General features: G+C 38.8%; 1 protein-coding gene and 1 pseudogene across 1 annotated transcript; both read right to left on the bottom strand.

Moving 5' to 3' along the window:
* Positions 1-57,932: 57,932 nt before the first annotated feature.
* CCDC192 (coiled-coil domain containing 192) lies at positions 57,933-271,057 on the bottom strand. The gene is made up of 8 exons (XM_042934254.1): positions 270,191-271,057; positions 265,277-265,328; positions 235,317-235,424; positions 211,114-211,245; positions 209,939-209,995; positions 126,499-126,631; positions 105,313-105,384; positions 57,933-58,278 (listed from the first exon to the last, which is right to left on the bottom strand). The coding sequence occupies exons 1-8, from the start codon at positions 270,250-270,252 to the stop codon at positions 57,992-57,994; spliced, it is 903 nt and encodes a 300-aa protein (XP_042790188.1). The 5' UTR covers positions 270,253-271,057; the 3' UTR covers positions 57,933-57,991.
* Positions 186,620-187,262, bottom strand: LOC122217366 (annotated as a pseudogene).
* Positions 271,058-288,358: the final 17,301 nt, after the last annotated feature.

The following is a 288,358-nucleotide window of genomic DNA, read 5'->3' as shown; positions in this document are numbered from 1 at the left end:
TGTGGTCATTGTTTGAATAACATATTTATTTTTCTGGCCACAGTGACCTAGGAAACATGAGTTTTTCTCTAATTTAGAATTTGTGCTAGAATAAAGATGAGCCAAAGAGAGTGGAAAAATCACCTTAGGCATGTAAATAGAATTAGATATGCATTTGAGACTCTGCCGTTCAATTTTTATGTGAGTGAATTTGTTTTATGTAGCCGATCTGTATGGTCCAAGTGCAGTTGCATATTGGGCAGGAAATATCACATCATAATGTCTATCACCTAATAAAAGATGATTTATTAAAAACATTGGGAGAAAGGAACACTGTTAAATGCCAAGGAACACCTACATTAGCAGGATGGAAGCAAAAGGTATATGTGTCAAATGCTTACCTGCAATGAATGTACCCATAACTATGTCTCGATTATGGGCTAAATGGCTACCAGTAATTGTTAAAAGTTGTTACCAATGCTACCTTTTGCAGAAGATATGTGTCTTTCAGGCTTCCGTTGAAGAAGCTGTTTAGTCTTGGGTCCCCATAGGCAGGAGTTTAGATGGAGATTCTGAGCCCAGGTAGCTGGTAGAAAAGGTCAGAAGGACAGGTCTGTAGTCAAGGAGATAAAGCTTATCAGGGGAGTATGCTACAGGTAAAGTCCTGAGGCTAGGAGCCTTAGTAGTTGTGTTCACTACTATGGCTCCAGCATCTAGAATAGCAGTGCTCATTAGTTACTGAATGAATAGAAAGACATGGAATGGGATCATCTCAGACAGCAGACTGACTAGCTTAAAGCAAACTGGATGATCACAGCTCAGTTTCTATTGCAATTAGAAGTGGTCGAACAAAAAAGAAGATGGTTTTGGTCCCAGGGTAGCTAGATGGAAGTACTCAGATCAAGGGCCACTGGAAAAAACCAAAAAATGTTGTAATCCAATGGGACTTTTTCATTAGCTATTTATGTCCCCAGTTGCCTCCCTCATGCCTGTAGTCAAGATGAGTTTTGTGAAATATCTACTATGAGAAGGCATACAGGCTCTGTAGTTACCTTAGTTATCTGTCGCTGAGTAACAAAGTTACCCTGAAATGTAGCAACTTAGTTTGGAATCCAGGTGCAGTTTACCTGTGTGGTTTTGGCTCCCAGTCTTTGATAATTCTGCCAAGCTGTTGGCTGGGGCTGCATTCATGTCAAGGCTCGACTGGGGTTAGTGAGTCCGCTTCCAAGTTCACTCACAAAATGTTTGGTGGATCTCCGTTCCTCACTGGCTGTTGGTACTCCAGTAAGTTCTGGTCACGGGAACCTCTTGATAAGGCTGCTTAGGGCACAGTGCTTTCCCTGAGTGAGTGATAAAGCAGGAGCTGGCAGGTGGGGAATACTCCAAGGAAAGCCACAGTCTATTATAAACTAATCTCAGAAGTGACATTCTATTACTTGCGCTGTATTCAGTTGTTCCCACTTTGGAACAAAGTGTCAGAGAACTAGAAAGCTAGATTGTGAATATCAGGAGGCAGGGATCCTCAGGGGGCATTTTAGAGCCTGGCTACAGTATTAGTTACAGACATTGTTCCAAGAATGTGTGTGGCCCCACAGGGCAAAGAGTGGCCTAATCTGGCCCCTCAAGGAGCCAACAGTTGATGCTAGGCTACAGGAATAAACAGGAAAGTAAGCTATCTATGAAATCAAAATAAAATCTAAAGATTCCTCCTACCAGTTTCTGCTACTGTATTTGAAATGGAATTCTTCTCAAACCATCTAATTTTGGGCCCAAGGTCAGAGATTTATTTTCGGTCTATCATCTCTGGATCACTCTTCTCTGGTCAAATGGTCAGAAGGGGCAGAAAGGAGTCCCCTTTTCAATTCAGTTTTTATTACTTAATTTTCTGGGCAGGCCGGGTAAATCATTTTGATCATGCCTAACCCTCCTTTTCCAGCTTGCACGACCTCTTTTTGATATTGGGATTACTGTCTTCCCTGTACTTCCTCAAATCTCTAGTACGGTCTCAAAGAAAAGCTGTATCTCCATCTAGAGTGTTAAAGTCACGACAGTATCTCACTTCGTCTGCAAATAATTCAGAAGTCACCAGACAGGTTTAGACTTGCACCTGTATCCTGGTGCAGCTGGAGAGACTTCTAAGATCAAATATTCAGGGTGCTTCCATGGGCTGAACTCAGGGGGCTGTCCCCTGTCAGGAATGTTATGTATGGGCCTGGTTTGGTGAGGTGTTGGTCCTGCACCTACATTTCCAAAGGTGGGAAAGTTCTGCAAACTCCTGACATGTCCTGTTTCAGATTCATGTTTGAGCACACACACAGACTAAGTCCCAGATTCCGCTTGCATCGTGTTTCCTCCCTCCTGCTGCCACCCCATCCCTACTGTCTGGATGGGCGCTGCCCCATCTCTCCCCACAGTAGGCCTGGCTACACCACAAGGAGTTAAAGCTGTCCCTCTGCATGCAGGAAAGCCACAACGGAGCAAGGGAGTCTCTAATTGCTTCTCTAGAACCGACAGGGGGATCAGTAGATGGAGTGATCTAATAGTTTTTTTCCATTGTTCTGATCATATGAGAGCTATTGTTCTGATCATATGAGAGCTATTGGTTGTCCTTATAATCCAAATTTTCCAAACCCTGGTAATTGTCATGGCTTGAGTTTGAATTAACCTTTGAACCATTTTGTTCCTTAGATCCTTGAGGCTGTTCTGATCTATTGTTCTGATCATATGAGAGCTATTGGTTGTCCTTATAATCCAAATTTTCCAAACCCTGGTAATTGTCATGGCTTGAGTTTGAATTAACCTTTGAACCATTTTGTTCCTTAGATCCTTGAGGCTGTTACACAATGGAAGTACAAATGGCTAAACTTTAGCTGTTCTGTAAAACCACATAGTAGATAATAATTACAATGGTCTTTTCCATTTGTTTAGATAAGCTCTGCTGGTATGGACTAATAAACTTTATCTTAGCGTTCTGATGAGGAAGTAGTTTTATTAAATCACTGAGTTTGACTCAAGCAATATAATTCTTTACAGTAAAGTTAATGTAGGAAAATCTGATTCTTGTTTAAAGGGATAGTGAGATCCCTCATCAAAGTTTACTGGGATCTAAATTCCAATTTACTTAATACTTACTCTTCAGTAAACCTTAATGTAAGGACATTGTAGCCTTAATTGCAGCCTACTTCTAGAAGCCATTTCTGCCAACTGGAAGCAGAGAAAGTCTTAATTTAAAGGACTTTTTATGTAGGTCTCTGATGAGAGAAAATAGTGCCTTCATTTAATGGGAAGGAATACACATGAATATTTTTGGCGAGCATATTCTTTTCTCTCTGTTCTTCTTTGTCTCTGAGAGTTTATTTCCTGGTTTTACCCCTTGACATGAGGTGAAACTGCTTATCAAAAGCCAGTGTGTTTCGTATAATCCAGTTTTTAAGGAAATACACAGAGATGGCCCTACCTTTAACAAAAATTAAATAGCCTTTGCACATAATACTCTAAGAACTCTACTGGGAACATGACAGAAAGGAAGGCTCATTTGGTAGTATGGGAGCATACTATCCCTAACAGAGGATTTCTTGTCCTATGGACGGGACCCTCCACTCTAGCCACTTTGAAAAAATGACCTTTACAAAGGTTACTTTATTCATCTGCTAACATTGAATGAGCTGTTGGTGAATTTTACTTTGTGCCAGGCAGAGAAGTAGGCACAGTTAACAAGAGATGTATGGTACAGTGATTAAGAGCTCAGATTGTGGACACTAATTACATGAGTTAGGTTTTTATTTCAGACACGTTAATTGGGTAGCCTTGGGCAAGTTTCTCAACTTGTCTGTGCCTTGGTTTCTTTAGCTATAAATTGGGGATAGTAATACTATCTATTTCACAGAGTTGATATGAGGATTCAATGACTTAACATTTAGAACAAGGCCTGTCATCTACTACTGTAGGTTTTAATTATTACTGATATTAGAAATATTATTAAAAAGAAACATAATCCTAATCAAATGTTTTCATCTAAATATCTCCCCAACTGGGGCACCTGGATGGCTCAGTTGGTTAAGCGACTGACTCCTGGTTTTAGCTCAGGTTGTGATTTCATGGTTCATGAAATCAAGCCCCATGTTGGGCTCTGTGCTGACAGTGTGGAGCCTGCTTAGGATCTCTTTTTCTCTCTCTGCCCTTCTGCCACTCACTCTCTCTCACAAAATAAATACATAAAATGTAAAACATAAATCTCTCCCCAACCATGCTTCTCATAGTATTTCTTAGAGTTAATTTTTTAGTATGTTTAAAGCAAATTTTCATGAGAGCTTCAAGAATTACAGCACTCTACAGTGTGAAACCCTTATTATATAGATGCAGACCAGCCCTGGAGAGGCTATATGAGTGGCTCAAAGTAAAAAACTCACTTGGTTGCATTGCCAGGATTAACATCCTGTTTATGCTTCTAATAGCTTAATTGTGGCTTAAAGGTCAGAACGGCATAGCTTTGGGGGGCCTGAGCTCAAGCCTAGGCCAGAGAACTTCAGGCTCACTGCCCTGTCCGCAAATCAGCACCGATCCCTTTTCTACTATGCCTTTGAATGCCCCTTAGAAAAGAGTTGTGACCGCTTTTCCCAGCCCCAAGCATTCTTGAGCTAGCATTTAATCCAAGCACCAAGACAATGTGAGTTCCTCAGCTTGGATGAGCCATTGCCCTGGTGACAGAAACCAATCCAAATTAGCTTATGCAGAAATATGTGTTAGAACTATAAGATGTGCCTTGAGAGGTCTCCAAAAGACTAGACTAGAAGCACTTCACCTTTCATTAGAATTGTCTGTCTCTCATCTCTGATAGAGAAGCATAGCATTGGCTTAATTCTCCAAACCATTCTCTAGGTGGTAGGGACATGGTTACCATAGCTCTAGACGAAGGATCTTACAGCTTTCTGGTTATGTGACACAATAAAGCTGGCTTATACTGTGTGCCCATCACTGTCAAGGGGAGTGGGGAGGTATTACCAGAGCCTGTTATGGGGTAGTAGAGCAAAGAGGAGGATGGAAAAACCCACCATCCCTTTCTATAACAAAATTTTCTCTGACATAGAAAAGCCCAACCAACACTCCCTTCTGGATGAAAAACATAGCAACCTGCCTAGTGTTTAACATCACTTAAAATTTTATAAGAGCTTATATTTGGCAATACAGGGGCAGTTGTTTTTTTGTTTTTGTTTTTTTTTTTTTTGCAATGCAATTCTTTTTTTTTTTTTTTTTTTTGTTGTTTTTTTTTTTGTTTTGTTTTTTTTTTTTTTTTTTTTATTTTTTAATATATGAAATTTACTGTCAAATTGGTTTCCATACAACACCCAGTGCTCATCCCAAAAGGTGCCCTCCTCAATACCCATCACCCACCCTGCCCTCCCTCCCACCCTGCCCTCCCTCCCACCCCCCATCAACCCTCAGTTTGTTCTCAGTTTTTAACAGTCTCTAATGCTTTGGCTCTCTCCCACTCTAACCTCTTTTTTTTTTTTTTTTTTTTCCTTCCCCTCCCCCATGGGTTTCTGTTATGTTTCTCAGGATCCACATAAGAGTGAAACCATATGGTATCTGTCTTTCTCTGTATGGCTTATTTCACTTAGCATCACACTCTCCAGTTCCATCCATGTTGCTACAAAAGGCCATATTTCATTTTTTCTCATTGCAGGGGCAGTTGTTTACAAGCCATTTTACAAATGAGAACAGTTGGGATCTAGGTTGCCAGTGGTTACATATTTAACAGCTAATCAAACATAAACTAGTAGTGGGTCATTTTGTCTCATCAGAGATTATTCATACATATTTTACTGAATCAAGGCAAGCAACAGTACTTACTGTTCTTCAGTTTATAGGGAAAAAAAGCATTAAACACAGTGTGCTAGGAACCTGGTTCCTTGAATGAATCAATACTTACTTGTCGAATGAATGAATGTCTTGCCCATGTCAGAGAGCAAAGCCTTAACAAGGTGACAAATAGAAATGAAGGTCCGTGCAACAAAGAAGCCCCACTCTGTTCCCTTGACATGTGTCCACCAGCACTGGCAGTCTTGTTGAGTTGAATGCTGGCTGAGGGAAGTTTTTCCTTGTTTTCTTTCCTGATTCGGGTTGACAGATCCTTGTGTTTGACTTTAAATTGATTATGACAGCATGTCCTGTTTACTTGGATTAGTTCACAATTATTCTTTTTGTCTTCTGTTCTGTAACACAAGGGTTACTTTTTCATACCTGCTGGATGCTTAACATCTCCTTTCTGTGTTTGACTTTGTATAGTTCTCGCAAATATGTTTCATAACCATGTTTAATAACCCAATCAGTTCATAGGATTGGGAGGTGGGGGTAAGGATACTGAAGTTCTACAAGCTCTTTTGTTTGGCTGTAAAGAAATGATTCATTCCATATTGTGTTACTCAAAACAGTTCTTAAAGAGATATAGTTTACTAAATAGATCAATCATGATGTCCTGAGAGTTTTGGTTTCCAAAATCCAAACTTGATGCAGTGAATAGGGACTGGAGAATACAGTTTTGCAAAGAAACTACTTCTGTTTCAAACCTGGGAAACTGCTGACCAAGTCACAGAGAAGTTAGAACATAAACCTTAGGCTCCATAATTATCAGTGAAACCATTTTTTAAAATAATACCTCACCACCAAATAGTCAACAATGGAAGGATTTCATAACAGGCAGCAACTGACCCTTTTCAACTTTAATTGCGATAAGAGTGGAGATCAAATCTGTAGTTTTTCCTTTGAAGCTCCATGCTCTTTGTAAAGAAATGAATTTACTTTTCATGGAAATGAGGACCTGGCCCTAACTATACACTGTGGAAAATTTCCATGTGCCATCTTGTGGAGCTGTTGAATTAGTGCTGAGAGAATTCCGTATATATTCTGACCAGATCTATGACTGTTTATGTGGTTGACTCACTGTGCCACTTTCCATTTTACCTAATTATGAATGCACCAGTTGGCTATATAAATACTTGCCTTGTACCTAAATGGAAAACAATTAGCTCTACACTTAGGATCTTATTTCTAGACTCTCACTCATTATCTTTTACCATACTAAATACATTTACATCTCTTGCATTGAGGAGTTTCCCCTTAAAATAGTATAATATCAATAGTTTTCTCAATGCATGTGTCATGTTTGGGGTACCTTTTTCTTTCTACCTTCCTTGTTCTCCTATATAATATTACCTTGCATTTCTTTCCTTGTTTTTTGTCAGTCTTTTTGAAAATGTCTCCTTTTTCTTTTTTCTTTCTTTAAGATTTTATTTTTAAGTAATCTCTACCCTCAACATGGGGCTCAAACTCACAACCCCAAGATCAAGAGTTACATGCTCTACTGGCTGAGTCAGCCAGGTACCCCACATGTATCTTTTGTATAAATTTTCTAGTGCTCTTGGTTTCTATCCATTCTTTTTTTTTTAATTTTATTTTTTTATTTTTTAAAATTTACATACAAATTAGTTAGCATATAGTGCAACAATGGTTTCAGGAGTAGATTCCTTAGTGCCCCTTACCCATTTAGCCCATCCCACCTCCCACAACCCCTCCAGTAACCCTCAGTTTGTTCTCCATATTTATGAGTCTCTTCTGTTTTGTCCCCCTCCCTGTTTTTATATTATTTTTGTTTCCCTTCCCTTATGCTCATCTGTTTTGTCTCTTAAAGTCCTCATATGAGTGAAGTCATATCATTTTTGTCTTTCTCTGACTCATTTCACTTAGCATAATAACTTCTAGTTCCATCCACATAGTTGCAAATGGCAAGATTTCATTGTTTTTGATTGCTGAGTAATACTCCATTGTATGTATATACCACATCTTCTTTATCCATTCATCCATTGATGGACATTTGGGCTCTTTCCATACTTTGGGTATTGTTGATAGTGCTGCTATAAACATGGGGTACATGTGCCCCTTCGAAACAGGACACCTGTATCCCGTGGATAAATGCCTAGTTGTGCAATTGCTGGGTCATAGGGTAGTTCTATTTTTAGTTTTTTGAGGAACCTCCATACTGTTTTCCAGAGTGGCTGTGCCAGGTTGCATTCCCACCAAGAATACAAAAGAGATCCTCTTTCTCCACATCCTTGCCAATATCTGTTGTTGCTTGAGTTGTTAACGTTAGACATTCTGACAGGTGTGAGGTGTTATCTCATTGTGGTTTTGATTTGTATTTCCCTGATGATGAGTGATGCTGAGGCCTTTTTCATGTGTCAGTTGGCCATCTGGATGTCTTCTTTGAAGAAGTGTCTATTCATGCCTTTTGCCCATTTCTTCACTGGATTTTTTGTTTTTTGGGTGTTGAGTTTGATAAGTTATTTATAGATTTTGGATATGTGTCATTTGCAAATATCTTCTTGCATTCTGTCGGTTGCCTTTTAGTTTTGCTGATTGTTTCCTTCGCTGTGCACAAGCTTTTTATTTTGATGAGGTCCCAGTAGTTCATTTTTACCTTTGTTTTCCTTGCCTCTGGGGACATGTTGAGTAAGAAGTTGCTGATGGCAAGATCAAAGAGGTTTTTGTCTGCTTTCTCATCAAGGATTTTGATGACTTCCTGTCTTACTTTGAGGTCTTTCTTCCATTTTGAGTTTATTTTTGTGTATGGTGTAAGAATGTGGTCCAGGTTCATTCTTCTTCATGTCGCTGTCCACTTTTCCCAGCACCACTTGCTGAAGAGACTGTCTTTATTCCATTGGATATTCTTCCTGGTTTGTCAAAGATTAGTTGGCCATATGTTTGTGGGTCCATTTCTATGTTCTCTGTTCTGTTCCTCTATCCATTCTTTATAATCTTCTTCACTGAGTCTCCTGGTGTTTTTATTTTACTTATTTATTTTCATTCAGAGATTTTTCTTTTTAACTATTTTTTTAATGTTTATTTTTGAGAGAGAGAAAGACAGAGTATGAGTGGGGGAGGGGCAGAGAGAGAGGGAGACAGAATCCACAGCAGGATCCAGGCTCTGAGCTGCCAGTACAGAGTACAACATGAGGCTTGAACTCATGAACCATGAGATCATGACCTCAACCACAGTCGGATGTTTAACTGACTGAGCCACCCAGGTGCCCCTCTCTTTGGAATGACAAGTGGTGAAAAAAAAGAGGCATTTATTTGCAGTGGCACTGTGAGGTTTGACTTTTGATCTTCAGAGTCTTAACTTTTCTGGTAGCCTTTTTGATAAGACCTCTGAGTGTAGAGAAAACTTCTCTGTTTCAGGTGGTCCTACAAACAATTCTAAGTTGTATAAATCCTGCCATTGTCCTGAAACTTCTAAGAATTAATATTTCCCCGTCATCCTAGATTTCCTCATGGACAAATGAAAGACTTCCCTCCAGTCTTTGTTATCAAGCCTAGAGCTAACTTAGAGTAAGTGCTTTAGAAGTGGAAGATCCTAGTCATGGCCTGACTTCGGACCAAATAGATCATGTGTCTATTTGACTGCAAGCCACTATGGGTCTTGAACAACTCCAGGTATGGATATTCTGTAATGAAGGCATCTTCTCAAAATACTACTTAAAATGGGTTGCTATCATCTAGGTCCTTTTTTTTTTTTTTTTTTTTTTTTTTTTTTTTTATCCATGTTGGTTGAATTCTTCTGCATCTGGGTATTAAGTTAAAGCCATCTTTCCTTTATTCCTTGCAAACAATCTTTTGAACCCTTTCTGTGTTGTTTGTTTACCCCTTTTGTGTCTCCAAAAACACTGGGGAGCAAGGAAGAGGCAAGAATATGGCTTTAATATTCTAGCAAGGAGAAAAAATGAGTCTGATCAGCCCACATTTCCTCTGTCACATGATGTCATCGTTGAAGACTGCTCCCAGGGGAGATGGTGTTGGTTGTACCTATGATGGCTCTGTGGTTCTGTTCTGATCTAGACCTTGCCTAGAACTCTGAGTCCTTAGAAAGAGTCCACCTCTCTGAGTACTAAGTTTCACTCCCACAGGTACCCTTCAGGGTATTAGTAGGCCTCAGGTGTGCAGGCTTGGTCTGGTCTGACATCTTGCCACTTAAAGGCCCACAACTATAGCTCCCTACTCTCCTTTGGATTCACTGAAAGAGTTTGATTTCCTCATACTAAGAACAATGCTCAACCTCTCTTCTGAGGATACCTCATTAACTCAAAGGTGTTTTATCCTCTAACAAGTTTTTAGAGTGATTCCAAGGTATGCATAGCTGAGGGAGGACCATTGTCCCCAGGACATAATCTCCAATGATATTAAAGTTGATTTTTATGGCACTTTTCTAGATGACTTTATAGTTTAATTGGTTTCCTAAACTGGGACATTTCTGAAAGGGTACTATTAATAATTACATCAAGTCTTCAGTCATAGACAAGGCAAACTGGGATATTTGGTCACTATAAAGTTCTTTGAATATTGAGGAAAAGGAAAAAATCAATCTATGGTGGTCATTCTACTACAATGGACAAGAGTGTACTAACTTGTAAACCTCCACAGAAAAATGAGGGTTTGTCTTCAAACAGGAGTGGGTATTACACTCCTGAAACAAAGTCCCACAACTAAGTAGTCTTCTTTATTTATGTAATCAACATTTACTGCACAACAACTACTACTAGGTCATACCAGCCACAGTGTGTGTGTATGGGGGGGGGGGGGTGATACATATATGAATAGATACAGTTCCTGTCTGCTATTTTGAATAAAAAATCATGTCAACTTCTACATCTGCTGTTTGTCCTGTGAAATTGCTGGTGTTCCTTAATTTATATTAAAATTATGTTTGGTGCCTTAGTGAATTCTTTTTTTCGTCTTATTTTAAATTTCTTTTCATATAGACAGCAGTTGAAGTAATGGTTTGGACTGGGGATATGCCAATGTTTTGTTCACCTTCAAAGAGAAGAATGTGAGGACACAGAAAAATGTGCCTCCTAGCTAGCATAACCTCCAGTTATTGGTTATCGTGGTTGCATTCAATGTAAATCTTGCCTAACATTCCATCTTAGAAGACAAAGTGTTCCTAGTTATATGTGACAGGACCTGGAGACTTAAGTTGTACCTCAGGCTGCTTCTGAATAACTTGTGAACTGATAACCTTGTTCACATTGCATAAGTAGATTCAATTGAGTATAAAAAAATGTCGGGATTTAATTAATGAATTAATTAATTTGAGAATGAGCACCAGTGGGGGAGGGGCAAGGGAAAGGGAGAGAGAGGATCTCAAACAGGCTCCATGCCCAACACGGGGCCTGAGGCAGGGCTGATCTCACAACCGTGGTCTCAGGACCTGAGCTGAAATCAAGATTAGGATGTGTAACTAACTGAGTCACCCAGGCACCCCCAAAATGTCTGGATTTATTATACCTCTTGTGAAGATTGATCAACAATGGAGGCCATTTTGTTGGCATTCCACAAAGGATGATTTTTTGTAAAGCTTGCTCTGCAGCAGAGATTTGGGGCTGCCTTCCAAGATGACGCAGCTCGGTGAATCAGTTACCTGGAAAATAATGTAAATTATTCTTACAATGGTAAGGTACAAGTAGGGACAACTAGCAAACAGGTCATTAGCATGCAGAAAAAGCCCTATCTATTAAGGTAGGCATTTAGGTCAACTGGTCATGCTGTGGAGGCAGAGTTATGAGCTTATACTAGTATGCACGTGTGTGAGTGTGTCATGTTCCATACTCCTCACAATGCCTTGGCCATAGGCGCTGACCACAACCTTAGCTCTGCTAGCTCTGGAGAGGGTGGAACAAGATAAGTATAAATTTATGATCAATCCTAAAAAAGAACTCCCAGCTCTCCAAATGCTAGAACATACCATGTGGCTAAACAGCTAAATTACATGCTGTGTCATGTTTTCCTTAACTTGTTCCACATAGGACAATATTTGGTTTCCAAATAGATAGTTAGAAGGCATCATTGGTGGCAAAACTTGGAATTGTGGGGAGCTCGTGTTACAGTCTTCCCTTCTCTCTCCTGGAATCCTCCACTATGACCTGAGTCTCCCAGGCTTAATATCATTAGTTGCGTCCCCTTTCCTCCAGTAGGACACCAAACTCCGGCTTAGCCAGTATGACCTTTACAGTTAGGCACATCTGGTTAGAGTTTTACCTCAGTACATACTGCATGACCGGTAGCAAGTTCGATGTCTCCTGTGTTTCCTCATCTGTATGAGGCTAAAATGACAGGGTGGTTGTGAGGATGAAGTCGAGTAAGGTATTGAAGTGTCTTATGCAACGCCTAGCGCAAGTTAACGGCAAAACAAATGCTACTCTCTTGTACCTCTCCTTCATGTCTTACTCTACCAGTAATATTCTACCAGCACAGCACGCTATACTCACTGGGACTTTGATTAGGCCAGCTCTCATAAATTTCGTCTAGTAAATGAAAATGAAGTCTTCCTGTATATGAAAAGTCTTTAGACGACAAGTTTTCCGGGAGTATTCCACAGGGCCTCAGGTGCCTGGGGAGAAGCCTACAGCAATGCCCAAGAAGTAGTGGTGATGGGGCTCTCTGGCCCTTGACTTCCTTTGACCAGAGAAACCTTGTTTTCATCAGTTTTAAATAGTGACATTTTTGTAAGATTTCATTTTTTAGAAATTTTTTTTTAATGTTGGTTTATTTTTGGCAGAGAGAGTGAGAGAGAGAGAGAGAGAGAGAGAGAGTGTGTGTTGGAGGGGCAGAGAGAGAGGGAGACACAGAATCAGAAGCAGGCTCCAGGCTCTGAGCTGTCAGCACAGAGCCCGACGTGGGGCTCAAACTCACGGACCACGATATCATGACCTGAGCCTAAGTCGGAGGATTAATAGACTGAGCCACACAGATGCCATCATAAGTTTCATTTTTAGGATTTAAAAGTATTCAAGAGAAAGAAAGAGTTGACAAAGCTGCTTTGGCCAGTAACTTCATTTTGTAGGTAAGGAAAAGGGGACTCAGAGAGGCTAGAGATCACCACCCTGCTCCATGCACCCTACGAAGTCACTGGACTCTCCCCCCTGGACTTCTTCCTTTGGGCTTCTGTGATGCCACTTGACCAGACTCTATGTTGAACTGCGTTCATGGGATCCTTGTTCAGTCACGATTGATGAAATTTAAATTTCCTCAAAAGTTTGACAACTATCTAGCATTAAAGCCCATCTATGAGGGGCGCCTGGGTGGCGCAGTCGGTGAAGCGTCCGACTTCAGCCAGGTCACGATCTCGCGGTCTGTGAGTTCGAGCCCCGCGTCGGGCTCTGGGCTGATGGCTCGGAGCCTGGAGCCTGTTTCCGATTCTGTGTCTCCCTCTCTCTCTGCCCCTCCCCCGTTCATGCTCTGTCTCTCTCTGTCCCAAAAAATAAATAAAAAACGTTGAAAAAAAAAAAAAAAGCGGATCTATGAGTCTTGACATAATTCTCTGTAAGACATTGAGGATTATACCAGGACTCTAAGTGTCATTTTTCATTATATTGAAATTTAAAAAGGCGAATGGATCTTTAAAATATTTTAAGAGAATTGCTGAAGTAATACACAAGTATATGTTATGAAACATTCAGACAATGTAGAAATGTATAGAGTTAAAAAGTAAAAGTGCTTCTTTACCTCCAAGTCCCTACCTCACTGTTGAACCATTATTAAACATTTAACATACAGCTTACCAGATAGTATTCTATGTATCTACATATGGTCACATATAGTTTTATTCTGCTCCGCATAAAAAAGCCAGACTCCTCATCATATTTTATGACTTGATTTTCTCCCTCCTGACAACATCATAGAGATGTGTTCAAGCAAGTACGTATATATCAATGTCACTATTTATGTGCTCCTTATATTTCTATTATATTTTATGATGTGTCACTAAAAATGGGCAAGTAGATGGTTTCCTTTCTCCCCCCATTACAAATATTCTTGAAATGAATCTTATTTTAAAATTTTAAAGGAGTTTTTATTTACTTTGAGAAAGACAGTGTGAGTGGGGGCAGGGGCACCTAGAGAGAGAGAGAGAGAGAGAGAGAGAGAGAGAGAGAGAGAGAGAGAGGGGATCCCAAGTAAGCTCTGCACTGCCAGCACAGAGCTGGATGTGGGGCTTGAACCCTCGAAACCACAAGATCATGACCTGAGCAGAAACCAAGATTTGCACACCTAACTGACTGAGCCACCCAGGTGCCCTGAAATGAATCCTTTTTATCTCCATGTACACATTTGAAGGGGTATCTCTAAGAATTTTCCAGATACTTATTCAATTTACTTAATTAAGAAAATTAAAGCATGGATATGTTGCCCTCAAAATTTGCATGTTTATTTATATTCCCACTTATAGAGTATGAGAGTATGTATTTCCTCATAATCTCAACTATTACAGAATAGATTTGCTTATTTTTCTTTTATTTTCAGTTTTACAACTTTACATTTTTTTCCAGTCAGAAAGACTAAAGGGATACTTTGTCTTTATTTATTTGTGGGGCTGAATATTTTGGCATATGTTATTACCCTTTCTAATTTACCCTATCTGTTTATAATGTAGCATATTTTTCTATTGGGTAGTTTATCTTTTTCTTACTGATGTATAGCTTCTTTATTTTGGATATTAATCTTTTTTATACACTCCAAATATATTTTATCTTAATCCTTTGTTGTATACGTTACACATATTTTCTCTTAACTTATCATTTAGCTTTTGATTTTGTTGATGGTCCCTTTGATATACAAGATTGACATTCTCATACAGCCACATCCATTGATCTTCTTCCCATGGATTCTTCTCCCAAATCCAAACCCTTCTCTTCATTTTTCTTTTTCCCTTTCTTGCCTAAGACACTCTCCCCTCTTTCCAAACCAGGGAAGTAGTCCTGAGCAGCAGCCTTGCCTCTCTGCAGCTCATTCTCCACACCTGTTCCATTTAAAAATGTGTGTCCGATATTACTCCTTTTCTTAAAATTCTTCAACTGCTTCACATTACATTTAGAATGAAACCCATGCTTATTACCACTTATTACCTATAACTCCATTCAACTACCTGTCCATTCATCTATTTACCTATCTGTTTACCATCTATTTACCTATCTGATCCACTCATCCATCACTCCATATATCCATCCACCCTCCATCTGTCCACCTATCCCTCACTCCCTCTGCCCCTCCATCTATCCATCCATTCATTTATTCATTCATCTCTTCTCTTGGACCATGTGACTAATATTTAAAAAATGTATTTACTGCAATTTAAGTGGGGTTTGGGGAAGTAGAACCAAGTATATATGATTCATTGTAGGATGGACAGATCATTCATCATTCAAACCGGGACACTTTGAGAGTAAAATAAATTATAATTACACTGGTACAAGAGATGTAACCTGCAACTGTGTTAAGTATATACTTATCTAATTAACTATGAGAAGTTATTTTATTTAAATTACTGAAACTTCATAACATTTTTTATATCTGGTATGCTTTTAATTCCTTTAGTCTTCATTTAATAAGGCTATTGTCTATTCTAACACTTACATTCTTCATTATGAACTTTACATTAGTAGTATTGAATTCATATAACTATGTTGAGCCTTTTTAAATTGGAATTAAGTTAGATTTTTGGGAGAAAAAATATTCTTAAGGAACATGATGTATTGAATTTGCTCAGAAATGACACTATGAAGAACCACAACATAATATAGCTCCCTTTTATTTTAGTTATCAAGCACATTTCAGAATATTTAACATTATCCTCATATGAATACTATATAATTATTAACTTTTATTTTAACTGATCTAAATTTGCCATATTTTTTTCACTTAATTTTTTTACCTATTATAGTTGATATGTAGGAAAACTCTTAATATTTGCTTATTTGTTTCATAATTATTTAGAGCCCCACTTCAGATATATTTGTCTTTCATCTCATGTTATTTGTGTAGAGAATATATTCGTGGTGACTATGGAAGACGTTAGTTTTCACAGATGGCTACAATAGCATCTCCCATTCTGTGTACTCTTAAGAATGTGACCTTACCACTCCAAGAGTCCCATTCTGCTGAATCTAGGCTTAATGACTCAGTTGGAACTAACAAAAAACACTGTGTACCATCTGAACCATTCAGCTTCTGCCTAACTCTTTGACACACTCTTCTTCTGGATATTCCCTTTTGGGATGCTCATCAATGCATAGATGGTATGCTGTGAGGAAGCCAAACCACATGGAGAGGCCGTGGTGTATAGATATTCTCATTTACAGTCTCAGGTGAGTGTTGTAGTTATGCTGCTAGCATGAAGAAGCATCTAGAGAATTCCAACCCCAGTGATTTTAGTCACTCCAGCCATTCTTTCTAGTTGGGGCCCCAGACATTGAGGAGCAAAGACAGGTCATCCCCTGCTGTGCCCTGTCCATATTCCTGATGCTCTGAATCTGTGAGCACTAAGTTTGGGGTTGTTTGTTACACAGCAGTAAGTAAACAAAACACTCCTGAATCCGTGCATAGAATAAGAAGTTATAATACCTTTTTCACTTACTAGCCTTAAAACCTTCATCATATCAATTAAACTTTCTTGGAGTCCAGCATTCTTATGTGTAAACTAGGGACAGTGTTATCTGCCTTTCCAAAAGCACAGAGAACTGGTGAGAATCAAGTGATAAAATGATGTCAAAGTACTCTGTAAAAATGGATGTGACAGTGTGAGGTGCTCTCCATAAACATGAAGAGATGCGTAAACATAAAGACTAACTTTGAGTCAACTATATAGATATTTTTTCTAAGCTCAAACAGGCTTACTGATTTCCCTGGGCACAGCTGGCCTAACAATATGGGACAGGAGACTTTGATCCCATGCAACTGCATGCTGTGTCTCCAAAACGTGAAAAGAGGTCTTCAGGGTATCAGTGAAAGCAGAAATGTCTTCTGAGAAAGTTAAGATTTGTGTGGGTCCATTGAGGATTGAAGAAATCCAGACATCTCAGACATGACCTGAGCTAAAACCAAAACTGCTAGAGAGACTGGCACCCGTGATGAGGTTTTTCTTTACAGACTAAGGTCACCGCATTAAAAAACGGTCAAAACCACTTGTCAGGTGAGCTGCTTACTGTTGTTACTCCATGGCCAATCAAGGCCAGCCAGAATGGTTTGAAGGTCTGACAGAAGTGCCAGACTGACGGAGCCATGCTCCCGAGGTGATCAGAGGTTCATAAAGAAAGTGTTTGCCTTTTAGAAAAACAGTGAGAGAGGGATCTCCCACTTGGTGTGACTCCGTTTTCTTGTGAATCTAAGAAAGGACAGTGTTTACAAAAAGTACAAAGACTTGAACTTGCTGATTTTAATGCCTAGGTTGTTTTCAGGCCCCGATGTTAGTAACCCTCTTTTTGATGCTATTAACCGTGCTATACCTAAAACAAATGGAGCAGGGCACCTGGGTGGCTCAGTCATTTATGCATCCCACTCTTGATTCTGACTCAGGTCTTGATGTCACAGTTCCTGAGATTGAGCCCCATATCCAGCTCCACAATAACAGCACAGAGGCTGTTTGGGATTCTCTCCCTCCCTATCTTTCTGTCCCTCCCCTATTCAAGTTCTCTCTCCCTCTCTCAAATGAATACATAAATAAATAAGTACTTGAAACAAATACTTTTAAAAAATTAAAAGGGAAAATGAATGGAGCATCCTTGCTAGTTGCTGGTTCATTTTAGAAATTTTCCAGCTGTGAATAGGCAAATGAAAAGGATTTAAGGCTTATAGGTGGTGTCACATACTGGAAAGGACATTGGCTTTTTAGCAAGACCTTGGTTCAGATCATATTGTACACACAGTAGCTTGAACTTCAGCTATCTGCCTAAACTCTTAGAAGCTCAGAAATGTGGTAAACAGGGGTAATGTTTCCCTCCTTGTCCTACTGTGAGGATTAAATGGTGTCTTTCGTTTGCGGGGGGGGGGGGGGCAAGTCATGTCAACATCTCTATTCCAACTTCACTGGATCGGGTCCTTTACAAACACTGGTGTTCAGTATTCTGATTGTCTCCTTCCTCTTTCTCGCTTTACTCTGGATATTTCTTGAAGTTCTTGGGTGTTTGTACCTGTGCTCATGCATTGATGTCAGGCCTCATAAAGTTGAGAAAAAAAAACAGTCTCTCAGCTTCAGCCTCTCAGACCATAGGCTTAAGGCTTAAGACTAGACATAATTTCCTCTCCATAATCCTATTTTCCTTTTCCTTCCTTGTTTACCTACATCCTCGTATTCATAACTCCCTCTTACTTGTATGCAAATCAATTTGTGATGTAGACTTGAGAATCACCAGACTTGCCAGTTCCTAAGCACAACCAGACCCTGAATCCTGACCTGGGCTTACTACGACACCTGACACACAGATTCTCCCACATTGTCTCTTTTCACCCCATGAAAGGCCAAGTGACCCATCTAATATCGCAGTAATAATTCAAACTCCGGTCTTGGGGTAACCACAGAGCCTCATTGATAGGCATGGTTGGCTCTGGAGCTAGATTGACTGGCATCAAAGCTGGGATCAGCCCTTCTGTCATCTGTGACTTAGGAAGAGTGTACTCTGTGTCAATAGACTCTGAGTCTATTTTGAGGCTTAGCCTTGTAGCTGCCCTCCGTGGCTGCCCTCCGTGATACTGACCTCTAAAGGTCACCCTGAAAAACCTGTGACACCTTCTTGGTAGGAAAAAAAAAATCACATCTTTATTTTTCAGTCTCGGCAAATATGTGAGTGTACTTTTCCTGAGTAAATAACCGTTCTTTGTGTTTGATTTCTATTGTGTATTCAGTTTCCGTTTATGGGCAGAGTCATGGCTTAAATTAAGCTGACCTCCTAGGATTTCATGTTCAATACTTTCCCTTTCCTCTTACGTGTTGTTAAAGTTGCTGGGATATTTTTGGGGAACGCTGGCAGAGAAGCTAAGTAGTGCTGTCACACACATCCATATAAAACCATCTGGTGATTTTTTGACCCTCCCCCCAACCAAAGGAGCAGACCAGCTGGCTCCCAGATTAAAGTGCCAATGACATGGAGTTAGTGTTTGTAGGAGTTAGCTAAGAAGCCGGCTGACTGTCATGAATACTGCCCTGCAACTGGGGAAACGGACAGGTTGCAAATCAATAGAGCATTCCTTTCTAGTAAAGAAATTAGTAACTGTCAAACTGTCATAAGAGATTCAGAGTCAGTTAAAATAATCCTTGCAAGCCCCTCTTAGGCAGGAGATCTGCAGGCCTCCCCAAGTCTCAGGCAGATACTTTCTACCTCTGGAGGGTGTGGACCACAGGCAGCAGAAAACGACATGAAGCTGTTGGCTCTGTCCTGGGGACTTGGGAGAATTTATTTAAAAATCTCACTTGTACTACTTTGTGTAAGAAGAAAGAGGATTCCTGTGAATGGAAAGACCATATAACTATTAAGTTATAACCAGGATGTTTATTATTAGGAATATTTGGTAGGAAATGTGTTCTGAAGAATTTATTTATGCCCTTCCTCATTTATATTAACATGTCACTTAGTTTTTGATTCTTTTTAGACTTTTGGGCAGGAATTTAAACCAAACTGAAACTTGCATCAAAAACCCTAACTTGGGGGGGCCCCTGGGTGGCTCAGTTGGGTGTCCACCTTTGGATCAGGTCACGATCTCAGGGTTCATGCATTCAAGTCCCGCATCGGGCTCTCTGCTGTCAACACGGAGCCTGCTTCTGATCCTCTGCCACCCTCTCCCTCCGTTCCTCCCCTGCTTGCATTCATTCTCTCTCAACAATAAATAAAATATTAAAAAAAAAAAAAACAAAAACGACCCAACATGACTACCAACAAACTTGCTAACCCTGAACCAAAGATAGATCGGTCAATCAATATTTGCTTCAGATACAGGTGAAATGAAAGGGTTTGTTTTAATTTTTTCTTTTGATCAAGAACATCAAAATATTTTCAGAAATTAACTGAACAAAACACAGGGAGTTTTAATTCCAAGGTCTGTAATCACAGGGACAGATTGGAATCCCTGCTTAGGCTTTCAGAAAGATACATCCTATTACTGGGGACGGGGGAAGATTAGTAAGTTTGTTGTTGCCATGGCTCATTTCTTGCTAGTGCCCCAACTTCAGGAAGTTGCTTATCTGAAATTTGGATTTACTCCTACAACTCTCCTTGTGCTGTCTTGACTAGAAAATCCTTGGAATGGCTAGGAAAGTGTTAACCAATGAAATCATTGTTCTAAGCATTCCTTTTAGCTCCTGAAGCTTATAAAGGAGATTAGGTACAGCTCCGGCTTTCTGAAAAAAGAGAAAAAAAAGTCTCATTTCAAAAGGTATTATAGAAAAGCTCTCCCTCTTAATGCTTGCATTATTTAAAATAATTACTGTAACACCTGCACTTTGCTTTCTCTAAGGAGACTTCAATTTTTTGTACTAGGTAAAAATAAATCCCCGGTCCACTTTGTATGCTGAAATTTGCAGGGAAACGAGACTCTCCATTCAGCCTGACGTTTCCATTAGTGTTCAAATGAGTGATAGTCAAGCAGCTCACATTAGAGCCCTCCAGCCTCCACTAAATGTGATATGAAATTACCCCTGATACTTCAGGGGACAATTGTTCTCTACCCCCTACCCATCTCTATATACTGGAAGTCCCACTGTGTCATCACCTGTGTTGATTTTGGCTGAATTTGTGCCAGAGATAAGAATTTCCATTTTAAAACAACGAGAGTGACTGACATCAATTGAGTGCTTACTGTGTGCCTGTTATTACAGCAAATACTGTGTATATATATTAACTTACATAATCTTTCACAGAACCTCATGAGGGAGGTGACATTACTCCCATTTATTTCACACAAGGAGAAAATAGAGGCGTGTTTTAAATTCCTTGAGTATGCTAAGCTCTGTGAGAGCCTGACTTGTTTTGTTCCCTGCTGTACTCTTTCAACATCTAGAAGAATGCCTGGCTCATAGTAGATGTTCAATAAATATTGCAGAACATGTAGAGGAACAAATGAATGCACAAACTGCCCCAAGGTTGCATAGCTAACTAGGACCCAGATGCACCTGTCTGACCCAACACCTATATCCTTTGCAGCCTCAGCACATGGTTTCAGGCAGTGTGGCTGTCATGTGACCTTGTTCTGTTCAGAAGAAGAAAATGTGGCTACCTTCACACTGACATAGGCTTTTTGAAGTCACCAGCCAAAGCAAGAAGATTTAGGTCCTTAGGGCTGTCATTGCTACTTGTTTGGGTTTAATATAGCTAGGTGACCTGAAGAGATAACACCACATAGTGTGGTGGAATGAGATAGAACTCAACATCTCAATGTTACTGTCCCATCACCTGTAAAACAGAAATAAGTATATTTACTTCATATAGGTATTGTGAGGAATAAAAGGAAAAAAAAAATGTAGACACAATATCTAGCTCCAATGTCCTGCACACAGCAAGCAGCCAGTAATAGTTTACTTCTTTCTTGTATGCAATGTGAGACTGTGTCACCCAGTTTTGTGAGTAGGCAAGAAAATTGTCCGCTCTCTTCTTTTCAAGGAGAATATGGAGGGCAAAGCCTGAACAAGGACAAGGGCCTTAGCTTATAGAGGAGCAAATGTACTCAATTTGTACTGACTGTTCTCCTGCAGGTATGAATGTTCCTTTGCAGATATTTCAGCCTGTGTGTAAAATATTCTGAGATAATGCTGGCATTCATGTAGATGGAAAAAAGGCCAAGCTGACTGAGGGGTTGTGGATGCTGGATTAGAGCCTAATTAAATAGGTTATGAAACTTTGTAGGTGATGTCCGAAGGCCCTCGCTGTTTTGAGGTTAAGGAAGGCAGCCTTTTGAGAATTTTTATTAAGAGGGGGGATTATAATTAAACATTACAAAGGATTTGCATTTTAAGGACCTGGATTTTAAAAACTGTATTTATGGAGCTAAAAATACTTACCTGAAAATATACCGTACCAAAAAAAAAAAAAAAAAAAAGTGGCTTCCTCAATTTAATGGAAAGACCTTTGACCCTTTTCCTTGAAAACAACATGTGAGCCTGTATAGGACTGAAGAGGAAAGGGGAGGATTGTGGGGAAAAGAGTTAAGTGGGGAGTTCTTTGAAAGTGGGGTCACCTGTGTTGCCTAGTCCTGAGCCTGTCACCTGAGCTGAGCCCTGCAGTGGGAGCTGATTTGGGAAGTGATTTTGAAGACCTTAGTTGGGAAGAAAAGAAAAAGGATGCATGTGGAAGCGTAGACAGGGGCCCTGAGAGACCTGCTTATGAGCTGCTGCTCTGGCTCACGAGGGCAGTGCTCTGAGTTTGTAGCGTGTTGCAGTCCAAATCCAGAAGAGAATGTTACATCCCCAAGAGGACACTCAGCCAGAACTGAAGCAAACTTCCCCAGACTGGGAAACAAGCTCTCCCCTCTTTTCCTGTTCCCTCCATTGTGGTCACCCAAAGACTCAGCACCGTTGCTGGATCTCTTAAACTGGCTTGGCGAATCCAACAGCTGAAAGAAGGCCTGTAGTGGAATGTTTTCCCCTTGAGATGATGGGTAATAAAGCCAGATTTAGGAATGGGATTTAGGAATGGGAAAAGGAAAGTAAACACAAAGTCCCATTTGTCTCCTATCTCCCACAGGATGACATCACGTAGCAGTATGAGGTGGGGGGAAATGTCTGCTGTGTTTGTGTCTCATTTCCATGGCTACTTTATGTGCTGTCCTTTTGGCTGCCATCTTCTTTTATTCTTGTCTTTCCTTATCTCTGCCCCTTTTCCAGCTGTTTAAATTTCCATTCTTCTCTTTTTCCCTAATACATTCCTGCTAAACTTTCCAAGCTTGATAGTTTTAGTGATAGCCCTTTTCACCTCTCCCAAAGGGTTAAATGCAAGAGTTGTTTTTTTTTTTTTTTTTTAGAGGTAATTTAAAAGAATATTTCTCTGAAAACTTTTTTTTTCCATTGGAATCCCTTTTGAGATAACTTAATATGGATTGGGGTGTAGCAAAAGGAGGGCCTGTGCATCCCAACACTGGAGATCTTGGTAGATCCCAAGCAAGGTAAAATAAGTTTGTCGTCAGTTGGTACCCTGATAGCCTTAGAGAAGATAGAAGTGTAACTTAGATGGAGCTGAACATGTTTTCTGTGAAGACAGCAGCTGAGTAAATGATCAACTCTGTGCCTTCATAATATAATTATCAAGTTTAATAAGAATTTGAAAGATCTCTATTCATGTCTTAGTCCCAGGTACCTAAAACGAACTTTAAATTATTCATGCATAGTTAAACCAAAGCATTTGGCATTCTCCTATCAGCAAGCCCTCATCTCCTCCTATGACATATTTAGGCAAAATCCTAAATATGTTGCCAAATCCATAATATAGTCTCCATAATACAACTGCACGTCTGTTCATTATTTTATTGGCTGAGTAACTGTCTTTGGGGATTTTACCCTTTTCTCTTTCCCAGTAACCTTGTTCACTTCTCTTTTCTACTCAACCTGACTTGTTCATTTATTTCACACATGCTAAATGCCTGCCAGCACATGGTGCTCTGTGCTGGGCATTAGTAATAGAGTGGTGAGCAGGCAGAAATGGCTAACATTGATGTGTTGCCTCCAGTGCATTGTTTCTTAAAGCGTCTCACTGACTTCAAATTAAAAAAAGCTCATTCCTTGACTTGGATATCAAGACTTTCAGACAAAGCAATGCCATTCTGCCAAATTCAATGAATATTACTTGGAGGATGGAACAGTTTGGCTTGTGAGAATATACCTTGAAATCAATGATTTATCAAGCTTTGTAAAGTATCTACAAAAAGGGTGCAAATCACTGATTATGGTAAGATATACCCCAAGTAAAATCCAGATACAATTTTAGGGGAATGTATGGCATATACATGTATGTATTTTTACTTTTTTTCTCCTTTCGAGTTAGTTTCATTTTTAAAGTTTTTTTAGAGATACAATTTACATGCAACAACAATACAATTTAGAGATACAAATTACATGTAGAGATACAAAATGGATAGATTTTAAGTTGTCATTTTGAATTTTTACAAATGCATATGGTTATGCAATGCCTACCTCTGTTAAGATAGAAAACATTTCCATCAACCCAGAAAGTTTCTTTCCTCAATCTAGTCAATCCTCTACTTTTCCCAATCCCAGAAACTACTTCTGCTCCAAATTCTCTCACCATGGATTAGATTTATCTGTCCTTCAACTTGATGTAAATAAAATCAAGATAGTATATACTTTTTGGTTTCTGTTTTTTTCCTTTATATACTAAGTTTTTGAGATTCATCCATATCATTCAGTATATCAATATTCCTTTCTTCTGAGTAACTTTCCATTATTTGGATATACCACAGTTTGTTTATCCATTGAATTATTGATGGACATTGGTGTTGTCTTTAGTTGTTACAGTAATGCTTCCTATCATATAAGTCTCTTTGTGGACTTTCTTTTTGTTTTGTTTTAATTTTTCTTGGGTAAAGATGTAAAATGGGACTCCTGGGTCATAGAATAGGTTTCTGTTTAACTTTATAAGAACCTGCCACACAGTTTTTCAAAATAGTTATTTCACGTTACTGTCAGCACTGTATGAAAATTCTAGTTGCTCCACCAAGAATTTGTATGTCAATCTTTTTATGGCTGTTTTTATGAACACTTACATACCATGATTTAAGTCCTAAGTTGGAAATACTTACGTGAATATTTTTTCCCAGTCTGTGGCTTTTTCTCATTGGTGTTCTCCCAAATCTGTTGCTATGTGCTATTTATTTCTATGTTTCATCCTCAATTAATTTAGGTTTTTGAAATAGAGAAGCTAAGAATTCAATTTTTCTTTTTTGAAGATTGTTGTAGCATCTGTCCTCTGAAGAGAATAAACATAAGATGCCTTTGCTAATCAAAACGAGGAAAGGCCAGGGAGTATAGAGCAATTAGGCGTTAAAATTTGTAATGTTTTCTTATCACATGGGGTTAGAAAATATTTTTTTACAAAAGAGAATGGAAAGACCTATACACGGTTGTAGACAGAGAACAAAAAGAGAGTGATGGGAAAGACTCTTGAGAGAGATTCATGAGAGGGGAATGACTGATGGAGCCACATGGATGAAGAAGTGGGAAGAGATAATCCAGGAGATAGAGATGGGGTTTATTTAGGAAAGAAACCTGGCACTTTACCAGAGAAAGAGGTAGAGAAGGGAAAAGTGAAAATACAGAAATACATGGAAAGAGAAAAGGGAATTTGTAGGATATCCTGTCAAATGGCTCTGTACTAAGTAAAGTATAGGATAAGCCTTTGTAGAGACAGAAAAAAGCATAGTTGGACTAGGAACTTGAAGATGAGGTATTGCAACCGTAAGTCTGAAAGAGATGAGGGAAAGGCCTGTCCATCAGAAATTAAGGGCAGTAATTTAAAAGGTGACCAATGGGTTCACTGGCTAGACCATGCATAATACCTCTTTTCAGATAAGGAGAAGGAAGGGGGTTAGTGTAGATGTGAGCACTTAAACAGGTAGACAAAGTAGTATAGGACAAAATGGTGAGGAATATCAACTGTTTGAAAAAAAAAAAAACAATAAAATGGCAGACAAAAAGTCTGACTGTATCCTGAGGAAAGAGAAGTTCAAGAGCAGAAGAAGAATACAAAGTTCCTAAGAGCAAATGTGTTAAATGATGTTAGAGTTAGTTTGATTATGGGCAACCATACGTCTTGAAGCCCTATTTCTTTTTTTATGGGAAATTTTATGTAGGTATGGCCAACTCAGACTTTATTATGGCATTGTGGACATTCTCTATTTCAAGAAGGGAATCAAAATATATTTTTGGAAATAGAGAAATTTTGCTGCAGTTCTATGAGCTGCAAGTTTCTCTATAATCTTTTATATGTAGGTCTAATAATTATATAAAAATGCAGTCAAGTGAATCCAGAAAAGGACAAAAATCGTTTTACACCATGACCCAATGGTACTTATCTCAGGTATGCAAGTCTGGTTCACCATTCAAAACTCAATTAATGTAATCCATCACATCAACAAACTAAAAAAAACTCACATGATTGTATTAATAGATGCAGAAAAATTAGACGAATCCAACACCCATCATGATAGAAAGCTCTCAATAAACTAGAAATAGAGGTCTCTCAATCAAATAAAAACTATCTACAAAAAAATGTAGATCACACTTACTGGTAAGAAATTCAAAGCTTTGCCACTAAGATCAGGTACAAGGCAAGTATATTTCCTTTTACAATTCCTTTTCAATTTGTGCTGGAAGTTACAGCTAATGCAAGAAGATAAGAAAATACAGACTGGGAAAAATGACACAAAATTGCCTTTGTAGATGACATGATGGTCTATGTAGGAAATCCCAAAGAACTGACCAAAAAGAAAGCAACAAAATAAAAACCTAGAGCTAATAAGTGATTTTGGCAAGGTTGAAGGATATAAGGTTAATATGCAAAAGTCAATTGCCAATCCTATATACCAGCAACAAAAAAGTGGTGTTTGAAATGAAAAGTACACTACCATTTATTTTAGCACCCCAAAATATGAAATATTTGGGTATAAATGTCACAAAATACGTACAAGGTATGATGTATGAAATCAAAGAAGAACTAAATTCATGAAGAGATACTCCATGTTTATGATAGGAAGATTTAATGTTGTCAAAATGTCACTTCTTTTCAACTTAATCTATAGATTCAAAGAAATCTTAATCAAAATTCCAGCAAGTTGTTTTACAGGTATGGGTAAACTGATTGCAAAGTTTATGCGCAGAGGTGAAAGACCCAGAACAATCAACACAGTTTTGAAGCTGGAGGTCTAATACACGGTACCTGACTTTAAGATTTAGTATAAAGCTACAGTAATCAAACCAGTGTGGTATTGATGAAAGAATAGACAAATACATAAGTGGAATAGAATAGAGAGGTCATAAATAGACCCCTATAAATATAATCAGCTGATCTGTGACAAAGGAGTAAAGACAATATAACGTAGCAAAGATAATCTCTTCAAGTGGTGCTAGAACAATTGGATATCCATATGCAAAGAAATGAATCTAAACAAAGACATCATACATTTCAAAAAAAAAAAAAAAACCTCAAAATGGATCATAGACCTAAATGTAAGACATAAAACTGTAAAACTCTCAGAAGATAATATAGGGAAAAACCTAGATGATCTTGGGTATGGTAATGCCTTTTTAGATGCACTACCAAAGACACTATCCGTGAAGGAAATACTTTATAAGCTGGACTTAATTAAAATTAAAAACTTTTGCCCCACAAAAGACAATATGAAGAGAACTAGAAGATAAGCTGTACTCTTGGGAGTTCAGGGAAATGTGTTTTCTTTATCGTTCTAGTATGTCACCCCTGTGTTCAAGCCTCCTCTTTTTAGAAACAGCTTTAGTGGGTTGCCTGGGTGGCTCACCTGGTTCAGTGTCTGACTTTGGTTCAGGTCATGATCTCATGGTCCATGGGTTGGAGCCCTGCATTGGGCTCTGTGCTGACAGCTCAGAGCTTGGAGCCTGCTTTAGTTTCTTTCAAAAAATAAACAACCTGATTAAAAAAGGGGCTGAAGCCGTTAATAGACCACCTCACTGAGGAAGATAAACAGTTGGCAAGTAAACATGAAAAGATGCTCAATGTAATACATCATTAGGGAAATACAAATCAAAATAACAATAAGGTACAACTACATACCTACTAAAATAGCCAAAATCCAGAATACTCACACCAACAAATGCTGATGAGAACGTGGGACACAGGAGCTCTCACACTTCGCTGGTGGGAATGCAAGATAGTACAACCACTGTGAAAGTCAGTTTGACAGTTTATTAGAAAACCAAACATACTCTTAGACCATACAATCCAGCAATCATGCTCTTTGGAATTTACCCAAAGAAGTTGCAAACATATGTTCACATAAAACCTGCATATGGCTGTTTATAGCAGCTTTATTTATAATTGCTGAAACTTGGAAGCAACCAAGATGTCATTTAGTAGGCAAAGGTATAAATAAACTGTGGTGTATCCAGAGAACGGAATCCTTTTTGGCGTTAAAAGGAGATGATCTATCAAGCCATAAAAAGACACGGACCAAAGTTAAATGCATATTACTAAATGAAAGAAGCCAGTCTGAAGAGGCTACATATTGTATGATTCCAACTATATGATAGGCTGGTACAGAGAAAACTATGGAGACAGTCAAAGATGAGAGGCTGCTGGTGTTGGGGGAGGGGCAGGGAGATGACTAATTGGAACACTAGGCTTTTTAGGGCAGCAAAAAATACTCTGTATGATAATATAGTGGTGTTTGCATGTCATTATATATATGTCCAAACCCACAGAATTTACAACACCAAGAGTAGACCCTAGAGTAAACTATGATAAATCAGTGCAGGCTCATCCTTCGTTAAAAAAATAAGTACCGTACTAATGAATGATACTGTTGATAATTGTTGATAATGGGAGAGGCTATGCATATGTGGGGGCAGGCAGTATATAGCAAATCTCTGTACCTCCTTATCAATTGAATTGTAAATCTATAAATAACTGCTCTAGAAAAAAATCGAGTCTTTAAAAAAGCCAAGTGTGCCTTCCTGAAAGTGGTTCTCTCTTGCTGGTCCTACCCTTTTGAACAATCCTTTCCCGCTGGTAATTCTGTTTTATATTTGGTGCTAGTGAGCTTGCATATTAAATTTCCTTTTGCTCAGCAGCACAGCTCCGTATGTCTTGTAGAAAATGAGATGCTAAAAATAGAGGGAGAAGAAGAGGGAAAGCAAGACATATGGGATCTTTATGGGGCTCTAGGTGAAACAACTTTGTTCATAATGAGGCCCTCCTGGAAGGTTGAGAAGGTTCCTTTAAAAACTTATCATCTCTTCAACATTCTTCATGTATTCATGTCTTAAGCACAAATTTCTAACAGTCATTGAACAAATTTCATCATCTGCTTGCTGCTTTTAATTTTCTCTCAATCTCACAGTAAATTCACTTAATTATTCTGCCAAAACATACTCCCCTGTGAAGATAAGAATAAAAGTGAAGGCAGGAAATTGAACTTACTTTAGCTCTGGCTTGGTTGCAGGAGAGCCTCAATCTGATTTTCCTCTAATACTAGCTGACTACGCTTATTCATTACAAAAAAATTAATAAACCTCTGAATCAGTGTTTGACATGATAATAACCCAGAAGATTCCTTGACTAAATGTTTCCATTCCTCAGTCAATGGTTATTGTTACACGAACCCACGTTTTCCATCCAACTTATGTTTGGCCTAGGAGAAGTGGCTTGTCAGTTGTGTCTAATTTGAGAATTTTAGCATCTTTCTGGAGTCTGGTATTATTATCTATCTGTTATCTATTATTACCCCTCTGGAGTAGATTATTATGCTTCCAGCTTTAATTATTCTTTCTTTAGATTGTTTCAGACCAATGGACAAGTCTCCTCATCTCAAGGGAAGGACTTGGTCTTGGGACTTAATTCAGGGAGGCAATAAATTGCACTGTTCCCATTTAATAGTGAGGGGACATGTGAAGTCTGAAAAATCTGAGTCTTCAAAGATGCAAGCATCTAGTTGGGAAGGCAAAACACATGTGTGTGGAAAAAACAGCTAACCCATTAGGTTGTTAGGTACCTCACATTGGCTTTTATATATGTGCTCTAGAAATTTAAAAGCAAGAGAACTCAGTGACAGTTGGAGCATTCAAGAAAGATTTTGTGAAGAGATGAAGACTGGAGGACTGCAGTTCAGGTGGAAGGCATTCCACAAGTACGGCACAGAGAGGGAAAGGCGTATGAGTACTTGGGAAATGATGACTGGAACAGAAAAGCTAGAGAGGAGCACCTGGGTGGCTCGGCCGCTTGGGTGTCTGGCTCTTGATTTTGGCTCAGGTCATGATCTTGGGTGCGTGATTTCAAGCCCTGCATCAGGCTCTATGCTGACACTGTGGAGCCTGCCTGGGATTCTCTGTTTTCGTCTCTCTTTGCCCTTCCTATGCTGTACTCTTTCTCACTCTGTCTCTCAATATAAATAAATAAAATTTTTTTTAAAAAAAAGAACAGAAAAGCTAGAGAGCAAGATCAGAAATTGGGAGATGAGATTGAAAATCTGAAGTAAAATAAACAGTGGTGGATCTTGAATATTAATAGTCCAGGGGATTTGGAGTTTGTTGTGTGAGATGTAGGAGGCTATTTTTAAGCAGGAGAGAAAATGATAAACTTAAACCCACTTTCTGTAGCATTCTCAGTGGACAAAAAATTGCTCTTTTGTCTTCTGTGTACTAAAATCTTCATTTCCTGCAACGTATCATTAAATTTTCTTTATCTCTTCCTAGAATTAGATGCATCTCTGAATCCATCTCGACTATTATTTTAAGGGTACATTCACCATAATGAGAGCCTTGAGATGGCATTATATTTATTGTTGTGCAGCTGGAGGTGTTTATGTAAGAACATCTGAGTCAAAAGGCGCTTGGGTGGCTCAGTCGGTTAAGCGTCTGACTTCTGCTCAGGTCATGATCTCGCGGTTCATGAGTTCACCCATCAGGCTCTGTGCTAATAGCTCAGAGCCTGGAGCCTGCTTTGAATTCTGGGTCTTCCTCTCTCTCTGCCCCTCCCCTGCTTATGCTCTGTCTCTCTCTCAAACATTAAAAAATTAAAAAAAGAACATTTGACTCAACTGTCAGTTATTAAGCTGATTCGATAAGTCAGTGTCCCTGAGGCATGAACCATAGGATCCTAATGCCTGGTATTTAGTTTTTTTTGGTTTTTGTTTTTGTTTTGTTTTGTTTTTAAACGTTTATTTATTTTTGAGACAGAGAGAGACAGACCATGAACAGGGGAGGGGCAGAGAGAGAGGGAGACACAGAATCGGAAACAGGCTCCAGGCTCTGAGCCGTCAGCACAGAGCCGACGCGGGGCTCGAACTCACGGACCGTGAGATCGTGACCTGAGCCGAAGTCGGACGCTCAACCGACCGAGCCACCCAAGCGCCCCAACCTGGTATTTAGTTTTATTGTACTATTGTTTTGTTATAAAGAAAGCTTTTTAAAAATTTTTTTTGATGTTTATTTCTGAGAGAGAGACAGCATGAGTGAGGGAGTGGCAGAGAGAGAGGGAGACACAGAATCTGAGGCTACAGGCTATGAGCTGTCAGCACGGAGCCCGATGCAGGGCTCGAACCCACGAACCCAGAGGTCATGACCTGAGCCTAAGTCAGATGCTCAACTGACTGATCCCCCCATGGGAGCCTATTCTATAAAAAGCTTTTTAAGGGGGTGCCTGGGGGCTCAGTCTGTTCAGTGTTTGTCTTTGGCTCAGGTCATGATCTCACAGTTCCTGAGTTCAAGTCCCACATCAGGCTCTGTGCTGATAGCCTAGAAACTGGAGCTGCTTCAGTGTCTGTGACTTCCTCTCTCTCTGCCCCTCCCCCACTCACACTCTGTCTCTGTCTCTCAAAAAATAAATAGGCATTAAAAAAATAAAATAAAATAAGGAAAACTTTTTGAAGATTTGGCGAACTCTTCATTGAAAAGTAACAAATCAGTTTTCTTTGGTTGCTGTGAAATCCTCCCATATTGATGATACTTGTGAAACTCAGATGGCCCAACTGAAAACTTCTTGTGTCTCAGAAGAACAGAATTGTCTGAAAGCAGTTGTTCATGGGAATGGGGCCAGGGAAACAAGGTTATACACTCTTTTGGACCTGCTATCTTTTGCAGTGACTCAATACTGGCAGTCGCAGAGATAAGCAACCTCTTGGTCTTAGCTAGAGAAAACTTCCTTTTTATTTGACCAGTCCTGTACTAACCAGGTCACTGCATCCTGTATTCATGGCTTCACAAAGCCCTGCTTTCATTCTTACTGTAGGCTGATCTCTATTCAGGACCTTTGTTGTTGACCACCGAAAGAAAGAACAGAAATCTGATGTTGGCCAGGCCAGTACCATCAGGTGGAAGCCTCTTGGTCTCAAAATGTGCCCTCTCCCAGCCCAAGCACTGCCTCTTGCTTCTACATCTAGTTTCTCCTAAGCTTCAGGTTCTAGAATAACGTTAACCCTGCTCTGTTTGATAGTGAAGCTATAACCCATCTATGTAATTTTGTTGAACTGATGCTCAGTGATTTAAAAATGTCTTATATATTGGGGTTGCCTGTGTGGTTCAGTCTGTTGAGCGTCTGAATTTGGCTTGACTCATTATCTGACGGTTTGTGAGTTTGAGCCCCACATCAGGCTCACTGCTGTCAGTGCATAGCCTGTTTTGGATCCTCTGTCCCCCCTCTCTCTGCCCCTCCCCTGCTCACACTCTCTCTCAAAAATAAATAAAATATTAAAGTTTTAAAAAAAGTGTTCTATGGCAGAGGCTGTATATTTGAACAGATTGCTCTTTTGCTGCAGGGAAGACTGTATCATGCAAGCAGCCTCCTTTTTTTTTTCTTCTTTTTTTTGGGCATGTATAATTTACCTGTCTTTTGACATTTTAGACCTGACAGACTTTATAGGTCATTGATTCTAGTCATTGCATTTTATGTGAAGAAATTAAAGTTCAGAGATAGCAACTATTGTGGTGACCAACCAACCATTATGATTTGCCCTCAGCTGCAATGCATTCAAATGCTAAAACTGGGGAAGTCTCAGGCCAATGGGGAGAAGTTGGCTATCCCAACAACCAAGTAACGAACTTAAAATCTCATAGCAGTTTTTGATACACTACAGAATAAAATCCATGATCTATAACTTCTGATATACAGTCTTTGCCATGACAGCCTAATGCAATAAAAATACTTCCTCATTTATGAGAAACTTATTAAGATTCTGGAATATAATGATCAATTTTACTTTATGTTCTGGGATATTTAGGAAAGTTTTCTCCCACTTCTGATTTGGACCAGCTCATCCCTAAGAACTCAGCATTAGCACATACATTTTTAACCTAATTTAAATTTAATAAGGATAGTAGGCTATTTCTGTCTTTAGTGGAATGAGGAAAAAAAAAATCAATGAAGCATAGTGAGGATAGCCAAAGGAAGCATTTGTCCTGGAAATTCATTTAGGCCTATAGTTATGGGATCTAAAATATACAAGGCTTGGATAAAAGGCATAAGACAATGGATAAGAGTTCTTCATTAATAAAAATGAGGACAATTAACCCCAGTGCTGTTACTAACAATTCTTCCAGCTCAAATTCTTGTGGATGTAGGTAGAAGTAGTGAAGGCAGTTGATACATGCACCTTTCAGATCACCTCCTGCAACTCTTGGGGCTCTTTGTGATAAGGATGGATGAAATGCTTCAAAACCCTTTGATAAAGTGGTTGTTAAAACTTGCTAACCTGTGTGAATGCCTTCTTTCATTCCTCCTTAACTATTGGTGATCCGTTGGAGTCCTCTTAACCACCATTTTCTTCTCATGCTACGTGCTGTCTGGGGCCCGACTCATCTTCACCCGTGACTTCAACTACCATTTATAACACGGTGAGTGAGTGTACAACCTGCTTGCTACCACACCTTTATCCTGTGCCCGTGGCACCCATGGCTGATTGCTCCTCATACCCATTCCTGCTCAACCTTGACTTGGTCTCATAGTCCGTTCAAGCGTTTGCCTTCAGCCTGAAACACTACAGACTGCTCAGAATGGGCATTAAATAGAATCTTGGACCACAGTTAATCTTACACCAAGAATACACTAAATTTGTTTATCTGAGACCTCCTCCACGCTGTGTATCTCAATGTTCAACAGCCCATCTCTGCCTGGATGACTCAAGAGTACTTCAATTCCAACATGCCCAAACATGAAATCCTCATTTTTACCGGCAAACCTGCTTCTCATCTGTCTCCCTTACACCTACCTTCCAATTAGTCATCAAAGCCTGCACTTTATTCATTCTTGAATCTTTTGTGACTCCTGCTACTTTCTATCCCGATTGTCATTGCTTTATTCAGGTTCCTACAAAACGTGCTTGGCTGCCATCTCTGACTTCATTTTCATTTTCCTATCTTCTTTGCACATTGCTGTATGAGGGATTTCTCTCAAACCGCAAATCTGACCCAGTCTCCTTACAAATCCCTATAGTGACTCTCCCATTGCCTTCGAAATACATGTCAGACCTCTTAGGTCAGCATGAAGATTCTTGTCATTCATCAGTGCCTGTCTTTCCAGAGGTGTTAACATGTTACTCATTTTTGTATTTGCTGCAGTTTTCACTAATTGGCCTTTCAGAAAGACAACAGTGATTTATTTTACTACTCAAGTCTTCATTTACTAATTTGCAGTTTTGTATTTTATAACTATCTTCTTACATTCCTAATTTATTTGTATTTTTCCTCTAATGATTTTCTAAACATGATACTTAGATAATTTATTTTCAGTTTTAATGTTATAAATATTTTCAAGGCTCTGGATTCTCTTGTGCACGTTGCTTTGGCCACATCCTACAGGTCATTGGCATTCAGCTCTGACTTGTTTATACTTTTGATTTTTACTTTGGTTTTAATCAGGATTTTTTATAGAAAGATACTTTTTTTTCCTTTTATGCTCTTCTTTTGTTGTTCATTTGCTATGCATTAGGGTTAAAAAATGCACCTGAAACTGGAGAGTGTGATGCTAAGTGAAATAAGCCATACAGAGAAAGACAGATACCATATGTTTTCACTCTTATGTGGATCCTGAGAAACTTAACAGAAACCCATGGAGGAGGGGAAGGGGAAAAAAAAAAAAAAGAGGTTAGAGTGGGAGAGAGAGCCAAAGCATAAGAGACTGTTAAAAACTGAGAACAAACTGAGGGTTGATGGGGGGTGGGAGGGAGGGGAGGGTGGGTGATGGGTATTGAGGAGGGCATCTTTTGGGATGAGCACTGGGTGTTGTATGGAAACCAATTTGACAATAAATTTCATATATTGAAAAAAAATGCACCTGAAATTCTCTGTTTTGAAATGTATTGAATAGTATATGTATGTATGTCAACTTAATACATGACCAATTTTTGAAAATATTCCGTGAAACTTAAAAAGAATGTATTTTCTCTTAGTGTTAAGGATATTGTTCTTTCTACCACACCTTTCTCCTGTGCCCATTCATGGTGATATTCAGATACTGTTTTAGAAAGAGTTTGTTCAATGGTACCTTTTCTGAGTAGGAATACAAGTGCATGCTTCCCAAAAATGTACCTTGTTCTTACCTTTCTGTGAGACCTAGGTTAGGTATGGACTTCTAGGTTCAGTTGGCTTTCAGAATTCTGATGATATTCTTCCTTGGTTTTCCAGCAACCCTATTTTCAGATAAATTCAGTATTAATCTGATTCTGTCGTCTTACTGATATGCTTTACGTCTCTCTGAAGTGTTTCCAGATAATATCTTTATTTTTGGGTGCTGAAATTTGACTAGGTTGAGCCTAGTAAGTTTTGCCATTGTTTTAATTTGGGGCTTTTCCTTTGAAGATTTGATAAGTATATTTTTATTCTTGTTATTTTTATTGTTTCTTCCCATCCATTCTCACTCTTCTGAGTTGGTTTGTAAATTTTAGAATTCCTACTAAATGGTTGATTGTTCTTCCAAATCTCTTCTTCTTCATGTTCCTTAGGTTTCCCCCCCAAGTTATCCACCTCTCTATTTTTTTCCACACTACATGGATGGGCAATTACTTGTCTCTACCACTGATTTTTGACTCTTGAGCTATGTACCTTTTACTATTTGGGCCATCCTATTTTGATCATATTTTCAGAGATCTCCTTCATTGCTTTTTCAATTAAATCTATTCTTTTGAACATAATATCCCTTCCATCCAATTTGAGGAAATTAATTATGTTTATTTTGCAGTTTGATTTCCTGTGTATATATAATTATAGTTTAATTTGCTGCAATTCCATCATTTCCCCAGGGTTCATTCTCCTACTTGTTGAGTTCAGAACTTTGTGATTATTATTATTATTTTTAAAAATGATGTTTGGGGCGCCTGGGTGGCTCAGTCGTTTAAGCGGCGGACTTCGGCTCAGGTCACGATCTCGCGGTCCGTGAGTTCGAGCCCTGCGTCGGGCTCTGTGCTGCCGGTCAGAGCCTGGAACCTGTTTCAGATTCTGTGTCTCCCTCTCTCTGACCCTCCCCCGTTCATGCTCTGTCTCTCTCTGTCTCAAAAATAAACGTTAAAAAAAAAATTAAAAAAAAAATGATGTTTGATGTCTTTTTTTTGGTCTTCCTCAAACATGTAGACATTCAGGCTGTCTGTTCCCAGCTGTAAAAGTGAGTCCTAACTAGAATGAATATCACTGCTTATGCAGCAATGAAACAGGTTCTGATTACAGGAGCCTAGCTCCAGCAGTGTTGGTGGAATGGTGGGGAAGCGTGTGTGGGATCTTAGTGCCAGGAGCCCCCGTCCCTCCAGTAACCACAGACTGACTGGAGTATTGCTCTGCTTCTCCAGTCTCTGCTACTCTGGAATTTCCTATGCCTCAACTTGAATCTGCAGACCAGTCAAGAGTCTGTAGCTCTAAGAAGTAACCACTCCCTTCACGACAACAGGGACGTGGGTGGATACTGATGTAAATGTTTTGTCATTCTTAATTAGTCACCTTACCAACTGCCTTCATCCTGCTCTTTCCCCTAGTTCCCACTGTTACTGCTCTTTGGATTATTTTGGGGCACAGTTAGGAAAAACACACGGTGTTTGACCTTTTCTTCCATAGGAGGCTGTGACTTCCTTAATTCTTAAGTTTTACTTTCAACCTGGTCTGAAGTGCTGGGTGGGATCTTCCAAAAATAGAGATGATGGTATCTCTTTCAAATCTGTCAATCGAAGAACTATTCTTTTTATATGTACACATGTTTTTCTGTCATTTTAATGAGATTTTTTTTTAATGAGAGTAAACCTAGCATTTAGTTAGCCGTCTTGAACCTGAAAGCCAACTCTGTTTAAGCCTTTAGTATGTAACCACGATTTTCCATTTTATTGTTCCCTCTGTAGAAGACTTTAGAACAAATGTCTCAAGGTCATGTCAATTATTTTGGGTTTGCTCCTGAATCTCTTCCCTGGTCTTGATCACTCAGAGTCCCTTCTGAGGCACATTTTAGATGTCTTCCTCCTCAGGGTGAGAATTTGGAGACCTACATTATTTCACCATTTAAGGAATACGATTACAAAGGCTCAAATTCAGAAAATGTCTTTGAAAATCTACGTCACATTTATCTCAGGAAGTTTCAAGACCTTTATACAGCAAGGATTCCTGGTTATCTTTTCATCCCAGAGTTTCCGAGGAGGCTATACAGATCATGTCCCCTTACTTCACTTCTGCTTGTGGAACACTTGTCACTTTGTCTGGACTTGCACATTGATATGTCATTCAAGCATTTTGACACATTTTCTCCATAGACATGGAATATTATCATCATTTAGCACATAAGGAAATTGATTCAGGCAAGTTATTCCCTAAATTAGACAAAAATGAGGATTCTGTCCTCAAATTGAAATTCTTTTTAAAAACATTTTTTAATGTTTATTTATTTTTGATTGAGAGAGAGCAGGGGAGGGGCAGAGAGAGAGGAAGTCAAAGACTTCGAAGCAGGCTCCAGTCCCTGAGCTGTCAGCACAGAGCCTGACACAGGGCTCGATCTTGTGAAGTACGAGATCATGATCTGAGCCAAAGTCAGATGCTTAACTGACTGAGCCACCCAGGCACCCCAAACACTGAAATTCTTTGCTTGAGTCCTCCTCATGTTGATTTCTTTAATGACCAAGATGAGACCAGGGCCCTTAGACAAAAACTGATTTCAAGTCTAGATAAGTATTCTTTAGGCTAGATGGCAATTAAACTAGACTGTAGGGGTTGAATTCAATATTTATTGAGAGCAATGTGTCTGATTATGACAGATTAGGTTTTTACATTATTCTAAAGAATCATAGAACCAATTATTCCTTAAAAACCTCCCCTGAGAAAAACAATTTCAAGCATGATTGTAGGAATTATTTTAAGATGTTCAATTAAGTTCATATTTCTGTTCATTTTCCCTCTATTGAGTGTATCAGTTATTTGTTGTTTTTAAATGACTTTTTAAAGTTTATTTCTTTATTTTGAGAGAGAGCACAAGCAGGGGAGGGGAGAGAGAGGGAGAGAGACGGAGGGACAGAAGCCCAAGCAGGTGCCATGTGGGGCTTGATCTCACAAACTCAGACATCATGACCTGAGCCCAAATCAAGAGTCAGATGTTTAACACACTGAGCCACCCAGGTGTCCCTATTGTTGTTTTTAAAGATTTTAAGGTTTTTAAACCCCTCAAGGTTTGTGGCTTAAGACAACCACCATTTACTCTTGCTCCCGAGCCTAACCGTTTCCGCGGGCACTTCTGCTGACGTGTCTAAGCTCAGCTGATCTTAGCTGGGCTGGCCGTGGTGTCTTTGTTGAGCTTGAGTGTTGATTGTGAGCTGGCTGCTTCCCTCACGTGACTGGCGACGGGCTGGCAGGCTGTTGGCTGGAGCAGCGTCTTTAATTCTTTGGGCCTTCACAGTCTTGTTCGCGAGGTGGCATCAGCATTGCTAGAGAGCCTGTGGAAGCTCACCAGGCTTCCTCAGCCTTAGGATTAGAACTAGCGCAGTGTCACTTCCACTATATTTTGTTGGTCAAAATAAGTCCGAAAGCCAGTCCAGATAGACACGGTGGAGAGCTGCAAAGTCATATTGAAAGGAGTGCGGACGCAGAGAGGAAATAACTTCTTGCAAGCAAAAACAGTAACATTTGTATGCAACCTACTCTCCCCAGCCATGGTACCAGTGCCTCTGCTGCTGAAGGCCTGCAGATGCCTCTCCTTTTCTGGAGAATTGCCTTCGGCTGAGGGTCTGCCTCCTTCTACCGATTATGCCCCATCTTTCACGGGAGGGGAAGGAGATGTGGTCCTCAGCAAATGACTGATGGACACTGGAACACAAAAGGCCAACCCCTTCACCTCACGCTGCAAATACTCTGTAGTGTGATGTAAGCTTCAGAACCTCCCTATAGAGGCAAGACTAGACTTGACCTGAGACCGTATTTTTGCTCTGCTTTTACCCTTTCCCTGTCGTACTTTCTTCATCCCTTGGCATATTTCTCATGAAGAGTACTCCCTCGGTTTATCACAGTCTCCCAATTCCCTGACTCAGGCCCTGCATCTAGGGGTCCCTCCCAGGATAGATGTTAATAAAACATGATAATATTAATAAAATACAATAATAAAAGACAGCCGACCCTCACCATCAATACGTATTTATAAACGAAGTTGCATGCATATTTTTAGTTTAGTGGCACTCGCGGGGAGAGATCAAAATGCCCTCTTACACTTTGGTGAAAGAGTAGCAGCTAATGTTTGCAGAGTACTTATGATGTACTAGGCTTTGTGCTAGGTATGTAATATATATGATGTCATTTAATCTTTACCATGACCATATGAAAAAGCTGCTATTATCAGTTACTATACTTGGAGTGTTTTTGAAATCCCTTCATGTCTGAGATTGCGTTGTACTATTCTTTACTCTAGGAACAAAAGACTTCTGAGCCTGCATAAATATAGCCTTTGACATATGACATAAGGAAACACCTGATAACTGTCACAAACCAGAAAGACAAACTTGACTCTCCCTCACCTGGGAGTATCAGGCTTCTCTGGTTCATCATTGAACAGTATTGATAGGAAAATCTGATAGGCAAGGGAACATCCCCGTTCACAACACTAAATCATTTTGTTAAAGTCATTTGATCATTTGCTGTGCAATATTGATGTTACAGAGTATTTTGCTAAATCACGCATTTGTGGGTCCAGGAGTGTTCGTCTTAGTTTTAAAAAACTTACATGCTATCACATTTCCATTAAGTAAGTTGCATTTACCAATAACAAGTATTTACTAAGTTTTCACCACGTTAAGTATTCTCTCTCTATTTACATCTGTCTATAGATATCTATATAGATAGGTATAGGTAAATATATACACACGTACATATAAATACATATAACATGCAAGTAAAAATATTAAAAATGTATAAATATATAAAATAAGTATTGTGGATGTCACAGGAAGATGAGAAATGAGTCAATAGTAACCATTCATGTCAGTGGACCGCTAATTTCAGCAGCTGCAGCAGGAAATAGGAAATCTTATAAAGGGAGGGTCAAGGAACAGGCATTAATTCTTTGCTAGTTGCGTGGCAATGCTTTGTCTTTCTCAGTTTGGGTGGAAATGGCCTCTGACTCCAAGGGAAAACCCAGAGAGGAAGACCAGATAAGACTGTTTGCCATGGTACTAAGCCAGAAACAAAGGCTCAGAGAGGTAAAAAGAACCATCCCCTTAGTCACACAGGTAGCAAGTGGTGCCGTCGAGATTTGAACCTGGCTGCTCTGTTTTCTGCCGAAATAGCAGGAAATGAAAGAGTTGGGCTAGGTGCTGTTGTGTGTGGGGGCCTTCTGGAGAGCCACTCATGCGGTGTGGTTTCTTCTATAGTAACAGCGAAGAAGACAGCAACAGGTACCATCCCAGGTAGCTGTTGTCATTCCACCAACCCGAACCATGCCTCTGCAAGTTTCATTTTTGGGAGATTTCAACTGGATTTAAAAGTTAACCATAAAAAAAAAAGTTAACCATACTAGAAGTATCCGTACTAGAAGTAACCATACTAGAAGTTACTCAGAAGCAGAACAGATACTCCAAGAGAACGAGAGCTTGAGAGACAGAACTGAATAACGAATGTGTCTCTGAGTCCGGCTCATGTGAAACGTCTGTGAAAACTGACAAGATACTTCTAAGAAGCTTACACTTTGGAACTTTGGTAAAGAAAGCTTCTCTGGAAAGTGCTGTGAGGACAAAACTCTTTCAGTGAAAACAGCAGAGCCTAATTGAGCAGGATCTTGCTTACCTTGCTCTGTAGGGGACCAGAGCTTAGAAGCTGCCATTGGGACTCCCTGGTGTTGAGCCCATGAGGGGCCCACTGGTTTGCGCACCACACAGGAAGGATCCACAGGAAGAGCTCAAGTTTCCAAACACCAGTTGTTTCATCTAAGAGAAACACAGGTCTCTGTGCAGGTCGCTTCTATTACCTAACATGCAGGAGGAACCTGAAAGAGAAAAATGGGAAAAGAAGTGAGAGCATAAGGCAAAAGGACTGGAAAAGATCAAAAAAGAACAATAGGGGCCTGGTGAGCAATCCTTGGCAGGATGCCCAGAGCAGCTTCAGGAGAGGGACAGAGCTCAGAAAGAGCATTTCCTGCTCTGGGTTAAAAAAATAAACCCAACCATCCTCTAAGAGGTGGTCTATTCATCCTGGGCAGCATTAGGTCATGAATTTGAAAATTGCAGGTAGTAATAAAAACAGCAGTCGGTGTAACACCTCTGTGAATGGCTTTCTCCCTGTATCACCCTCTGCACACCTGGGTTATTTTAATATTACCTTGTGTGTGAGCAGTTTCCCAGAAAGTTTCAGTCTTGGTGACAGCCTGAACTGCCTGTTGCTTTCTGTAAAACCTCTCCTATGTTTCTTATCTTTTATTTTTCTCAGCCTACCCTTATCTTTGATAGAAAAGAAAGGGTAATCACTGCAAAGGCTAGGGAGCAGCAATTGTTTATGGCCATGATTATTGCTGGATTTAGCAAAATCGTAAGTCTGCTTTTGTCACAGAACCCAAAAATGACTTCATGTTTTCCCTGCTCTTTAAAGTTCATCAGTCTCTCTCATCAGCAGTACTTTGGAAGTTTACAAAAACGTTTCACCCTGTCAGTCTCAATGGCTTTCCTTCAGGAAGCTGGTAGGACTGGCTTTCTCTTTCCAGTTTGTCAGACCAAGAAAGAAAACTTGGACTTGGGGGGAGGATTTGCCTTCCACCTCCAAGTTTGTTACTATGAACCATTTTCCACGTAAAATTCCCCTGATGCTTATACAAACCTGTATAAGACCACAGTCCTTTGAACTCTGAGCAGGTGTATGGTTTTACAGCGCAATATTTTAAGATAGAATTTGTTTTAATCTCCCAGTTAAGCCTCTTTATGCAAACAGAACTGCCAAGAGAACAAATACAATTCACTTACAAGTTGTTTGTCTAGTTAACAGTAAGTACGCAAATCAGTTTCCTGTTCAGACAAAGGATTTTCTTGTGTTTGAAATCTTTGACCAAGGGGACATTGGCTTGGATTTTTATAGGGAATTCACAATGTTAATGATCTATAGTACTCTGTGCACCGGGATGTGAGGTGACTTAGCAAGCAGCTGGTTAGCACCAAACAAATATGTTGCTGGAACTTCTGAAAAGGACCTTTGTGTGTGTGGTGCAAAGGCATCACAAAGGGTCTACATGGAAATAGAGGTTCAGTGCACAGTGAAAGATGTCAGGAAGTTGGAGGACAGCACAGAGGAAAGGAAAAGGAAAGTCTTATTGTCAAGATAAAATTAAGACAAGGGTTTGCAAATGGCCCATTTCCCTCAGGTTTTGTGTTCAAGGTTTTCCTCTTTTCTTTTCTTTTTTTTTTTTCCACATGTGTTTCTTCCTTTCTCTTCAAGAAGCATGAAAACATTCACATTCATAGGTATTTCAAAGAGTCTCTTCTGTCTTGAGGTTCCTGGCAGGGTTAGATTATTCTTGAAAGACAAACTGTATACAGCATTCACAGCTGAAGACCTGCCTGCTTTCAGAGGGATGGTGTCTTGGGAGCGCTGCTGAGTTATACCCTTGATACAATACAGTGCTACTTTATTGGTGTGATCCTCACCCACCAATGCATTAATTGATGTACTTTGTCCTTTTTGCTAGGTTCTTTAAATCTCTTCACTTGTTGACTCAAACATATTCCCCTTCAGCCTAGATAAGTTAGAAATAAGGTGCCTATTGCCTTGGGAAAAGGAAGATATATAGAACCTGAAAAACAAAGGTAACATATCCTTATTTCTTATATTCGAAACTGCTGGTTTTGATGGAAAATGGAAACATTTACAAGCATCCATGTAGAACCAGTTTCTCTTGAGACCAACTCTAGGTGGATACAGACATGAAGGAACCACTTATAAATGTGCAGTTTGGAAAATAGAGACTTAAAACCAGGATTCAGACCAGGAAACAGAAATTGTCAGGGCAGTGACACTTTCCCCCAACCATGCCATTTTCATGTGACAGCTGGCAGGTATCGGTGAAAACTGGCAGCATAGCAGATCTAGGCAGGAGCGGGGGCATGGTGGGGACAGTTTCCTCAGTTTTAGGTGCACTTGAAGTTGTGGATGAAGATACTCAAAGTACCCCAAATCTCCAGAGGAGATCACTGTTGTAAGCTGAGGGGACCCCTTAGGTTCTGTAGGTCTAATGGCAGGAATGAGAGGTCATTTCACTACCAGGAGATTGAGGCCACAGTTAGCAGAGAGATGCCAGGTTGCTATGTGGGAGCCAGATCAACATTTGCAGCCCCTCTAAGCCCCATGGAAATAAGATAGGGTGAGCAGGAAGCCAGGCCGGATGGGCCTGACACAGAAGTAGAAGCCTATTGCCTCCTGCTGCTTACATCCTCTCAGGGCTCATTAGCATCTGCCCCAGGAGGAGGATAAAGAAGAAACCATCCAGAGCAGACTGAGGTTTTTTCCTGTTAAATTTTTTATATGAGATAATTGAAGATTCACATGCGATTATAAAAAATAATACAGAGAGATCTTGTATATCTACTACGCAATCTCTCCAGTGGTAACAGCTTGCAAAGCTAGTATAATGTCACAACCAGGATATTGACATTGGTACAGCAAAGGTGCAGAACATTTCCGTCACCATAAGGATTTTCATGTTGCCCTTTTGTAACTATCCCGACTTTCCTGTCCCATCCTTAACATCTGGCAACTGCTAATCTGTTCTTCGTTTCTATGATTTTGCTATTTTGAGGAAGCCTGTATTCCTCTGTCACCTTTGAGAATAATATTGCTGATATAAAATGCTAGGTTGGAAACTTGTTTCTTTCAACAGTTTGAACATTGCACTCTACTCTCTTCTTGCTTGTGTGGTTTCTGATGAGGAGCCCAGTGTAATTCTACTTGTTTCTTTGTAGGTAAGGTGTTTTTTTGTTTGTTTGTTTTTGTTTTTGTTGTTTTACTCTGGCTTCACTCAATGTTTTGTCTTTTTTTTTTTTTTTTGCAGTTTGATATGATGTGTGTGTGTGTGTGTGTGTGTGTGTGTGCACGTGTGCATGCATGCACATGTGTATGTTTTACATTTATCTTGGTTGGCATACTCTGATCTTACTGCACTTGTGATATGGTGTCTCTTGTTAATTTTGGAAACTTCTTGCCCATTGTTAATTCAGTCATTTTCAAATGGTTCCAGTTCCTTTCCCATTACATATTTTAGAACAATCTTTTCTTTCTTTCTTTCTTTCTTTCTTTCTTTCTTTCTTTCTTTCTTTCTTTTTATGTTTATTTATTTATTTTGAGAGATATACTGCACATGCAAGCAGTGTAGGGGCAGAGAGAGAGGGGAAGATTGGGGGGGGGGGGGGGGAGAATCCCAAACAGACTCCATGCTTCCAGCACGGCATCCAACACGGGGCTCGATCTCATGAACCATGGGATCATGACCTGGGTCAAAATCAAGAGCTCAATGCTTAACTGACTGAGACACTCAGAGGCCCCTAAAACAATCTTTGCTATATATCCAAAAAATCTTGCTAAGTTTTGATCAAAATTGCATTAAACCTGTATATCATTTTGGGGAGAGTTGGTGTCTTTACTATGTTGAATCTTCCAATCCATAAGCACAGTGTGTCTCTCCATTTATTTAGATCTTCTTTGATTTGTTTTATCAGCATTTTGGTTTTCGCATATAAGTGTTATACATGTTTTGTTAGATTTACATGTAGAAATTTAAAAAAAATTAAGTAAGTTTTTTCGATTTTTATCTTGTATCCTGAAACCTTGCTGAACCCAGTATTAGTCATGGGACTTTTCTACACATCTGCACTAAGGACAGTTTTATTTATTTCTTTCTAGTCTATAGGTCTTATATTTCCTTTCCTTGCCTTATTATACTGGCTATAACTTCCAGCACTATGTTGAATAATAGTGGTGAGACTGGACAGTCTTGTCTTGTTCCCAATCTTAGGGGAAAAATGTCCAGTTTCTCATGACTAAGTATAAAGTTATCTATGTTTTTTTTGTAGATGCTCTTAATCAAGAGAATAAATTCTTCATAAGAGAACAAGTTGAAAAAGTTACCCTCTATCGCTATATCTCTGAGAGTTTTTAATCGTGAATGGGTATTAAGTTTTACCAAATGTTTTTTCTACATTGGTTAATATGGTTGTGTAGTTTTCTCTTTGGCTTATTAATATGGTGGATTACACTGATGGAGTTTTCATTACTGTATCAGTTTTGAATCCTTGGAATAAATCTCACTAGGTCATGGCATAATTATTATTCATTATTGCTAAATACTACATTGCCAATATTTTGTAAGAGTTTTTGAGTCATTATTTATAAAGGCTATTGGTCATAGTTTTCTTTGTCTGGTTTTGACGTTTTCATATAAGTATGAACTTTATAAAATGAATTGGAAAGTGTTCCACCTTGTGATCATTAATTTCCTATGTCAATGTGGCTAGTCCACAGCACTCTGGTATTTGGTCAAATATTATCTGAGAAGTTTCAGTGGAAGTGTTTTAAAACTGAGATTAACATTAGGGTGCCTGGGTGGCTCAGTCAGTTGAGTGTCCAACTTCAGCTCAGGTCATGATCTTGCGGTTTGTGAGTTCGAGCCCTGCGTCGGGCTCTGTGCTGACAGTTCAGAGTCTGGAGCCTGCTTCAGATTCTGTGTCTCCCTCTCTCTTTGCCCCTCTCTGCTTGTTCTTTCACTCTTTGGAAAATAAATAAACATTTAAAAAACTGAGATTAACATTTAAATCTATAGACTTTGAGAAAGCAGATTATTCTCCATAATATGGGTGGTGGGCCTCATTCAAACAGTTAAAGGCCTTAATGAAAGAATATTGACCTTCTTTAAAGGATGTGGAGTTTTGCTAGTAGACTGCCTTTGAACTTTAATTGCAACATTAACTCTTCCTGGGTCTCCTGATTGCCAGCCTACACTGCAGATTTTGGACTTGCCATCCTCTTTAGTCACATAATTGATTTCCTTAGAATAAATCCCTCCATCTACACACACACACACACACACACACACACACACACACACACACACACCCTGTGAGTTCTATTTCTCTGGAGAACTCTGATATATTCCTGTATTCTGGAAGAGATTGCATAAATTGGTATTGATACTTCTTTAAACATTTGATAGAATTTGCTGGTGAACACTTTGGCACTCCTCTGTTTTCTTTCTCTTGCTTTCCTTTGGGTTATTTGAACATTTTTTAGAATTCCATTTTGATTCATCTGTAGGAATTTGAGTATACCTCTTTGCATACTTTTTTAGTGGTCACCCTACATATTACATTATGTATATAACTTAACAAATTCTTTTGTTTGAAGGTGGGAAAGTGTTGCACATTATCAAATGCATTTTAGATGATAGTTCTCTGAATCATGTGTGGATTATTTTCAAAGAGAGAAGTATGAGAGTGCCATTTCATTATTGAACCCATTGTGGGTTCAAAATTCTTTCAAAGAAATTTTATCCATTGTGATTCTCTAAAATTCTTTCAAAGAAGTGAAACAGAATGAAGACTCTCATACTTAAACTGGAAGGAAAGTTGTTTATTTTATAAAGCTTCCATAATACTTTTTTCATTTCAGTAAAACTGAGGTCACCAGGAAGAATGAAAAAGCATCTGTGATGACCTAATATATATAAGACATGTTTTTTCTCAAGTTGTCTCACTTTATGGAAAATTCTAATTAACTTTACTCTGGGGAAAAATTCGACCAAATTCATCTTACAGCAAACCTCACTATTACTAGCGTTGGCTGCGAGTGATATAAAACATGAAGTTTTCTCTTTCCCTATATGTGGGGAAGGGCTAAGAAGTTCAGATTGGCAGTTGCCTGTCCAGTCTTTAGCTATCATACTTAATTATGCATATTCAAGACACATCTGAAAGACCCATAACTTAATCAAACATATAGATGGCAAACTATGGTAGTGCCATTGGCTCGGAATTGGGGGGACTTGTATCTCAATTTGTCCTTTAGTAACCTAGAATTTCTCATTTCATCTAAGGACTTATTACTCCTACAGAATGTTCATTAAAGCAATAGAAAGTTTGTGGGGACTTAAAACTCTTACAGATTTGCCACACATTTTCTTGGGGGAAAAATAACACAAATACTCCAACCTGTTAGCGGTTAACACTAGTACAAAAGAGAACAGGATTTTGGGGGAGGGGGTTCATCCTCTGAAAGGGCTTTCCATCCTTGGTTTGTAATTCAAGTATTTTTTTTCCAATTTTCATTACTAAAGAAAAGAAATTTCAATATAGACACAGGCTTACTTTTTAAATCTAATTCTGTTTTCTTAGTATGTGTTGAGTTCTCCAATTCTTACTAAAAAAGTTAACAGATGGGAATTTGTTTCCTGAAGTTATACATCACTCCAGAGGCCTATTCAATTTCAATATTTGATTAGGTCCCAAGGATCTGTCAATATTCTCTGATGCTTGAAATGGCCCCCACCATTACAGATACCCCTTCTCTGAGCCTGAGCTCCTGATTCTGACATTTTAGAAGATAACTGCTGTGTTCCAAAATTGTAAAGTGAATAATAAGATGGAAAAAAATTTTTTTTCTTTCTTAGGATATCCGTTTGTTACAGTTCTTAGCAAAAAGCAATCTAGAAAAACAACTGCATGGAATGGGTCTAAGTTTCTATGGTAAAATAGTAGGATTGATTATCCTCCCAGAGGATAATCAGATTAATTTAAATTCTTGGCATCTTTGTGAGGTTGGAGGTAAAGTGAACAAAGGGAACCACATCCCTTCTCCATCTGGAGACTTTCCTGTAAGCTTCTGAATCTGTAATCTAGTTCAGATTGCACATGGCCTGCCTCTCTGAAGGTCGTTCACTCCTGCAAAGGAGCATTCATCCACTCAAGTCCATGGAGGGTTTAAAAAAATACCTCTCACCAATTTCAAATGTATTTAGAAAAGGAACTGTGGCATAGGAAACCCGCCCCTCTCCTGATTTCTTTTTACCAGCCATTTCTTGAACTTATTATTTAACAAACTTAACAGGTACAGCAAATGCCTCTGAAGCAGTAATAAACTCTGTATTTTTCTGTATATAAATTTGGGGTAAATCTACACACCTGATATGACTGATAGAGCATACAAGGGCAAGTTCATAAAAAGTATGCAGTAAGTGTCTGTTGAGGAAGGGAAAATATACTTTGGATATTAATCTATTAAAAAATGGGAAATTTTGGGGCGCCTGGGTGGCTCAGTGGGTTAAGCGGCCGACTTCGGCTCAGGTCATGATCTCACGGTCAGTGAGTTCGAGCCCCGCGTCGGGCTCTGTGCTGACAGCTCAGAGCCTGGAGCCTGTTTCAGATTCTGTGTCTCCCTCTCTCTGACCCTTCCCTGTTCATACTCTGTCTCTCTCTGTCTCAAAAATAAATAAACGTTAAAAAAAATTTTTTTTTTTAATTTAAAAAAATAAAAAATGGGAAATTTTACCAAAAATGAAATGTGGGGAGAAGATTTTGACAGAGCAGTGGTATTGCTCTGTATCGTCTTCGAAATGGGAAAGGATGGTATGGCAGAGAAAGAGACTTTGTTTTACTATAAAAAACCCCATCTAAATTAGCAGCTGCATTTCTAGTGTTAGAATTTTAGTTCATCTTCGGAGAATCCTTCCTGGATATTAGAAAAATCACAAAAAGGCCCTTTTTAAAAAAAAATTTTTTTTAACGTTTATTTATTTTTGAGACAGAGAGCATGAACAGGGGAGGGTCAGAGAAAGAGGGAGACACAGAATCTGAAACAGGCTCCAGGCTCTGAGCTGTCAGCACAGAGCCCGGTGCGGGGCTCGAACACACAGACTGTGAGATCATGACCTGAGCCGAAGTCGGACGCTCAACCGACTGAGCCACCCAGGCGCCCCCCAAAAAGGCCCTTTAATTATAGGAATGTAAAGCCAATACCCAGTCTTCTGTTTTGAGGATCAATTCACTGTATCTATGACTATAGATGTGCAGGCTAAGATATGTAGCATTTTATGAAGTAGTGTATATATTTTTTTAGATTTTTAATGTTTAACTTATTTTTGAGAGAGAAACAGAGTGTGAAAAGGCAACGGGCAGAAAGAGAGGGAGGCACAGAATCATAAGCAGGCTCCAGGCTCTGAGCTGTCAGCATAGAACCTGATGCAGGGCTTGAACCCATGAGCCGTGAGATCATGACCTAAACTGAAGTCTGACGCTTAACCGACTGAGCCACTTAGGTGCCGCTGTAAAGTAGTGTACATTGAGAACATTTCCTCCTCAGGTATAGAAAGTTATAAGCCTGTCGGTATCCCACAGAGAGCGTTATTTAAGCTTGAATAACTCAGGTTCTAGGACATACGGTTGGAGTCCTTGGAGTCAGACCACACCTTGTAGGTGGATGGAGTTATGTCCAGAAGAAGAATATTGTCACCATTAATCATCCTGGGATTCCAAATGAACAGCTTTGGGTTGGGTGAACTGGTGACCTGCTCCTCTCCCTGAGGAAGGAACAGAATGTCTGTAGTAAAATGCCAACAGTGGTAGCAAAGCTGATGTCCACCACTTGGAAAGAACATAGCAAGAACTTGAACTAACTGTGTGGTATTTTGCACCATGTTTTGGTTATTCCCAATCATTTAATGAAGTTTTGTTAAATACCCCAGCCTAATATATTTGTTTGTGTTTTGGAGAGTTGAGGAAGGTGCTTCTCTTTGCGGCCTGAGCTCAACCCGGTACCAGTGGAGGCCTGGGGGCAGGAGGCAGGCAGTCATAACATGGCAGGGGGTGACAGCCGTTCTCTGAAGCAACAGAGGTTCAGGGTGAGGATGACAGACTGAGGTGCTGAGAATGGTGGAATCTTCATAAATTGTTAGGGGAGCAGAGCTCAATGGAATGTTGAATCCAGCAGGAATTTTTAGATAGATATATGGAGGCTTTGTGATTTGAATTTTTAATGGGGACTTTTAATAGTATGGCTCATGTGAATCTCAGTCTGCAAACTCATGTCTGGACTAGTTCCTTTTCTTCCTTTTCTATAAATTATTGGAATGTTGACTCTAAGTCCTTAACCCACTAGGGAGGCAGGAAGTTTAACCTCAGTCATTTTACTATTTTTTTAATGTTTATTTATTTTTGAGACCAAGAGTGGGGAAGGGGCAGAGAGAGAGGCAGATACAGAATCTGAAGCAGCCTCCAGGCTCTAAACTGTGAACAAAGAGCCTGTGGTTGAACTCACGAACCACGAGATCATGACCTGAGCCAAAGTCAGATGCTTAACCGACTGAGCCACCCAGGTGCCCCCCAACCTCAGTCATTTTGAATCTTCCATTTCCCTGGCCCTATGCCAGGATTCTTGGTTCTGAGATCATTCTCTGTCACCTGATGATATGAGTTCCCTGTCTTCCCAGTCAGCTTGGTCTCCTCAGGTCTACTGCTTGGTCATATCCAAGGCACACACTGGTATGGGCACTTAGCAGGGCCTAGCATCCTGGGCCTTCAGAACCCAACCTCCTTGGTCCTTCTGAGATTCTGTTACTTCCCTAAAGCAATGTCCCAGAGCAGGGTCAGGCTCCTGCTGCTGCTGAGACACACATAACTCTCTTGTTCTCCTTTCAGCAGTGACAAGAACTGCCTTCCCTGTCTCCCAACTTCCTGTCAGAGGCAAATTTTCATTCTTTCTTCAGTGGGCTTAGTCTTTGGTAAGAAAAATCTAGAAAGGAAGTATCTCAAGGTCAGCTTCTCCTTATACTCTGTTCCTTTTACACAGAGCTTCTGGGTCCTAGGCAAGTTCACACAGAGCAAGCTACCTTTCTATTGTGGGAATAAAATAGATCCATACTTGGAGAAAAATGTATTAATAATCTGAAAAGGCTTTCTGCTACAGGACAAGAAAAGACATATAAGCCTATATTTTTAGCCATAGTCTAGTGAGATTTGAGGACTCCTGGGTGCATACACACACACACACACAGACACACACACACACAGACACACACACACAGACACACACACACACACACACACACATATACATATACATACACACATATATATACACTGTATGTGTGTATGTGTGTGTGTGTGTATACGCATTTTTTATGAAGCTAAGTTGAGAATGAATCTGTGTAAAAGCATTAGTACTCTGATCACAAAGAATACTCCAACTGGAGTGAGAAAATCAGACTCAAGCCTCGTTCTGAAACTTACTAGCTATATGACTTGGAGTATTTATTTAAATTTACTTTATTTTTATTATAAAGTCTCAGATATTTAGGCTTGCTGGCCATAGGTCTCTATCATAACTACTCAACTTTGCCACTATAGCAGAAAAATAACCAAAACAATATCTAAATGAATGAACATGACTGTTTTCTAGTAAAATTTATGGACAGCAAAAATTGAATATCATAGAATTTTTGTTCCACAAATCTTACTCTTTGATTTTTTGTTGTTGTTCAATCATTGAAAAATACAAAAACTATTCTGAACTCACTGGCCCTGCTAACAAAGGTGGGAAACTATATTAGGCATGCTGACTTCTGTTGTGGACTCTAAGATTGTAATTCTAAAGTCTAGAGTTCTGTTTCCCACTTGTAAATGAGAAACCCATAACTCACAGGGTTGTCAGGATAAACAGAAGCATAATTTTTTACTTTGATTTATAAATTTAAGGCATAATTGCTAAATATGTTAAATGTGCTGAGGAGACCTAAAGCCTACCTTTTTGTCGAAGTAGGAGACAAAAGCAGGTAGAGCTACAACGAATAATCTTTGCTCATGTCACTGAACTGATTTTCTTTCTTTCTCCATGTACCATAGAATCCATGCCAGTGAGTTGAAGGGTGAATTTTGTTGTTTTAAAGAGTAGGCTGTCTAGGGGCACCTGGGTGGCTCAGTTGGTTAAGTGTCCACCTCTTGATTTCGGCTCAGGTCATGATCTCACAGTTTGTGAGTTTGAGCCCTGCATTGGGCTCTACACTGACACCACTGAACCTGCTTAGGATTCTCTCTCTCTTCCTCTCTCTCTGTGTCTGTCTGTCTGTCTCTCTCTCAAAATGAAATAAACTTTAAAGAAAAAAAGCAAGTAGACTGTCTATGTGTGGGATTCCTTCCTTTAGAAAATTTCAGTTCTGATAATCATTTACCTACTTACTTGTGTTGGTGGTGTGGACAAGATGACTTTTTACCATCAGTATTTCCTTTATCTACACAGCACACACATCAAAACAGAAAGATTCAGAAACTGTCTTGACCTCATGAGGAAAATGCAGTGGACTCTGGGTTAGTTACTTTGTTTAGGTCTTTGTTGTGTTGTCTCTGTTATGCAGAGGAGAACAAGCCTTAACACTGAATGTGGATATAAAATACTTTGAATGTATATATTAGATTATAAATCAAAAGATCAAGATGCTGTAATTTTTGGTGGCAACCACAAATTACAAAATTTACCTGGTATACACACTGTATTTTGGGTAGGAATTCTAAACCCATTTACTTATAGGCCAGGTAGGTAAGATAAAGATGTTAAGCAGCCTTAAGGTATGTGACAACTAGAAATGGTGAAGCCTAGTGGAATCTGTAGAAGGCAGCCTCATCTTCTTAAAAGCATTTACTTTAAAAGAAAGAAAGAGGGACACTTGGGTGGCTCAGTCAGTTAAGCATCTGACTCTTGATCTCAGCTCAGGTCTTGATGTCATGCCCTGCATTGGGCTCCATGTTGTGTGTGAAGCCTAATTAAAAAAAAAAAAATGGAAGGAAGGGAGGAAGGAAAGAAGGAAGGAAGAGAGAGAGAAAGAGAAAGAAAAAGAAAGAAAGGAAGAAAGAAAAAGAGAAACAAAGGAAGGAAGGAAGGGGGAGGGAGAGAGAGAAAGAAGGAAAGAAAATGAGCAAACAAAACTCAAAACCCTGTTCTGGCTAAACCCAGTAAGTAGGTCAGTTGAATACAGACAGCTTTTTGACTCTTTGTGTGGAATAAACCTGAGAAACAAGGTACCTGTAGAAAATTCTTTTTCCTATAAATGGAAATGAAGACTGGCCTGGGAAAGAGGTATAGATGGTGAATGTGTTTGTTTCTGTAACTACACAGAGATGGTGAGTGTTGGGAAAGTTCTACGGTCCTGGGGGCCACAGGTCTTTGTTTTGACATCACCTAGTTGTAAATTTGAGATTATTTAGCTACAACCTACCTCATGAAGATTAAATAAAATCATCCTTTTGAAAATACTTTAACTATAAATTGTAATGTAAATGTTAGGTATATTCCTATACACATAATGGATGGCTAGTAAATGCAGATCCCTAACAAGACAGTAGGGCTTCCACTGTTTGTGGTTTCTTTCATACCAATTTGATTTAAATAGCAGCTAGGTGTTAAGACATACCTTGTTATTATAAGATCAACACTTTTGTTAATAGCTTTTTTTCCTTTTCTTTCTTTTTTTTTAAGTTTATTTTGAGAGAGAGTGTGCACATGTGCACACTCATGGGTGAGTGAGCAAAGGAGGGGCAGAGAGAGAGAGAGAGAGGGAGGGAGCGAGGGAGGGAGGGAGAGAAAATCCCAAATAGGCTCCGGACTGTCAGTGCGGAGCCCCACCAGGGGCTGATCCCATGAGATCAAGAGTCTGACACTCAACTAACTCAACTACCCAGGCACCCCAGATTGTTTTCTTTTAACAAGAACTCACTGTTACCATTGTTTGGACCCCATGTGACAAAGAGTTAGTGCTAGGATAAGTCTTCCCTCTCCTATTCTATCATCCTTTGCCTATGCTAGCATCATACTGTGGAAAAGGTGATACCAGCTAATAAACTCTTGGTGAGACTTATTTGTGACATTTAGGAAAAGGGATTTAGGAGTTATTAGATAATATGTCATGTGATTTTCCCATCCAGGAATAAAGAATTGGGTGTTTTGGGATTTGAGTCCCAAAGGTCCTTCTTGGTTAAACAAAAAACAAATGAATATAAACCTTATAGGTGAAAATGATCAGACAATTAAATGTCGTTTTGCTGCAGGTTCATGTTCCTTCTTGGTTAAACAAAAAGCAAATGAATATAAACCTTATAGGTGAAAATGATCAGACAATTAAGTGTCATTTTGCTGCAGGTTCATGTTGGGAATGTATAGAGGATCTGACCCCAGATGTTCATTTTCTTTGGGAAGCTGGGAATAAGAACTGTTTTTGGTTTTGTTTTGTTTTACCATAAAAGTTCTCATTTCATTAGGTAAGGAAAATGTCATGGCCAGCCCTATCTTTGGCTGTGAACTTTATCCCAGTGTGCTAGTGCTTTTATTTTAAAAAGGTTATTTCCTACTTGAACTTGATTCTCCTCTGTTAAGCAAAAAGGTCTCTTGTGTCTGGGAAATCTTACTAAAAGATGTTTTTGTCCTAGCAGGGGAAATTGTTCATAAAGATTTACTCTTTACAATTTCCTTTTCCCTTTTTTTTTCCCTCTAATTTTTTCAAATTTTAAGAGTCACACTTAGTCAATCTCAGGCGGTTGATTTACCAAGTCCTTTAAAAATAGTTTTCTTATATCTTTTGGGATAGTTTTGTCCCTGCATCCCTATACTTGATAATTGCCAATAAATATTAATTTGACTTAATCCTGCAACATTCATCAACACTTCTCTACTTGCTGCATTAAACCAAAAATTCTTTGCTTCAGTGTAATGTAGAAGAAAATGATTGCATTTGGGGATAAGCAGGGAAGAGTGTAGGAGACAATGAAAACTTGATTCAATTCATTCTTTGCCAGAAATACATTTAGGCAGAAAGCATCATCATTTCTTTGCTTTTGCTGAACTTCATTGAATCCAAGGGTCCCGCCTTCACATTTCTGGGCTGGTTTCTCCAATGGCTTGCCCTCTTGATAGTCCTTAACAAGTCCTTTGCTGTAACTGCAGCTGGCCATGAAAGTATTTGGGAGCACACCCACATAATAATGACACTAAATTATGAAAGCCAACATTTATTTAAATTAGACATGCCACACATTCAGTTGTACTTTCTCTCTGAGAAAAGTTAATGACTGGTGGAAAAAAGAACTAAAACTATGCATACATTTCCATGAATGTCTTTAGAATGTTAGGGAATGGCTTGAGTTACTTGTTAAATGTTTTAATTTTTTTGAAATCTAGAAAATTACTTTTTCAAGCAGGTATGTTACCTGATGATTCACCGCATTTCCATTAAGGAATAAGGTCCTCAGCATGCTACTTGTCTCATGATATTTACACCAGATATTTGAAAGATTATCAGGCTATTTCAGCAACTTAGCATGTTTGTAAGCAAATAGACTTTGCTCCAGTGTAGGGGTATAATCTGATATTTAGTTCATCTGAACCAGGGGTTGGCTATTTGGAGGAATGGCAGAAAATGGAAATGAACTCTGAGGGCATACACTGGTGTAAATATCCAGCTAAGAATATGAATTTTTTACTTAGGAATGCCTCAGAGGCCAGCAATACCCCATCTTAAACACCCCTTCCCCCAGCCATCCCCATACCACCCCATAAAATTTGGATATTTAAAGAATCCTTGTTACTAAGATGTCACTAGTAGAAATTAGTCTTTTAATCTTTGGGTGGAATCTTCTCCCCACTTCGGATTTGGAGATCCCCTGGATCTGAATCTAGGTAACCCAGATCAGCTTCTTGAAAGGATGGTTTTGCCAGGGAATGGGAGCCTTGATGCTTTCTTCTTCATTGACTTGTCTTAGATATTTAGAGGGGACAGACTCAATTAATTATTAACAGCAGTTCCAGTTCCATCTATTATTTTACCTCCACTATCAGTCTGCTTTCATACTGATGGCTAGCCAGGGCATTAGCCATGGGAAATTGACCTAGACGTTAATATCTGCCTATCTGGGATGTGATGGGATTTTCTTTTCTCTCTTTCCATATTTTCCTTCTATGTTACACCCCCACCCCACCCCCCATATCCCTTGGGATTAAGACAATCTCTGGTAAAATAAAGGGATGGAAACTTGATTATGATAACAGATCAAAATTATGGAATTAGTGGTTTGCCTTCGAGATAGTCCACTCTTTAGAAACTGAAAGGTTTAAAGCTTTCTTACAGAAATACACAGTGAGGACTTGCCAACTGTCAGCCATGTTGTAAAAAACAATGGGCAAAACCTCAAGGCTGGAAAAGAGAGACCTAGTCAGGGCCAGATACATAGATCAAAGAGATCTTGGGGTGGAGGAGATGAAAAGGAGAAGGGAGAAGAGAAAAGGGATTTCTGAAATGAATTTGGTAAGGGCTGAAGAACACTCCCTGGAAAAGGTTCTTTTGGGACCATGGAAAAGTGCCTTGAGTCACTTTTTGGGGGAGGTGTGTATTCATGATCTGGGAGTTGTAAATTGCTTTTATTTCTGATCATGGAGTGCACCTGTACATACTTGCTGACCTTGCATGTGAAACTCTGAGATTATATACAAATATAGGAAGATTCTAGCTTTGTATGAATCTATGGGTTTTTTTTGTTTTTGTTTTTGTTTTTTTTTTTTTGCAGTGAACATCTAGAGTCAATATCATAAAGCTCTTAGGAGCCCAAACTCAATTACTTCCTTTTTCTTTTTTTGAAGTCACATTTGGAATCTTTGTTTTGTTGATAGTCAGATCCATAATTAGATTATGGGCTGGTTGCATTTGGTAAGAGACTCCTCCCACTGGTTTGCAAGGAAAAATCTCCTTCCGGGATTACCAAAGACTGGAAATATGAGTTTTTAGTGATTACTCATGTTCAATAAATTTGAGGACTTTTACTAAAGCAGTGATAATCAGGTTTACTCTGTGTTCGCCCACATTCCCTCTTCCATTTCATAACTCCCTTACATTTGAGGAGACTCTTGTGTGTCTATAAACTCTTGGATGATAAAGATGGTGATTCTCATATTTGCTATGATATTTCTAACATCTGTTGTTGTCTCTTGTAGATAGAAGGGTTTCAGGGAGTATTTGTTGAACTGGTTGAATTAAATCAAGAAATAGTGATATAGTCAGATTCATGGGAGAGCTGGAGCTATTTGTCTGAATCATACAGTTCCAGAACAGTAAGAATTAAGTACCAAAGTCTTCCCCAAAGTTAGTGCCTAGCTGCTCCTTTTGTGTGGGAAAGTTTATTTGAGGGGGCTGCATAAAAGAGGAATATGATTTGATTTCTTGTAGCCCGTTAATTATAGGGTAGCTTTCCTTTGCCCATCCTCTATTTTTCCTGACATGATTTTGTACTGTCCACACCTCCTTGTTATGATGATCACAGAGGAGTATATTTTGCTTTGGTCTTAGTTTTGATCCAACAGGAAAAATCAGTCTTGTCTCTTTTCCCAAGGAGTTGTCCCAGGACAATTTTCCCAAAGGACCACAGTACTGATTCATCCATTCTTTATTTATTTTTATTGCTTTGATTTTATGGCATTTCTACTCTTGCTAAATGTTAATAAATTACATGCCATGAAGAAATATATTCTAGAGGACATGAAAAAACAGACCTCATGGCTGTTTACTCTCTTGGCAATGATTCCACTCTTCATTACCCTAACATTCCCCAGTTTCCCAGTTGCAAGCTTGCCTTCCATGACAGTTTCTGTTCACGATGAGCCACTTACAGATACAGGATTGGTGGTACCTTGCAGTGTGACAAACCTCTGGTAAGAAAATGATACTATGTTCTTTAGCCATCTCTCTACTTGTGTGTTTTTCTCTCTCCCACAGTTATCTGGGATGTCTAACAATGTAGTATTCCACAACTATGTGGGTTACCTGACTGCTAATGTCTGAAGGGGAAACATTCAGGCATTGGTTCTGAAAAGTTCCCTTTGTTTTCCAATAGGCACATTATAGGATACATTCAAACCCATCATCTTGAAGTTGAGTTCGACAATGATGAGACTAGCTGGGTTCTGGACTTCACACACGTGACCCTTAATAAACATTTATTATTTTCTTATTGGGAATCCTTACATATCCTCATGAGAGACCACAGGGGTGACATTATTGTTAAAGAAAATTGGGGCTTCTTGTAAACATTGTGGAGACTCGTCAACTTCTTGGAAAGGATGGGATCCCCGCTCAGCTTCCAGCTGCTGAATCTTCCTTTCCTTCTCCTCTAAAACTTCTTCCAGCTGGGTGATCTTTTCAGTCTGAAGGGAAACCTGCATTGACAACTCCATAATCAGGTTAATTTTTTGATCACCTTCTTCCACAGGCGGGAGACCGCCACAGGACTCTTCCCGAGGGTTGTCTTCTAAAGCAAACAAGAAAAAGAAAATCTGAGCAGTTTTAATTGGATTTCCCAGAACTCAAAGACAGGGAAGATGGAAAAGCTTTATTTCTCACGTTCTTAAAAGGGAACACAGATGTTGCGTCATCTGGTCAGATAGACCGAGAATGGAATCTGGGTCCGGTGAGGGAAAAGATTCTGGGTGCTCATGAAAAAAGAACTTGGAAACCTCTAGAGAGGGAGGAGAATCAGTCTTTGCCAACTCTTTTTTGTACACATTTAACTTTTAATTAACCATGGGAATGAAGCGTCCTTGAAAATCAAATCTGTAAACAACAGCATCCCAAGTTTCATGGTATCCTTTTGCCTAAGAATCTTTCACAAGAGTGACAATCAAGTAGAAATGGACTTTAAATTGAATTTTAACTCAAATAGGAAAAAAAAAGTTGTCCTTGCCCCTTCTGGGGGAAGTGATGAAAAAAGACATGTTACTTAACCCAAGTCAGCTTGAAAGTTGGCAGAGGTACAATTTGAGGGGATCTAGGAAAATTTTTAGCCTAATATCTTCCATAGAGATTCAGTCTCTATCTCTTCTCTCTCTCTCTCTCTCTCTCTCTCTCTCTCTTTCTTTCTCTCTTTCTTTCTTTCTCTTTAGGTCTGAAGGGTTTATAGCATTTCTTTCATAAAATCTCAAATATCCCCTGTATATAAAAGTTTATGCTTTATAATTTCTGACCCTTCAGATAAGGATAAAAGCCTGAATAAGGAGAGAGAGAGGCTTCAACAAAGAGATAAAATATTAGTGGCTGATAGCAGGGAATCCTTACAAAAAAATTCTGGTAGACCATCACAAAATTTACCTGCTGAAAGAAGCAGGTAAATCCTATTAGACTTAAGCAAGACCACCCTCCTTACCACTCTCACCCAGAGAGTGAGATTTCCACCATAAAATCATTTCTCTGAGTTATATAGAGGGAAGACATCAACTATAAAAAGGGATGTCAACAACTTGGGTATCACCGTAGGAATACTCGAACTAATGGTGTATGAATTAATGGTATTGACGGTTAATTAGTATAATTAAAGGTCCAGCATTTACTCAGTCCTCAGTGTAAACCAACCGCACAGCTGCACCCGAAGGCAACATAACTGCCAGTCCAGGATACAAATGCCTGCTACTATTGTATACCTGTACACCTGCTAAAGATAGGGCACCTGTGCTGTGATTTTCCATGTAGGTGGGGAATCACCCCCTTCTCAGCAAATAAAACTAATTTTCAGGTTTTTTTTTTTGTAATTTTCCCAAATGATCATGAGACAAAAGCTTGAGCATGGAATTACACAGTGGGCAGGATAGTTTTGGCCTCACAAAAGTGATAAGAGGAAAGATGAGATGTTTTCTGCTCTTAGAAATTGTTATTAGCAATATACTACATTTCAAGATTCCATGGAGATGTTTTTGTTCTGAATATTTGAACTTTTACCATAATATTGATGGAGATGGTAGTTGATGTACCTTTCTCTAAAAGCAATGAAAAATATCTCCATGTCTCAAAGGAGCATTTAGTTTGTTGCCTCTGCAATAGGCTTGTGCTTTTAGGCCCAGGAGAGTTAGTCCACTTGGCAGGAGGCCTTCATTATCTGCTGTTACACCAGGGTCTCACCTTTTGTTTCATCTGACCAGAGCTCTGCTGTCCGATACGGTAGTCACTAGCCACATGTGGCATTAAGCAATTAAATGTGGCTATATGAAATGAGATGTACTGGAAGTATAAAATACACATTTGAAGGGATCCTGAGTGGCTCAGTCAGTTAAGCATCTGACTTTGGCTCAGGTCATGACCTCACGACTCATAGGTCAAGCCCCTCATTGGGCTCTGTGCTGACAGCTTGGAGCCTGGATCCTGATTCAGATTCCGCGTCTCCCTCTCTCTCTCTCTGCCATCCCCTCTCACACTCTGTCTCTCTCTCTCTCAAAAACAAAATAAACATGACAAAAAATAAAATGCACATTTGATTTTGAAGACTTAATTTGAAAGAAATGTGAAATATCCCATTATATTTTAAAAATTGGCTATATATTAAAGCAATAATATTTTGGGGATATATTGTGTTAAATAAATTTTATCTTATTTTTCAGAGAGAGAAAGAGCACAAGTGAGGGAGAGGAGCCGAGAGACGGGGGAGAGAGAGAGAGAGAGAGAGAGAGAGAGAGAGAGAGAATCTTAAGTATGTGAAGCCTGATGTGGAGCTCAATCCCATGACCCTGGGATCATGACCTCACCTGAAATCAAGAGTCACATGTTTAACTGACAGAGCTACGCAGGTGCCCTAATAAAATATATTTTAAAACAATATTCACTCATTTATTTTCACTTTTTAAAAAATGTGACTACTAGAGAATTTAAAATACCAGTATCAAATGCGGCAGGCATTTGTGGCTCTCATATTTCTGTTGATTAGTGTTGGGCTAGAGTTTCCTTTTGGAGGAACACTTTCTAAAACCCACATAGATGGGTTCCTCGTAGATGGTCCTGTTTAACATGTACAGTTGTTATTTGGGAGTGAGGACTGTTGAGGCTTTCAACCATTAGCATACAGATCATTTCTCTGTTGCCATTGAAGGTGTATGCATGGAAATCTGGGCTGGGAGAATACGTTCTTAGGGGTTGAGGTGAGTTCCTACAGAAGAGGAAAGAAAAGACAGGAAGTGGAAGTAATAGACAGTGAGAAGACAGGAAGGAAAGGAACAGTGGGCAGTATAGGGAAGGCTGGGCATTGGTGAGGCTCAGGGATGGAGAAGGTAATCAGGAGCCTCCCTCCCTGATATATGTGCCTGTCCCCTTTCTCTTTGACCTCTTCTTCAATCATTTCTTGCTCTAGTTGTTCTTCTGTTTTCCAGAAGAGTTATTTTCCACCAATTTGCATAATAAAGAAAGGAGTTTAGTGCCATTACAAAAGGCAAACTGGTCAAAAGTGCCTGTCTTGTTTTGTTTTGTTTTTTAATAATGCAATATAGGTGGAATAATGTGTTCATCTAATTTCAGTGATAAAGGGGTAAAAATGCAACAGGACGCCATTACATAGGCCATCACTGTTACTAAGTCTATATCCTCTGTCTCTGCCCTCCCAGGAGAGAATAGTGTGGACAGAAGGTAGAAAGAGAAGTAGGGTGTCTTGGTCAGCCTAGGCTGCCATAACACAGAACCACACCATTGACTTGGTGGCTTAAATGACAGAGATTTATTTTCTCACAGTTCTGGAGGCTGATGGTTTGAGATCAGGGTGCCAGCATAGTTGGGTTCTGGTGAGAACTCTGCCTGGTTTACAGAGAGCCACCTTCCCACTGTGTTCTCACTTGGTACTGAGAGAGACCACAAGCACTCTGATGTTTTCTTTTAAAGGCACTAATCTCATGACCCCACCCTTATGACCTCATTGAAACCTATTTACTCCCAAAGGCACCATATCTCCAAATCCTATTACATTGAGGTTAGGGCTTTGACATATGAATTTTGTTGGGGATACAATTCATACTGTAGCACAGAGAAAAGACAACCTAAAAAAGAGAGAGAACCTGAGGGCTTTGATTCCCTCTGTATTGTTTTCATGCGTTACGTGAAAATGCTGATAAGGAGATAAGCCAAAGTACATATATACACCAGCTCCTTTAGATTCCACATTTAAGTGATATCATGTAGTATTTGCCTTTCTCTATCTGACATATTTTACCAAGAATAATGTACATAAAAGCTGAACTCATAGAAAAAAGTTGAGTGGGGGTTACTAACAGGATGGGGAGTGGAGGAAATGGAGAGGTGTTGGTTAAAGTGTGCAAATTTCTAGTTAGAATCTTCTGAGTATCTATTGTGTTGTGTAATGATTATAATTAATAATACAGTATGGCATACTTGAAAGCTGCTGGGAGAATAGATCTCAAATATTCACTCCACACAATGGAAATGGTAATTATGTGATGGGTTGGTGTCCTTAGCTAACAATATGGTGGCAGTCATTTTGCAAAATACACATGTATCCAGTGAACACATGGTACATTTTAAACTACACAATGTTCTATGTCAATTATATCTCAATAAAACTGGGATGGGGGGTAAGTATATATACCAAGAAGGGAATTTCTCATACAGCTGTATTTTACGATTCAGTATTTTACCATTTAATGACCTCTTCACACATAGAATAAAAATATTTTTGTTCCATTTCTAAACACATTACAAATCACAAAAGTGTTTTAAACCTCTTCAGTAAAGTGGGGGACTCCAGGAGTCTCACATCCTATTTGTAGTGGAAATAGCCCAAGGCCACCCAGTGATTCATCCAGAGTCCACCACTAACCTTTGCATGATCTGACCTGCCCTGTTCTCCTGGAGTCCAGGCTCCCTTATCTGAAAGCTCCCCACAGCTCTACACGTCCCCACATCTCGAACACTGGTGGTCTTTCCTCGATTTTCACTAGCAGATCAGATAGTCATGCCAAGGTTGGGTCTGCCTGAAGCATTGAAGATTCTGTCACCTGACCAGATAATCGAAGGTTTATCCCCATACCCAAGGGCTCCATGAGACAGAGAGCAAAGAGAAATTCTTCTGCCAAAGGGAGGGAGCAAACCTGATTAGCCACAGTCAGGGTATGAAATCATAATTGCTATAGTTGTAGAGGTTTTTACCAGCACATGCCATTTTTCATGATTTCCCGTTTTTCTGCTTCAACTTAAAATAAGTGTGAATGAGGATGATGGCTTAGGGTCATGGCAAAGAGGAGGCCAGAGAAAAGATGGTGACAGTTGTGCGTGCTTAAAAAGGTTCAGAAAGAAGACTGACAACAGGAGCATTCTTCTTTCCAGAGCTGGGGCAGACTGTGCTCACTATTTTCTTTTCTTTTTTTCTTAAAATTTGATATAAATCCAAGCTAGTTAAGATAGAGTGGAGTAATGGTTTCAGGAGTAGAATTTACTGATTCATCACTTACGTGTGACACCCAGTGCTCATCCCAACAAGTGCCCTCCTTCATGCCCATCACCCATTTAGCCCATCCCCCCACCTACCTCCCCTCCAGCAACCCTCAGTTTCTTCTCTGTGCTTAAGAGTCTGTAATGGTTTGCCTCCCTCTGTGTTGTTATCTTATTTTTCCATTCTTTCCCCTGTGTGAATCTGTTTTGTTTCTTAAATTCCACATATATATGTTCACTTTTCTACGTAGCCTTGAAAAGACAAAAGGCCCAGAAGAAAATGTGACATTTGCCTTTGGCTATTTCCAACTTCTCCTTTTTAATACCCTTAAAATTTTCATGCTCTTAGCAAAGTGCCACATGACAAGTTATGTCAAAAATACTAATAACTAGGGGCGCCTGGTTGGCTCAGTCAGTTAAGCATCTGACTTTGGCTCAGGTCATGATCTCACCGTTCATGGGTTCGAGCCCCACGTCAGGATCTGTGCTGACATGACAGCTCGGAGCCTGGAGCCTGCTTGGGATTCTGGGTCTCCCTCTCTCTCTCTCTCTGCCCCTCCCCCACTCACACTCTGTCTCTTTGCTCTCAAAAATAAATAAACATTAAAAAAAATGTTTTTAAATGCTAATAACTAAATAGATAACAGCAGAGGTATTAATTCTGTAGTTTGAGTAGCTTAGAAACTTAGACTTCTCTTAGAATGTGTATTTTGGGTCCATCCGATCTCACCTGTATAGGAATTATATCTGCAGTATCCCTAATTTATGCTTTTCTAAGGGAGTGGCTCTCAGGCACTGGGGTCCCTCAAGCTCTTTGTAAGTCAGCTGCCACTTGTAATCAATGAGCAAAATTTGCATTTTACTTTCAGTGCAGCTGCACGTTGGTAAAGAAGTATCTGGTGGGTAGAAAGCTGTAATGGACAGACTGGAGAAGAACAGGATACAGCTCATTAATTAGAGAAAGGACATGGGGTGTAACACTAGGATGGAAGGCCTCCATCATGTGAAAACGTGGCTTCGTGCATCTGGGAAGTTAATAGTCTCATGTCAACAGTGATAAATTATTGAAGGTTGACCCAGTGAATGTCTGGGAGGCTGTTTTTAGATTTTCTAAATACTTGTATCTAAAAAGGGATGTTCGCCTTTCGATCCCTTTGCTAATGCCACCGCCCAAAAGCATTAAATGAACACAGAAATACTAAGAACCACTGATCTAGTTTCTTTTTTCTTTTTCTTTTCTTTATTTATTTTGAGACAGAGAAAGAGAGTGAGAGAGAATCCCAAGCAGGCTCGGTGCTGTTAGCACAGAGTCTGATGTAGGGCTCGATCTCACAAACCGTGAGACCATTACTTAGTCCAAAATCAAGAGTCAGACGCTCAACTGACTGAACCACCTAGGCACCCCTGATCTGGTTTCTGCTTCACATGCCTCGAACAATGGGAAGCACACTTCTCCCTGGTCGGGTACCCATGGTCATTTTAAACATTAATTCACCTGTAATTAGTCTCTGGGACCCTGCACATAGAGAATGAGTCAGATGTGTTGTTGACTCCTGTAATCACCATTCCACGGCTGGGTAGGGGAGAGGCGGCTAGGAGTTAGGCCCAAAAGGACATTCAGGATTTAGCCTAAACAAACATCTCCGCCGGATACTACCACGTGAACGTTTACTTTTCTCTCTGCTTTTCAAGCTAATGACCAAAGCTGCCAAGTATTTACTCAATAAGAGAGACTCTTCCCAGTGAGGTGATTAAATACCTTATTTCATCAGAGCCACCCAGGATTATTGTTTGGCCTAAAAGACTATGTCAGCTTCCTCCTCTGTACGAATGCCCATCACTCTGACTCACCTTCATGTGGTTTTGGAAGCTGTATATATTTCTCAGTAACCACACGGGAGTCCAGTTTCATCTATTGCCATACTTGGACTTGAAAATTGGCTCATCCTTGTAAATATATTTCTATCATTACTTGAATAATAAACAAAACTTCAACAATAACCTTCATAGTTTTCTGTCCTTCTGTAGATGTTCACAGTTATCATCTGAGAATAGTAAGTCTCTAAAATAAAGGATTCTCGCCACCTTTTTTTTTTTTTTTTTTTTTTTGCATTCTTATAGCACATGTTTTTATGTCTTAAAAATCAGATTAGTCTTGGGGCACCTGGGTGGCCCAGTCAGTTAAGCATCCAACTCTTGATTTCAGGTCATGATCCCAGGGTCCTGGGAACAAGCCCTGCATCAGAGTGAAGACTGCTTGGGATTCTAGCTCTTTCCCTCTGTCCCTCTCCCCTGCTTGCACGCTTTCTCTCTCTCTCTAAAATAAATAAAAAAATAAATCAGGTTAGTCTTACTACTTGAAGTTTCCTCTCTTCAGTGTTTTTATTTATACATGAGATCATGATGTGAGCCTAAATCAAGAGTCAGATGCTTAACCAACTGAGCCACCCAGGCACCCCTGCCCATCTTAGTGTTTACTGAAATGGTTAATTCTCTCTTGCCCAGCACCATGTACTACAGTTTAAGTATTGGAATAGCTTTATGTCTGGTCAGACTGCCTCTGGTACTTGCCCTTTCAATTTGGTTTCCTCTCTGCAGAGAGGTCTCATTGAAATACAAGTTGGGTCTTAATAATCTTTTGTCTAAAATCTTCCAATCATTTTTCATCTCATATAGACTCAAAACCCACCTGCTTATACACTATATAATCTGGTCCTCTTTTGCCTCACTGACACATCTGTCCTTCCTTTCATCGTTCCTAATAGACCAGGCATGTTTCTACCCAGGGCCTTTATATTTGCTATTTCCTCAGTCTGGATAATTGTACCTTTGATGTATACATGACTAGCTTCCTCAATTGCTTCCAGTCTCTCCTCTCCAAAGTCAACTTCACCCAATAAAGCCTAATTTCAACCCAGCCCCCACTACTGGACAAGTCAAATCCCTGTTCCCTGCTTTGTTTTTTTCTGACATGCTATATCTGTTTCATTTTTATCTTCTTGGTAGTATCTCCCTACCTCACTAGAACAAGAGCTCCATGAAGGCAGAATTCATTGACTGCTTTGTTTACTACTGTAATTTCTGTACCTAAAGCAGTGCCTGGCACATGTGTTAGGTCATTTGTTAAGTGAATAAATGAATGAAAGTTAAGTGTATATATGATACAAAAGCATTGTAGGAATGGCCAGTCCAAATGTTTCCACTGATGCATCACTAGGATGGTTCCTAGATTTTCTCCCCAGGTACCTATTTTCTTTGCACAAAGCTTTTCACAACTGCATTTTCCCCAGATAATAAACTTTTGTGATTGGACAACATTGCACTTAACATCTATGAATTTAAGTTTTTGTTTAAATAGAAAGTTGGAAAAGTTAGAATAGATCTCTTCCAGATCTGTGACTTAGCTTCTATGAGCTATAAAAATGGTTCTCCATGCTGACACCTAGGGACTTGCATCAATACAGAGAAGCAAAAGTCTCACTGCTGAAATTCTGCTTGAGCGAATCTAGGAGGGTGTCTGGGAATCTGTGGCTTTACAGGGCGCCCTAGGTGATTCTGATGATCGGCCAGGTTTTGACAGTTGAATTTCTGCTGACCTGTAATAGGCATGGCAAACTAAATTTCTGGCTAAATCCTAAAAGGTAAGTCGGAAATCTCCCAGGCATGCCTCTTCTTGACAAGGTTGCAGTACACACAACAGAAGAGCAATCACATCTATTATACTCTCACTGCCTCTCCCTTGTTACCTGACAAGGCTCTGCCTGTGAATGTTACCAGCTGACTGGCTGTATCCGTGGTCCTCCCCTCCCTCCCCCCACAATTTGCTTAAATCTCAGCAACATCTTGCCAGTTCTCATTTGGCTGAGTCATCTCCAGAATCCAGAGAAAATGATGAATGTTTGGAAGTTTGTTTGTATTTGTTTTTGCTTTTGTTTCTGTTTCTCAGTGGATAGATGGATGTATTTCTTCAAAAATCGACCTGGAAAGGAAAAGTCTCTCTTAGGAGATTTCTCTGCTTGAGAGATCTTCCCTTGGGGGCAAGTAAAGTGAGTCACAAACTTTCATAAGAGTTTAACATTTGCAACCACTACAGAGGGGGGCAAGCGAAATCCCCTTCTGCAGATCTGAATCCAGGATTTTCTTCCTGGAACTTGATGGAGTCAATTGATAATGCCCAAGAAGACTTAGAGAGAGAGATATGAAGGTACTAGCTTGGGAGGTGGGAGGAACTTGTTGATGTGGAAAAGCAAGTGAGGACAACTCAAAGATGATGCCACAAAATGAACATAGGCTGCTACGTGATGGGAGATGGGGGAAACACCCAGTGGCCAGATGTTGGATGGTAGGCATAGTGCCGCTCTGTGTCTCACTTTCTGTCTATACCACTAGGGTAAATTGTTATATCCGGGTAAAGGTAGGACAATGTAGGACAACTTGGTCCATTGCTGCCTTTCAGGGCAGGTTGCCTTCCCACCCTCTTCAGGGTCTCAGATCATACCAGATTATTCTACAAGAAGGAGTTCTTCAACACGATTGGGGAAACAACAGAAACACGGTTAGCATCACAATGCATGTGAGTTATGCCAACAGGTAGTCAATCTAAGCAGAAGGAAGGTTTTTTTTGGAACCTCTTTTACCTTTTCCTACAAGTAGGATCTGAAGTTCCCTCCTATAATTCTGCCTCCTTTGAAGAGGATAGTGTGTTAAGCACAATGACCGACAGCCTGGCTAGAGGCCCAAAAGTGAAAATGGATCCTGGTAGGAGAAAAGGAAATTCACAGGAGGGAGATATGTAGGAGAGTATGAGAAAAGAAGAAAAAGAAGAGATAATATTTGAAGGACTATTTCTATGCTTATCTGCAGGATAATCAGTATGGACTCGAAGTTAATTGGAGGAATCAGCATACAGATGATTATATATCATTTGGACTACGTTGTTGCACTAGGGTCTAACAGTGAGACTCTTCCCTACTTTTCTTCTTGATGCACAGAGGTTATATGAGGCTAATTCTATAGAATGAAGAATGCCAATTTAGTAGTTTACATTGATTTTCAAATAGTTCCTTGTGATAGTTTCTGGTATTGCATGGTTTTGGAAATTATATGGTGATATAGTAAGGATAGTATTGGCAGTATTATTCTTGGAAAATGACAATAAAAATTGGTGATTTTTTATGGAAAAAGATGGGATAAATAATTCTTCTTTTCTGCAGATCAGGATTTTGCTTGTATAAACTATGCAGAAGAATGGGTTTTGTGGACAGGAGGTGCAAGTCATTTTGATAGAGTTGACGGTGCCATTAAATGTCCCTCACAAAAGGACACTTGGATGCAGTCATTTTTCTGTAAAATTTTGAGTAACATGGCAGCTAGACCTCATAACATAATGGCTTCTTCTCTTCCTTAAGTTTTATTGTGGCCCTCATTTTCTTCCTTTTTATTAGCCCTGGAATGATCATAACCGCATCACTGAATTTTACCAGCCTCCTAGGTCTAGACTCAGCCCTTGTTGGATGAAGATAAGAAATGTATGCTTAAGAGGTAATAAATTGCAAAAAATACTATAGTGACAAAGACTCTATTGACCAAACTTTGTTTAGGTTCTTCTGATCCCTTTTCTCTACTATTCCTCATCCTTAAACCTTGTCGTCAAGAGCCGGTGGCAGAGAGAATTCTGCTAAATCACTTTATCGAGAATCCCCACCCTTTGTGTCTGATCATCCTCCATATCTGATCAAATTCCTCATCCTTCACCACAGCCCAGGTGACATCTGGTCGCCTTGGCCTGCCTTCCCTCACATTCATTTCCTCTCAACACCATGCCACCCCCCGCTATAAATCCCAACTTGTGCTTGTCATATTCAGCATCCTCTCTCCTCCTATTGTGTTATTCTCAACGCTAATTTCAGTAGTCCTCAATAAAGTCTTCCTTATTTTTTTTAACAAATGTCAGGATAGTTTCTTTTCCCCCCTTAAAAAATACCAGTTGAAGGATCACACAGGATTGATTTAAATTGTTGATTTATGTTACCCTGGAATACTAAAAATGATAAAATCACCTGCTGCTGGTACTGGCCAGGTTGAATCTTTACATCATGCAGAATAGTTCTCCAAGCGGTGAATGTTCCTTCGTTAGAGAATGACATTGATGAGTTTAATTACTGAGATTTTTAATTATGTAAAGCATCAACCAGAGGAAGCTCTTAGGGCTCCATCCATAATTCTCAGCAAGCTTGTCAGAGTACTTTAGAAATAGGGAGGTATGGTAGTCAGAATAGTGCCCTCCCCCCAACAAAGATGTCCACAAAGTTATACAGAATAAGCGACCCCAAAGATGTCCCCCAAACTGTGAATATGCTATCTTACATGACAAAAGGGACTTTACAGATGTGTATAAGTCAAAGATTTTGAGATGGGAAGATTATTCTAGATTATCTGGGAGGATCTTACCTAATCACAAAGTTCCTTAGAGGAAGGAGGTGGAAAGTCAGAGACAAAGAAATTCCTGAAGATGTTACTGCTGGCTTTGAAGACAGAGAAAGGAACCACATGCTAAGGGATGCAAGTGGCCTATAGAAGCTGGAAAAGGCAAAGAAACAGGTTCTGCCTTAGAGCTGCTGTAAGGAACACAGTCTGTTGATGCATTGATTTTAACCTAGTAACATCTGTTTTGGACTTGTGATCTCCAGAATTATAAAATAATAAACTTGTGTTGTTATAAGACACTAAACTTGTGGTAGTTTGTTACAGCAGTAATAGGAAGCAAATATAGAAGGGGAAACTAACAAGTATCTGAGTAATGAGAAAAATCTATCCATTATAGGATTCCCAGAAAGCTCATTTAGGTGTAAAGTCACCAAAGACTTGGATGTCCACAAAGCACAACTGAAGGTGTCCAAACATCCAGAGAGTTCTGGATTCCAGACCTTCTTGCATCCTCTGGAATCCTATACCATTGTTATTCTCTCTTCCTTACAAATGTTAACCTTCCTACTGGCTCCAAGCCATTATCGCTTAAATGTACTCATTTGGTACCATCTTAAAAAGGAAATAAAACCCTTTCAGTGCTTAATGCCCTTTCATCTATTGCTCTATCACTATTGTCCCCTTTACTGTCAGAGAGTTGTCTATACTCTGACTCCCTTTCCGCATACCTTTCTCATTGTTAACCCAGTGCACTCTAGCTTTTGTTTTCCATTACATTATTCACTTTGGCCTTGCTGAGCCTACTGGTGTTACAGAATCCATCGGACTTGCTTTAATGTTCATCTTGAATGGCCTCTGAACATTTGCAATTGTTGACAGCCTCCCATAACACTCTTCCCTTGACTTCTGTAATAGGACACTGTTTTCCTCCAAACTTTCTGGCTACTCCTTTAGTCTCATTTTGTGGGTTCCTCTTCAGAGTAATTATTGCCTGGAGATCCTTGAACTCTTGGTCTTAAGCTTTATTCTTACTCTTTATGGGTATTCTCTGTGGCCTTGGTTGCAATCTATTTGCGTGAATGCTGCCCCAGTTTACAACATGAGGGGAGACCTGAGCTCTGAACCTGGGGCTCCCTCCATTGAACTCATTTTGTAACTTCCAAAATTAATTTCCTTTCTGTATTCCCTAGCTGAGTAAAATGGCAACATCACACATCTTCCACTAAAATCAGAAATCTGAGCATTATTTTGGATTTCTCCCTTACTCTTATCCTCTTCCATCTCTCTTGTCACTAAGTCCTCTTGATTCATATGTCTAAATAGCTCTTAACTTTGTCTAATTGTCTCCATACCCATTAGATCAGGCAATATACGCTTGTAACATCCTTCAGCTTGTACTTGTCATTCAAAAACTGTGTTCTTGGGACGCCTGGGTGGCGCAGTCGGTTAAGCGTCCGACTTCAGCCAGGTCACGATCTCACGGTCCGTGAGTTCGAGCCCCGCGTCAGGATCTGGGCTGATGGCTCAGAGCCTGGAGCCTGTTTCCGATTCTGTGTCTCCCTCTCTCTCTGTCCCTCCCCCGTTCATGCTCTGTCTCTCTCTGTCCCAAGAATAAATAAACGTTGAAAAAAAAAAAAATTAAAAAAAAAAAAAAAAAAAACTGTGTTCTTAATTTCCATAGAGTACTATTTTATGAAGAACTTTCCTAGACTCCATTATTTCTTCATGTTAGTCACTTTATGGAAATATAATAGATGGCCATAAGGAAATAACGGTTGGTGGTACTCACTTTTCAGATGATACAAATGGACTTTACAATGACACACCTGAGAATTTGGACTTCTGTTGTTGGGATCTCCAAGGTTCAGCTCAGAAGAGATCAGGAAAAATGTGGGTTTTAGAGAAGAAGTCCTGTAGTTAGTTGAAGTGCATGAGAGACAATGGCAGAGTTGAAGTGGGTAGGAAAATATCAAAGTGCACGCTTGAGAGGAATAGTTCACAGAAACAGGCACTGCTTATCAATCTTACCTCCTGTACAAGTGTAACTTCTTCTTAATTCTTTTTTTACTTTTATGCAACTTGCCTTTGGTTTACATTTCACAGTAAGAAGATAGCAGTAAGAAATGGACTCAGGGAAGGGTGAATGCCTAGGGATGTCTCTGCTAAGGTAAATTAGAAGCATAAAAAAGCTCTGTTCTTGGGGCACCTGGGTGGCTCAGTCAATTAAGCATCTGACTTCAGCTCAGGTCATGATCTCATGGTTCATGGGTTTGAGCCCTGCATTGGGCTTTGTGCTGGTATTTCTGTGCTGGCAGCTTGGGACCTGGAGCCTGCTTTGGTTTCTGTCTCTCTCTCTCTCTCTCTCTCTCTCTCTCTCTCTCTGCCCCCTCCTTGGCACTCTGTCTCTCTCTCAAAAATGAATAAACATTAAAAAAATAAAAAAAAAGCTCTGTTCTTGATGACAGTGTATGGAACGAGGTTCTTTCAATTCCTCTTAATGGAATGCCATTCCAATTTTATCAGCTTGATTTTATTTTTTGAAATGTCAAGATGTAATTTCATCTTCAAATTACAGAACATAATTCAAAAGTGATGGAGAAATTCCCCATGAGGGAATTCAAACAAACTTTTCTTTATTAGGAAATCTTTTGATATTTGGTACAAATGTTAATTTTCTTAGATATTTTCCCCACTAGTTACCTCTTTCATCACATAATTTATATGCCTTCAAAACATTATCAAAGCTAATGGCAAAGGAGTTATTTTCAGGGTGGGCTTAAACTGAAAGCACTATAGAGAAGCACAAAAAGAGCCTAGGCAACTATTGAAATTCTTAGCAAAATGCTTCTATTCTGATACTGGAAAGTTTTCTAATATTTTTTAAATGTATTATATATTAGTATTTGAAAAATAATATATATAATTTTTAGAGGTGTCAAATAACTTACATAACTATGATTTCACTTTGTCTCCTCTTTCCATATCACTCCCCTTCATAATTGTAAGAAATGAGGGAAAGAGAGAGAAAAGGTAAGTGAGAAAGGAAATAAACATTTGCATAGCACCTACTATGTCACTTTACTAAGAACTTGCTCAGCAAATCACACAAAGCACAATAAATGTTTATACCTGGTTTTCATTATTACAACCATTACCACCACAATTCTTGGATAGGCCGTGGGTATGAAATACATTGGCCACTTTTTGTCCTCATCGACCCACCTACCCTTACCATCAGGTACCCATGCAAGCCCAATGTAAGCCCTGTCCCATTGGCATCTCCTGCAGGTCTGGAGTCACAACTTATCCTTTAGGAAATATTCTGAGCATTTCTCAGTTGTTTATGGAATATTCCTGGCTTTGAAATAAGAAAGTAATAGGCTGGGTGTCTCATTCATTTTTGTTTCCATCTATTATTAATTTCTGATCCAGAAAAATGCTAAGATAATAGGAATGCTAGGAACTGGCAGCAGGATTACCATTAAGACTTGTGGGCATTTATTCTGGCTACTTTCCAAGATGGCCCTCCCAGTGTCCTTTGGTTCTAACCAGCTGGATAAATAAAAGCTTAGGGGCACATTAATTTTCATCAGGGTAAGTTCTCATTTTGTCTCTAGCTTAAGATATATCATTTAATTATTATTTAAATTATTTAATGTGAACTAATTAGTCAGCTCTTTTCTTCACACCACTTGAAGTGAATCTTCAAGTGGCAAAGTATACCCAAAATTGTGAAAGTATTTGTTACTTTTTTCTTTTAATTTTTTTTTACTGTTAATTTATTTTTTGAGAAACAGAGTGAGACAGAACATGAACAGGGGCGGAGAGAGAGAGAGGGAGGCACAGAATCAGAAGCAAGCTCCAGGCTCTAAGCTGTCAGTACAGAGCCCGACACGGGGCTTGAACTCATGAACCATGAGATCATGACCTGAGCCGAAGTGGTATGCTCAACTGACTGAGCCACCCAGTTGCCCCAAGTATCTGTTACTTTTTAAGACTCAGTTTGGATTTAATCAATTATGCAAGAGTATTTTTACTAGGAATTAGACTCAAGGATTTAATATTATATTATGAATACAGATAGTACTCAAGTTATAATGCCTCACCTTTACAGTTTTTGACTTTATGATGGTGTGAAAGTGATATACATTCAGTAGAAACCATAGTTCAGATTCTGAATTTTGATCTTTTCTGGGGGTAGCAATATGGAGTATGATATTCTGTCATGATACTGGGCAAGGGACTGTGAGTCATAGCTTCCTGTGAGCCACATAATCATGAAGGTAAATATCTGATATGTTTACAATCACTCTTTACCCATGTAGCCATTCTGTTGTTCACTTTCAGTACAGTATTCAATATATTACATGAGATATTACAAACTTGGTCATAAAGTAGTCCTTGTGTTAAATGATGTTTCCCAGTTGTAGGCTAGTGCAAGTATTCTGAGCACATTTAAGGTTGGCTAGGCTAAATAAACTATGATGGATATTCTGTAGGTGAGTTGTATTAAATGCATTTCTGACTAACAGTGTTTTTAACTTAAAGTGGATTTATCAGAACATCATATCATTACAAGCCAAGGAACATCTGTACATGAGTCAGGGTGATTTCAACTCCAAATAACAGATCAGGTGACTATCACCAACTTAGACAATGGAGAGTTTATTATTGTATGTAAGGTGAAATCTGGGGAATTGCAGGGTTAGCTCACTTTGTGGCTCAGGAAAGCCAGGTTGGCTTCTCTTGTTTGTCCTTCCTATTTGCAAGATGGCTATATTCTTCACAGGATGTTGTCTAAAAGTTGGAAGAGAAAGGAGTCTTGGTCTGCCCTTTTTAAGTATTAAACTTTCCATGATGCTCTCAGCAGAATTTACCTTATTCACTTTAGTCCATAGTTATATCATATTCCTAAAGAATCCCTTGACAAGGAAATAGAATGACTATGATTGTTTAAAACTAGTAAACATACATGTTCCTTGAAGTACATTATCTGCCTAAATGATGAATAAAATTGGAGTTGTATTAAGAAGGATGAAGAATAATGTCTTTTATGCAGGTGACTAATAGCATCTACCACAGTGAACAAAATTGTTAAAAATGCCATAGAGGGGTTCCTGGCTGGCTCAGTCAGTAGAGCAAGTGACTCTTGATCTCAGGGTCATGAGTTCAAGCCCCACATTGTGCGTAGAGCTTACTTAAAGAAAAAAAAAAAGCTAATAATAGTGTATTATTCAGTAGTATTTATGTGTCCAAAAAGCTGAAAGCCTAACTCTAAGTGGCTTAAGTAATAAAGAAAATGTATTCACTCCAGATATAGGGCTAGTTTCTGAAAAGAATTGAACTAGTAGTCCCAGTGATAGAACTGAAGATCATCTGGTCTTTCTGCTCTTTCTTTACAATGTCTGCTTCTTCCTAAGCCTAGCACTACTCTGGTAGCCAGATGACTGCCACTGTCTTCCTGGGATGACTCTCCTTCTTCTGTCTAGGGTCTCTACCCTATCTACTAAAGAAAAACAGGAGGCTTTTTTCCCCCTTAATCTTAAGCAAGTATCCCTCACATTCCATTGGCTTAGATTACTAGCTCATCTCTCAACCAGTGGATGGGCTAAGCAATTGATGTTTAAGCTTATAACATTGTAGTACATTTAAAGCAATGCTATTTATAACAGTAATTTTCCTTCTTTATTTTTAAAAAATATTTAGTTATTTTTGAGAGAGAGAGAGAGAGAGAGAGAGAGAGCGAGCACGAGTGGAGGAGGGACACAGAGAGGATCTGAAACAGGCTCCAGGCTCCAAGCTGTCAGCACAGAGCCCCACACAAGGCCCAAACTCACAAACTGCTAGATCATGACCTGAGCTGAAGTCAGACGCTCAACCAACTGAGCCACCCAGTTGGCCCATATAATAGTAATTTTCTGACAGAAGTGGAAAAAAGTCAGGAAGGCAAAATGTATGAATGAATGATGAATAAAGAAAGACCTCTCTCAATTATTATGAGTTTAATGTTGTAGCCATTTCCCTGGCAAGAGTTTCAATAAATTGAATAATTCTTGTCTGGAAGATAGCTTAAAATTAAACAAATCATAAAAAATCAAATGGATAGGAAATATCTAGTAAAAGCACACCAGCATCAAAATTCTAGCAGAAGAAGAAGCTGGTTGTTCTGGATGCAATTTGTTGGTTTTGAGAAAGATGATGTTACTCATTGTGACATTTTGATATTGAGGAAACTGAATTAATTACTTCTTGGCTAAAGAACACACACAGAATTCAGTTAGTTTAGGCTTAAATTTGCCTTTGATACTTATCATTTGAAGAGATTTTTTAAATCTAAATAATAAGAGATATTTTAATAGCGTATATTTTTTAGTGTACAGTGATGTTTAATGCCCAGAATGTCAACATTTCTAAAATGACAGCTATACACATCACAAAGTAAAAATACATATATATTTATAGTATATTATATTCATATATATATTTATACATTCTAAAATATACCCTTGGACAAATTAATAGTGTCCAAGAGCCAGGAAGTGAATTATATAATTCAGGATGGGAAGGGAGAGTAGCTCCCAAAAGATGTAAGAGGAAGGTTTGGAGCCCTACACCTACATAGATCGTCACTGTAATAAGTACTTAAATTCTGGACAAATCATCCCCTCTTTGTATCAGCCTCATCATTTATAAAACAAAAATATTAATCTATATAATCGATGAATTTTTTTTTTTGATTCTAGAGTCCTCTGATTGTATTAGGGACTTTGAACTTCTGGGCGTAAATTCTAAACTATTTTGCATTGTTTACATGTTGTTAGTTTACATGTTGCCATTTAAGCTCCTTATGCCTGGTATAACAGCCCATACTACATCTGTATTGCCCAGTAGCGGGTACATGATAAGTGCCAGATTCTTGCTGAGTTAAATTGGAAGCTATGATGGTGACTATGACCCTGTCTTCTTTAAAAATGGATGGATAGGAGTGAAGGGCTTATTTAGTATTCTTCTAATGTCACAATGACCCCTAAACTTCTCGTCAGTCTTTTCTTATAGAAAAATAGCCAAAAGGGCCAAAGTTGAGCAGAAAAAATACTTCTTAAGGTTTTTAGCTTCCTGGAAATTATGAACCCTATTCATGGTAAACCACAAAGTTAGATATTTGCATATGAGCATGAGTCTCTCAAATGTGGAAAATAAGAATGCTGCTAAGCAAGAATTTCGATTAAAATTGTAAAACAACATTTTTAAAATTGGTTCTATATTAATAACTGCTATAATAAATGTTATTAAAACTTAAATCTTCAGATTATCTTGTCTCTGAAAGGATGATACAGGGGTGCAGGTGTGTGTGTATCTGTGCTTGTATAAACAAATGTCTGTATGGTACAAAAATACCAAAGAGGAAGTAGATAACGTGACATGGGAAGTAATAGAGGGTAAGTGGCTGCTATCCAACGGGGAATCTTTAATCTGGAGTTAGCCCACATGAAAGTCGAACTCTCTGTCTAAATAGTCCATGCTGCCTCTGTAGTACAGGGTATATAGGAGTACAGAGAGACAGAGAAATAGACAGAAAGAAGGAGAGAAGGAAAATGAGACCTAGCAAAGGAGCCTAGTAAAAGAAAAAGCTACAGGACTGAGCATTTGCTGGGCAAATTTTGCAGAGGATGCTTTGGAAAATAGTGACTCTGGGTGTTGTATGGAAACCAATTTGACAATAAATTTCATATTTAAAAAAAAAAAGAAAATAGTGACTGTTTAAAGTCCCTGCACAGTCTTGTGCAGTAAACAAAGTAGAATCTGCTATAAAACTTCAGTGACAAAAAGACTCTGTGCCTTGAGAGAGAACCTGGTACCACTGCAGATAGGGAGACTGGGAATTGTATGCTTTGTGCACAGAAGCTCTGATACGAGAGAGTGACTCTACCATGTACAGTCTGAAACTGGGACGGTGCAAGGGGTAGGAAAGAACAGGGAATCTTGCAGGTCAATGGTAATGGTGCAGAATATGGGCAGGAACAGGAAGGAGTTGTTTCCTTATCCACAAATTCCTTAAATTGTATTGGAAAGTAATATAAGAACTACATGGTTTGGGGGGGGGGGGCGCCTGGTTGACTTATCAGTAGAGCCTGTGACTCTTGATCTCAGGGTTGTAAGTTCGAGCCCCACATTGGGTGTAGAGATTACTCAAAAATAAAATCTTTAAAAAAAAAAAAGAACTACATGGTTTACTGAAAGTGACTTTAGAAAACTGTATATAGTGTGTCCCATACTTGGCTTTAGGCCTTCCCAATCTTTCATCTTGACAATGTTCTGAGTCAAAGAACCCTTTAGATGTTGTTAGAGATAGGCATGGGAACCAGGTGGAAGCATCTGACTCTAGCAATCAAGTATCTAGAGTGGTAGAACTGGATGAGCAGCATCATTTTCCAAGTGCTGGTGGAATCAGTTGTGATCTTATCTGGATGTGTCACACATTCCATGTGCATACGTACATTCTATATACACATACAGATAAGCGTGGCCAGAAGTCTGTAGAGACCGGGAGAATAATACAATCCACCCAATGCGAGGTTGTTAACTGCCTTTCCATCAATGTTATATACTTCTACCCAAAAACAAATTAACATAAAAGTTTGATTTCATAAAACATTGTAATGGATTAATATTGATGAGGAGAGAAGTGTAAACAAATGGAATAATATAAATTAGCATTTCTGAATGGGGCTTATTTGTTTTGGAGATTCGGACAAAGTTGTTTATCCTGAAAAGTGCCTCTTAGGCCTTAGGGATAAAACAGTAACTAGAAACCAGTCTACTCTCAGGGGAAAATACAAATAAATGCTCATTTCTCCTTCTGTTATGTGTAAGAAGTTTGTTTGTATCAACAATCTGTTAGTTGTCTAAGTGGCAAGACCAAGAATTGCAAATATTCTCTAACACCACATACACTCCATGATGAAAGCAAGCATTTTGAGAAGTATTAGAATAATTTTACATGTAATATACCCACCTTCGTTTCCTATAGAGTTAAACAGGATTGTGGGTAGAATGATACGTAAGAATTGTTTTCTTTCTGTGGAACATAACACTATAGTGTGAGTATTTATGGAAAGGAACAATCTTTCTTCAAACTGGGGCCCCTCCAATGAACTTGCTGTATGAGCTTGGCAGAATGACTAAAACTTACTGTGCTTCAGTTTCTTCATCTGTAAATAGGCCTATCAATACATCAATATAGTACCTCATAGGGGCGCCTGGGTGGCTTGGTCGGTTAAGCGTCCGACTTCGGCTCAGGTCATGATCTCACAGTCCGTGAGTTCAAGCCCTGTGTCGGGCTCTGTGCTGACAGCTCAGAGCCTGGAGCCTGTTTCAGATTCTGTGTCTCCCTCTCTCTCTGCCCCTCCCCTGTTCATGCTCTGTCTCTCTCTGTCTCAAAAATAAATAAACGTTAAAAAAAATAAAGTACCTCATAGAACTGTGAGAGAATTATGTGGGTTAATTAATATTAAGCTCTTAAGATAGTGCCTGGTACATAATAGTTGCTAAAGAAATGTTAACTGTAGTAGTATTATTGTATATCTGCAATTTCTAAGCACATTCCCTGAATGAAAGTTTCCTTGATTATTATCTTCCTATAAATTAGCTGATGTTTCCCTTTAATAGAACAGTCAAATAGAAGTTTCCATTTGTATAGGTTGACAATTCCATAGCTCTTTTCCCAAAATCCTAGAAGCTCTGGAAAAAGAAAGTTTTTCATAGCTCATCTGGTGGCAAAATCTGACCTGACCTGATCTGAATTCATTTGGCAGCAAAATCTGATCTGAGCTGATGGAAAGCTATTTATAGTATTTAGATAACCCATTCAGTGTAAATATTGTATGAATATATTTGATTATGGAATATTGTCCCTGTTGGGATTACCTTTCAAATTTGAAAAATTCTGCATTTTGAAACATATTTGGTCTCCCAGTTTCAGATAAGAGATTGTAGACCTATACTAGTCAGGATAGACAGTATAAAAGAAATTTCCATCTGTGGCTCTGCAAGGCAAGATTTATCAAGCAAGGTTGTGAGTGTCTCCAATTATAAACATCCTGAACCAATCAGCCTTCCAGATCCAAAAAATGTGAAACTTATTTCCTCCATGACATTCATTATCACTAGATCAGTCTTCTCTCCTACTTGTCCTTTCTGCTGTAGTTTCCAAGGGGCAGTTATTTTGGTATTGGAACATTTATTCTAATAATTCTACTCCTTCCAATTGTCTTATTCTCTTCCTTACCTTCTCTAACCTCCGTCCATATTCATACAAACACACCAAAAAGTACAAGTCAAAACAAATTCAAATGTTGTGCAGTCACTAGGTTGTATACCTGAAACTAATATAACATTTTATGTCAACTATACTTCGCTAAAAAAAAAAAAACAAACAAAAAACAAAAAACAAAAAAAAAAACACCTCAAATTGTTGGTGGTAGGTATATATTCCCTCAATCGTATTCTTGATTGCCTTTTCCACCTTCCTCAAATTGGGATAAGTGAAGAATTTCAGACGGATGGGTCTTGCTAACCATATTAACTCCCATTTTGCCCTCTAGCAAATGTCCTATTAGTGTGAGCCATTGGTTGAAGAACTGTCTGGTCTTCAGGCAATTCATCTGGTTTTATCTCAGGAAGTTGACTGGCGATCTCAATCTAAAAGGCCTGTAGTTGTTAATGACTCCTAAAATCTTCAGAGACGTCTAGGAGAAAATTCTACACCTCCTTCCTCTGTGTCTCCAGGGGACCTAAAGTCATGTGACTTACAAGTCTCCAAAATAGACCATCTCCACATCGGATTTAACTACAGTAACTACGGCTAGGTTTCAAAATTTGATCTCACAGTACTTATAGAAAGCAGCAGTCTAGGTGGAACTGAACCTGAAAATCTTTTTGTTCCAGTGTGCTTAGGATGTGTTCTGTCTTTTGTGTTCAGAGAGGCCTCAGGATGTAGAACTACTTAGTTACCAACAGTAAAGAGGTAAATGTAGGCTTATAACAGATACTAATTCAAAATAGTGAAGCATTCAAGCCCCAGTGAGGTAAAGACTCAGTTTGGAAGGAAGTATGGTAAAGTGTTGTCTGTATCTGAATACTCCCTGGGCCATTTACTCATTATGTGTCCTGGAGTAAATGACTTCTTCGGACCTCATTTTCTTGGTCTGTATAATAGGCATCATAATACTGGTTTTATAGAAACCCGCTCCCCCCCCCCCATCACAGCAAAAAATTACTCAGCTGGAATTCAAATTAGATCTGTTTTGACTCCAAAACCACTGATCTCATTCCTGCATCTTGCTATCTCTGGAAGGTTCACACATGAAACAGAACATTTCTTCTGCTGCTAAACACCATAGCTAGGTATGCACCTCGGTAGCATGAAAGAGCTTTTGGACAGTGTAGCTTTTGATGATAGGACAAGGTATTTGATGAAGGCTACATGCAGAACACGGCTTTACTAAAATTCAATTTACTTTTAAATTTCAAAGACTACCTTGTCCTAAGTAACAAGCTGACAGGAGGGACAATCTGGAGCTGGTTGTGGTTCTTTCATGGTTAGGTGTCAACCTGGTTATGTGGTACCACAGAGCAAGCCTTAGGAAGTCTTCAGGGAAGCACTGTGGGACTCAATGAGAACTGAACAGGGGAGAAGAAACTGTACCAGAGATTTTAGTTACTTATAAAAATCTAATCAGAGAGTGAAAAATCCTTCTTCCCGAAAATACCACGTATACTGGATATGACAGCTCCATTGAACGCCTTAGTTATTACCCAAAGGGATCTGATCCAGATAAGAGGCTGCACCCATTATCAAGGAGACAGTTTTTTTCCTGTGCTTTCTGTAAATGCACAAGCCGTTGGCTTCCTGGAAAACTTCAAGTTCCACAATCCCTCTATATAAAGTTTAGATATCATACTTAAAAGAAAAAAAAATGGGGAGTACAATTTTTTTTTCCTATCCCCAGGAACTTGTTTCCGTTGGTCATAACAGGAACAGCTATACAACTTGTTGTTAGACCCTGCCCATGAAAATGCACAACTTAGGCTTGATAGGGAGCCTACTGGAAGGGCAGCCTGAAGACACCACCTTATGTTAGTAGCATTTCCTTGCTTGATATTTTCTTGTTTCCTGACAAAAACTTTTTTTGGTAGGAGGTGGTGGAGGGTGGGAGATAAGTGGGCATAGGGCTTAAAATAACTGGGTAAAAGCACTTAAAATGAGGCAAGAATAGGGAATTGTGGTATTAATACACTCCCTCCTTCTCAGTTTTACCCTATGTAGTCATCCCCTCTGTGGTCCAAGAAGACAAAATTTCTCTATATGTGAATATCTGTCCATAAATATAAATCATGGAGCATTCCAACTTAGGCTGAGAGGAATACCGTACATGTGTGCATTTTTAGCTTCCTACGATCAGTGTATGGGAGAAGGAGTAGGAAACGTCCATTTCAATTACAAGTAAGTGACAGTACCTCTGGAATCATGAAGAATTCCCAAGTTTAAATAATAGCAGCAGGCTTATTGTCCAGTTTTTCTTCAGGCATCAGAATGCAGTGGACAATCTTTAGTATTGGCACATCTACATCTGTGTCCTCTCCTCTGGCATGTAAGCTCCTTGGGGATAGAGATACAGTGTCACCCGGCTTCCTGTCTTCAGGGCTCGCACACTTAGTGGCTCACACGTGTTTCACAAAGGTTGGTTGATGTCTTCACAATATTGTAGGGCTCAACGTATGCCTTGTGAAATTTAAGAAAGCGATCTCCGTTGTCGGATTTGATGATGGGACTAATTGTAAAGGGGCATTGTTCAGAACTATTTTGTGTCCTTGTTGGATGATGTGCTATATATAGCTTGAAGGTCACATTTTGCATAAAAGTAAATATCTCAGCTGGCTCCTATAAGCCATTCAGAGCAAGTTTGTTTATGTCCAATAAAATTACACAATGCATGAAGCTACAGGAAACTCATATTCTATCTTCATTTTCCAGCTAAATTAGGCTCTAAGAAAGGAAATAGGCTTCTCTCTCACAGCCTACCACTTTTAAACAACCTCAAAGGCCTATTCCCCATGGGTTATACTTTGGCAGAACACTGATGTTAGCTTGTATATGGGGTCATGTGAAATAATGTGATCTGGACAGTCAGTGGTCCACTGTTTACTACTGGATACTACCTTTCTTATGGCTCCTGCATGAGAACAGAAAATCCCATGTTTACCGCAATGGGGAAACAATGGGAATGGTAGGAGGAGTTGTGTTACATACAACTATTTAAACTCCTGTATATTTATTCGGTTCTGAACAATTACTAGATCAATGCTGGGAGTTTACTGTTGTCTAGATTTCCCTATTACACACAGAATCATTTAGAAGCACAAATGGAAGGTTCCTTTTATATTACATCGTTCTGCCCCACTCCCTTGCTAATAAAGATGGATACGTTAACCAGCAAATCTGAGAAAGGTACAGCATTGGTTCACTTAAACATGACTTCTTTGTAATGACTTAGGAAGCCGGTATCAAATGCTGGCACGCTTCTTGTCTTCTGAGCTTTTGAATTTTCTGTTATGTGAGGTTGCCAAAGGCTTCTAGGGACCCAGTACATAAGGATCCAGTTTAAAGAGAAATCAACAGAGAATTTTACTGCACATCACCTTGAAAGCCATACAGGCATATGTCATTTTGCAGATGGACAAGCAGGACAGAAGGGGTCTAGCCTCTAGCTTCAGGGAGAAGGTGCAGACCTGAAATCACCTTGGGGCTCTGGAGACGCAGGAAGGTCACCTTGTCTTTGTAGCACACGCTGATTTTCTCCATCATCTTAGCGTCACTCCCTCTGTGTGATCTGTTTGCCGTGTCTCTTTCACACAGGTGTTTGGCTTGGCAGACCCAGCGGAAGTAAGGAAACTGTGCCAAAATTAAAATGAGCACGTTTTGAAAATACTGAAATTTGATCCTTGTACAGATGTTCTTTAATAGGAGAGCTAATAAAAAACATCTCAGAGATGAATTGAGATTATGGTCTTCCCTAAGAAATGAAATAATATTTATAAGCCATTTTATCAAGGCTTGAGCTTTTCTATTTCTCTCTCTTGACCAGAAAAATAAAAATAAAAGAAACCATTTGTCATTAGTACAATAAAATTCAGTGTATCATCATCTTTGCACTTGATAACTAAAACTTAAAAACAAAACAAAACAGCCTCTCTTTATGAGAAGGCACCTTTGGACCTTCTGGTGTCAGAAAAATACAAGTGCTGCATTCAGTTCTTTCATTAAGCAGCCATATGATGATGGACAAATTGTTTAACTTTACAGCATGTACAGCTGTTGAGATTGGGCCCATCGAATACTAATGGCACAGAAGACTACAAAGAAGGCAGAAAATCAAAAAGTTGCAAACAGGTTCAAAAGGGAAAAAAAAAAACGTTTCTTATATGCAACCCATCTTGAAGAACATATTTATCCATGTCTAGTGTGGTATGCCTCAAAATTTAATTGATTTCTTGTTTTTTTTATCGATCTCCCATTGTCACTTGGAAGCCAGGGGAAGATAATGAACCTGAACTTGCCCACTCAGGGTTTTTACATCCCTGTAGTTGAAAACTGTCGTCAGTCTGTCCCTACAGCATTTAAGTCAGTTCTGGGGCCTTCTCGCCATTTTATCTCATACTTTGCCATAGTAAACACCACACTGCTGAGGTTTGACAAAAAGGTGCCTGATACTTATGTTGTCCTGCTGTGAGGTCACTGTTGTCCCCATGCTTTCTTGTATCCTTTGCTGATTGCTTTCTGTTGAGCTGGTTTCAGCTGCTTTTCAAATGTCGCAGTGGAACTGGTCATTGAGGACCCTGGTGTCTTCTCTAGGTCTCAAACTAGTCTCCTTGCCCCAACCCTAGCCCTCTTGGAGTTTCAGCTCTTTAGTCCCTCCCTCCTCACCCCAGATGGGGCACAAGAGAATGTCTGTATTTCCTGGGCTAGTATCTAAGATACGGGGAATCAGAGATGCTGACCGGTCAGTAAGGGATACCTAGGAGGACAGACTCATCAGGCTATGTAGTATAGCATTGAATTCACCACAATTCAGTGGGGTGTTTATACTACTGCCCATTGCTTTCTCCCAGGGGTTTGGCCTTGTGTCTTTGTGCACACATCCTTCTCTCTCTTCTCTCTTTGGCATTTCCTTGTCAGGACAGTAAAGTAAGAATTATTTTTATGCCACATAACCTAATCTCCTTTTCTTTTCTTCAGTGCAATCTTGAGCCAGTTCTCCAAGCTTCTGTTCTTAATATATGTTCTAGGATGAAAAATAATAGATTTCCTTTCTTATTGGTAAAAAACGATTGAATATTAGAGGTTGCAACCTTTGAAAAAATAGGATTTTGAGAGATTGAGAAAATTACTCTTCGTATTCAAAGCGTGATTTTCAAAATTACTATCTTCTTAAGGAGGTTTCAAAAATCTCAGTTTGGGAGCACCTGGGTGGCTCAGTTGGTTAAGCATCTGACTTTGGCTCAGGTAGTGATCTCACAGCTTGTGAGTTCGAGCCATGTGCTGACAGCTCAGAGCCTGGAGTCTGCTTCATGTTGATTCTGTGTCTCTCTCTCTTTGCCCCTTTTCTGCTCATGTTCTGTGTGTGTCTCTCTCAGAAATAAAGAGTTTTTTTTTTAACCTCAGTTTGAAAGCCAAAGTTAAACAATTACTCTTTGTACTATACAGTTGCCACTGCCTATTTTGTGGAATAAATCTTAGTCTCAAGGTCTACACTTAATGGCAAAAGGAAATCCGAGGAGAAATAAAAGTAAATTACTAAAACTAGCACTTATATCAGGGTATTTCAAGCCACTTTTTTAGTACTACAAAAATTCAAATCAGAAACCAGTGTGATATTTCTAAGTTTTCCTTGAGCAAGTGATATGATAGCACTAATGTACTTAAATTTTATCAGGGTGTAGTGATGTTAAAACTTATTTGTGATCTACTTGAAGTTTTTATTTTGTTTTGGGAAAGTGAAATGAAAGATGAGACAAGAATGACTGATAATGTTTTAGGAATAATTCTCCTTTATACTTCTGTAAAAATTGAGTTTAGAAAACCTCTTCTTGTAAACTTTATTTCATTTAGTACTTAATAGAAAGCCTTAGACCTTTAAGTTTCTAAGGGAAAACCTGACCTGGCCCAAATCAAAGAGTTCTCAAATTACATCACCAGGGGAAATGGTTGGGCTTAGAGTATTAGTATGTTTTAAGTATTTCCCTCTTTAAAATCATCTTTCCTGAGAAAGAACCATAAAGTTTGCTGTTCTAGGGATGAACAAGCAGTGAGATGTGTATAGTCAGTGTGTGTGTAAGACGAGGCATCAGATGGCATGTCTCTTCTTCAGAAGAGCAAAATGATGGCATTAAGCCACCCTGAATTGTGAGTATATTCTTACAAAACACCAATGCTGAGTAGACAAGAAGCACCTATATTCCCTCCCAAATATACTTCCTAGTTATTACAATTTGATTGCCTTGTCTGCAGAGTTCAAAATTTTTTTTTAATGTTTATTATTATTTATTTTTGAGAGAGACAGACAAAGTGTGAGCAGGGGAGGGGCAGAGAGAGAGGGAGGCACAGAATCCGAAGCAGGCTCCAGTCTCTGAGCCCTCAACACAGCTCGACACAGGACTCAAACTCATGAACCGCGAGATCATGACCTGAGCTGAAATCGGAAGCATAACCAAACTGAGCCACCCAGGCGCCCCACTGCAGAGTTTATACACTGTTGCTATTATGTCTAGAAGCGCTGTGGACTATGAATCAAATATCTAGATTCTAACTTCATATTAACTCAACTGGTTAAACAAAAAAGGATAAGGATTATTATAGGTTTCCTTGGCCATGCTATTTAGAGAAGAGTCACCACAATACCAAAGATTTTGGTGACTTAGTTTTTTCATGTTTTACCACTAGTAATAGATTTAATGGAAATTCAAAATCTCTTGAAGTAAAATTGAGGTTAAATATTTATTTGAGATAGCTAATTAATAGAGAGCCAATTTAAAGTAAAAACAAGGGGCACCTGGGTGGCCTGGTCGGTTAAGTGTCTGACTTCGGCTCAGGTCATGATCTCATGGTCCGTGGGTTCGAGCCCCGTGTCGGGCTCTGTGCTGACAGCCCAGAGCCTGGAGCCTGTTTCAGACTCTGTGTCTCCCTCTCTCTCTGCCCCTCCCCTGTTCATGCTCTGTCTCTCTCTGTCTCAAAAATAAATAAACGTTAAAAAAAAATTTTTAAAAATAAAGTAAAAACAAGAAATAGTTCAAAAAATGTTTTCAATGTAAATTACTTTAGATAAATTCATAATCTAAATCTAAGGTTTTAGGTTAGATGAAACAATTTGTTCTAAAAGAGAATATTTGAAAACGAATGTTGCCCCTATATAAATGAATTATTTATTTGTCTCGTTTTAAAAAGATTAAAATGCTAACTTGTACATTAGTTCAATATCGTTCATTGGTAGGATTCCTCTTGTAAGCAGCAAGTCAGACATTTTTAATTTCAGAAAAAAAATGGAACACACACACACACAGCCAGTGGTAGGATTTCTCAATGGTAAAAAGATGTCATTTTTTCCAAAACCACAATGAGATAACATTTCATACCCATAAGGATGGCTGTTATGAAAGAAAGAAAAAAACACCCCCCAAAATACCAGAAAATACCAAATGTTGGCAAGGATATGGAGAAATTGAACACTTGCACATGGTTGGTGGGGGTGCAAGATGGCACAACATCTGCAGAAAACAGTATGGCAATTCCTCAACAGGCAAAAAAGAAAATTACCATATGATCCAGCAATTGTGATTTTAGATACTTACCCCCAACCCCAAATTGAGGGAGAAATTCCAACAGATATTTGTACACAAGTAGTCATGAGCAGTGTTATTCATAACAGCCAAAACATGGAAACAACTCCAATGTTCACTGACTGATGAATGGCTAAACAAATATGGTAGATGCATACGATAGAATATTACTCAGCCTTAAAGAGGAAGGAAATTTTGACACCTGCTCCAACATGGGTGAGTCTTGAAGACACTGTGCTTAGAGAAACAAGTCAGTCACAAGAGGACTAATAGTGAATGATTCCGTTTACAGGAAGTACCTAAAATAGTCAAATTTATACAGACAGAAAATGGAATAGTGGTTACCGAGGGCTGGGGGAGAGGAGTGAGCAGTTAGTGGGCACAGAGTCTCAGTCTGGGATGAGGGAAAACTTCTGGAGCTGGATGGTGGGAATGATGTCATACCACAATGCGAATGTATTGTGATGCTACCAAATTACACACATGAAAATGGTTAAAATGGTGAATTGTATATTGCGTATATCTTACCACAATTAAAAAGATACGACTTTTGCTTACTCTTAACAACATAACTACTTTCTGACTGCCCTTAGATTTGCCCTCAGGTATAATCTCTGTTCCTGTTGGTTGCTGGCATATATTACCCAATAGTCCTTAATTTTGTCTTCCATCCACTGAAGGAGAGGAATTGGGCAATCTTTCTCTAGCTCTTCTTAAGCTGTTATTATCACCCTGGATGATTAAATGGAAAATATTAAGTCATTACTCTATTTAAACTTGACTATATTTTGGGTTTACTTTTTTTTTTTTTTTTTTTTTAACCATTCTGGTTCTCTTAGGAAAGCATTTCAGATTGAGAGTTTACTTTTTCTTGTCAGTTAAGACCTTTCAATGGCCATTAAGTGTGCAGTTTTCTTGAAATTCATTAATATCTTTGTAAATGTCTTTTTTTAAATTTTTAAAACGTTATTTAATTTTATTTGAGAGAGAGAGAGAGTGCTTGAGAGGGGGGAAAGGTCAGGGGAAGGGAGGGAGAAAGTGAGAGTGAGAGAGAGAGAGAGAGAGAGAGAGAGAAAGAATCTTAAGCAGGTTCCATGCTCAGAGCTCTCCAATGCCAAGTTCGATCCCACGACCCAAGTCAAAATCAAGAGTTAGATGTTCAACTGACTGAACCACCCAGGTGCCCCTTGGCAAATGTCCTAAATGTAAAATTTTGGTAGAACAAAAGCAATTTTCGTCATACAAATACAAATCTTCATCGTATAAACTTACCGTGAAAGCATAGAATCTCCATTATCATTACCAGTCAATAACAGGAAAATGAGAATATTATTTCTCACTTAAAAAAATACAAAACTTCTTTTTATTTTCTAAATTAAAATACATTATTGTATGATGAAAACAACACAAATAAGAGGAATATTTTCCCACATGCTATATAAAATTATATATCTCCTAATTGTATGTACAGAGAAATTGAAACATAAATGATACAGCTTAATAGGTTAATAAGAGAGAGGGAATTAGAAAGTAGTTTCCATAATAAACTTGATAGGTTGGATCCTCTGTTTCCTGAAATAGCATTATTCCAAGTAACTATACCAGTCAAGATAGTCTTGATAAGTCTGCAGAAACAAACAAACCTGGAAATGCCGATAATTTAAAATACAGAACTTTATTTTTCAGTCGTGCAAAATCTTTTGCAAGTCTAGTGGTTCTCCAGGCAGCTCCTTTTTAGCAAAATCTCAGGTATCTGGGCATATGTTTGTGTCTTGGGGCACCACCGTTTAAACAAGAGCCTTCCAATTTGCCTGGGGAAGAGAACTAAAGAGCTGGGCAGGGGAAGAGCAGGGGCATTTCGTTGTCTCAGCCTAAGATGTGGAATATGTTACTTAAACTCAAAATCATATGACTCTCTCTGACTGCACAGAGCCTGGAAAAGTTTGGTGACACATGTGCATTCAGCGAGCATTAAATGTCTCTGCTAAAATGAGGTCTTCATTCTGAGCTATTCCAAGTGGTGTGAACTGACCACGTCCTGAGAATTTAGGCCACAGGATATGTCAGAGTGCCAAAATAATTGCCGTATTAGTTTTCTGTTCCTGCCTAACAAATTGTCACATACAGCAGCTCAAACAACACAAAATTGCTGTCTTAACAGTTCAGAGGTCAGAAGACTAATAGAGGTTTCACTGAGCTCAAATCATGGTGATGTTAGGGCTATGTTCCTTCTGGAAGCTATAGAAGATTATCAGTTTCTTGCCTTTTCCATTTTCCAGGGGCTGTCCACATGCCTTGGCTCCTGATTGCTATTCTCTGTTTTCATCCTCAGTAATGTTACATCTCTCTGACCCTTCATGATGACATTTTTCTCTGACCACAGCCAGGCACGGTTCTGTGTTTTTAAGGAGTCATGTCCGTATGGCCCACCTGGATAATCTAGTATAATCGCCTCATCTCAAACTCCTTAATATTAATCACATCTGCAAAATTCCCTTTGCCATGCAAAGTAACATATTGACAAGATCCAGCGTTTAGGATTAGAATACAATTGGCAGGTGGTGGGGATGATTCATTATCTGTTCCGGCCACTTTTTGTCATGATGAAATTCACTCATTTGAATTTAATGTTAATAACTGGTTGCCATCTTAGAACAAAACAGTTTTCAATAGAAGTTTCCATTCCTCTGGATTTTATTTCTTTTTAACAACCATCGGTTTAAATATGGTCCTGTAAATCAGGACTTGAGACCAAGTTTTTATCATGTCTGCTTGCACTGTCTAGCTATTGTGTGTTTGTCTGTTCCTGTTAGTGCTACTATTAGGAAAACCATTTCAACTTTGTTCGGGTAATTTCCCCTTCTCTGCTCTCAGGCTATATAACTTGGGTGCAGCTGACCTTGCTGAAGGGTCCACTGATGCCCACATAAACCAAGCGTACCCATCTAAAAATTTGCATTATCCAATCATAACTGTTTATCCAAAAAAATTCCCTCCAGAGAGTGAATTGCAGGACTTAGGTGAGACAGCTCTGAAAAAGGAATTCTTGTCCGACTGGGGTTGCCGAACATAGATGTTTCAAGTATGGACCTCCTGGTGTCCCCCTCAATCCAGCAAGTGGGGAACGAACCCACTGTAGAGGAAAGTAGGGTTGGAAGACAGAGACAGAATCCTGAATCCCATTGACATTATCCAAACATCTCGATCTAGCCACGCTTGAGATTTTTATTACAAAAATCTATGCTTGAACTCATGACCCTGAGATCAAGAGTTCCCTGCTCTTCTGACTGAGCCCATCAGGTCCCCATTGACTCACCCCCTTAAAATAAGCCCTGAAGGACTGGGGTACTTCATAGCCTCTGCCTGCCCAGAATAACTAGTGTTACCATTTATAATTCTCTCTGCAATGCCACATAAACCCAATATTGCTAATAGTTCTGACAAGCAGCAGTCTTTGTGGGTATTTACTTCTCACTTAATAGTCATGCCGGGTGTTGAATGTTCCGTAGACAACCAGTCCAACAATAGATACATCAGTTGGCTTTTACTGCCACGTATGATCTGTGTTCCACAAAGGCATATAGAGGTATGTGAAAATGGGGGAATCATCAAGTAAGCAATGCTTATGAAAGTCATTTGAAAAGCATTTAATAAACTGAATGATGGCAGAAAGGTTTTTTTTTGTTTTGTTTTGCTTTTTGTTGTTGTTGTTTTTTTTTTTCCTTAGTGAGTATGTTGTCCCTGTCAGGATGCAGCTTCAATAATGGAAAAAAACTGTCATAGCTTCCTGCTGTTACTAGGTTTTTAAGTTATTGTTAAAATAAAGATTTATATTCCTCAACGATTATGCTCTTGTATGTACATTTTATTCACCATATTTGGGATCCCCATAGTACTAAAGTTGGAAAGATTTTATTAAACGGGCACCTGGGTGGCTCAGTAAGTTAAGTGTCCAACTTCGGCTCAGGTCATGATCTCACAGTTTGTGGGTTCGAGCTGCACGTCAGGCTCTATGCTGACAGCTTGGAGCTTGGAACCTGGAGCCTGCTTTGGATTCTGTGTCTCCCTCTTCTCTCTGAGCCACCCACCCCCCCTTGAGCTCGCTTAATCTCTCTCTTTGTCTCTCACTCAAAAAAATAAACATTAAGAGCTTAAAAAAAGATCTTAATAGCAGAATACAAAATAGAGTATTTTGATTATAAAACTATATCTGTATATAAGTGTATTTACTTAGAAAGGTATTATGAACAAATAATTTGGGACAATAAGATGGGTTATTTTTATCTTAAAAATTTAGTTAATATTATTAATGAAATAGTCATTAGGTACTGTATTTTTGGTAGAGGTAAGAATAAGCAGCTTATCTGTAGAATGCTTATCTAAATACACTCTGATTGTGTGGATATAGGTAAAAGTTTAATGGGTAATTGATTTTAAGTGGACTATCATTAATTTTCAAGCAGTGTTGCCTTTCTCTTACTCCTATGACATTTTCTCCTGACCTCTGTTTCCCAAGGGTCAGAATTAGCATGGTCTTGGGAAAGAATCCTAAGGTCACCTCTGATATTCCCTAATGACTTCTCTCTCAGCAGCAGTTGTAGAAGTGACATAAAGATAGTTTATATTGATCCCCTTGTTCCAGCCATCAAAGGATAAGGCTCTGGGAATCACTTCTTAGACAGCTTCCTGACAGCAGTTTGGTGTAGAGAGAAGGGTTATAAGCTTTCCCCAAGTCCCAAGAGGCTAAATGTAGCCATCTGTCATATTAGAGTCACTACGTTTCTAGGTTTTTTTTTTTTCCTGAACTGAAGTAAATTGGACAGAAGAGGTTTCCGGAAACATCTCTAGCAAGTCTGATTTATCAGAGGCTGCTGATCACGTACCTCTCATCACACAACCAGGAAGGCTTTCAACCATGGGTTGAAAATACAAACTCCTATATGGACCAGTCAGATAAATGTGAGTGAGTCAAAGGGGCCAGTGAGGATTGTAGTGAACTCTGGAACACAGACCCAAAGAAAGGGGGCTATCCAGCCATGCCTTGCTGTGCATGAAAGCAGCCTCGTGCATGAAAAAACACAAAATCTGAGAATTGCTCGGAAGCTTGTTGAACAGGTGGATTCCAGGCCCACACCAGATATTCTAATTTAACTGGTCTGGGATAGGCCCAGGATTCCACATTTGTGTCTCTCATATCCAAAGTTACTTTGATGAACACGATCCCAGAATCATTCTTTGAAAGACACTCTTAAATGATACAGACTGAACGAATGAACAGGAGTTTTCAGGTTTTAACTGGTAGCTAGTGAACACTGCTTTGGCATGTTGGTTATTTGGAACTGAAGGAAGTTGAGAAACAGCAGATGGAGGAAGGGCTTTGTCCTCTCCCTCTTTCTCACTAAGAGCAGAGTATAAATATCCCATGAGAAAGGTCCCTTCCTTGTACCAGCCTTATCACTGGGGAGGGAGTTGATGCTAAGCTGAATCTGTACAAAAAAAACTCACTACATGACCCTAATCCTTCATTAGTTTCCCATATATATTTACCTTCCCACAATTCACTGCTTCTAAAGGCCCAAACCCATTGTTCTTCGTCTCCAGTGTATCAACCTTTGTTAAGATGATACCAAAGCTCTCAGGACTAACCACTTTGAGGTTTTCACTTCTTTCCTATGAAGCCCCATATCACGTAAAAACATTAACATAAAATACATTTGTATGCTTTCCCCTATTAATCTGTCTTTCAGTTATTACTGAGAAACTAATCAGTTTATTTTTTAATATTTTTTAACACTTACTTATTTTTGAGAAAGACAAACGCACAAATGGGGGAGGGGAAGAGAGAGGGAGACACAGAATCTGAAGCAGGCTCCAGGCTCTGAGCTGTCAGCACAGAGCCTGATGTGGGGCTCAAACTCACGGAGTCGAGATGATAACCTGAGCCGAAATCTGACGGTTAACTGACTGAGCCACCCAGGTGCACTTATCTTGTTTCAGTTAAATTTACACCCTCCAGTTACAAAACCTAAGAGGGTTGAGATATAGCTTTTCCTCCCCTATACTAATCTTCACGTAGTTAAGGAGTAAGCTATCTGCCAGCTCCTTGGCCACCTTGCCTAAACCATTTAAGACCATTGTCTACTTTTGGTGCAGCTCCGGGCCTCCAACTACCTGAGTAAGATGTGTGTAGGCAGGGAGGTCAGGAAAAACTGAATTTTCTTAATTTTTGCTGGTCTAAGGCTAGAGATGGTGCTGGTTGGGACAGTGCATTTAAATCTATGGCTTTGGTGCAGGAATGTGCTCCAAGAATCTTTATACAGAACACCTTGAAGGAATTCCATGAAGCAGATTTCATCCTGCTTGCCCTGATACTCTCATTTGTACCTCATTCCACTTGACACATTTCCATGTTTAGAAAACAAGGTTGCTCATCGCTGCTCTGACTGTGTGTGGTTGACCAACTAGTCCTAAAGATTGACTGCTTACTTTGGGCACTGGGGAGTTGGCACAAAGCTTACAGATATGACAATTATGGAATGATAGAGAATCCAGCATAATCAAAGGCTAAAGAGGAAGCATAGGGTCAGGACTATAGGTCAATGAGGGACCAAGTTAAAATAGGATTGGAATGTTGGAATAGCTTCAGGGTGGTGGAGTTTGAGATGAGCCATCAAAATTGTGTGTGGTGGGGATACATAGAAGGTGAGGAGGGCCTGATTTAGAGTATGGAGGAAGATTCTTGGATGCCAGCCTCTTCTTGCCTTAGACTTTCTTTAAAACTGGTGTACAAACACCCTCCTTCTCTTCTTTTATTCTTTCTGGTCTGGGATAAGTCAGGATTCCACATTTGTGTCTCTCATATCCAAAGTAATTTTGATGAAGGTGATTCCAGAATCATTCTTTGAAAGGCAGTCTTAAAAGATACAGACTGAATGAACAGAAGTTTTCATTATTTTTGGCTTTATTTTTAATCGTGTTTGCCTTTCATATCTCAACTAATGATTATGATTTCTCTGTTAATTTTCAGACTGTTTATATTTGTTTACTTTTCTAATCAAATTCAGTAGGGATGTCAATATAGTTTTACAAGATATGCAGCACCTCACACATACTTTTTTCATCAGCAAAAACTTTTACAAATCATTAATAAAAATGCAAATGAGACATCAATCTGGCAACAACCTCCTAAGCACTCTTTATTTGGCCTAGGTCTAACCAGAAGAATGACAAATCATGGATGATTATTCATGCCATTTCAGTTTTTGGAATGGTTGATTTTGCCATTTGGAATGGAACGATTTTTCATGCCTTTACCTATCAATGTTGTCATTTAACAAAACAGTTTAATTTCTTGAGGAATATTTTAGTGAAACAACACGGAATGAGTTTCACTACATAAGCTTCATGAAAGCACGGAACTTATTTTCTGTTTTGTTTGCTTCAAGTAGATTTTGTTTTTTACTGTGTGAAATAAAATTGATGATAATCGTGTCTCATTGTTTGGACTATTTATATTTCTGCTTAAAAAAATAACCTATATAGACTTAAACATATTTTTAACCAAAGTATATGTAGTCTGGGAAAAAGTTTTATTCTGAACCCAGAAGTTAAAGTTTTTTCTCAAATCAGTCGTTATGCAGAAGAGACACCCATTGTTTAGTTAAGACTTGAGCCACACAGCAATATCAGCTTTTATATAGTACTGCTTTAATAAAAAGTAATTTGAAAGAAAACCTAATTAAATAAAAGGAAATGTTCTATCTCTCGTATTTGATACCTAAGTCTGTAGGAAGCCAAGGAATTATGTCCATGAAGTCATGGCTCAGAATCCGTATCAGTTTGAGTCATAGGTCCATTTTTGAGAATGTTTTACAATATTTAATGTGCTTTTCTCTTTTGTCTTCCTGAATCCAAAATCCTTGTACTCATTCACTCTAAGTATTTATCTTCCTGAGGAGAAATTGGAATTTGTTAAAAAGAAAATGCCAACAGACTATACTCAGCTTTTGACCTTCACACTTTGGTTATGCAACAAGTCATGTACCACTGACCATATTTGCCAAAGATGACCACATCAATATGTCCCATCCCACATGCTCTTCTGAAACATAAGCTGACTGGGGTGCCTGGGTGGCTCAGTCGGTTAAGCATCCAACTTTGGCTCAGGTCATGATCTCACAGTTCGTGGGTTCAAGCCCTGCATCGGTCTCTGTGCTGACAGCTCAGAGCCTGGAGCCTTTTTCAGATTCTGTGTCTCCTTCTCTCTCTGCCCCTACCCTACTCATGCTCTGTCTCTCTCTGTCTCAAAAATAAATAAACATTAAAAGAAAAAAAAACATAAGCTGGCTACCCCCCTCAAGTAGAATCTCACTTTCCTCCCCTTGAAACTGTACTGGCTTAAGTGCCTCTTTTGTAGCTAGTAGAATAAACATAATTCCACTTGACCTGTACCACTGAATTTGGGATGAGTTGAAATAAACCACACCACTGTATAGATGTAGCATCTCTAGGAGAAAGAGACACTTCCATGAAAAGGAAGTGGTGTGGAAGTTTCCATATGTTTTTTTTTTTTTTTCCCAACAAACTCTTACAACACTATTGCAGTTTTAGAGCAATGAGGAACCTGAGGCACAACCAAAATACTAAGATGAGCACACATATTTTGTGAATCTGAATCTGGGATTCAGATCCCTGTTTTTCATTTTCTATTCATCTCCTGAGAATTAGATATTCCAGGCGAATGTTAAAATGTCTCTGGCACTCGCGGTCAGTGAGTTTGAGCCCCGCGTCAGGCTCTGTGCTGACTGCTCAGAGCCTGGAGCCCGTTTCAGATTCTGTGTCTCCCTCTCTCTCTGACCCTCCCCCGTTCATGCTCTGTCTCTCTCTGTCTCAAAAATAAATAAATGTTAAAAAAAAATTTAAAAAAAATGTCTCTGGCAAATAACAGGTAAAATTTCACATCATACTAAACACCTGTGAATGCAGGTGCTTATTGGATCTGGATGGACAGTTTTCTCCGGGGATCTTAAGCCACTACTGATCATAAGTGGAAACATGAACTTAAGGGTAACCACTAAGGAGACCTGCTATCTCATCCAGAATTTAGAGCCCATGCCCCCTTGTTATGCCCATTGCCATCCCTTTGCGATGCACACACACCCATGGGATTTGGGTAAATATTCAAAGATAAACATGCAGGTTATTTTGAGAACTTAATATAATTTTGAAACCACTGCAAATAGTGAGTCTGCTCCTGCAAGATCACGATCAGAGCTGAGTCTTCAAGCTGGGTTATCAGAAGCCCACAAGTGACACTTGAATCTGCAAATTCTCTGCTAGGTGATTGGCCTTGAATGGATAATAGGTGAAGTCCCTTTTTTCTCATTGATCCTTTTTCTTTTCTCTTTCTTTCTTTCTTTCTTTCTTTCTTTCTTTCTTTCTTTCTTTCTGTGGGAGGGTGTGTAAGGCAACCTTTCATATTTATGGATGGCATTTGAGAAGCTGTGTATATGCCTTGTAAGTTCAGAAGCAGGCCTTATGCTCGTTGACATTGGAGCTTTATGACTAAGCCAGCCCTTTTTTGTTCCAGATACTCTCTCCAAACATTTCCTTTTCTACAAACATTGTGTGAGGTGATGGGGGCTCAGTCAGCAGCCTCAGAGCAGGGCCTGTGTTTCTGTTTCTGAAGGTATCTTAATCTTCCCACTGCTTGTCTTGTACATCTTTTCTCCTCAGGCAAATGTCTATTTAGAACGGTTGCTTGTTAGTCCTCTTTTAACCTCTGTCTGAAAGCATTTCATTTGTTTTAATGGAAAGAATTCTCCCCTACCGTACCTCCATCCTCTAAAAAATGCAGAACAGAAAAATAAAGACATAATTCTTTTACTCCGGTGTTTAAAATCACCAGCATTCTGTAACATTTGGAACTAAATTTCAAAACACGTCTATGACTCATGACTCATTCATAAAAGTTTTGCTTTCTTCCTAAAAAGCTAGCTGACTCTATGAAACCCACTCTCTGGATGTTATCACTTCCCTGGAATCCAGAGCAGGCACCACCGAGAAGGCACAACTGAGGTCAGGGACCCCTACTCACAGAGCGAGTCTGTCCTCCGTAAATATGACCCATGTGCCCGAGAACCCCAAGTCTTGTTTAGAAACCATAATTCTGATCTAAGTACTGAATTGCTATAGACTTACCCTGGAATCTTTTAAGCCACAATGACCTCCATCGTTCTCCCTCCTTGCCCTCCCCAGTCAGCTGGTAGGACAATGCTGAGGATGAAGCTCTGGGAAGGGGGCTCCCCTATAAGTCTGGTCCTTCTGTATCCTGGGTATTTCATGGGTCTAACCTCTCATGCTTGCTGTGCTGTGTTAATGTCCATCTCCTTCCTGTCTATTCTACCTGTCCATTCTTCCCCCACTTCATCATTCAAAACAGGATTACTTATTGCTGCCTAAAGTAGAGCATATTTTTTTTTCTTTTCTTAAATTTCTGCACCTATAAGTAAGCCCTCTATTATATAGGGAACTCTGATTCTAGGAACTAACCCACCTCTCCTTCTCTATTAACTAATATTTTGGACCATATTAGGATTCTTTCAGGCCAGTAAAATATTTGCTAGCATGTTTTAAAGCTATCTGATTGCTAAGCTCCTATGTTAATGATAAAACTGAAATTATTATTTTTTATTTTTTAATTTATTTTTATTTTTTTTAATAAGAAACTTATTGTCAAATTGGTTACCATACAACACCCAGTGTTCATCCCAACAGGTGCCCTCCTAAATGCCAATCACCCACATTCCCCACCCTCCCACCCCCCATCAACCCTCAGTTTATTCTCAGTTTTAAAGAGTCTCTTATGGTTTGCCTCCTTCCCTCTCTGTAACTTTTTTCCCCCCCTTCTCCTCCCCGCTGGTCTTCTGTTGAGTTTCTCAGGATCCACATAGGAGTGAAAACATATGGTTATCTGTCTTTCTCTGTATGACTTATTTCACTTAGCATAATACTCTCCAGTTCCATCCACATTGCTACAAATGGCCAGATTTCATTCTTTCTCATTGCCAAGTAGTATTCCATTGTATATATAAACCACATCTTCTTTACCCATTCGTCAGTTGATGGACATTTAGGCTCTTTCCTTAATTTGGCTATTGTTGAAAGTGCTGCTATAAACATTAGGGTACAAGTGCCCCTATGCATCAGTACTCCTGTATCCCTTGGGTAAATTCCTAGCAGTGCTATTGCTGGGTCATAGGGTAGATCTATGTTTAATTTTTTGAGGAACCTCCACACTGTTTTCCAGAGTGGCTGCACCAGTCTGCATTCCCATCAACAGAGCAAGAGGGTTCCCGTTTCTCCACATCCTCGCCAGCATCTATAGTCTCCTGATTTGTTCATTTTGGCGACCCTGACTGGTGTGAGGTGATATCTGAGTGTGGTTTTGATTTGTATTTCCCTGATGAGGAGTGACATTGAACATCTTTTCATGTGCCCATTGGCCATCTGGATGCCTTCTTTAGAGAAGTGTCTATTCATGTCTTCTGCCCATTCTTCACTGGATTATTTGTTTTTTGGGTGTGGAGTTTGGTGAGCTCTTTATAGATTTTGGATACTAGCGCTTTGCCGGATATGTCATTTGCAAATATCTTTTCCCATTCTGTTGGTTGCCTTTTAGTTTTGTTGATTGTTTCCTTTGCTGTGCAGAAGCTTTTTATCTTCATGAGGTCCCAATAGTTCATTTTTGCTTTTAATTCCCTTGCCTTGGAAATGTGTTGAGTAAGAAATTGCTGTGGCTGAGGTCAGAGAGGTCTTTTCCTGCTTTCTCCTCTAGGGTTTTGATGGTTTCCTGTCTCACATTCAGGTCCTTCATCCATTTTGAGTTTATTTTTGTGAGTGGTTTGAGAAAGTGGTCTAGTTTCATTCTTCTGCATGTTGCTGTCCAGTTCGCCCAGCACCATTTGTTAAAGACACTGTCTTTTTTCCATTGGATGTTCTTTCCTGCTTTGTCAAAGATTAGTTGGCCATACATTTGTGGGCCCAATTCTGGAGTCTCTATTCTTTCCATTGGTCTATGTGTCTGTTTTTGTGGGTTTTTTTAAACATTTATTCATTTTTGAGACACAGAGACAGAGTGTAAGTGGGGAAGGGGCCAAGAGAAAGGAAGATACAGAATCCGAAGCAGGCTCCAGGCCCGAGCTATCAGCCCAGAGCACACTTAACTGACTGAACCACCCGGGTGCCCCAATTTTTTTAACCTTTTTACAAAAGTATTACATACTACCCAGTACCTGAAACTTCTCCTTTGACATTAGGAAGGGCTAAATTACTGGATAGAATCATGTCAGGTAATGAATTCTGAAGCACATTAACCTGTTTTAGTATTATTTTAAGTTTGTTTATTTTGAGAGAGAGAGAATGGAAGTGGGCAAGCAGGGGTGGGGTGGAGAGAGAGAAACCTAAGCAGGCTGTGCGTTGTCAGCACAGACCCTGACTCAGAGCTTGATCCCAAGACCCTGGGACCATGACCTGAGCCAAAAGCTAGTAGGAGGCTGAACTGACTGAGCCACCCAGGCACTCCCCTATATTTTAGTATTATAAAAGTTACATTTGAAGTAAAACACATTAGAAGTTGAAAGACTCAAGTATTTTCATATTCTCAAAGAATTTCTTAAAGGGCTTTCCTAAAGTAAAACATCTATTCTAATGCAAAAGTTTGAAAGGTAACATGGGAATGAGAAAATTCTCTAAAGTCAACTCCTAGGATGAAAACTGAGAAAAGAAAACATTACATATGACCTTTTCTTAATACTCTATAATTCCATGCAGGCATAAGTTTGGTTTCCATTAAACGATATTAAAAAATCCTCCAAAGCCTTCCTCTCCTTAGAAGGGTGGCCTGATTAGATATGCCTGCTTTTACATCAAGAATTGCTCTGTTGTTAGCATTTAGAACCTGAGAACCCGAATTTACACTCAGAACTACCCTACTGGGAATTCAGCTTCGATGAAATTTTTCTTCTTCTCCTTATCTGCTTTAATGTGGTGTTCCTTCTGTGGAATTTCAGTGTGGATTAATTGGCGACGGATACTATATCCCTTTTTGGCAACCTCTTCCAAGAAACTAATTTTTTTATTTTCTTTTTCGTTCTTTACTTTTTTTTGGACTGAATATAGAATTTTTCTCTTTAAAACTGCTTCAAATAAGATAAGCTTAAGTGGATTCTGCTATAATATAGCATATGAAATCTCGTGCAGCTAGGTGGAATCAAATGGTGGTTACATGCGACAGAAGTGCTGTATAGCAGTTTGTATTTTGCTTGTGTGGTTATATTAAAACTATTTATAAAAACTATTTTCTATTTATTAATTTATTTTTTATTGTTCCCATTTTTTTTAATATGAAATTTATTGTCAGTTTGGTTTCCATACAACACCCAGTGCTCTTCCCAACAGGTGCCCTCCTCAATGCCCATCACCCACTTTCCCCTCCCTTCCACCCCCATCAACCCTGTTTTTTCTCAGTTTTTAAGAGTCTCTTATGGTTTGCCTCCCTCCCTCTCTAATGTTTTTTTTTAAAATCTATTTAAGAGGTGTAGGAGACAAAGTATGAACCCTTTAAAGGACACAAATTTTAGGGAAGAAGCACAAAACAAGTTGACATGAAGTTTCAAAGCATAGTTTCAAAACCTCATGGTCCACTTGGTTCAGAAAGGAATTTTTTTTTTTCAACTCGAGTTGTATTTTTTCAATTCAAAGGAAGCATTCTTTAGAAAGAGGAGCCGAGTCAGTAGAGTGGGTGGGAGATACTGTAATTATTAACCTAGTCACCATGGAAAAAAACATTCCAATTGAGCAATTACATTTAGGCAATTATATTCAGATCCCTCATACTCTGTCAGTCATATCTTCTTTGGGTTTTTCTTTTATAAACCACCAGGCAGAGAACACAGAAAAAATAAGGAAAAGAATGTAGGGACCACAGTAAACTTCTTTTCTCTGAGTGAAGGGGACAGAGGCACGTGATTATGGTCTGGAGCTTGAGACCAGAACTGAATATGTGAAAGTGACCTCTTACTCTGATGAGTAAGTATAATAAATTACCTGTGATAGTCATCAAAAATGCAAATTCCTACATTACACCATAGACACGCTAAGTCAGGGCCTCCTTGAAAAAGGGCCTAGGAATTAACATTCCAGTAATTCTCCATGTGACTCCTAATGTATGGTGACATTTGACATCCAAATAAAGCCAGTTTAGAGATTAAAAAAAAAATTATAGGAGCCAACTGCCTGATAATAATTAGGACTCCTTCTAAGAATATATTTGTAACCTAAGATTAAGCTAAATTGCATCTGATAATCAATAGTATTTTTTCTCTGGTGCCATTACTTTTTACCGAGGTGTTTCTTAGGGTTACTGCTCTGGATAGTATTTTATATGATCTCTTAGGAAGTAGCCAACACACTAATAGTCATGAAAGACTTTCTAAAAGGGGAAAATAGAAGATCTGGGTTCTGGAGCTCGCATCAGTCTTTTGATCTCTCTGGGCTTTGGTTTTTCTCATCTCTCAGATATGGTTTGGACTTTATCAGGAGCTGTGAAGGTAAAGTCAGCAGGTGGAACTGGCCTGGTGAAGCCCCTGAGGAGAAGTGGAGATGGGGACACTGGGGAAAACTCATTGCATTGAAGTGGGCCACCACTGTCCAATTCTCACCAAAGGTTGGCAGGCAAGAAATGAGACCCAGGATTGCCACAGTGTCCAACTTTTCCAGAGAAGCCGGAAGTCCCGTTTATAATGTGAAATATCCTGATTGTGAAATGGCTGAAACTAACACAAAATATCTAACATATAGCATAGGCCCATACTTTAAGGGATAAATAGAGCACGTTGGTTCCCTTGATTTAGTCCATAGGCCTTAACATCCTTTCTAGTTATAAAATCCTTGGCATCTCATACCTTTCTCACCTCTCCCTAGATCTAAGTTATCATATTGGCAACTCTAGGCACATACATGGACACAACCTAAATGGTAACTAGGAGAAACCAGTAACAGGGTATTTCCTTAAAGACTTAATCCTGTCTCAGCAAAAAAGATTCCTATTCAGATTCCTATTCATTTTTTTAACATTTTATTTTATTTTTATTTTTTTAACTAATTAGTTTTTTGAGAGAGCGAGTGAGCATGAGTTGTGGAGGGGCAGAGAGAGAGGAAGAGAGAGGATCCCAAGCAGGCTCTGCACTGTAAGTGCAGAAACTGAAATGGGGCTAGAACCCGCAAACTGCAAGATGATGGCCTGAGCTGAAATCAAGAGTTGGATGCTTAACTGATGGGGCCACCCAGGTGCCCCAGATTCATATTCATTTTTAAAGGGATGATCCTAAGAGTGCATTCAACATGGCATAAGCCTGGCTGTAGAAACATAAATTGTCCCTCCTCACTTAACATGTCATGGCTAATGACTCTGTCTGTACAGGTAAATTAGAATTAGGACTAAAAGGTCTCAGCAACCAGGTTGGCTGTGATTGATTAAGTCTTTTGTGTCAGTGGTTGGGCCTATATTTCCATGTTATGTACACTTACAATGGAGATAGCTAAAGATCAATGTTTCAGCTGTGTCTCACTCTGGCAAATCATAAAGTCTTCAGGAATCTTCCTTTACCTCCCTATAAATTCACTCAATCTTTGAAGTTTTAGATTTTGTTTTTCTATCTTAAATGTTGTCGAATTAAAATCTTGTTGAATTTGGGGCACCTGGGTGGCTCAGTAGGTTAAGCAACTGACTGTGGCTCAGGTCATGATCTTCCAGTTTGCAAGTTCAAGCCCCGCATAGGGCTCCATGCTGCTGGCTCAGAGCCTGGAGACTACTTTGGATTTTGTGTCTCCCTCCCTCTCTCTCTGTTCATTCCCTGCTGTACTCACTCTCTCTCTCAAAAATAAGGATAAAAAGATTTTTTTAGAGTCTTGTTGAATTTAAAAAAAGGCCATGTGGGGCCCTGAGTGGCTCAGTCAGTTGAGCTTTTGACTTCGGCTCAGGTCATGATCTCACAGTTTGTGGGGTTGAGCTCCATGTCGGGCTCTGTGCTGACAGCAAAGAGCCTGGAGCCTGCTTCAGATTCTGTGCCTCCCTCTCTTTGCCCCTTCCCCATTCTCTCTGTGTCTCTCTGTCTCTCAAAAATGAATAAATGTTAAAAAAAATTTTAAAAAAAGGTCATCGTGTACTTACAAAACCTAGTTTGACATCCATATATGCAACATTGACACTCCATCCCCACGCATATTTAAGTATGAAAGATTAAGTTCAGAAAGATTCCTTCAGTAGTATTTAGAATGTTTTCACCAAGTTATTAGATTTCTGCTCCTTGTATTCAACTATACTTTGCTATGTTGAAGAACTGGAAAAATTTGTAAGTTCCATTTGGCATTTTATACAAAACTGACTCATTAAATATTTCCAGATTATTAAACGCCCAAGTGAATGAATGGTATCATTCTCACCACTATTCTTTACTGGGGGGAGGAAACCTGACTGGGCATCTCTGAAGGTATATTGAACATATACTTAGATTGAGGTGATCCAGTACTCCTAGCATGGGGGATAGTAAGATTTAGCATTTGTTGGTTCTCTCTCTACCAGATATTTTATGAATTTTATTTCTAAATTCATCACCACCTTCCAAAATAGTTATTCCCATATTATAGTTGAGGAAAATGGGGCTCAGAGATAGTAAGGCCCAAAGAAAGTAAGTGACTTGTCTGAGTCACTAAGCCAGGATCCAAATCTAATTCTGTATGGCTCCAAAGTCCGTATTTTGTCCATTACTTGCTGGTGTCTCCCAGTGCTACAGAATGGAAAGGGTTTTCTCGGCCCCATTTTTCTCATTGGTAAAACATGGGAGTTGGACAAGATGATCACTACCTTCTGTTTGACTTCTAACATCCTATACTGATGTTTTAGGGCTTTCTGCTGCAGAGAGTATGACTCATTCTTAGGCGAAACCCCCTTTGGATGTTTTCAGATACCTCTGATCCTGGCTAAGATTTTCAAACAGGATGTTGACAGATGTACTTAGTATTAATCTTGTCTCCTGTGGCATTTGGATGTCTGCCAATTCTTTGTCACTCTGAACAATGGAGAGCATTATTTTCTCTGTTGGTTTATTTTCACATCGACCTACTCTCTACTGTTTCTTTTCCTAACCCTGAGCCATGGGTTTATATTTAACTAGACACTTGAGTTTGTTTTTTATTTTTTTTAATGTTTATGTGCCCATTTGACCAACTCTAATAAAGATTTCTAATTTTTTTAAACAAAATCCATAATTACCTAGGTTCTCTTTAGAACATCATGTAAGACAATGCCACATCTTCATAAAACTGGACACAAATGATGTCAGAGGACCACTGCTAGTTGTCAAGTGAACTGTTAGATTAATGAAGATTAAATTCTCTATATATCACAGACATAACTGAAATCTACATACACACTTGGAAGTACTTCTCATTATAATAGGAACATATTTTAAGTTCCCATAGATTATTTTAAGGCATTTGGAAATCTAAGCTGCATCTTCAACTAATGTAAGCAGCTTAGATACTAAACCAATTTTGATAAAAGTTAGAAATGACTACATCAATAATTTTCTTTACTGCTAGTTTCATTTCAGGAATTGTTCTTTGTGATGATTATATTTACATGGTCACAAAACTAAACAATGGACATAAGAAAAAAAAACAACCCCTTAATTATTTCAGTATTGTTTACCTTTTCTTTTGATGTAATAAGTTCCTATGATGTTTACTCTGTCACTTGGGGGCTGTCTCCACTGCTCCAAAACTGTAATAACATCAGATAATTATTTAATTCTGATATAAAGAACTCAAAAACTTCAAATTGGGGTGCCTGGGTGTTTCAGTCAGTTGAGCATCTGATTCTTGATTTTGGCTCAGGTCCTGATCCCAGGGTCATGAGATCTAGCCCTGCATTGGGCTCTGCAGTGAACATGGAGCCTTCTTGGGATTCTCTCACTCCCTCTCTGCCCCCTACCCTGCTCACACACACTCTGTCTCTAAAATAAAAATTTTAAAATCTTCAAATAATAATTTTTGGAACCCATCCTTTATAGCCTCTTGCCTTGTTTTAGGCTTGGTGATTGGCATAACCTTTTTTATTCCTATTCTTAACAATGGTATTCTGCTAAAACCAACACGTGTTGACCATCTTCTTTATGCAGGGTGACAATACTGGGTATGGTGGGAGGATACAAATATACTAAAGATGTAATACATGCCTTCAAAGGGCTTATGGTAAATAGGTAAAAAATGGGCAAAAACTGTTATATAAGCCAAAGGAGGGTAAGTGCTATTAAAAGAACATAAGTAAGTGCCTAAGGAGCTTTGAAGAGTTGGCATTTCACCTGAGACTTGAAGATCAGGACAATTTTAGACAGGGACATGAGGAATTAGGGAAGGATGTTCCTGGTAAAAGAAATAAAGCAAAAAACATCATGAATTTTACCATTTGATCCTTTCTTTGAATTTTCTTCTGTATCCAACCTCTTCCCATGCATTGCTCTCTACGTGGTTAGTTCACATTTAGCATTTCAGACTCAATGGAGACCTCATCCTTCTGGAATCCTCCTCCATCAGGTAGGTTATGAATTCAGTTTGGGATTAAGGAACGTCTTTTTCAAGTGTTTTCCATTTCCATAAATTAGTCTCCTACAACTTAATTTCACAAGCTAGAATCCTAGGAATCACCCTTTTTACCTTCATCTCCATCCCTACATCCAGTTCAACATACGTCTCACTAATGCTCTTTCCAAAATAAAGATTAAATGGGGCGCCTGGGTGGCTCAGTTGGTTAAGCGTCCAACTTTGGCTCAGGTCACGATCTCACGGTTTGTGAGTTTGAGCCCCAGGTCAGGCTCTGTGCTAATAGCTCAGAGCCTGGAACCTGCTTCAGATTCTATGTCTCCCTCTCCCTCTTCCCCTCCCTTGCTCATCCTCTCTCTCTTTCTCTCTCAAAAATAAAAATAAAAATAAACATTAAAAATATCAAAGATTAAATAAATTTTAGATAAAATATGTGTCAGATACATACAATGGAATATTATTCAACCATAAAAAAGAATTCTATTTTAATGTTTTCTATGACATGGATTGACCTTGAAAACATTATGCTTAGTGAAATAAGCCAGACACAGAAGGATAAATATCACATGATTCTACTTATATGAGTATTAATAATAGACAAATTCATAGAAACAGAAAGTAGAGGAGAGATTACCAGGGGCTGGAAGGAAAGGGCAGCTATTGTGTAATAGGTAAAGAATTTTTGTTGGACATAGTGAAAAAGTTTTGAATATTTATAGTAGTGATGGTTACACAACATTGTGAATGTACTAAATGCTACTGACTTATGCACCTATAAATAGTTAAGATGACAAATATTTTTTTAAAAATTTTTTTTATTTATTTTTGAGACAGAGAGAGACAGAGCATGAACGGGGGAGGGGCAGAGAGAGAGGGAGACACAGAATCGGAAGCAGGCTCCAGGCTCTGAGCCATCAGCCCAGAGCCCCATGCAGGGCTCGAACTCACGGACCGCGAGATCGTGACCTGAGCTGAAGTAGGACGCTTAACCGACTGAGCCACCCAGGCGCCCCAAGATGACAAATATTTTATGTATATTATATCACAATCAAAAAATTTTTGAAAAGTTAATTAAAATCCTTTCTCTGAAATTCTACTTGTTTGGTCCCAGTCACCACTACCTCTCACCTGGACTACCGAAATGCTCACATTGGATCTAGTCTCCACCTACCTGTACACACTCATTGTCTGCTACCTTTCCCTTCATTTACTTCTCTCTAGCGATACTCAATTTGTTACTATTATGAAAATACACAAAACTGTTATTCTGAAACAGTTGTAAACTTGCCATTTCCTTTTGGAGTAGGCTTTTCCTCTGCCTCTCTGTTTGCTTGACTCTTTCGCATAATTTGTATTTCAATTGAAACATCCTTTCTTTCTTAAGGAGGTTTTCGCTGACCTACCTCATCAATGTGTTCTCTACTTCTTTTCCAACCTTTATTTTATATCACAGAACTCCATTTACTACTGCAGTGATCTCATTCTGTAGCTTTTCTTTTTACCAATGTATTTAGCTTGAGTAACCAAAAAGGTGGTGATGCCATTGCCTAACATGGGAGGAGATAGGGAAAGACCATGTTTGATGCACAGTTAAGTTGGAAGGTTAGATAAACAAAAGGAAGGATAAAGTTCACCTGCAAATATATGAATCTGGAGTTCAAAGAGCAAAAGATGGATTGGAGATACAAATGTGAAAATTATTAAACTCCCAGTGATATTTAAGGCCACGAGAATGAACAAAATAATCCAGAGAAAAACTGAAGATTCAGAAGAAGAGGAGGCCTTGAACTAGGTCTTGAAGATCTTTAGAGATTCTATAAAGCAGAATTCAACAAATTAGAGAAGTAACTATTAAGAACAAAACCCAGAACTCTGTGGTTTGATGTAGGCCAAGAATGGAAACGTGTCAAGAAGAAAGGAGTGGTCCTTTGTGTTGTATGAAGCTCTGGATTCAATTAAGGTGAACACAGCAAAGTTTACACTCAGTCTAGTGTCATGAAGATTGTTGTGGACCTTGATTAGAGTGCTTTCAGTGGAACACCATCATCTGAATAGGGTGGACAGAATAAGACCATCGTGGAGTATAAAGCAAATCGGAAGGAGGTAAGGAAAGGAAGACTGTGTGGAATTGTTTACCTTAGAATAAGAGTGGGGAAAAGTGAGTGATGAGGAATCACAGGTTTTTGCACAGGTGTGAGACACCAACCTGTTCCTATGAGAGGAAGGAGCTGCAAGTGTGAGGTAAGGCAAATAAGTGACATACCTAGAAGGGTGACAGCCACAGGCTTGGGAGCACTAGTAGGAGAAAAGAGCCTTGAATGGGAGGAAGCATGCTTTTTCCACTGATACAGAAGGCAACCAGCAGAACATGTGACAATATGAAGCAAGAATTTAGATTTGATAGTGGAAAGAGGAGGGAGTCCCCATTTGACGACCTGTGTCATCAGTGAATTGTAGGCGAGGTCATCAGCTGGGTTTACATGTGGAGGAGGGGAGTGAAGTTTGAGAAGAGATATGAGGATACAGAATAGTTGTCTTGGAGAGTGAGAAAGCCATCTCCTGGAAAAAGAATTGTGGCTGTTTTGCTGGGTAGAGTTAAATACTCATGTAAGGTCTATAATCAGGTGAAGTGAAACCAATCAGGCAGGTTTTGCTACTTTGTAGGCAGGAGTGGAAACCAGAGATGGTTATTTCTCAAGTTTTGTCAGGCAAGTGATGGAGAGAGGGAATACGAGTACGTAAAAGAAAATTTTAAGAAATAAATCTAGAAAGATGAGCTGAGGCCAGTTCATGGAGTGCTCTGAATGTCAGGCTAAAAAAAAAAATTTTATTTCATAGGCAATGGGAAGCCATTGATGTTATTTCTGACTATGGAAGTGACATTACCCAAACTGTACTTCTTTATAATTAAATCTTCTTTTAATGTAAAGTGCTGAGATGGTTGAAGGACAGGAATAAATAAGACCATTTGTGAAGGACCAAAGATTAGATAATCATGATCTAAATGAAAGTAAGCAAGAGTTGACTTGAGCCAGACCACTGAAGGATAAATTCCTAAGAGATCTTGGTATCTATCTTACATCTTGGTATCTAAGACCAGCTTTATGGGAGCATTAGGTCCCTGGGGAGAGAATCATAAGGGCTAGGGTAGGATTAGGCAGGATATTATCTAAATATCTGTCTGGAATCTGTCTGTTTATTAACTAAACAAATGTGTGGAAGCACATAGGCATCAAGTGGTATATTGATCAATCACTAAATGAATGAGAGCCCAAGATGTAATCTGGAGTATTGAAACAAAATAAAAAATCATACATTTGTTGACCAGTAATGAAGCCACAGGATGTCAGGAAGAATTCAGGTAATGGTATGCAGGATGGGCAGGGTCAGGGTGGCTCAAGGCACAGAGTATGGCTAACACAGAAATGCTAGGTACCGGTCCAAAGTGCTAAGTGGAGCAGGGAGACCAGCCAGGTTAAAGAGTAGATGTAAGGGACTTTGGAACTAACGTTCAGTTCAGTTGTACAGGATTGGCCAATTTAATGACAAACTTCTGACGTGAACCATGAGTGTGCCAGATTTTAAGCCATCTAAGTATATGTACATGCGAGCGGTAACAGTTGAAATGCTAAAATGAAAAGTCACAAAAGAGCACAGTTGGAGATACGTCAGAATCAACTGGCTATGATACAGTGTTCAACAATCAGTAATACTTCAAATCATTCCTAGTATTTGACAATCTATTTCAACCTCGAATCCAGAAGCTGAGCTAGTGTCCTCATGGGTATCTCTGGCAATCTGAAAGTACAACTGATTTTCTGGCAAATCTGTGACGCAGGTTGGTTTTGAATTTTTCATTTAATAAGCAAACTCATTCCATAACCTAGCAATTCATGAACATACTAAACAATAGAACACCAGGACAGACTCCCATTAAGTTTTATTCAGGAGCCATCCATCCATCCAACATTTCATGACTATCAGGCATCAGGCACTGTGCTAGGCTATGGATACAAAGAAAAATAACTATCTCTTGTTTCTCTTCAAGAAACCTCTAGTCTGTTAGTTAAAAAAAAAAAGAATAAGCAAAGAGATGTTTATAATAGATGTTATGACTTTGGTGTACACAAGTTTTATTGGTTACATAATTCATGGGAGGGCCAAGGAGTGGTTGGGGAGATAGTAATGGTGATGGAAATAGTTGCAAAAGACTTTGTGAAGAAGGATCAGAAGAAAAAGGGAGCAAGGGTAGGGGTTTGGGTAAAAGGTTATGACATCTTATGAAAAGGATGTAGCTGGTGCAAAGCCTTTAGGTACCAAGCACAATGGTAATTTGTGGGGAGGGAGGGAAATTCCTAGTAGTTGTACATGGCTATAGTATTTCAATTATGTTCAAATTTGGCTCATTCCATGTAGATTTTATTTTTCTAGTGTAATCTTTTTATTATGTTTTTTCCCTTCCTTGATTTGAAGTTCAATCAAGATTTTTTTCACTCTTGCTTAACTTCCATAAGCACCAAATAATGTTTAAAATAATGGATGCATATAATAAATCCAGGAAGAATATAAATAAAATTTCACCAAAATAGAAATATACATGTGAAACCAGTCATTAGAAATGGTAAGAGTATTTATTTATTACTTTAAATTAACCAGAAGAGAAGCTCATGTAATTGAGGCAATAAAAGACTGTAGGTCTATCACTTTTCTTTGGGAATGTTTTCAAAGAACCAAAGCCTTTTATATAACATAAATAAGAGTGTTCATCAGCATGTGCTCATGGGGAAGGAAAAAATAAAACCTCAAACCAGTTTCTATTTCCTTAAGAATTTATTCTGAACTGAATTCTTACCATCTTGGTACTGCTTTATTGACAAATAAATGAAGGTACTTTATTTTGTTTGCCAATATTCCCACATATACATCATTGTTTAGAGGCCACAGCTTCTGCTAAATAAATTACTTCCCTTTGGCTTTAGATCAAAAGCAACTTCAAAAGAAGGACATCTTTTCTCAAATTCAATTACTGGCTCTTGGGACTTATATGGAAAAGTTATGATTATAAAAAAGAAAAGATAATTCGCTTGCATCTGGAAATGTTTATAGTATTAAGATAGATGGATTGTATAAGGTCTGGTTCTAATATCTTCTTAGGATACAATTAATGAAAGAAAAGCCCAAGCCTCACTTGTAGAGTAGGGAACTCTGTATTTCTCTCAATGTCTCCTGACATTCTCCTGGATTTGTGGTGTTAATTACATTCCACTAACTTTCTCTTCTGAGACCCCACTACTGTTAGCTGAGAAAGTCCTCAAGTAAAACCAATTAGATAAATGTGGCTTCCACTATCTCATGAAATCCTTTTTGAACCCTAGGTATAGTGATCATATACCTGGGATTCCATAGCATAATCCTGATTTCGCATATTTTTTGAGTATGAATGTAAATTTATATATTAGATCTTCTGTCAGTCAGTATCTTGATTTTTAGTTCTAGTAATACGATCATTATAGATAGGTGAGATCTTACAACTTTGAAGTTAAAAGTTTATTTTAAAACTCTAGGTAATCTTTGAAAGATAGTAAACAAAATTAATATATGGATTAATATATGTAATCTTTAAGTGAAACTAGTGTCTGGTTGTGGCATACCTTATAAAAAATAAAAGCATGTTGAAAATTAACTACCTTTTTATCAGAAATATACCTAGCAACCTAGGATGAGACCGAAGATTTTGGCACTCATCCAGAGTCATAAAGACGTTTTTACTATACAGTGCCATGAAAATTGTTTCTCTGTAGAGCTGGGATAAAGAGACTGGAAGGGCCTGTTTGTCAAATAGGTTGTTGACCTACTGGGATTGGCTTAGAGGATGAGACTTTTACTTGAAGTCAGAATCCTATTATACATAGCTCAGTGTGATAAAACTTTTATTACCTATTATGTTATAAACTTAGAAATATTAGAGTTAAAGAAATGTTAGGATTTTATACAACTGAGAAAGTTTTATCCTATTGACCTGGTTCTTTTAAGCACTTTTTCGGCTCTTCAGGACTCATAATAATTCTTGTTTTTGTCCATACATGGTGTCTGTGTGTCTCTACACCATCTCTCGTGCATCCTTTTATTTCCTTGGCCTCAGAAATTGACCTTTTTGAATTCTAATCAGTTTATAACAATACAAGTTCAGTTTGTGACTGAGGGATCTTCCCACCTTTGTTTGCCAAGTTCTTTTCAGAATCCCCTGGAATGGGAACAGAGCTCTTTCCTTATTCAATAGGGATTGCCAATTAAAAAATGGGCCCTTGGACCATGTTTAGACCATCTTTGTGGAGCAGATGTTCTTTTCTTTTTTTTTTTTTTTTCATTATATGAAATTTATTGTCAAATTGGTTTCCATACAACACCCAGTGCTCATCCCAAAAGATGCCCTCTTCAATCCCCATCACCTACCCTCCCCTCCCTCCCACACCCCCTCAACCCTCAGTTTGTTTTCAGTTTTTAAAAGTCTCTTATGCTTTGGCTCTCTCTCCCACTCTAACATCTTTTTTTTTCTTTTTTTTCCTTCCCCTCCTCCATGGGTTTCTGTTAAGTTTCTCAGGATCCACATAAGAGTGACAACATATGGTATCTGTCTTTCTCTGTATGGCTTATTTCACTTAGCATCACACTCTCCAGTTCCATCCACGTTGCTACAAAGGGCCAGATTTCATTCTTTCTCATTGCCAAGTAGTACTCCATTGTGTATATAAATGACAATTTCTTTATCTATTCATCCGTTGATGGACATTTAGGCTCTTTCCACAATTTGGCTATTGTTGAGAGTGCTGCTATAAACATTGGGGTACAAGTGCCCCTATGCATCAGTACTCCTGTATCCCTTGGGTAAATTCCTAGCAGTGCTATTGCTGGGTCATAGGGTAGGTCTATTTTTAATTTTCTGAGGAACCTCCACACTGTTTTCCAGAGTGGCTGCACCAGTTTGCATTCCCACCAACAGTGCAAGAGGGTTCCTGTTTCTCCACATCATGTCCAGCATCTATAGTCTCCTGATTTGTTCATGTTGGCCACTCTGACTGGCGTGAGGTGATATCTGAGTGTGGTTTTGATTTGTATTTCCCTGATGAGGAGCGACGTTGAGCATCTTTCCATGTGCCTGCTGGCCATCCGGATGTCTTCTTCAGAGAAGTGTCTATTCATGTTTTCTGCCCATTTCTTCACTGGGTTATTTGTTTTTTGGGTGTGGAGTTTGGTGAGTTCTTTATAGATTTTGGATACTAGCCCTTTGTCCCATATGTCATTTGCAAATATCTTTTCCTATTCCGTTGGTTGCCTTTTAGTTTTGTTGGTTGTTTCCTTTGCTGTGCATAAGCTTTTTATCTTCATAAGGTCCCAGTAGTTCATTTTTGCTTTTAATTCCCTTGCCTTTGGGGATGTGTCAAGTAAGAAATTGCTATGGCTGAGGTCAGAGAGGTCTTTTCCTGCTTTCTCCTCGAGGGTTTTGATGGTTTCCTGTCTCACATTCAAGTCCTTTATCCATTTTGAGTTTATTTTTGTGAATGGTGTGAGAAAGTGGTCTAGTTTCAATCTTCTGCATGTTGCTGTCCAGTTCTCCCAGCACCATTTGTTAAAGACACTGTCTTTTTTCCATTGGATGTTCTTTCCTGCTTTGTCAAAGATGAGTTGGCCATACGTTTGTGGGTCTAGTTCTGGGGTTTCTATTCTATTCCATTGGTCTATTTTTTTGTCTATTTTTTGGTTTCTATTCCATTGGTCTATTCCATTGGTCTGTTTTTGTGCCAATACCATGCTGTCTTGATGATTACAGCTTTGTAGTAGAGGCTAAAGTCTGGGATTGTGATGCCTCCTGCTTTGGTCTTCTTCTTCAAAATTACTTTGGCTATTTGGGGCCTTTTGTGGTTCCATATGAATTTTAGGATTGCTTGTTCTAGCTTTGAGAAGAATGCTGGTGCAATTTTGATTGGGATTGCATTGAATGTGTAGATAGCTTTCGGTAGTATTGACATTTTGACAATATTTATTCTTCCAATCCATGAGCATGGAATGTTTTTCCATTTCTTTATATCTTCTTCAATTTCCTTCATAAGCTTTCTATAGTTTTCAGCATACAGATCTTTTACATCTTTGGTGAGATTTATCCCTAGGTATTTTATGCTTCTTGGTGCAATTATGAATGGGATCAGTTTCTTTATTTGTGTTTCTGTTGCTTCATTATTAGTGTATAAGAATGCAACTGATTTCTGTACATTGATTTTTTATCCGGCAACTTTGCTGAATTCATGTATCAGTTCTAGCAGACTTTTGGTGGAGTCTATCGGATTTTCCATGTATAATATCATGTCATCTGCAAAAAGTAAAAGCTTAACTTCATCTTTGCCAATTTTGATGCCTTTGATTTCCTTTAGTTGTCTGATTGCTGATGCTAGAACTTCCAGCACTATGTTAAACAACAGCGGTGAGAGTGGACATCCCTGTCGTGTTCCTGATCTCAGGGAAAAAGCTCTCAGTTTTTCCCCGTTGAGGATGATGTTAGCTGTGGGCTTTTCATAAATGGCTTTTATGATGTTTAAGTATGTTCCTTCTATCCCGACTTTCTCAAGGGTTTTTATTAAGAAAGGTTGCTGAAGTTTGTGAAATGCTTTTTCTGCATCAATTGACAGGATCATATGGTTCTTATCTTTTCTTTTATTAATGTGATGTATCACGTTGATCTATTTACAAATGTTCAACCAACCCTGCATCCCAGGAATGAATCCCACTTGATCATGGTGAATAATTCTTTTTGTATGCTGTTGAATTCTATTTGCTAGTATCTTATTGAGAATTTTTGCATCCATATTCATCAGGGATATTGGCCTGTAGTTCTCTTTTTCTACTGGGTCTCTGTCTGGTTTAGGAATCAAAGTAATACTGGCTTCATAGAATGAGTCTGGAAGTTTTCCTTCCCTTTCTATTTTTTGGAATGGCTTGAGAAAGATAGGTATTATCTCTGCTTTAAACGTCTGGTAGAACTCCCCTGGGAAGCCATCTGGTCCTGGACTCTTATTTGTTGGGAGATTTTTGGTAACTGATCCAATTTCTCCACTGGTTATGGGTCTGTTCAAGCTTTCTATTTCCTCCTGATTGAGTTTTGGAAGTGTATGGGTGTTTAGGAATTTGTCCATTTCTTCCAGGTTGTCCAATTTGTTGGCATATAATATTTCATAGTATTCCCTGATAATTGTTTGTATCTCTGAGGGATTGGTTGTAATAATTCCATTTTCATTCATGATTTTATCTATTTGGGTCATCTCCCTTTTCTTTTTGAGAAGCCTGGCTAGAGGTTTATCAATTTTGTTTATTTTTTCAAAAAACCAGCTCTTGGTTTCATTGATCTGTTCTACAGTTTTGTTTTGTTTTTTGATTCTATATTGTTTATTTCTGCTCTGATCTTTATTATTTCTCTTCTTCTGCTGGGTTTAGGTTGCCTTTGCTGTTCTACTTCTATTTCCTTTAGGTGTGCTGTTAGATTTTGTATTTTGGATTTTTCTTGTTTCTTGAGATAGGCCTGGATTGCAATGTATTTTCCTCTCAGGACTGCCTTCGCTGCATCCCAAAGTGTTTGGATTGTTGTATTTTCATTTTCATTTGTTTCCATATATTTTTAAATTTCTTCTCTAATTGCCTGGTTGACCCATTCACTCTTTAGTAGGGTGTTCTTTAACCTCCATGCTTTTGGAGGTTTTCCAGACTTTTTCCTGTGATTGATTTCAAGCTTCATAGCATTTTGGTCTGAAAGTATGCATGGTAAGATATCAATTCTTGTATACTTATGAAGGGCTGTTTTGTTACCCAGTATGTGATCTCTCTTCGAGAATGTTCCATGTACACTTGAGAAGAAAGTAAATTCTGCTTTGGGATGGAGACTTCTAAATATATCTGTCAAGTCCATCTGATCCAATGTATTATTCAGGGCCCTTGTTTCTTTATTGACAGTGTGTCTAGATGATCTATCCATTTCTATCCAGGGGAGTGTTAAAGTCCCCTGCAATTACCACATTCTTATCAATAAGGTTGCTTATGTTTGTAATTATTTTATATATTTGGTGGGCTCCGTATTCGGCACATGGACATTTATAATTGTTAGCTCTTCCTGTTGGATAGACCCTGTAATTATTATATAATGCCCTTCTTCATCTCTTGTTACAGCCTTTAATTTAAAGTCTAGTTTTTCTGATATAAGTATGGCTACTCCAGCTTTTTTTGACTTCTAGCAGCATGATAAATTAGTTCTCCATCCCCTCACTTTCAATCTGAACGTGTCCTCAGGTCTAAAATGAGTCTCTTGTAGACAGCAAATAGATGGATCTTGTTTTTTTATTCATTCTGATGCCCTGTGTCTTTTGGTTGGCACATTTAGTCCATTTACATTTAGTGTTATTATAGAAAGATATGGGTTTAGAGTCATTGTGATGTCTGTAGGTTTCATGCTTGTAGCAATGTCTCTGGTACTTTGTCTCACAGGATCCCCCTTAGGATCTCTTGTAGGGCTGGTTTAGTGGTGATGACTTCCTTCAGTTTTTGTTTGTTTGGGAAGACCTTTATCTCTCCTTCTATTCTAAATGACAGACTTGCTGGATAAAGGATTCTTGGCTGCATATTTTTTCTGTTCATCACATTGAAGATTTCCTGCCATTCCTTTCTGGCCTGCCAAGTGTCAGTAGAGAGATCGGTCACGAGTCTTATAGGTCTCCCTTTATATGTTAGAGTGTGTTTATCCCTAACTGCTTTCAGAATTTTCCCTTTATCCTTGTATTTTGCCAGTTTCACTATGATATGTCGTGCAGAAGATCGATTCAAGTTACGTCTGAAGGGAGTTCTCTGTGCCTCTTGGATTTCAATGCCTTTTTCCTTCCCCACATCCGGGAAGTTTTCAGCTATTATTTCTTCAAGTACACCTTCACCTCTCTCTTCCTCTTCTGGAATACCGATTATGCGTAGATTATTTCTCTTTAGTGCATCACTTAGTTCTCTAATTTTCCCCTCATGCTCCTGGATTTTTTTATTTCTCTTTTCTCAGCTTCCTCTTTTTCCATAATTTTATCTTCTAGTTCATCTATTCTCCCCTCTGCCTCTTCAATTCAAGCTGTGGTTGCTTCCATTTTATTTTGCAGCTCGTTTATAGAATTTTTAGCTCCTCCTGACTGTTCCTTAGTCCCTTGATCTCTGTAGCAATAGATTCTCTGCTGTCCTCTATACTGTTTTCAAGCCCAGCGATTAATTTTATGACTATTATTCTAAATTCACTTTCTGTTATATTGTTTAAATTATTTTTGATCAGTTCATTAGCTGTTGTTATTTCCTGGACATTGTTTTGAGGGGAATTCTTCCTTTTCGTCATTTTGGATAGTCCCTGGAGTGGTGCAGAACTGCAGGGCACTTCCCCTGTGCTGTCTTGAATAACTTGAGTTGATGGGCAGGGCCACAGTCAGACCTGATGTCTGCCCCCAGCCCACAGCTGGGGCCACAGTCAGACTGGTGTGTACCTTCTCTTCCCCTCTCCTAGGGGCAGAATTCACTGTGGGGTGGTGTGGCCCATCTGGGCTACTTGCACACTGCCAGGCTTGTGGTGTTGGGGATATGGCGTATTAGCTGGAGTGGATCAGCAATGTGCACAGGGGTGGGAGGGGTAGGCTCAGCTCACTTATCCTTCAGTGATCTGCTTCGGGAGGGGCCCTGCGGCACCGGGAGGGTGTCAGACCCACCGCCGGAGGGATGGATCCGCAGAAGCACAGCATTGGGTGTTTGGAAGGTGCAAGCAAGTGCCTTGGCAGGAACCAGTTCCCTTTGGGATTTTGGCTGGGGGATGGGTGAGGGAGATGGCGCTGTCGAGTGCCTTTGTTCCCTGTCAAGCTGAGCTGTGTCGTCCAGGGCTCAACAACTCTCCCTCCAGTTGTTCTCCAGCCTTCCCACTCTCTGAGCAGAGCTGTTAACTTATAACCTTCCAGATGTTAAGTCCCGCTTGCTGTCAGAACATACTCCGTCTGGCCCCTCTGCTTTTGCAAGCCAGACTCGGGGGCTCTGCTTTGCCGGTGGGCCGCCCCTCTGCCCCGGCTCCCTCCCGCCAGTCTGTGTAGCGTGCACTGCCTCTCCACTGTTCCTACCTTCTTCCATGGCCCTCTCGTCTGCACTTGGCTCCAGAGAATCCATTCTGCTAGTCTTCTGGCAGTTTTCTGAGTTATTTAGGCAGGTGTAGGTGGAATCTAAGTGATCCGCAGGATGCAGTAAGCCCAGCGTCCTCCTACGCTGCCATCTTCCTTTAATCCCTCTGGAGCAGATGTTCTAACAGTGGGCCTCGGTCAAGATGGCAGCTTGACGTTGCAGGACTTCCGGGTCTTACCAGAAAAGCAGAGCAACATTCTCAGCTCTAATTTCTGGGATGAAGGAAAGCACCTATAGAAGAGCTATAATGTTTTCAGATCTTATAGGCACCAATTATTATGCCAGCATAATTAACACACTTCTCCTGGTTCCAGTTGCATATTAAGCAAATCAGGACTGATGCTGTTCCTCTTACATGCACTGTTTATTTCTTCTCAGTTATGTGGGTTTTTTGTTGTTGTTGCTGTTGTTTTTGTCTAGCATCAAATTGTGGTTTTATTTGATTGAGGATTAAGTGGGATAATCTGGTACAAGGCAGTATATCTTTAAAAATAAATATTCTTACAGACCACCACAATATGCATAGAGGTATATATCTAATATATACACAAGCATATATATCTAACACTATCCTACTACCAGAAATCAATCCTGTGCCTTCAAAGAGAAGACACCCACTATGTTCAGCAGACTCTTGTTCTATGCATTCTTTCTAGAGTGTTCATTCATTCCTCCAAAGTTATTCATATTACCAATATAGTTATTCTCTAACTTCAGCCTTGTATCAGGAAACACTGAGTCATCAAAAGAAATAATATTGAGGTTTCTGGGGAATGCAGGAGAGAACATCATTCACTTTTTCTACTTTGGCATCAAGATGTTTGTACCAGGAACAGCTCCAGTGGTGTTCCAACTCTCTGACAATTGTAACCCACAGATTCTTCCATTTATCTTATGTTGACAAATGTCCATCTGCCAGTGTTTGATAAGGGTTCAACTACTTCTCTGCAAATTTCTAGGAGGAAACACCTTTCTTCTCAGCTCTAGTCTGGGTTCTTTAACAGCATTGCCAAACAGTACATGCCCTTCTGGTGATCATAGCAGTCTCCATGGTTAAGTAGGAAAACTTTGAAGTTGATCAAGTTCCAATTCCCATGTGCCTTGTTTGACATTAGCTGGTGTTTGCACTATTATCCCACCTCTCAGGATACAGAAGCCAGGAGACTTAAAAAAAATCCTAAGGGATGGACAGAAGGAAGGATACCATTTCCTGATAATAGTATAATTCCAAAATTAGTCTTACAAACAAAGGAGGGAGGGGACCTTGACATCATTGAATTCCCACAGCTGGTATAGCTACAAAGGTCCAAATTTTGGACCCCTACCAAAAATTTCAGAATGGATCTTCTTACCCTTTGTTAATTATAAAATAAATAGATTTCCAGACTTTTTGCAAAGGAAGGGCCTAAATACGCAGTTGGGAAATGATACGGAGAGAGAGAAGATACATTTTGTACTTCACTGACAAGATAGACCTGAACTTCATCTCCTGGGTATTTTCTACAAGTTTGTAAGCTTAACTAAGGTAGATTAAAGAGGACAATGAGAGGTTTTTTGGTCTTCTGTCCAGAATGTTTTACCATCTTTTTTTCTGATACCAGTTCCTAACCCTTGACCTCTGGCATGTGACACACTTGTGGTCCATGAAAACATCCCACTGTCTTGGCCATAGCCATCAATCCATGGGTAAGAATATGATATAAGTAGGGTCGATAAAATTCCTGTGTAAGATTCTGAATAGATTCTGTGAGAAAGAAGTTCTGTTCCCTGGAGTTGGAAATAAATTTAGGTTCTTTAGCTGCAAGTATTATAAGCCAATACTGACTACTTAAAGCAAAAAAGCAAAAAAAAAAAAAAAAAAAAAAAAAGAATGCTTATTAGGAGAGTAAGATGGCAAGTCACAAGGATCTTCCTGGGCAGGAGGAAAGGGACATTGTGATTAAACAGTCCCATAGGACCTCAGAGAATGGGAGAGGAACACATCTCCCAAGGAAAATCATGCTTCTACCAAAGACAGAAGGAAGTGGCTGTGAGCAGGCAGAAACAGATGTTCACTATAGACCAGGGCAGCCAGGTCGTCTCCGGATCTGTGCCTGCAGTAGCTCAAGTAGAGCTAGTATCAAAGAAGAGCGGAATGAGCAGTCCACGAACCCTGTGCTTCAGCCTGCTGAAAATAGTTACAGTTTGGTTTTTGTCACTTGCACCCAACAGAGTCCGGAGCAACACCTAGTTTTCATGGGAGTGATTTTCAGGACTAGAGGTTTCTAGAATGTCCTTTTGAAAATTAGAACCACCCTAAATTTGCACATAGTTAATAAGTCACATTTCTTGGGATCTTCATGATGCATCCCCAAGCTTTTCAGACTCCTGGAGCAGTTGCTTGTCCTTGAGGGGACTTCTGAAATCAGACTTTGGCTGTGGAGTTCTATTTAAAGAAGCCAGCCTATTTTAGGAAGACTTCAGTAGACAAAGGAAGAGACAAACTGACAGGCAATCTCTGAATGAGACCTAGAGATTATAAAGATGAATATAAGCTATTCTCTGCCATAAATATTAAAACTCCTTGGGAACTTCTTAGAAAGTACATCTCGAAGTTACCACTCCTACACTCTCTCACTGTCCCTATTATGACTTGCTGGTGTTTACTGGTCTACATGTAAAATATCTCACCTTGGAATAGCTTCTGGTATTTGAGGATTCAGTGGGAGTGCTTAACAGAATACTCTTTTCTGCAGATGCGGGGATAATCATGTGTATGTTTGAGGGGGAAGATATCTACTTTTTGTTTTCCTGAGTTCTTGTCAGTTTCTGTGATGGCAGTAACACCCTTGACAGCAGTAGGGAAGTACAGGCAGTCTGTTTATGCTTTGACCAAATATCAGACTGAACCCCATGCAGCCTGATGAAATGGGTGGTGAACAGTGCATTTCAACAATGTTCGAGCATTTCCAACAGTGAGATCCCAGGGCCTTCCTTGTTACGTTCTTCGAAAACTCTGGTAAGATAAACATCTGTGTTCAGTAGTGAAAGAATGTTGGTGTAGAACTATCGATCAAGTAATTGGTTCTTAATATGAGGAAGGACAGGCTTATGAAGAGCTGTGCTGAGAGAAAGTCAAAAAGGGCAAGATGGCATTGTTGAAAAAAATCTGGACACAAATGGACAGCTACTCAAGATTGGCCTTACTCCAGCAAATCGGAATATAACCTCTCTCTAAATGCTTGGAACTCCACCAAGTCAAGATTTTATTTGGGCCCAAAGCACTCTCATTAAAATACACTTAAACTTGACAAGGTGTTAGTCATTACATCCCAGTGAGGATTGTTTTAATCACTGTTTTTTTTTCCCAGTTGAGATTTCATAGAACATGAAATACACCACATTAACCACCTTAAAGTGTAAAATTCATTCATTTTCCTATATTAACAATGTTGTATAACCACTGTTACTATTTAATTCCAGAATGTTCTTATCACCCTCAAATCCCAGGGTTTTTTTTGTGTTGTGTTGTTGTTGTTTTGTTTTGTTTTTAACACCAAGTTTCTATAGGAGCTTTGATCCTAAGGAAGTTTACAGGAAGAGAGAGAATAAGAGGGTTGAGTCCTTGGGGTGGACATCATGATAAAAGATACTCTTGAAAATTTTGGTCCCAGTTGACTGATAGAGTTGGTTGATAAAGAGATAAATCTCTTAAATTTTATTTGAACAATATAGAACAGCAATAGTCTAATCCTTAAAATGACTAGTGTTTAAAAACAGCCTTGTGCCAAGTGGGTGATGGACATTGAGGAGGGCACCTGTTGGGATGAGCACTGGGTATTGTATAGAAACCAATTTGACAATAAATTTCATGTATAAAAAAACAAACAAAAACATCTTTGTGTCACTGAATATCACTGAAATGTCATTCCTTTTCCATACCTCCTTGAACACAATGGCTAGCTCTATTCAGACACTGAGTCCTGCCTGGATAAGCTTGTCCTGGGATCTACCTGCACTAACTGGGAGAATCTTCTGAACAGGAGTAAAATTGAGAGATGACTTAGAATTGATATTGTTGTCACTTGGGCAATGGCAACTTGTATGTGTAGGCTAGATACCTTACTTGGTATACTAGCTGTGCATATTAGGAGAAAAGAATGAAAAGGAAAAAAAAAATCCAGAACACTGCATTTGTACACTGGCTTGAAATCTCTGAACCAGGTCTCTGATGTTCTGTTAAAAGATAGGAGTTCCATCGCAGCAAGTGATTTCATGCTCATGTACCAACAAGGGGACTTAGTCACCAATGTCTTTTGCATAGGAGCTTTGTCCTTTTAAGCAAAGGAAGCAAAGAACATAAAGATTGTTTCTGAAACTTAACTTTAGGTTCTTGTGTACTAAGGTTTACCCAAAGTCGAGTCTTAAGGGGTACAGTAGGCATTTTAGTGAATTATGCTGGTAAATAAAGCTGTAAGCACTCCAGATGTAGGCTGTGGAAATGACGGAAGGAATCTGCCTTGGGCTGTGATTATTTGCACAAAGTAAAATCCACAAACAACGCTCAGGCTGTAAGTTTCCTGCTGTGCCAGTTTTATAAGAAAGGTGTTTTTCTTTTCGGTTGAACTTTCCATTGACTTAAATCATTTATTTCCTTGGAGGTAATTTAAGTACATAGCCAATGAAGTAGTTTACTGTGTTGATGTAAAACGAAAAGGAAAAAGTTTGGTAACTCACTGTTGGATCCGTGAGAATATGCTTAAAGGTATTCCTAATATTCTGATCAGGAACATCCCTCTGATCAGAAGAGCTGAATGCCAACCTACTATATATACAGATTTACTTAGAAAATGAACCAAACGAGGAAAAAAATTGCACACTTGGGTAAAAAATATTCTAATTTATTTGGAAATATCTCCATCTGCTTGTTAGAACTACAGACATAATCTGTAATTATAACAGAGAAGTAGATTTACGTCAATCCAAGTAGCATGTCATTTAGAATAAAAACTTTTTTGCCCTCTTGCAATTTCAGTTGTTACAATAAGGCAGGCCTTTAGAGTAGGCACCCATGATGACACTTGGTGGAGGATGGAAGGGGATTCCTTTCCCATAGTAGTTTGGTTCACTCTCCATTTTTATGGGGTCTGAAATTGTACCATTGGGCATTTATTTCTTGGATCATGAAGTCCTTTTGTTCATCAAGAAGAATCTACTTAAAAATTGCCACTACTCATGGGTGGGTGACTCATGAGGCAAGCATTGCATTATATTTTAACTTGACCATTAGATGAGACTCTATTGGACACGTTGGTTTTGTCCCTTACTCTTTCTTTCTAGTAACGGGTTATCCCTTCCTTTAAGGAAGTGCTTCTCTCCCAGACCAGCCCAGTGCTTCTGTTGGGAGTTGCCAGTCAGAACATTCTTCTTTTCCACTCTGATTTCCCTCTATCATGACACCCAGTGGCAGGGTGCATGACCGGAACCTTGCCCAACTGTAGTACCCCACCCTTGGCCACAAAGATTGGGTCGTGTCCCTGCATGGGTATCCAACTCAAGCTAGGAAAGAATGCTTTATTGTACTTTTTCTAACTGGGAGTTGATGGAAAAATGCTTTCTTTTCTCTCTGGAGGAAAGATGGGGACAGCCTCTAGTTGCTTATGGCCACGTTTCCAGTCTCTTGTGACATCCCACTTGAGAGAATGAAGTCTCAATAGAGACAGAAGCAGAGATGAGTGTTGTCAGAATGTTTTGATAGTGTCTGAGACTCTGTATCCATTGGACTATAAGGCTAATGGCATGCCCTTTCTTAGTTTGTTTATGCCAATAAATCACCCTTTCTCCTTAAGCTATTATGACTGGGACATCTGTCATTTGCAAACAGAGGTCTGAGAACTGAAAACAAACATTTTATAAAAGGATACAAGATAACTAGAGGAGGGCTATTGTTCTGGTCTAGACATGTGTGTGGGAGGTGGGTCAACCCTAACTGGTGTGTGTTTAAATGGAGGGCATTGTGTGTTAAAGCTACCGACATCTTTGCAGACTTTACTTTCAAGTGTGTTAAGACGTAGGACAAGGTGACCACAGTCTCTGCGAATGAAAGCCAATATGACTCTGGGGCCACAAGTGCTTTGACAGTCTCCTGGACTATTGAATTCAGGTTGAGGAACATGGGAGTAATGGGAGAGCAAGAAAGTACAAATATTTGATTTAAGTCAGTCCACTGACTCACTTTTTCGGCCAAAAAAAGAAGCAACATATAGGTCCAAAACGAGTCACTCTTTTCATCCCTGATTGACCTTGGAATATCTGCCCTTATTTAAATTTGTAGCTGTTCATAATGCATTCAGGTTTTGTGGATTTTTCTTCTAGTAGCTTAAAAAAAACAAATACAGAGAAAAAAATGGGCACAGAAGGTGGGACTTAATGTTTTCTACCCTCTTTGAACCGTGAGAGTCCCAGTACCTCAGGATAATTTAATTTTGACCTACTCAAATATCAGAAGGACAAAATTAGACAGGATTTTTCATTAGACAGGATTTGTTATTAGACAGCAAATGATATTTTTGTCAACGATGAGAATTATATACCTTGCAGTATTATCTCTTTTCACTAGATGAAAAATATAGTCAATAAGTTGAAAGATTCTCTCAGGTGAATTGGAGAACTTTCTCCAATGTGCTGTACAATTATTATCAGTTTCTTATTACACAACTAACCTGAAATCTGGCTATGGTGCCCTAGGATAAAGACCTTTAAATGGATAATATCGTTGAGTGGATTTTATTCCCTAGGTTTTCATGATGGCAAAAGCAAATTCATAAGCTATCATTATGTTTTGTGGAAAGAGAAAAACAAATTGACCTTCAGCATTTTTTTTCAAGATGACTGTGTTCCATGCCATTTCATCCCCAGGATAGCACTTTTCAAAATAGAAAATTAAATCCAAACTCATATTAAAAGCTTTACCACATGGCCGGGATGCTGATGTGTCTCCCTTTCTGAAGCCACCACATCGCCTACTTTCCCCTCCTCCATTTATTTCCACGGTCCTCCTCTTTTTCCAGAATTATTTATGAATAATAAAGGAAACCAGAGGAAGAATAATGGCATGTTTCTGGTTTTACAAGAATGCCACACACGAGAGGAAGACATTTATCCAGGGGCCCACGGTTTTGCAAGAGATCCACCAGGCAGAATGAGGATGGATAGCACTTCTGTAGAACAGAGACAAAATAGCCTTCTGTTCAGAGGTGCATAGGCACACTGGGTAGTGTAAGTGGCTGTCTGGAGGCTGATGGCCTTAGGTGTTGCTCACACTAATCTGGGGCCAAGTAACCAACATCCCTAAGCCTCTGTTTATTCTTTGGGGATCCATAAATGTACTTACTTCAGAGCTTATTCTGAGACTTAAATTCATGTGAAGTGCTTAGCAAAATGCCTGGCACAAAGTATTAAATGGTAACTCATATCATGGCTAATGACGACGGTCTGAGGGGTCTTTTTCCCCCAATGTGTGTTTATAGTCTCTTAGAGAAGACTTAAAGATCTACACCAAAGCGGCTATTAAAATCTTTCTAAACCACCCAGATTTTCTCCTCTCCCAGCCTTGCCTGCTTGGTTCTGGCTCATTCACCTATTGTTTAAACGCTTTTTTTTTTTTTTTTTTTTTTTTTAACTTCCCTGGGCCTGCCTTAGCCTACAGGCCTGTCCACACTCATCTCCCCGCTCCACTCAAGAGCTTCATCCGTCGGGTCCTCCTTCGGCTCACCTCCCTCACTGCTGCCCAGCTTGTGCAGAGACGCTTATCAGTTCTTCCAAGTCCAGCTCTTCAGCCTCAGAGACTTTGCTTCAAGGAACTGCTTATTCATTCTCTGCCTCACTTACAGTGAAAGTGAACCCAGCCTGGAGTCAGTAGTTCGTGTAATGTCACTATTCATGTGGAAAGGAGGTCAGGCCAGGCCAGACCTGCATGCTGTTGGGCCAGTATGCTGCCTGGCACTGTGGCCCTGCTTTTAGCTCTGTTGCCAGTAAAACCATATATCTCGCAGGATAGAGGGCCGGCATGCATCTGTCACGTGGTAATACTGACCTCTAGGGGCTGGCTTTCCTTCACACAGAGTCTTTATCTTCTCATTCAGTTCCAGGACTGTGATGGCAGCCTCTTGCTTAGCTGTTGCCAAATCAGTTTGCAGCATTTTCAGTTTCCTTTTGTGCTTTAGTTTCTTAAAAAAAAAATAAGAGTTTCCATCACTAGAGACCCATGCATCAAAGGAATAAAAAGAACTGATGAAGTCTGGACAAACATGGCCTCGAAGCCCAGCTTACATGAACTGCTCTTGGATTATCTAGCTGAAGCCCTTTCTGAGGTCTGTGAAGCGGAGTGCTTGTGACCCTGTTGAAGCATTGCGGTAATAAAAGCCACTCTCTACATTCGAGTATCTTTTACCCTCTTGAAAGGTTTTCATGTGCATCCGAACCTTGTATTTTGGTCACTTGTAATAGAGGCAATTGGAGATCAACTTTAGTTGGCGGTTGACATTTTACCACTGAGGTGCCAGTGCCTAAAAGGGTCTGACTTTTTTTCCCAGTCTGCAAGTAAACTCCCGTGAGATAGAGCCTTGTTTCTGTCTAATGTTCCACGCTAACACCATAATGGTTTGCATTCAAATAAACTCTGAAGAGTGTGATGCTAGCATGAAATGCTGATGTTTGCAGATATTTACCATGGTATCTATACAGGGAAAGTGATCAGGGGTACAAATGGTTAAGCAGTAGAAGACAGGAATTGCTTGCTATAAAATAATCTGATTGATGACATCTAAACCTTTGAAAGAACTACTTTAGGAAGGTGTTACCTAACCCAAGGGTTCACCTTGAGACTTTATGACTACTCCTTTTATGGGTGGCAAAATGAATTTGATTTGTCAAAACCAGATGTAGCTGTCACTACAGAGAAGCCATCTATTGTGAAAAGTTTCGTATTTGCACTTGGGTGATGCTATCTTTCCACTGACGGGCTCACTTTGCCAAGTCTGAATGGACTGGTAATTAGGAATCCCAGAAAATAAATGACTAACATTTCTTATCAGACCTAAATCTTGAGATAGAGGAAAAGAATGGCTTTTGCACACCAAGGAAAACTTCACATAGAAAACATCAGGTGGTAGGGAATGGCTGGGAATGGCTCCCTTTTTTTTTTTTTTTTTTGAGAGTGAAACCAGTAAAATCAGTTTTTCGAATATGGGATTAGATAGTCATGGACATCCCATTTCATTCATTCATTCATTCATTCATTTTTTTAGAGAGTGAGCTGGGGAGACGGGCAAAGAGATAAAAAAAGAGAGAAAGAATCTCAAGCAGGCTTCACGCTGAGCCTGGAACCCAACACAGAGCTTGATCCCACAACCCTATGATCATGACCTGGGCTGAAATCAAGAGGTGGACACTCAATGGACTGAGCCACCCAGCCACCCCCTAAACCCCCCATTTTAAAGACAGATCGTCTTTTAGGCTGAAGCAGGATTAGGATTTCATGAAAGCTGAATTAATGACATACATATGGCTAAGACAGAATGTGTTATTCAAATGAGCATGGTAGTCATGGAACTTCTAGGGATTTGGAAGGGTAGAATCTGGCATGGTTCCCCAGCACGGTTCAGTTGAGAGGTGCCCTGATCCACAGCATGAGCTCCTGGTTGGTTCAGCAGTTCTCCTAGAGTGTAGTTAGTAATCACAGACTCATTCCATTATGCTAATTATGAAGCACCCTTTTGGTGTCTGTCATGATGCTGTCCAGTTGTTGAAACATCATTGCTGATAAGGCTCCATGGCACTCACAGCTTCTAACTACTTCCATGCCTCTGAGTCTGTTCATCAAAAGCCTTCACCATCTGGCCCACCCTTAGGGTTAGTTCAGGGAGAAACTGAGCTGATCAAGAAATGTCTGGGTATTTGATAGCTGTGTTTCCCATAGTAAGTTATTAGGTTGGCATGTTCATTGTTACCTCCCTATCTTATCAGTTGGTTTCTGTTTGTTCATGAGGACCTCATCCATTGCAAGTCTGGGGCGATAATGCCTCTGAGGCCCTGTGTGATTTTCTACATCCTGTCCTGATGCTGCTTCAGGACTGTTCCATGCTCAGATTTTTCACCCTTTGTTTTTATCATTTAGAACTTAGGAGCTAGAAAGTGGGAGGAATGATGTTGAAAGTGAGAAAGTAAAGGAAATGAGGGAAAGAATGGCAAAGGGATTCTGAAGACAGTGTTAACTGAAAGTGTCAGAAAAAGGGGCACGTGGGTGGCTCAGTTGTTGAGACATCTGACTCTTGATTTTGGCTCAGGTCATGATCTCTTGGTTCGTGGGACCAAGTGCCACATCCAGCTCTGTGCTAACAGTGGGGAGCCTGCTTGGAATTCTCTCTAACCTCTCTTTCCTCCCCTCCCCCGCACTCTTTCACAGCGCACATGCTCTCTCTCTCAAAATAAATAAACTTAAAAAAAAGTGTCAGAAAATAACCAATAATGGCATGCGTGCTGACACATTAGAGATTAAGTGTGAGGGTGAATGTACCTTACACTGACCTATATAAAAAAGTTAGGGTGATGGATAGAAAGAGTAACCAATAGACAAGTGACAAATCAGAGTTAGCAAAACGGTAATTTAATCTAGTTATTAAGTATATAGATGTTTACTGTAAAAGTCCTTCAACTTTTCCGTGCTTGGAATTTTCTATAAGGAAATACTGAGAGGAGTAAGAAGAAAAGATTTCATTTCATCACATTGCTTCTCCCTTAATTCTTTTTTTTTTTTTTATCACTTTAGGTTGTTTTATTTTGTGCCCCCCCTCGCTCCCTCCCCACCAAAGAAAACAAAACAAAACAAAAAAAAACACACCACAAATCCTCTAATAAGAATTGCAGGTGGTTTTCTTGGGAGGTAATGAGAAGCAACACTTTGAAGATATATAACATAGAAAGAAAGTAAAGGTTGTGCTAATGAATGGATTTCCACTGTTGCCAAATTGGTCTCTGTCCTACTGGAAAACTTCTTTTTTTTAAATTCAAGTTAGTTAACATATAATGTAGTATTGGCTTCAGGAGTAGAATTTAGGCATTCATCACTTAGATACAACACCCAGTGCTTATCCCAACAAGTGCACAAACCATTGCCCATTTAGTCCATTCCCCACCCACCTCCTCTCCAGCAACCCTCAGCTTGTTCTCTATTGTTAAGACTCTGTTATGGTTTGCCTCCCTGTTTTTATCTTATTTTACTTTTCCTTCCCTTCCCCTATTTTCACATTTTGCTTCTTAAATTCCACCTTTGAGTGAAATCATAGCATGCTTGTCTTTCTCCGACTTAATTCACTTAGCATAATATACTCTTGTTCCATCCACATTATTGCAAATGGCAAGATTTCATTCTTTTTGATTACTAGTAATATTCCTGTGTGTGTGTGTGTGTGTGTGTGTGTGTGTGTGTGTGTGTGTGTGTCTATCATATCTTCTTTATCCGTTCATCAGGTGATGGACATTTGGGCTCTTTCCATAGTTTGGCTGTTGTTGGTAATGCTGCTATAAACATTGGGGTGCACGTTCCCCTTCAAATCAGCATTTTTGTATTCTTTGGATAAATACCTAGTAGTACAGTTGCTGGGTCATAGGGTGGTTATATTTTTATCTTTTGGAGAACCTCCATCCTCTCTGCCAAAGGGACTGCACCAGTTTGCATTCCTACCAACAGGGTAAAAACAGTTCCTCACCAACATCTGTTGTTTCCTGAGTTGTTAATTTTAGTCATTCTGACAGGTGTGAGATGGTATCTCATTATGGTTTTGATCTGTATTTCCCTGATGATGAGTGGTCTTGAGTATCTTTTCATGGGTCTGTTAGCCACCATGTCTTCTTTGGAAAAGTGTCTATTCAGGTCCTCTGCCCATTTCTTCACTGAATTTTTTTTTTTTTTTTTTGGTGTTGAGTTTGATAAGTTCTTTATAGATTTTGGATATTAAGCCTTTATCCAATATTTCATTGCAAATATTTTCTCCCATTCTTTTGGTTGCCTTTTAATTTTGTTAATTGTTTCCTTCACTGTACAGAAGCTTCTTATCTTGATGAGGTCCCAATAGTTCATTTTTGCTTTTGTTTCCCTTGCCTCTGGAGACATGTTGAGTAAGAAGTTGCTGTGGTCAAAGTCAAAGAGCTTGCTTCCTGTGTTCTCCTCTAAGATTCTGATGGTTTGCTGGGTTCTCCCTTAATTCTTAATAGATGGTATTCACATTCTGAAATCATTTTGCAATGATTCATATGCAGATAAGTATTATTTTTTGAAACTTTTCTCAAAGTAGGCATTGATAGTAAATAAACCTAAGCAAAAACTAAATGTAACTTGGAAAGACTCGGTGAGGTGGCCAACAGGGGCTGGCATGGTGTCACCAAGAAAAAGTCTTTATCAAGCTACATTTCTGTTTTGACAGGATGAATTGGTGGATAGAGTGACTTGATGAATATGTGTCAGTGGAAAGACATAATGCTTCTCAATATCAGTTAAACATTTCACCTTTTCAGTTAAAAAAACTTCATTCCTTAAAAAAAATCAAATTTTCAGACCACCTTTTTATCTTCCTCTTATGGTGATTGTATGTTTTGCCTTTATTATTGTTATGATATTTGTATATTTGCCTTATGATCTGAAAAAGTAAGTGAGGATATTTAGTTTGGAGAAGACAGTATACAGGGGAGTCATGACATGTGACTTCAGTGATCTAAGGTACTATTCAAGAGGAGAGGAAGTTGAGTTAAACAGTATTATTTTAGAGATACCTGGGGAACAATAAGTAAAGAAGTCAAGAGGAGGCAGATTTTGGCACAACGTGAGAAAGCACCCTCCAATAATCAGGGCTGCATTCATAACAAGGTAGGATGGGTCCTGGCAAAGGCCTCCTGCTCTGGGAATGATCAAGCAGAGACTGGATGAACATCTTCAGGCAGGCCCATGGTAAACTCTGGGACCTGGGTCGGGAGGTAATTAGAGGTCTGGCTTACCCCCAATTCTTTCCACCTCTGGCTTCCTCCAGTCTCTTAGGGGCACAGCACATTTATGAATGGATACCTCAGCCCTCAAAGTCTCTGAGATGGGTACAGTTTTCAGGGATCCCTTAAAAACAGCTCTGGAATTTGTGAGATGTTCTGTAGGAAGGCCAAAAAAGGCCTGTGGGGACCTTATTCAAGGATATTATCCTTATTCAAGGATATCCTTATTCAGGATAATGTGACCCAAAATGTGCAAACTTTATTATTTAGCTATAATGGAAAGGGGAAGGGAAGTTTAGATTTAAACAAAAAATTGAATAAAGAACCTTGATTTGTTCTATTGGGATCTTTTGGTTGTTCAAACCAGTTGTTAAAAGAGTTTAACAACTTTGTCTTTTTTTTTTTTTCTTTTCTCCAGACAGAACTGCTGTATGCTATTAATTCATAGATCTAACCAAGCCCTTTGGGCATTTCTAAAAATTCAGTTTGCCAACATGTTTTTTATTAGTCATAGACATCAAATGATTTCAGCAATGATAATATTTTCCTTTGCTTTTTTGGCATTCTTTAGCCAGGCAACCCAAGTGTTGTACTTGAATGTAATTGAGTCTGTTATTGTCTCCTTAGTAACTAGGAACTCCTGTCCATGATTACTGAAAGGACAGGAAGGCTTTATAGCTTGGAGGTAAATTCCTATTACCTTGCTCTTTTCCTACTTCTCCTACAGGGCGGACAGAAGGAGGAAATCATGTATTTGTGCAATGTTTTGAAAAGGAAATATCTATCCATATCACATTGCTGAATAGCTTGCATTATACCAAGTCATCGGGAATTAGAAATCATCAGGGAACTATTTATAGATGAGTTTCATCACAAAGTTGCCAGCATTGTTTAAAATTTCTTGGTCTTTGCACATACTTTGAACTGTGGCCTCAGATTCTAAGCCCAGGCTTTGTCAACTATTGGCCATGAGAAATTGGGCTGGGCTTATGACATTTCCAGGTCCCTAATCCCATGTCACATAGCTGGTGGAGAGTCATTGACATAGCATACAAATGACAGTATCCAGTTCTATAGTTGCAAAGTAGTAGATAGGTCTTTCTCTTTTGTCGTTATTCCTTGAAACACATCAGGGAAACTCTCGACCCTCCACTAAAAACACTAAGGTATCCTTTCTAAAGAGGTCTTTGTCACACTTTAGAAAATGAAATTTGTTCTTTAACAAGAGCAAGATTTGTCTTCTTCTCTTTCAAGATTTGTCTTCTTTTCTTTCTCCTTCCCCATCTTCCTCCACTTCCTCTTCTTTCTTCTTCTAAAGCAAGCTTTCTGCATAATTGCAGTGATCTTCTCCTCACTTTGGATGGGTAGACAAAACTTAATGTCCTGAAAACAGATATGCAAATAACCTTGATCCATTCCACTGCCAGAGCTGGCCGGATGCCTGGCAGAGTAGGTGGCTGCCTTGGTGGAATGATGTGAGCAGCTTTCTAAAGCCCTACCTCTTGCTGCCTGTGGCATCTATGTCAGGCTTGCCGGAGCATAGCTTCTTCCCACCTTGTCTGAAATCCACCCCATTAAGTCCCCTTCGTTACTTAGCAGAGATAACAAAGACAGGTTTTGTCTCCAGAGGCCACTGATAAAATGCTCACTACCAAGAACATAAAAGAGAATTTGGTTTGAATACAGAACATAGAAGCAGATTTCCCCTTTCATGTCTTTTCTATAATAGCCCATTGTTAATAACAAAACGAATTAAAGTGATGATAGTAGCTTTTGGGTACAACTCGGCTTAAAAAATCAATTTTACATTTCTTGTTTTGTATTTATGCCATCCTTAGGTAAATATTTTAGAAGTCTAGGAATGGCAAATAGGTGCCTTGTAGTTTCCTTTCTACTCCATGGCAGGCCCTCACTTTGGGGATTTTTTCACCCCAGTTTGCATCAGTGACTTCACAATCCTTAATCCACACTCCCAGCAGCCACTGCTCATTGATGAAACCTAATTGTTATCTATGATCTTGTCTCTGTTTTGTAGGTAAGAGAATTGAGGACCCAGGAGAACTTGAGTAGATCATGGTAACCATAATCTCTTAGTAAGTAGCTAACTTGACTTGAACTGAGTTCTTTTGATTCCAAAGACTGATTTTTCTTCTCAGTGGTAGCATAAAGCTTCACTAATCAATAGCACCATTAATTTTTAAGTTACTTAAAGCTAACTTTGTTAGTGACACTGAGTGTGAGTGGCTCTACTTAGTGGAAGTAGAAAGGCAACAAAACAGACTTGGTTATAAAAGAGTGATGCTGAAGTGTGATGGTGAGGCACTTATAACATGGATTGCTATGATATCACTAGAGAACCTAAGAAATAAAGGAAAGGTGTAATGAACCCAACTAAGGGCTGTCTGTGCCAGGTGTTGCTCTGAGCTCTCTTAGTGTCTTTCATAAAAGGATCTTGGATTGATCCTGGTGATTGTGACCATTTTGTTAGGTCATCTGAAGTGACAAAGAGTAGATCAGATGAAACTTATTTACAAAACACCTTGAATGAAAGACCAATCACAAATGCGAAACAGAGCATAGTCTCCATTCATTTAACAAGGTTACGGGGATTAGTTAATACACAAACCTTTAGGCCTCATCTCAGCCTTGACCAAGAGTCCGGCCCCACGTAACCGCTGTTGATGTTTCATGACCAACATGAAACATAGTCAGACTTGGGAAATCATAGCTGACACTTTACAGTTCTCTAAAGTATTCCTCCCATCTGAATAGCTTATTTTGTGTTAAAGCATGCTATAGAAATAAATTTTATTTCTGTTTCCTACTCCCAGAGGATTTGGAAGTTGTAATAAAAAGAAAACAAAATCCCAGTAATTAATTAGACAAACATCTTGAGTCACTACAGAAGAGTTTACCTATAGTTGGAGCCAAGTCTCAGTTCTTTCCCTCTATGGGATAAATAATTCTTAGAGACAGAGGCAAAGTTTGCCAGTAGATGTCCTAGTTTCCAGAAATGCCTGTGCACGTGTTTATGTAAGACAAGTAACAAATTAATACAAGATAAAGAGAGAACTTACACTTGAAATGAAATCCAATGATAAGGTAGACATGTCTAACAATAGAACTGTCCAACAGTTGAAAATTTTGCCAAGGACCATAAGCTACCCCTCCTTGCATGTAGTACACAGACTTACTGAGAATGTTCAAGAGAGAAGCTAATGCTTACCATGTATAATAAGCCAGGCATAGTTCTGAGAAGTTGATACATTTATACATTACTACTTAATTTCTTTTTTTGTAGCAAACCAGTGAAGTAGAACTATTATCAATTCCCTGTTTAAATGTAAACCCTGAAGTACATAGATCTTTAAGTAACTTTCCCAAAGTCAAATGGTGACTCACAGTTCAAATCTGAGCAGTCCAGCTTTAGACTGTCCCTTCCATTCCTATGCCATGAATGCCTCAATATCATACTAAGGGTCCTACATTGTGAACTGTGTAAATGAGATGGCATTTTATATTCTATAAGTCCATTTCTTTTTTTTTTTTAATAAATATTTTTTTATTTTTAAATTTTTTTTAATGTTTTATTTATTTTTGAGACAGGGAGAGACAGAGCCTTAACAGGGGAGGGTCAGAGAGAGGGAGACACAGAATCTGAAACAGGCTCCAGGCTCTGAGCCGTCAGCACAGAGCCTGACGCGGGGCTCGAACTCACAGACTGCGAGATCATGACCTGAGCCGAAGTCGGCCGCTTAACCGGCTGAGCCACCCAGGTGCCCTAAATCCATTTCTTAAAGTAAGAAGTGTTCAGTTTCTGATCATGAAGCTTTGAGACATGGGCTGACCCCTTAGCACAATTTAGGAAATCAGATAGAATCACTGAATCCTACATGACACAGAATTGAGTACAGTCTTTGAAACCAAATTGCCCAACCCTAGCATTTTAAAGATGTGGGAGTATAAGCAGAGAAAAATGACATGATTTGGCCAGTATCATAGCTAATAAAACTGCAAGAGACAAGACTCAAAGTCAGATTCTCTGACTCCTCATTTCAGTGTGTGTGTGTGTGTGTGTGTGTGTGTGTGTGTGTGTGTGTGTGTTTTCCCACTATATCATGTTGCTCCTTAGCCATACAAGCTGAAGGGCAGTGAAATGAGTATATGATTGAAACTTGGAGCAGTAACTAAAACCCCCAAGGTATAAGATCCCAGCGTCAAAAATAGCAGTTATTTAGGCAGGTACTTTACCTTAAGTCTCTTGTCACACAGAGAGCTATAAAGGACTGGATTCAGGTCACTCTATACAGTACATATTGGGGTTACATTTGACAGAAAGCAGAATTGTTACGGGTCCCTGGGTGGCTCAGTCGGTTGGGCATCCAACTTGAGCTCAGATCATGATCTCACAGTTTGTGAGTTTGAGCCCCACATAGGGCTCTGTGCTGAGAGCTCAGAACCGAGCCCACTTTGGTTTCTCCCTCTCTCTCTCTCTCTCTCTCTCTCTCTCTTCCCCTCCCCAACTTGTGCTCTGTCTCTCTCTCTCTCAAAAATAAATAAACATTAAATATTTTTTAAAAAAAGAAAAGAAAGCAGAGTTGTTAGATAATTGAGATCCCTTTCACTTCAAAGAAACAAGAAGCTGGACCCATAAGAGAAACTTGCCCTCATACAGCATTAGAATATCTGTACTCAGTCAAACAAACTCACTCCTAAGATTAAGGGGTGCTGCCTACCTGTAAGCTCTTTTTTGTGTGAGTGTAACCCTGCCTTATCATTCTTACCCAGTAAACATTAATCAGGCTGGCAACCAAGAGTTTTGAGAAAGGAAGAACCTACAGTGCAATAATTCAATAAATAAATTTTCATACTGGCTGAGCACAGCACAAAATAAAACTGAGTGTTCACAAGGTCTTTCTCAAAAAGAAAGTGTAGTCGGTGCTTGGTAAAGCCCAAATCCGATTTTTGGTCTTACAGTCTCAAATCACACCCTGAGAACAGAGAGAGAAGTGCCTTGTCACACCTAACAGAGCCTCCTAGGAAGCTGTTTTCCAGTCCAATCTTCCCCGGGGACAGAGAGAACCCAAAGGGCCAAAGCTGTACATGAAGCAATTTGACTTTCTCAGCCCCACCTCTACAGGTATTGGTATCACTGGCAAACTGCTATAGAAAGTGACGTGGGTGGAAGAGAACAGAAGCCAGAGTACAGAATATATAGGTGGGGGGGAAAGAATTCCCATGTCTGCCTTGTGAAAGTGCTGCCAAGCTCTTCCAACATGATTATAAAAATTATGAAAATGTTTTTCTCTGCAATGACTTTATAATAGGGCACATGCTTGTTTTTGTTTTCTTTCATTCTGTTCTGTGCCCAAAACTCCTTTTGAACTTGACTAAGGCAGCCTTCTGAGCGGAAATTGGCAGCTATTGGCCATATATGACTTACCCTGAATCATAAAGCAAAGACATGTGTTTGAAGACTGGAAAATTAAGATGCTGAAGCACCAAGGTGCTTAAATCACCTTGAAGGGTTTTCTGGTGTGGTAAAGAGAACCTAATTAAGTTAACCTTCTCAGTAAATCTCTCCTTCAGAAATCCCACTCTGCCTGGAAAGCAGAGAAATGACAGGGGATACAAGCTCAGTGAGTGTAAGAGTTGGCCCTTAAGATAACTGACGAAAATGATAAGGAACTCTAAATAGAGGAAAGGAGAATAGTCATAAGAGGATAAATGATTCTCATATAGCATGATCAAGCTTTGTACAGTGTGTAAGAAAATAGAGAAAGCAGCAAAGTGGGAAGCTTTCTGCAATATGTATTTTTCCCATGAAATACCATATTCAAAAAACTGCTCTCTGAATGCAGAATTAACACATTTTTTACAGCATAAACTTGTAAGTTTAAAGTTAAATGGACTTCGGGGCGCCTGGATGGCGCAGTCGGTTAAGCGTCCGACTTCAGCCAGGTCACGATCTCGCGGTCCATGAGTTCGAGCCCCGCGTCAGGCTCTGGGCTGATGGCTCGGAGCCTGGAGCCTGTTTCTGATTCTGTGTCTCCCTCTCTCTCTGCCCCTCCCCCGTTCATGCTCTGTCTCTCTCTCTGTCCCAAAAATAAATAAAAAACGTTGAAAAAAAAATGTAAAGTTAAATGGACTTGATTTCATGTATAACAATGTTAAAACTAATAAAGTGAGTGCATGGCTGAGTGTTTTGTACGTTGTTGAGTGGCATGACATTAGTTGATATTGTTACTGCTATTATTATCTTAGAATCTTTACTCTGAGAACTTCTGAGCTAGTGGTTCTTAAAAATTAATTATCGAACATAAGTCCTTACAGTAATATCTGTTAGTTGAGTATTATATAGCTGCAATTAAATAAGTAATTTGTCTATTCTTTAATTTTTTTTCTTTTCTTTTTTATATTTTTATTTTAGCAGCCGAAAAGGGCAAAAGGAGAGAGAGAGAGAGAGAGAGAGAGAGAAAGAAAGAGAGAGAGTGATAGAACATCAAGCAGGCTCCATGCTCAGCATGGAGACCAACACAGGGCTTGATCCCATGACCCTGGAATCATGACCTGAACCAAAACCCAGAGTCATCCACTCAACGCACTGAGCCACCCAGATGCCCCTCTTTTCTTTCTTTCTTTCTTTCCTTTCTTTCTTTTCTTTCTTTCTTTCTTTTCTTTCTTTCTTTCTTTCTTTCTTTCTTTCTTTCTTTCTTTCTTTCTTTCGAGAGAATGTGAGCATGAGCAAGGAAAGGGCAGAGGGAGAGAGGGAGAGAGAATCCTAAGCAAGTTCCATGCTCAGCACAGAGCCCAATGCAGGGCTCAATCATATGACCACAAGATCACAACTTGAGCTGATAATGAGTTGGACACTCAACCGACTGAGCCACCAGGCACCCCTATTCTTCAACTTTTCAGTTGCTTTAATGTGGTGTATGTCTAGAAACAAAAGTGGTTGCATAAGAGTCAAAAATCTCAAGCCAAGTTTTCCCCTAAGAAACTTTGAAGCGTCCAATTAGGTTTGTTGTTAACAATGTTTGACACTTAGTTTGATCAAGGACATTGAAATATGTGTGGAGAAATCACCAGAAATTAAAGCATTGAACTTGGATCCTTGCTCAAGATGTGATTTACCTTTCTGACTCTTTCATTTAAAAAAAAAAAGGGTTCACTTGAATATTAGACTAATTGGGCAATATAAATTCAAGTGAATGGAATAAATTCATGAAGCAGATGGTGGGAAGTCACACACATCTAGCACTACTGACCCACAGACCAGAACCAATGATAGAAAGTCTTGCCTATGTTGACACCAACTACTTTTATCTAGAACATAAGATAGTGTTTAGCAGTTCAGTTGATACTGCTACTCTAAAAATTCTCTTTTCTTGATTTTCCTCGTCTCAGTTTCTTCTCACCCAGTCACTGTTATAAAGAGGAGGTCATATTATAAGAAAGACTCCGACAGCATAGCAAGGATCACTAAAACAGTGTCTTGGCCTTCAGTTAGAAAAACCAAGTTCCTCAAGATGCTGGAGATACAAAGCAAAGAAAACAGTTGGTAATCATATAAATTACAAACATACAGTCTTGACAACACCTATAACTATAACCCAGTGACTAAAACCGAACTATCTTGAAGTTCCTTTGCCCGTGATTTGCAGGGCAAGGTCACTCTGGTAGTCTGACTGCAAAGACATTTTGTAGTCTCCTCTCCAATTCTGTTCACATTCATGCTATCTGATGAATGTCTACTGAGGAGGCATGCATAATAGGTGACATTTTATCTAGTAATGGTGACATTGTAGACTGTGTCCATTTGATCCCACACACACAAAACTCATTTCCAATAGTGCAACAAAATCTCTATTTTCTTTTCTCAGAGAAAACCTTTCAATCTGACAATGTTAGCTTAGTATCTCTCTCAGGGTTTTCCTGCAATTCCTGCCCCTTCACCACTGAGGCAATGCACCATAAACCTTTAAAGATGGAAGAAGAAATAGCAGTGGTTTGCCACATCCGAAGACTTCCGTACTGAAAAGTGTCAGTCCTGTTCTGTGGAGGGATCTTTTCACAGACCCGGGGAAATGGTCTCAACATTAAGCAGTATTTGCAACCTAAATCTAGTTTCATTCCTCATACACAATGTTCCAGCTGTGACTTTAGTTAAAAATTTTTATCTTGTCCTTCTTCACTATTTAGAGAAGCTGTCTCGTCTATGTCATGAAGCCATATTTCACAGGTAGAGAGACAAAGATATTTAGATTTATTTATGGTTCTTTTCAATATTCCTTAGAACAAAAGATTAATTTCAGAATCTGACCTTATGTGTGAATTGGGTTATATGTGTGCAAGACAGAGTTGTAAAGGCATACCCAGTAAAGGAAATATTAGATGCTTGTGAATCATATGTAGAAAGTCAGAGAGGGAGGCAAAGGTGTGGTGATTATGTAAACTCTTGCTATGTGGATATTAGCAAGTTTCATATTGCATATTTTAACAAGTCTAGACAAACGTCCTTGTCATAAAACAAGTCATCAAATATAGATCATTGCTTGGTTTTGTTGGACTTAAGAATCTGTTACTCTCATTTCAGTCTTTAGCAAAATACTTTCTCTGCTTCCATTAAGAAACCTAGCAGTGAAAAGACAGTACCTGAATCTGAACTCTCAAACAGAAATCTTTGATTAGATTTCAGAGTCCTATCTGGTAGACTTCCAAGCCTGTTCCCATCAACATACCTGCATCTCAGATATGCAAGGATAATGGGTAGGGAGGGGAATATGTGGACTGGGCTTAAAGCCACTTTGCCTCATGTCTTGCTAGTGACTAGTGGTGTCACAACTTCCCAGAGTCTGAGACTGCAAGATTTAGAGTAATCAGATGAGTTGTTAATCGGGAACAGGTTGAAGGTGTCCCAAGGTATACAAATGGTGAGTTGTCTATTCTAGTCCTGACCCAGAAAACGTTCAGGAGCCATATTTGATCAGTTCTGCTTTAGAGAGGAACTTTCAGGTCATTGTTAGTGATAATAGGAACAATGTTGTACTGATAGGAAACCATTAAGATTTGAAAATGTCAGGACCCCAGAAAAATATATACTTGGGACACCTTGGACTGAATCTGATCCCCACCCCCAGGTAAGAATGAGGCTGACCTGGAGCCAGACAAACTTCTATAAAACTAAAGTTCAGGAGATACACAAGAAATAAATCTTTTTGACAGTCTGAAAGAATGAATAGATAAATAATATGCTTCCTAATTTTGCTCACATATCATGTATCAGAGTCTAAGCTGACTTCTCCTTCCTTTAATTTCAATTCTATAGTGCCTTATGTCAACTGACAATATCAATTACTGAGTCTAGGCTTTTCCACTGAAGATATTTTTTTAAAAATTTTTAATTACTGCAAAAACGTATGGCATGAAATTTACCATAAAACCATTTCTAAGTGTACTGTTCAGTAGTGTATGTACCTTGTTGTGCAACCAACCCGTAGAAATTTTTTTTCTGGAAAAATTGAGACTCTGCACCTATTAAATAACAGCTCACCATCTTTTCAGACCCTGGAAACCACCATTCTACTTTCTTTTTTGTAAATTTGACTACTCTCATACCTCGTATAAATGGAAACATATAATATGTATCTTTTGGTGACTTATATCACTTAGTCTAGTGTCCTCAAGGTTCGTCCATGTTTTAGCATGTGACAGGATTTCCTCCCCTTTTTTTTTTCTTTTAAGTAGGCTCCATGACCAATGTGGGACTCCTTCCTTTTTAGGGCTGAATAATAGTCCATTGTATGTCAATATCAAATTTGGTTTGTCCATTCATCTGTTGATGGACACATGGGTTGCTTACACTTCTTGGGTCTTGTATGAAAGACATTTCTTGAAATAGTGATCATAGCTATACAATAATTATAATACTTGCCTTTCCTAGGTGACTGAAACTTTTCATCTTTTCATTACAGATTGCATTTTTGTCTCCAAAAAAATGTTTACTTTTGTTTTTATTGTCAACAAACTACAGTGGTTCTAAAGTGAGAAGACACTGAGAAGCCATCTCAGGTCTTACAAAGTATTTTGGTAAGGCAATTTCTATAATAGATCTCTAAAATTAGAAATCGAATCCTTTCCAATCCTAAAATCACTCCTTTTATGTCTGACATTGGGTCTTTTTTTTTTTTTTTTTTTTTTATGAAGGAAAGGTCTATACTAGTATCATTATGACTTACAATTTTTTTACTAGGAAATGGAAAATTCCCCTGGCAGACAAACGGGCCTGGAGTCACTAAGCATACATAATTCAAGAAAGCAATAGCCTAAGAAATGGGTAAAAGTTGATACATATCAGTTGTTGTTAGAAAAGAAACGCATAGGGGCACCTGGGTGGCTCACTCGGTTAAGTGTCTGACTTCAGCTCAGGTCATGATCTCATAGTTTGTGGGTTTGAGCCCGGTGTTGGGGTCTGTGCTGACAGCTCAGATCCTGGAGACTTACTCTGATTCTCTGTCTCCCTGTCTCACTCTGCCCCTCACCTGCTCACACACACACTCTCTCTGTCTCTCAAAAATAAATAAACATTAAAAAATAAAAAAGAAAAGAAACACACAGGAGAAGGTTATTATCAGAGAAGCCAAGTCAGTGATGAGTTGCTCTTTTTCCTTCACTGACCTTGCAGAAGGGGGCTGTTAAGACTTCACCTCCTGTTTTATACTTTGACATCTGCACATCAAATCCACCTGAGAAGTTGTTGAGCTCAGCTCAAGTTTCTTTCCAGGTCTACTCAATCAAAATTTGAGAGAATTTGGAAGTAGGTTGGGTAATCCAGCTTTTAAGCTTTGGTTGGTTCTGATGTGCACATCTATAATGGTCAACTAGAGGGATATCTACAGACAAGAGCCAGGTGCTGTTTACAAAGACAGTATGAGTGTCCTAAGGACATATGTGTGTTGTATGCATGACGCAGGCATGAGTGTGAGTTGGGAAAAAGGGGAAAACAGCAGAAAAACTCCAGAAAGACGGAGAAAACTCCAGAAAGTTGCACATGTGGGAGGCTTGGTCTATGCAGGCTTGGTCTATGTAACATGTCTGCTATTTTTTTCATAGATGACTAATTTCAGCTGTAGAAAGAAAGGAATTAATTGGAGCAAAGGAGTATCAGGTTCTGGGAATAATACTATGATATGGCAGTGCAGTTAAAGAATTTGTGGAGTATATCAGCTTCCTTCCTTAGGGTACATGTGAAGAGATTGTAATCACAATGCCACACTTCAACCAAGCCATTCGAAGTTCCAGCACTCCTTCTCTCTCTGACTTGGAAAAAAAAACAAAAAACCTCAGTTTTTCTGATCCTTATTTCTTACCCCTGAGTCCTTTAGAACTCTTTTCAGGTCACAAAAGTAAGGAAAGTTCCCATCCCTGCTTTCACACTCATTGCATTATTCAAAGTTATTTCAATGACTTTCATAAGCTTCAAAGAGTTCTAGCAGGAACATTCTAAGTCCTGTTCTCAATTCTGTCAACAACACAGTAATGTGAGGCGAGTGCCTGGTGTTCACTTTCTCTAATGACAAATGGAAATTTTTAAACTACCTCAGGGTTTACATATGGATGAATTAACTCATCCTGATTAAAACCTCCGAGCCTCAAATGTTCAAAATGAGATGGGGAACAGAGACAATAAAAAGGATACTTCAAGAAAATCTTTTTTTTATCTGTAAAGTCATATTTTATATTTCTTGTGTAAAAGTAACTCAAGATGTTTAAAAAAGGTAACTCGTGCTTATTAAATGCTTTAAGTTCCTTGATAATCCCTGTGAGCACTTAACACAGACACACACACACACACACACACACACACACAGCTGAAAAGGAATTGTCATTTTTGCAGCATAAAATATCTCAAAGATTTTTAAGAGGTAGCCTAATTTTGTCCATTATGGGTGGAAAATTTTATAGGACCTCAAAGTACTCCAAGGTATTCCAGTATATGAAAAAGAGGAATGTAATGTAGTCTAAAAAGGTTTGATGTGGAATGTAGTTACTATCAAGTCTTGGCTCATTTGTGTTATTTCAGGTTTTTTTTTCTATAATATCACAAACTGGAGTCACACTGTGCATATTTTTAAGGAGATAAAATATCTATTGTATCTAATTATTTCTTTATTAATTTTCTCAATTGCTTTATTTTTCAATAGGACTGTTATTACTATTTTCTATGATAGAGTAAATGGGGAAAAACTGTAAATTAGATAAGGAATTATACTAGAAATGCTATTTCTATCAACCTGGCAGAGCCAAGAGAGCATATCAACAAGAGTTGAAAATTTCTACTGGCCTGATCCCAATTTTCCAAGCACATAATCTACTAAAAAACTTCTTAGATGAAGACTTTTGAGGCTATGTTTTTCTGACCAGGTTAAACATTCCAAATCAGATAAAAATTTAAGAGAGAATCCAGCTCATTAGAAAGAGCTGTTTTTCTGTGATTCTCAATAATTTAGTTTTGTTCAATAAACACTGTGTTAGGTGCCAGCCTCTGAGGCAGATTTTGGGAATGGAAAGGTAAAGCATAATCCCTTCTCTTTGGAAGCTCTTTGTCTTGTGAGAGAGACGAGTACATTAACATCTAGTGTAATATTTTGTGGCAGAGCATGTATAGAGTCGGAGGGGGTCCTTAGCCCTCCCTTGGTGGAGGGGGTCAAAGACAGTTTCCTAGGTGAAATATTGCATGACCTGAATCTTAAAACATGTATTGGATAGATTAGAGAGAAAGAGGTACAGGACAAGGTCATTCCAGTATACATAAGACTAGTATTCATAAATATTGTCTATATAGGAAACCTCATGAGGTCAAGTTCAAGATAAAAAGCAGGAGACATATAGCCTAGAAAATAGAAGATCTTTTATATGGTTCTAGGAAGTTTGGCCTTTATCTTGCAGGAAATGGAAGAATTTTAGGCTTGGAGAAATACATGCTATAGATAGATCACCCTGGTCATATAAGGTGGGTACAGTTTCACGAGAGAATATTTAGATGAAGGAATTTCAGTTATAAAAGCATTTCAGTTGTTCCAGTAAATTGGGGACTGAAAGACAAGAATATTTAGGAAGTAAATTGAATCTGAGTGATTGGTTATGTATTTGTGAAGTGGAGAGAGTGGGAGAGTGGGGAAAAGGAAAGTTTTGGATTCCATAATGTTGTGATTTTCAAGCTCTAGTGTGTGTAAGATTTACCTAGTGAGTCTGTTAAAAATGTGAGTCGAGACTGTTGATCAAGATGACAGATTGGATTGATCTGGGGAGACACCCTTCCCACACAAACTGTATGGTAACACAAAACAATATATTATAGATCCAAACACTTATGTAAAAGCCCCAAAGGAGAAATGTGAACTATCTGGTTATTAAAAATGCAATGGAAACTCAAAGCAAGTAATCTTGAATAAGAGTGGAAATGAAGCAGATTACAGGGGTATTGTAAGCAGACATCAGCCTTAGGGGTAGCAGTTTTCATGGTCATTTAGGAATGGGAGTCAACCCTGTAGGCCTTCTGCCTAAAAGGGGCTGGGATAGGGTTGCCCTTCTCCTGCATGCAAGCCAAGCTAGGAAGAGATTTTTAATTTGGCAAAAATGGGTAAAAATACATCCCTCATCAACTCAGGGACATCTCAAGAATGCAGGAAAGACATCCTGGAGAAATTTACATCTCAAATCCATGTTGTGTATGGCTTGTGGTTCTGATTCGTATTTATCTTGTCATACAGAAACCATTAGCCAAAAATGTATTTTAAAAATGGTTCAGAATTAATGAAGCATGAAGAGAGGCAAACTTGGAACAGTGTATTAGGAGCTCCCATGGAAACAATCCCCACTAAAGATAAGCTCACAGTCTAAAATTACAAAGCACAGAAGTTGACTCCCTGCAGTGAGAAAGAAGGAGAGTGTCAGCATACACAACCAACAGAAGAACCATACCTAGAAACTCTTAATAACGGAGGAATCTGAAAGGGTTTTAATGTCCAAAAATAATTTTAAAAATCAAGAATAAGGCATTATGGGGAAAAAAGAACAAGTATGAAAAAAAAAAACAGGTAAAAATTTGGAAATAAAAATCATCAAAAAATGTATGGGTTAAACCAGAGAATAGATAAAGCAGATAAAAGATCTAGGACATTTGTGGGCAATCTAGGGGAAAATCATGAGAATCTACAGAAGTGAAGAGATAGAACATATGGAAGACTTTTAAGAGACATAGAGTACAGAGAGGAATCTCTAAGTCTAAGATGGTTTCCAAAAGAAGGACAAGAGAGGTAAATTTTATATTTGAGGTCATTGTTGAAATATGTGAGGTATTTGAGGTAAAATGTAGAGAAATTTCCAGAAATGAAGGAAGACCTAACTCTCTAGACTTACAAATTACATTGAGTTCTGGAAGAAAAAGTTTAAAACGGGCATCTTGTGTCCTACTCTTAGAGATTCTAATTTACAAACAAGTATTATCACAAATCTTTGTAACCTTCAATATCTCATGGCACACCGGGAACCCATTTTTGGAACACCTAGTATTCTGGCACTCCAGTGGGTAAATTGTGGGATAGATCGTTAGCTTAGTCATGTGGGCTCAAGGCAAATCATTTTATTTAACCAGGAGCTTTGTGGTCATATGCAAATGTTGACAGAAAGGATGTAGTTGAGAGGAATGGTTTAAATTTACCAGAAAATAATGAATAGTTGAATTTCTAAGATTCCTGAGATGGTGGGTGAGGATTAGCTCCCAAACCAGGTAAGTGTTGGCCCAGAAGAAGTAGGGATGCCTATGTGTGTGGTGGTAGAAAGGTAGAGTCCTGTCTGATAACATTTCTAGGATATATTTAAAATTTTTTTTAATGTTTATTTGTGTGTGTGTGTGTGTGTGTGTGTGTGTGTGTGTGTGTGTGTGACAGAGAGAGAGAAGGAAAGAGAGAGAAGGAGGGAGGGAGGGACAGGGAGACACAGAATCCAAAGCAGGCTCCAGGCTCTGAGCTGTCAGTACAGAGCCTGACACAGGGCTCAAACTCGTGAACCACGAGATCATGATCTGAGCTAAAATCGGATGCTTAACCAACTGAACCACCCAAGCACCCCATCTAGTATAATTTTTAGCTCGATACGATGGATGTACCAGCATCAAAGCACTCCCCATCCTGATCCCCGCTCAACAATCTTATTTGTAAACCATTGAGAACCAATGTAAATACAAAAAGCTTACTACTGAGAAACTTGGAGAAAATCAGACTGTGAAACAACCTGGACACTAGGGAGGCTTTGCAGCAGCCAGCACAACAACCAAACTCACTGGCAGTACTAGGCTAGAGTCGTAGGCAGCGCCCCTCTTACAGAGCCTTTACTGTGGCACTGGCTGTTGAATGCATCCTACAGCTCCTGCTACTTTTGCCTCTGCTTCTTTGGAAACTGGACTTTGCTCCTGCTCTGAGGAATTCTCCCTGCCCTTTTCTGTGCATCTCCAACCCCCCGTTCACAGTACAGGAAATGTGCATGTGATTTGTCATATTACTTCACCCAGGCTGCAGGGGGGCCTGGAAAGTTATCTGGCCTGCTGTGCTTGGTGGGCTCCATTTCTCTTGAAGATCTATGTACTGGAGAATTCCCCCATTGTAGGTAAGGGGATCAGAATTCTGAGCAGTGCAAAATGTCCCCCAAGGTTGCTGCTGCGTACCATGGAGTACCTACCTGTGTGGGAGATAAATAAAGATGCCTACGGAGGGAGATGCATCTTTGTGCATCAGCTGATGGAGTATCTTTGAATGGATTTTTAAAACTTTTTTAATGTTTATTTATTTTTGAGAGAGAGAGACAGAGAGTGAGCAGGGGAAGGGCAGGGAGGGAGGGAGACACAGAATCCGAAGCAGGCTCCAAGCTCTGAGCTGTCAGCACAGAGCCTGATGCAGGGCTTGAACTCATGGATCACGAGATCATGACCCAAACTGAAGTTGGATGTTAAAATGACTGAGCCACCCAGGAGCCCCTGAATGAATTTTTTTAAAGTATGCTTTCCTCTAGAAGGTTCCTTTCCTGAGCCAAGGTGCTCAGATAAGCAGAATATAACTGGAAGTTAGTCCCCACATGCCCTTTAGCTCGGCGTCCTTGTTCACAGCATAACCTCGCCGATTGTATATGATGTTCTTCAAGGCTCCACAAGTGCTAAAGACAAAGAGATTAAATGTGATCACAAAACCACATGCACAGAAGTGGCAAGTTTAGGTGACAGCACTGATCCCAAACTGTATAATCAATAAGGCCTTTATTGTACAACTGTCCTTAAAGCCATAAACAACTGCTCACAGTCACTTGGCAGATGTAATCACAAAAGGCAGATAAACTCTCCTCCCTTTGTTTTTCCTTTTGTTGTTGCTGTTTCCCAGGTCCTGATCTGAGTAAGTGCAGAAATCTGGCCAAGTATGATAAATCCAAGTGGTCTTGTTTTCACTCAAGATTTGAACGGTCTTATTTGAATTTTCTGAGTCTGTGTTGACAGTGTCTTCTTCACAAGCAATTTCTTTAGCCTAGGAAACCCTGAGCTATCAAGTGATTGAGTCTGGGAAACAGGACTGGCTTTAGAAAAATGTATGCTGAGAACCTGAAGATTTGTTTCCACTCGCTCCACTTTCTATGTCTCCCCGCCCCTCATGGGTCTTATGTGTATATAAACCAAGTCGAGTATAAATTAATTGTATACCATGGGCTGGCTGGACTCTTTGTGACTTCCCTAGATCGGAGTGGGCCCCCAGCAATGAGCCTGATTCAGTCAGTATCCAGCCACTACGGGCTGTGGCTGAACTGGAAGGGCATGCAGGTGAAATTGTAGCTAGAAATTCTGTCTATAGCACTAGGGCACAGTAGGGTAATGTATACTTAACTGATTTCAACTCAATTCAATGCAAGATGTCGAGAAGGGTTTCTAATGTTTATCCAGAAGCCTTTATCTCTGGGTAGGTGTTAAATTGCCCCTATTGTATATTCCATGTGAAAGTTACATAACTGGAGTTACTGCAGTTTAAACAATGGATACTGCCTTTCCTCCCAGGATGAACTAAGTGTCTCTGAAGTAATAATGAGAGTTGACATCTCTTCATTATTTTCTCTGCCAGGTACTATCCTAAGCCTTTTACATATATTAACTCATGAGAACCTCCTAAGAATTCTCCATGGTAGAGACACTTCTGTAATCATCCTTTTTTTTGCACTTGAGGAACCTGAGGCACAGAAGACTGTCTAAAGTGAGTGGCAGAGTTTAGGTTTAAGAGTCATACCTACTAAGTGGCAGGGATGGGTTTTCAACCCCAGAAGGCTAGCTCAAGGTCTAGACTTTTAATTGCTATGCCAGATTGACTCCAGGAAAGAAAGCACCTGAGGTTTCTCAGGAAGAAAGGATGAAGGCTAATGGAGGTGAGTTCAGGTGCTGGATAGCCAAAAGATGTGTGGTAAATGTGGACAAAGAAAAGGAAAGTCTGGAAATGGAAACCCCCTCTGGGAGCTAGGGGATTTGGAGTTCACTGTCCACTTGGATGATGACTGAACTCTTCTACAGCCCACCTGTTGTGAAGTTGTGTGATGAGCCTCAAAACAAAGGACTGGGAGTGTGCGGCCATGTTGAGGGTTTACTACAGGACCTAGAAATGTTTCCTGGTCTGTAATCACAAGAAAGAATCAGGCCTGTGCTCAGAAGCCAGGGTGAGGTGATTGAGCAATCACTGAGCACTTCAGCCATCAAATGTATGAGAAGACGATCCACTTAGAATAGAAAAGAATAAAAGAGATTTGTTTTATTTTACAGTCAAGTTAGTAAAGGAAAACCAATTACACTGATACATGTTTTCCTTCTAAGTGAAAGCCCCTGTGTTCTGTGCAAGTCAAGTTAAAAATAAAACACAACCAAAAAGGTCAGACTTCCCTCTGTCACTTCTCCTACTTCCTATGATTTGACCCTTTGATGAAGATGTCAAACTCAGGTCCTTTTGAGCCTTAGTACTGGGTCCACAATTTCTAGTTTAGAGACTTTGGGGACAGTAATCCAGATGATATCTTTGGCCAGGACACTGGTCTAAGCCTGTTTGTATAGAAAGCACACTCTTTTAGCTCATGTATTTTTCATGGGGGATTTGAGGGTTGAGGAAACTACTCTCCAAACTACCCTTTGCTGCTTCCACTGAAAAGCATACCGTGGAAGGAGCATCTTTAGTTTCCCCCTGGCTTCTTATAAATCTTCACAAATATGGTCAGCACATAGGTATTCACGCAGGTTGCCTGAAGACAAATCCTGTTTCATGTTTCCTGACCAGCCACTACAAATGTTCTGGCTGTGGATAACTTATTCACTTGAACCCTTAATGGGCCTTTTACCTTTTTTTTTTTTTTTTTTCTTGAAACATAAACTACATTGTCCAGAAACAACAAATCCACGGCACACAACCAAGATTTATTTACTGAAGCACTTACCATTCCCATTAAGACCCCATTCCTGTCTGAATCTCAATTTCTAATAAGGAAAACATGGGGACAATTGAGGAGTTAGACACTTGGGGCCCATCAAGGGGCAATTTCATAAACGGAGTTGATATCTGCATCAAAACATTTTAAGGGTGTTAATTTTCCTTTCTCAAAGCATATACCAACTTACATTCTTGCAAACTATTTAAGAGTGCCCATCTCCTAGCCTATCTTGTTTTTTATTTTTTTTTTTTTAAGTTTGAGTTTCTTCATTTAAGTAATCTCTGCACCCATTGTGGGGCTCGAACTCATGACTGTGTGATCAAGAGTCACATGCTCTTCTGACTGAGCCAGCTAGGCACCCCATCCTGTTTTTTAATTCAAACTTGTATATTTTGCCAACAGGAAGTATATGAAAGAGTTTTTGTCTTATTGAAATCTAATTATAAAGTCAAATATCCTATCTGCTAGTATTTTATGTCCATTATTCTGGGTTTAAATATTAATTTTAATTTTGATTTGCCATTTTCTCTTAATCTTTTATGACTACTATTGTTATATATCTTTTAAAAGTAGGGTTGTTTCTTTTTTTTTTTTTGAGCAATACCATCAGCCATAAAACATTATCTAATTAGTTACTGCATGAAATTCAAGTGACAAAGTTCGTTGGAAGATGAATTAATAATGGTTGGAAAATGTGAAGAATAATTATGATTTTATCATACGGGGTAGAAGGCAAAGAATTCTCAACAGAGCAAGCCGTACAAGAAAAGGCATACAATTATGAAAATATGGGTCAGTTCTGTACCGCACAAGTGCAAAATGGAAAGAGACAAAACCCAAAGTGTAGCAATGGGTTAGAGTTTGAAAACTCTTAAAGGCCACACTAAGAAAATGTATTCTGTAGAAAATAATGGATCCTATTTTTAGTCAGTGAATGGTTATTTGGAAATAACACTGGACCAGCAGGGGGGAAAATTTGGGTCAGTGAACCTAAATATAGGAGCAATGCAATAATCAAATTGAGAAATGATGAAGGCCTGCACAGAACAGGACTGTGGGAATGCCGGAAGGGGAAAGTGTTGATCAAACTTTTTCCAAGATAACATTGACAGGGCATAGGAACCAGGTAGTCCTAGAAATGAGGCATGGCAGACGGGGTGGTTCACTGGTATTTCGCTGTTTTGTCACTTTTGTTGACTAGGTAGATGGCAACATCATTACTTGAAATAACTAACACAGAGAAATAGCAGATTCTTTTGTGGGGGTGGAGGTGTGGGGAGGTGAGAATGAGTACAAAGTGAGACCCATTTTGACTTGAAGGTATCTATAGGAGGTCAAGGGGAAGACTCAGCTTTATTTAATGTATTTGCTCATTCAACAGATATTGGAATGCCTACTCATCCAGGTTCGGTTCCAGGTTCTGGGATACCGTTGTAGATAAGACAAAGTCTTGGCCTGTACAGAGGCTATATCCTAGTGAAAGTAGCTAGAGTGTTAATTTCAGATGCACAGTGTACTCCCTATGTACATGGAGGTACACGGAAGCCTTTTGTATAGGTAATATGTATACCACATATATGTCCCTCTTGACTTAGCATATTTTTTTGTATATTAAAATTTAGGAAGATTCATAGTTTTATCTCCTTTTGTTACATGCCGCTTCTCCATATCTGTTGATGTCTTTGAAGCCACGGTGTTACTCAGCGATGAAATCCTCATTTATTACAAAGTTCATATAGGAAACTGGGAAATGCATTATAACGATTTGATGACAATCTTCAGAAAATCAGAGGTTAAACATAACCTCCCTAAGCCTCAGTTTCCTTATTTGTTAAGTAAGGGGATTGAGTGCACAGATGATTGCAAATCCTACCTCCCTGAACTCAGATGAGTGTGGCTTCATGTCCTGTCACTTTACCTGTCTTCTCAGTATCCTCCACACCTTTCCTCCATCATCCCATGCTTCCCTTGGTCCTTGTCCCTCTGGGACCAACATTCGTGCTGCTGAGTTCTGTGGGAGAAGAACCTCCCCACCTTTCATTTTAATGACACTCCATAGTCTTGGTTTCTAGTATCAGTGAGTTCTCAAAATAGCCTAACAATCCTTCAGAGCCCTTTCTGCAGCTTGCTCTCATTTCCAACAGTGGCTAGGTTAGGCCCTCATTACTAGTCACAAATCTCCTAAACAGATTGACCTACTCTCACTCTCCACAGATGTCTTTGCTCATCTGTTACACAGAGAAAAGAAAAAACTCACTTAGGGAAACAACTGAGACAGGAGGTGCCTCAAATTCAGGTCCCAAAGTCCACGGTTACTTGCTTTGGCATCCGTTCCTCCCTCCTTACCTTGCAGTCACAGAGGAAGAGGTGCCCTCCATCTGTACATAGCTCATCCCTCCTATTGCCTTTATATGCTATGGATCCCATCTCCTCCAACCTTCACAGGGACTCTTGCTGTCTCCCATGCTCCTTCTCCCACATCTTCAGACAATCCCTCTGTAGGGTCATCCTTAACAGCTACAAATATGGATAGTATTTCCCTTTCTTAAAAACAAATTAACAAATGAACCATCTTATTCATTCCACATCTCCCTCCACCTGTCACCTTCTATTTTCTTCCACAATCAAATTTCTTGACAGGCCCACACTTACTGTTTGTACTTGACATCTCCCACTCAGTCCTCAACCCTCTCCAGAATGGTTCCACAATCCATGACCCATCCATAGGTGTTGAGTACATGAAGATATGTTTGACTGATTGAATGAAATTAAATATCCCTGGTTACTTTCAGATTAAAAGAAATGATGAGATTCTAAGTTAACAAGCTTGTTCCATATAAAATATACAAGAACATCGTTCTTCCTTGGGGACAATTTACATTGGGTAAGTTGTCCCAAATACTCCATTGCATTCTTTTATCTAAACCATTTCTTCTCTCTGAACTGTTCATTTGATGAAATTCAAATGGGGTGAGGGGGACTATCCTTTGATAGAGCAGGTTTTGACTGAAAATTGACTCCATTCCATAGACCCAGTATTTTGAAGTAAACATGGAAATGGAGTTAAACTGTGGATGGTTAAAATTGCTTTCAACCTCAAGCGATTACCTCTCTAGTAGAAGTCACAGATAAGCCCACAGGATGCTCTTATTTTGCACTGTGGTGTTTTTCACCAACAGAACAAGGCTGAAACATGTAGGTAGATAGGAAGAGTCTGCTGGTCGTATACACAATGACTTCCATCTCCTTATCACAGCCGGATGCTGAATGCAATCTTTCTTATGATCTGTGTGCGAACACCATGCTTCCCTGAGGAATAACACACTTGCTACACCAAGAGGTCCTAGACAGGTGCCATAGCGTAGATAGTGGCTATTCCTTAAAGTGAAAACTTCTTTTCTGCTTTGCTTGGATGTTGTCATTCACTTGTTTTATTCCAAAAGTGGTCTTTTCAAGTCAGTCCAGCTCCCTCTTAGTATCTTGGGGTTATTTACCTTCTACACATAACCCTTAAGAACAGAGAAAGGCAGTGGAATCTTGCTGTCTTCAAAGAACCACAAAGAATAGGGTGGCACCCTTTGGTTTAAAAATAATAAACAAACAACAAAAGCCAATGCCCTGTGAAATGATGGCACGAGGCCCTATGTGACCGCAAACATTACTTTCTCCTGCCTTCCCAGGCCTACTTGGTATTTTAGGGGCACCTGCTGACGGTATCAGCTGGCAGAATATTGCTGGCACTGCATGGCACGAAACAACAAAGGAGCAAACATAGGGCACTGTTGGCCTGGTGGCCCGGCAGTCTGCCACCATGAATGCACAAAGAGTAGCCACGCCATCCACATCCTGCTGTGTTCCCAAACATCTCACTTGTCTGCCACACAGCCTTTCCTCCCCAACCTTTGTCTCTGTAAGAAGGAAATCCAGTCTAGCACTGTGCATAAAAAATCCACTGGCTTACTTAGAATGACCTGGGGAAGAACAGACACCCTTACAGGGTAGGGTGAACATACCAAAAAATAAAACAAAACAAAACAACCCCCCCCCCACCAAAAAACAAAAACAACACCTGCTTTAAATTAAATCAAACCCTTAATCTGGCTGGGACTAGGCCTCCATTATATTTAAAGCACAGGTTAGTTGTTTTTGAGAGTTTGCTTGGTAGTCTGTGACACCTGTTCCTAAAAACACCGTTCTTATCCACCACAACTTTTAAATTTCTACTACTCCATTAAGTTGTTTAATCTGTTTTGAAAATAAGACTTTGAGGTATACAGGGATGACCTGGTTATGCTAGTGGCTTCAGATATAAAATTTCACTATTAGAAATGTAATCATTGCCTGTTGCAGGATCTGTCCAAGTACATATGCAATTACTAATAGTCCACCAGAGTTCTTGTAGGCCATAGAACAACACAGAACAGGACAGGGAGAAAGATCTAGAAATGGGGGCATGAAAGCAAAGAAATAGAAACTGGGAAACTCTTGAGAGGACGTTATTTCACATTCTTAAAAAATAAGTCTAGATCCACACACAATGAAAATTCCTAAAAATAGTCAGTCTCTTTACTGTCTGGCAACCTAGGAATGCATTCTTTTCTAATGTACTGATGATAACGGAGATTAAACGTCATGGTGGAAAATGATTATACATTTTCGCATGCTATTTTCCCTGCCTCTTACATCACATAGAGTGTTACCAAAACTGGTGGCGTGAAAAAAAAAGAGGAAAACAAGAAATTGCCCACATAAAAGTCTGCAGCCTTTGGGTAGGATCTGGTGGTGTTCATCCTGCAGTAGACTGGGTCCTAGAAGTATACAGACTAGGACTTGGACTTGACTTGGCTAAGTCAAGAGGTATTACTTGGAAAAATGAGTATGTAAATCATAATAAAATTGATGGTGGCTTAATATCACTTAGGAAAAAGTATAAGTCACCCAAAGATGAAACAAACTTTCTTGGCAGATCCACCATCCAAGAAACTGAAGTTCCAAAGCAGAAAGTATACACTCTTACAGATGCCAGAAAACTCACATTCCTTGAGTATGGGAAGTATGTCCAGGAAAAGTTCCCAACAGACCTAGTAGAGTGGGTGTTCTATATGACAGCCTGTGTTTCTATTTTCAGTCCTTGTGACTGTTCCATCATCCGGAGGATAAGGGGATTGACCAGGTTGCATCAAAGATCTCACAGCTGCAAGTGCTAAAAGTCTAGGATAATCCCTGAGGTGAGGATCTACAGGATTAAAGTCTGTTGCCCACTCTTAGGAGCAGTTAGTTTGCAAATGTGTACCATTCACTACATTTTGAAATTTCAGTTGCCAGTGTTTAAATACTGGAATGTATTACAGAAAACTATAGATGCACACACTGATTTTCTTGGAAACAGGACATGCTACATCATTTTGGAAATCCAGAGCAAAAGGAAAATTCTTATTCAAAAGAATAAGAACACACTCTTATTCAAAAATAATTACGAACTTCATGACCGGGACAAACAGAGTGTGAAAGCAAGGTGTGGGCCCTTCTAAGAGCAGGCCTGGGGTGACCGCACAGGTTGCATGCCCTGGAAGCTGGCATCAGTTGAGAATTCAGAGGAGCCCACAACAGGTGCACACTCCTCAGGCAGCAACCAGGAAGAGCCAAGGGGTGGCTGCCCCTTTAAAATGGAGCCTGCCCTCTCCCAGCCACCACAGCCTCCTTCAGCCTCTTCATCTTCTCCATTGAGGCCACGTGTTAGTTAACGTTTGTCATTGCCCTTGCCCGATTGAATTTTTAACCATGACTTCACTGAGCTCATTTGTACAACCGGCCTAGACACTGTAGAAATAATGAGTTTGCATCCTCTGGTCCAAAGGTTAAAACTGCCCACACAAAGTCATGCTTACTGATCACCCAGTGGGGGCAGTGACCCACTACAAGGCTTGTATTGCTAATTGAGAGTGGGAGTCACCCACATACAGGTTGGACAACTCTTTTTGTTGTCAGACAGTGCAGTCGAGGGAGGAGGGTGAGAATATACCTTAAGAAGGAGCTCAGCATGACCCACAGTGGCCTCCCACCTCCATGACCTCAACAATGTAAGACTAGAAGATGGGTGAAGCCCCTTTCACTCTCAGATTTGCAAAAATCTCTCATTTTATGAAGACCCTCAAGATTGTTCTGAAAAGAGGAAAAAAAGGAAAAAAGGAAAAAAAAAAAGCCAAGCACAAATACTTGATTTAAACATTACCCTTTTGGGATCAATACCCATACAAAGTGTTGAATGCTAGTCATTCCCATTGACCCCATCTGATGTACTTCAATGAATCTTTCTCCTTCTGAAAAGAAGAAATCATGCTCTTTGGGAACTTGGAGGATAGATGTAAGGGCTTAGCTCTTCCCAAATGGTAATATATACCAAAATGATGTGTTTGGATCTCTTGAGCCTCAAAATTCACCCCAAGCTTGAAGTTTGTTATGGATCCCACTATAGCTGCTGTTCTGCACTCTAAAATTCACATGGCTGCTAAATGCACATAAAAACTGAAGGAATATCTTTCTATCAGCAGTTCGTTTTTCCCTTTGTTTGACCTCGATATGATTCCTGGCACCACAGAGTATTTCATTTTTCTGGACCGTTTCCAGGCCAGGCCTTCTTTCTATACAAAACCTGAAAAGGTTCAGTGGTCAGGGTTCTGGTTGACTCATTCTGCCAGATTTCTCCCACTTGGTCAACATTCTTTCTTTCCTGGCAGTAGCTTTTGCCTGCACTTTTGCACTCATGTAACTTAAGCGTTTGCATGGTAAATATTTGCTAAGTACTTTATATGTGAGTAAATAAAAACAAATAGGTTTATCCTTCAAGTGACCAAAATGATGAAACATATTGGTGTTTAATGTGTTTAATAATGCTCTTTTGTTACTCTTGCTCTTAGGCCAAGATCATTATGAATGCTCTTTACGTTAAGTCACTATAGGTTCTTTTAAGAAATAATTGAAGAAAAGCATTAATTTCCTAGAGCTTTGTTGCTCCAGAAATGTGTGACAATTTAATAAAAACTTATTTTCAACCTATCTCCGTTTTTGCATTTGTCTTTATTCAGTACTACTGTAATATACACAGCTAGGCATGTAAATTCCAAGTATTCCTACATGCATAGTTTAATTTTGTTCATTTGTTTGGAAGGTCTGTAGGAATAGAGACCATGAACATACTTTTTTCTTGTGGCTTTCTGTCCACTATACCCATGCAACTGCAAGGCTCTCTGTGTCCTGTGGTGACTTAATAAATATTAGGGATGAATAAAACAATTTGATGACTGCAGTACTTAAAGCCAATCAACCTCAAATTTTCTGCCTCTTCCTCGTCCCCCTTTTCTCTTTTCAAACCTCAACTTCTTACACAGTTATTTGAGAGATTCAAGTTTTAGGACCCTATGTAATATTGCTTTCTAAAACAATGGCTCTATTTTCTACTGGTGGCTTTCACACCTAGTTAAGCAACAGTAAGGCACCTGGCTTCCGGTCTTCATGACTAGGGTCATTCTCCCCTAGTATTCAGCTACCTGCACCCTTTTCTCCATGTCAGTGTACTTGCCATCCTCAGACCTCTCAAACTAAAATCTCTGCCTTCCCTCTCAGGGTCTGTCTTGGCTATCTTAAGTGAGTCTGCCATAATGGCTTACATTTGTTAAGCATTTATTAAGTGTCATTGACTTTTTAAAAGAACTTTATGTAGATGGTATTCAATCCTAACAAAGGTGTAGGGAGTAGGTACAAATACTACTTTCATCAGTGCTTTGACACATTTGTTTCACACTCTTTTCTTTTCTTTCCTTCTTTTTTTAGAGAGAGAGAGAGCACAAGTGGAGGAGAGGGGCAGAGGGAGGGAGAGACAGGCAGAGAGGCTGTCCACGCTCAGCCTGACATGGGGCTTGATTCCACAATCGTGGGATCATGATCTGAGCTGAAATCAAGAGTTGGATGCTCGCCCAACTATTTGAAATTTCCTAAATAGGAGTATGGCTTAAAAATGGAGTATTGGCAGCATTTTAAAACCTAATATTGGCACATAAAATGGTGGTGTATGTGTCTCAGAATCCATGGAATCTTAAATTTGATGAAATATAGTATCCTCATTCAACTGACAAGGAAACACAAATTCAGGGAAGTTAATCTAAGGTAATGAAGCTGTAGGGTGTTACTGCAGAGCCCAATCTCTTGACCACTTCTCTGTAACTAGGGCAGTGATCCTTTGTTTTTGTTTTTTTTTCTTTTCTCTCTAATTTCCTTTTCATAATCAGATTCAAATGTATAATGTTATAAACCAGTGATTATTTTCATTTTGTGATTTAAAAGTGAGCATACATTCATTGTAAACATTTAAAAAGCAGAAATTTAAGGAAGAACTACAAATCGCCTTGAATCCTACTAAGATAGTGCTGTTGCCAACTCTGGTGTATATCTCTCTGGCTTTTTTTTTATATATATATAGCATTGGTAACATACCAGCAATGCAATTTTGTGTCCCTCTCTTTTCATTTAGCATTATATGGTGAGCATTACATGGTGAGCATGTTATTACATGTCCAATGAGCACATGACTTTGGCCATCTATCTTACTATTGTACGGTTGTACTATAATTGAACACTTATATTGTTGCCAAGTTGCACTGTAATACATGTGGTGGGCAGCCTTATTATTGCCCCAGGGTTTCAAGAACTGTTGACACTTCCTGTTAAGTTATCATGTTATCCTTAGCTTATCAGTAGAATTAAGGAAGGATATCCGCCTTCTATATAGAAGAAGAGACGGGAGCCTGAAGTATCTGAAAACACCAGAGCTCAGTGGGAAACATTTCCCTAAAGAGAACACCGGTGGCTTCTTATAGAGCTACTGCTTGGCATTGTTTGGCCTCTTTGGGAGGGGACTTCATCAGTACTAGAAAATGCCCAGGTGGTCAGTGTGTTTGAGGTTGAGTTACCATAGCAAAAGGGTCTTTGCTCCATCCAAGTTCTGGTCGTATCCCTGAGGTGGAGGCTACAAATGACACTGCTTTTACAGCGTTGGGTTCTAGAAACTGGATATGGGAACTAGTGACTAGGCAGTCTGCTGTAAATATTTTTAGGGTTCTTCATTTTCTTAGCCTCATTTCCTTTTTCCCTCTTCTCAGTACTGACAAGAGAGAAGGAAAACCAGCAATAAATCATCATAGCCAAGCTTGGTCTTGAGAAAGGTCATAGTGAAATGAACAAAGAGAGGTGTTAAAAGGCCCATGGGAGGACTGAGCCTTCCTGACAGCACATCCACTAATCCCCAGAAAGACATTTTGTACATAGTCCCACCTTCAGAAAATAACCACTTCAATTGTGGCTTTTATTTCCTGGGTACATTCACGTTTACTCCCGTGATTACAGTGTATCTTGAAAATTAATGTCTCTTGAAGACTTCGGTATTTTCTCAGTATCCCCAATTGAAAGTCTGCAGTAACAACTTTTATTTTTCAACTGAATGATCTGTACGCAGTTAACTAGCCCTAAATTCCTCTAAATGAAAGGAAAGCACTGCATTATCTCTATTCTTTTCTCGTCAACGTTTGTTACATGTCACCTCTGTGTGTGACCCTGTGCTAGGTGGCCTATGGACTAACAAGTACAGATACTTCTTTCCCAGAGGCTGTCATGTGAGGCCAAGTTTGAGAGTGTGTTAGGTATCAGAGAGATGAACCAGAAGAGTGAATGGAGTTGCTTACCTAAGTCGGGGTGACAGATAACATGAATTTGTGTACGAAATGCTTTCTAGAGTTCACATTTCAGAAGCCTCAGTAGGGATTCTAGCCCAATTCTTCTTCTTCAGTATCAAATAATGAATTTGTTTTGCGACGTGGATGCCATTTTCCAAGGTGACTCTTAAACACAAACAAAAGTGTAATCCCTATGCGCAAGGTATTTACATTCTAATAAGGGGAGAAAGATTTGTTCAGAAGCACCATAATCCAAGGTGTTATCTGAATTTTCTCTTTAATATTTTAATTTAAGTAACTGTACCACCTATTTGGAAATCCCTCTGAATTTCCTGTGGAATGATTTGGGGGTGTATGTATACCTAATAGGGATCATAGGACCAAATAAAAAGAAGTAAGGTTTTGTGTGTATGTATGATTTTTTTTATTTGTTTGTTTTATTATGTCTGTTAGCTTAAAGAGGATTTAAAGGCATGATCACTATTTATAATCTCTCCTTTCAAGTTGCAGATGCTTATGGAGACAGCTGGTAGACTGGCTGAAGAGAGAAAATGTTTTGGAACTATGTAGTTTTAAATTTTTTATAGCAAGTTCGCCAGTAATTTAAAATCTGCTTTTCTCTGCTTTGTGAAAGAAAATTGTACTTGGGCTCCTTTAGGCTACTGGGATGCTGAACAACACATTTACCTGCATTTTATTATTATGCAATCACATTTTCTTCACTCATTAGATGATGATGTTTTTATGGGTTCAAGACACTCACAGCTGTTGTACTTGCACTGGAGACTCAAGCAATTAGCTGCTGACCCTCAGGGTTGGGATTGTTTGACTCTACCCAGGAGAGGGAGTTTGCACAAAACAGTTGATCCCTTTAAAAAATTCTTGTGCTAATGATTTTGTATTGTATTTCAATTTGAAATCCTTGCCTGCAAAGATGCTCTGGTTACAAAAGGGAACATGTTTGTATGGTTTATAAAGTTTGAGCAGTGTAATAGTTCGCTGACATTAAAGTTTCATTTTTTTGTTACAGTGATTTCCATTTCTTGGTTTCTAATTAATTTTCTCTTAATTTTGACTGCATATTAAAATACGTGTAAGTTTTTTGGTTTGTGACAGAAGAGACACTTTCTATCTAAAAAAATGTTTATTTGTTTTGAGAGAGAGAAAGAGAGAAAGCACTTGTGCATGAGCAGGGGAGGGCAGAGAGTGAGAGAGACAGAGAGAGAGAGAGAGAGAGAGAGAGAGAGAGGATCCCAAGCAGGTTCTGTGCGAACAGTGAAGAGCCCACATGGGGCTCAATCTCACAAACTGTGAGATCATGACCTGAGCAGAAATCAAGAGCTAGATGCTTAACTGATTGAGCCACAGAAGACACTTTCAAGGTCTCTATCTTGGTTGGAAATTAAGAAATTTCCTGACAAAGAATTCAATTTGTTTTTACACAGTTTTATTCTAACACTCTTATATAGCTAAGTATAGTGATTTGATCTTACATGGCTAAAATATCAGCTTTTTAAAACAGGTTTATTAATTTTAGGAGTACAAACAATAGATCATCTGCAAAAAAACGTACTGGTTTTAAGCACCAGAACTCTCTGAAGGCCCGTAGATAGAGAGCTTTGCTTTGATGGAGAAAAAAAAATAAAAATGCTCTTCTGCCTAAGCAACATTCAAGCAATATGAAGCAATTGCTCTATGTAGATAAGGAATAGTAAAATGTGGGAGCAGAGTACAAAGAAGATAATATCCCTGCCCTCCAACAGCTTGCTATTCTGTATTTATAATGTAGTATAAACAGAGACCAGAAGAAATAAATCAACGAATCTCAAATCATTATGTATTTATTGAACACCTAATGTGCATAATATTGGATTCTAGGACAGTGAATTAGAAGCTTAAATCATTTTGAAAGGGATGACCACTTTAACAAAATACAATTTTAATGAAATAATCCAAATAATAAAAGTACTAGAGTACAGGGATAAATTAGGTACTATGGGAGAATTAATTAGCTGAATCATCTACTACCAATTTATCAGTGAAAGAGAACAAGGCAGGAATGTGCAACGAGAAAGAAGGGGCAGATGAGAATGTTGACACTTGAATTTTGCTCCAAGCCATATTTTCTCACTAAGAAGTACAGGGGGTGGGGGTGGAGAAGGAACAACCGAAGAATAAGATTATCTCTTAAGAAAAGGGCAAAGCTTACAGAGAAAGACAGGTACCATATGTTTCACTCTTAAGTGGATCCTGAGAAACTTAACAGAAGCCCATGGGGGAGGGGAAGAAACAAAAAAGGTTAGAGAGGGAGGGAGCCAAACCATCAGAGACTCTTAAAAACTGAGAACAAACTGAGGGTAGATGGGGTGTGGGAGGGAGGGCAGGGTGGGTGATGGGTGTTGAGGAGGGCACCTTTTGGGATGAGCACTGGGTGTTGTATGGAAACCAATTTGACAATAAATTTCATTAAAAAAATAAAAATAAAAAAATAAATAAAAAGAAAAGGGCAAGCCTTTTAATGAGGCCATAATTAAAATTTTCCCTCAAATTCTATCTGCCTGCAGAATAACCCCTTTCTTTGTCTGATTGAGAATCATCGCTTGAAAAGAGTAGCTATTTGGCCTCCATTTCAGCAGTCAGAAGGTTCAAGCCCTAAGAGGGCCCACAGTGGCTTGGGGTTTGGACAGCACATGCTGGCACATTTGAGATAACACATGTGGTCTCCAAGATAATTCAAAGATGCCTAGACTCTGAAGAACCCTGGCTTGGCTTGGTTTAGTTTGGTGTTCAGCTAGATATGAACAAGACATAAATATGTAGCTTGGTTTTTTGTGATTTGCTTCAGAGGCAATATAAATTACCATCAAGATGGATGTATCATTTATGAATATTACCAACAAGTTTGAAAGCTACCATGTTCCAACCCCCTAGTTATATGTTCCAAATTCCTGTTTTCCCCAGATGCAGCTACTACTTGGAATATCTTAGTGATTCTTTCAGATTAAAATTTTTTTATTGTGTTATTTTATTCTTTTACATGTACTCTTACTGTAAGCATTTTTATGCCACTGTTTTATGTGGTTTTTTAAATTCCACATTAATGCTGTGATACTATCTGTAAAAGCATATGTATAGCTCTATCTTTGTGAATCTCCTATATCTTCAGTGATTTTCCTGGTGCAAGAGATTCTTTAAGAAATATATCCGGAGGGGGCGCCTGGGTGGCTCAGTCAGTTAAGCCTCCGAGTTCGGCTCAGGTCATGATCTGATGGTTTGTGAGTTTGAGCCCCACATTCGACTCTGTGCTGACAGCTGGGAGCCTGGAGCCTGCTTCGGATTCTGTGTTTCCTTCTCTCTCTGCCCCTCCCCAACTTGTGCCCTGTCTCTATCAAAAATAAATAAAAATTAAAAAATTAAAAAAAAGATATACCTGGAGGAGCCACTTGGGTGGCTCAGTTACGCATCTGACTCTTGATACCTATTCAGGTCATGATCTTACAGTCAGGCATGAGATAGAGCCCCCATAGGGCTCTGCACTAGGCATGGAGTCTGCTTGGGATTCTCTCTCTCCTTTTCTCTCTGCCCTCTTCTCACTCTCTCTCTCTGCCCCTCCCCACCTCAAAATAAATAAATAAAAAAATTTTTTTTAAAAGAAATAAACCTGGAAGTGTAATGGGAGGGATTTGGACATAGGCATTTTCATCTGTATTAGGTATTGCCTGATGCTTCTAGCATGAATACACCAATGTAAACTCTTGCCAGCATTTTGTGAGATGTTGGGTTTGTCACAACGTCTCCAATATCTGATGCTTTTTCTATTTTATCCAATCACATGAGTATGAAATTGTATCTTATTGTATTAATTTTTATTTTCCTAATTACTAGTGAGATTAATGATATTTTCATATATTTATTGGCCTTTCAGTTTTACTTGTAATTTTTTTCATACCTTTGCTGATTTTGTTGTCTTTTTCTTTAAGAAAAAATTGACATGTAGGAGTTCATATTTTTTTCTATTTTTTATTTGATTCCTTCTCTTTACTGGAATTTACAATTTTATTCTTTACCTAGCATTTTAATATTAAAAGTTAACTGATATTATTTTTAGTTTTTAAGAAATAAATGGAGTTAAAGTTATGATTTTCCTTCTAAATATCACTTTAAGTTATACTCATGGGTTGTTAAGTATACTGTTCTTACATTAACAATTTTCTAAGTATTTTGTGTCTTCTGTGATTTATTTTAATCTCCTATGTTGATGAGAAGGAAGTGAGTGTGTGATGTCAATGTGCATGTGTGTGTATGGTTAGTTTTCAAATGTGTTTTTATTTGAATTTAATTCCATTTAATTCCATTTAATTCCATTTCAGTGATTAATTAAATTCCATTTAATTCCATTTCAGTGATATCATAGCCTACATGATAATTGAATCATTGGAATATTAGCCACTTTTTCAAAATGTTTTGTGCATGTTTGAAATAATATACTTTTGCTAATTTATAGATGCAGAGTTCTACATATTAGAAAAAGTGTGTCGGGGCGCCTGGGTGGCTCAGTTGGTTAAGCATCCGACTTCGGCTCAGGTCAGGATCTCGTGGTTGGTGGGTTTTAGCCCATCAGGCTCTATGCTGACAGCTCAGAGCCTGGAGCCTGCTTCAGATTCTGTGTCTCCCTCTCTCTCTACCCATCCCCTGCTTGGTCTCTGTCTTTCTCTGTCTCTCGAGAATAAAAATAAACATTAAAAAAGAGAAAGAAAGAAAAAGTGTCATATTTTTGAAATGTTTTGTACTCTTTCTAATATTTTTTTCTGATTTACCCGTTGTTTCTGAAAGAAGTGTATTGAAATACCCAGCTGTAATAGTGAATTTATCTTTTTTTCTTTGTAATTCTATCAGTATACACATTCATATTCTCCCTCTCTCTCTCTCTCTCTCTCTCTCGGTCACAGTGAAAGACTGTTCGTGTTCATTGGGTGTTAAGATCTTCTTGGAAGATGGTTTATCGTTATGCACTGTCTTTTTCTTTCAGTATCAAAACTTTCTGCCTTAAGTTCCACTTTGTTTCTTCTCATTATTACTATTATCCAGTTATGGTTTGTGGTTTTATCTTTGCCTAGTATTTCTTTATATATATCTTTATATTTACTTATTCAATGCTATTTTGCTTTAAGTGTGTATCAGGTGAGCTGTACAGAGCTGGGTTTTATATTTTTAATCCAGTCTGTTCATCTCTGACATTTAGTACTGACGTTAATATGTTTGCCATTTATTGTGATTTATATTTGGACTTGTTTCTCTCATCTTATTTGATATTTTCTACTACTTTATCTTTGCTTCTCTTTTTTCCTGTTGTCCCTTCAAGTCTTTGCTTCTCTTTTTTCCTGTTGTCATTTCAGGCCTTATGTTGGATTGGTTGAGTTTATTTACTTCTTTTTTCTCCCTCTTTTTTTTCCTCTCAGAATTCTCTCATGAGATTCTCTCTCATCTCTCACTTTTTTTGTCTTATTACTAGTTCAGCAGTTCCTCTATTTTCCTTTTAACTCTTATTTTTTAAAACACATTTACCTAAGCTAACAAAGTCTATTGCTTTCTTTATGTCACATTCCAAATGTTATGAGCACATTAGGATTCTCGAACCCAAATCTCACCCCAGTGCCTACAACCTTTCGTGTTCAGATTGTATAAAATGATAGTACATCTTGGTTCACTACGTCCCCAACTTTTTATTTTGACTGATGTCAAACCTGCAGAAAAGTTCAAAGAAAAGTACCATAACCACCATATACTCTTCACGTAGATTCAGAAGTTAGCATTTTGCCACCTAGACTCTCTCAAGTATGTTGCTCACATCATGGAATACTCCTCACACAAACTTCAGCAAGCATCTCCTCAGAAAACAACCTTCTTCTGTATGATCACAAAGCTGCCCTCACATCCAGGAAATTCATAGCGATGTAGGAATATCATCCACTATCCAGTCCATATTCTAATTTCTCCCATGGCTCTGGAAATAGCCATTATAACATTTTCTTTTCTAAACCCAGCATCGTTTCAAGGATCATACCCTGGATTTTGTTGTCATATTTCCTTGTTTTTAATGTTTATTTTGAGAGAGAGCACTTGTGAGCATGTGGGAGGGGCAGCAAGAGAGGGAGAGAGAAAGAGAGAGGGAGAGAAAGGGGGGGGGGGGGGGAGAGAGAGAGAGAGAGAGAGAGAGAGAGAGAGAGAGAGAGAGAGAGAGAGAGAGAATCCCAAGCAGGCTCCATGCCATCAGTGCAGAGCATGATGCGGGGCTTGATCTCAACAACCATAAGATCATGACATGAGCCAAAATCAGGTGTCTGATGCTTAGCCAACCGAGCCACCCAGGTGCCCTGTCATATTTCTTTAGTTTCCTTTAATCTGGAGCTGTCCCTGTTTTATTTTCTTTCATAATGTTGACATTTTTCAAGAGTTTGAGATAATTGGCTTGTATAATGTCAGACAGTCAGGACTCATTTATTTTTCCTCATGATTAGATTAAGCATTTTGGACTGGAAGACTATATACATAAAGTTTGGATTTTCTATCAGGAGGCATATAATAACATATAGTCCAATTACTCATATTGCTAGGCTGGATCACGTACTTGGCCAAAGTGGTGTTTTCCAGATATAGCATTATTGTAAATGTCTTTTTTCCCCATTTGCAATAAGTTAGTAATCTGTAAGAGCTCCTATCCTTTTATTTTTTTTTTTTATTGCGGAAAACTGTGTGGAAGAAAAGTATGTATTTTATTAGTATGTTGCCTAGTGGTTTCACAAACTGAGTGCAACTGTGCAACTCATTGGACTCCAGCCTGAGTTGTAGAATATCTCCATTATTCTAGAAGCCCCCCTCATACCCTCTTTCAGATATCTCTTCTTTCAAGTAGAACTACTGTCTGAACTAATATCAGAAGTTGATTTTGCCTGATTTTACATTTGACTAAATGTAATCACACAGGATGTATGTTTTTGTGTCTGACTTCTTTTGCTCAGCATTATATTTGTGAGGCTCTTGGGTATTGTTGCATGCTGGCTATATTTTTGTTCATTCTTACTACTGTTTAATATTCCATCATATGGATATAGGAATTATTTATCCATTATCCTGTTATGTGTTTTTGTGAAGTTCCAGTAGGGATATTATAAATAGAGCTTCTGTGAACATTCTAGGACATTCCTTCTGGTTAAAATTCCTTCTCTTGACATATTCTAGCACAATGGATTTGCTGGGTCACAAGGAATGCTTAAGTTCAGTTTTCAAAGTGATGGTTTTAATTTACTTGCCTACAGGAGTGTTTAAGAGTCTTAGTTACTATTTATTTTTGGTCAATACTTGATGTTGATCTCTTTAATTTTAGCCATTCGGGGGGGGGGGTGGTGGTATAAAAAGGAGTACTAGCTCGCTGTTAAAGCTCTCTAAATCAGTCTATTGAAAAACATTTTTAGAGGTGTCTAGGTGGCTCAGTGGGTTAAGCATCTGACTCTTGATTTCAGCTCAGGTCATGATCTCAGGGTCATGAGATCAAGCCCCATGTTGGGATCTGCACTAAGTTTGGAGCCTACTTGGAATTCTCTCTCTTCCTTTCTCTCTGCCCCTTCCCCACTCCCTCTCTCTCTTTGAAAATAAATAAAAAAGCATTAAAAAAACCATTTTTCAAGTCAGTACTAAATTGTATATGCCAAAATCTGTCTGTTTCTTTGCTCACCATTCATGTTTTCATTCAGCTACTGCTTTCTTGATTTAGTTTTCTTCTTGATGTGGAACTTGAGAAGTTCTTTCCATGGGAAAATTACATAATCTTTCTGATTCCATTTATCTTGTTTATTTCACTTTCACTTGAGTGCTAATTTAGTTGTGTCTGGAATTTGGAGATGACAATTATTTTCTCTTGGCCCTTTAAGGATTTTTTCCCATTGTTTTCTTACAATAGTCGTTGATGAATAGTCTGCTATCAGTTTGTTTCTTTGCAGGCAATATATCTTTTCTTTCTGGTGGCTTTTGAGATTTTCTCTTTTTAACATTGATATGTTAAAAGATCACATTATTATCTTTTGCCATGCCACTACAATGGGGACTTTCATTTTTTCTGGCCAAAAACTTGACGAAATCTTTTAATTTGGAGATGTACACATTTCTTATATGCTAAGATATTCCCATGCATTAATACTTTGAATATTGCTTCTCTACTCTCTTTAAATGCTGTGAGCTCTTTCATTCTTTTTGCCTTATATCTTAAATTCTCTTTTATATTTTTTCATTTACTTATTCCTCTGTGAAGGATTTTGCATGATTCTCCTGGATTTCTTTCTAATTCACTTAATCTAATTATATTACTCTACTATTAAATTTGCCCTTTCGAACTTTAGAAATTATAATAACTGTTTTTATTTCTAGATTTTCTGTTATGTTTCAAGTCTTCCTCTTCTTTTTTATACCACCCTGTTTTTGTCATACAGCTTTCTTTCTTTCTGAACATTGTAAATACTTGGAAGTCCCTTTAAAATTGTTTCATTTTCTCCATTACCAATGTATTATATAAATCTTTCATTTGTTTGTCAACTCATTCTTATATGGTTAATTTATTCAGGGAGGTGGTCATTTTTTTCAGTTATAAACTCTTCTCCCATGGGGTTCAGCCCAGGGCAGTCCTATTTGCGCTGATCTCTGGTAAATTTTTTATGTTAATTTCTCAGTTTAAAGATTTAGTACCTTCTGTATCACATGAATTCAGACCTCTATCCTTGAACTCTGTTAGGCTTAGGTTTTCAATTTCTTGTGGTTGGTTATATTTCAACACACAGCAGTGGGTAAATAGCAAACTTCCTTCTAGTTATTCCAGGAATTCCTTGTTTCCATTTCATTTATGAAACAGTATTACTTGACTTCTAGCTTTATGCAGGAAGCTTAGTTACAGGTCCCTGCTCCCAGGATTCCGCGGTCTAGTGTCCCTTCCCCATGTAATCCAAGTCCTTAGCCATTAATCGATAACTTATTCCTCATTTCCCTCAAGCCTCTTGGCATTGACTCCAACTTAGCATTCTTATTTTGAGGCACTCAGCATGTCTGGTATCTGAGAATTTCCCTCTTTTGGTTTCAATCTAGACTATGTATTTAAACCCTTTTGCGGGGGTGGGGAGATTGTTAAATATTACCCAACATTTCAACTTCTGTACAGCAGCTTGGGAGATTTCCTTATCCAGTATGTCATCTACAAATGCTGAAAGCCCTGGGTCATTGTGGTTGACAGACTATGTCTTTGCCTTAGAATCTGCTAGGAGAGTTACTACTAAGATAGGTGGACTAAGTATCTACTTATTTGATAATGCCCATCTTTACTAATTCAATATCCTTTTGTAATGAAGGGAAATCTTTGGAGCACTAGGAAACTTGAAGCTTTGACAGGTGTCACTGACAGAGGAAGGACACCAAAGATAGAATTTCCTCCAGTATGCCATAATATTTGAAATTCTACCACTAGGAAGTACTTTTACGTAGTTATTTTTTTATTTCCAAGATTCTTAAAAATCATGATGTCATAATCAGTGATTAATACTCACTAAATATTTTCCTTATTGGCATTATCTGATTATTTTCTAGTAACTGTCCAAAAACCATGCACATGCACACAATATAGGAGTGTTGATTTTGATGAGAAGGAAGGTATGTGAGAAAGCTCTTACTGTAAAAATGCCTCACATGCAACATGATTTGCTCATTCCATGATTGAAGACATACACGCACACACATACACAAATGCATGCACAATATTTTTTTAATTTGAAAGCATGATTTCTTATATAATTACAGATTTTATTTTAAACTTATTTCCTATCTAACTGCATTTAGTGCTAAATACTTGTGAACTTGAAAAAAATAGCATTTCTTAATATTTGACAGGACAAGAAATACAAAAACTTTGGGACATAAGAAATAATAGAAGTTTTAGGTGAAAAATATTTATTTTGCTGTTAGGACTTACCTTCCAAACTGTCAATGAGATTTAGAAAGTTTTTAGTGCTTTTACAAAAAACATGAGGTACGGTTTGTACAATTTTAGAAGTGACATCCCTCATTACTAAACGTAAACAACTCACCAGCCCTGGAGGTTTTGCCTCTTTGCCAAGCTTGCTTGGTGAGTTTGCTGAAAACCGTACATTAACAGATACTCTATTATGATTTCCATAGGTTGCCAAACAATGTCCTTAAGCTGTCATTTAGCATTCTGTATTTAGATAAATTTAAAGTTTTACTTTTCCATAAAGACGAATGTTTTTATGGGAGACTGAGTGGCTTAGTTGGTTAAGTGTCTGACTTTGGCTTAGGTCTTGATCTCATGGTACATGAGTTGGAGTCCTACACTGGGCTCTGTGCTGACAGCTCAGAGCCTGGAACCTGCTCTGAATTCTGTGTCTCCCTCTCTCTATACCCCTCCCCCACTTTCCCTCTCCCTCTCTGTCTCTCTCTCTCTCTCTCTCTCTCTCAAAAATAAATAATAAATATTAACAAAAGTTTTAAAAAGAATCTTTTTGGTTAATTTTTGGATTATAAAGTTACAGGCATAGGAGGAAACAGTGTTCATTTCTTCTTGCCTGTTGGTGTTCTTACTCCTCTGCCTGAGAATTGGAGGCAAACAAGGTATTATGGGCTCAAATGTATCTTCCCAAAATTCTTATGTTGAAGTCCTGATCTTCTCAGTATCTCAGAATGTAACTGGATTGAAGCTTAAAATGAGATCTTCAAAGAGGTAATTGAGCTAAATGAGACTGTTAGGGTAGACCCCAACCCAGTCTGCCTGGTGTTCTTATAAGAACATGCATTTGTGAAAAAGAAAGACAATGTGAGGACACAGTGAGAAGGTGACCAATGCAAAACAAAGAGAGAGACCTCAGGAGAAACCAACTGTATGTCACCTTGATCTTGGACTTTTAACCTCTAGAACCATGGGAAAATAAACTTCTGTTGTCTAAGCCACCCAGTCTGTGACATTTTTTTTAAATGGGAGCCTTAGCAAAGTATTACTCAAACTAATCACCCCTTTTGTTCAGTCTCTGTAGTAATAAATGAAAACCCTTGCCAGATGTCACTTTCTTTAGTGGCATTAGTGGCCTGGTCAAGACAAGAATGTATCTACCAAACTCTTGGGGAAAAAAAAAATTCAACAAGACTAAACACACAAGCGCACTAAAAGAATCCTTTATTTTCTTGAGAATGCAGAAGGCACCTGTGTATCTTTTGCATATGAGCAGTTTTTTGGTTTTTGTTTCTTTGCTATATAGAATATGTTACTGATCTGACATTGTAAACTGCTTTAAAAACCATTTGAGTCTCAGAAATAAGTTTGGAGTGAATCAAAGGTAGATGAGAGATACAAATTCATGGTTTATTTTTCATTCCACTTCACAATGTAAATTTAAAATTTTTCGAGGAAATGAGTAATGTCCTGAGAAGAAAGTCCATTTTTTCATGATTCTAGTCAAGCCACCAATATGTTATTCTCAGTTGCCAAAGATCCCCGTTTGTGTCTGAGTTATCATTAGTAAACAGTTGTGAGGGTTACAGAAAGGCTACTGCTACCCTCCTTAAGTAGGTTTAGTGGCCACCACAGAAATGGACAAAGATACAAAGCACTGATTCTGAAAATTATTAATCTGAGAAGTAGAATAACCTTTAAAAAACTGAAGAATAAAAACCCAGTAAAATATTGTACTTCTTTCATGCATATAATTTTAATTGCAAATATTTTATGAAATTGGAAATATTTCATTTTTTATATGTTTAAAATACATCTCACAGGGTAGCTGTTTTTCACCTAATTCTCCTATAGCAGTCTCTCTTGTTCCCTGCTGTTTTTTCTCTTTGGTTACAGCAATAATGTTAAAAATAAACAAATAAACTCATGAGAAATTATAGTGCTGTCACAGATATTTGAAGGACAAAGGTGGGAGATTGTTTTCTTCTTTGCAGATTCAGAAGTTTATAAAGTTAACTACCATAAGACAATTCTAAAAATACATATAGAAAGAGGATCTAAATTTCTCATTTTCATTACTAGCACTTAAAACTGTTTCCAGGCCTGTTCTCATTTTTCACCTTAGACCTGCTTTCTCAACTTCAATCTTAACCATGTGCATTTTACATGTCCCACAGGAAAATCAAAGGCAGTGTGTTTAAAATCAAGTTAATCATCTTGCCCCCAACCTGTTCATCAACAGCTTCCTCCTCCAGTGACTGTTACCAGCTGCTAGTTCCTTGCCCAAGCTCTCACTTTGTACCAGTTTCTCCTGTGTGCCTTCTGTACATTTCCAGTCTCTCACGGTGCAACCTATGTTGCCTCCATTTTTGATCCCCATTGCTCCTGTCCGAGGAAGACCATTAGCTTCCATCTTTGGGCCGTATTCTCCAGTTCACTTTCTACACTGCCCCTAGTTTGACATTTCTAAAATATTGGTCTGATTATGTCTAAAGCCATTCAGTAGCTACTAACGGTTCTTGCCAGCCTTTGGCCTTATTTCTGGACACCTTTCTATTCCAGAAAATGACCATGGTCCTTTTTGAAGACATGAACATCATACCTATCTGCATGATAGTCTGTCTCACCTGTATTTCTACGTACACTTTGGATCTCAATTGTTAGGACATTTCTTCTGGGAAAACTCTCACCTGCCCTCAGCCTCAATTAAGGGTTCTTCTCGGGTGTTGTCACAAAGATGCATATTTACCCTATCTTACCGTTTTTCACTGCATTGAAAATGTCTTAATTGTGTCTTCCACCAGTCTGAAAGTGCCAGAAGACCAAGGCAGTTTTTATGTTGTTCATTGTTGTATGGGCACAGAACCTCCACATAAGAGATGATTAGTAAGTATTTATGAAATGAAGAGATAAAAAGTAATCAGTAAACAGAGACTACACTCTTTCTGATGGACCTATTATTTTCACTTTTTGTTTGAATGTTTTACTAATTAATATAAGCGATTATTCAAATATGCTTAAAAATCCAAAAGTTACCTTAAGTGAACCTTTATCTAATTCCTCCTACAACTCTCAAGGATAGTATGATGATAGGGAAGGAAAGTTAAATGGCACTGACTCCAAATGCATCAAAACGTTGACTCATTAGGCCATTTCTGTTACTTAATAATAGAGCAAATAAATAAGTGCCTTGACTCATTGTTCTTCTCCAGTGTAATGTGTTTTTCCCAGTGGTTTCTAATTACCCAAGAGAAGTCAAGCCTTTTCCAAGGTTCATGTATAGAAGGTGAAGGATACTTTAAATTTCTCAAAAAAAGAAATGGATAGAGATTTTAAAATGACTTGATTATAAGGGTATATACACCTCTTGTTCTTCTGTCTGGAGCAGTGGGGATTACTCCGAAGGAGTAAGAAGTTACAATCTGAGAGAAAGATCAAGTTGGAGGCAAGAATTCCTTTATCCTTTATTGTGTTGACATTTATATGTTGGTCCAGTATTTTAAGACAGGCCTTGTGTCTTGCACAGCTGTGTCCAGTGCAGGGAAACTTGCCAGCATTAATGACAATTACCAGCACAAGGCTCTCTTCTGCTGACCACACCTAATTCTTTTACCCTGATTAAATATTTAAGAACAGAAAGGTTCTGCATTTAAAACACAGTAAACTATGCCAGTCTAAATCAAAGTTTTAAACCGTCGGACAACTCCAAGACTTGAGGCTAATCATTCACCAGTAGAAAAAATTTTCCTAAACTGAAACTGAGTTTGTAGATGCTGTGTTAACAACATCTGAAGTGGAAAGAACTTCAGGGCAACATTTTCTTCTTTCAGGATTTATTCCCAAAGGACACAGTGACTATTATGTTGGGCCTCAAAAACTGAAAGCACTAAAAATTACTCTTTGAAGTTTACTACCAGAATCCAGCGTCTTGACAGACCAAATCGGTAGGTGGTACCTGGTACCTTCTTTCTTAGAAGAAATGAAGGAAAAAATTGACTTTTCTGGAAAAGGCTTTGCACCTGAGGAAATTTTATGGCTTACTTTGTGGAGCTTCCCAGCCCGACACATATCTTGCCTCTACCCTTGCCAACATCTTGGAACACAGGCCTTGGAGAGACTGCATAGGTGACTCTGTTCATCCACCTCACTAATAATGATGTGTTCAGCCTTTCTATTTTACCTTGATTCACCATATCTTAAAAATGAATATAAATATTTTAATATTTGATTTCAAATTATCTTTACAAAAGTACACTGATCATATTTCTTTAAAAATATTACTTCCTTAAAGTTGTCACCGAGATGTCATCAGGACGTAAAAGGTAAAAAAAAAAAAACCTGAGAAGCAGTCTTTATTCTTGTTCTCTAGTAAAAGGAACTTATCTCGAAGGTCATTAAAAAATTAAGTTCAGGGGCTCCTGGGTGGCTCATTCTCTTGGGCATCTGATTTCAGCTCTTGTGTTTGGGCCCCACGTGGGGCTCTGTGCTGACAGCTCAGAGCCTGGACCCTGCTTCAGATTCTCCGTCTCTCTCTCTCTCTCTGCCCTTACCCTGTTCAGTCTCTCTCTCCTTCAAAAACAAATAAATGCAAGAAAATTTTAGAAACAAAATTCAGTTCATGATTACTGTGGGCCAATTTTTGTTCAACATAGTATTGGAAGCCCTAGACACAGCAGTCAGACAAGAAAAATAAATTCGAGGCATCCACATTGGTAAAGAACAAATTAACCTGTCACTATTTGCAGATGACATGATACTATACATAGAAAATTCTAAAGATGCCACCAAAAAACCATGAGCAATAACAAATGAATTCAGTAAAGTTGTAGGATACAAAATTAACACCCAGAGATTGGTAATGTTTCTATGTACTGATTATGAAGTAGCAGAAAGAGAAATTAGAGTAACAATTGTATTGATAATTGCACCAAAAGAATAAAATACCTAGGAATAAACTTAACCAAAGAGGTAAAAGACTTGTACTCTGAAAACTATAAGGCCCTGAGGAAAGAAACTGAAGATTGCACAAACAAATGGAAAAATATTCCATGTTTGTAGATTACAAGGATTAATATTGCTAAAATGTCCATATTACCCAAATCAATCTATAGATTCAATACAATCCCTATCAAAATAACACCACCATTTTTCACAAACTAGAACATATAATAATAAAATTTGTATGCAACCACAAAAACCCCAAATGGCCAAAGAATTCTTGAGAAGGAAAAACAAAGCTGGAGATATCACAGTCTTAGATTTCAAGACATACTGCAAAGCTGTAGTAAAGCAGCATGGGACTAACACAAAAATAGACACATAGAATAAAGAGCCCCCAAATAAACCCACTATTACATAGTCAATTAATTTATGACAAAGGAAGCAAGATACACACTGGGGAAAAGACAGTCTCTTCAATAAACTGTGCTGGGAAAACTGTACAGCTACATGTAAAAGAATAAAAGTAGACCACTCTCTAACACCCCCCCACACACACCCTCAAAATGGATTAAAGACCAATATGTGAGACCTGAATCCATAAAAATCCTAGAAAAGAACAAACAGTAATTTCTCTGACATTGACCATAGCAACATTTTTCTAAATATGTCCCCTAAGGCAAGGGAAACAAAAGCAAAAATAAGCTATTGGGGTACATCAAAATAAAAAGCTTTTGCACAGTGATGGAAACCATCAATAAACAAAACAGCAACCTTCTGAATGGATAAGGTATTTGCAAATAATATATCCAATAATGGGTTAATATCCAAAATATATGAAGACTATACAACTCAACACCAAAAATAAATAAACAACTTGATTAAAAAATGGGAAAAGGCCCTAAATAGACATATTTCCAGAGAAGATATACAGATGGCCAACAGACACAAGAAAAGATGCTCAACATCACTAATCATCAGGAAACACAAATCAAAACGACAATGAGATATCTGTCTTATACTTGCTGGAATGGCTAGAATCAAAAAAGACAAGAAATAACAGGCATTGGGGAAGATGCGGAGGAAAAGGAATGTTCACACACTGTTGGTGGAAATGTAAATTGGTACAGCCAATGTGGAAAACAATATGGAGTTTCCTCAACAAAACTGAAAATAGAACTACCATATGATTCAATAATTCTACTTAATATTTATCAAAGAAAGTGAAATACTAATTTGAAATGATATATGCACACCTCTGTCTATTGCAGCATTGCATACAATAGCCAAGCTATGGAAGCAGCCTAATAGTCCATCAGTAGGTGAATGGATAAGGAAGACACACACACACACACACACACACACACACATACACACACACACTGGAGTCTTACACAGCCATAAAAAAGATGAAATCTTGCCATTTACAACAACAGGGCGGACCTAGAGGGTATTATACCGAGTGAAATAAGTCAGAGTGAGAAAAACAAATACTATATGATTTTACCCATATGTGGAATCTAAAAAAAAGAACATAACAAATGAATAAACAAAAAGAATCAGACCTGTAAACACAGAGAACAAACTGATGGTTGCCAGAGGTGATGGTGGTAGGAGGGTGGGCAAAAAGAAGTGAAGAGGAGTGACAGTTTCAGGCTTCTAGGTATGGAATGGCTAAGTCACAGGCATAAAAGACACAGCATAGACAATATAGTCAGTAATATCGTAATAGCAATGGATGGTGACATATGGGAGGTATACTTGTGGTGAGCATAGCATAGCATAATGTTTAAACTTGTTGGACAAATATGTTGTATGCCTTAAACTAATGTCACATTGTGTGTCAACTGTGCTAAAAAAAATGATTACTATGGGCCAAAACTCCCCAAGGAGAATGACTTTCAGAAGACACACAGGTTGGTCACAGGGCAACCAAAAGAAGAGAAGAATTTTGCAACTTATTTGATTTCACCTATGCTAAAATGCTCTTTGGCAATCTGATGATGTCCTTGATAAAAAAGGAAAAGGCTCATGGTTACACGTCTGTGACTTTAATACATTTCAGGGTGTGCTGTGGTTGAAAGAAGTGATTCAGAAAAGTGGTTCTTCCCCCTTTTTTTTTTTAATCATGGCCCACTTTAGTGATGCAGGATAGAGAGAAGCTAAAATTTCTAGTCCATCTACCTGGTTGCTTCCTCCTTTTCAACTGAAAATAACTCCTTGATAACAAAAAAAGAACAATTTTCAGCTTGAGCTTATACATGTGTGCTGTAAAACAATGCCCCCTAAACAAAATAAAAAATCCATTTTATCACATTTGTCTTGATAGTATATTGAAACTCACTCATCTGTATAAATTCAATTAGTGCATCTACCAAACAATGTGTATGTTATTAGCCATTTGGTGAATGTTGGCTAAAGTTGTGGTGTGCGGGTTATATCCATCTTCTTTAGCATTAGTGACCTGGATGATTCTTATTTAAACCTTAACTTGCACATATTTTAGTAACTATCTCTTTAAAAGATATTGTAAGCCAAAAATACCACTAATGCAAATACTTGTTATCAAATAATAAGCAAATTATCTCCAACCAAATGATCTTCAATAACCAAAAAAATGTTCAGTAAATTGAAAATGATAAAGATAAATCAATATCAGTTTATAAGTACAAAGCAAAAAAAAAAAAAAAGCAACCATCAAAAACCAAAAATCAGCCACAAGATTAACAAAGTTCTGAGGACAAAGCATCCTGTTTTCATGCATACCAGTAGCTTTCCAGTAACAGACTACTTATAAAGTACCTCCTTTCTTAAATTATTTTTTTTATTTATTTTATTTCATTTTCTAGAGAGGTGGGAGAGAGGGGCAGAGAGAGAGAGAGAGAGAGAGAGAGAGAGAGAGAGAGAGAATCTTAAGCAGGTTCCACGCACGCTCAGCGTAAAACCGGCCGGGCTCCATTTCACGCCCCTGGGATCATGACCTGAGCCAAATTCAAGAGTTGGATGCTCAACAAACTGAGCCACCCAGGTGCCTCACCTCCTTTCTTAAATTATACCAATGTGCTGAGTTGAGTTTATGAACTGCTAATATTAGTTATCTATAATAACTCATTTTTTATTTAACTAGTGAAAAATCATAGTTCTATATAAAGGTGAATATATATAGAATTACACATTTTGCAAATGAAAGAAAGGATTTCTATTTTTGGATCACTTGGAAGCCCACCAGAAGGTCCTCCCCAAAGCACCTGGGGGTGTGAGCCATTCCTTTGGGCAACAGCTGTAGCTTCTTTGACTTTGAGTTGAAGGGCTGCTGAACTGCTGAGCACCAGCCTATTGAATAGAGACAAGCCTATTGAAGCATATCTGGTCATCCTTCAAGGACTGGAATGGGATCCTTCAAGAGCATGGACTTTGTACCGGATGGCCTCTAAGTGTCCTGCTGACCCTGGAAATCCCCATTTATGACTGATGAGGAGGTGATGACGTGTGTTTCTGCTCAGAGTTTCAGGTACACATTTTATTTCAAAGGCAGTACTCTTTATGTTTTAGAAAGAGTTACCACTAATATGACTTGTTGGCTTCTGGGCTGTGTCTCTGAACCGTTACTCTGATGCCAATGAGGGTTTTTATATTCGTTCTGAACTGGGAATGAGTTTTAGTAGATAAAACAGAGGTGAGTGCTATTAGCAATCCCTTTCCGAGGGACTAACATTTTTAGTCAATCCTCCATAAGGCTTTTCAAGCTAATGAAGAGCTCAAAATGAATACTTTGATTTTTAGGTTTTTTTTTTAAAGTTTGTTTGCTTATTTGTTTGTTTATTTAGAGTACATGCAAGCAAGGGAGGGGCACAGAGAGAGAGAGAGAGAAAAGAACTCCAAGCAGGTTCTACACTATTAGTGTGAAACCTGACATGGGGTTGGATCCCATGATTATGAGATTATGACCTGAGGCAAAATCAAGAGTTGGATGTGTGGGGAGCCTGGTTGGCCAGCGTGGTCAGGCTGAGCATGAAGTCTTCTTGGGATTCTCTCTCTCTCTCTCCTTCTGCCCCTTCTTCCTGTGTGTGTGCGCTCTCTCTCTCTCTTTCTCTTTCTCTCAAACATTAAAAAAAAGTCAGATGCTTAACCAAGTGAGCCACCCAGGCACCCCATTTTTAGTTTTATAAGAGTATCAAAATCTGGTCAAAGAGCTGGACAGCTCTGTTGTGGTGTTCCTGTCCAGATCTCCAGATTATCTGAAAGAACACCCTCATGTGCTTGAAAAACTACCAAACTTATCCTCTCCCATATTAAAACCTTCTCATGAAAACATTCATTGTTTCTCTGGAAATAAATGTTTGGCTTCAAAGATTTGGCATTAACACAACCTCATTTATCTCAACATAGGTGGTGAAAAAATAGGCTATTTCATAAGGACCTCTGTGACTTCCTGAACATTCTCTTTTCATTGAGGAAGTGACCCTAACTGGAGGACAGCATCTCCCATGGCAGCAGGAGGAGAGAAGGCAGGTGAGTAATGAGGTGACCCCTTATTCTACAGAGCACACAAGGGTCTGTCTCCATGAATCACAATAGATTTCCTAATGCAGACTTGGATATCATCTTAATCGATCTAAGACAGTGGTGAAATTAAATGGTGCCCAAAATCTAGGCAACAGTATTTTTGTCCTAGGGTCTGTGAAATTCCATGAGAAAAGTGTTCAGAAAGAGCTGAATTGAGTGAAGGATTTGGGGAGTTGAGGAAGTATTCAAACAAAACCAGTTTAATTTATATGAACCCCCCAGTGAGGAAAGCATTGAGAATGGGAATTTTGAAATAAAAATTTTCCACATTACTTCACAGGTTCTGCTTCCTTACTGAATGTTGCTTGTTTGCTTTTATAAATAATATTTCCTCCAGCTGGCACCCTTAGACAGGATCCATTCAGATGAATGTCATGGGGCATTGAGCAATTCCAGTACCTTTCTCAATGAAAACTTAAAGGTTATGTTATTCTCCCTATCCTTTCCTTTTGAGTGGCTATGAAGGAAGTTGTTGATATTATTGTTAATGTTTCAAAGAAAACTATAGCTGCTAGTTATTTTCTTAAGTGAGGCAGAGCTCCTGGCCTTGGAAATGTCCTTGAAGATAGGCTTTTTTAGGTGTTACTACTACTTCTCAAAGAGTAAAGGATAGGAATAGAAGTCTTTAGTCTTCCATTAGTTTGCTCTCATTTCTTTCCGGAGTGTGATTATGGTTAGGTATCTTGCTCTTGGGTGGAGGTATACACAGCTAGTTTGACAACCTGGTTGGCCTGATGTGCTGAGGGGCACAAGGAGTCAGAATTTTGGAAATGCCCATGATTTCCATCAGCAAAGAAAATATTGGCTGGTTGGCAACTGAGGGTCAAATCAATAATGATTCTTTTGTGTGGGCACAGTTGGAAAGGAATGCCTTTCACCAATTTTAATAAAACCTCTGAAACATAATTGTAAAGGGGCATTGGGGAAAATCCTGTGACCTATTTGGAATGTATAAGAAGGACTCTCAGGGTGACCCTGGTGGTCAGAGAGAGAATGGAGCTCTGGGGATGGACCTAATGAGAGCAATCCTACAAGCTCATTGACTGAGAAATAAAGCAGAGACTTAAAGAATTAAAAGAATTTATTGGCTAACATGGGGCAAAGTTAGACAAATATAGGCTTGTAGCCTTTAATCCATGTAGTGGAAAGAGGCTGGTTCATTAGGAAAATCATATTTCGTATGGGATTGGGAAAATAAGTAGAGAGAAGAAGAATATGTTAAGGACACAGCAGAATGTGAATTTCAATACTAAGGTGACCTAATGGAGACTTCTCGACTCTCCCAAGGGCATATGGATCAACCAACCTGGCACTCAGTAATAAAAAACAAAGGGACTCTTTCTGACCAAAGACCTTGGCAGATGGTAGGGGGAAAGAGGTGTGGTTGCAAACAGCCCAAGGCTTTTTCAACATCAACTGTATCCACAGATTTGAAAAGACTGACTTTGCCCAAACAAAATGTGAGAGAGACATCTGTATGATCAGATTACCATCTACTATTGCTGTCAGGAACTACCCAGAGGACAAGTATAAACCAACCAAACACCATAATAGACACCTTTTGGGGAGGGCAGGTGTGCCTGGGTTTTTCTATGGCCATGCAGAGCCGATAGGCAAGGGGTTTTGCTGGATTTGGGAACTTATTGAGGAATATTGACAGGCACTGGCTCCCCCTCTCCTTGGAAATTTTACCTTCCAGCCCAGCACCAAGGAAAGCATCCAGCATGCACCACAGACATAGTCTAAACCTGAAAATGTCATTCACTGTGCTTGGAGACCTAAGGGAGTTTGAACATTCTCTGACTCTGCAGGAGCACTTCACACTTGAGGGCCATTTTATCTGTCACGCTTCAGAACTTTTCATCTGTAGAGGTCTGTGCTCTGAAACCAGTCATGTGGCCTTGTCACTTCCTGGAGCCTCTAGTAGAGTGTCCTTTCCCAGACAGTCCCAGAGCTCATCACCTGCTGTCTCTGCCCTGATGACATCTTACCAAGTAAGGCCTTCTCCTGTCACTCTGTATAAAATAAAACCTCTCTCCTAGGATCCCTATCCCCTTTTCATATTCTGTTTGTCTCTTTAGCTTTTTCACCCTCTGTTACTTTATATATTGGCTAGTTTATCTGCTTGGCGTATTTCCTGCCCCACTAGAATATAAGTTCCACGAGGGCAGGATGTTGTCTGTTTTGTTTACTGCTTCGTCCCACCACAGGTATCCTGTAAATATTTTGGAAATAAATGAATGAGGCCTTAAGCAGAGGTTTTAAGTTTATCTGGTCTCTTTCAATTTCTTCAGCCCTGTGGGTTGTTTGGGCCCCATGGGTGAGTAACAGATGGAAAGGGCTTTTTGCAAAGGGTGTAACCGAAACTAATTAATGTACCCAAGCACAAAGTGAAAGTTCTTCACTCTGAGAAGGACAAACAGTTGTCAGTCATTGTTTCTTGATTATCTTTCCAAGGCAGGGTCCTCCCAAGTCTAGAATGTTGTCTTTGGTCTTTAAGGAAAAAGTAACAAGACAATTGTTTCACAGGTGCCTCTGGCACATGCCAGCATCTAGTAATGATTGACTTGTCTCTGGATTTTAATGCCTTTAAATCATCCTACTGTCCTTTGAAACCAAGGCAGCCAAGAGAGCTTAGGAAATACTTATTATCTTAAAATTAAGTTAACAGAAAGATTCATAATTGACTGTTAGCCCTTCGGTTCCATGGTTTCTGAGTATCATCTTGTATCTGAAGGCTTTTCTGGCAGTTGCATTCTGCCATCGAGAAAACTTGTCACCCATTAGAAAAGCTTCTTCAGACATCAGTGGACTTGAGGACCACCTGAGTAGGTATTTGATCTCTCACGTTCTTTCTTCTCGGTAACTCCAAATTCCAGATGTCAGGGACAATCAATTTGAGCTGGGTTTTATGACCTACTGTGGGATTCTTGGACAAAGTTAGATTCAACACTAATAAAATGGAGATAAACACATCAAGTCTGTGAAAACCTGTTTGCCAACTCCACATTAATTGCAGAATTTAGAAGAGATTCATGGGATCATTAGAAAAATGAGTTCTCCAATCTTTTGTCAACTGTGGATCAAGAAAAGGAGTTAAGATAACTCTTTGGATTTCTTAAAAAAGAGGCTGGTCTTTAAATGAATCTCTCTAACAGCCCCAGGATGCCCTATACAAGCCACAGCCCTTTCTACTCTCAGTACCATAGCCTCCGTCTGTGACATTGTGGAGGCAGCTCATACAGGCATGTGAGAGCAAGTTGTCAGAATTTCAGGAAAGTTGGGAGCTGGTTGATCTAACAGCAGTAGCTTAAAAAGGGCCATGGCGGGAGGAAGTAAACCACTGAGATAGGCCAGCACTGGGAATCAGGGTTCCTCCAGAACTCCAGGGAGCTGGTTGTTAAACATTCACTAGCACGCCACTAGCCCTCAGTATCCTTCAACACTGCAAGAAGTCCTTTGCCTGCCTGACGTGTGTGTGTGTGTGTGTGTGTGTGTGTGTGTACATATACATGTGAAATAAAAAATATTTAAAATATTTTGTAAAAACAAAAAAGGATAAAAGTTTCCCAGAAAATGGAGATGAAGGTTGCCCGACTGAGTATAAACACCTCATAGACAATGGACTATTCATCTGTGCTGAGGAACTGGAGCCTAACCATCGTTCCACATACTCCAGGTATGACACCAGTGACTTTTCACTCTTAGACCAGCTGTTGAATCTCCCTATAAGTTCTGGGGATCCAAGCAGAGAGTAAACGTCTTTGTGAAAAGGTATCAGCGGGCATGAGGCCGTATACAATATACACATACTATGAATATATCTAAAAAGAAACAACCATCAGAAGGCCTGGATCCTTTGCTAACTTTCACTGTAGAGTTAAATATTTGCCAAGAAGTAAGCTTCTTCCACTTCAGATCTTTAAAGTTACGTTATAGAAGTGACCACCCAGCCTCAATAAAAGAGAATATGGATTATCATACCAATGACTACACCACGTGAGATAAAGGCAATCTCCCTGCAACTTCAAATATTCCTCTGGAAATAACACGCGCATTGTTTACCCTACCCGAGAACCACCTGTATTTGTATAGCAATCACACTTGAAAGATACTAAGAGTCCAGGGCCGAGCCCTAAAGGCAGGGTCTGTTGACATAATTAGGTGGTAACTCTCCAACTCCCAAAGTTCTTTTGACGATAAGAAAGAAAGAGACACCTCTTGCTCTGTAGGAAACTCCTTTTCAGTTTGTTTTCTAGTAATTGCCTAGTTTATTCCCTTCCTGCTGTTCAGTGGTTACTTTATTTAGGGACAGTAGAGGATTTTTACCTGGTGCCATGGGCTTAAACAGTTCTGGAAAAGTGGCTGTGCACCTGCACCTGATACGAGTAGATGCGTATTAACTATTTTACAAAACAAACAACTCCAGGATGCCTTGCAACTGCTAATAACCTCCCTGGAACAGCCCAGCACTGCTGGATTGTCCCTTTCCACTGTTAGTTCATACGCAAAGTGGTAGGATATTGCCACCTTTGCTCAAATGCAAGAAAATCAGAAGATGCTGTGACCTGAAAGTACTGGTACTTCCAGCTCCAGTTGGTTTCAGAGGAAACTTCCGGTGGCTGTCACTGGCTACAAAATAGATGACATGTGTCTTGTACTCTTTGACTTATTCCTTTCCTCAAGATAACACAGGATCTTTCACCTCTCCTTGCCTCTGAATAGGCTGCTCCCTCTGCTTAGATCTCTCTCGTGCTCACCTCCATTTTCACTTGGCCATTTTGGAATCGTCATTCACTTCCCCATATTGGAATCGTCAACTCAGCTATCACGCCATGCCTGAAGGCTTCCCTGAGGAATCCTCATCTCCAGCCTGGGTAAGGGATGGTTCCTCTGAGTTCTTACAGTAATTTTTGATGATTGCCATCATCCCATATGGCATAATGTGCAATATATCCTAGGTATGGTTAGCCTCTTTCTTAAAGCAGTGGTTCTGAATTTGGGTTATATGTAGGATGATGTCAGTACATAGCCCTTTACATTATGTTGGGCTCACCACAAGTGTAACTACCATCTGCCCCACCCAAGACTATGACAGTGTCATTGAGTACATTCTTTATGCTGTGCCTTTTATTCCCATGACTTACCCATTCCGGAGTGGGAAGTCAGTATCTCCAACTCTCCTGCAGCTATTTTGCCCATCACCCTCTTTCCCTTCCCTCTGGACACTTATCAGTTTGTTCTCTGTGTTTATAGGTCTGATTCTGCTTTTTCTTTGTTTACTCATTTGTTTTGCTTTTTAGATTACACATGTAAGTAAAATCACATGGTAGTTGTCTCGGTCTGACTTATTTCACTTAGCACAACACCCGTCCATCCATCATCCTTTCTTATAGCTGTGTAATATTCCATTGTGTGTGTGTGCATGTGTGTGTGTGTGTGAGAGAGAGAGACAGAGACAGAGGGAGGGAGGGAGGGAGAAAGAGAGAGAGAGAGACATATATCAGTGGACACTTAGGTTGCCTCTATATCTTAGCTATCATGAACAATGCTGTAATAAACATTGGCATGCATAAATCTTTTTGAATTACTGTTTTTGTTTTCTTTGAGTAAATACTCATTAGTAGAATTATTGGGTTATATGGTATCTCTATTTTTAGTTTTTCAAGGAATCTCCATATTGTTTTCAACAGTGGCTATGCTAATTTATATTACCGCCAACAGTGTATGAGCGTTCGTTTTCCTCCACATCCTCACCAACACTTGTTATTTCTTGTCTTTTTGATTTTAGCCAGTCTGACAAGTATAATGTGATATCTCGTGGTTTTTGTTTGGATTTCCCTCATGATTGGTGATGTTATGCATCTTTTCATGTGTCTCTTGGCCATCTCTATGTGTTCTCTGGCAAAATGTGTGTTTAGGGCCTCTGCCCAGGTTTTTTTGCTTGTTTGTTTGTTTTTTGGTTTGTTTTTGAGAAAAGCAGAATAAAGCACTTTTATAGTGGTAATTAAAACTTGAAACTCGTGTGTAGTTCAGGGAGGTGGGTGTGGGAGGTAGGCAGCAAAAATTTTCCTCACCAAATCATTACAAGGGAGAGCAAAGTGTTGAGAGGGGGAGGAAAAGCCAAGAAACACTGAAATCAGCAGGGGGAGCTGAATATCAAAAACCAGGAGATACTGAAGCTGTGATGACCAGCATCATTTTCTCAAGACAACACTCAAGGGTGTGTCAGGATGGCTGGGCTTTCATCGGGTGTTAAGTGTCTACAAACAGCACCTTCAATTTAAACTTTCGATTAAGTTCTTAAAATTTAGGAAGCAGAGCTTGGATAGCTACAAGATTACAAAAGTCCTGAATATCCATTAGAAAAACCACAAGGTGGGAGATAAAACAAAAAGTGAGGCCACAAAGGCAGCTTCAGAGTTCCCTGCAGGCCAGGGTGCAAATCCGTGTAGTTTCCAACATTGCAGTGAGAACTATCTGTCTTCAAAAGGCAGAGCGTTTGGGGCACTTAGATGGCTCAGTCACTTAAGCATCTGACTCTTGCTTTAGGCTCAGGTCATGATCTCATGGTCCGTGAGATTGAGCCCCATGACCGGCTCCAAGCTGAGAATACAGAGCTTGCTTGGAATTCTCTCATTCCTTCTTTTTGCCCCTCCCTGCCTCCATCTCTCTCTCTCTTTCTATCAAAATAAATAAATAAACTTTAAAGAAAAAAAGGCAGAGTTTAAGGGGAGGCTCGGGTGGGGCAATGGAGGCAAAGGCTCTCCCCCTCTCTGCTTCAGTTTTGGGTAGGGCTTTTAATTCAACCTATGTACATCTGTCAACTTAAAGAGGAATTTGTCCCTCAACAGCATCTCAAAATCTACTACAGCTTTGTATGGCAGCAGCAAGAATGTTTAATGAATAATAGATAAAAATTTCACCCAGAAAAACAAAATAAAATAAAGATTCTTGCATCCTCCTTCCCCCACCAATTTCTATTCTGAAGTTAACCCATTACTTGTGCTGTTAATACTTGACTAATACTTAAATGGAAACCTAGATCTAAAAGACTGAAACTGAAACTTCACCCCAACAAGAAAATGAAATAAAATGAATAACTTGAGGTTCATGGCATATAGTTTAGGTCAACACACGTATGAGGAGAAAGAGAAAGAGCAAAGCGATGGGGACAGAACACTTTCATTCGGTATCAATGCTTATCTAAAGAATGTAGTGGATGGGGCGCCTGAGTGGCTCAGTCGGTTAAACGTCCGACTTCGGATCAGGTCATGATCTCACCATCCGTGGGTTCGAGCCCTGCGTCGGGCTCTGTGCTGACAGCTCAGAGCCTGGAGCCTGCTTCGGATTCTGTGTCTCCCTCTCTCTCTGCCCCTCCCCTGCTCATGCTCTCTCTCTGTCTCAAAAATAAACATGCATTAAAAAAATTTAAGAAAGAAAGAAAGAAAGAAAGAAAGAAAGAAAGAAAGAAAGAAAGAAATGTAGTGGAACAATCAGGAAAAGCTCCACACGACTGGCAGATTCGTGTGTGCACCTCTGGAGGCACCACATCCCTCCATGGCACATCCAAGAATGGGGTGCTCAGAGAAGATGCCATTCCTGTCATTCCAATTTCAGAAGCTCCATGTCAAGGACAAAAACAAGAGTGGCATTTGGTGGGGTGATGCCTGGGTGCCTAGGAGCACTGTAGTCATAGTCTGGGGAGATATTTTGGCTCTCTGACCCATACTTACGGGGGCAACGCCTTCTTTCTAGCCTCAGATCACCTCCTGCTTCCCTAGCATAAACTTAAAGTGCTTCTTTCTGTTCTGGAAGGGATCAAATTTCTTTCTATCTTCAAGAATCCCTGTGTCGTGCACCACACAGGTCTGGCCATGCTTTGGGACAGTAGCCCATCTCTGGGGGAGATAGTCTCCACCTGCACGTTCTAAGACTGCAGTGGTGAGGGATGCTGGGAGGGCAGGCGAGCCACATGGACAGACAGCAGACCTGGAGGTGATTCCTGGCCTCATGACCCATGCTCGCTTTTTAATCATCTAGTTGTTTATTTTTTCACTGTTGAGTTGTATACATTCTTTATATATTTTAGATATTAACCCCTTACAGGATATATTATTTGCAAATGATTTTGCAAACCTTCATTCAGTAGGTTGCCATTTTGTGTCATTGATGGTTTCCGTTGCTGTACAAAAAAAATTTTATTTTGATGTAGCCTTTGCTTTTGTTTCCTTGCCTTAGGAGACATAGCTACAAAAATGTTGCTGTGGCCAATGTCAGAGGAATTACTGCCTGTGTCCTCTTCTAGGATTTTTACGAATTCCAGATCTCTCAGGAATTTAGGTCTTGAATCCATTTTGAGTTTTTTTTGTGTAGGTATGGTGTTAGAAAGTGGTCCAGTTTCATTCTTTTACATGTAGTTGTCTATCTTTCCCAGCACCATTTTTTGAAGAAACTGTCTTTTCCTGCAGTGTATATTCTTGGCTCATTTGTCATTGAGCATAGTGTTTTCAAAGTTCATCCTTCTTGTAGCATGAATCAGTACCTCATCTCTTTTTAGGGCTGTTACCAAACTGGTAACTACTAAATTAATATAAATAACTGATAATATCATACTGTTGCCTTTCTTTAACAGATTAAATTCAGGCATAGCAAAGGACAAGATTTAAAGAAACAAACAGCAAGGAGTAACTCAATCACTTTTCCCAGGCTATGGTTGAATCTCCCTCAATTTCTTTGTGTCTCAGAACCAACAGCTGACCTAGTTAAGCCCGCCGAAGGACCCAGATTCTGGGTTTGGCAGGTGTTGTGCTATTCTTTTTGCCTTTCAGGCATTTTGAACAATTTCCTTAGGGTAGAAGTTTCCCAACTTTATGGGTCTTCACCTCAAGCTGGAAATCTAAAATTCTCTTGCCACTTTCCTTGCACCCTCAAGTCAGACTTGAGACCTCCTCTTCACCAGTTAGAAGCATTCATGCCACAATTCATGTCAGAACCGTTTCAGATGCCCTCCACTCACAGCAGAAATATCCTGTACAGAAGGAGGTTCTACTGGAAGCTTCTAGGGCTGGCCTCAGAGTTACTAGGTGGGGTGATGCAGTGGTGGACACTTCCACTGGGACAGTTCTGTGGTACGATTAGAGCATCATCCCCAACTTTAGTTTCCAAGCCTGGTCCTCTGGAGAGAACCTTCCGGAGAGTCTTGGGAGTTACTCCTGATCTTCAGTTAATTCTTTTTTTGCTTAAATTCATTAGAATGTGTTTCTGTTAAATGAGAGTAGGATTGCTATCACAGGACTCTACCTTAGAAACCCTGTTGGTGTTGAACTGTTAGGAGAAGATTGCCCCCTAATTCACTGATTAGCTTTAGGGCCATGACAGACCTCTTTTGCAGAAAAGCCCTTGTTTGCATGGCTTAAGTTGACAAATACTCTTTATCTCTCAGAATATAAAAAATTTCACAGGTGCAATCTGAATGATTGTGATTGTGATGTTTGACACTAGTAAAGTATTAATCCACACAACAGTATATTGATTTCTGAGATACTCTCAGCTGACCACTAACTCTGAATCATGATTTCTTTGCCCAGTCCATCAGGCTTATAAGTTCAGGTTGTCTTATCTCTTAATCACCCTCCTTGACCCACTACCTTTCTCAAACACATATGGAATGTACCACAATGGCCTTAAAATGCATTGTCTAATTGCTATATCTGAGCATCAATGATGGATGGAAAGTTTTGAGAAAAAATATAAATCTGTGATTTTTGAACTTTGTATGGACATGTTTTGCAGTTAATAACATCTGATAAGAATATGCTGAACCATTGATTTTGACAAATTCCTTCTTATACTTTTCTATATAGACACTCCCCAGACTCCAGTGGGCAATGTAGAAGGCCTATAAGGACATAGTTTTTGTGATGCTAAAGGTAAATTCCATGCAGGAACCTGTCAGTATATGGAAATTATGTTAAACCTCATTATCTCTCCACCCCCCTCCATCCTCAAATGGACTACTGCACTGATCTAGCCTTATGTACCACCTTTGGAGTCTCTTAAGGCATTCAGAAATGAAATCCAGGAGGAGGAAGGTAGTATTTCAGTTGATGTTCTGGTATTTTCCCTTTATCTACCTTAGGTTTATTTTGCTTTGGCATGTGTGACAGTCCACAGAAAATGTCAAAAATATCAATCAGCTCTTCCTAAAATATATTGAAGATGATGATACAATAGCTTCCAAGGCACATGGCATATGCATATACCATATGAGCCTAAGAATACACCTGTGAACATACCATTTCAGAGTGAGAAACACTAGCCTGAAGTCTTACTACCATGCATTTTTAGGGTGACATGTGGGCATTGCGAGAAGAGAGACCCTGTTGTCATAATATTTATTCATAAGGCTGTAGGAAATTATGTTTTTAGGCTAAAAGTTTTCTCAGATCATGGTCTCAGACATAAAAATAAAACAAATAAAAACCCATCCATGAAGAGGAATCAAAATGAAAGCATCTTAATAAAATGAATTTGCCATACTTAAAGAAGATTTTGAATATGGTTGTTTATCCTTAATTCTGTTTGAGGCCACACAGATAACATAAGACATAAATGGGAGAGCAGTAGGAGCCAAGTAGCATGTGATCTCATTGGCATGAATTTCCAAAGGGGTCAGACTTGAAACCGACCAGCAAAAGATCAATTTGCTAGGAAGTCATTTTGAAGACTAAGTTCTTACTTATCCTAAGATCTATGGCCAAATGGCAAATTAATGCCCTAGGGAGCACACTTTTGGAGAGGTCATGGAAGCATCCTCTGAGTCCCTCATCAACTAAACTTTGACCTTGTCCAAATCATACATCTCTGAGCATTTAACATGCTAGTTGGTCAGGCTAAAATCCACTTCAATCCTAGGTTTCCATCCAGGGTAACTTTTATCTACAACAGTGACTAGCTGAACATAGCGGCCCTTTAAGGGTTACCGTGATCCAGCTCTTTAATTACTTTGGTTACTGCATGAGCTCTATCTCTGGGGATGAGTGTGTTTCAGGCATGGAATACTGTTGAGGGGGAAACATTCCCATGAGCTCAAGCTGGACATAACTTGTTTTTAACACTTAATGTAAACATCTAGTTGTATTCTCATTAGCAATTCTGCAAAGCAAAATAATGCCTCCCATTCTCATTTCCACCTATTCCATCCTCAGAGTTTCCAGTCTGACTGTATGCATTGTTCTGGCCCCCACTTCTACCCTGGTGTATGATGCATTTTCCCCAAGGCCAGCAAAAGCCTCCCTGTTTGATCGCCAAGCCTCCTCCTCCTGCTTCTCTGAATCCTTCCTCTTAACCAGTTCTTCCATGAGGACAAACCATAACAATTCGCAACCAGGGCTCCCTGCACCTATGAAGCCCGAAGCATATGAGACTGGCTTGTACGATTAACAAAAATAGTTGAAGAATGAACAATTAATAACTATTTCTTATGGTTTTATATTCCCTAACCTCTTCCTGAAGTCTTGTGACTTAGTTGTATCCTTTCTATGAGAAGCTCAAGTCCTCCTTAGATCCTGTAACACAATATTGCCATACATTTTTAATGAAAAAAGTTTAAAAGGTGTGGAGTTATTATTTTAGGTTTCATTTTTGAAATGACTCATACCTAAACCATTTAGAAACTCTGTGGCCTGGTTATCCTTCTTGGAGAAATCACACCCATTTAGATGAGTCTGTGTAAATCATTTATTTATATGGTTGCTAATTGTTGTTACAGGTTCCAAGGCTATGACAATACCTTTTCATTTATAAAGGCTAAAGAGAACTCTCCTGGACATTTTTTCTTCCCTGCAATCTCCCAGTGGGGTTTATGTCAGCTCTCAATTAATGACATTTAAAACAAAGGGAAGAGATTGGGCAAAAGATAAAATTATTTATATGTGAAACATTACGAATGATAAACATCTGCACATAAGCAGTTACTTTAATTACCACTTAAAATTAGAAACAACTTCCCTTTTTTATTTTTCAAAATAGGCTATTGACATCATCAGTAATTTCTAGGAAACTATATTAAAATTTATGTTTAAAAAGTAAATTGTTAATAATTCTGAGGTTTCTCATTCAACTCAATTGTGGGTGCTTCTGTTCTAGAGGAATTCTTGGCAGTTTCTGAGAAAGGGAAGGCTAAACAGAATAAGGACAGACTAAAACAAGGCCAACTGGTGAAATCAGGAAAGTAAAGAATATAACATCAAAAAGGTTTGTGCTCACTGACTCTCCTCTCCCCTCCACTGGTTTTCCCACTAGATTTACATTAATGTTTCCAGAAATGTGCATCCAAAAATGAATGTCAAAGAAACTTTGGCTAAACCAGTTGCATTTCATTTAGCACTACACAGGAGGAATATGCATACTCAAAACTCCCAGTTGGGATTTTTTCCTTAAGGGGTCAAGCAAGAATTGGACAGAATCAGGTAGGATGGCATTTCCTTGGGGGCTGAGAAAGTAAAGGTTAGAAAGTCAAAGGTGGAGAGACAAGAGTGTGGTCAGAATCGCCTCTAAGCTTCATAGATGATCTTTTCCAGTTGCAACACTTCTCAGCAGTAGTTTTCCATTCCCTGTGGCATTGACATCTGCCTAACACAATCACTGTGTTCTTGCTCAAGCAATGATGAACAGAAATGTCTGTATTAGTTCCTCTGGGCTTCTCTAGGCGCATGAAGAGGGTCTCCTACATGCCCTCCTCATGCACAAAGAATAAGTTCTCACAAGTCCTTGTAAGAATAAGTTCTTTTTTTCATGGACATGCACACACACACACACACACACACACACACACGTGTGCATGTGCGGAGGTAGGGCACAGGGGGAGAGAGCATCTTAAGCAGGCTCCATGCTCAGCACAGAGTCTGTCACAGGGCTCCATCCCATGACCCTGGGATGATGACCTGAGCCAAAATCAAGAGTCGGCCACTCAGCCAACCGAATGAGCCACCCCAGCACCCCAAGAAAAAGTTCTTATATGCATTAACACTTCTTTGGGTCAACAGAGACATATATTTATTGTGAATACCATGGAGTACTTAAGAGTTAAACTCAACAAAATGGATTCTGGTACTGTTAGATAAATGTCAAAAGCATATATTGCAAGTAATGATAGGATAATCAGCAAGAGCAGGTGCAGTAATTAACGTCAACCTTAATGAGGGTGGGCTATGCCATAGGCACAATTCTAAGTCCTTTTCTTTTATCAACTTATTTTGTCCTCTCAATAACCCTATTAAGTTGGGTTCTATGATTATTCCATTTTATAGCTAAACAGGATGCTGAATTTTCCCACCAAGAATGCCATTAAAATTTAGCACTGAAGAAGCCAGAAGAATGTTCGCTGGGTTTTGTTTTTTGTTTTCATTTTTTGATGCTGGTGTTGTTTTTGTTGTGTTTTGTTAGTTAGCAAGCACTTATATAAAATTTACAGCATGGCAGTTACTGATCTAAGAATTTTCTAAATATGACACTAACTCTATTAATCCTGACGACAATTTCATGAGCTAGGTTCATTTATTATAACCCTTTTGAAGTGGTAGGAGTTGAGACTCATGGAGATCAAGCAACTTACCCAAGGTAACATGACTAGAAAGCTAATAGAGTGGTGTCCTAATCCCAGGTAGTCTGTTCTGATTGTGCAGTGGGAAAAAGTCCTTACAGAAGCAGGTGATGCTTAAGCATTTCTTGAATATTTAGCCAACATACCCAATTTATTGGAGGGAGGAGGAGTGTGTGGGTCATGTAAAGGAGAAGTTGAGGAGAGAAGCATGGGTGCTTATCCTCTCTCTCTCTCTCTCTCTGTCTCTCTCTCTGTCTCTCTCTCTCTCTCTCTTCTTAGACCTTGCTGGTGACTCTATCACACCTCATGATTGGTGTGAGAGCTCACATTTTCTCTTTTGGATGTTAATGCCTAGTATACCTAGGAATGTTGAAAGACTAATCTCGGGGATTAGAAACTATCTGAGATACGAATGAATAGTCAAAATCAATTTCAGTGCTAACAGCTACAGTTAACAGTTCAGATTTTATTTTAATTAGTAATCATCATACTTCTTCACATTTAGCAACAAAGTGAACTACACAATTCACGACTTTTCTACTTAACTATCCAAATATACATTTCCCTATAACTCTTAGATAGTCTATAAATTTCAATAAATCCAAACTGAAAATTCATTCAGTCTCATAAAGAGAAGTCACCACTATGCCAACACCGACAATACCCTTGATCACTATAGAAAGAGAGGAAGTTAACATGCATTGATGAAGTTTTGAGCATCTGGAAAGCTTTTGGTTAAGAAGCCTGGTCTCATTAATAAAAGAACCTAAAAATATCTCAAGTAGAAAAGGAGTGGAATCTGGTGCTTTGAAATGGAAAAGAAAATAAACAAACCTGAGAGCAGGAAGTTGATTCATCCAAAACAAAGAGGGTGAGGTATTGGGTGTTCTTCAGATGGCAGGGAGAGTACTCCACTTCTACCTAGGTCCTTTGGGTAATATGACCTCAAATAGGCAGGTGTGCCAAGGGAGACTTGGCTCTGAGTGCTATATATAGCACAAGAGTTCCCACAAATCTTCTGTTAAAACTTAGCACTGAACGACAAGAACCATAGGTCTTTGAATGGGTCCATAGGCATTCAGAACAGAAAAATAGCAGCCACAATGCACTAGAATATAGTGTCAGTCCCCTCTCCACTTTGGATAGTAAAATCCTTGGGGTACCTGTGCAAACCTCAGGGAGGAAAGAAGACCATTCTTCCTAACAATAACGGAGACCAAATTTCTGGCTAACAATCACAGTAGGGGCCTGAATCAGACTTGATTTTATTTAAGCAAAAAAAAAAAAAAAAAAAAAAAAAGTTGTATTTTGTACATTGAACATCGTGAAATTAGACACGGAGGCAAATTGTACCTTCTTTTCAGACTTTTTGATTGTCTGGTATTTATTGCATAAACTTTAATCTCAACTTTTACCCGGGTTGGTGATAGTAGTGGTAGTAGTAATAATAATGAACCAAATCTGATTCCTCTGGGGTCCAATTATAAATACTTACAGATCCAGGTGAAGACAAATGACTTAAACACTGGTGTGGCAGAATATGATCCATACCTCCCACTTCTTCCTGGGTGTACAGCCAGACTACCTTTCCTGGCATCCCCTGCAATTACTGTGGCCTCACAACTAAGCATTAGCCAATGAACGTGAGCAGAAGTGAGGTACACCACTTGCAGTTTTGTAGTTCCCCCGTATCTGTGGTTTTGTTTTCCATGGTTTCTGTCACCTGTGGCCACCCATGGTCTCAAAGCAGCTGATCCTCCTTCTGACATATTGTCAGAAGGTCAGGAGGAACCTGACATTACATCACAATGCCCATGTCCATTTACTTCACTTCATCTCATCATGGAGGCATTTTATCAGCTCACATCATTACAAGAAGAGGGAGTACAGTACCATAAGGCATTTTGAGAGAGAGAGAGAGGGAAAGAGAAACCATATTTACATAACTTTTATTATATTATTGCACTTGTTCTTACTATTAGTTATTTATCAACTATTTAACAATATTTAGTTATTAGTTATTATTAGTTATTAGTTAATATTAGTTATTTATTAGTTATTAAATATTAGTTATTTATCAACTATTTAACAATATCAATATTTAACAACTATTTAGTTGTTTATCTCTTGCTATGCCTAATTTATAAATTAAACTTTATCATAGGTATGTACGTATTAGAAAAACACGTGGTATATATAGAGTTCATTACTATCTGTGATTTCAGGCATCTACGGTGGGGAGGGGGGGTGGTCTTTAAACATATCCTCCACAAGATAGGGGCGGGGTGGGGGTGGGGGTGGGATTACTCTGTAGACCATTATAAGCTTCTGAAGCACACACCTCCATGATCTCCTCCCTTCTGGCCCACTAGAATAGAGACGATCCCAAATCGTAATCAGAATCTACATGTGGAAGATGTCAGGGGCTTCATCAGTCTTTCAACAAGTGACCCTGAAAAACAATGAATGAGCAGAGCCTACATACCAAAAAGAGTACTCACAATAGAATGTAACTTGAATAGGCAAGAAATTTCTCTTGTGCTAAGCCACTGAAATTCTGGGGTCTATTTGTGACAACAGGTAGCATTGTTGTAATAAAATTTGACTAGTTAAAACAACAACTACAAAAACAAACTAACTCCTTCCCACCTACAGTCACCACACAATCATGTCCTCTGTAGGGAACATCTTTCAAATTATAGAAAAGATGTAAGAAAAGAGTTGTTTAAAGTCAAAATCCAAGGTAAGGTTCATACTTAGGATACCTATAAATCTGTTTCATTTGCCACACAAAGTAGTCTATTTTATTTTAATTAGTTGCCAACATTTACAAGTGGAAAATTTTCCCACAAAAATCTAGACTTTCATCTTCTGAAAAACTTGGTAAGTTGAGCTTTATTCTCCTTCTTATGTATGATATGCACCCTGCAGACACACATGACTTGTTCTGGCCATACTCCCTCTTTTGCTTTACTTATTTGGCCTTTGAATGTAGTTGTATGTTACTGCTGGATTATCAGAAATAGCTGGGGATTTAGAAAACACACAATACCAACTAGACTATAACTACAATGAGGAGAGACTACTTGAACCATTTACATGTTATATCCTTGGCTTCTTTTGATGTGGGTCATAGAAACAGTCACATAAAATTTATAACTGCATTTGTTGATTTGAGATTACTGATATTTTTTGCCTCCTAACTATCTCTCTCAGTATTCCCTACATGAAATCCAACATAAAGTCTCGTTTCAGAATTAGCTCACTAGAAAATAATTAGTAATATCTCCTCCACCAATACAATAAGAACTACTCATCTGTTATTTTCTCCATTTTGCCTTTACCATTAAGACCAGCATAGTTATATTTCTTTCAAGTATACTCTATGGAAAGTTATGACTTAAACTTGCAGGTTCTACTTTTTCTCCTTTCATTGCTATTTTATTTCAATATGTTCTCATTTATAGTTATTTATGTACTTAAAATACATCTGTTTCATACATACATTTATTATAGGCCACCTCAAATTCTTACTGAAGTTAAATAGAGTATAAATAAATAAGTATAAATTAAACATTATCGTTAATGTTTAATAACAGTATAAAATTATATCAGGAGAACATAAAGTTTAATATTCGTATCCATTTGAGATACATTTTTTGTTTTTGTTTCTTGCCTTTTGAAAATAGGGTAATATTATTAATAAATAATTTCTTAGAATCTTTTCTAGATGATTTGCTGCCAACTAGAGGAGCATGCTTAATTTGCTGTTGTTTCATTTGTTTTCTAAAATGCACATAGAGAAGCAACTATCATATACACATAGATAGATTCTCTTATTTACTTGGTCATTTGTTTAACAAGGCATTTACTGAACACTTACTTTGTATCAAGAACTATGTGAGACTAAAGCCAAGTCTCAGAACTTGGGGACTCAACTATTACGGTGGAATAGAGAGTAAAGAAAAGATCGGTAGAATATGCACTGGAAGAAAAGACAGTTTCTGCCTGAGGAGTCAAGAGAAGCATGTCACTTGAGGGAGATGCACCCCAGGTTTTGAAAGGCATGCAGTGGGTGAAGCACAGGGAAGGGTCCACCTTGGGAAGGGGTGAAGCACAGGGAAGGGTCCACCTTGGGAAGGGATGGAACCTAGAACCTAGGAGAATCTTGAGTGAATCCCGGATCCTCAAAGCATGTCCTTGCTGAATGTCAATTGTCAGTAGAAGGCAGGGGACAAGGTCAGGAGGTTAAACCATCAAAAGAAAAGTGGTAGGGATCTGGTCAAGGTCCTTTCTTGACATGATGGCCAATACCCTGTTATTGTTAATAAGCAGTCATTGAGAGATTTAAGTAAAATACTTATATTATTGGATCGGTGTAGTCAATGGAGCCAACTCTGCAATCAGTCTGATTACTTCCTTTATGATCCATTGATTTATCTTGGTAAACATGCATATCAGAAAAAACTTAGAATAGCTTGAAAAGGTAAATATATTAAATTAGAGGCCACTAAAATAAATTTGAAAGATGTAGTTAAATGAATTTAAAGGCAAGAAAATAAGATGGGGCAAGTGAGAAGTTTGGTTCACATTGTTCATGTCCTGACATCCTACCTAAATACTTGTTAGAGATGAGGCACAAATAACTTGACCCTAGACTTTCTTGGTAGTTAAAATAACCATTATAGAAACAAGATCCATGGAGTAAAAGCAAGCCCAGTGCTTAGTGAAATACCAGTATTCATACAGCAGAAAGGCATACTCTCTGATATAATAATAAATGTCCTCAATAACAGTCTGACACCAAGTAATAATAAACTTGATAGGACAATTTTCTTTATTTTTCTTTTTTTTAATTTAAATTTTATTTGGTTAATGTCTATTGCAATATTGGTTTCAGGTGTAGAATTCAGTGATTCATCACTTACATACAATACCCACTGCTCATCACAACAGGTGCCCTCCTTTGTACCCATCACTCATTTATCCCATCTCCCACCCACCTCCTTCTGTCAACCTATAGTTTGTTCTCTGTCATTAAGAGTCTCTTGGGATTTGTTTTCCTCTATTCTCTTCCTCCCCACGCTTCCCATATGTTTATCTGTTTTGTTTCTTAAATTCCACATATGACTGAAATTATATGGTATTTGCCTTTCTCTGATTGACTTGTTCACTTAGCACAATACATTCTATCTCTATCCACATCATTGTAAATAGAAAGATTTCATTCTTTTTGACTGCCAAGTAATACTTTATACACACACACACACACACACACATCTTCTTTATACACTTACTGTTTATGGATATTTGGGCTCTCTCCATAGTTTGGCTGTTGTTGATAATGCTTCTATAAACATTGGGGTGCATGTATCCCTTTAAATCTATATTCTTGTATCCTTTGAGTAAATACCTAATAGTGCGATTGCTGGATCGCAGGGTAGTTACATTTTTAGTTTTTTGAGGAGACTCCATACTGTTTTACAGAGTTACTGTATCAGTTTGCATCTCCACCAACAGTGCAAGAGGGTTCCTGTTTCTCTGCATCCTTGCCAATACCTGTTGTTTCTTGTGTTGTTAATTTTAGCCATTCTGACAGGTGTGAGGAGGTATCTCATCATGGTCTTGATCTGTATTCCTTGATGATGAGTGATGTTGAGCATCTTTTCATGTGTCTGTTAGCCATCTGGATGTCTTCTTTGGAAAAGTGTCTATTCATGTCTTCTGCCCATTTATTCACTGGGCTATTTGTTTTTGTCTTTTGGGTGTTGAGTTTGATAAGTTCTTTATAGATTTTGGATACTAACCCTTTATCAGATATGTCATTTGCAAATATTTTCTCCCATTCTATAGTCTGCCTTTTAGTTGTGTTGATTGTTTCCTTCCCTGTGCAGAAGCTTTTTATCTTGATGAAGTCATAATAGTTCATGTTTGCTTTTGTTTCCCTTGCCTTTGGTGATGTGTCTAGTAAGAGGTTGCTGTGGCTGAGGTCAAAAGGTTGCTGCCTTTGTTCTCTAGGATTTTGATGGTTTCCTGTCTCACATTTACTTCTTTCATCCATCTTGAATTTATTTTTGTGTATGGGGCATTGTGTCATTCAAAGCCATTATTTTCTTGTTGATTTTCTGCTTAGATGACCTGTCCATTGCTGTAAGTGGGGAGTAAAAGTCCCCTACTATTATTGTATTATTATCAATGAGTTTGTTTATGTTTGTTAGTAATTAATTTATGTATTTGGTGTTTCAGGTTGGGGGCATAAATATATACAATTGTTAGGTCTTCTTGATGGATATGCCTCTTTATGATATAATGCCCTTCTTCATCTCTACCTACAGTCATTGTTTTAAAATCTAGTTTGTCTGGGGCACCCAAGTGGCTCAGTCAGTTAAGTGCCCAACTTCAGCACAGGTCATGATCTTGTGGTTCATTAGTTTGAGCCCTGCATTGGGCTCTGTGCTAAAAACTCAGAGCCTGGAGCCTACTTCAGATTCTGTGTTTCCTTCTCTCTCTGACCCTTTCCTGCTCACACTCTGTCTCTCTGTCTCTCAAAAATAAATAAAACATTAAAAAAATAAAAATAAATAAAAGCTAGTTTGTCTGATAGAAGTATGGCTACTTCAGCTTTCTTTTAATGTCCGTTAGCATGATAGATGGTGTTCCAACCCCTCACCTTCAATCTGCAGGTGTCTTTAGGCCTAAAATGAGTCTCTTATAGTCAGCATATAGATGCATCTTGTTTTTTTTATCCATTCTGACAACCAATATCTTTTTATTAGAGCATTTAGTCCATTTACATTCATAGCGATTAATGAAAGATATGAATTTAGTGCCATTGTGTTACCTGTGTTTCTGGTGATACTCTATGGAATGGGACATTTTATAAATCTTCCAAAACTAAGTCATTAGCATCATGTCAAACCACTTCTCCCACATTCAATGAAAGCAATTCTAGGGCAACTTGATACAGTCTAGGATTTGGCTCTCTGCTGACCTCATTTACTTGAAGAATTTTAGGGTAGCTCTGTAAAAGAAAACATGAACTATATTTCAGGCACTACCCTGTGATATACTTTCTCTCATCCAAGCTTTTTAAAGCGAGATATCGAGTGACACTCCAGGTTAGACCCTAGAGTACAGTTAAGCACAGAGCTCTCTGGTAGAAATGGCCAGGTAGGCTGGGGCTAGAACTGATATCTGCTTTTGGAAATTGTGGGCCCTGAAATGATACTTTTTGAATTGAAAGAAGTATCTGCCACTTTCTGCCACTTTCATTCATCCATTCACTCATTGACTGACTGACTGAGTCATTTAGCACATACTTATTGAGAACATACTATGGGGAAGACACCATGAATTAGATGCAGGCTCTACTATTAAGATATTTATCATGTTGGATAAAGACAGAGAAACAGAAAAATTACAAGGAGATGTTTCTACCAAAGGCTTAAAAAGACATTCACCAGGGGAAGAAATGAGCTGAATAAATGTTGATAGGATATAAGATTGTCTTCAGAAAGTAATTTTCTCTTTAACTTCCTATAAAATAAACTGAATGTAGGCTAATATGAGGTACTTTGTTCCATAAGGTTATTAACCACAACCCTATAAAAATTGTGGATCAGTTTTACTGAAACAGTTCATTTTGTAATAACTTTTAATAAATTTTTTGAACCTTTGTATGTGTCAGGCACGTTGCTATTTTATGTGTATCACCCCACTTCACACATTTGTACCTTCTTAAAGCACCCTGTGAAGCTAAGTAATGTTATTAGCTTCTTACCCCAAATAAGAAGAACAGAACTTGCGGAACCTTTGTCAGGTCCTTCAAGCCCAGTGCCTAGTTCTCCATTACTACCCTTGTCTCTGGCAGGAAACAGATAATAGGACCTTTTAAACTGCCCTCATGATCTATAACAATAGCTTATCTTTCTTTTCTCTACAATGGGAGGGCATGATACTCATGATACTCACTCATTAAGTGATTTTAATTCTTAAGAAAAAAATGATTAAAATATTACTTGTATTAGATTCTTTTAGCAATAGTATAGAATGAGTTCTGTGTGAGCATTAATGGCTAGGTTAATGCAGCTCAGAATCAACAGGGGGAAGATGCTGTGAATAATCTTGCACTATTCTCATTTGATTTTTTTAAGTTTTTAAAATGTGTATTTATTTGTTTTGAGAGAGAGAGAGAGAGAGAGAGAGAGAGAGAGAGAGAGTTGGGAAAGGGCAGAGAGAGAGGGAGAAAGAGAATCCTAAGCAGGCTCCACACTCTGAGTGGAGCCTGACACAGGGCTTGATCCCATGACCCTGGGATCATGACCTGAGTCTGAGCTGGGATCAGACACTTAACTTCCTGAGCCACCCAGGTGCCACTTTAATTTGATTTTTTTGACAAGCAGATGGAGATTATAATAATGATCTGTACTAGAATATTTGGGACTCTAAAATTTGTACATTCCTTTAATAAAATGTTGGTGTGAGAAGCCTGTGATTATCAAGTAAGGCACCAAAATAAGTACTTGAAGAAATGCATAGGTAACTAATAAATATTCACAAAAAAGTGAAAGGACTATACTCTGTGTCCAGTTAGGTGGCTAGACAAAGATCAGGCACATGCAATGGTCCTAAAGAGCTAGGGTGGTTTGGGTGTTTATTCAGCTTAAACTTAGTCATCATCTATAGAAAATGAAGAAACAGCATGCAAATCTGGTTGAGGAGAAAGTGAACCTCCTGGGTGTTGGCCAGAATCTAGGCTTGGAAGATGTGATTGACCAAATTCATGCCATAGGTCTATGTGCCTGCATCTGCCCTCACTAGGAGATCCAACAGCTAAGATTAGTGCCTCCCGCAGTAATTTATTGTGCCTTGGATTTCTAGGCAAAATTAAAAAAAAAAAAGAGAGAGAGATAAGTTTAATAAGATCCTGATAGAGTTCCAAAGTTTTATTTTGAATATTGCCTTGTCAGTATGCTAGAAATTAGCTATTTAGCCACGTATTACTGAGCCAGGTCTGCTAAATGGCTCACAGTTCAGAGAGCACCAATTCTAAGTTATGAGCAACTTGCTGGTATGAAATGAGAGCCCAAACCCTTTCCTCTTCCAAGTCCTCAGAGAAGTTTGGCAGTAACACTCACCAATGGGATTTGAAAGCCTCTGTTATTCTTCTCTTTTAACCTCTCCAGATCAAGCATATAGGAGATGAACCATGGAATAACCACATATAGGGTTCAAATGAGGGGCCAAATAGTCATCCATTCCAGACAAACTAACCAAAGAAGGTAGACTGTAGAGAGGGGTTGAGTAAAATATAATCAACTAATGCAATAAAAATATTCCTGAGACTTATCACACATGGAGCCATGTTGTGTTCATAAATAATCACTGAGGGATCTTCCATTTTGATAAACATGTCTGCCTCTAAAAGAATGGCTCATAGGGCAAGAATTTCCCCATTCCTCATTGGCTTCAGGTAGGGCACCATTAGATCCTACTACCAAAGTCCCTCAGGGTGATTAACAGCCATGAGGTCGATAGAGTACAATAAAGTTAAAAGATCATAAAAACCAATTTGTTGACACACTGGCTTATGTGTATGTGCATACATATTCAGCAAAAATTCTGAATTAAAAGTGAAAAAAAGTAAAATTAGGGCTGCCTGGGTGGCTCAGTCAGTTAAGTATCTGACTCTTGATTTCAGCTCAAGTCATGACCTTACAGTTCATGATATTGAGCCCTGCGTGGGGCTCCGTACTGAGAGCATGGAACCTGCTTGGGATTCTCCGTCTCCCTCTCCCTCTGGCCTTTCTCTGCTCATGTACTTGTGTGTGTGTGCTCGCTCTCTCTCTGTCTCTCTTTCTCTCTCTCTCTCTCAATCAATTGATCAATCAATCAATAGTGAAATCAAACTTATGAAACAGGGGTCCTAGAGTCAAAATATCTATAATTCGAGTGTTTGCTTTGCTACCTACTAACTGTTGGCTGTGAGCAGGCTTCTTACTGTCTTTGACTCTCACTTTCTTCATCTGATAGAAGAGTAGTAGTAATGCCTGCTTCACAGGATTGTTGTGAAAAATAAATGACATAATGTGGTGGGAGCATTTAGGAAACTATAAATTGTTAAATGACTCGAAGCTGTTATTCATTACTGTCACTTTATCGTAGCATTAGTCATGACAAACTTCAGGAATGAAGTGATACTTTTAGAGTACATGGAAGTCTGGGCTTTGGTTGAGAAGAGCAGGGAGACTGTTTCTGTTTGGCTCATCATTTGAACAAACATGTCCAGTGTGCCACATTCTCAGCTTGCTGTACTAAGAATCAGGCCTGGAGATGTTTCTTAGAATCAGGAACATGAGGACAGAGAAGCTGACCCCCAACAGCAAGATGCTAGTCAGGACCCATGGTTTTGGTAAGAACAGAGGGTCTAGGCTGGAAATGGGGGTTTTACTGGACAATACAGCACTTCTCAGACATCAGCCATCATCACAATTACTGGTAAGACTTTAAAAATACATACTGCTGGATCACACTCCCATTGCTTCCGGTTCTGGAGGTATGAGATGAGGCCTCAAAATTCGCAATTCAAACAAGTACCAGTGAGTCTGATGAATCTAGTCCAGGGACCATTCTGTGAGAACTACATGGACAGCATAAGAATTACAGCTTCTCGCCTCTAAAACCCTGATCTGATTCTCACAAGTTTAAAGGAAAAGGGAATTTGCTTCAAGCTAATTAAGATTGTTGGACGGTTCCTAAAATGGACAGGAATCAGATTCATAAGTAGACAGGAACTAGAACAATTCTGGTCCCAAGAGCACAAACCCCTTCATCATGATGCCTGGGCATCTCTGGTAGGATCTATCAGTTCCAAATGTTCTTCGTCTCTTGCTTCACCTGAATTAATATTCAGAATCCAATTGGCTTAGAGAACATGCCCACTCCTCAGCTACTAGATGACAGGGTACTTTGAATTACAGTTCCAAGACGGTGCATCACGGAAGAGACACAGCTGAAAAGGATATCAGGGTACTGTTGCCAAAGATGTTAATGTATGCTCATGTAGCCAAGAAACAACATTAATAATGAAAACAGTCCATGTCTTCTATCACAGTAGGAAAAGATCAATTAACAGAGGGCCTGGAATTCTAGGGAAGAGGAGTTTGCACTTGATCTAAACTGAGGACTCCTGTAGATTCTTAGAAAGTAGTTGATAGCTTCCTTACTGGAGGAAAGGAAGAAATGAAATAAAGTTTTCAGGAAAATTCTCTTAAGTACTCATGTTGGCACCCCCCACCCATGCTTTATTTTCCTGACTCTGAGCTTCACGACCCTTGCTTCCAGGTTTAAGTATGTCCTCAGGAACTATAGATCAGGAGCTTCTGTTTTCAAAGACACACTCATCTAACCTACAGCTTGAATCATGCTGTACAGTTCATTGGAATGGCTCCTTCTTCTAGATATTCTTAACTCTTTTACTTTATTGGAAATATTTCAAGCATACAAGATAGGATTAAAAATAACATAACACTCAAGTGTCTATTTCCCAGTTAGCCAGATTTCTCTTTTCGAAATAATCCCATTGAATGTTGTAGAACTTTTAGCCATGGTCGGGTCTGGGGAGTAACCAGATCAGGAAATGGGCAGGCCATTGAGATGGAAGTAAGGCAAAGGGGCAAACCTCTGGGTTACTGCAGATATTCAGGGCGTCAATGACAGAGTGGATAGACAAGGATGACTACGTATACTCTCAAATAGTAAAAATAGTGAAGCAATGGATTCAACAATTTGGAAGACATTCATTTTAAAAGGATATTTTTCCTTAAGATACCTAGTCCTGGCTCAAATTGCCCTAACATGAACAAGTACCTTTGAACAGTTATAAACATTTGCTTCAAATATTTGTTAATCCTATGTAGGTTTCTAAATAGATAAGTAATCGTGTAGGAAGGATTGATAAAAACACCTTGGGCAGACTAGCCCTGTGGGTGCCTCTGAGTAGGTACCTATGTGTGCACTCATGACAGTTTGTAATCTTTGAGAAGTATAAGCTGTAACTACATAAAGTTAACGAGATGAGATTTTAACCTTCAAAATATTAGCAGTGACAACTCAGTCTGAAATGTTTAGGCTTCTGTCTTCTCTCCATTTTATAGCTATGAATTTAATTATACAAAAATATAATTCAACTCTTGGGTTTTAGACAAGTGAACTCTGAATAAAAGGAGGCCGCAAGGTTGTTACTTTTCATGTAAAGATCATCATTTCCTTTAAGTGTTCTTTTTACTTCTTTTGAAATAGGGGTTTCCCAGAATGGTGTTTACTTTTGCTGCTGCTTTTTCATTCTATTTCCATTCTAAGATATCATTACCTTTTGTCCCATCCATGTTACACCTTGAAAGTATCAATTTCAGATTACAGTAGCACCTTATGTAACTGGCATTTTTTTAAGAAATACAATTTCAAAGCAGGCTCCTATCAATGCCAAAATCACTTTATTTTTAATTTAGCCATTTCAGTAATTCACTTCAGTGAAATATGAACAAGGCATTGAGCCAGACACTGTGCAAAGCATAAAGATAAACAGACTTGCTCCCTGTTCTCCAGGAGCTCACAGTCTTGGGGAAGAGCTAGCTCATCACTCAATTCTCTTGTGGGCCATAGTGTGACAAGTAACAAAAAAGAAGTGTAGAGATGTGCTGTGAAAGAGCCAAAGAAAGGGAGATTACTTCTGGTTTGATGGTCAGGAGAAACTTCCTGAAAGGAACAATTTTGATGAAGAATGGGGAAAATCTGTCATTCTTCATTAAAATTGTTGGTGGGGACAGACATTCCAGGCAGAGAGAAACCATGAGCAGAACCCCTGGGGCAGGAATGCATGGGCATTCCTGGGAGTCATAGATGTGTGATACAGAGCAGGAAGGAAAAGGGGACACGCTCTCATTTTCAGTGTGATAAATGCCACGGTCAGGAGGATGGGCTTTGTTCTGGAGTAATGGGCGACCATTGTCTTACCCTAGGCTTTGGAATAGGGGAAATTACATGATTAGAGAAAAATTCAATTCACTTTAGCAAATGTATTGAGTGGCTGCAATGCGCCTGGCCCTCTACTTGAGATAATGGATGCAGAGAACCATTCTTGGTGGTGCCCTCAGTGGCCTTCAAGTCTAGTAGGGGACACAAATATCAACAGATAGTGTCAATAAAAAGTACTATTTTGAGCTAAAATAGATGTATATACAAGAGGCTGTCGGAGCCCAGAGAAGGTTTTCTGGGGATTAAGGGAGAGCTTAATCCCTGATATCAGTCTTGCAAGAAGAGTAAGAATTATTTGGGTACAGAGCAGAGGGAAGGATAGTCCAAAACCAAGACAACACAGAGAGCAAACTCACAGGGCACCAACTGACATGGGATGTGTAAAGAGAGACAGCAGTGCCATTTTATTGGCTCATTCAGTGGGAGGCAGAGAGAGGTTGGGGAAAGAAAGAGGGAGATGAGGGGGTAGGGATGGTCCTTTGGAAACCTCATTCAGAGTAGAGGCAGGGAAGCCAGTGGACTACTACACGATCATATCCTACAGTAGTGTTACGTTTAGGAGGTACGGTCTGAACAGACATTCCACACTTTACACATGACTCCCGAACAGGGCGATTCAAGTTCATACTTGAATAATGTATTCTTACTATTAATAATACTGTATTCTCAATATTAAAACTTCCAAGAAACTTCCAGTGTCCTATTCCAGAAGGACCCTTCCCCATCTACAGAGTTCCGTTCTACCACCTTGGTCCTTCACTCCCTGTTCTCTTCTCTGGTACTCCAAAAGGTTTCATCCTCCCTTTCAGTGTTACTCTTTGGCTCTGTTTGGTTTTCTGTCCCCACCCCGCAGACTCACACATGGATTTTATCCTTTCTCTCCTCTGCAAACAGAACTTGATGGTGTGAAAGCAAGAGAGCTACGTGGTGATTTGGGTTGTGGTGAGGAACAGTGGGAGGTCCTGAACTCGAATATGTTAATAATGTGGGGTCAGTAGCAGTAAGATATAAGATGATCGTGAAGAGTTAGAGATAGGGCAGTATGATGGCAGAGCAGACACAAAAGTGAGATAACTTTTAGAAACATACTCACAGCCTGACGACTAACTAAATGTGGAATGAAGACAGAGAAAGGTAGGATTTTAATACTGTTTGGTAGTTTGGATCTAGAATAAATTACAGTCGTGCGATATTATTTGCAGTGACTAGGTTTACAAAAAGAGGGGCACATTTAAGAGATAGGATTAGAAGATGATAAATTTGACTTTGTATATGCTGAGCCTAGGGTGTCAGCAAGATATTCAAGTCATATTTAGCAAGCACAGTGCTTTAATTTGATGCAATATGCTAGCAGTCTCCAATCTTGTGTGATTAAAACAGCATTTATGGTCATTGGAAAACAACATACTATTGCCCTTTCTTTAAGATTGATTATACACTGGTAAGTCTTACAGCCACTAAACCCATCTAATTTAACTTCATTTCCAATGTCTCTCCCATTTATTTTCCAGAATACCTCTTAACATCATTTGGAATGTTATTTTCAGGAACACTGTCTTAAGAAATGCTCATTACAGCACTAAGGAGGTGTAATTAGGGGATGATCAAGATAGAAAGAATTTGTTGGGGGTGGTGGGGGTTGTTTATTTGCATGGAAGTGAGAGTTGAAGCATTATGAACTGATGAATCATTCAGAGTGAATGGAGAGAGAAGGAAGATTGCAGAAAGAACCTCTATAAACACCATTTGATATGTGAAATAGCATGTGGAGAACATAATTTGGAAAGACAGCAAACTTTAATAGCAAAAGCATGGGTTTCAGAATTGACATGTGTGACAAGTGATCTAAGCTTGAATATTCAGTTTTATTACCTGAAAATAATGCCCACCTTGTTGGGTTGTGTCAAGATTTAAAATAGAAAGTAGGTGAAGCATGTACCACACAGTTAGACACATAATCTACTCTCAATAAACACTATTAACTAATATTTTCATTTAAATCTTCTTGATGAGTTGAAGCAAATCTTCTGTGATCACACTGCTCTATTAAAATCTGAACATGGAGCACTTACACAGAAGAGATCTCAGATGTTGATGTTAATACCCTAATACAAGAAAGAAATCCCAGTTGAGACAAACCTGGGCCAGGAACAGCATGGTACAGGAATAGAATCTGCAAAAGCTAGGCAATGGAGGAAGACACCACAGGAATTTCCTGAAGGCGTCTGTGACTATGTTTCTTTAATCAGCTGTTCATGAAGAGATGCTGGAAGCTAATATCAGAACCTTAGTGAACAATCTGCTCTCCTTAAAAAATTTCTGAACTCAACCCACCCTGGGCGAATGGCTGTAGGTATCAATCTGGCATGAGGAGACATCCTCTGGCAATAGTAATTATCTGTCACCCTCAGGGTCAGCTGGGGGAGGCATCTGCAACAGAACACTGAGCTAATGAGATATACTTGTGTTTGAATATGTCACCATGTCACAAATGCAGGCTTTAATCATTTTCACTATTGGTCAGTTGGACATACAAGGCCGAAAGACATTCTGAGGTCAGAGCTAAAAGCAGATTAGCTTTTGTCTATCCCAGAAAAAAAAAAAAAAAAGGCATTTACCGTGATTTTATCCTGATTAGCTCATTTCAAATTTCAAAGGGATGGTGACCAGAATTTGTTATTTTGCAGTCTTTTTCTGTAGGACTTCTGGACTGTAGCCCCTCAGGTCTCAAATGGGTCTGAAAAGTTTATTGTTCAAATTGGCCATTTAACATGACTGGCCATTGTTGTTGTTTTTTTTTAATGTTTATTTATTTTTGGGAAAGAGAGAGGCAGAGTGTGAGTGGGGCAGGGGCAGAGAGAGAGGGAGACACAGAATCCAAAGGAGACTCCAGGGTCTGAGCTGTCAGCACAGAGCCCAATGCAGGGTCCGAACCCATGAACCATGAGATCATGACCTGAGCCAAAGTCAGAAGCTTAACCGACTGAACCACCCAGGCGCCCTGGCTGGCCAATGTTCTTGATCAAGAAGTCATCCCCCCTGGGACGCCTGGGTGACTCTGTCTGTTAAGCATCTGACTCTTGATTTCAGCTCAGATCATGATCTCACAGTTCGTGAGTTGGAGCCCAGTGACAGGTTCTATGCACTGACCCCTGAGTTCCCTGCTTGGGATTTTCTCTCTCCCTCTCTCTCTGCCCCATCCTCACTTGTACTCTCTCTGTCTCTCTCAAAATAAATAAACTTTAAGACAAAGTCATCCCTCAGCACCCAAGATAAATAGAGGAGATTGCTGAAAAGAAGGTGAGCAAGTCTTTAAGGAAAGGTGTAAGACATCGGGATTGTTCAGATCCTTGGGAAAGGAAAGAGGCAGGGTGACAGCTGGTTTATGTGTGTGAACACACAAGGGTATTGTGGCAGATGTTCATTAGTTGTTCTCTGCATGAAGATAGGCTAAAATATCAGTGAAATATACCCTAGGAGTTCATAGAGTCTCCCTCAGGGGAGTACTTGCAGGGAAAATGAACAGTTGTGTACCTGATTTGTTTATATGGTCACTTGCCTAAAAATCACAAGACTTGGGCAGAATGAATACATGTAACGCAGTGCTGCTTGTAATATGGTCCAAAATTGGCAGCATCAGCGTTACCTGAATGTGGCATCGTCTAGAATTGTCAATTCTCAGGTCATATCCTAGGCATGCAGAAAACAGAATGTCCAGGCAATTTGTTTCTAAGTGTTTTCTAAGTAATTCTTGATATACTGAAGTTTAAGAAGCACTCTTCTAGGCGTGTATTCGATGTGCCGGTCATTTCCACTTCCATTCACTCACTCCACTAGCCTGGTTTCCATGTCTTTCTACCCTTAGTTTCTGGTTCTCTTATCCTGATGGTACCTGATTAGACCATCTGGTTGTATGTGAGAGATAAGTTTTGTAATTTTTATCTTGAGCATAAATCAGAATTCTACTTATGGAAAGCAACTTTGTAGAGGCAATAGCAATACTGATTTTTAGCCTGGTGATTTGGTTAGCAGCAAGAAGACCATGGTTTTAACTTCTGAGGAATTACGCTTCATTCCCACGGTAACACTGGTATAAATTAAGGGATTAAAAAAAAAGGAGAAAAACACTTACATGGGCTGTAAGTTGCTCCTGGGAAGCTTTCACTTCAGCTTGTAATTTCTCAATGCACTGAAAAGGAGACACGTTTAGAAACAAAATGTATAACTCTTCTTCTAATATAAAGTATTTCAGATATATACCAGTTCTCAAATCCTGTGAATGGCAGAGCACTGTGTCAGCTAGGTGCTTTGGAAATCATCATTGAGAAATCCTCGCTCCCATCCCTATCTCACTTTGATTCTATTGAAGAGCCCACAAACAAAGAACACAAATATGTTAAGACTTAGGAAATGAGTAGGAAAATAATGTTTCCTTGATGTACAGAAGGTAATGCCAACCTGTCTTATAACATATATACATATCTATATGGTATCAGATGGGTCTGATACTGTCTTTGTAACATATACATATGTTTTTATGTGAATATATAGAGAGATAGATAGATAGATAGATAGATAGATAGATAGATAGATAGACAGATATCTCAAAGGTAGTTACAAACCCATTTGAGTTGACCAAGAAAAAAACTTACGTAAATGCCCAGAGATTCAGAGATTAATAACTTTTTATAAAATAATTGATTAAAGCATATGCCAAATTTTTGATCCACTCATTTTACTACACTGAAAGAAACTATTCCTTGACTAAGTTCAACCTTAAAAACGAGGAGACGTTTGGGGGCACCTGGGTGGCTCAGTCGGTTAAGCATCTGACTTTGGCTCAGGTCATGATTTCCTGTTTGTGGATTTGAGTCCCCTGTCAGGCTCTGTGCTGAGCGCTAGGAGCCTGGAGCCTGCTTCGGATTCTGTGTCTCCCTCTCTCTGCCTCTCCCCGCTCACCTTCTGTCTCTCTCTGTCTCTCAAAAATAAATAAACATTGAAATATTTTTTTTTTAATGAGGAGACATTTGTATAGTTAATACCACTTACAAAATAAATAGCATATTCATATAATATGATTCAAAGGATACATATCAAACAAAATTTTAAGATTTTACTAACAAAATTAATTATTATATGTGAATATTCATCAGGGAGTAGTTATATTTAGCCGACACAAATATTATTTACCATCTTGAACTTAAATTTGAATTTCCAACCTAGCCAGAAATGACTGCAGAATTGTCATTTCATAGAAGTTTAGGTAACTTTTTAAGATAAACATTATTTTTTTCTTCTCCAACCTACCTGGTCTTTTGCAAGAACCATTTTTTCATATGGCTCACCACTGTCTTCCTTATGATCCAGAGCCCGTAGTTTTTCCTCCAGCCAGGAAACTTGCTCAAGCAGTTTTGATTTTGTTCCTTCAGAGGCTGCAAGCTAAAGACATTTCTTGTAAGGGCATGTAAGTACAGTGATTTTTTGAAAGCTCCTTTCAAAAGTCTAATTGATACATGAATTACCTACCACCAATATCTATTAAACATGAAAATGGCTTCTGGAATATTCCTCATAGCTGAAAAAGATTAGTATAGAGAGAAAATGAAATAATGTTGACTTTATATTTAGTAATAAAGATCTTTCTGGGCAAGAGATGAGACTACATAATTACAACAGGCAGAGAGATTTCTAATGCAACAACCTCAATGCTCACCCTTTTATGTTTCAAGAATGTACTTTGTTTTTACATGTGAAATCTGTACTGTTTTTAAGATCTGATTGGAGGCAGATCTAGGCTAAACCATCACTAGAAAATGTCTAAGGATGATGAGCTTTGTTTTACTGTTTGTAGATTCCTCTTGAGGAAAGGAGAGTTTCATAGTGTCTCATTCTTGAATTCCCTTGGAGAGCCCCTGGACTAGCATTTCCTTTCATTCAGACAGCTTATTGTGCATTTTTTCTATAGCTCAGCAACAATTCTGAGAGTCTCTGGAAAGGGACACACACCTTGTATTCATTCCAGTTCCCAGTGTGTCCTTGGAGGCATGAATTACCTTTAAGCATCTCTTTCATACTATTCCAAAAATTCTTGCGAAGCTTGCTATCTCATCTTGAAACGCGCAGTAAGTTTTTAAAGCTAATTTACCAAATGGGGAAGCCTAAAGAAGTTGCTCCGTCACGGAAATAAAGTGGGAACGTCATATATAAAATGCCATTGATCCACACAATCATTCACTTGCAATTATTTGTTTAGTTGGTGCTTCGCAGCCATTCTGTTATGTTCTGGAGATTATAAAAGCACAATGTGAGAGCCAGAGGGAACACATATGTCATGAACTGTTGGCTGTGCCTCTCAGCTCTCAGTGACCTTGGAGACCTGTTGGGCTCCTCATGGACAGTGACAAATTTCAACCGAGTACATGATAGCTTGGAGATGTAGCCTGGTTGTTCCAGGCACCCTTCTATTTTATTACACAGTACAGAGTGTAATGGCTAAAGACTATGTGATTGAGGCAAGTTTCTCAGTTTCTTCGGGCTTGATTTTCCAACCTGTAAATGGGAACGGGGATGAAAAGAATAGTACTTAACTCACAGGTTTGACGATTATATGAGTTTATGTAGACTAATGCTTGAAATATTTCCTGTACTTAGTAGCTATTATGATGATGATGATGATGATGATGATGATGTATTCTACCTCCTCTAGATTACAGTATTGATAAAAGTCTTATTCAAATATTTATCAAACTGTAAAACACAGTGTCTGAAGACATCACAGCACCTTTGAGCTGGTTACCCTAAACTCAAACTGTATTCAGTTCACTTACTTCCTACAACCACTCTAGTGTTTAGGGAAAAGTCCTCTCACATCTGGCATTTTTTTTCTCTCAAATACAGTCTTAGATTGGTCAGTTTTGTTCCCATATTCTATCTGACTTATAACTCATCCAGTTCCCATCTGGTTGTCTTTCTTTTATATCTGCCTTCTATTATTTTCAAGCTTTTATTCATTCATTCAACACTCATTTATTCACTCATTTATTATAGAAATATGTTGGGCATTTATTAAAAGTAAGCCTTCAAAGGTAAAAAATGAGAGTGACATTGCTTATATGCTCAAAAAGCTTACACTTTACCCAGAAAGGCAGAGAATTTTAAAACTATTATGTAATATGAAAGTATGCAGTTGAATAATAGCAATGACCCTAACAATTTACTGGGTATTTACTATACACCAAGCCTTCTGCAGAACCTTTTGTTTTCATTATTATTTGTGTATCGGAATTCATCTTCATTCCCCTTTTGCAGATAAAGGAATTCACTAAGTTTAGTAAAGTTGTGTAACTTGCCCAAGCACATAGCGAGTTACGTGTTACAACCCAGGTTTTCACTAGTGGACACTGGGTCTGATTCCCTAAAGCCCAAATTTGACCCCAGCTCCCAAAGTGGGACCTGAGAATCATGAAAATCCCATCCTGTTTTCTGCTGATTGGTTCAAGAATCAAAGTCTTAAACAATCAGAGTCTGGCTTTTCTTTGGCCACAGTTAATAAATGCGGATATGTGATCCACTTGTACTGCTCAGCGAGAATTTTGATGATTTGGGGAAGCATTCTCTCTCACCTACCAGATATGAATGCTGATGTAGCCATCCTACAAACATCCAGGAAACCCGTATATTATGAAGCTACACTCTGAATGGAAGAGTGACCAACATTATTGAAATACTGTATCACCAAATCTTGAAGCACATCCTACCTTGGACTCACACATAGTGAGCTAATAAGTTTCCTTATTATCTAGAAATTGAATTTTCTGTTGCTTACTACCATAAGCATTCTACTGATATACTGTCACATTCCAAAGCCCCATGCTCTTGACCACAAATAAGTAAATTCTATGGAAAAACAGCAGTAATTAACATTTGTTTGGTAGTTACACCATACCACTCATTCTGGGTGCTGTCTGTACACAAGCTACCTTAGTCCAATGCTGAAAACTCTATAAGGAGTTTGGTTTATATTTTTTATTAATTATAACCATTTTAAAGAATAAGAAACTAGATGCTTTTAGGAGTGAATTAGCTTGCCCATAGCTAATAAGAAGAGGTTGGTTTTGGATCTTCAATGGCCTGCCTCCAACTCTGGGTCTTACATTATATCCAACCCTAATTCTAAGGCTGCCTATAAAGATGAGGCCTGTGGTCCCCCCTCCCCCCCCCCACTAACTACATGGCCTTCAGCATTATTTCTCACATGTTTACCTATTTACCTGAAAGAAAATTTTTTTCTTTTTTTCCTAAAACTCAAGAATTCTGTCCTAACATCTTGCTTCCTTTTTATATAGACATCAACCCCATCTCTTTCTTGCCCTCTTATAAAAGGTCTTTGTCTCAATATCCCTTTGATTCAGATATATTTACTTCAGGCTTAGCTTTCCTCTAAGAAATCTTGACTTGGAGTCAGGGATCTATGTGTTAGTCTCAATTCTACAACTCACGGACGCTAAAAATCCATAATAGGATTTTATATGCTATGTTGCTATGTTTTTACAGAGTATTTCTCCAGTCATATGTGTTCAAACTGGACTGTAAATTCCCCAGAAGGAGGAATGGAGAATTCTGTCAAAACTTACAAGACACACTCAAACTGGTCCAGAGCAGTCTTTGCTAAGATCATTCCACTTATTAATCTTATAAACTTAATTCTCATATGTATGTATCATCACCTCACAGCAGCCTGATACAGGGATCATATTCTTTCTTCCATATATGGATACATTAGGGGCAAGATCTAGTAATTTCTTGTTGCATTCTATTTTACGATGATGAAACTATTTATTTGCATAAGGTCATACTGAGTCCCCTTTGGAAATAACCCATCAAATAGGACTCGTAATCCAAAAGGGTAGAAGAAAAAAGAGATGAGAAGAAAATAAAATAAAATGAAAATTATACATCAGAGTTTTTTTATTATTATTATTATTCTATTTTAGCACCGTCTGAAAGATTGTGCTCTACTGCTGAGTCACAAGATGTTAGTTGCCATTTTTTTCACTCCATTGTTTTGATGGATGTTTTAGGACTTTTTAATATCTAATTTTCAATTCAGGAAGCCTTTAGGAATGCTGCCTAAATCCAAATTCAAATTATGAGACGAAAAAAAAAGGCATCAAAGTAAAAGGAAATCCAAGTTAGCCTGAAAAATACCATAATTGAATTTTAAAACTCTGGGGACCTTGGTCATTGCTTCTTCTTCTTGTTTTTTTTTTTCTTTTTTTTCTTTTTTCATAACAACGGCTTGGTTTTATAGAGTAAAACCTTGTTTGGGGAAGAATAGAAAAAACGTTTAGCCCAACTTAGTATCTACTCACAAAAAGAGATTAGAAATACTAGACATCTGTTCTTGAAATGACTAATCTTCATACATCCTAATTAGCCACTTTTTAAAAAATTTTTTTTCAGTGTTTATTTATTTTTGAGTGACAGAGAGAGACAGAGTGTGAGTAGGGAAGGGGCAAAGAGAGAGGAAGACACAGAATTCAAAGCAGCCTCCAGGCTCTGAGCTGTCAGCACAGAGCCCGACGTGGGGCTCGAATCCATGAACCGTGAGATCATGACCTGGGCTGAAGTCGGACGTCCAACTGATTGAGCCACCCAGGTGCCCCCTAGTTAGCCACTTTTGCTGGAACATAGGTTCACAGGATGCTGGAAGGCTCATTTTCTACCTCTGACTCTTTTTGTCAAGCAGATCCCTTTCTCTTCTACCAATAGTGTCAAAAAGTTTGGAGAGAAGAAATGACTTAAAAAGTATGAACAACAACATTTGTCTTCAGAATTAGGTAAAACAAAGAAGCAACTTCCATGTCATATCTTCAAGTCTGTGTAAATCCACTGAAAAAAAATTCAACTTTCAATATTTACCCCAAAGTTAAATAAAAAATCATTATAAAAGTATTATAATATAGCTAAAAGGGAAAGAAAGGTAAAATTTTATCCATTGTACAGTTTATTGATGGAGTCAAGAAAGGGTACTGATATATTTTAGAATTGTATTCAAGATTGTGGTTAAAGCAAAATGACTTGGACTTCACAGAAGATGGCAGGGTGGTCCTTCCATGTAAATAACTACTAAGCTGGCAAGGACTGTCAGAGCCAATCAGTTCAGAACTCTGGAGTCTAGTAGGACACCTGGATCCAGGAAAATACTGGAGGAAGAAAGAGACTGGCATTGAAAGAAATCTCTGTCAGGTCACTGGCTAACTGCAGAGATAATGGCACAGGAGACTTTGGTGACCACATGTGAAAAGAAATATAATCTTTGGAAAATTAATTAGGAAAACTAGGTAAACATACAACTTCAGTCTTCAACAAGCAACAATGGCAATTCTTAGAGAGGAGTGGATGGAGAATCCGATTTCTAGAGTTACCACATTACAATACTTGTCTAGCTCTCAATGAAAAATTACAAACCTCACATAGTTAAGTATGGTGCATTTACTTAAAAATGATTAAAACTGTACCTGAAGAAACTCAGACATTGAAATTTTGGACTTACCAGACAAATATTTTAATCTTTTTAATGTTTATTTTATTTTTTGAGAGAGAGAGCATGAGTGGGGGAAGGATAGAGAGAGAGGGAGAGACAGGATCCAAAGTAGGCTCCAGGCTCTAAACTGTCAGCACACAACCCAACATGGGGCTCGAATCCATGGTCTGCGAGATCATGACATGAGCTGAAGTCGGACTCTCAACAAACTGAGCCATCCAGGTGCCCCTTGTCAAATATTTTAAATTAACTGTGTTAAATATGCTCAAACAGCTGAAAGAAAAGATGAGGAGAAAAAGTAAAGAAAATCAGAAGAGTGATGTATGAGCAGATAGAAGATATGAATAAAAGGGATAGAAATTATAAAAAGAAACTAATTAGAAATTCTGAAGTTGAAAAGAAAAATAGTTAAAATGAAAAATTCGCTAGAAGAGTTTAACAGGAGATAGAAGTGGCAGATGAAAGAATCAATAAACTTGAAGGTAGACCAACTGAAATTTCCCAGTCTGTGGAGCAGGAAAAGAAAAGTAGGAAGATAAATGAACAGATCTAAGGGACCTGTGGGATACTACCAGGCACATTAACATACACATTATAGGAGCAAATAAATTAAAAAGATACAAAATAAAGTGAATCAAAATGGTATAAAAGGGGGGCATCCGTGTGGCTCAGTCAGTTGAGTGTATGACTTCATTTCAGGTCATGATCTCGCAGTTCATGAGTTCAAGCCCGGCATTGGGCACACTGTCTTCAGTGCAGAGCCTGCTTTGGATCCTCTGTTCCCCCCCACCTCCCCCACTTACACTGTCTCAAAAATGAACATTTAAAAACAAAAAACAACAACCAAAAAAATGATATACTAGGAAAAATCAAACACAGAAGAAGGCATCATTGGAGTAATTAAGAGTAAGAAAGAAGTAAGATATATAGAAAACAAATAGTAAAGTGGCAGAAGTGCATCCTTCATTATCAGTAGTACTTTAAAAGTAAATGGGTTACAAGGGATACAGGAGTACTGATGCATAGGGGCACTTGTACCCCAATGTTTATAGCAGCACTCTCAACAATAGCCAAATTATGGAAAGAGCCTAAATGTCCATCAACTGATGAATGGATAAAGAAATTGTGGTTTATATACACAATGGAGTACTACGTGGCAATGAGAAAGAATGAAATATGGCCCTTTGTAGGAACGTGGATGGAACTGGAGAGTGTGATGCTAAGTGAAATAAGCCATCCAGGGAAAGACAGATACCATATGGTTTCACTCTTATGTGGATCCTGAGAAACTTAACAGAAACCCATGGGGGAGGGGAAGGAAAAAAAAAAGAGGTTAGAGTGGAAGAGAGCCAAAGCATAAAAGACTCTTAAAAACTGAGAACAAACTGAGGGTTGATGAGGGGTGGGAGGGAGGGGTGGGTGGGTGATGGGTATTGAGGAGGGCACCTTTTGGGATGAGCACTGGGTGTTGTATGGAAACCAATTTGACAATAAATTTCATATATTGAAAAAAAAAGTAAATGGGTTAGACCCACCAATTAAAAGACAGAGATTTATGGAATGGATAATAAACATGATCCATCTATACAGTGCTTACAAGAGACTAACTTCAGACTTGAAGAAACAAATAGGTTCTAAGTGAAAGGATGAAAAAAGATATTCCATGCAAATAGTAGCCAGAAGAGAGCTGGGGTGGCAGACAAAATAAATGCTGAATCAAAATTATTACCAAATGCAAGGAAGGGTATTGTATATTGGTAAGTGCCACTTAATCAAAATTATATACATACATTCACCAAACAGCATATCTCCCAAATATATGAAAAAAATTAACAAAATTTAAGGGAAAATATTAGTAATAAACAGTAATAGAGTAGTTCAAGACTTCAGTACCCCACTTTTAATAATGGATAGAATGTCTAGACAGAAGATCTAAGGAAATCAAATTGAACAACACTACAATCTAAGTAGACCTAATAGACATATACACGAGAATTCACCCAACAACAGCAGAATACACATTCTTCCCAAGTGCAAATGGAACATTCTCTGGGATAGACCACATTTAGACCATAAAATAATTCACAGTACATTTAAAAGGATTCAAATTATACAAAGTACCTTCTCCAACTAGAATGGAATGAAGCTAGAAATCACTAACAAGAGGAACACTGGAAACCTTGAAAATGAAAGGAAATAAACAACACATTCTTAAAGAATAAACAGGTCAAAGAAGAAATCAAAAGACAAATTAGAAAATACTTAGAGACCAATGAAAAGAAAAGCACAACATACCAAAACTTGGGGGATGCAGCAAAGTCAGTACCAGAGGGAAATGTATAGCTGAAAACAGCTTCATTAAAAACAAAACAAAACAAAACAAAACAAAAAAAAACCCACATCCAATCACAAAATTAACTTCACACCTGAAAGAAAAAGAGCAGACCAAACCCAAAGCCAGTAGAAGGAGCAAATGATAAAGACTAAGAAGAGATAAACAAAACAGAGAATTGAAAAATAATAGAATTGATGAAACCAGAAGTTCGTTCTTGGAAATGATCCACAAAGTTGACAAATCTTTACCTATATTGACTTTTTTAAAAAGAGAGAAAAGGCAAAAATAACTAGAAAGAGAAGTAAAAGTAGGGACATCTCCACCAACCTTACAGAAATTTAAAAGTTTAGGAGAACGTACTGTGAACAGTTGGATGCCAACAAATTAGATTACCTAGATGAAATGGGAAAATTCTTAAAAAGACACAAATTAGCAAAACTGAGTCAAGAAAGAGTGGGAAATCTCAATTGATGAACAAGAGAGTGAAACATTCTAACAAATATAAGGAAGAACTTACTGAGAAAATGCAGGAATGAATATAGCTTGTTGTGCAACCACAGTTCACCCGTAGAGTTTTAGCCCAGTGGAACTTTTCAAGATGTCATACGTTTCATTTCCTTCCTTTTTTGTTATTGATATGTGACTTTATAAATCTGCTTTTGTAATTTTGGTTAATAATTGTGTGGGAAAACATGGAAATGTTTCCTAATTCCAAAAAAGAAAAGAAAATAAAAGAAAGAAAAGGAAAAAGTTCAAGAGCATGGCATTGTTCAATGCAAGTCAAAACTGAAATGAGATTCCACTTCAAAGCCACTGTGGTGGCTATAATTTAAAAAATGGAAAATGGAAAGTGCTGGTGAAGATGTGGAGAAACAGGGACTTTGTACATTGCTTTTGGGAACATAAAATAGTACAGCTGTGGTGGGAACCAGTTTGGTGTTTTACCAAAAAGTTAGAGAATTACCAATATGACCTAACAATTACACTTCTAGATATGCACCTTAGAGAAGTGGGAGCATCCATCTACCCATAAACTAGTATACAAATGCTTATAGCAACATCATTCATACTAGCTTAATGATGGAAACCAAATGTCCATTAACAGATGAAGGAATAGAGAAACTTTGTTGTAGACATATAACGAATATTATTCAGCCATAAAAGAAATGAGGTACTGATACTTGGTATACCTTGGATGAACTGCATAAGCATTAGGCTAGATGAGAGAGACCAGACACAAAAGGTCACCTACTGTATGATCCTTTTCATACAAAATATCAAGAATATCCATATCCGTAGAGGTATATCCTTAGAGACAGAAAGGAAATTTATGGTTGTTAGGGGATAGGATGAGGGTTTGTGGGGAGCAGTTACTTAAAAGGTACAAAGTGTTCTGGGGTGAAGAAAAAGTGTTGAGACTTGAGAGAGGTAGTGTTTGCACAATATTGTGAATCCATTAAATGCCACTGAATTGCATCCTTCAAAACGGTTAATTGTATGTTATCTGATTTTCACAAAATAAAATGACTTTCTAGTTAGCTCTCAGTGGTCAAGAAAATTATTAGCATTATGTCATTTCCTTGAATGCTATTAGAGAAAACTAACAAAATTGGATTGACCGTTTTCATTTTAAAGTAGTGAACATAAACCTCGGTGTTGAGTACCCCTCCCCTGAAATCAAAATATCATTCTATTTTTCTTTTAGTAAATTTTCTTTCCTCTTTTCCGAGATAGTATGATTCTCTATGCTTTCCTCAAATATCATTTCTTACTTTCCCTCTCTTCAAAATTCCACTCTCCCCCCTCACCCCAAATGGCTACCTCATCTATAATTTACTAAAGAACTAGAAGCTGCCAGATGGCTACTTCCTCACCTTCCCACGAGCCTTACTCTATGAACCTTACTGCAGCAGGCACTGCTAATCTGTTTCCCGACAGTTGTTTACCCATTTATCCCCTGCTACCAGGCACCCAATTTGGATTAGCTAGCAGCCATGTGTTTAGGGAAGCTTGGCCTTGTCCAGCTCCAGGGAATGAATCACAATTAAACTAAACCAGCCATGTTGGTCTCATTCCCAGGTATGAAAGATTATTTTAAGCATGAGCCTGCTATCCAGGAGAGGCCCTTGGAGCCCCAGGAAAAGGGTTTTACCAGATTTTTTTAAAGACCCATGGGAGGAAGTATGTCTCTTTTTTTCAGTATCTTTTAACTGCATTTAATTCTTGAATTAGGACACAGTTAACACTGAGGATGGTGGGGCAAAGGGTAGCACCCCTGTTCTTGGTGACTTTCTTGAGCCACTGAATTAACCAACTTGGAACTATTCTACCACAAAACCTATGTTTTGCACATATACTTATGTTTTGCACAGCTCTTCTGTGCTGGCCTTATTATAAGACTTTAACTGAGAAAAGCATCCTTATTAAACAAATGGAGAAGATATTATTTTGTCAAAGCCCAGCCCTTTCACTTGGCTTTGAAGCCCATCTTCTAGATCACAAAGTCTTGACCCCTGTAATTTCTGAACTGCGCACCACCACCCCCCCCCCCCATTCATTTCTGCATTATCTATCTCACCCTTTCTGGTCGATCCTTTTTAGCATATAAACATGTTAATAGTAATTCTCGTGAACAAAAGATGTCCATTGATAGTTTAAAATAATGACTTTTCCTAAAATAGTTGCCTACCTACCCTGTTGTCACTTTCTTAGACTATTCCAACGATTTTTGTAAGAAAAAAACTATTGGCTTATATAACTGGGGACACAGAAGTAGATTTTTGTTTCACTCACAACTAGATCCACAAACTCAGGTGAGGTAATCATACTCTGTCTCTTTTTACCTCTGTATCTTAGTGCTGTGCCTTTATGTTGGTCTCATTATTTCCCAGTGCAGACAATCTTTCTTCACACAGTGGGAAGAAATGTTACCTAAAGCCTTCCAGGTTCATGACCTCAATAGTAAGACAATTTTTCCTCTAGTAACAGACTGAAAAAGGACTCTGTTTAGCCCATCTTAGTTCATGTGACTCCCCTGGGTCAGTCTTTATGGCCAGGAAAATGGAGTGCCATAATTGATTAGAACGTAGGTCATGTGCTTAATGATCATTTCCTGTAGGTAAGAATACTATGATTGACAACCACAGAATTATTATAAGATTGGAGCCAGGAAAAACATTTCTCCAGAAAAGGTAGACATAAAAACAGAGGCCAGTTAGAGTCCATGCTGTAGGTGTTAAGTAAGCACAATTATACCATTATGCTCAGAAGCATATGCATTTCCCAAAATGTACCTGCATAATATGATGCGTCTGTTCTACATGAATCCTAAAATGCACTCACCTCTCCACCAAAAGGAGATAACCCAGAGTCATATCAAGTTACTGCATTTGTTCCACATTTAGATCTCCAAATTGTGTGCATTTTTCCCTCAATCGCATGCAGATGAGACACATCATAATATGATACCTAAAGATTAAATATAAAACATACCCTCCCTATAAACAGGGTATTTATGATATAATTCTCCTTTTTAAAAAAAATGGAAAAGGAGAAACAACGTCCAGTTGTCACTGGCCACTGCAAACACCACCTTGTACTGGCTAGAGGTAACAAGGCCTGTCCTGGCCGTGCAGTGAGTGAACGTTTCTGATGTGTTTGTGTCTGCTTCTGACCCCTGGGAATGTTCATTGTCCTTTTCTTCCGTGACCACAATCAAGAAAACATCTAGAGGATGTTGCTTTGGTGGGGAGTGGTACTGAGTTTGTGTTTCGAGTATGTCACCAAATTCCTGTATTTGTCAGAACCTTTTTGGTTATGCTACAGAAACCCAATGTAAATTGGCTTAAAAAGAGAACTAATTGGTTTTTTTAACTAGAAAGTAGAGGCACTTCTTGAGTCTTACATTAGATTCTCAGAATTCTCTCACTTCACCATCCTTGGCATGCCTTCTCTTTCTCTTTTTTTTTCTCTCTGTCTCAAACTACAGGGAAAAAATTTCCCCAGGGACTGGGAAGAAGACTACTCTGAATTACGTTTCTCTCCTAATCTCTTTTTAAATTGCCTTCTGCCCTCCTCTATGCTATTGACACTGATCTTGTCCAGATTGCCTAGATCCTCATTTTACCAAACAATGCACAGATTTCTAGCCATCTCATTCAATCTCCCAGTAAAATATTACACATCTTAGTACTCCATCTAAGTACTTCTTGAAACACTCTCCTCTTTCTGTTTCCAGGACATGATTCTCTGGATTTCTTCCTGATTCTCAGTTTCCTTGGCAACATTTTTTTTTTCCTTTCAATTCTTTAAATATTGCAACCTAAGAGTTTGGTGTTGGGCCCAACTCCCTCCTTTATCTATGCTCATTCTCCAGCTGATCTCATTGGATGCTATGGTTTAAACACTAGCCATTAGGTGCCATAGTTTAATATTTTTTAATGTTTATTTATGAGAGAGACAGAGTGCAAGTGGGGGAGGGACGAGAGAGAGAAGGAGACACAGAATCCAAAGCAGGCTCCAGGCTCTGCACAGTCAGCACAGAGCCCGACGTGGGGCTCAAACTCATAAACCGCAAGATCAAGATCTGAGCCAAAGTTGGCCGCTTAACTGACCAAGCAACTGAGCCACCCAGGCACCCCTAGGTGCCATAGTTTAAACATGTTGGTTACTCCCCCCCCCTTTTTTTTTTTACATACAACCACTTAGCTTCAGGCTAAAGTATATGTATATCCAACAACCTACTTAATATTGGCACCTGAATGTACACTAGGCATCTAAAAATTAATGTATTCAAAATGAAGTCCACATATTTTATATGTTCCCCAGACTTCTGTCTTGAATCACCCATCTATATGTGTAAGCCACAAATATATTCCAGACTTCCCTTTCTCTCATCATCCACCCAATCCATCAGTGATTGCAATTATGGAAACCACCCCATTAATTAATTTGAATTCTCATCTTTATCTCTTCTCATTGTCTTTTCTCCTAGATCTCCTACACAACCCACACACAGACACACAGCAAATAATACTGCAGGATAGGTTTCCAGGGTCATTCAAAAACAAACTGAGTCTCAACAAATCTTGCAGAGCTCATACTACAGAGAAAGGAGTGATTTCATTTGAAAACAAAGGCTTCCCTTGTGCTAAATGCTCTGTAAGCTGACTTGGACTAGTACTAAAAACTATGAAATTCTTTGGCAATAAATAACAGATGTAAGCACTTTATAAATTACCTCTTCTACCTGTGGAATGGGCAGGAACCCCTATGTCTGAAGATACACTTAGTTCACAAAATTGGTTTTGTCTCATTTCAGTTTTATAGCTGAAAACAAACAACACATTCCTCATCCTACCTCAATCCTGGACAAAACAGACTTTTACATTTATTAATATTTCTGCCTTTAAAAATCTATTTCCAGCCATTTCTAGGTTCATGCACATCTTAAAATAGATCTGCAAAGGCCTATAATTTAGAAGCATAGTTACCCCTATATAAATTTGCTAGGGTTGTTGTAAAAGAGTACCTAAACATCACAAACTTATTGTCTCAGATTTCTAGAGGCTAGAAGCCCAAGATTAAAAAGTCAGTAGGGTTGGTTCCTTCTAAGGAACCTTCCGAGGATCTTCTTGTATACCTCTCCTTTAGCTGCTGGTGATTTGCTAGCAATCATTGGTATTCCTTGGCTTGTAGATGCATCACCCTGGTCTCTGCCTTTGTCTTCATGTGACTTTCTGCCTGTATGTCTGTGTCTAAATTTCTACTTTTTATAAAGATACCACGCATATTGGATTCGGGGCCCATCTTACTCCACTATGTTCTCATCTTAACAAATTACATCTGCAACAACGCTACTTTCAAATAAGGTCATGTTCTGAGGTACTGGGAGCTAGAACTTCAACAGTTGAATCTGGAGGGGACATAATTCAACCTTTAACACCCCCAAGTTTTGGGGTGAAAGAAACTCTGAATAATAGAGGAAAGTTTAAGCTCTGAGCGAAAATAGAAATATTTACCAAAGATCAATCAATAATTGAAATATAAAGTTAGGGTTGCAGGCACAGAGATTCCTAAGATTTATTTAATCTGCAAAAAAACTCTCTGGGTCTTATGAATGGATAAGAATATCAGAGAGAAATGAGACATGGGAAAAAGTGAGGCAATTAATCATTGACTTGGGTATAAAGGTCAAATGTTTGGATGTAAAAGTCAAAAAACAATAATATCAGGTTCTGAGAAATTAAAGTCAACAGCTGTAGTGGCCTAGGACTGACTCATTCCTAGGATACCCCCAGTCTGTCCAAGTTCCAGCACATTCTTAGAGCTCTTTCATGGAACAGAGCTCAGACTCCCCCTGCTGGTCGGACTCAGAGTTGACTCTGCTCTCTGGCTTGGGGGAAATGCATTCTGCCATTATTGAGTTTCTCTCAGGAGTTTCCCTTTCTCCCCTGACCTCCTCAATGTCTAGTTTAATACAGGGCAGCTGGTTTCACATACCTGCTTTGCGTTCAATATTTTCTTGTAACATCTGGGAAACATCTAGTTGTTAAAGAATGATAATGGAAAATGCCAATAATCTGTTAGTATTATTATGCTCATAGTTTTGACTTTGAACATCCTCTAAGGAATATCCAGAACTGCCCTGTGACTATACATCCCTTCAATGATGGCAAGAGACTTGCATTTATACAACTTTAAGTTTAAACGTTAAACTGTTCCTGAGGTTAATAAATAAGATCTTCATACACAAAACACATGGCCATCTGATATTTTCACCTTAAAACCCCAGGAACTGACAAATGAGAAGAAAAGCCTATTTCAAAGACATAGATCAAGGGTCTGATGGAATATTAAAGGACTACAACATTCATAAGACCTAAGTGAGGAAATCCAAATTACAAAGCTTTGAGAAGAATCCAGAACATACGTGGGGCAAATTGAGCTTACATAGACCCTTCCAAAGGAAATGAATCACCTTTAATATTTAATGATTCAAATATTAAGGTAGTTGGGGTAACGGTTGATCACCCAGTCACCTAAAGCTTGAATTTTGTCTTGGGTACTACTTTTCCATTAATTAATCACTAAATCCAACTCTTAAGTATTTCTTGAGTCTATCTTCTCTTCACCACTGATGGGCACTTACCATTTCCAAATTGAATTTTTTCAAGAGCTACACACCGATGTGCCTGGCTCTGGTCTCCTCACAAATTTGTCCTTATGAGTACCCTCAGAATTTTGAAGTGCAAATATGAATATGCCCTGTTTAAAGGTTCCCCATTGCCTATCAGTCAACTCAAATTGCTATATTGGGAAGGGCATGAGCTTTGACATCAGAGAGATAAAGTGGATGGGTTGTAACTTGATTTGAGACTTCAGGGAAGTCACTGTCGGGACTTCTTCCATGAGGCATGTGGTAAAGTAAGGTGATTATAATTGGTGGTGGTGGGGAAGTGGGTGATGGATTATGAAAGAACCTATGAAGGTCATCTAACCCAAACTTGAAGAAGAAAAGCATTTTTGAGGAAGGAGCATCTAATTGAAGATCTTAAAATAGGAGTTTGTTGGGATTTTGTGGATAATGGGAAAGAGGGTAAGAGGAAGTAGCAGGAGCAATTGTAGGTAGAAGCACAGGGAAAAGAATATATTAAATAAAACTTGGCTCTGAGGAACAAAACCTTTTGTTTCTTCTTAAATGAGAAAAGTAAGGGAGAATATGGCATGTACGAGGAATCAAACATGGTATGCAGGGAGTGGTGTAAGATAAAACTGGAGAAACAAGTAGGGGGTATCTGACTACTAATGATGGAAGGATCTGTTAAGGAATATAGATTTGCCCCTGATGGTGTAAGGGGACTAATTTAAGATTTAAGCCAAGGAGAAATATGCGTTGTGGAATCTTCCCTCTGGGTGTGGTATTGAGGACCACAATGAAACAAGGACCATAATGAAAGTTTCTGCAGTTGGTGGCCTGAACCAGGACGATGATGGGAGAGATAGAGAAAAGAAGATGTATTCAAGAACTATTTGAGAGGCATCATTCATAATGCTTAGCAGGTGATGTGTGGAATGAGGAAAAGGAAAGAATCAAAGCTGTCTAGATTTCTAATATGAACCACAGGGTGGCTGGGGGCACCTGTCCCAGCTTAGGGACAAGGAGGAACAAATTTGAGAGAAGGAACAAATTTGAAGCAGGAAGCTAATTAACAGGTAGATTTTGAGTTGAATGAGAACTTGGATGGCACTATGCAGTAGGCAGTTGGATAGTCAGGTCTGGGATCATGAAGAAGATCAGGACTAATGATGAGGAGGTGGCTCTTCTTGGCACATTGTGTGCTTTAGGGCAAGTCACCAAGGAAGAAATGTACGGAAAGAGCAGATAAGGGACTGCAGTCCCACAAAAGAGCTTTCGTCATTTGCAAAATGGGGATAAGACTTTCCAGGGCCTTTGGCTAACATACATGGGAGTACCTAGAAGAATGCTTTGCTCACAGTACAGGCTTAGTAAACATTAAATGAATAATTTACCAAAAGCATATACCTGATTTACTAATTTTCTTATAAAGATTAAGGAAAGTAAAAGTTTACCATCTCTGCGAAACCTTATAAAGAAAATGTCCACACAAAAAACACCTGCTCTTATCAGCGGAGCCATGACTCATAAGGGATAAGGCATTTTGCTTTTTCTTAGACAAGAAAGTCACATTTATTAGTGCCCAGTCAGCTATTTAAAACTGACCTCTATTTGATCTTGACATTTATAAGCAAAAGGAAGTCTTTAGTTATGTAACAGGCCAGCAGTCCATGCGTCCCGCCTGTAACAACAATAGTAACAGAAGCCCATTTTTCATTGTGCCTGACTCTATTCAAAACAACACATCTCTTCACCAGCTCATATTTTTTTCCCTTACATTCTCTGAAGCTCTCACTTAATGCCCAACAATCCAATAAGCGGGCGGTGGGGGAGGGGAATTGGCATCTGCTTCAGTAAGAGGGAATGTGGTTGTGTGTCAAGAGGGAATTCTGCTGTAAAATCAACCAGAAGCAAAGTGTTAAATGAAATTTCCAGTAACTAGGTTTCATGGTGTAAAGAAACCCATTCCAGGTTAAACAGACTGCTTGTGACTTTATGGCATTAAAGTAGACTTCTAAATAGATTGGAAAACAAAAACTCATTCACAAAAACTCATGATTTCAGATTGGCACATCAAGCATAATTTCTGAGCATTTGCAGAAATGAATACTCCTACCAAGGGCACATTACTTATTTCAAATAAACTTGACATCAAGGGATCTACTGTTGCATTTCAACAATGAAAAAAGAACCAGAACATTTTGGGAGAGCAGTCTCAGTATGTATTGAATCACTTTTAGCCATTCAAACACATATCTAGCCTCTAAAAACTTGCTGAAGATCTCTATTCTTTTTCTATTCCCAAAGTTAAAGAAAATATAGATTGAATACTAAGAAGCAAATAATGGGAGTTTATTTTAGAGTCTTAGGTATAAAATGATGAATTATTTTGGGTTATTAGAGTGAAACATACTAGTCTTTTGTCTTTGCTTGCCTGCTTGCTATACTAAATGCTTAAGGTGAAGGATCACTTAGACAATTCATTCCATCTCCAGCTATTGCATAAATAAGAGAGGTCCACTACCTTCTCACAATAAGAAAGTATCTTGGTAAAGTACCCAGAAGACCGAATCTAAGTATCCACTCAAAAATTTACCTGGGGTTTCCAACCAGAGAGTCCCTGTTGAAAGTCACAGAGTTACAGAGCAGTGGAACAGAACTGAGAGTCTACAGACTCATACATATATGAACAATTGATTTTGACAAGGCTATCAAGGCCACTCAGAGGAGAAAGAATCAGCTCTTCAACAAACGGCACTGGAAAACCTGATATCCAGATGTGGAACATTGAAGTTACCAGGACAAAGCACTATGTGCAACAGAATGGTTAAGGGGTTGGATGAGCAAGGCAGAGATCTCCATTTGCCAGCCTAATCTTCAATACTCCCATTCTTAGTAAAAGAATCCTCATACTCCTAGGGTGGCAATGCACCTAGCTAAATATTCATATTTCTTAGCCCCCAGATAAATAGCAGTGGTTAGGGATATAAGAATTTTTTAACTAGTTTTTGAGAAAAGTTCTTAAAAGGGGTTGCACAGGTGGCACTTGTCTGCCCTATTTTGCATTTGCTTTTTCCTTCTTCGTATTGCCTGACCTGTGTATAGAATGGCTGCCTCTGCAAGTACATCTTGGATGTTGGAAGCCGTGTTTGTGAATGCATGAAGAGACTAAGCCCAGGCTTTTGAGGGTTGTGAAGCTACCAGGCCTATCCTGGGCTGCTTGTGTCTAGACTTATATTCTATGAGTCTTGTTTAGGCCACTCTTTTGGGGGGTTGTTTGTTTTATGTACCCAAGATTAATCCTAAGTGATTCAATCAGTTTCTTTGCTGCTGGGACATGGGACAGGGATGAAGAGGACCCTTTGCCCACAGATTTGGATGAGGCCTGGAACTTCAACTTAGAGTGGGAATTTGTAAAAAGGAAAATCCTTGGCTCCACCCCAGATCTACTGAATCAGAAACTCTGGGGGGTAGTGCCCAGCAATCAGCTAGAGCTCTCCAGGTTCCACTTTGGGAACTGAGATAAGTTTTTGTTCAGTGCTGCTTGAATTAGGAAACTTCTTTTATTTTCTAATTTTTTTTTTTATTTTTTAGAGACAGAGAGAGAGAGAGTGAGTGTGTGTGCAAGTGGGGAAGAGGGGCAGAGAGAGAGAGAGAGACAATCTTAAGCCCGCTCACACTCAGTGCAGAGCCCAACTTGGGGCTGGATCCCACAAACCTGGGGTTGTGACCTGAGCCCACATCAAGAGTCAGACACTCAACCAACTGAGGCACCCCAGGAAACATCTTTTAAATGGTTTTGGCTTATGACCATATGTTCTTACAAATAGGAACCATGATGGGGTGCCTGGGTAGCAGAGTCAGTTGAGTTTCTAACTCCTGATTTTGGCTCAGGTCATGAGCCTCCTAGCTCTTGCATCAAATCACATCTCTTTACTAGCTAGAGTGTATGGCACACTTCATATGCAACCAATATTTTCTAGGTATGGTATCCCTAAGACACCTGAAGCTAATTCTGACTATGTAGTTGTCAGTGGATTCACCTCCCTGGTGAAGGAATGATCACAGATTTCCCCCATTCCTCAGTTTCCCCATAAAACCCTGCAATGACCACATATCACCACTGCCCATTCAGCTCCCACTCTGAGCAAAATCAGAGAATGGGCGGAAATAAAAGACCCAAGAGATGAAGCAGAAAGGATGGTAAAGGTTAAAGTACTAAAGTCCCTTTCCCACAAGAATACCTTGAAAAGAGTGGAAGAGAAAGCTAGATCCTGAGAGAGCCAAGCTAGGACAAGGGAACTGGGGTGGGAGGGGAGGTTTCCTGCTTGAGAGACTCTAAGAGGGTGAATGCTGAAGAACTGATATGTTGCAACTTGGGTGTGTTTCCGAACATTTTGAGACACACCAGTAAAAAAAGAAGCTCCTTATACACACACACACACACACACACACACACACACACACACACACACGTTAGCCCATGACATGTGACACAGAGAACCACCCAGTTTTGTTTTCTTTTGAGAGGTACTGGGGAGGTGCAGAGGGAAAAGGAGAGAGAATCTTAAACAGACTACACACCCACTGTGGAGCCCAACATGGGACTTGATCTCACAACCCTGAGATCATGACCTGAACCAAAATCAGGAGTCAAGAGTTAGAGGAGGCTTAACCACCTGAGCCACCCAGGAGCCCCTATATAGTTTTGTTATGACCACTAAAAGTGGAGATAAATGAATCTTTATTGGGAAACTACTAAGAGCCAGATACAGTTGTCTCATTTCCTCTTCACAAGTGCCCTACGATACCAGTTTGTTTACCCCCTTTTAGATAAGATAGCTGCGACTCATAGAGATTATATAAATTGCCCAAGGTCATTAATCTAGCAAGTAGTGGAGCCTGGGCTCTTCTGGGTCTGCTGCTAGGAGCTGGGAACTAGAAGCTGCTGATGAATGGGAGAGACATGGGCCAAAACTGTTGCCTGAGGAAGTGTCTCAGGAACTGCCCTGCTGAGTCGCTCTGCACTGGGAGACCTCTGGATCTGGGTTCCATTGTGAAACTGTGGCTTTTCCTGACATTTCCTTTGCACAGGAAACAGTTGGATCTCAGCACAAAAGTTGTGGGATCTATTTGTTTGTGTGTGGTCACAAATTGCAGCCCACCCAAGCCCCTTTTTTCATCCCTCCCATCTGCACTGCTGATAGAAACCAGCACACATGCAAAAACTGCTTTTTATGATCCTCCAGAAGCATTTTTACTCCTTTCTCTCTAGTCCCTAACACTTTCCCTTGTTTCTACTTGGTCCTCTTGGTCCTTTATCTACTACCTAATTTCCAGGCATTTCCTCCCACTGATCTCAACCTACTGGAAATATAATCAAGTATTTTCTTCAGCAAAACTTGGTAATGATGAGTTATTTACTGTATTACCTAGGACAAAAGTTTGATTCTCATGCCTCTTTCTCACTCTGGCCAAATGAGTTGCTGCAAACTTCTTACAGCTGTAAATAGCTCAGATTATAAATCTTAATCGCCGATTATCCTGATCTCATATTGCTTTTATTTTTATAACAGAGACATGACTGCAGAGAAATAAAGAAAAATTGTTAGCTAGAGGGAAACCAACAAGGAATTCTGTTTACTGTGTGATGTCACAGAGGAAGTGGACACAATCTTCTTATTTTGTCACTGTTTGTAGGTTTCTTCTTCTTCATAGTGAACCAGTAGAAACTCTGCTGGAAGGGACCTTAGAAAGTTTCACTATAAGTAAACTGAGGCACAGGACCAAAAGATGCTTTCGTGTAGATGAAGCCCTAGGCATCTATACTTTCCATTCTCAGCAAATTCTATGTTCTTCTCTAAGAGGCAAAGCCAGGAGGTAACACTTTGGCTAACAGTGAAATTTACCCTTTTCTCAAAGGCAGGATCTATTAGTTGACAATACCATGAGCTTCCACTCCTTGGTTCCAGCAGAAATCTTTGTCCTCGCCATTACCTCTGCTTCCTCAACCTGTTTCTGGGCCACCAGACCAGCCTTTCTGGCCAATATTCAGCCATAGGACTGACAAAAATAATTTGGACTACCAATGAAAGCCGGCTAGTATTTTCCACTATCCTTATGACAAGTCCTAAATTAATGATATTTAAAAGAAGCTTTAACAGGCATACTTGGATATAGGAAAAAATAGCCACCCCCCCCCCACACACACATTATTGTCTTGAATACTGATGACAACTTCTGTTTTTGTAATCACTCAGTGGCATAGCCTGGTAAGGAAGACAGTGGCACCCAGTGGACAAATGTTTGATTGTTTGACACAGGTGTTCGATTCTGAAATATTTTCCTATCTCAGCCTCACGGAAGGTCTTTTACTTCCCTTGCCTTTCCCTATTCTTCTGTCATCACATTTTAAAACTGTCTACTGAATTTAAATGGGGGGGAGGGGAATATTCTCGTATTTTTTATGTTTTCAAGAATAAGACTAAAAACTAAAGTACTGGAAAAAGCAAAATTTTCAGGACTGAGTCCTCTCAGCAGTGTCTCTATTTGATTAACTCTTCAACTCTAATAGTAGAGACAGCCAAATCTAATAAAATACTCAATTAAAAATGTAATGTTGAAAATGCCTGTAATATGGTTATTTTTTTTTCAATTAAATTCACTTGGTTATACAAATTTGGCAACTCCAAAGGCAATACTTCAGGAAAGGAACACACACAGACCCTGCAATTTAGTGCTATTGTACAGTTTATCTGGAGCTATACAAGTACGTATTTTCACTCACTTGCTCTTTCTTTTTCTTTTTTTTTTTAACGTTTATTCATTTTTGGAAAAACAAAATTTATTTTTGAGAGACACAGTGCAAGTGGAGGAGGGACAGAGAGAGAGGGAGACACAGTATCTGAAGCAGACTCCAGACCCTGAGCTGTCAGCACAGAGCCCGACACGGGGCTCAAAATCATGAACCAAGAGATCATGATCTGAGCCAAAGTCTGACACTTAACCAACTGAGCCACCCGGGCACCCCTTACTTCCTCTTTCAATGAATCTTTTGGTTGTGAGCTATTTGGGTACAGAAGCCCTGTTTATATATCTTTCTTCCCCAAACATCTAAATAGCATCTTACTTACTGTAGGTACAGAGAAGTTGAGTAAAATCCAGTTACCATTTTATATACTTAATCTGCAAATACTTTAAAAAATAGAACTAATTGTTTGATATTACAGAAAGGATCATGGAGCTAAGAATCTTCAGTGTTAGGGGCTGTTTGTTTTTATTGTAAAATAAAAATATTTTATAAAGAACAAACAGAATGATTACTTTTATGGGCGAGTCAAATTTTATTGGTTTAAATGTGAAGACATTAAAAGGCCTTCAATTACAAAATAAACATATATCTTCTCCGTGCAACCTAATACCGGCCAGGGTGCCCTCTTTTCATTAGCCATCAAAATCTCTTCCAGGTTTGGAGGCTCTTGTCCATCATTATATTCTTTATAACTCATAATTTTGCTACAGTTTGAGACTTGTTTTTGTTTGTTTTAGAAGCAAGACCCATTGGCAAGCCAGGGTTATGGCATGTGGCTGACATAGAAACTTTTCCAAATGGGTCTGGGCCTAAGGCAACACCCTTTCATTAACTGACGCAAGTTTTTACATCAACCATGCTTAGTAAATAATAAACACATCCCTAAGGAAGAGATGCACTTTTTCGGTAAATTGGAAAAAGAAATGGAGGCCATCTGTGTGTGTCATTACATTATATGCTAATTATACTTTTTGTAATAGATAACACAAGCACCATCTACTCTAGTCTCTCCAAAAAATCTTATTTATTTATTTATTTATTTATTTATTTATTTATTTATTTATTTTATTTATTTTGAGAGAGAAAAAAGAAAGAATGAGAGAAAGAGAGAATGTGTGCATGCGGGCGCATGAGCAGGGGAGGGGCAGAGAGAGAGGGAGAGAAAGAATCCCAAGCAGGCTCTGCACTGTCAGCGAGGAGCCTGATGTGGGGCTCGAACTCCCAAACTGTGTGATCATGACCTGAGCCAAAACCAAGAGTCAGACGCTTAACCTACTGAGCCACCCAGGTGCCCCTCCACAAAAATTCTTATAAAATTCTGATGTAAGCAAACTTTGCTAGACAGACACAAAAAAAAACTGGAAACTTCTTCAAAAGTTTCTAAAAATATATAACAAAATGTATCAATTCACAATAAATCGATAAATGTTTATAACATTTCTGTCCTTTTTCCTCCACTCACTATCTCTGGGAGTGACTTTGCTCTCAGGGGCCAAACCCCACTGCCCAGGGGGAGAGGCAACAATTAACATTGGGGTTTGTGCTGTGCACTACACTGTTTACAAAGTATAATATTGGGAAACGGGCCAGTCCCTGATCTGAGCTTTGCTGATTCCCACAGTCACCGTGTCTGACCTGAGAGCCCTGCTAGGTCATCTCTAGAGCGTCGAGTACAGCCCACTACTGGTTGGGCTCCACCACTTCTGTGAGTTTTAAAGACCCAAGAGGGAAGCCAAATCTCTGTGTCCTCCAACAATTTGAGAAAATTGCTCCTCTGTGCTCCCTGGAGGTTTTATCTGACCTCTGGACTTATCTGATGTTTGCAATGCAAATACGCTTCACTGATTCAGGATAGCTACTTGCTTAAAGATGGCTTGCCTAACTCCTGGGCTAGGGTGAATGGAAATCAAAATATAAATGTAAAAGGAGTTTTAAAGGCCGGAAAGATCCATGAAGACTGAAGTAATTATTGTTATACCTAAAATGAATGAAGCCCTCTGTGTGCGTGTGTTCGTGTGTGTATGCATGCATGTATGTGCATCAATAGGGGCAGAGGTCAAAACACAGACTTATTTAGGGGCGCCTGGGTGGCTCTGTCGGTTAAGCATCCGACTTCAGCTCAGGTCATGATCTCCCAATTCGTGAGTTCGAGCCCTGCGTCGGGCTCTGTGCTGACAGCTCGGAGCCTGGAGCCTGCTTCGGATTCTGTGTCTCCCTCTCTCTCTGGCCCTCCGCTGCTCACACTCTTTCTCTTTCTCTCTCAGATACAAAATAAAACATAAAAAAAATTTTTTAACAGATTTATTTGTTTATTTACTTTGAGTATAGTTGACACACAATGTTCCATTAGTTTCAGGTGTACAACATAGTGATTCACCATCTCTATACATTATGCTGTGCTCACTATAAGTATGGCCAGCTTCTGTCACCATACCACACTATTACCATATCACTGACTTTCTTTCCTATGCTGTGCCTTTTCTTTCCATGACTTATTTGTTCTATAACTGGAAGCTTGTACCATTTTGCAGCAACCCCCCCCCCCAACTTTATTTTGGGAATTAACAGTTTGTTCTGCTTCTGTTTTTTTGTGTTTTTTTTGAAACAAGCATTTAGATTTACACTTGTTCTCCTGCACCCTTAAGGAACATACATGTCCAGTGTGAACGACAGGTATTACCTGTTCAGATAAGGTTTTAGCCTTTTCTTCTGCTTCCTTCAGGCAAATCTCCAAGGCCTCAAGTTGTGCCAAAGTAAACGCCATCTGTCCGGTTTCCAGGGACTCTTTCTTTAAAACAATAATCAAATATTATTTTGTGATACGGATAGCTTCCTGAGTGCATCTCAAACAACTTTAAGGGCTAAGGATAGAGTTAATAAACTCACACAAATCATCTCTTTTTCTTCAACACAGTAATTTAAAAGAGTGAAATGTTATAAAAACAACGGTCTTACTCAAGAGTTTAGTGTCTAAAAGGAGGGTAAAAAAATGCATATTAAATTATGACAATGAACAGCTTTAGAAAGTTAGACTAAAATTATCCACACTGGAGTTTGGTTAGTTTGCAGCTTTTTTTTTTCTTGATACAAACAGAACTTTCCTTCAAGAGGCTAAGACCAAAATTTCACATTCCTAGTGAGACATGTCACCTAGAGTGCCTCTATTTTTAGCATTCACCTCTCCTAAGGAATAGAACCGTGTGAACTCAGAGAAACCTGCTTCCTCTGACTGCCACCTTCCCATCCCAAGGTTCATTCAAGCAAAGATACCACAGGGTTTGGAATCGGCTCATTCTTGCCCACAATATGGCTAATAGGACTCAAGTAGTCAGAGATATATGTAGACTTTGCCTCTCCAAGTTGTTCTGAAGTTGCCCTTTCTCATCCACAAGCAGAGAGTATACACAATTGGTAAGAAAGTAGGGGCGCCTGGGTGGCGCAGTCGGTTAAGCGTCCGACTTCAGCCAGGTCACGATCTCGCGGTCCGTGAGTTCGAGCCCCGCGTCAGGCTCTGGGCTGATGGCTCGGAGCCTGGAGCCTGTTTCCGATTCTGTGTCTCCCTCTCTCTCTGACCCTCCCCCGTTCATGCTCTGTCTCTCTCTGTCCCAAAATAAATAAAAAACGTTGAAAAAAAAAAAAAAAAAAGAAAGTATCAGTCACAGGCCCTTCCCAGACAAGAGCACTTCCTAACTACTCTGGCTATCCCAACAATTAATAATTACACAGCAATATGAAACCTTGAAAGGGGAGACCTCATATGTGCTAGGATTGTGACCTTCCTTGTGAATTCCTTATAAATGTGCAGGCTCCTCTAACTGCTTCCAATTAACCCCATAAAAAGAAAGAACTGTGTTCTTTTTTTTTTTTTTTTTTGGCTGGTGCTTTGTATTTTTCCTTTGGTCTAGGATCCCACCATTTTTATACGTGTGTGCATTTCCTAATGATACAATAGAGCCATCTGGTGGTAAATGGAACCAGCCATAAAGATCCTACAATTGTTCATACAGTACTTTCAACCCTAGGACCCTGCCATGGGCTTTTGATAAAATGAAACTCCATAGGATGCAGGGCAAAGAAATGATGCTATGTTCCAAAACAGCCTGGTTCCTAGATCACACACGGCTGCATAATCCCCCTCTCACACACCCCCTGCACCAATTAGACTTTGGGGGATGAACATCTTGGGCTAGAACAATGATATTTGGAATGAATCATTGATCCTCAGCATCCCATAATGATTCCAATACATTTCAAAAGTCAGTCCAGAAAAAAAATCTTTAAAAATTACCCTCAAAACAATATTCTTATATATCTACACCTGTAGATAATTCATGCTGTGAAACATTTTATGCAGAAAGGGGAAATTTCAAGAGGCCCAAATATTCCAAAAAGATTGGGATTTCCAGATCTAGTTTCCATTTCCAGGGAAACTCTTCCTAACGTTTGATCTCAAAAGGTAGTTTCTTAAATTTTTTGTGAGTAGATCAAGTAAGATCAAACTAATCTGTTTCTCTGGGTCTTTCTCTCCAAACATCCCAAATTTCCCTAGCCAAAAAGGACAATCATTTCCAGTAAGATAAAAGCATTGTAAGTCAAGGCCAAATGAAACAGAATTGATTGAAGACTGTTATTAAGTATCATAGGACTTTTTATGCAGATAGATTTAAGAAATTGCCATGTGTTGTGAAGTAGGGACAGTCCTGAGCAAACTGTGAAGAAGGCAGTCTATCGTCTGCATCCGTACTCCAGTATAAGCTGTCATTCTCCTGCCTTCCTGTTCTCCTTCCCCCTTAAGGGAAAGAGCCATAAGTGTATCTACACAGAGGTAAAAATGGTTTATATAAAGGTAAGCAGTCTTTAATGGAAGGCAACCCCCACTTACCAAACAAAGGAATACAAATTCAATCAAGAATAATTTCAGGAATAAGCACATATGTAGGGTTAGATGTTTTATAGGTGTGTGTGTCATTTCAAGGACCCTAAAGAAGGTAGGTGTCATTAGTCCTTATCCTAGTTTTGCAGGATACAAGGGCAGAAGACCAGCAGATGAGATTTCTACCATTAAGTTTATTCTTCAGGCACTTCTAGGCACACCCCATCTAAAGCCATTTGTGTTTATTATGAACGCAATCTGTCTTGGTAGTTAAAGTAATTGATGAGTGAATTATACAAGTCAAAAGTCTGTTAAATGCTGTCACATGTATGATTTATACAGGTGTTTGGGTTTTGAACCTGTCTGTGGATTTTCAAGTGGTAAATTCCAGCAATTCAATGGGAGTTCCATTTTTTAACTTCTGCTTTTTGCCTTAAAAATGTCTACCTAAATATCAAACCAGTCATTTCAGTACATGGAACTAAGATAACCAAGATGATTTAACTAAAAGAATGGGACAGATTAAAAATCCAGTAAAAAGCCACCTGGGTGGCTCAGTCGGTTAAGCGTCTGACTTCGGCTCTGGTCATGATCTCACGGTCCCTGAGTTCGAGCCCCGCGTCAGGCTCTGTGCTGACAGCCCTGAGCCTGGAGCCTGCTTCAGATTCTCTGTCTCCCTCTCTCTTGTCCCCTCCCCTGCCCATGCTCTGTCTCTCTGTCTCTGAAAAATGAATAAACTTAAAAAAAGTTTTTAAATAAAAAATAAATTTAAAAATCCAGTAAACTGTGATTACAGTAAAGACACTAGAGCATTATGCATGTGTATTCAAGTTAACAGTCTTCTAGTTGACAAATCTTATACAAAATTATAGCAGTCAATTCTTGTTTAGTTGTAGAGTTTCCTCACTTGAGGATCTAGAGGAAAATCTATTCTTTTTTTTCTACTTTAAATTTTCTCGATGTCACTAAGCCATCTCAGTATCTTTTCATCATCCCCTTCCTTACTTTTAAGTACGTCAGTATTTCCTTATCTTCGGATGACCTCCCTCTTCTTCCTCAGCCATACACACTCCTTCCCCTCCTCAGGACTGGTTCAAGGTCTCTGACCCAAATCCTTCCCCTGCCTCTGAATCCATGTGCAATATATAGAAAGGCCCATGGCTGCAGAAACCAGACTAAACAGCACTGAGCATTTAGTAGGAGCCCAGTAAGTAGTCATTGATGAAGCCGCAGCAGGCAAAGTTGATGGTTACACCAGAGGGGCAGCCCTCTCTGCTAACAGTGGCTTCTTTGGGGAATATTCTCCACGTATCTGGTCTGGGACGCTGACAGAGATCAGAGCACTGGGGAAATTTTGTTTGCCAAAGGCCAGGTACAAGCTAGGGTAGCAGAATGCAAGGAGATGGCCACGGAATTGGATGATGGTTTTTGTGCAGACTAAATATGGTAAAGCAGGTAACTTAGACAGATGAAACACTCACTTAATGTTATTATTGGTCATTCCACTGCCCCAACTCCTTTAAAGAGAAGCATGTGCTATTAAAACTTTCTAGCTTATTTTTAAACCCTAATAAAGAGAATGTCCTCAGAGAGACACTTAAGTAAGAGTAAATGATGGAATGATAACAGTGGGAAATTCAAGTATGCGACAAGAACAAAGGTAATAGGTTAAATATGTGCATGTGTGTTTATTTAAAAGTAACATGGCTGATTAAAGGTGTGATTATACCAAATAGCACTTTCACAGAAGAGCTTTTTGACATGGGTCCAGTTAAGACGATTAAATATTTCCAGCAGTCTAAAAGTTGTAATGTCCAGGGTTCCAACAGTAGCCTCTCCTCAGTGACGCAGTAACTTCATGCCCGATAAAACATGCTTTCAACACATTTCGCAGTGGTCAAGCTTCAGCTCAACGTCTCTTCTATTTACTGCTGCTTTCCCCCCTGCTTAACAGGCACTGGAGGCTCTAAACTTCTTTACCCTTCTACAACCTGCTTGTATCTCTCATGCTGATGAAACTTTTTCCCTAGGCTCCCACCTCAGCCCCTTACTCTGGACAGTTTATGTCCTCCCTACCCCCATCTTCGGTGATCAGCATTCATTTTACAGTGGAAATTTCATCATCCTTGTGTCCTTTTGTGCTTAGCTTTTGCAATAGTTTCTTAGTCTCATTTGCCAATTTCTACTTAAGCAGCAATTTAAAAAACTCAGTTTTTCCTGATTCCAATCCATTCTAATGGAAACAGTATTCCTCTGTTTTGGAGTTGCTGAAATAGTCTGCTAATATGAGGTTTTTTTATTTAAAACTTGAATAAACTACAGTTATTGCCAAAGTCCAGTGAAAAGATGGTTCCAGAAAGTGCCTATCAGTATGACTGGGAAGAAAATAGCCATCGGGAGGATGACAGATGAGCACTGACTAAGAACAACACTGTTTGTAATCTGGAAGGCCATATTCTGGACCTGACCATGTGACCTGAGCTGTGTGACATCTGGGCTTTACTTCTTGGGGCCTCAGTTTTTCATTTTTAAATGAAAAATGTGTTGGGCACATCTCAGCAGGAAACAGAAAGTCATTCCAAAGGAGCGATTAAGGGAAGGGTCTATTTACAAACATGTGGGCACAGTTAAGGGCATGAAGAAAGAAAGACACTCCCAAGAAGTGCCAAAGACTACCTTTGCCTCATCTTGACCTGAAGGGAGTCAAGAGCCTGAAGAGATAATAGCAGAGTATTATTAGAGAAGCTAGAAAGAGAGCTTGAGCAGGGGGCCATGTCTATGAGCTGACGGCCTGGGTAGAGAAATAGAACCACAGCCAACCTGTGCTTAGTCATAATGGTAGATGGACCAGTGGAATAAATAGCCTGACCTCCCCTTCTCTCACCCTGTGCTCTTCTCTATCTCCATTGGGCTGAGTCTACCATAAAACCAGAGGGCAAGAGCTCCTGAACGACAAGTTCAGAGAGACCAGCTTCCCCAGAAAAGTGCAGAGTGGGGGGAGGGTGGAGAGTAGATCTGGAAGTGGAAACGAAGAAACCTCAGACCACATGAGTTTAATTGTATTAGCGCTTCCCAAATGCTAGCCCATTGATCAGTATTGGTTTGTGATAACATTTCCACCAGGAGCAAGAAAAAGACGGAAGTAAAATTCTTTAAAAAAATATGAATTTTTCATGAAGCCAAATGTATTCCATTTAAAGAACTGTCCTTTATTCTGAGATTTTGATCATTCTATATATTTTGGTGTTAAGAGCATGTTTCTTTAACAAATGATGGTGATAATATATGGAAATTATTCTTTTAGTGTTTTTTTCTTCAGAAAAATTGAAAAGTTGGCAGTGCTATGAGAACTAATCCCAATTATGTTGGAGGTGGAAATTTGTGTGGGTTTAGGAAATCTAAAAGTATAGAGACCCTCTGTCTAAGTCATCTTTGTTAAATTATGAATTGAATGTTTTATAAGGCAGCCTTTCCTGAACTTTGGTCTCTGAATTCCCCAGGTCTAAGTCCAACACGGACCTGTACGGTCTATCACGTTGCCATCGCAAAGTTCCAGGATACTACTTTTCTAGAAAAAAACCACATTTCTAAAGGTCAACCTTTCTTCCTGTGTAAGGTTTCACTACTTTTTCACTTCTATAGCATCACTGATAGAAAAAAGAATAAAAGAAGAGGGATTCAAAAGGAATTGTTGACTCAGATATTAACTTATAAAAAGACTGTTGCCCTGGAGGTTAAAGAGAAATGACCATGTGACATTTGATAGCTTCATAAATAACTAAATAATGGCTTATCTGAAACTCTTAACAAGCTAAAGGTGTCATTTTAGTTCAGTTCAAAGCATTTCAATTCATTACATTCAAAAAATATTTATTAAAGACTCACTATTTGCTGGATACTATGCTAAACAATGGAGAAACTGGTAGTAACAAGACCGACAGGATTAATACCTTCACCAGATTTCTTAGGCTTAGAATTTCTCTCCAATACAAAAATCGAATGATTTTAGTTTTAGTGTAAAAATCAAAGAATGTCAAAAGTTTGGTAGTTAATTCAATATTTTTATGCTCACTCATAATATACAGTTCTTTGCTTTGGGGACTTGCTCTTTTCTCTTTGATGAGGACTCTGATAGATGTTAGAAGGAGGTGAGTGGCAGTCCTAACCTTTTTCAAAGATTCTAGATCCATCAGAAATCACATTGCTTTATAGCTTCTTACCATCAGAGGAGAAAAGGTCCCTAGTAAACAGTGTATCTACCATTGTTTAAGGGAAAATTAGCCGGAAAGCAGGGACTGGGTATGAGGATACCTAAATTTGGGTTCATATTATGTTACAGAATTTGTTCTGTGACCTCCACCATTTTGATTTTATGGGACAATTTCTTAGAAATGAGAGCATCACAAACCTCTTTTAGAACCTAATAATATCTATGAATTCTCTTATTAGAAAGAAAAGTGTACATGCATGTTTTGCATGCATGTGCACGCAAACACACACACACACACACACACACACACACACACACACAGCACACATGACCACCATTTTGCATGTAATTGTAGACTGTTGAAGCCACATTCTCAATGCTATCCCTATAGCCCAAATTAGGGATTCCTTGTTTAGGAATTGATTTATATTCTAGCTACCTTTAATTTTTTTTTTTTTTAATTTTTTTTTTTTTCAACGTTTTTTATTTATTTTTGGGACAGAGAGAGAGACAGAGCATGAACGGGGGAGGGGCAGAGAGAGAGGGAGACACAGAATCGGAAACAGGCTCCAGGCTCCGAGCCATCAGCCCAGAGCCTGACGCGGGGCTCGAACTCACGGACCGCGAGATCGTGACCTGGCTGAAGTCTTCTTTATTTTTTTTTTTTTTAATTTTTTTTTTTTCAACGTTTTTTATTTATTTTTGGGACAGAGAGAGAGACAGAGCATGAACGGGGGAGGGGCAGAGAGAGAGGGAGACACAGAATCGGAATAATTTTTATTCAAAAATAAAATACCTAATTTTAATGAATGAGAATATCACTGTGTTCTTGCTGCCTCTACTGTACATCACACAGGTGAATAAAAAAATAATCTTTTTTTTTATGGGGCGCCTGGGTGGCTCAGTCGGTTAAGCAGCCGACTTCGGCTCAGGTCATGATCTCGCGGTTCTGTGCTGACAGCTCAGAGCCTGGAGCCTGCTTCAGATTCTGTGTCTCCCTCTCTCTCTCTGACCCTCCCCCGTTCATGCTCTGTCTCTCCCTGTCTCAAAAATAAACGTTAAAAAAAAAATTAAAAAAAAATAATAATCTTTTTTCCCTAGGGCTAGGGAAATGCCCCAAACTCAAAACCTAGTTTCTCTTTCTGGAAGGTAGAGTAGGAAGCATACCTTCCCCGGAAGGCCTGGTTCTGGCAACTGCCGACTCACAGCAGCCAGTGTTCACCTATCCTACCGAACATTTTAAGTTTAATAATGACATCGTATTTCACTCACAATAAAAAATTTTAAAGAACATAGGTAATTTGCTATAAAAACGGATTTCGATTTCTTTAAAAAAAATGAGTGAGAGAAAAATAGAGACTTATTTAATGGATATAGAGTTTCAGCTTTGCAAAATGAAAACGTTCTGGAGACTGGTTGCACAAAAGTCTCAACATGCTTTGCACTACTGCCCTGCACACTTTACACATCATTAAAATGGTCCGTTTTATGTCATACATATTTTACCACAGTTAAAAATAACTTAGTATAAAACAAATGTATAAACAGATAAATAATGGAGTAAAGAAATTAGTTGATGTTAAAAGTGGTTCAAGTGCTGTTTACCTACTTCACAGGATTGTTGGGAGAACAAAATGAAAAAATTTGGATGTTTATTTCTTTAAGAAAAAATGCTCAGAGGATACTGTTTGTTTCTAAATAAAATTTTTGTTAAGTGGGACATGATACAAATACCTTTCCCAACAGTAAAGATAGTGTTTTGAATCATTGAGTCTTTCTGTGACAGGATTATTTAATTTTTTCGCACATCAGATGTAGGTTTAGACTTTGAGTACTTTGAAATATTAACCAACAACGTTTTCATGTCCCCACTCTATCCCAGTGTTTTAGGAAATGCACTTGCATTTTCCGGTTAGGATTTTTGGGTTAGCTTATAGGAGAGGTGATAGCCTTTTACTGCCCAAGTTAATTGTGGCTTTTCACACTGTTTGGTGAATAAATTATTGCTATACCATGTAAAACAAACAACAACTGTCTCACAATTGAAAGTGTTGGGTGTGAAGGTAGTTTTTTTTTCCACCAGTGAATTTTAGGTTCTAAATAAGTAAACTTTAAAAAAAATTCAAGAAATGTAACTGTAATGATCAGAACTTCAGTACTCTAATGATATTGTTCCAGAACCTAGCTAGAAAATCCTCAGCTGAACTTGATGTTCCATGAGAAACCTTTTCCATGAGAAGCCTTCCCCTGCCCCCAACATTTGTACACACTCCTCTCTTTACCAAGATCTAAAGGAGAAATGTCTCACGGATCCTTTTAGATCAGATAAAAGTTCAGTAACAGTTTCCATAGTACATTCCAACATGATAAGGTAAGCAGAGGACAGATGGGAGAGCTCTCTTTTGCTGTGAATTTCCACTTCTTTTAAGGCCTCTCAGTCAAAATATGACTAAGGAGCATGGCCAGAATATCTAAGAAGAGGGCACAGCATGGCCAACATTAGCTACCCAGTAGGCTCCAGCTTCCTCATCTATGAAATGAGAAGACCATTATAGCTAATTCATCTTGCACCCTGAGGTAGCCATTTATCGTGCTGTCTCGATGGCCTAGTGTCCTTCTGTTTTTGGAAAATTTCCCATCTCACGAATCCCATCTCTCCAAAGTGTAAAAGCCAGGAACGCCCTCCCAAACATCCTTTGCATCCAAGATGTAGGCATGTGACTTAGGCTCCACCAATTAGACGCATCAGCCTGAGCCTTCAACGTAGAGGAGAGTGGTATGAAAAAGGTGCCAAATAGAACAGAATCTGGACAGGTAGACAGGGTCATCCTGTTTTCAGAGGCTGAGGTGACAGAAGACTTAGAAGTAATATCTCATATTCAGGGGAAACAACAGGTGAGGTGGGGCCTGTGCCCAGTGGCAGCAATAGTAGGTACCTCAGCAGAATCTGGTGTGATTAACTGACCGTGGTTTCCACACCTATTTCTCTGACTCTCCTGGACAACCTGTTGAAATACCTAATATCCTTCAGTAATTCATTTTCCACTTAACACTAACTAGAATGGATTTTGTTGATTTGAGATGTGGATCTGACTGATTATTACTTACCGTGCGCATGACTTTAAGTGAGCAAGTTAATCATTCTGAGCCTCCATTTCCTCATCCATAAAAGTGGAGAAAATGATAACTTGGTGGAGGCTGCTGTGGTAATTAAATGTGGTAATTCAGAAAAATACTTAGTGTAACCCCTGAGCCATAGAAGAACGTTTTTTCAAAAATCTTCCCCTTTTTAATCTCTGGGTTTTGTTTTGTTTTGTTTGTTTGTTTGTTTGTTTTTATGTTTCTCTTGTGTAGCTTCTGGGAGTTTACAGCCTAGGTAAGATGCTGAGGTTTGATTATGAAGGCCAGAAAGTCTTAGAAACTTGACTGGTCTTCCTATTATATGACTGTACCTAGCCTGATTACTCCTCACTAGAAAAAATAAGTCAGTATGCATACTGTAAGAGCAAAAATTCAAAATGTAGGAGAAGAAGGCTCAGCCTCTATACCCTCTTCCACCTGCTAAAGCAGGTTTTTACTTGGCTGTCTCCATTTCTTCCCTTTTTTGACTTTCTTGCTAGCCTTTTCTCTTTTGAGATGAAAAGCAGAGAGAAGAAGAGCAAGAATGTGGACTAGGACTATGCAAAAAAGTTTTCCAAGGATTATTTTTAAGTTTATCTTTTGTAGTAATCTCTACACCCAATGTGGGTCTTGAACTCATAACCCAAGATCAGGAGTCACATGCTCTTTTGACTGAGCCAGCCCAGGCACCCCTCAAGGAATTTTGGGGGCAAAAACTTAATACAAGCTGTCTTGTGAGATAGAAACTTACGGAAAAAGAAAGATTTAAAAAATATATTTATCTGTGAAATTTCTCCATATATACTAATATACTAATTAATGCAATTTCATTTTCAATATACCATCAGAGTTCATTAGACCCAATAGTAGTTTTGAGTTTCTTTTTTTGAGCTCTTCTATTCTTAAAAAAATCTATACTTCATGGTTTTTATCCTATTTTAGAGATTTTTACAAAGAACAAAGGGAATATGTACATTAATTTTTAAAATAATAAAACTCATTATATCTGGCAATTATCAACACATCCACTGGAGCCTTTTATAAAGCTAACATATATTGTGTGATCTTAGTGATCTTGTTTTTCCCGCATTTTAAACATATTGCTACTGAATCATTGTGGGAGTTATTTTTTATCATCATTTATCAATTATTTCCAACTATGATTTTAAAAAAGAAAAGGCTAAAAAAGGAAGCCAAAGAATTGTGGAATTAACTGGAGGTACAATGCAATGGTAGAATTAATAATCATCCTTCAATTTCTTACTGTGATGCCCAAATCATGGCATCATCTCTCAAGGTATAAAAGGGGAGATGCTATTTCTCTATTTTTGGCTTTCAACTAAACATGGTTGAGAATGCTGAATTTTTCATTTTCCATTCATAATGCCCAAACAAAAGAAAATTGACAGAGGAGTGCATTTCCTAGTTCTGAGACAAGTTAGAAGATGAAATAAAGAGCGGCACTCTCGATCAGCACTGTCCATTGCGCTAGCTACTAACACTATGTGGTTTTTGAGTACTTGAAAAGCAGTTAGTTTGAAATGAGATGTGAGTGTGAAATATACCTAAGACTTTGAAGACCCAGCCCAATATATGAGAATGTAAGATATCTCAATACATTTTTTAAATAATTTTTTAATGTTCATTTATTTTTGAGAGACAGAAAGAGAACAGGGTAGCGGCATGGAGAGAAGGAGACACAGAATCCCAAGCAGGCTTCAAGCCATCAGCACTGAACCAGACGCGGGGCTTGAACTCACAAACGGTGAGATCATGACCCGAGTCGAAGTTGTACGCTTAACTGACTGAGCCACCCAGGTGCCCCTAGTAATATAGTTTTTAATTGAGTACATGTTAAAATGATGGTATTTTGGATATGTTAGGTTAAATGAAATATTACTAAAATTTACTTTCACCTATTTAAGTTTTTAATGTAGCCCTTAGAAAATGTAAAATACATAGATAACTTGCACTATATTTCTATTGGACAGTATAGCTCTGGACACTAATGTTAACAATGTAATTAATCATGTAAGTGAAATAGACTGTACATTGTCCGATCGTGACTTCGTGACTTCTAGAGACTCAGATGAATATCCTCAAACTCATGAATCAGTGAACGATAAACCACATTTCTAAGGACAAAATAGGAAACAGAGTATTCTCATAAAAGACAGTAATATCACACAATGTCTTGTGACAACTGGACTTTCCTTTTTTGTTAAGAGGATGTGTAACCATATTTTTCTTCTATGATTTTTACATACCAAAATTTTTTCTAGATAACAAAGGTATTGACTATGTTCCAATTTTTATCAAAAATTTTAATGAGTTTTTAAAGTATTCCTTTATTCTTCAGCAAATTATTCAAAAAATGACTTTAGGAGCACCTGGGTGGCTCAGTCAGTTGGGCCTCAGATTTCGGTTCAGGTCATGATCTCTCAGTTGGTGAGTTTGAACTCAGGATCTGTGCTGACAGTTCAAAGCCTGGAGCCTGCTTCAGATTCTGTGTCTCCCTCTCTCTCTGCCCCTCCCTAGCTTTTACTCTGTCTCTCTCTCTCAAAAAGTAAATAAATATTAAAAAATGACTTTAAAAGTAAAAAAATTTAGTTGGGTTTATTTGATCCAGATGGTAAATGATGATGACTATTTTCCTTGTATACTAAAGGTTAGGAACCTGAATAATTTGAAAGTTACCTTGTGGGTACTAGACTGCTTCTTTTAAACCACAAATTAGTTTTGAGATTGGACCATTTGGATCTCAGCATTACATGTTAAGTAGTCACAAAGAAAGTTATTATGGAGGATTTTTTCTGGATTTTCAGAGACATGATCATCAGAAAAGAATGTCAGAACACATCTGAAAGCAAAAATCCCAAATGCTGTTTTATTCAGAAGGAGAAAAATTAATAGGATTCAGAATATAGTCACCGTGGACCTAGATATTTCTATTTTAAGGAAGATTCCAAGTAGAAATAGCCCCTAGGGAAAGCGGGCTGTTCTAGAATTTATAGCATTTTCCTTAGGCATTTGAGGGAAGCAAAACAGAGCTTACTCCTTTCCAAAGAATGTTTCTGAACCACATTTAGTTTAAAAATATCATATAATTTAATTTTCCTTTGCATTAAGTGTATGATTCAGGAACATTTTCTTCTCTGAGTGAAAAAGAAACTATATGTCCAGTTATTCAATAACAAACACATGAGAATCTTTCACATATTTATTGAGCTCCTTTTATGTAGAACCCAGAGCTCAATCCCAAGGGATAAAGATGAGTTAATCAAATTCCCTCCTGCAGGAGCTCACCATGTGATAGAGGGTGAGAAAAGGAGGAGAGAGAAAGTAGAGTTCAATTTTATGGAATAAGAAAGAAGAAAGGAGAAAAGACATGTATTGAGATCATTTCTGCCATGGATTTTTTTATATATTATGTCCTAAAACTTCAGACATTAGAAAAGGTATAAAAGTAAAGTGAAAATTATCTAGATTCTTACAACCCAGAGATTGCTGCATGTTGTGGATTGAAAGTGTACCCTGCCCAAATTCATAAGTGGAAGTACTCACTTCCAGTGTGATAGTGTTAATAGGTGGGGCCTGTGGGAAGTCAAAGGATTTAGACATAGTCATCAGGGTGAAGTCCTCATGATGGGATTAGTCTCTTTAAAAGAAGAAAGCAGAATACTCTGTCCCTCTTGTACCTTTTCTCTCTCCCTCTCCTCTCCTTCCTTCCCTTCTCTCCCCCTGCCCTCTTCCCTCTCCCCACCCCAACAGTAGGAGAATACAGCCACGAGGCCATGATCTCCAAAGCCAGGATCTAACCATGATGGCACCTGTCTCTGACTTCTCAGCCTCCACAACAGTGAGATGAATGTTGTTTAAGCCACCCAGCCTGTGGTATTTTGTTATGACAGCCCAAGCAGATGAAGACCACATTTGGCACATTCCTTTCCTTTTTTTTTTTTTTTTTGGTGCATTACTTTCTGGACTTGTGTGTATACCTGTAATATGCACAATGTGTAAAATATCGATTCACACTATACACGGTTAGACATGGTTAATTTGGAATCTTTTGCAATTAACACTATGTCCTAGGTATAATCTATACTTGAACGATGATAGATGTTATATTCCATATATTTTTTAAGTAAGCTCTACAGCCAACATGTTGCTTGAACTCACGACCCTGTGAACAAGAGACAAGAGTCACATGCTCTATTGACTGAGCCAGCCAGGTGCCCCCATATTCCATAATTTCTAATTTTAAAAAGTCCACGTATTTCAAGGTCACAATAAATTTTACTGTGTGCATATAGTTTTCCCTGCTATTAGAGAACGCTGTACTAAGCATATTTATACATCTTTATGGATTTGTTTTTTATTTTCTTAATATAACTGATAGAAGTGGTACTGGATTTTAAGGAGTATATACTTGATACATATTTCTGATTACATCTCCAAAATTAACACTCCCCCCAAGAGTATATGAGAATCATAGTCTTCTTACAACTTTGCCAATAATGACATCTTCAATACTTTTTTTGAGGTATAATTGACATATGATATTATATTAGTTTCATGTGTACAATAAAGTGATTTGACATTTATATACATTGTCAGCTGGTCAGCACAATAAATCTAGTCACCATCTGTCACCTTACAAAGTTAATACAATGTTATTGACTGTATTCCCCATGCTGTACATTACATCCCATAACTTATCTATTTTGTAACTGGAATCTTGTACTTATTAATCTTCTTCACCCATTTTACCTACCACCCAGCCCTCATCCCCTATGGCAACCACCAATCTGTTCTCTGTATCTACGAGTCTGGGTCCTGTTTTGATTGTTTTTTGGGTCCCATAGATAAGTGAAATCAAATGGTACTTGTCTTTCTCTGCCTGACTTACTTCACTTAGAATAATGGCCTTGAGATCCATCCGTGTTGCCCAAATGGCAAGATTTCATTCTTTTTAATGGCTCAGTAATATTCCATTGGGTATATGTACCACATTTTCTTTATCCATTCATCTGTTGATAGACACTTAGGTTGTTTCCATATCTTGGCTATTACAAATAATGCTGCATTGAACATGGAGGTGGTTTATATCTTTTTGATTTAGTGTTTTCATTTTCTGTGGATAGATACCCAGTAGTGGAATTGTTGGATCATATGGCACCTCTGTTTATAATTTTTTTAAGACCTTCATACTATTTTCTACAGTGGCCGCACCTATTTACGTTCCCATACACAGAGCACAAGAGTTCCCTTTTCTCCACATCCTCTGCAACAGATGTTTTTATCTTTTTTATAATAACTATTCTAACAGGTATTAGATGATACTGCATTGTGGTTTTGATTTGCATTTCCCTGATGATTAATGATCATCATGTGCCTATTGGGCGTTTCTGTTCTTCTTTGGAGAAATATTTATTCACGTTCTCTGTCCATTTATTAATCAGTTATTTTGTAATTGAGTCTTATGAGTTCTTTACATATTTTGGATATTAAAACCTTATCAGATACACACTTCACAAATATCTTTTCCTCCTCAGTAGGTTGCCTTTTTATTTTGTCTTCTTGTGCAGAAGATTTCTAGTTTGATGTAATCCCGTTTATTTATTTTTTGCTTTTATTTCCTTTGCCTTTGGAGTCAGATCCCCAAAAAATCACTAAGAATGATAGCAAGGAGCTTACCCGCTTTATTTCTCCTAGAAGTTTTAAGGTTTTAGGTCTTAGATTTAAATCTTTAATCTACCTTGAGTTGATTTTTGTATTTTGTGTAAGATAAGAGCACAGTTTCATTCTTTTGCATATAGCTGTCCACTTTTCCCAATACCATATATTGAAGAGACTGTCTTTTCCCCATTTTATATTCTGGCTTCTTTGTTATAAATAAACTGACCATATTTATATGGATTATTTCAGGGCTTGCTATTCTGTTCCATTCATCTCTGTGTCTGTTTTTATGCCATTACCATACTGTTTTGATTACTGTATTTTTGTGGAACAGTGTAAAATCAGGGAGCATGATACCTCCAGCTTTGTTCTGCTTTCTTAATATGGTTTTGGCCTTTTGGGGTCTTTTGTGGTTCCATACAAATTTTAGAATTTTTTGTTCTAGTTCTGTGAAAAAAGTCATTGTAATTTTGATTGCATTGAATCTATAGATTGCTTTGAGTAGTAGGAACATTTTAACAATATTAATTCTTCCAATCCGTGAGCGTGAAATATGTCCATTTTTTTGTGTCATATTCAATTTCTTTCATCAGTGTCTTACATCTTTTAGTGTAAAAATCTTTCACTTCTTCGGTTAAATTTATCCCTAGCTATTTTACTCTTTTTGATATGATTGTAAATCAGATTGTTTTCTTGATTTCTCTGTCTGATAGTTCATTATTAGTATGTAGAAATGCAGCATATTTCTATGTATTAACTTTGTATCCTGCAACTTTACTAAATTCATTTACTGGTTCTAACAGTTTTTTGGTTGACTCTTTGGGTGTATCATGTCATCCACAAATAGTTTTACTTAGTCCTTTTCAATCTGCATAGCTTTTATTTCTTTTTTGTGCCTAATTATTGTGGCTAAGACTTTCAATATTCTGTGAGTAACTTTGGGAATGTGGCCATCCTTGTCTTGTTCCTAATCTTAAAGGAAAAGCTTTCAGCTTTTTACTGTTGAGTATGATGTGAGCTATGGTTTGTCATAAATGACCTTTATTATGTTAAGGTACATTCTCCATATCCACTTCATAGAGAATTTTTATCATAAATGAATGTTGAATTTTGTCAAATGCTTTTTCTGCATCTATTGAGATGATCATATGATTTTTATCTTTCATTTTGTTATCTTTTATTCAAATTGGTTTGTGGATTGGAACCATTCTTGCATCCCTAGCTAGAATAAATCTCACTTGATTATGATGTATGATACTTTTAATGTATTGCTGAATTTGTTTTGCTAAAATTTTGCTAAGGATTTTTGTATCTATGTTTATCAGGGATAGTGGCCTATTGTGTGTGTGTGTGTGTGTGTGTGTGTGTGTGTGTAATCTCTGGTTTGGGTATTGGGGTGATCCTGGCCTGCTAAAAGGAGTTTGGAGGCTCTCCCGCCTCTTCAATTTTTTGGAGAGTTTGAGAACAGATAGGTATTAAATCTTTGAATGATCAGTAGAACTCACTAGTGATGCCCTCTGGTCCTGGACTTTTGTTTTGGGGAGGTTTTTGATTATGGATTCACTCTCCTTACTAGTAATTGGCCTCTTCACATTTTCTATTTCTTTATGATTCAGTCTCGAAAGATTGTAACTTTCTAGGAATTTATCCATTTGTTCTAGGTTGTCTAATTTGTTGGCATTTAATTGTTCATAGTAGTCTCTTTATGTTCTTTGTATTTCTGTGATATCAGTTGTAACTTCTCCTTTATCTCTTATTTTATGTATTTGAGCCATCTCTCAATTCTTCTTGGTGAGTCTAGGTAGATTGTCATTTTTGTTTGTCTTTTCAAAGAACTAGCTCTTAGTTTAATTAGTCTTTTCTATTATCATTTTAGTATCCATTTCATTTATTTCCATTCTGATCTTTACTATTTTCTTCCTTCTACTAACTTTGGAGTTTGTTTCTTCTTCTTTTCCTAGTTGTTTTAGGTATAAAATTAAATTGTTAATTTGAGATTTCTTTTGTTTCTTGAGGTAGGCCTGTATTGTATTGCTATGCACTTCCCTCTTAGAACTGCTTTTGCTTTATCCCACAGATTTTGGTGTTAATTTCTCTCTAGGTAGTTTTTTTATTTATCCTTTGATTCTTTTCTATGACCTGGTAGTTGTTCAGTAACATGTTGTTTAATACCCATGTATTTGTAGTTATTCCAGTTTTCTTATAATTGATTTCTAGGTTCATGCCATTGTGGTATGAAAAAAAAATTATTGATATGATTTCAGTCCTTTTGAATTTATTGAGAATTATTTTATGGCCTAAAATGTGATCTATCCTGAAAACGTTCCTTGTACACTTGAGAAAAATGTGTATCCTGTTACTTTTGGATGGACTGTTTTATACATTTATATATTAAGTCCATCTGGTCTAATGTACCATTTAAGGCTGATGTTTATTGTTGATTTTCTGTCTGGATGGTCTATCCATTGATGTAAGTGGGGTGTTAAAACCCCCTACTATTATTGTGTTGCTGGAAATTTTTCCTTTTAGATCTGTTAATATTTGCTTTATATTTTTTGGTGTTTCTATGTTGGGTGTATATATATTCATAAATGGTATATGTTCTTACTGAATTGACCCATTTATCATTATGTAGTGCCTGTCTTTGTCTTTTATTACAGTCTTTTAAAAAGTCTCCTTAGTCTGATATGAGTATAGCTACACCAGATTTCCTTCTGTTTTTATTAACACAACATATATTTTTTCATCCCTTCATTTTCAGTTTCTCTGTGTCTAAAGTGAATCTCTTGTAGGCAGTACACAGATGTGTCTTGTTATTTGCCCATTCAACCCCTCTATGTCTTTTGATTAGAGAATTTAGTCCATTTACATTTAAAGTAATTATTGATAGATATGTACTTACTGCCATTTTGTCAGTTGTTTTCTGGCTGTTTTTGTAGTTCCTCTGTGTTCCTTTCTTCTTTCTCTCTCTCTTCCCTTCTGGTTTGATAGCATTTTTAGTGTTATTTTAGATTCTGTTTTCATTTTCTTTCGTGGATTTACAAATAAGTTTTTGCTTTTTGGTTACTGTGAGTGTTGCATATGTCATCCTATGTATCTAACAGTGTATTTTAAATTAGTAGCAATTTAATTTTAAGCACATCCCAAAACTTTATATTATTGCTTCCTCCACATTTTATGTTTTTGATGTCACTTTTCACAGCTTTTTCTTTTATGTAATGCTTAACTAATTATAATTTTCGTTAATTTTACTACTTTTGTTTTAATCTTCTTAGCAGCTTTATAAGTGGTTAGTCTACTACCTTGACACTATATTACCTTTTCTAGTGAGATTTTTCACTTTTGTATGTTTTCTTGTTTTTAATTAATGCCTTTTCTTTTTAGCTTACAGTAGACCCTTGAATACTTCTTGCAAGGCCAGTTTAATAATGATGAACTCCTTTACCTTTTGCCTGTTGGAAAAAACTATTTCTTCTTCAGATATGAATAATAGCTTTGCTGGGTAGAATATTTTTGGTGAGGAGTTTTTGTTTGTTTGTTTGTTTGTTTGTTTTCCCATCACTTTGATGTCATAAGCCATTTCCTTCTGGCTTGCAAAGTTTCTGCTGAGAAAATTGCTGATAGCCTTATAGGGTTTTCCTTTTCTCTTGACGCTTTTTCAGATTCTGTCTTCATCTTTAACTGTTGGCATTTTTATTTTAATGTGTTTTGGTGTGGCTCTCTTTGGGTTCATTTCATCTGAAACTCTCTGGAATTCCTGTACCTGGATGTCTGTTTCCTTCCTTAGCTTAAGGAAGTTTTTATCTATCATTTATTTCTTCAAATAAGTTTTCTGTCCCTTTCTCTCTTCTCCTTCTGGGACCTCTATAATGGAATGCTATTCTTCATGTTGTTGTGAAGTTCCCTTAAATTATTTTAATTTTTTAAAATTCTTTTGTCTTTTTGGTGCTTTGTTTAGGTGAGGTCCACTACCCTCTCTTATAGCTTACTAATCCATTCTTCTCCTTTATCCAGTCTCCTATCAAATTCCTCTAGTGTATTTTCCCATTCAATTATTGTGTTCTTCAGGTCTGTGACTTCTATTTGGTACTCTATGTTTTCTATTTCTTTGTTGAAGCTCTCACTGCATTCATCCATTCTTTTCCTGAGTTCAGTGAGCATATTTATGACCATTACTTTGAATTCCTTATCAGGTGGATTACTTCTCATTAAGGTCTTTTTCTTTTGTTTGGAACATATTTCCCTGTTTCTTCATTTTGTTTGACCCTTTTGTTTCTTTTTTTTAATGTTTATTTATTTATTTATTTTGAGAGATAGAGCGAGCAGGGGAGGGGCAGAGATAGAAGATGAGAGAGAATCCCAAGCAGGCTCTGCACTGTTGGCATGGAGCCCAACATCAGGCTCGAACCCCATGAGATCATGATCCTGAGCTGAAACCAAGATTCTGATGCTTAACTAACTGAGCCACCCAATCACTCCTACTCTTTGTGTTTATTTCTATGTATGATGCAAAACAGCTACATGTCTCAGCCTTGAAGGGGTGACCTTGTGAAGGTGATGATCCTTCTCCTTCAACCTTGTCGAGCTCTTGGTTGTCTCTTGAACTTTTTGATTCTCTTAACTGCCTGATTTATTCTTGACATACCCCCAGTGTTAGGTGTGTATGAAGACCTGTCAGTGATCCAAGGGGAGGAATCTTATTTAGCACCTAGTTTCGGGTTGATTGGAAGTCAGACCCTTCAGCAGCAGGTTTTAAAGTATGCGACTATATACAGTCCTGTGGGACTGCAATTGTAAACTCTGCTGGCTTCCAGACCAGGAGGTCTAAAGGTGTCCCCCTGGACAAGAGTTGCAAAACTCAGGCCTCCAGACAAGCATTTAAGTCCCTTTCTGAGGTTTTATCAAGCTGTAGTGAGGCCAAGGGGATACCCAAGGATGGTGTCCCTTTGCTTAAATTCCCTGGATATACCTCCTTAGCTCTAGATGAGAAACTTGAAGCCTATTCTTCAGGCTGAAGCTCCAGAGTAAGAAAATAGGCATTTTTCAGGGACGACTGGGGCTGTCTTTCAACCTGCTGTTTGTACAGTGCCCTGAGGATGGTGTCTGACCAGCACTGTCTTTCTGATTGTTACAGTCCCTTGGAGCTCTGGGGCATCAGTCTTCATGTGCCCCAGGTGATCAAGAGGTGTCCCCTGTCTGAACTGCACATACTGTCTGGCTTTAGCATGGCTGCTCGAAAGTGTAGTAGACAGGGCTTCAGAAAGGCAATGGGAAAATGTCTTAACTGCATGCATTTATGGGCTTCAGCAATACAGCAAGGGAGTGCCTTGTCTGTGAGAGTGTGCTAGCTTTAGGCTGGGAATAAGAGAACGGTACAACTGTTTGTGCTTACTACTCCAGCTAGAGGTCAGGGAGCCTGCAACCAACTGTGCTTTCCGGCCTCAGCAAATGTCCCAACTGCTCACCCTTGCCTATACCACTGGGCATAGGAGAATGCACCTGCACTAGCGGGGCATGTGGTACGTGCAACAATGGTGTCCCCAGTGCCTCCATTGCTGAGGGACGTTCCAGCCATCCCCTACCCCTCCAGCCAGTGCCCCTAGGTCAGCAAGTGAATCTGTCTCAGATAGAGGCTAGGTACTTTTCAAGCTATATTTTCATTGGGTCTTGGGGTGAGTGAGACCACATGTGAGCTCTCCAAAAGCAGAACCTCAGTTTCCCATGGCGCTTTGGGACTCTTGGACATCTGCCCTGTTGGTTTTCCAAGCCACATCTACTGGGAGCTCATCTTTCCAGTGCAGATCCCAGGGGCTGGGGTGCCCAATGTGGGACACCAATACCTTGCTCTTCTAGGAGATGTTCCTGTCTGGTGAGATTCTTCCCTATTGTGTTTGTGGCTAGGGGTGCGGGGCTTAGTAGACTGTTTCTGCCTCTCCTACCCACATCATGTGGTCCTTTGATGCTTTGTTATAGAAAGCAGTTCATCTAGTTTTCACATCTTTTCAGAGGGAAATGATCCATATGTAGCTATAGATTGGGTGTCTTTGGGAGGGCCTGAATTCAGGATATTCCTATGCCTCCATCTTGGACCCCTTCCTCCTAAATACTCTTTGTATCTGTCACACTTAGAGATAAAATGTGATATCTAAGTTTTAAAATTTTTACTTTGTTTGTCTTCTATTATTTGGACATATTATTTGACATTTGTAAGTTTGGACAGCTTATTAGATATCTGTATGTCTTAAGACTTTTGTAAATTTTGATATGTGTCCTTTGTCCAATTTCTTTTTAAAGGCTAATTTTTTCCTCATTGATTTATATGTGACCTTAATATTTTAAGGGTATTGTAATAGATGTGACAAATATTTTCTATTACTTACTCTGAATATTTATAAATGCCTCATAAATGGATTGAAATAGTGGTAAGTGGTAAGTTTTCTTACAAGGTAAAGAATTTTCAGAGTCTAAATTAGCTTCTCATTTTTGCATATTATGCATAAATTTGTCCAAGGAGAGAGTCAACTTTTTGAAGAAACGAACTCTAATCAAAACTTGGAGAAATATTTGATTTCTCCAAGCCTCATTAAGTACAGATAACACATCACATTGGTTCACATTATTAGACATATTTTCAAAGAACCAATTGACTCTGATACTTGATCTAACACAAACAGCTCTGCTATTGACATGACGCCCTGGGGCTATTATTCCCAGCCGCAAATGTCAGTTATCAAAACAAATTAAACCAATGTTATCTAATCTGCCTGACGAGATTGAGGGCAGCCAGAGGCCAAGCTTAATCCCCAAGATCCTGAATCCTTTGTGCTTCTTCCTCCTGGATCCCTCTCCCTGTCTCAAGGAGACTTACTTCTTTGGGAAAGGCTAGATTGAGTAGCTGTCCTAGCCCTTTGGGAAGATATTCTCTCTTGGGGAAAATCTGAAGTTTTGAAAAGCATTTTTCTTCAGACTGCAGCAACTGAAGTGTGTTCTCAAAGTCAGACTCATTGATTAGATGGTCCCAAAATACACTTCCCCTTGCCTGTCTTCCTTTGATCTAAACATTCAGGTTTTGGAAGTTGAGCAAATTTTACGTGAAACTTGAGTTTATATAGAATATTAATGCAGAGTAAACCTGGAAGCAAATTAAGTATATGTACTGAATTTGTATCTATTTAAATATATATACATTTAACTTCTGCCCCCTTTTGGTATTTCACAACTTCCTTCTTGCCACACATGCAAACTTCTCAACATTTCCACCCTCACAGAAAATAAAATGTGTCAGCACTACACAGCACAAATTGGCGTGCTTTTCCCAAATAATGCCTGTTGTTTGAAAGTTTTTGCCATTTAAAGGAGCCAAGTGGAGGGAAAAAAAAAATGTCATGGGCATTTGATGAAACAAATTTGCAGACATTCAAATGCTTTAGTTTATAGAGGCCCTTTGCGCCACTGATGCCTCTTGGGGAAATTCTGAAAAACATCCTATCTGTAAACAATCTGTTTCAGTGCCACATGTTTTCTGAATTTCTTTGCCTGCTGACATTTATAAAAACCAAAGGAGCACATTTACATGTGAAAACAGGACCTTTTGTTTCTTATACATTTACTCTATCATAGAAATTAAAATGAAATAGGTCATCCTGCCCAATTGCTTGTGAAGGATCATTTTCTAAAGAACACTTCCTAGTTCTTTGGCCAACCTCATTTTGAACTGCTAACATCTTTTTTGTGGCCTCTGTTCTCAAGTTAAATAGAGCTTATTATTAAAGTAAGAAATTCTAGAACTAATGTTTTCTTTTGCATCTATCTCTAGCATTTCTTTGTATTTTCCTTAGGTTTAATTCTTTATTTTATTTTTTTATTTTTTAATGTTTATTCATTTTTGAGAGACAGAGACAGAGTGCGAGTTGGGGAGGGGCAGAGAGAGGGAGACACAGAATCCGAAGCAGGCTCCAGGCTCTGAGCTGTCAGCACAGAGCCCGATGTGGGGCTCGAACCCACAAACCGTGAGATCATGACCTGAGTCGAAGTCGGATGCCCACAAACCATGAGATCATGACCTGAGTCGAAGTCGGATGCTTAACTCACTGAGCCACCCAGGCTCCCATATTCTTTTTTCTTTCATATCTGGTTTTATAGTGCTCTAATTTTTGTCCATCAAAAAACATTTTTGAAACTTCTTCTAGGCTCATGATGTGATTTTACTTCCTCAGCTTTTGAAGCTGTTTTAAGCCTTGTGTCTTCTTTGACTTAATGGCATAGGAGTGGAAGTAGTGCATCTAAACTCCAATTTACCCCTCCTTCCATTGCTGCCCGCCCAGACCGAAGAAATGCATTCTGAGGGAAGATTCCATCCAGAGGGTCTCTTAATAACTATGACAAATAGAGTGTTGTGAAGAAGTAAATTCTTCACCTAAACAAAATAATAAGCCATTTGCCCACTGCAACTGATAACATGCATAAATTTTAATGATCATCAAATAAAATGAAGTTTTGATCTTTCTTGATAATAACCAAAGGAAAAAATACCTTTTTCACCAGTTATAGGTCTATGATGGTTACCATCATTCTATGCATTGCTAGACCCAAAATCTCTGTTGAAGTTGCTTCTGTGATAGAATTTAGGCTATAGATTTAGGTTAGATGAACTAGAGTTGATTGTCCAGGGACATAGTGGGGATGGGAGCAGGAGAGCATGATATGGATCGGCCCCTCATTTATTGCAAGATGTCAACATGAAAGAAGCTATACGAGAGGTTGACCAATGGCTAAACACTCCAACTAACATCTCACATCCCAGCATCTGGGAGATAGCATCACTCTTGCAGAGTCATGTTAGATACCATCTAGATAACTAGCAGATATTGCTAGAAGTAACATTCAATTTCTTAACTATTTGTGTCCTTTTGTGGGAAAAAGCCAATTTTGTAGATGGACTAAATAGACAACATCGTACTTTATTAAATGCAAACTTTTGCTTCCTTAAAGTCTGCAAACATACATTCATTAAATCTTTTATATGAAGAAAGACTTCTCTGAAGGGGTATCAGAGTCACAGTGACAGTTTCTCTTCACATCTTTTGCTGTGCCCTTAGTGACAGCACAGTAGCTGTTTTGCATTTCTTATGAGTTTCCATTTGCAAAACCTTATTTGTTCCCTTAGACCTATTTTGACTTTTTAGGTTAGGGTCCCTGGGGAGCAGCTTACTGGAGGTGGCTCTTGGGAGCAACACCTCTAAAGGAAAAGAGATGCAGAATGCAACAGCAGCCTCAGAAATTCTATGGGGGCTGTGGATGGGCTCTGGCCTTTCAGAATTGTCCTCTGTCTAAAGAAGGGGACTTGGTCCTGAGGCCCTGACACAACCATTCATTGGATAATGTTGATCCCATGAAGATGGAAGGCCTTAGAGCCTTGGAGCTCCTTTAGCTGAGGGAGATTCCTTGAGAGAGACTCAAGCTTTGAGTCATCATCAAGGCATGATGAACTCAAAATAAAGCCTAGATCTAAATGTAAAACCTAAAACTTTAAGACTGTAGGAAGAAAACAGGAGAAAATATTTGTGACCTCGGGCAAAGAATTTTTAGATAGCGAACGCATGAGCCAAGAGAATACCAAGTGATAAATTAGACTTCGTAAAAATTAATAACTCCTGCCCTTCTAAAGACACGTAAGATTAAGAGTAACCACAGGCTGGAGAAAATAGTTTCAAAACATATATCTGAAAAATTTCTTATCTCTAGAATACATCAAGAGTTCTAATCCAATAATAAGAAACAAAAGAACTTAAACACAAACTAAAGATTTCAGTAGATCCTTCACCAAACAAGACATAAAGATGGCAAATAAGTACATGAAAAGGTACTCGACACCATTAGCTATTAAGGAAATGCAAATTAAAACCACACTGAGATACTACTACTACTACATTAGAAAGGCTAAGACTTAAAAGACTGACCCTACCAAGGTTGGAGAGAATGTGGGTCAACTAAAACTCTCACACACTGCTGGTGGAAATGTAAAATGATGCTATCACTTTGGAAAAACTGTTTGACAGTTTTTAAGAAAGTTAAATTATCATATGATTCAATCACTTCACTCTTAGGTATTCACCCAAGAGAAAAGAAAGCATAGGTCCACACAAAGACTTGTTCATGAATGTTTAAAGCAGCTTTATTTGTAAGAGTCAAACACTGGAAATAACCTAAATGTCAGTCAACAGGTAGAGGGATAGACAAACTGATGGGTTCAATACAGTGGGGTCCTATTCAATAAAAATGAATTATTGATACAGACTACAACATGGATGAATTTCAAAATAATTTTGCTAAGTAAAAGAAGCCAGTAAAAGGGGGTACATACTGTATGATATGTTAATATATCACTCATGCTTTAAATCAACATTTCAAGTGATTTAAAGGAAATCTTCCTATTTATTCTTATCATGAGACCAATATAGAACTGCATTAATATATCACATACTCCATTTACATAAAGCTCAAGGAAATGCAAAATTATAGACAGTGGCATAAGGCATATCAGTGCTTCCTTGAGAATGGTATATAGGCAGGTGTGGAGAAGTGGGTGGGAGGGATTAGAGAGGAGCCTGAGAAACTCCTGAGGGTGATGGGTAGTTTCATTTTCTTGACTGGTTTGTATGTGTATGTCAAATTCAACTTGTACATTTCAAATTTGTCAAGTGCGTTTCAGTAAAAGACAAGAAAGAAAGAAAGAAAGAAAGAAAGAAAGAAAGAAAGAAAGAAAGAAAAGCAAGCAAAGGAAGAGAGAAGGAAAAAAGAGAGGAAGAGAAAGAAGAGGAAAGAAAGAAATCCAAAACAAAAATTTTGACACATCATTTCTCACCTATTAAAGTAGGAAAAATAAATACCTAAATACTCCATTTTCTAGAACATCCACAAATCTTTATATTTAAATATACATAGAGATGCAGTTCTATATTGATCTTATTCTCAGAATAAATAGGAAGATTTCCTTTAAATAACTTGAAAAGTTCATTGCAAACACACGTGATATATTAACAAATAATTTGAAAGTTTTCTCCGCAATGGGAAGGATTTTCTGAAAGCCATTTTAGAATATAAAAATTTAGAAATATCATAATGAGACCAAATACATGCTTCCTGCGAACATAATACTATATCATACCAAGTACTAAAAGAAAAACAGAATTTATACAGTTTGGCACAATTTAAGGCATTGCTTGCCTTTCCCCATTTATCAGATGCAAAATATTTCAGCTCCTTTAAGTTAGTTTTGGAAAGCTGACGTTCTTTGTAGTGTGCTATGAATTTGACCTCACCAATTAAAAATAAAAAAGTGCTTTCATAGTTTCGGCACCTAGAATAATGATTCTTTAATGAAGTCATCGCTAAATTACTACTTGAAAGCCAAATGGTTTCTGAGGTTTTCTAATAAGCTTAGTTTTGCACAATGAGTGAAATACTTCATACATATTCTAGCATTAATGAATTCATACCCACACCCTCACTTGTGGATGTGCCCCTCCACATAACCACTGACATCATATGTTTTACATAATTCATTTCTGTGTGTCACAGTGGGTCAGGAATAGTTCAGAGGGAGAAATTCGGAGCCAGGTATCTGGCTCAGGTCAAGCCTCCTTTCAATATAATTTCTATTTCCTAAACAGTTTCAAATGAGGTTATTTATATGCACTAGCTGTTCTCTGCCAGAAGATCTTAAAATGCAGCAAAGGCAACAGTTTAAATAACATTCTAATCCTCCAACGGGCCCAAAAGAATAAGGTGCAGATAAACAGGGACAGCCTCGCACCTGAGATGGGGATCTAAAGAAAATAACACTGTATTATCCCATAATGTTCCCTCTATCTGGTGAACACAGATTCATTGGTCATTCAACATCTGAAAACTTTCTCAACCTCCCCAAATCTCAATTTCTTAATTTCTCAAGTGTTAATAATAAGAAGAAAGGTATCAATATGATAGTGATGATTCTGAAAACCATGACCATCTGGTGCTGTAGGAATCGGAGGGATAGCATCTGTCCATCACCTAATACCATGCCTGGGGCTCAGTCCATTTGTTCAGTCCAATGGACTCAGACAGTAATGACTGAGTGCTATTTTGGCAGCAGAGACTCTATCCTGGGGACACAGAGATGAATAAACAAAGGCCAGTTGATACTCTAAGGATGCAGTTTACCAGAAGAGTTCAAAAATTAAAGGCGCAGAGAACAGTGTAGTAAAGGCGAATAGGGAACCACCATTTTCAGATAGGTAGCACAGGTTTCATTGCGTTTGGGTGGTCAAGATATCTTCACAGAATTAAACAGGTTTCATCCTTCAATTTCCTTCTCTTCTGTTACAGCAAACTGCAACTATTTTAAAAGAGGCTTCTGATGGGGTACCCGGCTAGCTCAGTCGGTTAAGCCTCCAGCTTCAGCTCAGGCCATGATCTCACAGTTTGTGAGTTCAAGCCCCGCATCTGGCTCTGTGCTGACAGCTCAGAGCCTGGTTCAGCCTGCTTCTGATTCTGTGTCTCCCTCTCTCTCTGCCCCTCCCCCACTCGTGCTCTGTCTGTCTGTCTCTCTCTCTCTCAAAAATAAACATCAAAATAAATTTTAAAGAGGCATCTGAGATCTACTTGCAGTTTGGTTCCTCATGATACATAGCAGAGTCAGTTCTGCTGAGTGACCGTCCAAGAGTTCCGAGATTCGAAAGGGATTGTCTGATGAGGAGACAGCACTAACTGCGGATATCTTATGGCCTTGAGGTCCCTAATTCTAACCTCCTTCAGCTGAATGTATTCTTTTAGAAATGTAGAAACACAGCAGAACACAGCAGAACCAACTACTTTCAACCCTGGGGATCCCAACTGTATTAAATGTAAATTGAAAGAAGTAGATTCTGAACTCCAGGAAGCTAATTGGGAGCCCTGAACAGAAATCCTAAATGTGGTAATTGGCACCTTGTCCTTTTCAGTGTCATATGCAGCCAACTAGAGGGTTACCTCTAGGGTGCTAATTGATTAGCCTTGTTAGAGGGAAAGGCAGTAAACAGAGATTGGTGAGCTGAAGTCTCTCCAAAACTGCAATTTAACTGCTAACCCAAGGGTTCCAAGCAGAGAAAAAAATGTTTTTATACGGTGCCAGTGAGGGATACTTTCTCTGTGGGCAACAGAATTATGAATAGTTCCAATATATACATTTAAAAAACTTCATTATTAGGCTTTTTTTTTTTTTTTGCTAGCTGAAAACACACAATATAAGATTAAATAACAACTACACTCAGAAAGAAGATTTTTAATAAAGTTCATATTCTACCACTCTAGATTGGTCTCCCTTGACTTCTATTTCTTTAACAAAACCCCTCCTGCTGAAAATAATTATGGATTTGAGAGACAAGTTCAGTCTGTCGGGAATCAGGTTAAATGAACGTGACTTAGAAAAGAGATGTTAAAAATAATATAAAAACGGAGGGACAAAACAGAAGAGACTCATAACTATGGAGAACAAACTGAGGGTTGCTGGAGGGGTTGTGGGAGGAGGGATGGCATGGGCTAAATGGATAAGGGGCATTAAGGAATCTACTCCTGAAATCGTTGTTTCACTATATGCTAACTAATTTGGATGTACATTTTAAAAAATAAAAAATAAAATAAAATAAAAGAGATGTTAATGTTTTGGAACAAAAATAACTGCAGGAGTGAGATTCTGGATATACAGTTCATTAGATCATTTGTTCTTAGCTGGGGATGCTGAGATGGGATGGGAGTGGTAGAGGAGAACTGTTGAATCCAGAAAGAAATAGAGAAACCAAAGAGTGAGGTCCCTAGCCCATAGGGGAGCCCATTTGAATGCTGTTATTACCGAATAACTATATTTCCATTTACTTGTGTGACTTCACCCACCATTTTCATATCCCAAACGTCTTATTTGAGGTAGACTATTAAAGTTCATCATCCTCATTTCATGGATTAAAAATAAGATCCTGAGACTTTAAATGACTTGGTTCTTGTCTGGGTTTCAGAATTGTTCTAGAAACATCTATGGTAGAGTCTAGGGGATCCCCTTACTAAAACTGAATCAGGAGTACACAGCTTATTTTTCCTTTAGGGGAAATCCTCAAATTAACATAAAAGTGGAGGACTAGTGTAATGAACTCCCATGTCCCCATCACCCAACCTCAACATTTCTCAACAGCCTGTACTTTGGCTACCCGAGGCTTGGGCAGGTACTAACTGAGGCTCAGGTAAAAAGGACCTGACTATCCCAGGGTGTAACAGAGCTCATAGAAGAGACAAGACCTCAAGGGTCAGAGCTAGGTCTGTCATTTGCTGATTTGTAAGGGTGTGAATTAGAAATATCTGGAAAAGACTGTGATTTAACCCTTAGCCTAAATAAACCAAATAATGTGATTTACCCAATCTGTACCTTGTTTGAATGCCAGAATTTCCTCCTGTATAAGCGAATACTCTGAGGTAACCACGATGTTCATGATATTGGGGGGCCACACCATTGCTCACCTAACTTCCCTACTGCCCAGTAATATCACTTAGCTGGCACTCTACCCACTTTGCCTCATTCTACAAGATAAAGAACACTCCATGTTTTGTTTTTAAGATCTTTACTAATGAAATGTGAAAACAAAACTATGTCAGGAAAATCTCAACATTCATTAGGGAAGTTAAAGTTTCGTTAACTGTAATGCTTAAAACAAAGAAACAAGAAAGAATTTCTGCAAACTTCATTTCTTACCAGTGTCCTGTGTCTTTGTTGTGTATTTGACTCTGAACTTGCAGATGTGGTGCTGAAATAAAATAAGAGTTTAGAATTCCAAAATTTTATTTCAGAAGTGCACACAGTTGTACACACACATATACACCCCACATCAAATAGATCCCTACACTGTGACATTGAAGATAATTGTTCTAAAGTATTTCCTCCAAATGTCAATTTCTGAACATTTCTAAAGGAAATCAAAACTATGGAATGTAAACTTCACTCAAAGAAGATAAAATAGCCTTTAAAGGTTCTCTTGAGAATAAGCAGTCTGAACAGTACAGTCTGTTCTGAAAACCTGCAAAATCTCTTCTTTCAACTAAAAAAAGAAAAAGAAAAAGTGGAAGAAAGCATACTGTCCTGTGGAAACAGCAGACTTGGGGAATTCTTTGTCTCCTACACTGTTCCTCAATCAATCTCTCTTTCTGGGATCATTTCCAGTAGTTTGCAAACATGCTGTTATTTATTGCATCTTGAGGTCTCTTAACCCTTTTCTTTCTGCTTGATTACTCTGACCCCCTTTATAACGAAGCTATATCCTCATTGTCTCTAATTCCTTCCCTCCTTGCAGCTCCATTCACATTCTCCTAAGTACCACCCACATAAATTGCACTTAGTTCATCAGCGATCTCCACATCGCTGTTACTGCTATGATCATTTGTCACATTTCACATTACATGACAGCTTTTGACATGATTCATCACTTCCTCCTTGACATGCTCTTTTCACTTGGCTTCCTAAGGTCCCAAGTTTTCTTCCTGTCCCACTTGCTGCTACTTCTCAGTTTGCTTCAATGGTTCTTTGTCTCTCTCTGAGCTCTCACTTTTGGCATGTTCCCAGTCTTCCTCTCTCCTCTACCCATATCTGCTCCATTGTTGATGTCACCCATCCTCATGGCTTTAAGTTCATCAATATGCCGATCACTGCCAAGGACACATTTCCACACTTCTCCCTCGAATTCGAGATTCATTCGTGTAATTGCTTTCTTGACATCTCCACTGGATGCCTAATAGATATCTCAAGTTTCAACATTTTCAAACCTACCTCCTAATTCTTACCCCCAATCTTCTGCTCACACTCTTCCCCATCTTAGTTGATGATGACAATATCCTTCCACTTGCTCAGGCTGACACCTTGACTCTTTCTGTGTCAGATCCCATAAGCAATTTTAACAGGACACTCTTGGCTCTACAATCAAACTATATCCAGTATCCGACTAACTCTTACCATCTTCTCTTAACACCCTAGTTCAAGCCTCAAGCTACTATCAGCTCTTGCCTGGATTATTGCATGAACCTCCAAGATGGTACTGTCTACATGCTATTTTCAGTACACCTACAATAACGAATATCATTTCACTCCTCTGCTCAAAGTATGGGATCTCATTTCATTCAGAATAAAAGCCAAAACCTGTACAATGGTGTATGAGGCCCTACAGGTCTCACCAAACCACCCTTCCCATGTACTGTAGGACTTCCTACTCCCTCCTTCCCCTTCCCATACAAGTCCACCTTTGCCTCTCTGAATTCATCTGATACTCTCCTCAGTCAGTCATGCTGGCTTCCTTGCTGTTCCTCAACCTTCTCATCTAGGCTCCCATTTCAAGTCCTTCTGCCAGGAACACGTACTCCATACTTGCCTGCTTGGCTCTTTTCCACTCCCTTCTTGTCTTTGTGCAAATATGCTTTCTCGCTGAGGCCTCCCATATGTGCCTCCTTAAAATTGACCTCCACCTTCTCTCCATCCTCATCACCTTGTTTAATTTTTCTTTGCTGTACTCACCACCTTCTACCATCCTGTGGAACTTGTTTGTTTATTATATTTATTGTGCCTCCTCCCACTTGAAAGTACAGAGTTCTTGAAGATAGAGAATTTTTTTCTAGTTTGTTACCCTGTCTTTAGCATCTTGAACAAGACTAGAATGGTCCATAAATATTTATTTATGAATGAATGAATCCATGGATGATTTAGTAAATATCTAGTCTTAATAAGTCTTGTTCTTCTGCTGTCAACCAATAAGCCTTACTTTAAAATCCTAGGGTACTTTTATTATTTTCTGTCCTACTCTCTCCCTCGCGAATGTGTTATTTTTTTCCATGTTATTGTGCAGGTCTCTCACTTTTCAAAACCATATAAAACCATTTAAAATGTTCGTGAAGTAATCAGTGACAATTGAGCAAAGTTAATTAGATTCCCACTCAGTGGAAGGACACACTGGGGTTTTGAGAGATGTAATTGCTCTTCTCACATCATATCTAATCAGCAAAAACCAGTATTTTGGTGCTTTGTACTTGACAGTATCTCTTTATCATGAAATGGAAAACAAAGTTTTGCCATCGTATTGCCGGGCAAAGCAACAAATGGTTTTGAAGGACCTTAATAAACTGCCCCCTCTTACCATCTAATTTTATCATCTATCAGTGGATCTTGCAAAAATGCCACTTTCATCAAACTGTACTGCTCAATACTTCCAGAATATATGTTTATCCTTTTCATTGGTTGTTTCCTCAGACAAGAAATGCTCTTACTCTCTTCTCTGTTTGTGAAAATCTTACCTGTTCTTCATTCCATGACTCAAATTCTGGCTCTTCCTGACGGACGCTTCTTTGATCCTACCAATCAAAACTGTTTCTTGCCCCTGTGTCCACAAGCAGTATTTGGATATCTGTCTCTTCAAACCCTGATGCCATTTAATCATGTAAATAATTATTTGTCTACCTACGTTTTTGTACATCTCAGTGACATCTCCTAGAGGACAAGGAATATCCTTGTTTATTTTCATTCACCCAATGATATACCAAGCAAGAAATTAATAGTTGGTCATGGAATGAAGCCAAAAAAATAACAAAAACAAAAACAAAAACAAACAAACAAACAAACAAACAAAACATTGTGGGTGCAGTACCCTTAAGTGCATCTTCAGATGTACAACAAATGTTCAAGTGAAACCACCTTCTTTTAATAATGCCTGAAGCAAAACTACTGATTTAAAAGTGAAGGAGCTTTGGCTGCCTGACAATAATATTTAAAGGTCATGAGTCATGGCCTCAGAGTAACCATAGCTACTCGGCATACACAGCACAAGTCATGTTTATAACATAATTCAGGAGAAAAAAAGCTTTAGAAAGCCTATTAGCCTTGAGAGAAAACAAATTAGAATTAACAAATGTATTTATGAAGCTTGTTTTTATTGCACTGGTTTTGTTTTACTTCAGGGTTCATGGAAAAACTGAGAAAATTCTTTAAATTTCTATCAGCAGGGAGTATTAATATGACATTTCGGCTTTACAGTAATTTTTTTTCTTAGTAATTGATGAGAAGTTAAGTATTTCCTTCCTTTAAGTGAAATATCTATCTGTTGTCCAAACTTTGTACACTGTTTGTTTGTGTTGGAGTAGTAATCAGTTACCACTTAGTCCGTGTGATGAACAGATGTTGATAAAACTGGTTTGGAAACAGCTATTGAGCAGCCGAATCTTATGGGGAAGAATTTCCTGGGAAAATGCCTTTTTTTAGTCCCTGGGTTAATTGCATCCAAGGCCTAACCTTCTTTTCTCAGACAAGCAGAGAAGCAAATTCCCATTTGATGTCTATAAACTATAGACAGGATTTCCCCCAAGGGCCTGAGAAGAAGAGGGAAGAGAGAAGTAGGGCAGACGACCAGGCACATGTGACCATTTTGCTCCTGCTTAGAAGTGAAGAAGCTGGACTGAACCCATCTAAGGGTTAACCAAGGTAGCATGCCCTCAGCTGTGTCCTATATCAAAGCCCTGCTCTCTACTTGCACAGAACACTCAGTTCCATATACCAGGAGAACAAAAACACCAATGATAATTTGCAGTGAGAGCAAAGTCCTGCTTTTCACTTGGTTTCCCTGCTGGTTGTACACTTGGCTGTTCATTTCAAAGTTGTTAATCACAGGGCATTTTCTCTTCAGTCGGTAACATTATGTTCACCTCTCCTATTGTCAGCACATTGACATATTGTCTCTTTAGGTGCTGTGTTCAGGGAAATTAAAAGAACATAGGTGTTTGATAAATTTCATTTTCTTTAGCAGACAAAAGACTCCCTCCTCCCAAAGATTGTTCATCTTTTGAAGGTCACAGAACTTCTGCACCTAGAAAAAACATTTCACATGAAGTTTGGGGGGATTTGTGAATATCCCACAGCATCTGTGGTCCATAGACCCAAGGTTAAAAACAAATAAAAACAAGACCCACACCTTTCATGCAATAAAAATACATTTTAAAGCCTAAGCAGTACTACAGTTACATGTGTACATATCACAGGACACCATGCTCCACAGTCCACCTCTTTCTTCAGAGGAGGTGTGGTCGTCTCCTATGCTAGGCTTAAAAGAAAATGCTAATTGACAAGGTATTTCTATATCTGAAGGGAAAATGAGTAATGTCCCAACATGCAGATTTTCCAGTGATTAACTGTAGATCAGTTATAAAGGTAAATTTTACTTCCATATGTGTTGCCAGAGTTGGTTTGGGTTTTTATTTGAGGAGCATTGGAATGACCTAGCTTCTTTTGTGGATATCTCCTGGCAAGGGAGCAGTGAAGGTGACATTTCATTACAGCGGTTCTCAGCCTTTCCCTTCAATGCCAATAAAATGGTTGGGGTGCGTATGTGATTCTGAGAAGAGCAAGTAAGGGACATTTTATTCATTCAACAAATATTTATTGAACAACTATTGTGTGTCAGACCCTGCCCTATGAAAGCACCATTCAAAGAAAGGGGTCATTTCCCTGGAACAGGTGAAAAGACTGTTTGATATTTTTCCCCAGGCTTTAAAGAAAGGTTTCCTTTGAAGCACTGGGTAAGGTCCACTCTATCTAGAAATTTCCAAGAATTCTTTGGGACAGAAGGAGCTGGGAACTCACCTGCTTCTCCCTGGGGTTTCATACCCTGGGGCCACAGATTTCTTGCTGTAACATTCTCCCATCTCGTCAGGGTCACTGGGATACCCTGTTCATGGGACAGACATCAACTATCTCCATGCCTTAGTTTCAGAATCCCTGTTACTGCTCTACTGTTTCCTGTTGCTAGGCAACCACAATGGCTGCGGGAAGAACAGTTAACTTCCCAAAGGAAAAAAAAAAAAAAAAAAACTCAATTACAAAGCCACAGTAACCCCTCACAACATTTCACAAATCAGATCCAGGCATGAGTATTCCTGAGGAATCACCACATATTCATCATTTCTGGAAAACACATTCAAAGTGGGCCAGAAGCAGTGGTTTTGTGCTCAAGCCGTGGCCTGTTTGCATCTAGAACCAGTGCTAACGGTCACACTGCTTGTCTAAGAGGGGTGCATACACAGAAACGGATTGGTTTACAGGCTAGCAGTAGTTTTGGCACAGACTACCCCCAGCTTGTGATGATATTCTTTACCTGGGACCCATAGACCCCAGACAGAAGATCCCACCTGGCCACGTCCTAACTAAGGCTTCTTTCCTGATGCAGGATTGCAGAGGTGGTAATGGCATTCTGCTCACTGTCATAGCTCATCTGCACCACTGCTCCTTCTTTCCTTTGCTTATCTAAAGGCAAGAGCCATTTTCTCCCAGGCAGTTGTTACATCTCTCCCTGGATGTATTTGTGGACCCTGGTTAGCGCGTATTCTTACTTACTCCTCTTACTGCTCTGGCAGGAAGTACATGTAGGACTTCGGCAGTCTAATGATCCGAATCACTTCGGGGTTTGGATCCCTTATGTCCTAGGCTTACCCAAACCTCATCACACAGCCCATCTCAAAATAACAGACTGCAGTTTTTCCAATCACAGAATTTGTTTCTAGAGATAGAGCAAATTAGATCAAATGACTGCAATAGTAGTGAAGATAGTTGGACTTACTAGCTAAAAAGTGTAACTATGAGCAAAATTATAAACTATGGAGCTATGGGTGCTCTGGGTGGAAAAATCACCACTAACTAGGTAGGGTGTGGAAATACAAAGATTGGGTATTGGCTTTGTATCCAGTGTATAAGCCTATGTGGAATATAGAAAATCTTACCTTTCTCTTTACACCTTGGGGTTTTTATTTACAGAGGACTTGCTTGAGTTGTTTCTGTCATCCCTTCCAACTCTAATATCCTGTTATGTTCCCTTAGCCTATCATATTAAAAAAAAAAACCCACAAGGTGGATTATATTTAAGTGCACTTTAGAGGAATGTGCAGATGTTCAACACGTAGTTGGTTCATACCAGTTTATGAAAAGAAGGTCATCTCAGTAATGGCTGGTGAAAGGCAGTGTAAGCACTAATTATTTATAATGGTTATTAATCTTATCTTACATCTCACTGATCAAAAAGAGAGGTGGGGAGATATGGCTGGTACAAAAACAGTCTTTCGAAAAGTCCTTGAAAAACAAAGTGACTTTTCCACTATTAATCCTCCGTAAATGAATATTATCAGAGAAGGATTTCGGAAGGAGGTGGTGAAGAACTTAGCAGGTTTATTGAAGACATATCGGTCTGCAGAATTCTTGTGAACAAGCTAAGTATCAACAACAACAAAATGATCCTGGTTTTTATGATTAAGTTAAGGAAAAGTCCCTATGCATGAAAGTCCTTGAAATGGTCTCATTTTTAAAAGCTGGACTGAATTTTAAGAAAAACTATGATTTGCCCTCTAGTTTCAAGGAAAAAAAGGAGTGTTTTAACAAAACTTCTAGAAATGTATATAAATCATTCGTGCTCCCACCAGCAACAATATTTTAAACTAAAAAAAACTAGAAGCTCCTCAGGGCTCTTATAGACTACTACAGACCTTTTTAAAAGTCACTTTGTGATCCGTCAAAAATGCATCTTTCCCTAGAATCAGAAATCATATATACGCATACAACAAGAAGGCATCTTAATGCTTATACATACTTTATGTGCTCTTGTGCTACCGCTTATCAGGAAGCCTTCTACAGCTTTGATGCATAAGTGCCAGTAAGACCAGAGAGGAGGGCAGAAGAGGAAACAGCAATGAGGAAAGAGCTCGAACAGATAGTGATACAGAAGTGGTGTAGCTGTAGAGCGGAAAGAAAGCCACCATGGAGGTCTTTACAGTCCCTGCTGGGGATATAGCCCTTTGGCCTTCATCATTCCACTCACTTTTAACTGTTTATTCACTTGTTTGCCACATATTTTTTTTGAAAACCCATTGTCTGCTAGAAATGGTGCTAGGCATAAATGAAACTGATACTGTCCATGTTCTCATGGAGCTGATCATTCTATCAAGGTTATGGTTCTAGTAGGCATGAATGTCCTATTGGGAAAAGAGTAGAGGAAGCAGATCTTAGATTTCCAAAGGGTTCTTCTGACTGAACAGATCCCAGGCATCCAAATGAATAAACAAAGGAAAGCAAACAGAAATACCTCATAGTTATTCCTCTTCCAGTGATACAATCCTGTGGAGATAAATGACCGCTTTCACAGAGCTGACCCAGGGAGGTTCACTAAGCTTTCACCTTGGGTGTTGGACTCAAGGTGACTGTGCCGATGTCTGAGAGTCTGGGTGTGTCTTTGTTAGGAGAAGACAAGGGGAGAGGAGAAGATGAGACAGAAACCAAAGGAACATCACAGAAACAAGTACACATCAATCCATGAACCAGAACAACCAAAGCATCTTTCTACTGATTGCAAAGGCTTTCCTTTGTTTCTCTCAAGAATTATCCAGCTCTCTTGTCATTGTTTTTTGTGACCTCTTCACTGTTTGCTGATTGCTTGACACAGTGGGTCTAATTATCTCTAGGCATCCAACCTGTTTTAATGGAGGGGAAAGTTTATCTGTGTGAGCGGAAAGACTCACCTACCAATTGGTCCTAAAGTCTTTCCTCAGGAAACACAAGAATAAGTTTGAAAGCTGTTCAATGGTGAGTAGGAGTGTAAACTTTTCATTTATGGCTTTTTTTTATGGCAGGAAGTAAACATTCCTTTTTCTTCCTTACAGTTCGGTACTGCAGTAAGCATTTGTCATTTGGGGATCCCAAATAGTGTCAGGTTTCCCTGTGGGATTGCCTTTCTCCTCTCACATTCAGTTGTAAAAAGACAGTAAATTCAGGCAATCAGCCCCCAACATAGAACCCAAGACAAGGCAGGCCCTGTCCAGGCAAAGGGTCTGCAATCGGCTCTTTGGCAACTTGATCCTGAGACTTTGAATCTCAAACAGGTGATACCAGAATGAAAGAAACCACTGAATTTCTAGTTATCCATTTACTTATTTATCCCACAAAGATGTCCTGAGAGTATGCTCTGTGACAGGCATTTTTCTAGATGCTGGTGATACAGTACTAAGAAAGACAAAGTTGCTGTTCTTCTTAGTTTCGTATTTCAGTTGGTGAAGGTAACCAAACAAATGAAGAAGATATTTTCAGATTGGGACAAGCAGTGTAGAGAAGATGAAACAAGAAAATATGACCAAGAGCAGGAAGTAATGTAAGAATGAGATAGAAAGGAGGAAAAGGAACCAGCCTAGGGACACTTGCAGGGTAGAGTGTTCTAGCCAATGGTTTAGTCCCATCATCATAGAAATTTACTAAGTAGTAACATTAAAAAATAAGAAAACCTCTCTTGATCTAATATCTTTCTGTGCTTCCCTTCATAGAAAAATTCATCAAAAACAGTCATTTATTTTTCTATCCCTCTCTAATGTCCTCCAACCAAAGGTTCATAGACTCTGCTGAAATGACTTTCATTCAGGTCACCACCCACCTCCATCTCGTCACCTCCCTTAAATAGCTACATTCTGACTTGGATTGTCCTTAGTATGAGTCCTGATTCCTAGTGTCTGGAATGGCCCTTTATTGCTACCCATTCCTAACCCTAACTGCAGCCTCGGCTGATTTCATGAGCCCTAGTAAAATACCAATTAATTCCCTTTCTCTTTTCTTAGCCAGAATTGGCTTCTATTGCTTCCAACCAATAAAAACCTAATCTTTGCATTTACATTTTTCTTTTCTTTTCTTTTTTTTTTGGATTTTTACTAGGAAACCCAATTGTTTAACTTACAGCACAATCCTCATTTATTCTTTTGCTTACATTCATTGCTTTCCTTACAATCCTTCATGTTTTTCTCATGCTTTGCTATTCTAGGCTCTGTAGAATCAATGACCTTTGTGTCTGTATTAAAATTTCTTAGAGATTTGTTAGCACTAAAAGTAAATATAATGTATCCAAACATTATATTTTCTTTAGTTAACAATTTTCTTATACTTCCCATAAAAATTTAGTCACGAGTCAGTAAAAGCAAACAAGGTGACAGTAGGGAAACCTAAGAAGGCTTGTATCAGAAAAGCCATCTTCATCAGGATTTTCTCCTGGCTCACAGTCAAATGGATAGCCATGTTTTGGTGGATATTGTACTCTGAAGGATACTTTCAGTTATACGTACCGGAAGAGGGAACTCATAGGAGTTAACTCATAAGGGAATTTGCACACTCATGTGACTAGAAAGTCCAGAGGTTAAATGTTCTTCAAGATCAATCAGTGATGTTATCAGCACACAGTATGTTTCCATCTCGCGAGTCTTTTATTAACTGCCTTGGCCTCTTCTGAGGGCTTGTTTTCTTCATGGGCAGAGAACGGCTTCCAGTAGTGACTGGGACTTGAGGTGACTTTGTGTCCACTGCTGAGGTGACAAAAGTCCAATGTTTTGTTCTCACTGGGAAATTTGAAATAGCTGGATCACTATGGCTGGAGAAATGTTTGGGGTTTTTGTTTGTTTTCCCCAGGTACCACTGGGAAAATATTGATTAGCTTAAATACAAACTCTATGTTCTCCCCCAAACCAAGCACTGTCGCGGTGGAAAAAAGATCTCTTAGAACCCATCCTTAGAACTGGGAGTAGGATCAGTGCCTTTCAGATTCCATGAGTACTACATAGTAGGGAAGTGTGGTAGATTTTTGAGGGCCTCTAACACTACTCAATGCAGGTGTACCTTTGCCTATAATTGGTATATAATTCACATATGTATTTCTTATTTTATGATGGATTAATAATAATCACATCTTACTAATATAGGGTATTTCCATATAAGTGCTTTTTTACATATTGTTTTTCATATGATCTAGACTAGGAAAATATTCAGCAAGATTGATTTACTATTATAACACTTAAGATCATTATTTCTGTATAGTTTTACTATTTCTTGGTAAAGTATATACCAGCAAGGGAAACAAAATGTTAAAGAAAAGGTAAGGAAAATACTTAAAACTCTGATATGAAATATAATTGGAGAATCACAGTCTTAAAACTATGAAGTTTAGCAGTAATCACCTACTGGTGATTTATATATAATTTATATATATATTAACTGGTGATTTATATATAATGTATATATATATAATTTATATATATAATTTATATATAATTATATACAAACTGGTGGTTTACATATAATTTATTTTTAGAATATATTTATATTTAAAATACTTTGTACTCACTAATCTAAGTACATTCAGAGAATTACAAATCACCTTGTAGCTATGGCTTAGAAATTATTTTGAAATTTTTGTATGTAATAATGTGTTTATTTAACTTAGAAGAGACACCCATCTTAATCTCTCTATCCCAAAGAATGATGAACATTCATGTTTACCTTCATAAACCAGTGACAAATCAAAACATCTTGATCAGCCTGAAAATTCACTGAAATCTTCCTTCATATTCTTTCATACTTCAGTGTAGTTCATTTCATTAGTTATTCCTTTATTTTTTCAAGTATTCACTGAATTCATTCACTTGAGTATTTCCTCTGCACCAGGCTCTCCACCCAGCACTAAATATGTATTTGTGTGTGTGTGTGTGTGTGTGTGGGTGTGTGTGTGTGTTGCTTGCACAAATGGACAAGGATTTTGAAAGGTTTCTATAACCTTTCTGAAGTACATAGAACATTGAAGGAGAGATCAGAAGATTCAGTTGGGATAAAGACAGGAGAGAACAGACGTGTGATAAAAGTTCACCTATTTCCTTTACCAAAGTGCTAATACTAGGCCACTGAATAACAGGAAAGAGTTCTCAACAACTCCATATACCAGAGTCTGAACTTGACAAACAAGTCACATCTTTAACCCATAGGTCATATCTTCATCATTGTCCTTCACTAAGAAGACAGCACTTTGGAACTTGATGTGAACCTGAGTTGAAAGCAAATGACAAGTAGGAAAGACAGTCAGCTCCATTGGTACTTGTTCAATGCAGGGGACAGAAGATTTTGCTGTCCTAGAAGTAGGAATCAGCATGAGACATCAGTGTGGCGTGTGGGGAATAAGCTTAGAAATTCCCTGAGCTTATACCAATGGATTAACAAGGCATAAAGAAATTCAAAGCCATAGGATGCTCACACCTGAGTTTGGGTAAACGAGATTGGCACCCCAAGAACACTGAGGTGCAAAGGCACTAAAAATAGAAAGGTGCAGAGCCCCCACAATAGAGAGAGAGGGGCAAAGGCCCCAAAATAAGGGCACAAAGCTGCCCAATACATAGGTATATGAAACAAACAAGATTAGATATTCAGGGTGGAATCACCCCCAATTTAGTACTATAGCAGAAAGCTGCTTTCAACAGGAAGAAAGGACCAAGTTAGGTAAACAGGTAAATTGGGCTATAGACCGCTGAGTTGCAGGTGAAGCAGCCCAGAGCTGGGATGATTAACAAAAGAAAGGTGCGTTGTTAACTCTGAGGTTATTTCCCCTACCTGTTTCATCCCCTAGGCTAGCTAAGATAAACAGGGGTGGTGCCTCATGTCTTCTGTAAACAACCTTCTGCCAGACTGCCCAGCATCAGGATTTTGTTCTGTATTAACCCAAACCCCTAACCCTGAATATCTTTAAGACCGTCTTTCCCTCATGTCCACAGGTTAATGTTCACAGATTCATTGTCTCTTTGTGCATATCCATTGCCATGTTTGTAAGGCTTCTTATCCTAACAAAAATGGGCAAGTATCCTTATTTGGGGCTCTTGTCTTTTCCCAGACATTAACCATCTCTCGTTTCTCATCCTGAGTCCCGCTCTTTTGCTACACAAGAGAGAACTTTAGACCCAGAGTCTATGACACTGGTGGAGAAATGATTCCTCTTAGAATCTGCTCATTTTTGTCAGCATCAGGCTGTATTTGATTCATAGACAACTTAGGAAAATTTTCAAAAGTTCAGGTAATCCTGAATGACTAAAAAGTCTTGAGAAATGTATTTATGGTTTTAATTTGGGGGAAGAAAAGAATTATTAACTGCAATCTAAGCCAAAGAGAAAAAATTTGAAACTTAAGATGTTGAATGTGTGACAGTTCAGAAACAAGAAAAGAATTCTTTAAATAGTCCAACTCAAAAAAATCAGTTTTGTCATTGTTCTTAGCATTAAGTAGGAGCACTCCACCTATACCACACAGGGAAAAAAAAGCTCACCGTCTGCCAGACACATCTCAACCAGTGAATTATTGCTTGTCCTTGTAAGACATTGATGATTATTTTATTATTCTATGAGAAGGTTTGTGAGATACTTGCTAAATCTAAAAGCAATTCAGCAATTTAGAAGTGGGTAAGATAGAGCTACCTACCCACCTTCAATATGTTGAAAGATTATTTGGGCCATTCTGACTTGCATTAGCAAAAGAAGTTACATGAATAGTAAATCTGAAGATTGGGTAGAAATTATAAATAAGAGAAAGAAGATAATTTAAGAGAAGGGAAGATGAAAAGCATAATTAAGTGCATTCTTTTTTTAAAAAAATTTTTAGGTATTTATTAGAGAGAGAGAGTGTGCGTGCACAAGTGGGGGAGGGGACAGAGAGAGAAGGGGACAGAAGATCTGAAGCAGGCTCTGCACAGACAACAGAGAGCTTGGTGTGAGGCTCAAACTCACAAACCATGAGATCAAGACCTGAGCTGAAGGCAGACTCTTAACCAACTGAGTCACCTAGGTGACACATAGTCTTAATTTTTATCTACAATTAACATTATTTGCTTTCATGTAAATGCTCTGGTAAAAACACAGTATCTTCTGAATTAATTTCTATATTTTAGTTACTAAATAAATTTTGGCAAACTGTACTACAAGTATAATGATCACAAATAAATATGTAGAGAAATAGCAGTTATATTGCCAAGAATCCTTCTTCAGAAGCATATTGTAGGGGAGCCTGGGTGGCTCAGTTGGTTAAGCGCCGGACTCTTGATCATGGCTCAGATCATGATCTCACGGTTCCTGAGTTCGAGCCCATGTCCAGTTCTGTGCTAAGAGTGAAGAGCCTGCCTGGGATTCTCTCTCTCTCCTCTCTATGCCCCTCACCTGCTCATGCTCTCTCTCTTTCTCTCTCAAAATAAATAAACTTTTTAAATAAAAGAAGCATATTGTTTACAAATAAAAATGCCATATACATTATTATAAATATTTACTATTTAAAATTTATCAGTTGACTATGCCCAGCCTTCCAGGAAGCATCTTGCAAGCTGTGCTGGTGGAAACAGACATCAAATATTTAACAGTAAAGTATCTTCTTTACAATAGAAAACATTGACAATAATAAAACAGCATTGTCAACTGAAGACCCCTCTCTATGTAGCAGACATTAGCTGTCCCTTTAATCAAAACACAGTTTGATAAGAGGGAGGCTTTCTGGAGACTACTCCAAGAACAAAAGTACCCTCATGATAGAATGGTTCCCAAAATAAGCTGTCATGTTTGGCTGCTCTCTGCGGGTGTATCGAATTTCCTGAATGATCTTGCTGTCATTTCACCATGGCAGATGCAAAATGTCAGCAACCAAACAAACTTCCTGCCAGTGGAGTTATTTCTCTGCTGCTGCGGAACTGCTTGTATTTGCCTCTTGATTTAGCTAATGCCATTAGAAGCAAAAAAATCAAAAACACCGTAAATATCATATGGATTATCTAAGTCCTATCGCTTATGAAAAAGAAATGGGGGCACCTTGGTGGCTCAGTGGGTTAAGCGTGTGACTTCAGCTCAGGTCATGATCTCACAGTTTGTGGGCTCCAGCCCCATGTTGGGCTCTGTGCTGACAGCTCAGAGCCTGGAGCCTGCTTTGAATTCTGTGTCTCCTTCTGTCTCTGCCCCTCCCCTGCTTGCTCTCTGTCTCTTTCTGTCTCTCAAAAAGAAATAAGTGTAAAAAAAAAAATTTTTTTTTTTAATGAAGCTAACAATAAGACTCCATTAGTTGACGTTTGGAGATGTAGAGGAGATCAAAATCACAAATGAGACGATAACTCAGGTTATCCTAGGGTGAGAACCTCTCCTTAAATTACTTCCCTGGCTAATTTAAGATTTCAGAAATGAAAATTTTAAAGTTGCCTAATAGCTAAACTCTATCGCCTCAAGATTTTTTTTATGTCTTGCAGAACATAGCTTTGGACATATATTCAAAGGTATCATTGTGATTTGTTTTTATTAGCAGGAGTATCAAATTTTGCTGGCAGGGAAGTCTTTAGAGTCTATTAACCATTTGTTATTTTCAAATATTGAACCACCAGATTACATTAACTTTAATATGATATCCAGTCCAGGAGCGAAGCCAAGTAGTTAGTGGTAAACTTGTCACCTTACTGATTGATTTTAAGATCCAAATGTTCAATTACTCCCAGTAGATACTGATATGCTAGGAGAATAAATACCTTATTGTAATTCTGGAAGATACTTACTGAAAATATAAAGTTAAAAAAAAAACTCTTCTGAGAGAAAAACTTCACGGTGTTTTGCGCTTTTTTAGCATAGAAAACGCATTAACAGAAAGTATTAATGAACTTGTGTGTTTCAATCGTAGCCCCTGACAGTAACACTGACAGTATACCAGTGAGTATTCACTGGATAAAAATCCGCTCCGTACAGCATGAATAATAAGCCTGGGTTTAAGATCATTTTATCTAGCAAACGTTGTGACATTAACTTCGCTTCAGACCCCATTAAACAGCGATAGTGTATATAAGGTACTTCACTAAAATTCACTATTTGAAAATTTGAGTTTATACAACAGAAAAATTAAAGGTTGACTTATTTGCAATATTGAATGTTTATTCATTTCATTACAAATCTCAACTTTGCTAGGGGAGGTCCATGTGTCCCTTTAATTATACACAAAGTTTTGTGCACATAAGGATTTGTGCTTTGGGTCGGAAAGAGGACACATAGCTATCATAAGATTTTCAAAAGACTCTATGTTCAATAAAGTTGAAAAATTCTATTTCTTTAATGTAATGCTCAGCCTTCATTATCAAAATGATTTGTTTTGCAAGAGAGAATATATCCACAAAAGAGGAAAACGCTGCCATAAAATGAGAAATACGTATGTGTCTTAATTATGAAAATGAATGGAATCAGAACTTTAGAAATATCATTAAAATGTATTCCACGATTTCTATTTTTAAACAATTAAAGGTGCATCAAAATTAGCAATATAAGCAGAGCCATGATTTATTGAGATCTTACACTGTGCCAGACTTAGTTCTTTTTATTATTACTTAATTTTAAGTCTTAAAACTCTGTGGTTGACAATCATTATGATTATTGCCCTTTCACATATGAAGAAACCAAGACTTGCACGAATCTTTTACCCAAGATCTCACAACTAGGAAATAAAGATCCTGCAGCAAACATGTACATTTCTGGAACTAAAATCCATACTTTTCACCAAAAATCTATAGTGCATTTCCTCTAGCCCACCACACACTCAAAATAATGTGCACATTGTAGGTCATGAAGTAGACAGAGTACTCAAATTCATCCACTGAATGTTTGTAAGAAGGTCTAACTGTCTCAGTATACACTTCGGGAAACTGACAAGATTCTCCTCCCCTCCCATCCGACTGCCTCACATCTTTTCAAGAACAAATATTAGTTACTCTCCCCTCATACTTAACCTTTTTTTACGTTTACTTTCTGTAGAATGCAAAAAACTTGGTCACTTAATTCAAAGGTTGGTTTCTCCTAAGACTCATGTCATCAGAAAGGATTGTGATTTATGTAAACATCGAGCCAGGCTTATTTTAGTTGTGTGTGTGGTAAGTGAAAAAACTTTGCAAGGCTCTTCTGTGCCAGGCATATCTTTAGATGTATCCTAAGGGAATGGAATGGAGATTCAAATCCTTCCTGCTGCCTATGAGTGGCAGAGTTACAGTTCTGTCACGGCATCTGTGTTTGGACAAATGAGTCATGCTGCTTCTCTTAAAATGTTCTGGAATTTATACACACGTAGCAATAAAAACTGCAAGTGTAATGTAGAGAACAAGATAGTTCACACTTTTTATCTCCATGGATTTCAAGACAACATGGTGACATTATTACTGGTGAGGAAACTGAGGTGTCAAGAGATGTAATGAGTTGCTCACAGAGGTGGAAATACTGGGTGACATCTAAGTGTTCGATTCCAAATTATGTCTTCTGTCTCCATCATCCTGTGTGACATATCTGTTCGTTCTGAAAGTCCTCAAAAGAAGAAAGTAGAGGTAAAACCCTTACTTGTCCCTTCTTAGATATTAATGACGCCTCAGGGAAATTCCCAGAAAGCCCATCTTTTACTCTGTAAGTGCTCTATGAATGAGGACCTCAGCCTCTCTTAGTGGATCATTCCCCGTCTTCCTTCTGAGATGTGTCTTCTGTTGAGCTTTCCTATGACACCAGTCTTTCCCCTTGTACTTATGGTATATCTGCAAGTAGACTAATCTCTTCATTCTTCCGTGGGAAGCATCATAGGTTTTATTTCTTCTGACTTGCCAAGGATGAGAGCTCTTTTAGCCTTTAACACCGGCTTTTGGACTTCTCTTAATAAAATAAGATGTTAAACCAAAAAAAGATGATACAAGTTGGTAAGAAGAAGAAGGACTCTGACTTTGGGCAGAAAGGAAGCAACCACTCTGTTTTGTTTAAAACACAGTCGGGCGCCTGGGTGACTCAGTCGGTTGAGCATTGGACTCTCGATTTGGGCGCAGATCACTATCCCATCGTCACAGGTTCGAGCCCAGCATCGAGCTGTGCACTGACAGAATACAGCCTGCTTGGGATTCTCTCTCCCTCCCTCTGCCCTTTCCCCCATCATGTTCTCTCTCTCTCTAAAATATAAATTAATTAATTAATTAATTAAAAATAAAATAAAATAAAATAAAATAAAATAAAATAAAATAAAATAAAATAAAATAAAACAGAATGTATAGTGGTCACTCAGACATGGCTTGATTGGGGTTAAAATTGTGAATGAGGTTGAGGCACCTGGGTGGCTCAGTAGGTTGAGTGTCCGAGTTCGGCTGAGGTCACAATCTCACGGTTCATGAGTTCAAGCCCCGTGTGGTGCTCTTTGCTGACAGCTCAGAGCCTGGAGCCAGGATTCTGTGTCTCCCTCTCTCTCTTTCTCTGCCTCTCCCCTGCTTGCACTCTGTCTCTGTCTCTGTCTCTCTCTCAAAAAAAAAAAAAAAAAATGAATAAACTTAAAAAATCTTTTAAAAATAAATACATAAATAAAAATTGTGAATGAGGTGATATGTTCCCCTTTCACCCCTCTCCCTTCTGAACTCTTCTCTTGGCCCACATCAGTCCACCTGTAGCTCTCACCTTTCAAATTCATGTGTTGTCCCCTTCCTTTGTATGAGAAAAAAATACTTGGCAGATAAAAACTTACACTTGTTTGGTTCACTGCTGAATTTGCCATTTTGTGATTTTCACTTAGTGAATGTGTGAATATAGTCCCTATAAGGTGTTATTAAAATTTTCCTCTAACTCTCATAATTAATAGACACTTAACGGAGTAGAAAAAAATAGTTACCCTTCCCCATGACAAAGGAATCCCTTGAAGTGGCATTGTAATGTGGTGAAAGCAGAAGTCAAGGAGTCAAGAGAGGTGGAAACAGTGTGGAAGGGGAGGACAGTCTTTTTCTTTCCCCGCCTAAGTTACAATTTCAAGATCCCTTACCGTGCCTCATAGACAGAGGGCCAAATGAGACAGTCGTGATAAATTCCTTACATTAATAAAACTCTTTAAGTTTTTAAACACTTTCACACACATTAACATAGAAATGTTGAGGGACAAGTATTGTTATTCTATAGGAGAAAACAGAGATGCCCTCAAAATCTTTGGCGACAGAATGGGTATGCCTTTATACAATCTAGTTGCTCCAACAAACATTTCCCAGAGGAATTATCACCCCAGGATCAAGAAGTAAGATATTTACCTTTCTTATCTTTCATGAAATCTAGACAAGTCTGGACGTATATAAGTACCTGTTCAAACCTATATGAATACAAGTACACGCAGATATATTTGGTATAGAATGTCCAATCTTTATTGTGAAATCAAAGCAGAAGAGAGTCATTAAGAATCCCAGCGACAGCTGAAAAGTAAAATGTTGAGAGGGTATCCAATAAGTCCTGTAACAAAAATAACAGGCACAAACACAAGATTTGTTGTGAAAAGTAAATAAATCTCAGACCACATTTCCTTTTGGCTATTCTAAAATCGCCGTATTGTTACAATAGTCTATGATAATGTGTTTATATAGGAATTTCAAAATAAACATTTGATCTTGATACTGTAAGATACAATATGTTAAAGTCACATTTCCGTACACCAGAAAGTCCACATTATAAACTTGGGAGATAAAACGTGCCACGGAGGGAAGCTCATTGTGAGACAGTATGATAGAAGGCACGGGTATAGCTGTGGCTGTAATCAAAAGCGTTGGCCAAGCCTCAGGCCGCATCTGAAGATGTATCTGGGAATAGATCCACTTTCCAGCCTGCGTGGTTGTTGGTAGGAGTCACTTCCTCCAGGGCTGTTGGACCGAGAGCATCAGTTCCTTGCTGGCCTTGGCCAGAGCCTCCTGTTGGTTCCTTGTCACACTGCCTCTCCAGCATGCAGCTGCTTCATCAAAGCAAGCAGCCAAGGGAGGGAGAAACTGCTCACGAGACAGAAGTCACGTTAGCTCATAACCTAATCACAGACGTGACGTCTACTCCCCTTTGCCACACTGTACTGGCAATACAAAGAAGGGAGTCACAAGGCCAGCTCACCCTTAAGGGGAGGGATTTCAGAAAGTTGTGAATACCAGAGGGCTGAGATCAGTGGGAGCCACGCTGCTTACCGTACTAATGCATTTTGGAAATTGTTTAGATAATGACTTAAATATTTATAAGAGGTCAAAAATATACTTTCTGGCAAAAGAATAAGAGATAATGATGTCTAACAGCCAGCTTTAAATGTTTTTTTAAGCTGAACAGAAAAATAAAGATGTTAAAAACACAGGCAAATTAAAACAACATATTATTTTTTTATGTGTCAAGTTGGAAAAGCTTAAATATTGAATTGTTAATACCATTGTTGGTGAGGATCAATAGGTACTTTATAATCATTCTGCTTGTGGGTTAACTATTTCTGAGGAAAATCTGGTAATATCAAGTTTGGCATGCTTTTTCATTTATCACTAGTACTTGGACATACTTATTTTACAGAAATGATGAAGACGGGGGCGCCTGGGTGGCTCAGTCGGTTAAGCGGCCGACTTCGGCTCAGGTCATGATTTCGCGGTCCGTGAGTTCGAGCCCCACGTCGGGCTCTGTGCTGACAGCTCAGAGCCTGGAGCCTGTTTCAGATTCTGTGTATCCCTCTCTCTGACCCTCCCCCGTTCATGCTCTGTCTCTCTCTGTCTCAAAAATAAATAAATGTTAAAAAGAAATAACGAAGACAGAATACAAAGATTTATGTAGAGGTGGGACTGGAGGTGGTGGTATTACAATGAAATGTATACTTCTAGAAACATGGAGATGATTTAAAAGTCCACCAGGAAGGGCTGACTAAATAAAATATGTTATTACAACCACAAAAAAATTATATTACAGCTAATAAAAATAATGGTTCATATGTACATTTACAGTCCTAGAACTCTGTCCATGGTGTACTTTTAAACAACAGAGACGGTGCAAAATCTCTATATAAAATTATCTGTGAGGAACTGTACCTGTATGTGCTGGTATATTGTTAACCAGGGCTGCAGAGGAAAAAAATCTGAAAGGATATATATCAAAAATATTAATAGTGATTATCTTTGAGTTGTGGGATTATGGGTGATATTTATTTTCTTTTTCCTACTCTTCTGTATTTTTCTTTTTTTGTATTTTGAGCATATTCACATTTTATAATAATAACAATAAAAATATTTCCAAAATATTCTTTAATATAATTTCCTCCTATACTCCTATGTGGGAATGTTTTCAGCTTTCATCATAATATACATTAACTGAAACATAGCATCATAAGATTTTTTTCAATCTGACTGCATTAGCTGGTTTTATTGATCATTGAATGTATTCCAAGTCTTCTTGGCAAATTATACTCACTTAAAAAAAAGAAGTCTGGACTTTTACATACCCACAAATATCATCAATCAAAAGGGAACTGAATATTAACTGTCAGGTTTCCCCTTAACAAAGCTATTCTGGAAGAACACGTCACTGAGGGAGCAGCACTGAAGACTTTGATTAGTTAAATAAGAAAATAAATCTTTGGTTGTCAAAGCTAATCATTCACTTATTGTTTATTCTTCATACCCTCAACATTTCTGATTATCTACTATGTGCCAGGAATTAAGGTGAGTGCTGGGAATGCAACAGTAAATCAGAAACACACAGTGCCTGTTTTCACAGCCTAATAAAGACAAATCAAAGCATTTCACTGCTGACGATGTTTCAAATATTTTAGTCCAAAATTCCCCAACCCCCAATTCACACGCTCGAGAGGCACAATCTTACCCTTCCTTCTTTACCCATATTGTTTGACAGTGACTCTACATATTTCTCTCTTCCATCCTGTGCCAGGCAGAGTTCTAAGATGGCCCCCACAATCTCCCCATCCCCCACCCCATTATTATTCCCCTGATTGTGTTATGGTGAAAGCGATTTTGCAGAAGTGAAGATTACCAATCAAGTGATCTTAAGATAGAGAAATGATAAGGGTGGCCTGACATAGTCACATGAACCCTTTAAAAGGAGAATGTTTTCTCTAGATGGTAACACAAGAGGAAGCCAAAGAGATTCAAACTGCAAGAGGGAGTCCATGTGCAGAAGTCTCTTTCTCCATTGCTGAGACAGAGGGGGCCCACAGGACAGGAACCTGAGAACATTCTCTAGCAGCTGAGAGCAGTTCCCAGCCAGAAAGTGGCAACGTCAGTCCTGTAACCTCCAGGAACTGAATTCTGCCAGTAACAGGAGTGAGTTTGGAAGAGGACAGCCCAAGAGGACACAGTGAGAATTTGGAGAGCTGCCATCTGGATTTCAGCCTTCGGCAGAGAATCCCGCCATGCCATTCTGGACTTCGGGATTTCAGAACTGTGAGATAATGAATGAGTATTTTTAAGCCACTGAGTTTGTGGTCATTTGTTACACAACAATAGAAAACTAATACATACTCTTTTTCTTTTGTATGTCATTTTGGGAGACGAGGTAGCCCACTGTAGTATAAATGGAGCTGAATGAAATATATGGGTTTCAAATACCTTCCCTATTGTTCGGGTGGTGAAATTGAGGGCCAGGGTTTCTAGCTATATTGGCCTTTTGCTCTCTTTTTTATTAATTGATTTATTTTTTATTTTGCAACAATCTTAATCAGTCAAAACGATCTTATAGAAAAGTTGGAAGTATAGAACACAGAATTTTTCCCCCTAATTATTGGGGTGCGTGTATTTCTGATATGGTGCTCCATTACCCCCAAAACCTTTAGTGCATTTCTTATAAACAAGGGTATTCCCCTCCATACTTAAAAGACGACCATCAAAATCTCAATTCATCTCTTGGGTCCCATTCAATTTTTCTGCAGTATTCAGAAAATATCCTTTATAGCCAAAGGTCCCATTTGGAGTTCCACATTGTGTTTAGTTATCACCTCTCTTTAGTCTCCTTCAACTTGGAACAATTTCTCATTCTTTTATCATCTTCAAATTTGGAGATTATAGACCAATTATCTTGGAAAATCTTTCTCACTTTGGATTGGTCTGGTTTTTCTTCATGACGGTTGTGCGTTTATGCAAGAATCAGAAATGGTATTGTGTTCTTCTGATTGATCGCTAGAAAAAAGCACGTTATTTCAACTTTTATGATTACTAATGATGTTAACTTTGATTCCTTAAGGTAGTATCTGCCAAGTTTCTCCATAATTTTTTTTCCTTTTTTAATTGAGAAATATTTTGTAAGAAGGTCTCAAATTTGAGGGGCGCCTGGGTGGCGCAGTCGGTTAAGCGTCCGACTTCAGCCAGGTCACGATCTCGCGGTCCGTGAGTTCGAGCCCCGCGTCAGGCTCTGGGCTGATGGCTCGGAGCCTGGAGCCTGTTTCCGATTCTGTGTCTCCCTCTCTCTCTGCCCCTCCCCCGTTCATGCTCTGTCTCTCTCTGTCCCAAAAAATAAATAAAAAACGTTGAAAAAAAAAAATTAAAAAAAAAAAGGTCTCAAATTTGAGACTATGTAAATATCTCATTCTTCACCAAACTTTGAATTTATCCATGTATAGTAATTACATCACTATGCGCTTATGGCTTCCTGTTTCAGTCAATGTTTTATAATGTACTATTATCATTATTTTGATATTCAAATTGCCAGAAATTTGGTCACATTATTTAAAGCTGGCTTTGCTTCAGTGTAATTTTGACAAGCCCTGTGTATTTGTTGAGCACTTTCTTACTGGTCTCATCTTGTACTTGTCCTTCCCCAGCCCTGGAATTGGCCATTTTTCCAGGGAGTCCTGGTTTTTGTTAGTAAAGAATGACATTTAAAAAACAAGAGCCACACCATTTTTAGAGTTGTTGCTGCTTCCAATCACATTGTGTTTTCTTAAACTTTTCTAAAACACCATGCTCTCTCCTGCCCAAGGCTTTTGTACATGTTATTCCCTCTATCTGGAATACTCTTCCTTCCTCCTCATACAGTGAACTCTTCTCATTCATCATCCTTTAGGTCTCAGCTTAAATCTTGTCCTCAAGATTTCCATTAGTGCCCAGATTGGTTAAGGTCTCCTGCTATAGCATCGTGTCCCTTTAGAGAAGTTTATAGTGTAGTTATTATTTGATAGCATAGGTTTCCT

Source organism: Panthera leo, chromosome A1 (assembly GCF_018350215.1).
Source record: "Panthera leo isolate Ple1 chromosome A1, P.leo_Ple1_pat1.1, whole genome shotgun sequence".
NCBI classification, from domain to species: Eukaryota; Metazoa; Chordata; class Mammalia; order Carnivora; family Felidae; genus Panthera; species Panthera leo.
The sequence above is the reverse complement of the archived record's forward strand: the minus strand, read 5'-3'. Positions and strand labels throughout refer to the sequence as shown.

Excerpts from the sequence above, each read along its gene's own strand:
- CCDC192 (XM_042934254.1), bottom strand. The coding sequence starts at position 270,252 with ATGGGAGAATGTTACAGCAAGAAATCTGTGGCCCCAGGGTATGAAACC. Across the intron at positions 211,246-235,316 it reads CTAAAACCTTATCTGAACAG|CTTGCAGCCTCTGAAGGAAC; the intron begins GTAATACCTGTC and ends AAATGTCTTTAG. Across the intron at positions 58,279-105,312 it reads TTATTACATCAAAAGAAAAG|AAGACAACCCTCGGGAAGAG; the intron begins GTAAACAATACT and ends TGTTTGCTTTAG.